At 46.7% G+C, this 209,587-nt stretch overlaps 10 protein-coding genes, 1 long non-coding RNA gene and 1 other non-coding gene across 42 annotated transcripts; 7 read left to right on the top strand and 5 right to left on the bottom strand.

The window, feature by feature from the left end:
- Window positions 1-5,248: 5,248 nt before the first annotated feature.
- Window positions 5,249-26,415, top strand: MTCH2 (mitochondrial carrier 2). Of its 2 annotated transcripts, XM_060105345.1 has the most exons (13): window positions 5,249-5,498; window positions 7,709-7,793; window positions 7,943-8,049; window positions 15,565-15,591; window positions 15,790-15,852; window positions 17,711-17,768; window positions 18,029-18,080; window positions 18,519-18,578; window positions 19,938-20,031; window positions 21,003-21,050; window positions 21,969-22,036; window positions 24,177-24,252; window positions 26,206-26,415. In XM_060105345.1, the coding sequence occupies exons 1-13, from the start codon at window positions 5,412-5,414 to the stop codon at window positions 26,290-26,292; spliced, it is 912 nt and encodes a 303-aa protein (XP_059961328.1). In that variant the 5' UTR covers window positions 5,249-5,411; the 3' UTR covers window positions 26,293-26,415. The 2 variants fall into 2 exon arrangements, with proteins under 2 accessions (XP_059961328.1, XP_059961329.1); XM_060105346.1 differs by lacking the exon at window positions 15,565-15,591.
- A 21,010-nt stretch (window positions 26,416-47,425) lies between these two features.
- C1QTNF4 (C1q and TNF related 4) lies at window positions 47,426-48,446 on the top strand. The gene has a single exon (XM_060105414.1). It carries the CDS (start codon window positions 47,426-47,428, stop codon window positions 48,404-48,406), a length of 981 nt encoding a protein of 326 aa, XP_059961397.1. The 3' UTR covers window positions 48,407-48,446.
- A 584-nt stretch (window positions 48,447-49,030) lies between these two features.
- Window positions 49,031-51,489, bottom strand: FAM180B (family with sequence similarity 180 member B). Of its 4 annotated transcripts, none has more exons than XM_060105418.1 (4): window positions 51,220-51,308; window positions 50,810-50,935; window positions 50,319-50,389; window positions 49,031-50,124 (listed from the first exon to the last, which is right to left on the bottom strand). In XM_060105418.1, exons 3-4 carry the CDS (start codon window positions 50,379-50,381, stop codon window positions 49,729-49,731), a joined length of 459 nt encoding a protein of 152 aa, XP_059961401.1. In that variant the 5' UTR covers window positions 50,382-50,389; window positions 50,810-50,935; window positions 51,220-51,308; the 3' UTR covers window positions 49,031-49,728. The 4 variants fall into 4 exon arrangements, with proteins under 4 accessions (XP_059961401.1, XP_059961402.1, XP_059961400.1 ...); XM_060105419.1 differs by having other exon boundaries at window positions 50,810-50,914; window positions 51,220-51,293; XM_060105417.1 differs by lacking the exon at window positions 50,810-50,935 and having other exon boundaries at window positions 51,220-51,489.
- LOC132494365 (uncharacterized) lies at window positions 50,711-55,378 on the top strand. The gene is made up of 3 exons (XR_009533047.1): window positions 50,711-50,830; window positions 53,696-53,806; window positions 54,473-55,378. It is a non-coding gene; the product is annotated as an uncharacterized LOC132494365 (long non-coding RNA).
- NDUFS3 (NADH:ubiquinone oxidoreductase core subunit S3) lies at window positions 53,116-58,135 on the bottom strand. The gene is made up of 7 exons (XM_060105416.1): window positions 58,021-58,135; window positions 57,847-57,912; window positions 56,606-56,703; window positions 55,893-56,042; window positions 54,870-54,995; window positions 54,618-54,737; window positions 53,116-53,362 (listed from the first exon to the last, which is right to left on the bottom strand). Exons 1-7 carry the CDS (start codon window positions 58,091-58,093, stop codon window positions 53,195-53,197), a joined length of 801 nt encoding a protein of 266 aa, XP_059961399.1. The 5' UTR covers window positions 58,094-58,135; the 3' UTR covers window positions 53,116-53,194.
- Window positions 58,136-58,212: 77 nt separating this feature from the next.
- Window positions 58,213-63,533, top strand: KBTBD4 (kelch repeat and BTB domain containing 4). Of its 3 annotated transcripts, none has more exons than XM_060105412.1 (4): window positions 58,213-58,273; window positions 59,193-59,813; window positions 61,382-61,488; window positions 61,936-63,533. In XM_060105412.1, the coding sequence occupies exons 1-4, from the start codon at window positions 58,255-58,257 to the stop codon at window positions 62,794-62,796; spliced, it is 1,608 nt and encodes a 535-aa protein (XP_059961395.1). In that variant the 5' UTR covers window positions 58,213-58,254; the 3' UTR covers window positions 62,797-63,533. The 3 variants fall into 3 exon arrangements, with proteins under 3 accessions (XP_059961395.1, XP_059961396.1, XP_059961394.1); XM_060105413.1 differs by having other exon boundaries at window positions 58,231-58,377; XM_060105411.1 differs by lacking the exon at window positions 58,213-58,273 and having other exon boundaries at window positions 58,402-59,813.
- A 420-nt stretch (window positions 63,534-63,953) lies between these two features.
- Window positions 63,954-68,264, bottom strand: PTPMT1 (protein tyrosine phosphatase mitochondrial 1). The gene is given in 5 exon segments (XM_060105415.1): window positions 63,954-64,239; window positions 65,538-65,729; window positions 67,676-67,756; window positions 67,845-68,071; window positions 68,074-68,264. Coding segments are annotated over 5 exon segments (825 nt in total). The 5' UTR covers window positions 68,240-68,264; the 3' UTR covers window positions 63,954-64,080.
- A 4,570-nt stretch (window positions 68,265-72,834) lies between these two features.
- On the top strand, window positions 72,835-145,197 carry CELF1 (CUGBP Elav-like family member 1). 21 transcript variants are annotated; one of them, XM_060104732.1, is made up of 17 exons: window positions 72,835-73,006; window positions 110,464-110,504; window positions 114,448-114,514; window positions 115,764-115,915; window positions 124,376-124,563; window positions 126,280-126,380; window positions 126,732-126,780; window positions 129,484-129,618; window positions 130,162-130,241; window positions 130,569-130,730; window positions 133,173-133,248; window positions 134,711-134,839; window positions 135,516-135,629; window positions 136,363-136,548; window positions 139,305-139,448; window positions 139,892-140,058; window positions 143,410-145,197. In XM_060104732.1, exons 4-16 carry the CDS (start codon window positions 115,845-115,847, stop codon window positions 140,017-140,019), a joined length of 1,563 nt encoding a protein of 520 aa, XP_059960715.1. In that variant the 5' UTR covers window positions 72,835-73,006; window positions 110,464-110,504; window positions 114,448-114,514; window positions 115,764-115,844; the 3' UTR covers window positions 140,020-140,058; window positions 143,410-145,197. The 21 variants fall into 21 exon arrangements, with proteins under 21 accessions (XP_059960715.1, XP_059960716.1, XP_059960718.1 ...); XM_060104733.1 differs by having other exon boundaries at window positions 126,280-126,362; window positions 129,487-129,618; window positions 135,519-135,629; XM_060104717.1 differs by lacking the exon at window positions 114,448-114,514 and having other exon boundaries at window positions 72,972-73,006; window positions 133,185-133,248.
- LOC132494554 (U6 spliceosomal RNA) lies at window positions 137,249-137,355 on the bottom strand. The gene has a single exon (XR_009533130.1). It is a non-coding gene; the product is annotated as a U6 spliceosomal RNA (small nuclear RNA).
- A 13,379-nt stretch (window positions 145,198-158,576) lies between the features above and the next one.
- Window positions 158,577-168,038, top strand: RAPSN (receptor associated protein of the synapse). 2 transcript variants are annotated; one of them, XM_060104876.1, is made up of 8 exons: window positions 158,577-158,768; window positions 159,345-159,683; window positions 164,731-164,889; window positions 165,443-165,541; window positions 165,618-165,740; window positions 166,237-166,290; window positions 167,319-167,518; window positions 167,966-168,038. In XM_060104876.1, the coding sequence occupies exons 1-8, from the start codon at window positions 158,577-158,579 to the stop codon at window positions 168,036-168,038; spliced, it is 1,239 nt and encodes a 412-aa protein (XP_059960859.1). The 2 variants fall into 2 exon arrangements, with proteins under 2 accessions (XP_059960859.1, XP_059960860.1); XM_060104877.1 differs by lacking the exons at window positions 165,618-165,740; window positions 166,237-166,290.
- A 5,198-nt stretch (window positions 168,039-173,236) lies between these two features.
- PSMC3 (proteasome 26S subunit, ATPase 3) lies at window positions 173,237-179,198 on the top strand. Its single transcript, XM_060104448.1, has 12 exons — window positions 173,237-173,502; window positions 173,764-173,847; window positions 174,476-174,601; window positions 175,043-175,147; window positions 175,256-175,318; window positions 175,586-175,723; window positions 176,165-176,308; window positions 176,419-176,567; window positions 177,447-177,543; window positions 177,767-177,912; window positions 178,782-178,863; window positions 179,010-179,198. Exons 1-12 carry the CDS (start codon window positions 173,476-173,478, stop codon window positions 179,118-179,120), a joined length of 1,272 nt encoding a protein of 423 aa, XP_059960431.1. The 5' UTR covers window positions 173,237-173,475; the 3' UTR covers window positions 179,121-179,198.
- A 2,176-nt stretch (window positions 179,199-181,374) lies between these two features.
- Window positions 181,375-189,239, bottom strand: SLC39A13 (solute carrier family 39 member 13). 4 transcript variants are annotated; one of them, XM_060105341.1, is made up of 10 exons: window positions 189,162-189,239; window positions 187,364-187,672; window positions 185,375-185,488; window positions 184,947-185,068; window positions 184,457-184,561; window positions 184,256-184,345; window positions 183,423-183,473; window positions 182,964-183,096; window positions 182,693-182,792; window positions 181,375-182,599 (listed from the first exon to the last, which is right to left on the bottom strand). In XM_060105341.1, the coding sequence occupies exons 2-10, from the start codon at window positions 187,662-187,664 to the stop codon at window positions 182,524-182,526; spliced, it is 1,092 nt and encodes a 363-aa protein (XP_059961324.1). In that variant the 5' UTR covers window positions 187,665-187,672; window positions 189,162-189,239; the 3' UTR covers window positions 181,375-182,523. The 4 variants fall into 4 exon arrangements, with proteins under 4 accessions (XP_059961324.1, XP_059961325.1, XP_059961326.1 ...); XM_060105344.1 differs by having other exon boundaries at window positions 182,511-182,599; window positions 182,968-183,096; XM_060105342.1 differs by lacking the exon at window positions 184,457-184,561.
- Window positions 189,240-209,587: the final 20,348 nt, after the last annotated feature.

A 209,587-nucleotide genomic window follows, 5' to 3' on the forward strand; every position in this document is an offset into this window, starting at 1 on the left:
AAAGCAGAAGAGGGAAGTAGAAGACTTCATCAGCGAGATGGGGTAGGAGAAGAGGCAGAAGAGATTAGTAGGCAGGAGATCAGAGAAACTTGAAGCATGAGAAGGAATGGACCCACCATTGCCGGCTTATGAAGATGAAGTCACGGAACTGTTAGCAGTCTCCAGAAGCTGAAAAAACTGGCCGACAGACAACAAGGAAATGTGAACCTCAGTCCTATGACTATGTGGAACTGAACTTGAATTCTGCCAACAACCTGAATGAGCCTGGAAGTAACTTCTCGCCCAAAGCTTCTAGATAAGAACCCAGTGGGCCAATGCCTTGATTGCAGCCTTGTGGGACCCAGAGCTGGATATCAGCCACTCCTACTGGACTTCTGACCTGCAGAACTGTCAGGTAATAAACTTCTATCTTTTTAAGCCGCTAAGTTTGTGGCAATTTGTTATGGCAGCAATAGAAAACGAACACAGCATCTAACTTAAGAAGTTAGAACATGAGTGAAGTAAGTCAGACAAAGACAAATATCATATGATATCGCTTATATGTGGAATCTAAAAAAATGGTACAAATGAACCTATTTACAAAACAGAAATAGAGTCACAGATGTAGAAAACAAACTTATGGTTACCAAGGGGGAAAGGCGAGGAAGGATAAACTGGGAGATTGGGATTGACATATACACACTACTATATATAAAATAGATAATAACCTAGGGAATTCCCTGGTGGCGCAGTGGTTAAGAATCCTCCTGCCAAAGCAGGGGACACGGGTTCAATCCCTGGTCCAGGAAGATCACACGTGCCACGGAGCAACTACACCCATGCGCCACAACTACTGAGCCTGCGCTCTACAGCCCAAGAGCCACGACTATTGAGCCCTCATGCCACAACTACTGAAGTCCGCGTGCCTAGAGCCCATGCTCCACAACAAGAGAAGCCACAACAATGAGAAGCACGCACACCGCCAACAAAGAGTAGCCCCCGCTCGCTGCAACTAGAGAAAGCCCACACGCAACAATGGAAACCCAACGCTGCCAAAAATAAATAAATAAAATAAATTTCAAATAGATAAGAACCTACTGTATAGCACAGGGAACTCTACTCAATACTCTGTAATGACCTATATGGGAATAGAATCTACAAAGAGTAGACATAGGTATATGTATAACTGATTCACTTTGCTGTACAGCAGAAACTAACAACATTGTAAATCAACTATACTCCAATAAAAATTAATTAAAAAAAAAGAAGTTAGAAAAACTAAAGTCTAGGAAAGCAGATGGAAGGAATTACCAGAGTTAGTAATAGAAATGATTAATTGGGGGACAAACGGAAAGCAGTCAATACATCTGAGAGCTAGTTGAACTGGAATGACTCCTACATAACCTGGCAGGGAGTCCAAAGGGTTTTCTCAATTTCATGAGCCTCTGTTGGGCCAGTGGCCAAGGATAGGCAAAGCAGTAAAGGACAAAATGCATATTCTTAAACAAAAGTTTTTTTAAAAACAGTCAGGCTTGGCTCTAAAACTAGACACCTTTGTAATCTTTAAAGTATAACAATTCCAACTAGTAGATGGGCTGCCAAAATAATTGTTTTCTCTTTGCTGTGAGAAAAGTTGTAAGTGCCACTCACTCTGCTACATGGTCTTCTGTCTTTCTGAGCATGAGTACGGGCTCTGATTCTATCAGGTCGATCTGCTTAACTCTCTTTCTAGTTTTTCTGTCTTCTGCATTAAAACGTTTGTTTTTATCTGCCAGCCTCAAGAGCTTTCATTTTCTCTCATTGAAATTGTCCAACAGTATATACTGATCATCTGGGGGGAAGAAAGCAATGGAAGAGTTAAAATGTTGGCGAACCTTATCAGGAAAGAAAAGGGAGAAGATACAAAGACACCAGATAACCAATGATTTTAATGGGAAATAACCACAGATTCAGCATATATTAAAAAGTAATCATAAACAAATGAACTGCTCTGCAAAATGGAAACAGACTCACAGACATAGAGAACAGACTTGTGGTTGCCAAGGCAGTTGGGCAGGGAAGGGTTGGAGTGGGAGTTTGGGACCGGCAGATGCAAACTATTATACACAGGATGGATAAACAATAAGATCCCATTGTATAGCACAGGGAACTATATTCAATATCCTGTAATAAACCATAATGGAAAAGTATATGAAAAAGAAAAAATATATAGGAGGCTTAAAAGAAAGGAATCATAAGAGGCTACGTTGCTTAGCTATATGTAACTGAATTTGAAAATTTGGATGAAATAATTTTCTAGACAATATAAATTATCAAAAGAGATGGAAAATTGAAACAAAGTGCCTTAAAAGAAATAAGGAATGTGTCAAAAAGCAATCCCCCCACAAAAGAGCACCAAGCCCAGATAGTTTCATGGGTTTATTCTACCACAACTTTAAGAAAAAGATAATTGCAACAATATTTAAATCTTCTAAAGGATTAAAAAAGAATAGAGTCTTTTTAAAAAAAAATCTATACTGTATTGTATAACATTGATACCAGAGACAGCACCAGCACACAAAAAGAAAATTACAGACCAACCTCACTTGTATCAATGTTAAAATCCCAGATAAAATGTTACAGAATCAAATCTAAGAGAATTTTAAAGAATAACATCCCTTAGACTAGGCCAGGATTTCTCAACAGCTGCACTACTGCTGCCTCCAGGTATTGCCAAATGTCTCCCAGGGGGCAAAATCACCCCCTGTTGAGAACCACTGGTCTGGGCCAACCATTGGGTCAGCGGGTGGCAGGTGACCCACTTTTGTCCAGTGATTCATGAGGAGAAGTCTACCAGGGGAGGAATCTGGGAAAAGTTTTCTTCCTCCAAAAAGAGAGCCATAGAAAAAGAACCCCCTCTTGTCCTTCTCTGACTGTGTTAGTATTGGAGAGAGAGCAAGATAAAAGTCTGGGGGAGGGCTTCCCTGGTGGTGCAGTGGTTGAGAGTCCGCCTGCCAATGCAGGGGACACGGGTTCGTGCCCCGGTCCGGGAAGATCCCACATGTCGCAGAGCAGCTGGGCCCGTGAGCCATGGCCGCTGAGCCTGCGCGTCCGGAGCCTGTGCTCCGCAACGGGAGAGGCCACAGCAGTGAGAGGCCTGCATACCGCAAAATAAATAAATAAATAAATAAATAAATAAGCTACAAGGATATATTGTACAACACAGGGAATATAGCCAATATTTTATAATAACTATAAATAGAGTATTACCTTTAAAAATTGTGAAGCACTATGTTGTACACTTGTAACATATAATATTGTACATCAACTACACTTCAAAAAAAAAAAATCAGGGACTTCCCTGGTGGCACAGTGGTTAAGAATCCGCCTGCCAAGGCAGGGTACACGGGTTTGATCCCTGGTCTGGGAAGATTCCACATGCCTCGGAGCAACTAAGCCTGTGTGCCACAACTACTGAGCCTGCGCTCTAGAGCCCACAAGCCACAACTACTGAAGCCTGCGCACCCTGGAGCCTGTGCTCCCCAACAAGGGAAGCCAACGCAATGAGAAGCATGTGCACCACAACAAAGAGTAGGTGCCACTCTCTGCAACTAGAGAAAGCCCATGCACAGCAATCAAGACCCAACGCAGGGCTTCCCTGGTGGTGCAGTGGTTGAGAATCTGCCTGCCAATGCAGGGGACACGGGTTCGAGCCCTGGTCTGGGAAGATCCCACGTGCCGAGGAGCAACTAGGCCCGTAAGCCACAACTACTGAGCCTGCGTGTCTGGAGCTTGTGCTCCGCAACAAGAGAGGCCGCGATAGTGAGAGGCCTGCGCACCACGATGAAGAGTGGTCCCCGCTTGCCACAACTAGGGGAAGCCCTCGCACAGAAACGAAGACCCAACACAGCAAAAATAAATAAATAAATATTTTTTAAAAGACCCAATGCAGCCAAAAATTAATTAATTTTTTAAAAATCAGAAAAAAATGTCCCCTTGCTAAATGATCTCTATGGTTAAATATCAAAATTTCTGGATTTAGTTAGAATCAACTTGTAAGTTTCTTTTAACTCTAAAAGCTACAATTTGGTATTATATTTCCATGTGCCAAGCTAGGTAGGCATATCATTTCATTCAATTTTCACAACAGTATGAAGTAGACATTACTATACTCATTTGTTTAAGGTTCAAAGAAGTCGTGTGACCTGCCAAAGGTCACACAGTTAATAATTGGTAGAGGTGAAATTTGGACCAGGTCAATTAGACTCCAAAGTCCAGGCTCCCTCCTGCTCTGTATACTGCCTCTCTAGCACCATGCTGAGTCCAGGACAATATTAATTAAAACTAACATTTGTATTTCAATAAACAGTTTTTAAAAATCTTATCCTATGCACAATTTCACTTAACTCTCATTAATAACCCTGAGAGGCAGGTAGTAGTGTAATCCTTAGATTTAGATACAAAAATTGAAAACTGAAGAAGATAAAACGACTTCTGAATCATTTTGATACAAAAGAGAGCCAAGATTGAACTGCAAGTCTCCACTCTCACTTTATTCTCTGCACCAGGCTCTGCCTAAGCATTGATATAGAACGTGTGAGCTGGGACTGAAGGGTTGAAGACAATGCCATTTTCTTTTTGCCTCTAATAACCTGTAGCCTGGTAATCACTGAAGTAATTGTTCAGTTATGCAATAAATATTTATTGAGCACTTAGTATGTGCCAGGAACTGAACATACAAGGAACAAAGGCTGTCCCGGCTCCTGGATTCACGGGGTTTTACATTCTGGTGGAGGAGACAAAAAGATAAATTTCAGACAATGATAAGTGCTGCAAGACTATGGAGTAGGAAATAAAGGGGTGGTAAGTTTAAATAGACGTCAGAGAAGGCGTTTCTGAGAAGTTAACATTAATTTAATGAATGAGTGCATGTATAGCAACCCCCTGATGGATTCATTTTTCAAACTTATCTAGTTTTGTTGGCCATTAGATTGTTTACGATTCTGATGCTGAATACTCTTTGGAGCTTATGTTGCTGATGCCAAAAGGGCAAGGGCAGAGGCGAAGAACATGGACGAATCCTTTCCAATTCATTTCACTCCTGTGACCTTGCCTTTGCCGTCAGGGTCACTCCCCACCGCCACGCCCATTCTTCTGCGCCCGGATGCTTCCAGCCTGCGCAAGCGCAGGAGAAACTGCTGGTCCTAGTGGAGAGCGCGGATTCCACCCCAAAACGCATGCGCCCCGGGCTCGCAAGCCCCGCCCCGACCTCTGCGCCCGCTCGCGAGCCTTTGCCAATTCTCGGGGCGGGGACTGCGTGGGGAGACGCGCGCCGGTGCGTGCGTGCTCCCGGGCCGCGGGCAGGCCAGTGAAGCCGGCGGCCCTGGCACGTGATCCAGGATCGGCCTGGTAGCTTGGTGGCTCCGTCTGTCTGTCCGCCCGCGGGTGCCATCATGGCGGACGCGGCCAGTCAGGTGCTCCTGGGCTCCGGTCTCACCATCCTGTCCCAGCCGCTCATGTACGTGAAGGTGCTCATCCAGGTATGAGTCGTCGCCTTTCCCTTCCTCGCCCGGCACCCTATTCGGTCGCCGCTGCCCAAGGCGCCTGAGAACCGGCTCCAACCTTCCGGGCCTTCAGTCTCCTGAGATGCTGCTCCTTCTTTGCTGCCCGCCCCTTCCTTTCCGGCAGGGACGACTTCCACCGCCCGCTGAGCTCCCACTGCCCGTGGGCCTTCCCGAGGTCTCGCCTCCCAGCCAAGCCGTGAGGCCCGCTCCTTTCCCGGTATCCGGCTGCCGCCCTGCCCTGCCTGATGGCTCCCCTGAACTTTGTTTTCTCTTCCCTGAGGTTGATCCTGGCTGGGCGCCGCCGAGGCTTTCCCAACCTTTCCTTCTCCGCTGCTCTGAAATGAGCATCCTTCTCTCCTCCCCGGCCCCAAACGCAAGACGTGAAATCTGTTGAAGACAAATTTGAAATTCGAGGGGAGCCAACATTTTATTAGCTTTTGTTTTCTCTTTTTTTGTTGCTGTTACTACTGCTCTTCTGTTCTGAGATTTAGCACCAGATACCCAGAGAAATACAAGGAGTTCATTCAGAAGTGATAATCAAGCGGTTGCTGAGTCAAATTTCGGAAGGATCCACTGAACCCTCTTCAACAGCAGCCCATGTGGCTCATGACAGTGAAAAAAATCACATGTCAGAGTGATGTGAAATCAGTTCAGCCGAAAGTTTTATCGAGTTTAAGTATATATGTTAGTTTCTCATATACTGTGAAATAATTCTTAAATGGTATTTTATATTCACAGGCAAGTTTGCCCGGTTTTAGCTGACGATAGACCATTAGGTAGTATTGTTGAGTTGCCTTTCTGAATTTCCCTGTGACGGGCAGGTTATTCATTTTTTAAACTTTTGTTGAGAGTTGACGTAATTACATCATGCATAGCACCAAGGATAGAACCCCTGTCCTCACCATCTGCCTTTCTGTCAAAAATATGGAAGACACTAGGGAAGGCCTCATTTCTTATTTTTGAGTTAAAGATACTAATCCATATTATGTGTTGCTGAGTTGACCCTTGTGGATTCAGAACCTATATGTAAAAAACTATTGTAAAATAAGTTGTTTAAATTAAGAACAAAGGGAATTCCCTGGAGGTTCAGTGGTTAGGTAGGACTCCACGCTTTCACTGCTGAAGGCCCAGGTTTAATCCCTCATCTGGGAACTAAGATCCCCGCAAGCCACTAGAGGCGGCCAAAAAATAAAAGAAAGAAAGAACAAAATCTTTGAAATGTATTGTGACATCTAAAACAGAATTGGCACATTTGTAGCTAGATAATATCTGAGGTAAAAGCATTTTGCAGTAAATCTGATATAAGCCCATTACTCAGTCCTTATCCAGGAGACAAGGTTTTCTAATGACTTTCAGAGCTCTTGCCACAAAAACTCCTTAATCCTGATTGTACAACATGCTTGTGTTGCCAAGTGTCTCAGGGATTTTTGTGAAATTCCCAAATACTCAGTTTTAAAAATAGTTGCACAGTACACTTTCAGGAGTTCTTTAATTGAACAGGTTGAGAATCACAGCAGGAGAGTCAAAACCATGTCCGACAATGTTCATTCTCTCAAGTATCCCTTTGGCACTAAAGAGTCTGAATATATTGTAGAAATAAAATGATGACATTAATTCTAAAATGACTCATTAGGTTGTTCATGACAGTCTGCTCCTTTAACATGGACTTAGCTTGTAATTATTTCCCAAATGAATTATCCCCAGCTGTATCTGCATTTGCCTTTTGAGTGGTTTGTTTTGCTAGCCAAATATGAAGTTGATGCTGGCTTAGTCTTCTCACTTTGTCCAGATATTAAAAATATGCTTGATTTTCTTTAGAAAATATTTTTGAGTGTCCTCAGTAAACTGTAGCTTTGTTAACACAAAAATTCCCTTAGTCTGTTTTCAGATTGATGTCAGTCTATCTCAGCTACATGGTTTACTTTGTAGAATTTGAACCAAAAGAAAACTTGGAGTTTATTGAAACCAGTCTTAAACAAGTGACAAAACTAAAAAAAAAAAAAAAAAAAAAAAAAAAACACCAGAACTGACTAGGATGATACTTCATCACTGTCTTGGAAAATATACACTGCATTTTAACTTGGGTTAAAAATTGTAACTCTAAATTTGTTCTTTATTCAAGACCTTGCAACCCAGGCATTCCTGGGAATGTTGCTTAGTATTGATTTAGTCTCTTGTTTTTAAAGGTGGGATATGAGCCTCTTCCTCCAACAATAGGACGAAATATTTTTGGGCGGCAAGTTTGTCAGCTTCCAGGTCTCTTTTGTTATGGTAAGTGTCTTTGATTTATTTGGAATTGGAGGACATTGAAGGGTGTGATAGGAGTTAACTGAAAAAATATATAGAAAGCATGTTTCCTTGAAATTTCTATGTAACCATTACTTTCAACTAGAATGTAAATCTCCGACTTGTGTTCTTAGCTCAGCACATTGCGAGCATCGATGGGAAGCGTGGGTTGTTCACAGGCTTAACTCCAAGACTGTGTTCAGGGGTCCTTGGAACTGTGGTCCATGGTAAAGTTTTACAGGTAAGAAGAAAATCAATCCATCTTCCCGTAGATTTAGATAACCTTTTTTTTTTTTAACATCTTTATTGGAGTATAATTGCTTTACAATGGTGTGTTAGTTTCTGCTTTATAACAAAGTGAATCAGCTATACATATACATATACATATGTTCCCATATCTCCTCCCTCTTGCGTCTCCCTTCTGTCCTCCCTGTCCCACCCCTCTACTCTAGGTGGTCGCAAAGCACGGAGCTAGATAACCTTTTTTTTTTTTTTTTTTAATTTATTTATTTTTGACTGCATTGGGTCTTAGTTGCTGTGCGTGGGCTTTTCTCTAGTTGCAGCAAGTGGGGACTACTCTTCATTGTGGTGCGCGGGCTTCTCATTGCCGTGGCTCCTCTTGTTGTGGAGCACAGGCTCTAGGTGCATGGGCTTCAGTAGTTGTGGCTTGCAGGCTCTAGAGTGCAGGCTCAGTAGTTGTGGCACATGAGCTTAGTTGCTCTACGGCATGTGGGACCTTCCCGGACCAGGGCTCGAACCCGTGTCCCCCGCGTTGGCAGGCGGATTCTCAACCACTGCGCCACCAGAGAAGCCCTAGATAAACTTTTACGTGCAGTTTGTTCTACTGATCAAGAGCAGTTTCAAAGATATACGTCTTTACATCCATGGCCTTTCTTCCTCTTGAAAAACATTTACTTGAAATACCCATTCTTAATTCTTTCCTGGGAAGCAAGGAGAATTTGTATAAAATGCAGTAATTGATTTTGATCTACGCAAGCTTCTTCCTCTGGACCAGTTGTTCTGAGCAGAAATTAAGTACACTCATTTGAGCTCCTATGTAGCTCATATTATTTCTTTGAAGGAGGAAGGAAGCTGGTTAAAACATACATTTCTTTCTCGTGTTATTTTCCTCTTATTTCTAGTGTTACTCCTAATAAATATTTTCTGTTACAAACTTATTTTTTTAAAAACTTAACAAGATAAACGTTAAAGTCAGGATAGTGTTTATTTGTGACTGTTTATTTCAATAGTACTCAGTACAGGGAATTCCCTGGTGGTGCAGTGGTTAGGATTCCACACTTCCACTGCAGAGGGCATGGGTTCAATCCCTGCTCAGGGTACTGAGATCCCACACTCTGCAAGGCTCTGCCAAAAAAAACCACTAACAATAGTAATTGGTACAATCCTCCATGTATTTTTTTAAGGCTTTAATGTTGCCCCAATTCTTACTTTTTTATCATTTGATGAGCAAATCGTGGTGGTGTTAATCAGTTTCATGATCTGATTGGCTTAGGTTTTAAATTCTCTTCAGACTTTGTTGAATTAAGTTGGAGAGGTTTTCCAGTTAGTTCCTCACATGGAAGCAGTTTTGTTATTCATTGTACTTACTCTTGTCGTCATGCCTGTGGACTGAATGTTAGAAGCAGCATTTTAGGTGGCCCATGGGTTAGAGTGATGGAGTTTTAATGGGCCGATGTTTTTGGTGGATTGATAACTACTGTCTTTTCCAGCCACACGGTACTTTGGCTCAGTGAAAGTGTTCCTGTTACCTAAATGAGGTTTAGATTTTCATGTGGGAAAGTAGTTGTCATCTAGTTCAAAGAGGTTTATGTATAGACCAAGAGTGAAATTACTGCTTGAGATCAAGTTCCTTTATGTAAAGGAAAAGTAAGACAAACTTGAGGTAACCAAGTACCTGGAATATGTGTTTCACATGTAGCCAGATGAAATAGAACAGGGTATTGGTACTATACTTAGTATCAAAAGCAACTAAGACAATCAAGAAGAAAGACCACGGCTTCCCTGGTGGCGCAGTGGTTGAGAGTCTGCCTGCCGATGCAGGGGATGCGGGTTCATGCCCCGGTCTGGGAAGATCCCACATGCCGCGGAGCGGCTGGGCCCGTGAGCCATGGCCGCTGAGCCTGCGCGTCCGGAGCCTGTGCTCCACAATGGGAGAGGCCACAACAGTGAGAGGCCCGTGTACCGCAAAAAAAAAAAAAAGAAGAAAGACCAATTCAGGTCTTTCTGAACAAGAAAGAATCTGTATATCTGAACAAGAATTAAACTGAAATCTGTTCAGAATAATGGTAGAAGAGACAGGTTGAAAATTTTATTAACGGAGTGAAAACCAAAATCTAGAAATGAGTGAGGATTTTAAAAAACTCCTGAAACTGTTAGAATTAATTCTGGCCAAAGACCTGGAATTTGACCAAAAACCATCATTTTGCTTAATCATGTTGTTTGTTCTCTTTCCTCTGATTTTATTTTAAAAATGTAATTCTTTTCATAAAAGACAGTGTTCTCTATTTTTTAAATCTGGTTATGACTAGGAGGTCAATTGTCTGGTTCTTGTATTTGACCTAGCCCATCTTCTGTTTCTGAAATATCCCACAAATAATATTTTCTCTTCCAGTGCAGTCTGAGCTCTGGCAGTCTCATGTTCTCTTCTCCAGAAGAAAAAAGCATCTTCTCTCTTGCTTGGTTTAGAAACAGTCAGATACAAAAGGAAAAGTGAGGTGGTTTCAGCTATTCAGACTTAGCACCAATTCTCTGTTCTTTGTACAGTGAAGAAAAGCATCTTGCCCTAATTTGGTATTAGACCTGCTTTTTCTGTGAAAAAGCCCTGAGGCTTTTTCCATAGCCTTAGTCCTAAGCTATATTTTGTGTTTTTTGGGTTTTTTAAACTTATTTATTTTATTTTTGTCTGCTTTGGGTATTTGTTGCTGCACACAGGTTTTCTCTAGTTGCGGCGAGCAGGGGCTACTCTTCGTTGCGGTGCGCAAGCTTCTCATCGTGGTGGCCTCTCTTGTTGCAGAGCACCGGCTCTAGGTGCGCAGGCTTCAGTAGTTGTGGTGCGCGGGCTTCAGTAGTTGTGGTACGCTGGCTCAGTAGTTGTGGTGCATGTGCTCAGTAGTTGTGGCTCTGGGGCTCTAAGCACGGGCTCAGTAGTTGTGGTGCATGGGCTTAGTTGCTCCGCAGCATGTGGAATCTTCCTGGACTGGGGCTTGAACCTGTGTCCCCTGCTTTGGCAGGCAGATTCTTAACCATTGCGCCGCCAGGGAAGCCCCTAAACTGTTTTTATCAATTTATTTTCTGGTATATGTGTGTGTTTAGTAAATAATGTTCTTGGATTTGGATCGTCGTGTTTGCATTGTCATTTGTCTATAGGTATTTTTTGATTTCCTCTTTGATTTCTTCAGTGATCTCTTGGTTATTTAGTAACAGATTGTTTAGCCTCCATGTGTTTGTGTTTTTTACTTTTTTTTCCCTGTAATTGATTTCTAGCCTCATAGCGTTGTGGTCTGAAACCATGCTTGATATGATTTCAATTTTCTTAAATTTACTGAGGCTTAATTTGTGACCCAAGATGTGATCTATCCTGGAGAATGTTCCACGTGCACTTGAGAAGAAAGTGTAATCTGCTGTATTTGGATGGAATGTCCTATAAATATCAATTAAATCTATCTGGTCTGTTGTGTCATTTATAGCTTCTGTTTCCTTATTAATTTTCTATTTGGATGATCTGTCCATTGGTGTAAGTGAGGTGTTGAAGTCCCCCACTATTGTTGTGTTAACTGTCGATTTCCTCTTCTATAGGTGTTAGCAGTTGCTTTATGTATTGAGTTGCTCCTGTGTTGGGTGCATATATATTTATAATTGTTATATCTTCTTCCTTACTTGTCTCTTGTAACATTCTTTATTTTAGAGTCTATTTTATCTGATATGGGTATTGCTACTCCAGCTTTCTTTTTCTTTTTTTTTTTTTTTTTTGTGGTACACGGGCCTCTCACTGTTATGGCCTCTCCCGTTGCGGAGCACAGGCTCCGGACGCGCAGGCTCAGCGGCCATGACTCATGGGCCAGCCGCTCTGCAGCATGTGGGATCTTCCCGGACCGGGGCATGAATCTGTGTCCCCTGCATCGGCAGGCAGACTCTCAACCACTGCGCCACCAGGGAAGCCCTCCAGCTTTCTTTTGATTTCCATTTGTATGTAATATCTTTCTCCATCCCCTCACTTTCAGTCTGTATGTGTCCCTAGGTCTGAAGTGGGTTTCTTGTAGACAGCATATATATACAGGTCTTGTTTTTGTATCCATTCAGCCAGTCTGTGTCTTTTGGTTGGAGCATTTAATCCATTTACATTTAAGGTAATTATCAATATGTATGTTCCTATTACCATTTTCTTAATTGTTTTGGGTTTGTTTTCGTAGGTCCTTTTCTTCTCTTGTGTTTCCCACTTGAGAAGTTCCTTTAGCGTTTGTTGTAGAGCTGGTTTGGTGGTGCTGAATCCTCTTAGCTTTTGCTTGTCTGTAAAGCTTTTGATTTCTCCATCGAATCTGAATGAGATCCTTGCCGGGTAGAGTAATCTTGGTTGTAGGTTCTTCCCTTTCATCACTTTAAATATGTCATTCCACTCCCTTCTGGCTTGTAGAGTTTCTGCTGAGAAATCAGCTGTTAACCTTATGGGAGTTCCTTTGTATGTTATTTGTCATTTTTCCTCATTCTATGAGGCCACCATCACCCTGATACCAAAACCAGACAAAGATACTACAAAAAGAGAAAATTACAGACCAATATCACTGATGAATACAGATGCAAAAATCCTCAACAAAATACTAGCAAACAGAATCCAACAACACATTAAAAGGATCATACACCATAATCAAGTGGGATTTATCCCAGGGATGCAAGGATTCTTCAATATATGCAAATCAATCAATGTGATACACCATATTAACAAATTGAAGAATAAAAACCATATGATCATCTCAATAGATGCAGAAAAAGCTTTTGACAAAATTCAACACCCATTTATGATAAAAACTCTCTAGAAAGTGGGCATAGAGGGAACCTACCTCAACATAATAAAGGCCATATACAACAAACCCGCAGCAAACATCATTCTCAGTGGTGAAAAACTGAAAGCATTTCCTCTAAGATCAGGAACAAGACAAGGATATCCACTCTCACCGCTACTGTTCAACATAGATTTGGAAGTCCTAGCCACAGAAATCAGAGAAGAAAAAGAAATAAAAGGAATACAAATTGGAGAAGAAGAAGTAAAACTGTAACTGTTTGCAGATGACATGATACTATACATAGAGAATCCTAAGGATGCCGCCAGAAAACTACTAGAGCTAATCAATGAATTTAGTAAAGTTGCAGGATACAAAATTAATGCACGGGGCTTCCCTGGTGGCACAGTGGTTGAGAGTCCGCCTGCCAATGCAGGGGACATGGGTTCGTGCCCCGGTCCGGGAAGATCCCACATGCCGAGGAGCGGCTGGGCCCGTGAGCCATGGCCGCTGAACTTGCACGTCCAGAGCCTGTGCTCTGCAACGGGACAGACCACAAAAGTGAGAGGCCCGCGTACCGCAAAAAAAAAAATTAATGCACAGAAATCTCTTGCATTCCTATACACTAATGATGAAAAATCTGAAAGAGAAATTAAGGAAACACTCCCATTTACCATTGCAGCAAAAAGAATAAAATACCCAGGAATAAACCTACCTAGGGCGACAAAAGTCCTATATGCAGAAAACTATAAGACACTGATGAAAGAAATTAAAGATGATGCAAACAGATGGAGAGATTTACCATGTTCTTGGATTGGAAGAATCAATATTGTGAAAATGACTGTTGCTACCCAAAGCAATCTACAGTTTCAGAGCAATCCCTATCAAATTACCAGTGGCATTTTTTTTTTACAGAACTAGAACAAAAAATCTTAAAATTTATATGGAGACACAAAAGACCCTGAATAGCCAAAGCAGTCTTGAGGGAAAAAAATGGAGCTGGAGGAATCAGACTCCCTGACTTCAGACTATGCTACAAAGCTACAGTAATCAAGACAATATGATATTGGCACAAAAACAGAAATAGATCAATGGAACAAGATAGAAAGCCCAGAGATAAACCCATGCGCTTATGGTCAACTAATCTCTGACAAAGGAGGCAAGGATATACAATGGAGAAAAGACCATCTCTTCAATAAGTGATGCTGGGAAAACTGGACAGCTACATGTAAAAGAATGAAATTAGAACACTTCCTAACACCATACACAAAAATAAACTCAAAATGGATTAGAGACCTAAATGTAAGACAGGACACTATAAAACTCTTAGAGGAAAACATAGGAAGAACACTCTTTGACATAAATCACAGCAAGATCTTTTTTGATCCACCTCCTGGAGTAATGGAAACAAAAACAGAAATAAACAAATGGGACCTAATGAAACTTAAAATCTTTTGCAAAGCAAAGGAAACTACAAATGACGAAAAGACAACCGTCAGAATGGGAGAAAATATTTGCAAACGAAGCAACGTACAAAGGATTAATCTCCAAAATATATAAACAGCTTGTGCAGCTCAATATTAAACAAACAACCCAATCCAAAAATGGCCAGAAGACCTAAATAGACATTTCTCCAAAGAAGACATACAGATGGCCAAGAAGCACAGGAACAACTGCTCAACATCACTAATTATTAGAGAAGTGCAAATCAAAACTAGAATGAGGTATCACCTCACACCAGTTAGAATGGGCATCATGAGAAAATCTACAAAGAACAAATGCTGGAGAGGGTGTGGAGAAAAGGGAACCCTGTTGCACTGTTGGTGGGAATGTAAAGTGATACAGCCACTAGGGAGAGGAGCATGGAGGTTCCTTAAAAAACTAAAAATAGAATTACCATATGATCCAGCAATCCCAGTACTGGGCGTGTACCCAGAGAAAACCATAATTCAAAAACAGATGCAACCTAATGTTCATTGCAGCACTATTTACAATAGCCAGGTCATAGAAGAAACCTAAATGCCCATCGATAGACGAATGGGTAAAGATGATGTGGTACATATATACAATGGAATATTACTCAGCCATAAAAAAGAATGAAATTGGGTCATTTTTAGAGACTGGACGAATCTAGAAACTGTCATATAGAGTGAAGTAAGTCAGAGGAGAACAAATGTTGTATATTAACGCATATATGTGGAACCTAGAAAAATGGTACAGATGAACTGGTTTGCAGGGCAGAATTTGAGACACAGATGTAGAGAACAGATGTATGGACACCAAGGAGGGAAAGAGGCAGGGCCGGGGGTGGTGGTGTAATGATTTGGGAGATTGGGATTGACATATATATATATATATATGTGTATATATATATATATATACTAGTATGTATAAAATGGATAACTAAAGAACCTGCTGTATAAAAATAAATAATGAAATTCTAAAATTCAAATAAATAAAAATAATGTTCTTGGATTTTTGCTTTGCTTTGTTTTCCTTTTTCTTTTAGATAAGCACTTTTATGAGCTGACCAGTCAGTATGTTAAACTTAGCAACAAGATCATCTTAGAGACACTTATTTCCAAGTGTTAATTAGAAGTAGAAATTAATTGGAGATTTACAGCCAAAAAAATCAACTATTTTAATTTCTGCCAATCAACAGAGTTTTCATTTTATGTTCCGTCTCAATAACACTATGATAGCCCTAATCATCCTTTCTTTTCTTTCCTCTTCCTTTGTAGCATTACCAGGAGTGTGACAAGGCTGAGGTATGTTGGAGCCGATTTCTATGCACGAGTCCATTTTCCCTGCAAGCTACTGTTGCTCTTTGGTCCTCTTTAGGAAAAGGGACAAGCAGTCAGCTTTCCTTTCATCATAGAGAGTGTTGGTGTACAGGGTGGCCACCAGTTTGAACAGTTCTATTTAGAACCATCAACATATCTATCTTCTTTCATTTTGATTTCCAGGAGTCAGGATCTGGAAATTTACAGAAAGAAGTGTCATCTTCCTTTGACCGAGTTATCAAGGAGGTAAGATGATTATGATTTCTCTAAATCAGAGCAAGCTGGCAGTTGTGGAATCAAGGTCATCAGACCTGTATGTTCAGTGTCTGTTCCAAACAAAATTAAACTTTCAATTTAGTATGGGCTTTACTGCATGTACAACATAAAGAGAGAAAAAAACATTGCTTGATGTTTGGAATTTCAAGGAAACATAATTTGCCCAGTCATCTTTAAAATTGAAGAGGTGCTGAAACCTCTTATAATAGAGTTGGAAATCTCTGGCCCAAAAGTATTAAAATAGTGGCCAGGGCCTTTGTGTGTTGGATATTATATATCCAGAAATGTTTTTACAACATTATTCTGACTTTGAGACGTCCTTATCGTCCATTTCCCACTCCTGTCTTCTACCATTGGAGTTTGTTGCATGCCTGACTCTTTTATTTCTAGTCTTTACATTGTCTAATTGTCTATAGAGACGTCACAATTTTTCATTGAGAGCTGCCTTCTAAAGTATATATCACTGAACAAACATCACTATAGGCCAAGATGTCAGACGAGTCAACTTTGTTTTTTGTAAATTTTCATGAAGTGATTTTATTTAAAAGTAGAGATGCATGTATTAATATGTGTTTTATATTTTCTTAACTTTATTTAGTTCATCGTAAGGCTCTTAGAACTACCATTAGAGTAGGGGTGAGAGATCTCTTAACTAAATGAAGATAATGTTTAAATGCAAAGACGAACGATGGACCTGCTATATTTACAGCCTACCTCCAAGTATTGTGATTGAATTTTTTACTAACCTCTTTACAGAGTCCTGGACAAGGAAGATAAGCTAGGGTAAATATAGAGCTCTAAGATACTGCACAATTACGGGGCTGTGGTCGAAAAACAGATGAATGTCGTGTTCTCCTTGAGACCTTGGTACAGATTAAATAGAGCCTGATATTTGGCTAGTGTAGATATCAGAGTATCATAGTCTCTGAAATCACTCACAATGAGAGAGCAACTTAATAGTCTAAATAGAGGCCTTATAGTTGTTTGTTTGTTTTAATTTATATTTTTATTTATTTATTTTTGGCTGCGTTGGGTCTTTGTTGCTGTGCGCGGGCTTTCTCTAGTTGCAGCAAGCGGGGGCTACTCTTCGTTGTGGTGCACAGGCTTCTTATTGCGGTGGCTTCTCTTGTTGTGGAGCATGGGCTCTAGGCGCTCAGGCTTCAGTAGTTGTGGCATGTGGGCTCTGCAGTTGTGGCTCGCAGGCTGTAGAGCGCAAGCTCAGTAGTTGTGGTGCACGGGTTTAGTTGCTCCACGGCTTGTGGGATCTTCCCAGACCAGGGCTCGAACCCGTGTCCCCTGCATTGGCAGGTGGATTCTTAACCACTGTGCCACCAGGGAAGCCCCAAGCCTCATAGTTTTATTCCAGCTAGGTTACTGTTTGCTGGTGACTTCCCTGTTTCTTTTTTTTTTTTTTTTTTTTGGCCGCACCATGCAGCATGTGGGATCTTAGTTCCCGACCAGGGATCGAACCTGCACCCCATGCACTGGCAGCGTGGAGTCTTAACCACTGGACCTCCAGGGAAGTCCTTTTCCCTGTTTCTTTGCTTTTGTTTTTCTCATCTGTAAATTTGAGAAGATAACAGAAACCTGCTTTGCAGAGAAATTTTGAGAAGTAACTATAACAGTATTGAAAACCCTGAGCGAAAGCTGTGCTAGAATGATCGTGTATTGTACTGCATCCCATTCAGGCTGCTGCTCCTGACTCCAGGAAGGGCAGGAGTGCTCTGTCCCTCACTCTCTTAGTCTGCAGTGTCCACCCACACGACTTCTCTCAGGAATTTGAGTGTCATTTATTTAGATTTCACAAGTGTGTGTTGATTGTTTCTAGACAACTCGAGAGATGATGGCTCGTTCTGCTGCTACTCTCATCACACATCCCTTCCATGGTATGTTTGCAGTTGATAACTGAAATCTGATTTTTTATCTTTCTTTTATATCACTGTCTCTCCTGACTACTTAGATAGGTTGACATGGGAGTTCACTAAAGTGCCTTGCCTGTGTGTTTTTTGTTTGCTTGTTTGGGCTTTTATCCAATTTATCCAGATAGCAAAGTTGTCTTTAGATGGGAAAACCTTTTTTTTTTTCCCCCAGGGCTATGAAAATTTATCTCGATGTAGCTTAAAAATCTTTTCTCTGTGTTCTGTAGTGATCACTCTGAGATCTATGGTACAATTCATTGGCAGAGAATCCAAGTACTGGTAAGTGTTTCTGTTTTCAAGTATTCAAGGAGATCTATTGAAGCCAAAGTATTATAATAATAATACTTTACATTTTTATGATGCCTTAGAACTTACAAAACAAATTCATATATCTTATGTCATTTGATCTACACACAAAAAAACAGTAAAATAGAAGAAAAAGGCCCAGACAGGTTTAGGAGCCTACCCAGGATCTCAGAGTAAGTTGCAGGACCACTGAAGCCAGAATTCACCCTGACTGCATGTGACTACACTCTTAGGTATTAATATCTTCACTTCTATCTCTAAATTCAACTGTCTTTGCAGAGTGAGGGTGGTAGAAAAGGGAGCAGGGGTGGAGGTATAAGTTTCACCTTGTCAAAAGTAGTAATTGAACATTTTTTTTAATAGCTCCAAAATAATCTTAATGTATTTTATGTTTCTTTCTTCTGAACCTAGTGGACTTTGTGACTCCATAGCAACTATCTATCGGGAAGAGGGCATCCTAGGATTTTTTGCGTGAGTAAATTACTGATTTGTGCTTGTTATTTTTGTGTGAGTAGAACGCTTTAATGAGAACGAGGACATGACTCCTTGTGTAAACCTCAGAGAAAATGTACTCTCTGGGTTTAATTCATGTTAAACTCCATTTAGGCCCATCTGACTTAAATTCTCTTGTAGAGATCCCAAACTTCTGCACATCTAAAATGCTTGAAATTAGGGTTTTTTTTTTTTAACAAATAAATTCATTGAAGTTTCTACCCTTACAGTGAGTTCTCAATTACTATATAGTTGATAAAATGAGGAAAGTTCGTTTTTGAAAAATGGAAAGTTATCTAACATGTATCTTCCTTATCCTGAGAGCATACGTTTCTGCACTGTATTCGTTCCCTTGAATTTACTTTGGAAGAACTTAGGCTACTACTCTTGTTCTTCTGCTAACAACAAAAACCGCATTATTAACTAAATGGTCCTTTTTAATTTTCAGTGTTTCCTCATAGTTGATTTTATGCTTGAGTATCATAAATACTCTGGGAAATAGGCAAGACAGCTATTATTATTCTCATTTTAGAGATTTTAAAAAAACTGATGCTCTGGGAAGTTCATTTGCTGCCCGTCACATAGCTGATAAGTGGTAGAAGTGGCATTTAAACGCTGGTCTTCAGTCTGTGAGGTAATGTTTGTCCCACTCTTCCACACTGCCTCACCTCGGTTAACTAGGCCCTGGAAGCATGTTTTTTTTTTGTTTGTTTGCGGTACGCGGGCCTCTCACTGTTGTGGCCTCTCCCGTTGCGGAGCACAGGCTCCAGACGCGCAGGCTCAGCGGCCATGGCTCACGGGCCCAGCCGCTCCGCGGCATGTGGGATCCTCCCAGACTGGGGCACGAACCCGTGTCCCCTGCATCGGCAGGCGGACTCTCAACCACTGCGCCACCAGGGAAGCCCTGGAAGCATGTTTTTTGATGCCTTTCACCTGTATCTGTGTTTGGGCCATTCATTTTGTAATTTTTCTCATCTTTTGCCCTGCCAAATTTGAATATCAAGTAGTTTAGCAATAATCATATTTAAGTCTCTTCTCCGAAATAGGCACATTTTTTGCCGCCCTGCTTATAGTTATTAATAGTAAGGTGAACCATTGGCCATATCTTAGAGGGGTACAGCCGACCTGCATTTTTTAAATGAGAATAAAAGTCCTTAGAGATTAGCCTCAAGAACAGTTATATTAACTAGAATGAATTGGTTAGGTTCTCGTATTCAGTGTCTTTTCAGTTCTCTAGAGTGTTTTGAAATTAATTCTTTGAGAAGTGTTTATATTGAGTGAATTATCTTTTTACTGATCACATTTCTTGGTGCTTATTTTCATTGTTTCTTCATGTAGCGGTCTTATTCCTCGCCTCCTGGGTGACATCATTTCTTTGTGGCTCTGTAACTCACTGGCCTACCTCGTCAATACTTATGCACTGGACAGTGGGGTAGGTTGTGCCCTTGATGAGATGTGCTGGTGCTGACTTCATTGTATCCACCTGGCAGCTAGGTTAGCTTTAAAGTAAGATGGCAGTTGGTTATGTGCCAGACTCATCATTATATAGCTATATATTAGTAGTCAAAATTTTAAAGGCTAATGGAATGACCTATAGCGTTTACTATAGAGAGATGCACCTAGAAAGTCCCTAGGGTATGGCAGAGTGAGCCTAAGAGTCTACCTTTCTCCATGCTGCAAGGAGATCACTTCTTTATTGATGCCTAATGTTAGGGGACACCATGAAGCAGGATAGTTTTATAGTGTATGCAGGTGTTTCATCTAATCTGAAGTGTTAAGGGGACTCCTGTATTGGGCTTTCTAGAAACGTTAGCCTGGGGGCGGGGTGGGGGGTGAGAATCAGCCTTCCCTAAAAGCAGTGTTTCTCCAGTCTCAGCAGTTGTATACCTCTTTGAACACAGTTAGCCCCAGAGCATGGTGGGAACTGGGACACACCCAGCCCAGGGGTAAGACTAAAAATCCACGTGCTTGGTTTCTTGAGTACTGAGACTGATCTTCCCCACAGCATCTGGTACACAGCTAGGTGTATATGGAGGGAGTGACTTGTCCCTTAGTAGACCAACCGTCAGTGTTGTTTCCAGGGATTGTATCAATATTTCTAGGACATCGGAAAAGGTTACCAATCTCATTTCTGTTGTTTTTGAAATCCTGAGGCTATTATATTTGTTCCTAAGCCATCCTAATCTAATATGAACTTGTCTGTTAATGTTGAATCAAGTTGATCATTTTGACCACTGCCTTTTTATGCTCATAATGTTTTATGTTTTCATCCTCTAAATTAATTTTCAAGTTGTCAAACTAATAATGCAGAGATAGAATATATTAATATGGTTGGGGACAATTAGCTGTTATATCAGCTTAATTTTCTTACTCGTTCTAATAGAGGTTTTCTTCCTGGTCTAGGTTTCCACCATGAATGAAATGAAGAGTTATTCCCAAGCTGTCACAGGAGTAAGTTTTTAAAAATCCTTTTAGCCTTTTAGGAGTGGGTTTGTTTGTTTAATATTTATTTATTTGGCTGTGCCGAGTCTTAGTTGTGGCACGTGGGATCTTCATTGCAGCATGCAGGATCTTTAGTTGCGGCATGTGGGATCTCATTTCCTAACCAGGGATCGAATCCAGGCCCCTTGTATTGGGAGCGTGGAGTCTTAGCCACTGGACCACCAGGGAAGTCCCTTTTTAGGAGTAGTTTTCTTTTCTTCTCTTCCCTTCTCTTTTCTTTTCAATTTCTTTGTCGTCACTGCTTTAAAGCAACCAGCTGTCTCACAGGAAAGTCTCTCAAATTAATTAATATTTTTCAGAGGTAAGAATAACCCAGAGTCCCTGCATCACAGTAACAGTAATAACAAGCCTACATAGTTTGGTGCTGTTGGGCTTTCAGAGGGGGTAAGTGGGCATTTCTCATCACAGATCTGCCCCTGCTTCTCACTGTATCATGCTGAACCTATATTGGAAACTTCACCCACTTGAATCATGTGGAGTCTTCCAGTAGTTGACTTTTGAAGTAGTTTCCATTGTCTTTGGAAGGATGTTCATGTTGTCTTGTTTTCTTCAGGGCTATTTTGAAATGCTTATTGTATTTAGTTGTATTTACTTTTAAATGATGAAGTTCAGTTTTATTTGAATGAGGGCTCAATCACAGAATAAGAGAAGCCTTCTGGTCTTTGGTTAAAAGGTTGCATGTAGTGGTATGGTAAGAGGAGGAAACATCTGCAGGCTCAAAAACGTGTAATTTAGTCTCTCCTGGGATACTGAGAAAGCAAAACCAGTGTTGGAGTATTTGACCACAGTGGCACTAAGACTAAGGGAGAAGAATAAAGGAGGCTAGGAAGGACTTAGTAACTTAGCTGTCTTTTTACTCTTTTACAGTTTTTTGCCAGTATGTTGACGTATCCCTTTGTGCTTGTCTCTAATCTTATGGCTGTCAACAACTGTGGGTAAGTGCCTTGCGTTTCTTATCTTAGTAGTTGGCTGCCTGTATGCCTGACAGGTAGGGCAGTCCTGGTAGAAATTTGGGGAGGATAGTACAGTTGATGCTGTTAATAGATTTCCTAACTTTTTTCTCTGTCTGCCCCATGTCCAGCAGTCCCAAATAATATAATAAGGGCACAAATAATATTTCTCAAGCATTTATAAATAACGTGTGCTTGCCAGTAGTCTAGGTTCTTTTCTGAAAAGGGTGGGAAAATTACCAAATTACTCTACTTTCCCTTTTTTTTTTAAAAAAAAAGAACTTTTTAATTTATTTTTAGCCACGAGGTGCGGCATGCAGGATCTTAGCTCCCTGACCAGGGATCGAACCCATGCCCCCTGCATTGGTAGCGCAGAGTCTTAACCACTGGACCGCCAGGGCAGTCCCTCCTTTATTTTAAGTCCTTATCCTCTCTTTCGAAAGTTACAAAAGGTATGTCAGGGATTGAATGACAATCTGTACCTGTTTTTCCTCAGGGCTTCATGGAGAAAGTGAGTTTTCAAGTAAGAAAAGTAGGAAATTTGGTTGAAAATGGAAAGTTTCTTGACCTTTCATGTACTGGCTGGGGAAGGGGTGGGTGTGGTGTTGGACACCACTGATTTCCAGCTTCTAGGCGCCATCTGACTCTACCAGGTGGGACAGAAGTTTTGCCTCTTTTTTTTTTTAATTAAAAAAAATTTTTTTTAGCCATGCTGCGCGGCTTGCAGGAACTCAATTCCCCAACCAGGGATCAAACCCGCAAGCCCTGAAGTGGAAGCGTGGATTCGTTTTTCTTTTTTTTTTAATGTTTATTTATTTTTTATTTATTTATTTTTTTCTTTTTTTTGCGGTATGCGGGCCTCTCACTGTCGTGGCCTCTCCCGTTGCGGAGCACAGGCTCCGGATGCGCAGGCCCAGCGGCCATGGCTCACGGGCCCAGCCGCTCCGCGGCATATGGGATCCTCCCAGATCGGGGCACGAACCCGTATCCCCTGCATCGGCAGGCGGACTCTCAACCACTGCGCCACCAGGGAGGCCCTTTAATGTTTATTGATTAACAAATATTTATTGAGTATATATGGTGTACTGCTATAAAGTGAATGGTGTTTTTTGTTGTTTTTTATTTATTTATTTTATTTTCGGCTGTGTTGGGTCTTTGTTGCTGTGTGCGGGCTTCTCATTGCGGTGGCTTCTCTTGTTGCAGAGCACGGGCTCTAGGCGCACGGGCTTCAGTAGTTGCAGCACGCGGGCTCAGTAGCTGTGGCTCACGGGCTCTAGAGCGCAGGCTCAGTAGTTGTGGTGCACGGGCTTAGTTGCTCAGCAGCATGTGGAATCTTCCTGTGCCAGGGCTCGAACCCGTGACCCCTGCATTGGCAGGTGGATTCTTAACCACTGTGCCACCGGGGAAGCCCAGAAGCACAGATTCTTAACCACTGGACTGCCAAGGGAAGTCCCAGAAGTTTTGCCTCTTGATTTATTTCAAAACTCTGTTCCTCTGGAATACGTGCCACAATATGCCATTATACATGTCATTGTTTTCAAACAAGATATCAAATTGATAGCTGTGTGGAGTTTGTTTTGTGATTTGTGGAGCAGCTGCCACATTTCAGCCCAGGGCAGGCTTGAAGGATTAGTTAAGTGTGTTGTTGTTGTCTTTGTTGTTGTTACTATTATTATTTGCAGTTTTTGAGAGAGGAAGTGATAAGGGGTTATACCTGAGTAAGAGCATGTAGTCACCACCATTTCACACCACTGTCCATTGTCATGTTTGGAGTCTTTTGAATACTACTTAGTTTTTAAATTCCCTTTCCCTGCTTTTTAATCATATAATTACTATGTTCTAGGGTTTCATTTGTCCACAAATTTAAACCTAGATGTTTTAGAAAGTACATAACTGGATGAAGTTTCTGTTTATGTTATGTTGATTCAAAACCTAAATGTAAGGGAGGGCGATCCGTTTTGGATGCTCGGTCTTTCCCCTGCTCCAATAGAATTTGTTTCTTCAGAACTAAAATTGCTTTTCAGGGAACTTTCCAGGAAGAATATTTTGACAAAGATTTACTGAGCTCTTGAGAGAATGTTTTATAAATGTTGACTTCAGTAGCTAACCTTGTATTCTATTTCAGGCTTGCTGGTGGATGCCCTCCCTACTCCCCAGTATATTCTTCTTGGATAGATTGCTGGTGCATGCTACAAAAAGAGGTACTTCTCTCTCATTCTCTCTCTCCCTCCCTCTTTCCCTCCCTCCCTCCCTCTCTCCTCCTCGTATTTTATTTTGTTTTGTTTTTGTTTGTTTTCTTAAATGTCTCTGGAATCCCAGGTTAATTCTTGTAGGTTATCCTTTAGTTATCAATTAATGTACCCTTTTCAGTGTTCCATATGTCACTCTGGCATAGTAATAAAATGTGCTGCTTGGAAATCAGGAGAGGTAGTGAAGAATTAAGAATTCCTAGATGTGATCTGGAAGCCATTTGAGTGATCACATTCAAATTACAAATAAGGTCTGGGTAGACAGTTATCCTGGTTGTTAAAATGATGCCCTTGATTTCAGATTATTTTTTCCAACCTCACCTTTTTGTAACTTTTCAGAATCTCCTAATATATTCACGTGTTTTCCTACAGTATTTAGAGAAGCTGAGAAATAAAAAGTTATTTATTTATGACATTATTTGTCACAATGTTGTTGAAAGGGCTGATCTCTTACTTCTAGAGTCATGTTAGTGGACGATTTTGTCCAGACTCCAATTGTGAGGTGTAGGTTATCTCCAACCAAAAATTCTTGATGAATCTAGGTAGAGCTTTATTAGGAACCAAAATGATAAATGGCTGTGAGCTAACTTTAACATGCAATCACTAAAATGGCCATCAGTTGAAAGCTGTTTTTGAATGGGAAGCACTTTTTAAAGGATTGTAGAAGAAATTGTATGAGGAAGCTCTTTGTTGCATTATATTATAGCACTGGTGACACATACGAGAAAGGCCTTTGTTCACAGGGCTCAGGCTTCCCAGCCTGAACTCTGAATGCAAAGGCCTAAGTGCTGCTGGGGGTGGGTGGCTTTTGCTCAGCATGCCCAGCAAGCCATTCTGTGAACCCGGGCCAGGACACTTGGATGGTTGCCAGACAGACCTAACATGAACATTCTGGGTTTCATTCTGAGTTTTACATTCTCGGTGTTACAGTCTCCTTTTATGGTCCCCATTTAAAAGGAAAGGTGGCCCTTCTTTCCCCACTTCCTAACCAGCCCCCTGCTATAGGAAGAAAGCAAATAGAAAATTATTATTAGGGTATCAGACACCTTACCTAGGGAATGGTTAGTCCTTTAAATGCTTAAGACAACAGCAAATCTTAACTGAGCACTTACTGTATATGAGGCATTATGCTAAGAGTTTTTCATGTATCAGCTCACGTAACCGTCAGAACAGCCGTGTGAGGATAGGTACCGTTCTTTATCATCCCACCTCACATATAAAGAAACGGGGACTTTGAATGGTTAAATAATGCCAATTACGTAACCCAAGGTCACACGGCCAGTGTTTGGGAGAGCAGGATCTACATGCAGGCTGTCTAACTTCAGAGTGTACTCATTTAAACTCACAACATTACTACTTTAATTATAAGATTTTATAAGTACTCCCTAGAGATCTACCATTCCATTCAAAACAAATAAAAGCTGGCACAGGGACTTCCCTGGCGGTCCAGTGGTTAAGACTCCACACTTCCACTGCAGGGGACGCAGGTTCAGTCCCTGGTCAGGGAACTAAGATCCCACGTGCCACGCAGTCAAAAAAACAAACAACCAAAAGCTGGCACTTAACTGTGTGATAGGACTGTTCCCAACACTTTATATGAATTGACTTGATAATCCAGCTAGCTAGCAAGTGGCAGAGCCAGAATCCAAACTGGGAATTCTGTCTAAATAGGTAAGAAATACTTGGCTTTATCGGTGTTTCAGAATTATAGTTGATTCCACAAAAGCTCAGCTTAAGTCAGAGAATACAAATTGCTACTCTGTAGTGATAGTCCCGGTTTTATCCTGGTCATTTTAGTCATGTTTCTCAGAAATATGTCCAGTTGTCTCTGCTAATTTGGACTGGCTGACCTCATTTTCACACTAGACTTTATTTGTTTTTTTGTTTTGTTTTGTTTTTTTCCAGGGAAATATGAGCCGAGGAAATAGCTTGTTTTTCCGGAAGGTCCCCTTTGGGAAGACTTATTGTTATGACCTGAGAATGTTAATTTGAAGATGTGGGGCAGGGACAGTGACATTTCTATAGTCCCAGATGCACAGAATTATGGGAGAGAATGTTGATTTCTAAGCAGTGTGGCACGCTTTTTTAATAATCATTTAATCTTGGGAAAATGGAGGTGTTTGGTGTCTGCCTTTTTTTGTTCTTTTTTCCAGCACAACATAATTTACCACTGATATTCCCCCTTTAATTATCCTGAAACATTTTTACTCCAGATTATTTTACTTAAAGAAAGAAGTTGCATTTACCTAAAGGTACAGGCAGGTTGTCATGCAATTTGGGTCTTAATTTAAGGCTTTGTAAAGTGAAGAGTACAGTCCTGTGAAGAAAGAGAAATAATTCTGTGAAACTTAAGAAAATTAATAAGGCAAACGATATGGGAGGTTAAAAGTTAACCTTTTTTTTAGTAGACCTTAAAAACTCAGCAGCATCCACCAGAATCTGTCTCCCAGTATATTCTTCTAAGCACATTTAATTAACCCTGTCTCTCATACTTCAAAGAAAGGACAATACACTGCTAATCTACCCTAGAAAATCTCTGCATGAGGCATCCATGCCTTCAGTCTATTATTGCAAAGCAATAAATTGTGTTGCCAACAACAACAAAAAAGGATAATTAGAATAAGCAAGATTTGAAAAGGAAGCATAATGGCTTTTTTTCCCCAAAAGAAATTCTTATTATCATATAAAATATGAAAAGCAAATACTGCGGCATTAGTTCCCTTCTCTAAGAGCTAAGTCTTTGCCCATCCCTAAATTACATCATTATACAGTTCTAATTGTATATAATCTTTTGTGCTTCTGTTTGTTATTTTGTTTGCTTTTTGTTATTGCAGAAGGTGAGTAGTTTGTTTTTCATTTCTAATGACACACTTGGAAGGTATACTTGTAACTTCACGTCTGGTAATGCAGACGTTAAGTCCACAAGATTCTTAGGATATTGACCACCTCGCATGTCATACCCTCAGTTAGGCATGGTAGCATTCATAGGAGGGGGAAAAAATCATTTTAGAAGGGCATAAATTTCCACTCAAACATAAAGATCTTATTTACTCAGGCCTTTTAAAAGCAGGTTAAAATGCTCTAAAATGAGAAAGCATTTGGTTTCACTTACTTAAATCCACTGGGTTGTTGCCAAATGAATAAGCACTAAATTTGCTCTTTCTCAGAAGAATTTGCTACTTCCGTATCAAAGCTGCAGCTCCCACAATATTAGAGTGGGCGTGCAGGGTCTCCTCCCTCCCCCGGGGTTTAGGAATGTAGCCTGAAGCTCCTGAGTAGCTTACCTTGAAATGTCTTTGATGTCTCTTTGTCTTAAAAAGGAATGTAAATTTTATATTCTATTCAATATTATCTGCATTTGTTTTAATATAAAAATGTTTTGCATTACCTACTTTTTTTCCCCAAAAAAATCTTCAAGTAAAGATGATCTAGGAAAATGTGCCATGTTTATAATCCTGTGGCTTCTGTTCTCATACACGCTACTACGCCTGCCTAGTTGAGAAGCTTGTCTGACTGTGAGAACCAGTCTACCACCAGCGGGCGCCAAGGCTTTGGTTTTGCCTATGAAAGTCGGGCTGTGGAAAAATTTCACCAAGGCCTGGCATTGATTCAGAGTACTGGCTGATCAATCTAACTGCATCCAAGCTATAAGTCCCATAAGAGTGCTATATCCGTGGTCCTCCAAAAAATTTTATAAGCCGTTAACATACTCATACCCTGAAATTTATTCAGGGGCTAGTAAATGCAGGTAGGTAGTAGGTACTCTTAAGATACACATGCAAGAAATACTGAACTGACTCATTATATATGTAAATCATGTAAACCTAGATAAGGATTATCTAGTAAGCTGCACTTGTGAAACTGGGCAAGTGGTTTGCTTTGGCAGTACTGAGCTAAGTTGCCAGGAAATATTCCCTCTGGGGACTCTGCTGGTCATTGAAGCTTGACTGAAGAAAAGAATGTGGGGTTTCCTGGAACTTTGGGGTGCTTGTAAAATTATCAGTGTATACAGGCAACCTTAGGATGAAAGAAACTTTAAACATAGTCCTATATCCCAGCTAAACATACCCTACCTTGGCTATGATTTCCTACTTGAGAAATGTCCTCCTTTCCCTCTCCCCATTGAAATTTTTCTTTTATGGTAAAATTCAGTTCTAGTGCCATCTCTTTGTGAAGTCTCTCTTAGTCCTCCCAACCAGATGAGACCTTTGCCTTCAAACTTCTCCCCTAAGTCTCGTAATTATACTGCAAACTAAACTGACAAACTACATCCAACACCAAGTTCAAGGCTTACACAGCAGTGGCATTACTTCTCTCTGATATGAAAATCTGTGAAAAAAATTATATTTGGCCCTTTAAAACAGGCCCACCAAAACAACCTCACTGGGCTTTATAGGAAAACTAGCCGGTAAAGTAGCAGTGCATGAAGTCAGGTCAGTTGAAGGCACTATGGCAGGTAAGGGGGAGCAAGAAGAGAGAACAGTAGGGAGGAATGACTGCCACGCCTGTTGTATAAGCTTTAGTTCTCGTAATCTTTGGTAGAGTAGGTATACCCACTTTAGAAATAAAGAAAATGAGACTCAGATTAGTAACTCATTCAAAATTATACAGCTAGTAGGTTTTAGAGGAGAGTTCAAACCTGAGTCTTTCAAATTCCAAGGCATGTTTACTGCTTCACAGAAGCAATGAAATGCTGAGAATAAAGTAGCCAGTGAACCAATGATAAGTGATCCGTCTGAGGACAAAGGCCCTGCATTTTAGTCAGATCAGTGAACCAAAGAACAAGCCTCCCACAGAATAAAGTAGAATGGTCTTCAGTCAGGAAAGATACACTTCACTTTTTGCTTCTGCAGAATGATAAGTAGGTGAAGAAACTGAAAATAGAGATGATCACCATTACTTCTCTATACTATTATGATTTATGCGGATGGAAAGCTAAGTTACTGTACGGGAAGGATTTTCTCCTAGGAGCACCATCAGTCCAATGTATTGGAACTCCTACTACATTTGAAGGTTAACATTTTTTGAAAGTGATTTACATGTCAGCTCCTCAATGGATTCTTTTTTTATGGCCCTGCCCTGCCACATGTGGGACCTTAGTTCCCCAACCAGGGATTGAACCTGAACTGTCAGCAATGAAAGCATAACCACTGGACCACCTGGAAATTCCCTCAATGGATTCTTCTAGAACATCCTTGCATATTGGATGGGTTCATTCAGGCTGCCGCCCTAAGTGCCATAGTAATTTGTATCTTTGGAGATTTTTTTGTTTTTGGGGTGGGGGGTGGTTTGGTTTTTTTGGCCATGCCATGTGGCTTGCAGGATCTTAGTTCTCTGACTAGGGATCAAACCCGTGCCCCGTGCAGTGGAAATGCGAAGTCCTAACCACTGGACTGCCAGGGAATTCCCATGGAGTTTTTTTTGTTTTTAAATACAGACAAAGTTGTGTGTTTTATCTCCCATGGAGAGATTTTTTCAGGCTTGTTTAAGGATGTCACATTTTATGTTTTCCACCTCCATTGATCCCTCGTCTTATCTCTTCAGACTTGAGAGAATCAGAATCTTGAACTCTGATTTTTGTCCTAGAGGGAAAGTTGCAAATGAAAGGTTCTTTTGCCACCAACCAAAAAAAAAAAAAACACACACACACAAAAACACAAAAACAACCTTTTTTTTTCAGGAGAATATCTTAGTAACAGCAATCAATTTTCTAAAGCAACTAAAAGTGTTTCCCATGGGCTTCCCTGGTGGTGCAGTGGTTGAGAGTCCGCCTGCTGATGCAGGAGACGTGGGTTCGTGCCCCGGTCCGGGAAGATCCCACATGCCACGGAGCTGCTGGGCCCGTGAGCCATGGCCACTGGGCCTGCGTGTCTGGAGCCTGTGCTCTGCAGGGGGAGAGGCCACAACAGTGAGAGGCCCGCGCACCGCAAAAAAAAAAAAAAAAAAAGTGTTTCCCCTCCAACCAGTTTTGTCCATATGAGTCAGCTTCCTCATCTGTTTGCTGCCTCCCCAGGCTGTCTTGGGAGGCAAGTCTTCCACACACACTGCCATAATTCCATGGCCGTGAGATGAAATGTTGAAAAGTCCATTTGCCTCGCTCTCGTAAGTGGATTCCTCTGCAGTCGGGGCCCCAAATCTGTCTGGGACCAATTAGCCAGATTTTGTATTAAAACCACAGTTGTTCCAGAACCGATTTACTGCCACCCTGAAAAAGAATGTTTTCAAATAGATTCAGATTAGTACCACTCCAAAATATGGCTGGAGAAGTGCTTTGGAGCGTGTCAAGGAAAAGGGGGAGAAACAAAAATGTGACCTGAAGGAACTCTTGAAGACTTGCCAACTTCCCAAGAGGGAGAGCAAATAATGATACAAACCATGCCCCCTCGCAAACCCATTGCTGAGAGAACCTTTTCTAGCACCAGTTTTTAACTCACTAAGGCAGCCAGAAGAATGGACTGTTCCCTGGTAATGCCACATTTCCATGGAAAAATCTATTAGGCTTTGCAGTTTATTTCCAAACTGAGGAGCCAAAGGTGAGATAAGGACAAGAAACAGAAGTGCGCCTAGTCGCTTTCTATCCTGTCTGCACCCCTGCCCTCCTGGCATCCCAGAGACTGGTGAGAGTGTCCTTTGGCTGGAAACAAAAAAGGAGGGTGAAAATGGAAACAACAGAGCCGTACCTCACTTCAGACTGCTCACCTCCTCCTGGAATTCAGCATTTCATGCCCTTCCTCCCCTGAGGGGCCCACATTTAGAGTTTATAAGTACAACCCTCAGTTACTGCGTGCAAAGCCCTGGGCTGTGGGCAGTGGAGGCTGCAATAAATCTCTGCGTCCTCCATGGCATTACTGGGAGCTGAGGAAGGGATGCAGTCTGGCGAGAACATAAAAACTAAGAATGTTGGGAGGATTAAATGGAACCATGTGTAAGAAAGCAAAGCCTGGTACACTGAAAGGGGTCTCACTGAGTCTCCCAGACACGTGCTGTGATGGGTGTTGGACAGGCAGGATGTGCCAGAAGTTAAAACCAAGCTCCCTGGGATCCACAAGAAGAAAAGCTGACATCCAGTTAGGGGAACTCAGGGAAGCCTTCATGAAGGAGTAGCACTTGAGCTGGTTTTCTAAGGACAGGGTACTGGGAGGCAGGATGCGGAATGGGAACAATTTCCAGCCCTGTCACTTAGCAGCCATGCGACCTTGGACTAGTTATTTGATCGTATTAAGCCTCAGGCTCCTCATCTCTAAAGTGAGGGTAATACTTCTCTTATTGGGCCACTAAATTGAGTGCAGGGTCACAGCAGATATTTGGAATGTGGTAGCCGTTATGGTTATTTAAGAATTAGAAGGTAAGGGGATACTTTATAAATATAGATAATATGGGCAAAGTCATGGAACTAGTAAAGGCCAAGAGTTGAGGGAAGTGGAATTGCATCTCTAATGACAGTCCTAACATTTCTTCAAAGCTGTATATCTGCCATATACTGAGCACCTGGAACAATACCTAACACATAGTTCTCAATAAATGTTTGTTCAGGATCCTCAAATTCAATTACATCGCAACCCTTCTCCCCAAGCCTGCAGTGGTGCTTGCATTCTCAAATTTTATTAAACACCTCATGATCACCCTGTTTCCCAAGCTAAAACCCTGGAGATGACTGAATCCTCTCTACCCTTCACTATTCTAAGAAGTCACTGCTAGATTCTTAGAAATGCCTCTTGAATTTGTCATCCTCCCTCCGTCCCCGATGCCTTGGTGCATCATCTCTGCTCAGCTGTTGCAGCAGGCTTCTATCTTGTCTTCCTGCCACCAGCGCAGGACAGTAGGCAGTAGATAAAGCTGGAGCTGTGTGGTATTATCTGGTTATGGAAGATGGCTACAACTTTTCTCTGCCTATACAAGCTTCCTACAGGGGATAAAATACTTTCTTCTTTTTTTTTTTTTTTTTTTTTTTTTTTTTGCGGTACACGGGCCTCTCACTGTTGGGCCTCTCCCGTTGGGGAGCACAGGCTCCGGACGCGCAGGCTCAGTGGCCATGGCTCACGGGCCCAGCCGCTCCGCAGCATGTGGGATCTTCCTGGACCAGGGCATGAACCCGTGTCCCCTGCATCAGCAGGGGGACTCAACCACTGCGCCACCAGGGAAGCCCGATAAAATACTTTCTGACCTAAGTTTCTTAACACTTCTTGCTCTGACATCCTTAAATCCACGCACCTTAAGTCATGCAGTCCCAGTTCTCCTCCTACAGCCTCCTCTGCTCTGCATATTTTACCTCATTAGCAGCTGCTCTTTGTTATCTTCTGCTGGAGCCTGTGCAGAAGGAGCCAAGCCGAGAGACAAGGATATTTATAAATAGAAAGTGGGTGTAAAGTTCTGCAGTTGCAAACGTTTTTTAAAAGGCTAATTCCATCTCTCCTCCATTTGAGCTTTGAAATTCCTGTCCACCTCCTCATCTTCCCTCTTTTCCCAAAAGTTCTTACCCTCTCCTTGGTCCCGGCCATGATAAACCTGGAAACGCTGGTGGTTAAGAGATGTCACCTGGGCTTCCCTGGTGGCGCGGTGGTTGAGAGTCCGCCTGCCGATTCAGGGGACACGGGTTCGTGCCCCGGTCCGGGAAGATCCCACATGCCGCGGAGCAGCTGGGCCCGTGAGCCATGGCCGCTGAGCCTGCGCACCGCAACGGGAGAGGCCACAACAGTGAGAGGCCCGCGTACCGCAAAAAAAAAAAAAAAAGAGAGATGTCACCTGGAAAGTAGTGCATCTATAGACAACTGTGCAGAGTGAAAGCTATTGAGATAACATAAATGTACTTACCACCTAATAATAGAATATTTATTGGTGGCCTCCTACAGGACCTGCCCATATATCCATTAGCTCCAACCCATAAAACGGCCATATAAACAAAATATAATCCCATTTTTTTTTATAGAAAAGTGAAGTTCAGAAGGGTTAACCGATTTGCCCAAGACTGATAAATGACGGAGCCAGGATTCAGAGCTGGGTGTGCAAGTCTGGGGAATTTCTAATATGTCATGCACACGTACTGAGTTCTGTTTTTCTACATAAAAATAGGGGAACAGATTTAAACAAGGAGGTAAAAATGCAACTTGGGGCTTCCCTGGTGTCGCGGTGGTTGAGAGTCCACCTGCCGATGCAGGGGACACGGGTTTGTGCCCTGGTCCGGGAAGATCCCACATGCCGCGGAGCGGCTGGGCCCATGAGCCATGGCCGCTGAGCCTGTGCATCTGGAGCCTGTGCTCCGCAATGGGAGAGGCCACAACAGTGAGAGACCCGCGTACCAAAAAAAGAAAAAAAAAAACAAACTGCAACTTGATGAAAGAGAATTTGATTTTATAACAATGAAAGGGTCAAGTTGTATATCATGGTTGCATACTCAGAAACCCAACAAACTGGCTTAATTAAGAAAAGGAATTTATTGGCTCAAGCAACAGAAATGGTCAGTTGTTAATCTGGTGGTTCAAACAAAGGCATCAGGACTCCCACTCACCCCATCCCTTGGGCCCACCTCTGCCTGGTTTCCCTCTCAGACAGGCTCACTCCACTTGGCAACAAGATGACAAATGGCATCTTCACTCAATGGCTTTTTAGACCTTGGAATTTCAGAGAATGAGTAAATGTCTCTTAGGGAAGTTCCAGCAAGAATCCCCTGGAGGACTCTGGCTTGAAACACATCCATCTGTAAACCATTCCATTTGGTGTGTCTGGGGGATGGAGTACTCTACTGGCCAGACCTGAGTCAGGTCCAGCCTGAAGGTGTCAGGATCCAGGGTCAGCTCCACTGGAACCATATACGGTTGGCCCTCCATATCTGCAGATTCAACCAAACAGATTCAAGGGTCTACTGTACTTGGGGCTGCAGGGGCATGGCTCATCAAAGGAAGGTTCACCAGGCATAGACATACACTGCAGCATGTCCAAAAGAAACAGCTAGACCAGAAAGGGAAAGAAAGCAGCACAGTCCACCAAGAACATAACCTGTGAAAACTGTGAACCTGAGGTGAGCACAGGGGTTGATGGGTACTGAAACCTATGCACAATCACCCCATCAACCACATAATATCCCCATTTTTCAAGTCGGGACGGCCCCAGGCTGGGTGACTGCCCCCACCCTGCCCTGGCAGCCACAGTCCCACACAGCTTCACATGCATCAGCGACCGGTTCCTCTTTCAGTGGACAGACATGACTGCCAGGGAGCAGTTCCCCCGACCTTAGCTCTGACCGTGGGGAAGAACTGCCTGGAGCTGTCAGTGGCACAGGAACCACAGGGCAAAGTCAAATCAAGAAGGAAGGGCATGTTGGCCATGGAATGAGTGGGTGAGCGAATAAATAGTCCTAGAAAAATAACTTGAAGAGATTAGAGTTACTATCGCACGTTTAGAGACTTAGATGGGAATGTGGAACATGAGACAGGAGGCTCTGAAATAGAAAATGAGGGTAGCCCATTTGCAGAAAATCCTTGGACAGGAAAAGGGGTAGAGCTGAAGAAACCAGCGTGGCTGTACGAAGAGCTCCCTGACAGGCTCACAAATGAAAAGGCAGGTATAAGAGAAGAAAGTTGAAGTCCTTGATAAAATGAGACTCGGAAAAAGTGCAGACAGTAAAAGACGTTGTTGGTTATGTTCAGAGCAAGAGGAATAAAGACAGGATAGGGTTCCACTTGGGGAAAAGGTGCCAGGTTAGCAGTTGTCGGAAAGCAGAATACTCAACCCCGCTTCTCCTCACTCTCCATCGAAGAAAAGCATTTCTAAACTGGAATGGGTCAAGCAAAACTTCAGATAGAGGAAATTGAAACTCCAAAGGGAGAGAAGAGAAGTAAACCTAAGCACCCAGCCATTTAAAATTAGTTGCAAATCCCAAGGTGTTAAACCTTTGCAGAGAAGATTCTGGAACCCTTGCCAATGTAGCTGATAAAGCTGTGGACAAAAGGAAAGGGGCCCCAATGCCCGATGGCTGCAAATGTCCCGGTGTTAGAAAAGAGGAAGAGGTAGATTCTGGAAACTCTAGGTGGGTATACTTCAGGTGAATTTCCAAATTTATTCTAGAATATCATATTAAACTGTGGGTTTGAGAACACCTAGAAAAAGAATTGGTACCTTCACTAAAAACAAGATAGAGTAAATAATAATGTCAACAATAATATAGTTTGTTATTATTTATTTGGAAGGCCACTAGGAAAATTTCCTTGGACATAGCATACCCCGTTTCCCCAACTGAGGAGACAGCCAGGAAAACAGTGACCTCCAAGATTGCCCAGTCGGGTGGATTTCTAGCCCATTTAACCACTGTGCCCCTCCCCCAAAGTTGGTTATTCAGTTGATGTAAATCTGGGGAGAAGTCTTAAATTTCATGCTTCTAGATTCTGCATTTGGTCAGCTCAGTAGTTGATCATGTCTGCCACGCTCACAGTGCAGATGGCACCACTATTGGATGGAAAAGCTAATATTTGGATGTCAGAATCAAGATTGTAAAATACCTTGAAACAGTGGTCTGAAACCCACAGGATGAATTTAAAAGAAGTGGAAAGACCTGCATTTATACGTATTTTAAAACATCAGCTGCACCAGCACAGGATGAAGGAAGTTTGGCTTGACGGTGCTTGTGAAAAAGGCTGAGGGCTTTCAGCCGACCTCAGGTTGAATAGAAGCCAGCAGGAACCAAGCAGCTGCTCAGAAAGATACTGGTTCTCCCTGCCTTTTTAAAAATAAATTTATTTATTTATTTATTTATTTTATTTTTGACTGTGTTGGGTCTTTGTTGCTGCATGTGGGCTTTCTCTAGTTGCGGCGAGCAGGCTTCTCATTGAGCTGGCTTCTCTTGTTGCGGAGCACAGGCTCTAGGGCACGCGGGCTTCCGTAGTTGTGGCTCATGGGCTCTAGAGCACAGGCTCAGTAGTTGTGGCACATGGGTGTAGTTGCTCCATGGCATGTGGGACCTTCCCGGACCAGGGCTTGAACCCGTGTCCCCTACATTGGCAGGCAGATTCTTAACCACTGCACCACTGGGGAAGTCCCTCCCTGCCTGTTTTAATTTTAGGTGCAAAAGGGTAAAACAGTGGAAAGTGTGTCTTTCTCCTATAACCATTGCTCTTCCCAGGAGGCAACTGTTGTTAATGGTTTCTAGAAGATTCTCTCAGAGGTATTCTATGCACATAAAAGCAAATGCATAATTTAAAAAAAATAGAAATAGTAGCATACTGTACACCTTGGGTTTTTTGTAATCAAATCTATTTATTTCATAATTCATGAACCTGTTTGATTCATTACTTAAATTTCAAAGATGTGGACCCAGTGCATACTCCGAAATGGTCGTAAGGACCTCTCTTGCCTAATAAAGTATTACTATTTACATTAGAATTACAAAAATAATTATTATACTAACTAACAGTATAGGTATAACTCTTACAGCATGGTGCCCTGAACTTAAAGCAATTCTCAAGTAAGTTTTGAGTATAAAATGTATAACATCTAACAGATTTTCCAATATGTTGTAATGGATTGGTCCTAAACTCCTCTTCTTGTTTAAGTGTAAACTCAAGGGAACTCTTTCAAGAAAGCATCAATGGAAAAATGGAACTCTGGATTAAAAAAATAAATTGTAGGGAATTTAAGAGTCAGAGGAGGGGGACTTCCCTGGTGGTCCAGTGGCTAAGAATCTGCCTTCCAATGCAGGGGATGGGAGTTCGATCCCTGGTCGGGAACTAAGATCCCATGTGCTGCGGGGCAACTAAACCCCCAGGCCGCAACTACTGAGCCTGTGCGCTCTGGAGCCTACGTGCCACAACTACAGAGAAGTCCGGGAAGATCCCACATGCCACGGAGTGGCTGGGCCCGTGAGCCATGGCCGCTGAGCCTGCGCATCCGGAGCCTGTGCTCCCCAACGGGAGAGGCCACAACAGTGAGAGGCCCGCGTACTGCAAAAAAAAAAAAAAAGAAGCTATGACTTTGAGGGCCAAGTACAGTTGGAGTGGACTTATGGAAAAAGAAGCCTGATGAGTAGTCTAGTCTGTATGGAAGTTTAGATCTTACACTATAGTGGCAAAATAAAATTTTCAAAGAATACATAGGAGGATTATAGAGCAGAAGACTTAACCAACATTCTTTCAACAAATATTTATGGAGGTCATATTCTAGAGTGGATAGCTAAAAAATATGTTAGAATGATAAATGCCATAATAAATAGAAAATGGCAAGTTTTTTGCTTTATTTTTTTTTAGGGGAGATGGGACTAGAACTGGGTCATAGCCAGTTGTTAGGAAATATCCTCTCATATGGTGATATTCAAGCTAACACATAAAGGCGGTAAAAGGCTCTCATGTAGAAAGCCAAGAGTAGAATAATAATGTATTAGGGGAGTGAATTGTGAGGTGGAATAGAAAAGGTACATTTAGAATGAACCTGCTATAATCAGTGATTTGAGGGGTGCATAAAAACATCTTTGAGAGGCTTCAGATGGCTACAGCTTGGCTGGGCTTTATTTCGGCTACATACCAATTCCCTCAAAACAAATGTACACCTTGGTTTTTTTTCACTTAACAGTAAATCTTAGAGATTATTTCATATCAGTATACAAAATGACTCCTCATTCTTCTGTAAAGGGTAGGTAGTATTCTATGTATCAGAATTTATTGGATGGGTCCTCTATTGCTATTACAAACAATGCTGCAATGAATAACATGTCATTTCAGACATGTGGGCATATATCTGAAGAACAGCTTTTCAGGAAGTGGAATCATGGAGTTGAAGGGCATGCACATTTTAAAACTTGGTAGATATTGTCCAATTGTCCAACGGTACCAGTTGACCCTCCCACTAACAGGGTATGAATGTTTCTCCACCTCCTCATCAATAGAGTGTGTTATAAATCTATAGATCTTTGATTACCTGAGAGGTAAAAAAAACATGATGGCATCTTACTGTAATTGTCTTATTCTAACAGTTATTTGTATTTTTTTATTAACTGTTTATATTCCTTACCCACTTTTCTACTCAGTTGTCTTTTTCTTAGAGCTCTTTGTGATGTGAATTACAAATATATTTTCCAGTTTGTAGTTTGTCTTTTGAGTTCGTTTCTGGCAGTTTTGCCCTGTTAATATGTTTTTCTTTTAAGCTGTAGTAAAAACTATCCACCAATTTTTTTGAATGAATTCTGGATTTTATGTCATACTTCAAACTTCTTTACTCTGAATTTTTTTTTAATATCACTTGATTTCTTTTAGTACTTTTTTGGTTTCATTCTTACATTTAAATATGTGATCCATTTGGAACTTGTTTTGGTATCAGGTATGATGTATGGATCCAACTTAAAGTTTTCTAGATGGCTACCTAGTTGTTGCCATACAGTTTATTAAATCGTATCTTTTCTCCTCTAATTTAAGCTCCCACTTTTATAATATTCTAATTCCAATATGTATTTAGATACATTTGAAAGAAATTAAAGTTTTTATTGATATTTCAGATTACTTTTCACATGAAAGGAATAAATATTCATTGTAGAAAGTTTGGGAAATAGAAAACATTTTACAGAGAAAATAAATATCATCCCTGAACCTACCATAAATAACAATATTTTGGTGTTTCTCCAGTCTTTTCCTGCATTTTGGTGTTTATCCAATCTTTTCCTGCATAATTATATTCTCTACCTAATTGATGACACTATGTAAGTCCCCCCACCCAGTTTTCCATCCCCCAAATCTAGTGTGATCTAAATGCCCAAAGTGGAACCAGTCATCATCTGACCCAGACTGAACATTCTTCCTTCCCCGTCCCCCCCCAGATCCCAGTGCAAGAGGTGGAGTAAACACCTTCTGACTCTTCCAGTTCCTTCACTCCCCCCTCTCATTCTAGTCACCAAGTCCTCTGTATTTTCCCTCCAGAGACTCACAGGCCCTAGATGATGAAGTCCTCTCAATATACATCCGAAGAAACCAAGACCCAGAGAGGGGAAATAACTTGTAAAAGTTGGAGTGCTTTTAACTGCAAGAAACAGAGGACTCAAAATGGCTCCACCATCTTCCATAGTGAGAGGTCCATAGGTAGGGTCTGGAGTTACCTGTTGCCTCCTCTGCCAACATGGGTCATGGAGGACCAGCAACAGTAGCTCAGGGAATGAGCCTGGATTGGGGGGGGAAACTCAGTAACTGTACTGCATCTTCAGTCCAATTTTGACACGTTCTGTTTCCCCCAGTATTCCAACTATCTATTGCTGCAGTCACCCAAAAGTTTCTGGTTTAAAACAATAACCATCAATTCTGTCCCTAGTGGGTCTGGACATACACTGGGTTCAGCCAGGTAGTTCTCGTTCAGAGTCCTTCGTACAGTTGCAGTCAGACAGTGACTGGGCCGAGTCATCTTGAAGGCTTCCTCACTCATACTGCAAACAGTGGATGCTGGAATCTCAGCTGCGGTCAGGGCCAGCTTCACAGGATGCAACTTGTACAGCTACACAAGGTCCCACACTTAGAAGGGCTCTATGCATGGTTTAATGATGTTGTGACCCTCTTAAATGCTTAATTTTTGAACAAGGGGCCCTACCTTTTCATTTTGCACTGGACCTTAAAAATTAGATAACTGGTCCTGACTGGGGCTGTTGGCCACAACATCTGCACATGGCCTTTCCATGTGGCCTGGGCTTTCTCACATCATGATGGCTGGATTCCAAGTGTGAGTTTCAAGAGAGAGCGCCAGGCAGAAGCAGCATCACCTTTCACGCCCAACCTAGGTCTTCCTCTTAGAGGGGAGTGGCATGGTGTAAGAAGAGCAGGGTGGGATGGGAGATGCTATCACGCTGTCTTTGGAAGATGCAATTTGCCACATCTGGTCAGGAGCAGGCCACCTCCGCATTTCCGGCCTCAACCTCCCCATCTGCACAAGGGACCTGGGGGTTCCCTTCTGGGAAAAGGGCCAACAGAGGGGAACTTGCTCCTCACAGCCACTCCCAACTGCCCCCATTCGGCGTTGTTTACCAGGTGCTCAGAGGGACTGGAACCAGGGACAGTGGGGCCAGCAGCCCAGCCCAGGAGCTCTCAATGTCTACTCCCCTGGAAAGCTGAAACCTTTAAGGAAGGCAGGGACTCAGCGCCCTGACATCTGCTTCTCCTGCCAGCATCTCTGCTTGGCTGACGATTCCTCCTCTTTCATTTCTCTCTGGGGCTTGTTGTTGTCCTTCTTATTAGCTTCCCTTCAACTCCGAGCAAGGTCCCTAGACTCTGAGCTCTGCTAATTCCCCTGTAAGCCCCTGGCAAGCCAGGAAGCTAATTAAATTGTGAGCTGGTGCGCGCGCACTCTCTCTGTCAGTCTCTGCAGCTCTTCTTAGTCTCTCTTCCATCTGTCTCTTCCCTTTCTCTTCCTTAGAGATCTCCCTGCCTCTCCTCCCCTCTTCCGTCCCACACTTAGAAGGGCTCTGTGCATGGTTTCATGCTGCCTTTCACTCTGTTGTAGGAGTAATCTTTTTTTTTTTTGCGGTACACGGGCCTCTCACTGTTGTGGCCTCTCCCGTTGCGGAGCACAGGCTCCGGACACGCAGGCTCAGCGGCCATGGCTCATGGGCCCAGCCGCTCCGCGGTATGTGGGATCTTCCAGGACCGGGACACGAACCCGTGTCCCCTGCATCGGCAGGCGGACTCAACCACTGCGCCACCAGGGAAGCCCAGGAGTAATCTTAAATACTGCTCTGAGCCCTAACCCCCTGCTGCAGGATAAACCAAGTTCCTTAGCTCAGCATTTAAGCCCTACAACACCTCACCTGCCAGGCCTCCTTCACAAACCCTTCCCTCTTCAACTGAGCCACATACAGGCTGATCTATGCTACCTCCACACCTTTGCTCACACTCTTACCTTAGACTGGATCCCATTCCCTTACTCCTCTATCAGCACTATGTAAAATCCTCACCATCATTTTTTTTTCTTTGGCCATGCTGAGCGGCATGTGGGATCTTAGCTCCCCAACCAGGGATCGAACCCGCACCCCCTGCATGGACGCGCAGAGTCTTAACCACTGGACCGCCAGGGAAGCCCCTCCTAATAACTTCTGCTTACATCTCACTGACCAGGCCCAGCTGCTGGAGACAATGGCTACATTGCCTCTCTTCAAGCTCAAGAGCCCATTCCTCATTTTACAGGTGAAAAATAAAGCCAGAGAGGATCAGAGAATTCGGGAGGCCGCAGAGCACGTGGTTAAGGACCGGGCTTTGGAGCCAGACAGACCTGGCTTTGAATCCTACCTCTGCATTAACCTCTCTATTCCTCATTTGTAAAATTGGGTTAGTGACATCTACTTCAGGGGATGTTAAGAAGTTAAATAAGGAGACTTCCCTGGCAGTCTAGTGGTTAAGACTCCATGCTTCCGTTGCAGGGGGACGGGTTCGATCCCTGGGAACTAAGATCCCGCATGCCTCACAGTGCGGCCAAAAATAAATTTTAAAATAAACAAATAAATAGAAATTAAATAAGATAATGGGCGAAATGAAAAGGCACTTAACACAGTTAGCGTTCATTGTCTCAGTTCGGGTTCCCCCCAAAAGGCGACCCTGAGACAGATTTGGATACAAGTAGTTTATTTAGGAGGTGACCCCAGAAGCAGGGTGAGAGGGTGGGGGAGTGAGACAAGCAAGAGAGGAAAGCAAGCAAAGCATACAGGGATAAGCAAGCTTTCCCCATGGACAACTTAGGTTCCATTCTGCTGGAGTCTTTCTGAGACTGGAACAGGCCTGGGAATTGGAAATTGTCCCACTTTCAGAGGGACTGAAAGCTAGAGCATTTATCCACTAACTCTGGGCCCTCCTTGGTGGAGGGTTACTCTGGGGGCGTTAACTCCCCACTTCCAGCCTGCCCCACACTCAACATCCAAAGCTGGGAATGCCACAGGAGAGACACAGGGAGCAAGTTCAGAAACTGTCTGCAGATGACCTCCGAGTAGGCCTGGGGGCTTGACTGGGGGCACTGGTAGCATCTGCTACACCCAGTGAAAGGAACTTGCTATGAAAATGATCACTGTGTTGTGGTAGGAGCAGACGGGAGCTACAGCCTAGCTCTAGGGCTCTTCTCTGAACCTTGCTGCCTCCTAACTTCATTCCGGTGCACCCCCAGCCTGCCCTAGATGCCCACCAGTACATGGCATCCTCCTGCTCTGTATGCCTTTGCCAGTGACCTCCACCTTGTCCCATCCCTTGAAGCAAAAACCCTGCTGTCATCTGCCTCAGCCACCTGTCTCCAGAGAAATGAAATGAACATTTCATTTCTCTGCTGAAATGCTTTTGTGGACCCAGGGAAAGCGTCAGATGGCTTTCAGCCTGAGACGGACCCCCACTGGCATTTAACTGTTCTGCCTTGAGAGTCCTGCCTTCTTCCCATTCCTCCCACTGTTGGAATCACACCTTCAAAATGCACCTTCAACATGGCAACCCCGATCTCCTTGTCCAGAAGAAGGCTTGTGGCTGCCGCGGATTGGCTTCCTGCCTTCCCCAGCCCTCCTAGGCCTCCCCCCACACCCCACCTAGGCCTTTACAGGCTGGTGAAGGAGGCAAAAGATGGTCCTGAAGGGCTAGACAGGTGCTTCACCCTCTGTCCCCAAATGCCCCCATGCCCAGGCTGAAACGCCTCCACCCATCCGTTTCTATTGAGGCACGTATCTATTCATTTTATCATTCCCTCAGCACCCTGGAGAACATTTAATGAGCTCATCATCACCGTCAACACCTTCAGGAGGACTAACCCATGTTAGATTAACTGGGGTCGTGTAAGTTTTGAGAGTTCCAGAAGGAGAGCTCCAGGGGACAGGGGATTTCACGGGGCACCAGGCTTCTCAGAAACCACACAGAGGGTCTGTGGCAGAGCCAGGACTAGAGCTCAGGCCCCCTGAGTCAATCGGGGGTGGGGGGGTAGGCAGAGGGGTCCTGCTCTGGCAGCTGAAGAGTGGGGCTCTTCAAAAGCCATCCATTTGGTCAGCATCTACTGAGTGCCAGGCAGGTCGTCCCCTGCACAGCTGTCAGGAGAGGACCGCAGCCTCCCTGATGGTGCCAGAGCCCAGAGTGGAAGCCATGGAAGGGCCTCGGTGAGTGCTGCGGTGGGAAGACAGCTGTTCCCAGCCCTGGTGTCCTGCTGGGTCCTGCCACCGCGGCCCAGCTAGGCAGGGTGTCAGTGTCCCTCTGCAAACAGGCCCTTGGAGCCCTCCCATTGCCCTTCTCAGCCCTCTCCCTCCTTGCGGACGCTGTGGAAGCAGCCTTTCTGCCAACACTCAATTCTGCCCCAAGGACTCCCCTCCTTCCTCACCCCCTCCCCGGGGGCACAGGCTGACCCTCTGATGTCTGGGGGTTTTGTCTTCCTCCTTCCTTCCTTATCAACCATAGGCATTTTCCGATTTGGAGGTGAGATGACGGTTAGGTCACTGTAAGCCCTTCCTTTACTGGCAGCATTGATCCATTTATCCTTCTCTTCCCTCAGACCCCCTCCCCCGGTGCCACTCAGCTTGGACATCTGTCCCAGCCAAACTCTCACCTTCCACTGTCCTTGCAGTCCAGAGGCTAGTCCAGTCTCTGCGCCCTGCTCCAGTCCCCTCTCCTCAAACCAGGGAGAAGGCTCGTCTGTAGAGTGCTCTGAGCCACCGCTAGTTTGGGCTCTGCCTCAGTTTCCCCATCTGCTAACTTGGATTAATGATGCCTGCTCTCCAGACCCAGAGGATGAAGCTTTAGGGAGGTCACGGAGGAGGAAGAGCCCGGTGCTCGCGCTGCCTGCGCGGGGGGCCTTCTTCGTGCGGTGCCCCTGGGCCCTGCCGCTCGGCTCCCCGGCCTCGGTGCGCCCCTCCCTCTCGCTTCCCCTCCCGCCTCTCCCCCTGCCCGCCCCTACCCTGCCTCGCCTCGCGCGGCCCCGGAGCCTCGCTCTTCAGCAGCCCTTTTTCCCTCGCTGCCCCGCCACCCCGAGCCCACCCCGGGGTCCCAGCGCCCCGCCCGCCGCCGCCGCCGCCGTCCCCGCCAGGCCCGGCCCCGCCGCAGCGCGGGCGGTCAGTGCGCAGCCCAGCGCCCGCCCGGAGCCCAGAGCCCGGAGCCCGGAGCCGGATCGCGGGCTCGGAGAGAAGCCGACCGACCGCCGCCCCCAGCCAGGTGAGAGCTGCTCTGGGGCGCAGGGAGCCAGGCTTTCTCCTTGACTGGAAGCGGGGGCCGGGGAATTGGGTCCTTTTTCCCTGAAAGGAGGACCTGGGAGCTTTTTTTCATGAAAGAGGCTCAAGGGCTTTTACTCCGAAGGGATGGATAAAGGAAGGTCTGGGGGAGAGAGGGTCTGGGGTACCGTTTTCCGAGGGTTTTGGTTTTTGGGTTTTGTTTTTTGTTTTTTGTTTTTTTTAATGAGAAAGGATTAATTGGCTTCGTCTGTGAAAGGGGGACTTATCTTCTTGGGAGCCTGAGGGGTTTTCAAGGTAGGTGGGGAGGGAGGTTTGGGCAGAGCTTGAGGGAGGGGGTGATTGGAATTGAGGTTTGGTAGGGAGGGGTCTCTAGAATCCCCTTAGCCTGACATGGCTGCACCTCCACCCTCGGTTCCAGGGTTCTGGGTCTGTCCAGCGCATGTGTCCTAGTTTTTTCTCTTTGAGGATGATTATTTTGAGCCTCACCTGGATGGAGCTAGGAACAGCCATTTCCTTCCCTGGAGCTGTGATGCCCACCTGACACCCGCTACCTCTGACCTGCTCCGGGAAGGGGGTTTAGGGAAGGATGGGGACCCACAGATCTGAGAAATGGGCAGTGGTGGGTGAAATGGAGGCTGGGTACTGGACACACAGGAGGACCCTCTGGCACTGGCAGGGTGCACCAGGCTTGGCAGGAAGATTACTGAGGGTCGAGTGGGCAGGTGCTCCTGGGGCAAGACCTGCTAGGAGAACAGCAGTGTCAGGAAGAGTTGAGATGTTCCCAGAAGACAAAAACATTAAGAATATTTTTTTGGTTGGTTTTGCTTTCTTTCCCCTTCACCCTAGACCTCAAGACTCATTCCACTTCTATTTTTGCGAAAAGTGAAACTGAGGCAGATGACAGGTTGGCTGGAAATAGCTGTGTTCAGAATGGAAAGGTGGTGGAGAGGAAAGCACACTGAATTTGGAGTCAAATAGACCTCAAGCCTTGCCTCAGTGCTCCATGAGTGGCCTTGGGCCAAAATGCTTCCCCTTTTTGGGCCTTGGATTTCTCCCCTATAAAACAGAAGAAGGCCTTCCTGTCTCGCAGGTTGGCTGTGACACCAGACGTGTCCACAGAGCTCTGTGAAAGGGATTGCACTGAATACCGTGACGTGTAATCTTCACTACTGCACATGCCCCCCCTCCCTGCCCCTGCCCTCACCAAGGGTACTGGCTAGCCCATGGGGCACCTTTGTAAGAATGAGAGAAGGTACTTCCTGTGTAAGGAGAGAATGTTCAGCTGGGCTAGGGACTTGGGGGTCTTACTATGAGAATTAGAAAAAGGCACACTTTCCCCCAGGGGCAGCAGTTCCACACAGTTGGGCAAGTAAAATGTGGGTTGGACTCCAGCACCCGCCTACCCTCAGGTGAACGTCCTTGTTGTGTGCAGCACATCACAGCTGCACCTGGCAACCCTTCTTGGCAGGTCCCTGGTGTCTCTAAGAGACACAAAGATACACACACTCCCCGGGCATTTCCCATAGAGGCCCACGGCCTAGGCTGTTACCAGCTCATTTTCTTTTCTGCTTTGCCTCCACTTCAGGCCCTCAGGGTATTCAATCCCCAAAGCCTATGCCCTACTAGGAAGCATTATGTAATCCTACCCTTGGAGAGTTAGTCCTCTGAGTTAAGTAGTGCCTTTACCAAGTTTCCAAGGGTAGGAATTACTGAACCCTAACCCCTTATGTCAAGAACTTGATCTTCAACTATACTCCAATATAAAATTAAAAATTTAATTAAAAAAAGAACTTGATCAGATTGATTTTCTCAAAATATTGATTGCACTGCCATCCAACGAAGGTGTTCACACCTGCCTTCTCAGAGCATCCTCACAGTAAGCTTGTGAGGCAGGTCTCCTCCCCAATTACACAGAGGGAGCCATGCCCAGAGAAATTAAGGAACTTGCCTAAGGTTTCACAGCGTGTGACGGGTAGAGCCAGGACCTGGGCCCAGGTTTAGCTGTCAGTCCTCTCCACTCCACCACTACTACTGAGGAACCAAGCTGCTGACCTCACAGACTTGCCAAAGCCGTGCTGGAATTGTTGCTCTCCCACCGTATCCCCAGCAGCCCCTGGCTCTCTCTTTCCCCTCAGTGACCAGCCCACAAGCCCAGAGGAAGGAGTCTCTTTCTCTTACACTGATTTTACAGGGGGAGGGAACTACCTCAAAGCCCATCTGTTCTGGCCTCTTTAGTGCAAGAAGGGCCCCTGGAGAGTCCAGAGGTCCAGTGTGGGAGCTGACCCTTGACTGGGTCAGAGGCCAGGAAATGGGTCAGGGAGCGGCTATTTCCTTTCCGGCCAAAATGGGGGCTTAACCAGCAGCCATCATGGAGGATATCAGTATAGAGAGCCAGTGCCTGAGAGAGGGGCAGGCTAAGTAAGGACTATAGAATAGACACAGGAAAATGCAGCAAATCGGAGGCTGAAGGAAACTCAGAGACCCCCTGACCACCTTCTGCATTTCCAGGGCCCCTGGGTGTCAAGGAGGAGGGGATGTGTAAGCCCAGCAGACAGGGCTATAGGACCCTCTGACCAGAGCATTTCTGCTTGCATCTATGGTATATGTCTGTGAGCTTTCACTTGAAAAAGGAGTTCGGTGGTTACAAAAAAAGAAGAGAGGAGAAAAAAAAAAAAACTGGCCTAATCTAATGGTCCCCAAAGTGGGTCCCTAGACTAGCAGCATCTCTGCATTACCTGGGAACTTGTTAGAAATGCAAATTCTCGGGCCTCATACTAGATGAGGTGGAGGTGGGAGCCAACAATGTGTGTTTTAACGGGGTCTCCAGGTGACACTGAGGCCCCATGAAGTTTTAAGAACCACTGACCTAGTCCAAGTGTGTAGGAAACTAGGAGTCCTAGTTGTGGGTCAAGGGCGGGTCTGTGAAGGGAACCCGTCTCCAGGCCGCCCCTGCCCAACCCTTGTCTCCTTCCCTTCGTGCCTCCCCTCCCAGGCGCCATGCTGCCTCTCCTGCTGGGCATGCTGGGCCCGGCTGCCTGCTGGGCCCTGGGCCCGGCTCCGGCTCCGGGCTCAACAGAGTTGCGCTCGGCCTTCTCGGCAGCACGCACCACCCCCCTGGAGGGCACGTCGGAGATGGCGGTGACCTTCGACAAGGTGTACGTGAACATCGGGGGCGACTTCGACGCGGCCACAGGTCAGTTCCGCTGCCGCGTGCCCGGCGCCTACTTCTTCTCCTTCACGGCTGGCAAGGCCCCGCACAAGAGCCTGTCGGTGATGCTGGTGCGCAACCGCGACGAGGTGCAGGCACTGGCCTTCGACGAGCAGCGGCGAACCGCCGCGCGGCACGCCGCCAGCCAGAGCGCCATGCTGCAGCTCGACTACGGCGACACGGTGTGGCTGCGGCTGCACGGCGCCCAGCAGTACGCGCTCGGGGCACCGGGCGCCACCTTCAGCGGCTACCTGGTGTACGCCGACGCCGACGCGCCTGCGCGTGGGCCGCCCGCGCCCCCGGAGCCGCGCTCGGCCTTCTCGGCGGCGCGCACGCGCAGCCTGGTGGGCTCGGACGCGGGCCCGGGGCCGCGGCACCGGCCCCTAGCCTTCGACACTGAGCTCGTCAACATCGGCGGCGACTTCGACGCGGCGGCTGGCGTGTTCCGCTGCCGCCTGCCCGGCGCCTACTTCTTCTCCTTCACGCTGGGCAAGCTGCCGCGCAAGACGCTGTCGGTGAAGCTGATGAAGAACCGCGACGAGGTGCAGGCCATGATTTACGACGACGGCGCGTCGCGGCGTCGCGAGATGCAGAGCCAGAGCGTGATGCTGGCGCTGCGGCGCGGCGACGCCGTCTGGCTGCTCAGCCACGACCACGACGGCTACGGCGCCTACAGCAACCACGGCAAGTACATCACCTTCTCCGGCTTCCTGGTGTACCCCGACCTTATCCCCGCCGGCCCGCCCGGCCTCCGGCCTCCGGAGCTCTGAGCCACGACCCGGAGAGGAGCCCCGGGCGGCCCGGGGCGTGCATGCCAAGCCGGGACTTCGGCCCGAATGTCCCGCCGGCGCGAGCATGACGGCCCGCCCAGCGTGGCTGGACTCTGCGAATAAAGTGGGCCTGCGCCGGCGCCTGTCTGCCAGGGTTCTGCACTTTGTCTTGACTGCGACGCTTTTGTCTCGGGTGGGGCGGGAGGGACTGACTACAGCTGGCCCCGGGTGGGGGTCGGAGGGCAGAGGGCAGCATTCAGTCAGGCCTTGGGAGGGCGAGGAGGTGGGAATTTGATTGAACCCGACTTGCCTAACCCCGTTGTGGGCCTCCCCTTCATGTCCCTTTCCAGTCAGTCCCTGTAATTCCTCCCCGTTGACCTACGACGTTACTTTTAGGGCCCATCTGGTCATTTTTTGTGACAAGGGACTTCACCCCGCTGCCTCACTGGGGCTACGGGATTCAAGGAAACGGTACATTCCTTTTCCCAGTAGGGCGTGCGCATGGGACGAGCAGTTGATATCTGGTTGCCCTGATTCCTGCCCTCCCGGGATGGGGAGGGTGGTTTGCCCAAGGCACGGGTTAAACAGCTTACTCTGACACACAAGGACACAGGGCTGCAGGAGGCTAGAACAGAACATTTTATGGGATGAGCTACACAGGATCAGGACTACACCAGCCAGCCTCAGTCCCCTTCCAGCCTTACTCCCTCCTCTGAGCCTTGTCGATATGGGCCAAAAAACACTTCTCACTTCCCTGCCCCGCAGAAGATAATGTTCCTCCACCGCTTCCCTCCATTCCTCCAACAGACTGACCTAAAAGTGTCCAGTCTATTCTCCTAGCCCACACGGGGTACTTGGAGGCTTAGGGACCCCCAGAGCCTTGGCTGGGTTTAAAAGAGGTATCTACATTAGGACTGGGCACTGAGCACTTAGGAGTTTCCTGTAGATTCTGCCTCTCATGGGACTGCCAGGGTAGGAGTTGGAGGGTCTGACCTGGCCTTACTTGGGAGCTTCCCATTCAGCATCTCTTAAATACACTTCTCAACCCTGACCCCTACACCCCCCAACCCCCGCCTCACACACACTGCCTGCAAGTCCTGCCCTTAGGTCTGTGCCTGCTGCCTGGGACCCAGAGCCTGGGCCCAGGGAAGAAGATGGGGGAGGGGTGAGCTGGGGTCCGGGGTACAAGCCGAGCCCAGAGGCCCGAACACAGTGGGAAGAACCAGGTGCCAGATGGAGGCCCCTGGCCCAAGATGGGTCTGGCTCAGGTAGGAGGCGGGGTAGAGGGGGCTGGGGTGGGAATGACAGGCAGAAGGGGAGGGTTAGGGGAAGGGGTCAAGGGTAGAGGCCAAGGGCCCCAGAGAAGGGGGCTGGCCCTGGGGGCAGAAGCCCTTGCACAGGTCCCAGAGTGTTTCCTGTGCCAGGAGGGTGAAGACCTGGGCCCAGCGACCTCTCTCCTCAGCCTCACTAGCCACAGGGAGCCGGTAGACACAGGACAGGCCTGTGAGGAGCAGATGTTGAAAGTCCCAAGGGCTAAGAGGGGGTCCCTTCCGCAGGTCCTGGAACTGCTGCAGCCGCTGCTCAGCACCCTCCAAGTCACTGGGCACATGGTGCTGCAGGAGGAGACTGAGCCGGCGGCCTGGACGCGTGGATGCCAGTTCCTCGTCCTGGATGTGCAGCTGCCCCATGATATCCAGCTCCAGCCCAGACCAGAGCAGCTGCAAGGGGAGCCATGTAAGGGGTGGGCTGGGGCCTAGGGAGCGGGGCCGGGGGGGCATAAGCAGGCAGTAGGACCCATGCTGGGTTGGCTCCCCTCCCCCAGCAGCCCCAGCTTGAGGCATCCCCCTTCCCAACCCTGAGCTTAGGGACATCTGGACACTCCCACCCCCATGTCCCAGGCTGGAGGAAAGACCTCAAACATCACTTCCGGGGCCTCTGGCTCCTGCAGGCCACCTCCCACGTTGGTGCTGTCCATGGGCTGCCCTGGGGCAGCAGAGAGGAGTCAGGGCCCTGCCAAGCTCCACCCTGAACACCCCAGCCTCCCAGGAGTCCCCTCAAGCTGCCTGGTAGGGGTGCCTAGAGGTTCTTCTATCTACAAAAGAACAGGAATGCCATCCCATGTCCACCTCCCCCTACACACATATGCACATTGACATTCACTCTCTCATTCACAAGGCATAGGCCGTGTGATCCCGAAAGCATCATCCCAAACCCAGATACTGTCTTGGCAAATGTCCGGGACTCCTCCTTGAACTTCTACAGTTCACTTGTCCAAGAGCTCCATGCCAACGGGTCACAAGACACTTCACTTCCCATTTCCCCTCCCTATAATCATCTAGGGAGTGTGACCTAAAACAGTGCCAGTGACCCTCCCCAAAGTTCGAGGACCCCGTTGAGAAGAACCTGTTTCTTTCCTGCTCCTCGGTAAGTGACGGTGTGCAAGGCAGGGAGGCCAGGCAAGGCAGGATGTCTGTTGCAGCTTCCTTCACCCCTCTTCTGGGGTGCAGCCTAACCCTTGGAATGATTGTCCTAAGCCCAGAGCAGGTTAAGAGGTCCTCCTTTGCACACCAGCCAGAATAAGCCCCAGGCCCATTGAGAGCACCTAGGGCTATCTCCCTTCACTTCACCCGGACCTTTCTGGTTCTGGGTGGGGCCCACACCTTTCCCTCCCCCACCCCACAGCACAGGTCAGCCTGCTACCCATCATGCTCTCAGTTCCTAAGCCCTGCTAGGCTCAGATAGGACCAAGTGTAACTGCTGTCAGCCAGCAGCCTTCCTTGGCTCCTGTCCACCCCACCCTAAGGCCCCGGTACCTGTACGGTGCTGGGTTGTAGTCACCCCAGGGAGGAAGCAAATGGCTACCATTAACCAAGCCAGGAACTGCATCGTCCCAGCCGTGGCCCACCACGTCCTCTGAGTCTTATTCTCCCCGGCTGCTCTCTGCACCTCTGTCCGCCTGCCACACACCAGGGCTCCAACTTTCCACTGCAGGCTCTAGCCGTTCCCTGCTTTGCGTGTCATTCTTCCGTGCTTAACGGAAGGGAGGGGCTGGCTCTGGCTTCCTAGGGGCCCTTTCCATCCCACAGAAATGTGGAATCTGTGGTTGCTGGCAGTAAGAGCCTGGCTCCTGGCTTGTCGGGCCCTTAGCCTATTCCTGCCCAGATGGGCGGGATGCTTAGTTAATAGGAAGAAAGTGTTTGGTAGCAAACAGCTGTGACTTAGCCCTCCCAAAAGGTAGGCGAGAGGGGGGCTTCCCTGGTGGCGCAGCGGTTAAGAATCCGCCTGCCAATGCAGGGGACACAGGTTTGGGCCCTGGTCTGGGAAGATCCCACATGCTGCGGAGCAACTAAGCCCGTGCACCACAACTACTGAGCCCACGTGCCACAACTACTGAAGCCCACACGCCTAGAGCCCGTGCTCCGCAACAAGAGAAGCCACTGCAATAAGCCCGCGCACTGCAACAAAGAGTAGCCCCCGCTCGCCGCAACTAGAGAAAGCCTGCACGTCGCAACTGGAGAAAGCCCACGCGCCGCAACTAGAGAAGGCCCGCGCGCAGCAACGAAAACCCAACACAGCCAAAAATAAATAAATTTTTTTTTAAATTAATTTAAAAAAAAAAAAGGTAGGCAAGAGCCCAGGCAGTTACACTACTATCTGTCGTCACCCCCAAAACATTCTGCAGCTGAGTCCAGCCCCTGACACCCAGTCCAGCCCAGCCCAGTCCGGCCCAGCCTCCTGGGAGCCCCTCAGTAGCCAAGAGCAACAGCTGCAAAGCCTGGTCTTCCAACTGCCTGGTGTGCTGGCTGAGCGGCCCACTGACAGGCAGAGAAACACTTCCACCTCAGGCATGCAGCCAGGGGCTGAACAGACTGCACGCTGGCCGGGTGTGGAGTGCTGCTTCCTGGCAGACAGATCTGCAGCTCCTGATTGTCTTTTGCCCCAGACTGGGACCCCCTTTGCTTGCTTACAGCATTCTCAGCTCAGGCCAGAGTACAGGAAGATTCCCTCAGCCCAAGCATGATGGGCTGTCAGCTTGCAGAGAGCAGGACACAGGGTTCAAAATGAGCTGAAGCTCTTCTTGGCTCTGACTGTTGGCCCATGGAACCCTGTGATTGTTAGCACAGGATGAGGATGAGGGTGGGTGGAGGTTGCCCTATTTCCACCCAGGCCCCTGGACCCATCAGCTGCCACCAGACAGTATGCTGTGACAAGGGGCTTTCTCCAGCAGTTAAGACCCCTCCAATTCTCAGGAGAGGCCCTGCCACACCCATCCTGAGCCCTGTGGATTGTGAGAACTTTCAATTTCAGCTCCAGAATCTCTCTCTCAGAAGTATATCCAGGCCTGCCGGTCACCGTGTCTGCAACTGCACTATTTAGTCCCATTAAAATAGACTCCCGGTTTGGAAGAGTCTCTCTAAGGGAGTTGGCAAAACCCCTGCCTGCACCTCCCCGCTCTCCTGAGTCAAAGCCTCACTTCTCATGAAAAGCACACAGGAAGGGCTTCCCTGGTGGCGCAGTGGTTGAGGGTCTGCCTGCCGATGCAGGGGACATGGGTTCGTGCCCCAGTCTGGGAAGATCCCACATGCTGCGGAGCGGCTGGGCCCGTGAGCCATGGCCGCTGAGCCTGAGCATCCAGAGCCTGTGCTCCGCAACGGGAGAGGCCACAACAGTGAGAGGCCCGCGTTTCGCAAAAAGCACACAGGAAGTGGTGAATCTAAGTAGGATTTTATTTACAGGGACACTCTGATAGATATGGCGCTTTCTAGGATACACATGCCTTCCCTGAAACTACTTGGTTTCGGGGTTCTTGTCTCCAGCTTCAAGCCTGAGACTCTCAGGGGGCTGGCGATAGGCAGGGAAAGTCTCCCAGGGGTTGTTCAGATCAAACTTGCGGAACTCTTGGGCCAACTCCACCGGCTCGGCCACCACCCGCTTCACCTCATCGTCATAGCGTAACTGCAGAAGAGAAAGGCAGGCTTGAGCACTGAAGAAGACCTTGTTACAGCCACTAGAGGCCCACTTTCCCAAAGCCTTCCTCAGCCCCTTTACTTCTCTGTCCTTGACTCCTGTCGCAGCCTCTGTAAGTCTCCATCCTCATCTGTGTTACCCATCAGATCACAACCCAAACAGTCTAAAATGGCCTCTATCTCATGCCCTGCCATCACCCAGGCAGGCCCCCCTGCCCACCATCCCCACATCATGAGCTCTGAGCTCCTTTTCCACCAGAACTGACTTTGCTCACCCATCCACACACTTTTTTTTTTTTTTTCTGCACTGTGTGGCTTGCAGGATCTTAGTTCCCCAACCAGGGAATGAACGTGGGCCTGTGGCAGTGAAAGCGTGGAGTCCTAACCACTGGACCGCCAGGGAATTCCCTCAACACACTCTTATAAATTGACGGTAAGCATTTGCCCATGATGAGGGAGCAAGTCAGTGGCTGGAAACAATAAACCAAAGCTGGCAAGCACTCAAGTTCAGGCCCTGTGGCCTTGGCATTATCACTGCCAAGATGCAAGGCAATAAATGTGGCATGGCTTTTCTTGTTATTGGACGATCAGTTGGATAAGGTAAAGACAACTGGATGCTGGGAATGGGACCATGCTAAACACTAAGAAAACAGGAGCATTTGGGTATGAAGTGATGGGCTGGATTGCCACTATCCCAACATTTCTAAAAAGTTACTTTGCTACAAAATCACGTGTGTGTGTATACAATAAACCATCTTCCTGCTAATAACCTGCAACATGTTGCAATGGTAAAGTAAAGCACTGAAATTCTTTATAAGGCTCTTACAGGCAATTGTTACTGGTCTTGCCTCTGGCCATTCTCAAGAGCTGAACATGTAGTGTCTTGCCTTCTCAGAGATCCAGGGCAGGGTGAAAAGATACTCCACTTTCAGATCTTGGTGACAAACTGTGTCCTCAAGTCTGCCTTGGTCATTAAAATGACCATTAAAATATGGCTAACATCAACTGAACATTTACAATACTCCCCTTTTAAACATACATCCATTCATTTTCTGCAAATCTACTATTGTTAAGTACTATTATTGTTCCTATTTTGCAGATGAGAAAACTGTGTCAGAGTGGAGCTAGGATGGAATCCAGTACTGATGCTCTTAAGCCACCACAATCCAATGGCCATAATTCCTGAGCAGGATCTCTACCAGGTCCTCCCTGCCCAGACTGCTGCCCAGTTCCAAGGCTCCTACCTCAACATAGCCAGACAGAGGGAAATCTTTCCGGAAAGGATGTCCCTCAAAACCATAGTCTGTTAGGATCCTTCTTAGGTCAGGGTGGTTAGCAAAGAAGACTCCAAACATGTCCCAAATCTAGAAAAAAGAGGCACTCAGGCAACCAGCCATCACAGCCAACACAGGGTGAGGGGCTGCACTGTATCCAGTAATTTCAATCAGTTCTGCAACTCCGGCCCAGAGGTGGGTCCACCACGTCCAGTAACTCACCTCCCTCTCATACCAGTTGGCTGCCTTGTACACAGACACAGAAGACTCAATGGGTGTCAGCTCATCTGTATAGGTCTTCACACGGATCCGGGAGTTGAAACGCAGAGAGAGCAAGTTGTAAACAATCTAGGGAGAATGGAGGGAGCTGGAGGACCAAGAGGACCACAGGCTGAGGGGTCTGGGACCGAAGTCCCCGAGTGGGAGCATAATAATGAGGATACAGGGTGGGTTAAAGTCCCACCCTGTGAACCTGGCTTCTGTCCCGAAGTTCAAAACCTCAAGATGCTCTTTAACTCGCAACGACTTCCAAAGGCCTAAGCCACACTATAGCTCAGCCTGTCAGGCTGCTTGTCTTTGCTCATGCGACTGGATGCCTGCCGACCTGCCCTCCCTCACTGGCCTAATTCCTGGTCTCCTAGTTATCCATTAAGATTCAGCACAAACTCTCTCTCTCCCTTCATAAAAGCCTTCTAGACAGGGCTAAGTGCCTCTCCTGTGTTCTTGTAACATCCCATGAATTATATTATTACAGTAAACTGTTTTATGTGTCCTTCTTCCTCATTAGAGTGTGGGGGACTCCTGGAGGGCAGATATTGGGTGTTATTTCTCTCTCAATCCCAGGATCTGGCAAAAAGTAGATGACCATACTAACAATAACAATAGCTATATGTACTGAGAACTTATTGTGTGCTACAGGCTACCCGTACTATCTCATTTAATCCTCACAACCACCCTATCAGCTAGGGTGGTTTTATGCTTTTTTTGTACTTACTTTGCACATAAGAAAACTAAAGCCAGAAAAATCAAACAAAATGTTTGAAGCCACACAGCCTACTAATGGCAAAGCTACAATTCAAACTCAAGGTCTGCCTGATTCCGAGGCCCTGGTTTAACTGCTGTGTTGTATTGTTTGACCTGAACAGAAACTAAGGAGGCTATGGTTCCCAAAGGTAGCTATCACCCTAAAACTGTTCTGTCCCCTTTCCCTCCTTTACTCTCCAAACCTCAAATCTCCTGACTGACCTCAAAACGGTTCTGCCGGGTGGGGATATCCACCGCTGTCAAGTCAGCCAAGGATTTGAACTGTGCATCGGTGTGATCCCTGAGGAAAGTCAGCACTGGGATGACTCCATCAGGATGGAGACAGATCTCTAACTCATTGAAGCAGGACACCTGCAGACACGGAACAGGAGAGGAGAAGGGACAAAGCTACAAAGGGAGCAGCTAACTTCAGCTGGAGTCTCCTGGTTTAAGGCAGAGAAAAAAGACCGAGTTGGGGGTTTCCCTGGTGGCGCAGTGGTTGAGAGTCCGCCTGCCGATGCAGGGGACACGGGTTCGTGCCCCGATCCCGGAAGATCCCACATGCCGCGGAGCGGCTGGGCCCGCGAGCCATGGCCGCGGAGCCTGTGTGTCCGGAGCCTGTGCTCCGCAACGGGAGAGGCCACAGCAGTGAGAGGCCCGCGTACAGCAAAAAAAAAAAAAAAAAAAAAAAGACCGAGTTGGGATGGAGGAGTCTGTGGTTTGATTCCAGGCTGCCCACTTCCACATGCCCTGAGAACACAGTTCTTTCTTTTACTGTTTTTTGTTTTTTTGTTTTTGGCCATGCCACGTGGCATGTGGGATCTTAGTTCCCCAACCAAGGATCGAAAGTGCGGAGTCCCAACCACTGGACCGACAAGGAAGTCTCAACATGGTTCTTTCTTGACCCAAACCCGAACAACAGTAGTGAATATTACCTGAACTTGTTGGACATACTTGGGCAGGATTTCAGCCACATACTCTCCAAAAGCTGAGAGCTGCTTGTGGGCCACACCATTCTGTGGTCTGACAGTGGCTGGAAAGAGAAGGCATATTTAAGAAAGGAAAGTAGAAAGCAGCAGCCAGCCCTGCATTCAGTCTCTTGAGCTTGTAAGCGGTGCTGTTTCCCAGTCAGGACTCCCTGCAGAACCTGGAGAAAGGTGAAGTGGAAGCTTCCTCTTCCATGGAACAGGAAGTGATGAAAACACAGGGAAAATGCCACCTACACAGTCCACAAAGACTCACCTTATTACTGCAGCTGGGGTGTTTGACTCTTCTCAAAACTACTCCACGGTTCTTCCTTCACAATGCCTGCATTTCTGCTAAAGCAGCATATGTCTCAGCTCTCTTACCACACTAAAAGCTCTTTAAGCATGAGAACCAGAACTTTTGCTTCTCTTAATCTCCTTAGCATCTGGCTCATAGCAGGTTCTCCAGCTAAGAACTTCAGGGCTGAAGAGCCATCACAGATTATGTAGTTGAAACCTTTTTTTTCTTTGGACATAGATGAGGAAACTGAGGCCCAGAAAGGGGGAAATGTCAGGTTTCTGACTCCCACTTGTATTATGTTGACTGTAACTTATCTCCGTACACTCATTCGTACAACACTAAATCACTGGGCAACCACACATCATAGGCTGCAGAGTAACCGTTAAGTTTTCTCTGCCTTTGGCAGCAGGCAGGCCTACTTTGTCACTTACTAGTGCTGTGATCCTGGGCAAGTTACTCCTCTGGACTATTTCCTGCTCTACAGTAGAAGAGCATAATACTGTCTACCTCATAAGATTGTTGTGAAAACTATAATCATTCATTAATCGCTTAGCAAGGTGCCTGGCACACAATAAGCATTCAAGTAACGTGGGCTACTATTATAACAAGACTCAGAGGCCCAAAGTTTATGTTTCCTGCTTTCAAAGAGCTGACAGTCTAATCAGAGAAAAAGGGAATCATGGAAATGGACAAGGGGCAACAGGACCACAACAGAGAGGCCTAAGGGCACAGGGAGGGCCCGATTCTGCCTGCAGAGTGAGGACCATTGGAGTCGGCTCTCTAAGGACAAACAGAGACTTGCCAGGAAACGCAGGGGAGGGCAGCCCAGGACAGGGGCAAACATCTGACAAAGGGAATGAACGGGGCCCCGCCTGTAGTCCCGAGAAGGGCCGGACCCGCACATACTCACGGCGCGTGTCTGCCGCAACGCTTTCCCTCCTCACCGGCAGCAACAGCACCAAGGGTCTCCAGGCCACTGCATGGGAAGATAGACACCGAAGCGCGGGGTGAGGTCTGAGGAACTCCCTGCGCTGGGAGTGTAGCCGTTCCTGCCCCGGGCCTCAGCCGGCTGTCCACTGCTCACCTCTGGCCAGCTTAGCGGACCCCACGAGCCCCAGCCAACACCCCCGAGCCGCTGCCACCGCCGCCGCCGCCATGTTCCCCGGATGCACTCCAGGTAGCCGAGGGCAGACCTATAGGACACGGAGCCCCAAGGGCACGGACCGGAAACGGAAGTGTGCAACAGATCTTCTTCCGGGCGGACGCGAGGTCGGAAGCAGAGGTTCCGGGTTCCGGATTCCGGGTTCCGGGCTTCGGGATGAAAGGAGGGAAGGCAGGTGAGAAAGCGAAGCCAGCAGGTGGGGAAACCGTGAGGTGAACGTGCCCTAGCTTGGTGTGACAGAGGCTGGAGAGAAGGCAAGGATCCTAAGGAACCAGACTGGTGAGAGAAGAAGGGGCGAGAGGTCTGGATTCCACATTCCACACCCCTCCCCCGCTCCCTGAGCTAAGCTTTTGATGAGGGCCGGCGGGCAAGGCTAGGGGGAGGGGGAGAGAAGAATGGTTTCCCTAGCGACCGTTTCCCAGGAGCCTCCAGGTGGAGCGGGAACACTGCACGTGGCGACGGGCTTCCTCGGGCCCCGTGCTAGGACGGCTGGGCTCCGTCTCGAGTTCTGGGAGGAAGCCTTGGGGAGTCATTAGGACGAGCAGGGAAGTGCCGGGGAGAGGCTCAGAAAAGAGCAAATGTGCATCTGAGAGATGTCCCAGGACAAACCTCAGATTGTACTGTCTGGATTCCCTGCGCGGGGAAAGAGGGGCCTGGCCACAAGGACATGGGGATCTTTTAGTCAGGTTCTGCTGCCCCGAGCCTCACAAGTTTTATGCTAATAGTTATTTGGTTAGTAAGGCTTTTTCCCAGGCTTTTAAAATCATAGGCTTTCTCCAATCCCTTGCTTTCATGTGTTGACCTAAATACCAGGCCTTTTGTTACATAAAGGAAAGGAGTATTCCGTGTTTTCTCAGGGAAACACCCAGAGTATGAAATTTTTATTTCATTAGGAATGTGATGTCACTGCAAGAGAGTGAGTCCAGCTTTGGTTGAAGGAGAACATAGAGATGTCATTAACAGGGCCAGGACTAAGGCTAATCTGGGCCGACTGTGTGCTCACTTTTCCCTTCTCCCTCCCTGCATTGGACAATTGGATTCATAGACTGTGGCTATGGATTACTTAAATTATTCAGGGTGGTGGTGTTTTGCAGACAGCTGGCAGAGAGAGAAGTTGGCTACTACCATGGAATCACCAGAGGAGCCTGGAGCATCCATGGATGAGAACTACTTTGTGAACTACACTTTCAAAGACAGGTCACACTCAGGCCGTGTGGCTCAAGGCATCATGAAACTGTGTTTGGAGGAAGAGCTCTTTGCTGATGTCACCATTTCAGTGGAAGGCCGGGAGTTTCAGCTGCACCGATTGGTCCTCTCAGCTCAGAGTTGCTTCTTCCGGTCCATGTTCACTTCCAACCTGAAGGAGGCCCACAACCGGGTAATTGTGCTGCAGGATGTCAGCGAGTCTGTTTTCCAGCTCCTGGTTGATTATATCTACCATGGGACTGTGAAACTTCGAGCTGAGGAGCTGCAGGAAATTTATGAGGTGTCAGACATGTATCAGCTGACATCTCTCTTTGAGGAGTGTTCTCGGTTTTTGGCCCGCACAGTGCAGGTGGGCAACTGTCTTCAGGTGATGTGGCTGGCAGATCGACACAGTGATCCTGAGCTCTACACTGCTGCCAAGCACTGTGCCAAGGCCCACCTGGCCCAGCTGCAGAGCACAGAGGAATTTCTCCACTTACCCCACCATCTACTCACTGATATCATCTCTGGTAAGTTGAGAGAGGGGGAACATCATACCCAGCTACACCGGTATGATGTTCAGTGAACGTTCTAGTTTAGGAGAAGGGTACCCTCAGGCTTCCTGGTGTTAGCTTACATTATTATTCTTGATAAGAATTTAGATACCTTCAGAGAGAGAGTGAGTTGAGATTTAGTAGCTGATATCAGAGACAGAGTCCCTTCCAGACAAAGAGGCTAGGAAAACAAAGCAACGTTTCACAGTATATACAAATATTGGATTGAAAAGAAAAAGAAAAAGCAGCACTTAGCCACAAAAGGTAGTGAGGAGCTATCTGCATTTATATTCTAATCTCTCTTGTGCATAAGTGGTCTCATCCATTCTGTACTTTGCATGTATTTGTGGGACTAGTTACGTAAGTAAATTGACAGTGAGTCAAGATACCTAAATAAGAAGCTTCTCGGGGCTTCCCTGGTGGCGCAGTGGTTGAGAATCTGCCTGCTAATGCAGGGGACACGGGTTCGAGCCCTGGTCTGGGAGGATCCCACATGCCGCGGAGCAACTAGGCCCGTGAGCCACGACTACTGAGCCTGCGCATCTGGAGCCTGTGCTCCGCAACAAGAGGCCGCGATAGTGAGAGGCCCACGCACCGCGATGAAGAGTGGCCCCTGCTTGCCACAACTAGAGAAAGCCCTCGCACAGAAACAAAGATGCAACACAGCAAAAATAAATAAATTAATTAATAAAAACTCCTACCCCCAACATCTTCTTTAAAAAAAAAAAAAAAGAAGCTTCTCAAGTGATTTGCCAACTTTTAGGTAACAGTCCTGAGTCCACAAGTGAGGTATAACCATACTTCAAGTTTGAGTTTTGTAGCCTAGTAGATTGCTTCCATGGCAAGTAGGAGAATATCAAATCATCCATTTTGATTAAAAGAAACAAGGCAGGGACTTCCCTGGTGGCGCAGTGGTTAAGAATCCGCCTGCCAATGCAGGGGAGACAGGTTCGAGCCCTGGTCCGGGAAGATCCTACATGCCGCGGAGCAACTAAGCCCGTGCGCCACAACTACTGAGCCTACGCTCTAGGGCCTACGAACCACAACTGCTGAGCCCGCGTGCAACTACTGAAGCCTGTGTGCCTAGAGCCTGTGCTCTGCAAAAGAGAAGCCACTGCAATGAGAAGCCTGCACACTGCAACAAAGAGTAGCCCCTGCTCACCGCAACTAGAGAAAGCCCACATGCAGCAACGAAGACCCAATGCAGCCAAAAATAAATAAATAAATAAATTTATTTTAAAAAAAGAAACAAGGCAATTTTGGGGAATTCCCTGGCAGTCCAGTGGTTAGTATTCCACGCTTCCACTGCAGGGGGCACGGGTTAGATCCCTGGTCGGGGAACTAGAATCCCGCATGCCACATGATGCTGCCCAAAAAAACAAACAAAAAAAGAAACAAGGCAATTTTATGTTAATTGCTCATACACATACATATACATACATGGTGGTAGTCTGACAAAGATGTTCACGTTTTTAAAGCCACTTGTTCTAAATTTCCCTTTTGGATTGTCAGATTGCCATTGACCATACCTCTGGTTTTTACAGATGGAGTTCCATGTTCCCAGAACCCAACAGAGGCAATAGAAGCCTGGATCAATTTTAATAAAGAAGAAAGAGAGGCTTTTTCAGAGTCACTCAGGACTAGCTTGAAGGTAAGGCAGATATCTTTAGGGTTGGGACACCATGATATCCATGCATTCCAGCCATTTATTGGCCTGGCCTCTTTGATGCTGGTAAATAAGTCTCTGGCTTGAAACTGATAAGAGCTGGGGAGGAGGATGTGTGTGAGAGACGAGAAGCCACCAGCCTCTGGGCTCCAAAGCTCCTTGAGAGAACTACTCTCATCATTACATTAATAATCCAAAGTACCAGCTCATGATAATTATAAAAAAGGCTGGAATGAGTGTAACAGGTTTTCTGTTCCAGCATAAGATGCCTGAAAGTGATTAGAGGAGAGTCAGGATGACACACAGTAAGTAGAGCATAGTAGGTTAGAGCAAGGTACAAGTGTGTGGCCTAGGACCTTAAGGATATGTGTCTCAAGTGAGCCTTAGCCTAGAACTGATAGATACGATTTATACCTTTAATTTCACCAACAGGAAATTGGGGAGAATGTACACATTTACCTGATCGGGAAAGAGTCATCTCGTACCCACTCGTTGGCTCTGTCCTTACATTGTGCAGAAGATGACTCCATCAGTGTAAGTGGCCAAAACAGCTTGTGCCACCAGATCACTGCAGCCTGCAAGCATGGCGGAGACTTGTACGTGGTGGGAGGGTCCATCCCACGGCGCATGTGGAAGTGCAACAATGCCACCGTGGACTGGGAATGGTGTGCGCCTTTGCCCCGTGACCGACTCCAGCACACCCTGGTGTCTGTGCCCGGGAAAGATGCCATATACTCACTGGGTGGCAAGACACTGCAGGATACCCTCTCCAATGCAGTTATCTATTATCGGGTAGGTGATAACGTCTGGACTGAGACAACCCAGTTAGAGGTGGCTGTGTCAGGGGCCGCTGGTGCCAACCTCAACGGGATCATCTACTTACTAGGGGGGGAGGAGAATGACCTGGACTTCTTTACCAAACCATCCCGACTCATCCAGTGCTTTGACACAGAGACAGACAAGTGTCACGTGAAACCCTATGTGCTGCCCTTCGCTGGCCGCATGCACGCAGCTGTGCATAAGGACCTGGTGTTCATCGTGGCTGAAGGGGACTCCCTGGTGTGCTACAATCCCCTGCTAGACAGCTTTACCCGGCTTTGCCTTCCTGAGGCCTGGAGCTCTGCCCCATCCCTCTGGAAGATCGCCAGCTGTAACGGGAGCATCTATGTTTTTCGGGAGCGATATAAAAAGGGGGATGCCAGCACCTACAAGCTTGATCCTGCCACTTCGACTATAACTGTCACTACAGGCGTTAAGGTGCTGCTTACCAATTTGCAGTTTGTGTTGGCCTAAAGCTGTGAGGGGAAGAGCAGCTGACTTTTGCCCTCCCTTTCTCCAGCACCTACCCATCCAAACTCAAAGTCCCAGAGGCCCCCATTCAGGTACTATGTTATTTTTTTGGCACATGTTAGAAAGGCAGCGCCTCAACCCTTGAACTCATAAGGGTGTTCCGTTTGGGGCTTTTTAGACTGCTGCTTCTCAGCTGGCTGCTTGAACTGAGAGTAGGCCAGCCTGTTCGCCATCCCCTTGTAATCCTGTGCCTCCCTGCAGAGCACGTAGAGCAAGCCTCTTCTCCGCCCTTAGGCACAGCCTCCCCTCTTCACCTGATCAGTGTTACATAGAAGCACCCCTGATCCCGGGATAGAAGGAAAGATGCCCAGTCTTCCTTTTTTTCCGTAGCCTGTTAAGTGGCTAATTGGTCGTTTTTCCACGAAGAATTAGGTGTTAGAGTTCTCCTTCAGGCTTTGGTTGGGAGAATGGACTAAGCTGAAGGTGTCCTTCACCAGCAAGAGTCTACCCTAGAATTCAGGACGTTCGTCTATTGTTTTTCATCTATCTGTCAAGAAATGTGTATTTTGGTTTTATTTTTGACTTATTCCAAGGAGTAAGCCAGAAAGAAGTAGAAAGGATTATTTCTGATTAATCGCAGAAACTTTTTTCAAACTCAAATATATGTCTCTACTCTTTTAAAAACTCTAAGCTAAGCCAAGAGCTAGGAACTTGCTTATTTCATACAAATAAAAGTTTTTGAAGGGATATGTGTGTCTGTTTTGAATTCTGAAGGGGTGACTTCCTAAGGGAAACTAATTACATACCTGCACATTTCTAAGTCAGTCACAATACTGATTGAATCCCATACTTCCTTGTCTGCATACAGGATGACTGCTCCAAGTGAGGAGAGCCCCATAGGGCCAGTGAATTAGGATTCTGACAGTGGCAAAGAGCCATAGCTGAGTATTTCTCTTCTCTTTTCCTAGGGTTAAATGTCTTTGAGTTGTGGGGTAAATATCATTAGGCACAACATCAGGTGCACGACAGATTTCTTTGACCTTTGGAAATAAACCCTTATCCCTGTCCCATATCCCCAGGCCCCATGAATAGAAGCCACACTAAATCTTCCTAGTCACACAACAGTGTTATTTCAAGAAAATGAAACAAGACACAGGGAGTGAAATTAACCATTACTTAGCACATTTCTATTATGTCAAGTTTGGGCTTAAGCCCCTTTGGTCCTGTTAAACATTTTCATTCTGTAGCAAGCCAGGGTTGTTCTGAGTTCTTTCTAATCCATGTACTTCACATCTGTGATGTGTGACAAGTCCCATTCTTTGCTGCTCCTGCAGTGATCACCTTGTGGAACTCTTTGAGAACTTCCAGCTGGCCAGGTCTGATGTAGATGTGTGACCGGATCTTGGTGATGGCTCTTACGGCCTCCTCTGGAGTCCAGCTGTACACCTGAAGTGCAGGGTTGGGAAATCAAAGAAAGGACCAGGTGTTAAGGTGTCCCTGACCCAATAATAAGTGCTAAAGGGCTCTCAGAATTTCATTTTTTCAAAAATTCCACTTTGCGGGGAGTTAAAAGCCATGCCCCACATATAATAAGTGGGAGAGCACTTTAACCCCTTCAATCAAAGTCCCACAATTCGATGCAATAGGCTGGGGGAGGTAAGGGGGGGACACAAATCAGTCTTTCTATCTAATTTTTATTCTGCCAAACCCTGGAAATAGAAGGTTGAACACATGAAGCTGAGATCCTAAATTCAAGCGGGCCTAGGCCTACTAGATATCCTCTCTGAGCTAGGCTGTTGGTTACAAGAGTTTCCTGGAAAGAGTACACAGTCGATGTTTTTATGCAACTTGTCACCATGTCTAGAAAAGAGTACTTTTAAAATTTAACTAGGAGGGCTGGCTATCTTTGTGTCCTCAGGATACTTACTGGTTTAGAACTCAATAGAACCAAGAAAGTATAGATTTTTAGCCTGCTGGTTCAGTTCTCACTGCCCAAAATATCTCCTGACACCCAGTTTCCAGCAAAACAGAGTCCTAATGACCAAAGCTTTAGTATTGTTAAATCATATATTCACCGGTCCACAGTAACACAAGGCCAGGCTGTTTATCTTTACCTTTCTTTTTTCCTTAAACTATCTATATTACTTAGTAAATGCTCTGCAGGGGCCTCACAGGTAACAAAAATGAGCCGGGGGTTTGTAAAAGGAAAGGATGGACTAGAGTACTGGCTTCTAAAAGTTTTTAAAAGCATCCCACCTGCCGATCATAACAAATTGATAGGCAAAATTCTGTTGGAGCCACTGTTTCTAGAAATTAATGTCCAGAACTTTACTCTGAAATACTTAAAGAAACGTGAGTCCTATAGAGCTGTAAGTGACCAGCACTATTATCTACAGAACTAGATTTCCTGACATGTTTATAACAAGTGTTTCTAGGCTTTTGCTGGTATTAGCATCCTTTGCAACTCCATTTTTTGAGTGCTTGTTCTCAGTGCTTGACATACTTTCTCATTCAAGCTTCACAACACATTTAGTTTGAGGAAATTGAGCAATAGAGAGGGGAAGCCACTTTTGCCTAAGGTCACACAGCTGGCCGGTGACAAAGCCAGAGGTCAGCCTGTCTGCAAAGTTCAGGTGCTTTCCACCTCCCAACAGCCTGAAATTGGGAACATGACTCCTAGCAAGGTCTGCCAGTAGACTGGAGATCTGCTGTAAAGGGGACCGGTCCAGAAAGACCTTTTCTACCTGAATCAGATATGCTGCCACCATAGTGGCACTTCTGGAACGCCCAGCCTTACAATGCACGTAGACAGACTGGCCTAGCGACTGGTACTTGAGAGCAAACTGGACTCCTTTCTGGAGGTTAGCCAAGGTTGGGACTCCAGTCATGTCTATCGTGCTGAGCCGCAGCTGCTCGACTCCTACATTCTTCCACTCCTGGAACGAGGTCCACCAGCATAGAAAAGAAAATGAAAAAAGCCTGATGTGAATGGTAGGAAGATGGGCTCCCAAGAGGCAGCAAAACAACAAGGAAGCTTCACGGTTTACAACAATGTGAATATACTGTTTACTGTTTGCCTAAAAAGAAACTTCTTTTCAGAAATGTCTTTAAAATGGCTGACCTACGTGGCTGGTCTTTCAGCACACAACAGCAATGCTACTGAGTTAGGATTATGTCCAAGATTTAAAGTGTTCTTAAAGTACCATTAGTAGCTTTAGTACCAAAGCTAAAGTATTTGAATCTTTAGCTACAAAATACGAGCTGTATAAAATTCATCTACAAAAGCTGTGTAACTATTTTTGCATGATCCAGCTGCAAGGCTGGACTACTACGTTTTGCAAGAACTTTCTGTTTGTCCATAAGCCTCCTCTTTTTTACCACTTTTTTTGAGAGGGTATGTGGTAGAAAATAGAGTTATTTTAAAATTAAAATAATGCACCTACTTTTGTTAGTGAAATATTATCACTTAGAAGGAAGAAAAGAATAAACAGGAGAAATAAGGCCTCGGGCAAACTGGGCAACTTTATTTTTTATTTTGCCTTAAGACTTCAGGTAGGCTGCAGCTACTCTTGATATTAATCACTTTAGCAAACCAGAAACGTATGACTCTGAACTAGGGTCAATATTTTATACAGCTCATGAAATTAACAAAAAACAGCAAAATCTGGCAGCATGGGGCTTATACATCAATTACATCAGAAACACCTAGGGAGCTTGCTAAATGTTCAGATTCCTGGGATCCCACCCTAAAGTTCCTGAGTCAGAATCTCTGGGGGTTGTACCTAGGAATCTGCTAGTTTAACAAGACTGCCAGGTAATTCTTAGGCATATTAAAATGTGAGAACCACTGCCTTGGAGATTTCTCTAGGCTAGTGGGATAAGATAGCTGCTCACAAATGTCAATTGCCTCACACCCAGAGACGAGCACTTTCTGTGACTTGCTCCACAGGACGGACCACGTTAAGGAACATTCACCATTTTGGCTAATAACTCCTGAGGTCTTGTGGCAAAATACTGTGGGAAATCCAAGGAACTGTTACCCATTCTTTAAAAATGTATACCATCACTGATCAATATATTTTAAATGTGAGTCACAATTTTTTCAAGATTTCAAAAAAATCTACAGTTGAAAAAACTGCATGTTCATTAGGCTCTATCAGTACAGTAAACAAGAAAGATAATTGTGCAGTGCTAATAGAAGTCAAACACTATAAAGATAGGGCAACATCTAATAACCATTATGAAGAGTTCCACAAATAAGCATTCACATCTAATGAAAATTATGTTTTAGGCCTGAACTTTATTTATGGCAGTGCTCTGGAGTTCCACTATCATCTCTAACATATATATAAAATTCCCTCAAATCAAAACCAAATGAACCCTATGCAGTTTTTGCAATGGGTTGTTTTATGATAAATTTACCGGGGATTGGCCGTAGCTTTTCTTTTTACAGTTTATAGGGCCTTCATCTTGAATATCTAACAGTGTCTGATCCATACTTCGTGCTGATTAAGTGTCAAATGAATGAAAGTAAGCCATAGAAAAGTTGCCTTTCAGTTCTGGTTACTGATTTGAGTTACCGAAATTAAGAATACATTTGTGCACAAAGGAATAATCAAAGTTTGTCAACTCTACTTTTAAATGCCTTTCACATCAGTTTTTATTTCACAATTAATTTCTACCCCCAGCCGCAGCCATTTAAGCTTAGAGGACCAGATCCTCCTCCTGAGGAGGCAAAAAAGCCTGGGACGCCTGTCTCTGCGGCAAGGTCACCTACAGCACACCCTCCCCCAACCTCCTCCGGCTCGCCAGGCCCTGGGTGGTGGGCGAGGCCGGCGGGGCGCCTCGGCCCCAGTTCTGCCCACTGGCCCCGGCGCCTCACCTTTGGGGAGTTGCACAGGAACCTCGTCTCATACTCCTCGTTCATGGTGATCAGCCCTCGCACGTTCTCGTCCTGTACCAGCTGCCGAGGCAAAGAGGGGGCTCAGAAAGGGCCGCCGAGGCCCGGGCGGCGCTCGCCTAGCTCCCAGCCCCGGCGCGGCCCGGCTCACCCGACGAGTCATGTTCCGCAGCGGCAGCGCGCCCAGCAGCACCGTGTTGTCGATACGGTTGTACCAGTCGCGGTGCGCCGGGCCCGGCATCTTCCCGCGGAACAGTGTGTACAGCAGCGTCGGGTAGAAGAGCACCCGGGCCAGGCCGGCTTCCAGCAACGTGCCGGCCGCCATCCTGCCCTACCCGGCCCGGCGCAGCGACGACCTGCCCACTCCCGGGCTCGCGGGGGCGGCCGCGAGGAGGGCCAGAAGAGCGACGAGGCCAAGGACTGCGAGTCTTCCGCGGCCTCCAGCGAAGGCGACACGGCCGGCGCGGGCCTCTTGAGCACCGAGACCTCGGGCCCGGCCCCCAGGGACACTTCGGGAGAGCCTGGGCCCCGTGGGACCGGCGCCATGTCTCGGGAGGAGGGGCCGCTGGCCTCGGGGGAGGGACCAGGGCTTCCCGGGCGGGAAACTGGGACCCCTGACGAGGGAGGGCGCGTCCTCGGTCCAAGGTTGTGAGTCTGCCGCCTGTGAAACTGTAACCGCTGCCCGTGCCATTGACCCCCCTCCCTCGGGAGGGGGCTGTGACTCCAGGTGAGGAGGTCTCTGACCCCTGCGTGTGAAACTGTGACCCCGATCGAGGGAGGCGGGGCCCTGGCCAATGGCCAGTGGGCCTGTGACACCTTCCCCAACTACCGGCCAGAGGGAGGGGACTGTTATCCCAGGTGAGGGTGTGACCCACCAAAGGGGAGACATGACAAGGAGACTCTCTGGTAGGGGGAGCCCTGAAGGGGAGAGTGGAAGGGACTTTGAGCTTTTAAGTAGAGAGGCTTGTTGGAGAGGCCCTGATCCTGGACAAACAGGGGACCTGGGTTCATCTGGCCCTTCCTTCCCAACCCATCCCCCATCTGCCTGAATTCATGGCTGCCTCCTCCTGCACAAACTGCAATCAGTATGTGTGTGTGTGTGTGTGTGTGTATAGTGAAATATATATATATATATAAATGTTATCTACACTATTTATGAAAATATATTGATATTAAACATATTATGATAAACTTAAATATAAAACCCATAACCTGCAAATAGGCGAGAGGAATACTTGTAATGCTGATTATTTATATTTAAATAGTACTCTGAAACGTGCATCTTGTGCTTTTTAAAAAGGTTTATCTCCTTATAAAGTAATACATATTCATAACAACTGGAAAATACAGGAAAGTAGCATAATCCTACCACCTCAAATACATTTGTTTTTTCTTCCAGTTTTCTTTTCCATGTGTACCATTAAAATTTTTTTATAACAGCTTTATTGAGATATAATTCACATACCATACAATTCACCCATTTATAGTGTACAGTTCAATGGTTTTTAGTATATTTGCAGAGTTGTGCAGCCATCATCACAATCCATTTTAGAATATTTTCATATCCTCCAAAGAAACCCCATACCAATTAGTAGTCACTCTCTATTTTCCCTCAACCCACCAGGCCTAGGTACCCATTAATTTACTTTCTGTTTCTATAGATTTGCCTGTTTTGGACATTTCAAATAAATGGAATCATATAATATGGAATCATATAATCATTCAAATAAATGGAATCATATAATATGTGTCCTTTGTGTCTGGCTTCTTTCACTTAGCATAATGTTTACAAGATTCACCCATGGTATAGCAATATCAGTACTGTATTTCTTTTTATTGCCAAGTAATACTTCTTTGTATGGATATACCACATTTTGTTTCTCCGTTTATCAGTTGATAGGCATTTGGGTTGTTTCCACTTTTTGGTTATCTTGAATAATGTCCCTGTGAACATTCATATACAAGTTTTTGTGTTCATTTATATTTTCATTTTTCTTGGATATCTATCTAAGACCACTGCGCCACCAGGGAAGTCTGGAAACAGAAATTTAAACCACAGTAAAGTATCACTCCACTTCTACCAGAATGACCGAGTGATGATGAGGATGCACTGTTAATATTTTAATAAATATTCTTTCTGGGTTTTGTCTCTTTCAACGAACACATTCTCTAACAAAAATGGGATCGTTCTGTACCTGTTAATTTGTTACCTGCTTTATTCACTAAGCATGTGTCATGAACATTTGCCCACAATTAAATATTTTTCTGTATCATTATTTGAAAATATATATAATATTCTAGGCTATGGCTATATCATATACTTTATCAAGTATACGATATATTTGATAAAGTATATCAAGTATATACTTTTGTATCAGATTTTATGCTATTCCAACAGTGTTATGATCCATAATACATCAGTACATCTCTGCTTTTTTTTTTTTTTTTTGCTGCATGGTGTGGTGTGTGGGATCTTATTTCCCCGATCAGGGTTGGAACCCATGCCCCTGCATTGGGAGCGTCCAAGTCTTAACCACTGGACCGCCAGGGAAGTACTAGTACACCTCTGCTCTTATCCTGATTATTTTTCTTAAGAAAAGCTCCTAGAAAGATATGTAAGCTTTCAAATTCCTCCAAACAGACTATCTGAATTTTACTCCCACCAGCACTTTTAAAAGGCTTGCTTCCCTGAACCCTTGTTAACATTTTTAAAAACAAATCTTAATCAATTTGGAAGGCAAAAAATGAAGCAGGAAGCTTTTCATACTCATTTATGTCTCACATCAGGCTTTTTTGTATTTGGACTGTTTCGTGTTTTGTCTATATTGGGAAGCCCTTTGAAGTTAGAAGAATCTGTGTTCTTCATGTAATTGTTCTTCCACCCGACTCTGGGGTAATGGACTCTGGCCTTCCTTTGTAACTAGATGCAAGAATGACACTAGCGCCCTGCAAGGAGTGGCCCTAAGTCAAGGGGCAGGTAAAATGGGGAAAGTTACTGGTCGCCCTTTGAGAAATATCTGTTGAGCTGGACACTGTGAAAAGCATTGGAGAGACAAGAGGATAACAAGACAGGTGTGGTCCCCGCTCTCATTTAGCTCATGGTAGGTTGCAGGAAGTTTCTGGATGCTAAACAATTCATTCTCTTTTTTCATACTCAGCACCAAGATATGTCTATTCATTAATTCAACAATATTTATTGATGAATTGGGGAGTTGGATGAAGGTAGTCAAAAGGTACAAACTTATTGTTATAAGATAAATAAGTACTAGGGATGTAATGTACGACATGATGACGATAGTTAACTTAGCTTTACAATATATTTGAAAGTTGTTAACAGAGTAGATCTTGAGATTCTCATCACAAGGAAAAAAAGTAGCTGTATGAGATAATGGATGTTAATTAAACTTATTGTGGTAATCATTTCACAATATATGGAAATCAAATTCAAAAAAACCCCAGTATTTATTGAGCACCTACATGGCATTATTTTAGGCCCGGAGGATATAAAACAGACAAGATCCCTATCCCCATAGAGTTTACCTTCTGGTGTGGGAAGACTACAAATAAAATATGTAAAATATGAAGTACAAAATATACTGTGTTAGATGGTGATAAGTGCTTTGGATAGAAACAAAGTGGCAAAGGGGGACTGGAAACACAGGTGTATGTGTGTGTAATTTTAAATAGGGTGGTCAGGGAAGGCCCAACTAAGAAGGTGACATTTAAGTCAAGACCTGAAGGAGGTGAGGAGGTGAACCACATGGATATCTGGATGATTCTATGGCACAAAAAGAACAGGACAGATTCTCTGCTTAAAAGGTTTTTACAGTCTACAGCAGCTGGGAGACAAATATAAAATTAATTGTGGTAATGTATGTGACAACATTCTATAAGCTATAATGGTCTATAAATGTAAGATGTTTTCAGTAAATTACACATAAAACTATTAACAAGAACAAGAGCATATATCAGTATTACAAATGTATATAAAATGATAAACTACACAGTACAACTAAGGAATATGATAGTGTACAATTTAGGGGCTAATTGTTCAGATTTATATGGTACCAGAAACACTGTGGTTAGTTTTTTTCCCGCCCGACAGGGGGAAGAGGTGCTTCCAACACGTGGGAAAGCCTTTGAGGCTTCTGCTTGGGAGTCCACTTATTTTTTTGTGGTAGGGTTGGGTATAATCAGTATTTGTGGGTAGAAGAATTATTTGCTCTGAGAAGCCAGAGGTTACAGAGAAATCATTTGCAAACCTATGAGTTATTTGCATGTTTGAGGCCAAAAGGTCCCTGAACTGTTTGCTTTCTCTATCTGCATTTTACTGTCCCACAAGGTGTAGAACTTGTGGAATAAATGACCTTTTAAACGAACGAACGAACGAATGAACTACTGTACTGTTTGCATTCCACCTAGATCCTGGGATTCCTGGGTCACTCTGAAGGAGGTCTTCAGGGACCTAACCTCGGTTATTGAATTTTTTTTTTTTTTAGTCGGGGGAGAAGCAGGTTAGGGCTGGAATATCAGTCTCTTAACAGAACCCTTATGAGCTTCCGGGCGCTGCAAGGATTTTTGCAAGGTTGTTAGTTCACACAGCTGATCATGCTGCTAGAAAGCATTCCCCTAACTCTGAAAGCTTGCAATACACTCGCATTCCACATCTCAGCAGAGAAGGAAGGCCTGGATACTGTTGCTTATCTGCTGGGGTAGAAAGGAGGGTGTGTCATGTGCCCAGCGCTGGCCAAGCACCATCCCATTCACTCATTCATTCATTCATCAAATATTTTATTATGCGCATATTCAGTGCCAAGTAGAGGTCCTTGCCCACTAGTTCATCCAGAGCTCCTGTGGAGAGCCGAGAACTTCAGGGTCTCAGGTCGGGGGTCTTCCTCCAGCAGAGCTCCGAGACAAAGAGATGTGCCCTTGCCGCTCCTTGAGCTGAGGTTTCCGCCCGAGGCCCCGGGGGCTCCTGCGGAGCTGCTTCTCCACTCCCCAGCCCGAGGGGGCGCTGCAGCGCCGGGCGCTCGACCCGCCCATGAGCATTGCTCCGCTCGGATCGGCGCTGCCGGCCGCACCACGGTGGTACGTTCCCTCAAGCCGCCCTCCCCCTCCTCGTCGGCCCTCCCCGCCTGTGGTAGGTGCCGGAAGTGCCGCCATTTTGGGGTGTTCTGCTCGGGCGGCAGCGGCAGCGGCGGCGGGACGCGGAGGCTCCCCCGGGACTCGGCCTCAGCAGTGAGGAGGCGGCGGCGGCGGCTGCGAAGGCGAAGGCAGCAGCTGAGGCAGCGGCGGGCTCAGGTGCAGCCGCTGGTGAGTGCGGCGGCCGCGGGATAACGGGCCGCGGGTGAGAGGGAGGGAGCGAGGGAGGGAAAGGGGCAGGAGGGAGGCGCCGCGGGGCGGGTCCGGTCCGGGCGGCCGTGGGTCACAGGGCCCTCTGGGCGCGCCCGTTCCTGGTTCCCCGCGCCTCGGAGGCAGGTCAGCGATCTCCTGCCTTGTGTCGGGGTCCTCAGCTACCCGCGTCCCGTCGCGTCGGCCTGGCGCGTGTCCCCGCGCCCAGGGAGACCCGCCCTCCTCGTGGCCTTGCTCCTCTCTCCGCGCCCTTTGCCTTCATTCTCCGGGCTCTGAGGGCTCCGTTCCCTGCCCAGGGATAGCTCCGTCCTCCTTTTTCCGGCCGCCGTGCCAGACACAGGCTGCCTGCCCCGGACACCCCTTCTGTGCTCCTGTCGCCCCACGTGTTCTTGGTGCTTACCCTTGGAGGGGGTCCCCAGGACCCCCGCCTCAGGAGGGCTGCGCTTCTCCTCAGGAGCTTCGAGAGCCCCCCTTTCCTCGTCCCACATCCGCTAGGGCCTTGGCTCGCCCCCCCCCCCCCACGTCAGGTGCTCACCCGTTATGGCCTAGTAGCGGGGCTGGATTCTCGCACCCGGGAGCGCGGAGAGCACGGTGAGGAGCTTTCTTCGCTAAGGACCTGGTTTTGGATTTAAAGCCGCTGGTGTCTTGGTTGTGGTCCTCGGAGCAGGATGTTGTTTTAATTCCCTCAGACGGTTGCACTGGCTCTGAGCAGCTTCTCCTTGGTTTAGGCTCATCCCCGTAGTTGAGGGGAAGATGGTGCGATTTTGGTCGGAACCTGCTTTAGCAAAATGGAATCTTTTTCTCGCCAGCGAAGTTAATGCTGTAGTTTTATTACCTTCGAGGCAGAAGGCTGTATAATAGTGTCCGATGGTGTGGAGTGCTTTATAACGTCTGCAGTGTAAGAGGTAACAGGTACCCGATGAATTGTTTACAGGAACTTCACCCTTAAGAAAGGTCTCTTCGCTTTCTTTGATAATCTGTAGATCGAAGAGGTTTTAATTTCATTCTTTCACCTTTTCCACAAGTGTTGGGTTGGCTCTTTTCCACAAGTGTGGCATCTCTCAGAGTGGTACGCAGTTTTCAGTTTCTCCTTAAATTCTTGCTGAGGAAGAGTCGTCTCTGAGAATCACCAAGGGTTTTTTCTGTTTTAACATTAATGAGTCCACTTGGAAAAGCATCCAGTTACCATAGCGTGCATAAACTATTGCTACAGATCCCTCCCCTCCCCCCGTGTCTTTATATTCTTCTAGCTTTACTTACAGTATGTGGTTTCTAATCATGAGTTAGCCAGGATTGAAGCATTGCTGTTAGGAAAGCGAAGCAGGAGCTTTCAGCTGTTGTTTTAACCTGGAAGTTTATGGTTTCCCCAGCGGTTCTTTCGTCTTGACTGTCCACCACCTGTTTCCATTAAGAATGGCCCTTGGCCCAGAGCATAGGCCTCAACTTCTCTCCAACCATTCATTTTTGCCCACGGGGTTATTTTCTCCTCAGATTGTATCTAGACTTAAAATCCATTAGCTGGTGAGGCTAGATTAGCTGGTGAGATAGAATATCTTTTCCAACCACTTCACTTTTCAGATGAGGAAACTGAGGCTCCCGAGGTCATTTGCCCAAGATTATGTAGCAGGTGCTCTTAAAACAGTTTCAACATAGGGTTTTGTTTGTTTGTTTGTTTTTAATACAATATCATGAACAATAATGCAAATTGCCCTTTAAGATGTGATGGAATGGAAAAGGCCCCAGGCTTGGAGTTGAAGGCCTGAATTGTAATCCTTGGTCTGTTACTAGCTATAAAACCTTGACCAAGTCACTGTTTTGAGCCTCAGCTCATTCTCATCTGCAAAATGGAGGAAATCGTGTCTGTTTCACATGGTGCCAATTCAGCTTCAGTGCAGTAATGTGTGAAAGTGTCTGTAGTATAAGAGGTAGTGAAATTTTGAGCCAGAATGATTTATTTTTCTGAAGATTTCCTGTTATTTTTGTTATTACAGAAGTTACAAATTCATTACTAAAAATGCAGATAAGCCAGAAGAAAGAGAGAAACTCACCTTTAGTCCCACCACTCAGAGGTGATTGTTAATATTTGTGGTCTTTATCTTATTATCCTTTTTATATGCTGTAGAAATGTTTATTATTTTAACAAAATATGCTTATCCTAGTTACAGTTTTATGATATGTTTTTAAGTTTAGTAGTAGGTGATAGGCATTGACAACCACATTTTAAATGATGCCCTGTGTTTAAGCTCCTAACATATGAGTTAGGCCAGTGGATATCCCAGCATGGGAGCAGAGAATTTGCTGTTTTAAACATGCTGGGCTTGAAGAAGAGGAGAGGAAGGGCAGAGACCTAACGTTTATTGTACGTCTACTGTGTGATTTTTTTAAAATTTATTTAATATTTGGGCTCTGCTGCTAAACGTGGAGTGTGAGTCGTGAATTCCATGCCCCCTCCTGTGACTGCCACTGCAGCTTCTTTAACTTAATTTTCCTGTGAGGCCAGATGTAATAAGGAACTGGGAAGTTACAAGGTGGTGGTGGTGTGCCTTGGAAAGGGAAAGAGAAGAGCTGTCACCTGGAGGCCAGGGTGAAGAAGTTGGAAGAAGTAAGAGCATTGGCTCCTCTGCTCAAGGCTTTGGGTACTTCCAACAAATTGCTCTGTTTTCTGTAAACCAGTGAGTGAAGCTCACTGGATTTGGTGAAACTCTGTGTCCTCTGCCTTTTTTTTTTTTTTTTTTTTCCTCCGGTATGCGGGCCTCTCACTGTTGTGACTTCTCCCGTTGCGGAGCACAGGCTCCAGACGCGCAGGCTCAGCGGCCATGGCTCACGGGCCCAGCCACTCCGCGGCATGTGGGATCTTCCCAGACCGGGGCACGAACCCGTGTCCCCTGCATCGGCAGGCGGACTCTCAACCACTGCGCCACCAGGGAAGCCCCTCTGCCTTTTTTTTTTAACAGCTTTATTGAGATATAATTCACATACCATGCACTTCAACAGTTTTTGGTATATTGCTTAATTAATTCTAAAAAATTGTGGTAAAATATATATAACAATTTTCCATTTTAACCATTTTTTAATATTTACATTTTTTAAATGTAAAAAACACATAACCTAAAATTTAGCATCTTAATTATTTTTGAGTGTACAGTTTTGTAGCATTAAGTGCATTCATATTAATGGGAAACAGATCTCCAGGACCTTTTCATCTTCTAAATCTGAAACTCTGTACCCATTAAACAACTCTCATTTTCTCCCTCCTCCCACCCCAGCCTCTTATAACTACCATTCTACTTACTGCTTCTATGAATTTGACTACTTTTAGGTATGAGTGTATTCACAACAGTATTTGGCTTTTTGTGACTGGCTCATTTCACTTACTGTATCTTTAAGGTTCGTCCATGTTGTAGCATGTGACAGGATTTCTTTCCTTTCAAAGGCTGAATAATATTCTATTGTATGTATATACCACATTTTGTTTATCCATTTATCTGTTGATGAACACAAGTTGTTTGTACCTTTTGGCCATTGTGACTAGTGCTGCTATGAATATGGGTGTGCAGATATCTCTTTGAGACCCTTCTTTCAATTCTTTTTTCTTTTTTTTTTTTTTAGTATTTATTTAATTAGGCTGCTCCAGGTCTTAGTTGCAGTGTGCGGATCTTTAATTGCGGCATGCATGTGAGATCTAGTTCCCTGACCAGGGATCAAACCCGGGCCCCTCTGCATTGGGAGTGTGGAGTCTTAACTGCTGGACCACCAAGGAAGTCCCCCTTCTTTCAGTTCTTTTGGATAATATTCAGAAGTGAATTGATGGATCATATGGTGGTTCTGTTTTTAATTTTTTGAGGAACCTCCTCCATACTGTTTTCCGTAATGATCCCACTATTTCACAATACCACCAGCAGTGCACAAGGATTCTAATATCTCTGCATCCTCACCAACATTCGTTTTGTTTCTTCTTTTTTTTTTTTTTTTGGCCGTGCCACGTGACATGCAGGATCTTTGTTCCCCAACCAGGGATCGAACCCATACCCCCTGCAGTGGAAGCTCAGAGTCGTAACCACTGGACCACCGTGGAATTCCCTTTTCTTCTTCTTTATTTTTTATTTTTATTTTTATTCTTCTTTAATAGTAACGGTCCTAATGGGTGTGAGGTGATCTCTCGTGGTTTTGATCTGCATTTCTCTGACTAACGATGTTGAACATTTTTTCATATGCTTGATGGCCATTTGTATGTCAACTTTGCAGAAATGCCTATAGAAGTCTTTTGCCCATTTTTAATTTTTTTTTCTTTTTTTTTGTGGGGCTGCATTGGGTCTTTGTTGCTGTGCGCGGGCTTTCTAGTTGCGGTGAGCAGGGGCTACTCTTCGTTGCAGTGCGCGGGGCTTCTCATTGCAGTGGCTTCTCTTGTTGCGGAGCATGGCTCTAGGCGTACGGGCTTCAGTAATTGTGGCACGTGGGCTCAGTAGTTGTGGCTTGCAGGCTCTAGAGCACAGGCTCAGTAGTTGTGGTGCACGAGCTTAGTTGCTCCGCAGCGTGTGGGATCTTCCTGGACCAGGGCTCGAACCCGTGACCCCTGCATTGGCAGGCAGATTCTTAGTGCCACCAGGGAAGACCCCTTTGCCCATTTTTAAAAATCAGATTTTTGTTGTTGTTGTTCTTGTTGAGTTGTAGTTCTTTATATATTCTGAATATTAACCCCTTAATAGATATATATGATTTACACATAGTTTCTCCCATGCCGTTTCACTCTGTTGTGTCCTTTGATGTACAGAATTTTAAGTTTGATGGAGTCTCATTTGTCTGTTTTTGCTTTTGGTGCCTTATCCAAGAAACCACTGCTTAGTCCAGTGCCCTGAAGCTTATACCCTGTTAAGCTTCTAGGAGTTTTATAGTTTTAGGTTAAGGTCATTTTAACCCCCCCACATTTTTTTTTTTTTTTTTTTTTTGGCCGTGCCATGCTGCTCGGCTTGCAGGATCTCAGTTCCCCCAACCAGGGATTGAACCCGGGCCACAACAGTGAAAGCCTGGAATCCTAACCATGAGGCCACCAGGGAACTCCCCCATTTTAACCGTTTTTAAGAGTACAATTCAGTGGCATTAAGTACATTCACAGTGTTGTGCAGTCATCACCATTCCTCTGTTTGGAAAATTGAAGTTTTCTTCACCCCAATCAGAAACTCTGAAACCATTAAGTAATAACCATCCATTGCTCCCTCCTCCTAGCCCCTGGTAACCTCTGGTCTGCTGTCTGTCCCTGTGAATTCTGGATATTTCATGTAATTGGAATCATAATATTTGTCCTTTTGTGTCTGGCATAGGTTTGTCCACGTGTAGCATGTATCAGGACTTCGTTCCTCTTTGTGGTTGAATTCCTCTCCTTATTGAGGTCAGGGATGACTCTTTCATCTTGGTATCTTGCCCTCTCTTGGTGCTCCATAAAGGCTTTTGAATTGGTTAGAATTCATGCCCTTCATGTGGATTGCCAATTACTGGGGGATGTCCACTGACATGCTCAAATCTCTGGAAAAATTCAAACGTATCAGTGTGCTTAAAAGTATGTAACAGTAACGCAGATCACGGTTAACAGCATCATTTCTAATTTCTAACCTAATGATAATTTCTAGTCATTTTCAAAATACAGATTATGTACAGAAGTGTCACATAAAGAGAAGGTATAGGCAAGTTTCTGCTTTTGCTGTATAATTAATATATGAGTATTATACAGCTTTTGCTGTATAATTAATATATTTTTTGTTAGAGGGGTGGAATGATATCCAGGTATTCCATATTGTATAAAGTTTATAAACCTGGCATTTAATGGCCTGCTTAGAATTAATAACGAATACTTTGAGGGTAAGAGCATTTTGAAGGTTATCATAAGCCTCCCAGTTTGTTTCAGTATATTCAGAGTATTCTCGTGCATGAAAGGCTTTCTTCTCTTTTTTTTTAATAAATTTATTTATTTTATTTATTTACTTTTGGCTGTGTTGGGTCTTTATTGCTGCACGTGGGCTTTCTCTAGTTGCGAAGAGCGGAGGCTACTCTTCGTTGTGTGTGGGCTTCTCTTGGGGAGCACAGGCTCTAGGCACGTGGGCTTCAGTAGTTGCGGCACATGGGCTCAGTAGTTGTGGCTCACAGGCTCTAGAGCACAGGTTCAGTAGTTGTAGCACATGGGCCTGGTTGCTTCGGGCGTGTGGGATCTTCCCGGACCAGGGATTGAACCCGTGTCCCCTGCATTGGCAGGCAGATTCTCAACCGCTGCACCACCAGGGAAGCGCCTCAAGGCTTTCTTCTTTTTTTTTTTTTTCCTTTTTGCGTTATGTGGGCCTCTCACTGTTGTGGCCTCTCCCGTTGCGGAGCACAGGCTCCGGATGCGCAGGCCCAGCGGCCATGGCTCACGGGCCCAGCCGCTCCGCGGCATATGGGATCCTCCCAGACCGGGGCACGAACCCGTAACCCCTGAATCGGCAGGCGGACTCTCAACCACTGCGCCACCAGGGAGGCCCAAGGCTTTCTTCTTAAGGTGAGCTTTTACTTAGTTTTTTGGAAGTTCATAACTGATTTTGAGCTGCTTGATTGTCTACTTTTCTTCTCTTTGCTTTTTGGACCTAGCCTCCAACTCCCATTTTCCTCCTCCCCAGTAAGTAATAAAGGGAGTTTAATATTAATCCTTGGGACATGGGATGAACTGAAAGTTTAATTTGGTTAACCCTTTTGTCCCAAAGAAGTAAGTAAATTCCCTACATACGAACGAGTTCCATTCTGAGAGCACATTCGTAAGTCCAGTTTGGTCGTAAGTCTAACAAAGTTAGCCTAGGTACCCAGCTAACACAATTGGCTATACAGTACTGTACTGTAATAGGTTTATAATACTTTTCACACAATGCATAAAAAACAAACACAAAAAACATTTTTAATCTTTCAGTACAACACCTTGAAGAGTACAGTGGTAGAGTACAACAGCTGGCATACAGGGGCACGTTCGCATCTTTGAAAGTTCGCAACTTGAAGGTTCGTACGTAGGGGATTTACTGTATTACAGGCCTCACGGTACTTAGCACATGGGATTTTATTTTAGTGTTAGGGAGGACTTATATACCTCTCTTTTTTTTTTTTCTTGTTTTGGCTACGTTGGGTCTTTGTTGCTGCATGCAGGCTTTCTCTAGTTGCAGCGAGTGGGAGCTACTCTTTGTTGCGGTTGCATGGGCTTCTCGTTGTGGTGAGGTAGCTTCTCTCGTTGTGGCATGCAGGCTTCAGTAGTTGTGGCTCACGGGCGTAGTTGCTCTGCGGCATGTGAGATCTTCCTGGATCAGGGATCGAACTCGTGTCCCCTGCATTGGCAGGCGGATTCTTAACCACTGCGCCACCAGGGAAGTCCCTGTATACCTCTTTTTCAAACAACGTGAACCATTCTTTTGTCCAGAATTATTCCTTGATTCTTGATTATTTTTGGTAATTAAAAGTAGAATGTATCATGAAAGTTCAAGTATTTCACTATACCTTTTTTTTCGTGTGTGTGTGGTACACGGGCCTCTCACTGTTGTGGCCTCTCCCGTTGCAGAGCACAGGCTCCAGACGCGCAGGCTCAGCGGCCGTGGCTCACGGGCCTAGCCGCTCCGCGGCATGTGGGATCTTCTTGGACCGGGACACGAACCCGTGTCCCCTGCATCGGCAGGCGGACTCTCAACCACTGCGCCACCAGGGACGCCCCTCACTATACGTTTGAAACAAGAATTAACTTTCTATGTACGCTTTGTGAGTGGAACTTATACAGATTCTGCTAGTTGGTTGCCATTAATATAATCCTGTATTTACCTGCACACTGTGCTATGGCATTTTGAAATGGTCAAAGAGCAAATAAAATAGAAACAAGAAAATATTTTATGCTAATTTCTTTATTGGGGTATAGTTGATTCACAAAATTATATGTTTCAGGTGTACAACATAGTGATGCACAATTTTTTAAAGGTTATACCCCATTTATAGTTATTATTAAATATTGGCTATATTCCAAAACAAGAAATTTTGAACAGAACCTACAGAATTAGTCTTCCCATAATTGAGAGTTGATTCTAGGATTTTCAAGTTCTTAAAATTGGTTTGAAACCTGTGGTTTGAAAGAATGATGTGACTTGACTGGGGTTTATAAGCATTGCTTGGGAGGGTAAGTTTGACAACTCCAACCTTTGGGCTTAAAAATTGGTAATATCACTGAGTGACCTTAACATTTCTGAGTCTTTTTTTCCATCTTTAAAATGGAGATAACCAACTTGGAATGTAATGTGAGAATTAATTGAGATAACTTAAGCTAGGCAGTGAATAGTGCCTGGTACAGTGTTGATAATGCTATTTCCTTTTTTCTTCTGTAAAAATGGGCCTGCTACTTATCTCATGGGTCAGTAATGCAGTTCAACCAAATAAGAGACACTGTTAAAATGAGTAGCAGTGCCATACATAGACAGTAGCTACTGTCAGTGTTCCTTTCCTTTCCCCTTTTAGGTGTATTTTGTTTTGCGTTTTCCTTTGTCCATTGTGGCTTAGGGATAAGATTGTTTCCTGAAGTCCAGTTCTTGCATCTGAATTGTTTTTGTTTTTGTTTTTGTTTTGCGCGGGCCTCTCAGTGTTGTAGCCTCTCCCGTTGCGGAGCACAGGCTCCTGACGCGCAGGCTCAGCGGCCATGGCTCACGGGCCCAGCCGCTCTGCGGCATGTGGGATCTTCCCGGACCGGGGCACGAACCCGTGTCCCCTCCATCGGCAGGCAGACTCGCAACCACTGCGCCACCAGGGAAGCCCCATCTGAATTGTTTTGCTATGAAGAGTGTCCTTTCCCATAGAACCTTTAAGCTCGTTGTTCCCTGTGGAATGCTCAGGTAATGTGGTTTCCTAGATTAATCTTCACTGTCTACACTTCACGTGGGAGTTTGTTGATAGGGAGTCTTCTATGTTCATAGGAAACTGAAAAATACAGATGAATATATTACTGGATTTGCTGTAGGGACACCTGGGTCTCTTCCTAGTTATAGGTAACTAGTTTTAGGCTTGGAGAGAGGGTGGGCTCTAATATTTAGAGTTGTAAAGTAGATGAAAGAGTTAATCAGTTTTAGCTATTTGCTTTGTAAACTATATTGTATCAAGAATCTTTATCTGAGCTTTGTAATTTGATAAAGACAGTTTTCTTGATGAGATCTTTGTAATTGTAACTTGTCCTTGTCATGAAATTGGCTTTAGAATCTCCTTGAAGTACTGGTTTCCTTACAGAATTAATCAGCATAGCTGTTCTGTAGGGTTCTTTTTGTTTTGTTTTGGTTTCTTTTGGCCGCACCACGAAGCTTGCGGGATTTTAACTCCCCAACCAGGGATCGAACCAGGGCCTGCTGCAGTGAAAGCGCCAAGTCCTAACCACTGGACCGCCAGGGAATTCCTGTGTTCTGTAGTTACTTTTTTTTTGCGGTACGCGGGCCTCTCACTGTTGTGGCCTCTCCCGTTGCGGAGCACAGGCTCCGGACGCGCAGGCTCAGCGGCCATGGCTCACGGGCCCAGCCGCTCCGCGGCATGTGGGATCTTCCTGGACCGGGGCACGAACCTGTGTCCCCTGAATCGGCAGGCGGACTCTCAACCACTGCGCCAACAGGGAAGCCCTGTAGTTACTTTTTTAACCTCTGCTATGCTATGGAAGCCACGAGCATAAATTTGTTTATTTTTAACTTCTTTGAGTTCCAGACCTGTAAAAAATTTCAAGAACGTTTTATATTCATCATAAACTGCACATTGACTTATTAACACATTCTTTCTGCTAAGGAAATCTTTAATTCTTCTAAAAACGTTATCTCACAGGCTAGAAGGATAAATACCAACATTTTCTCTGAGCCTTGGGACGGGAGCAACTTGTTTTTCTTCATACTTGCCATTGTTTTTAAATTTTTATACAGAGAACATGAAATTCATAAAAGTTACATTAAAATTAGACTTTGTGCTCAAGAGATAAGAAAGCCTAGTTAGGGGAGACTGTGATTATAAAATATCTTAATAAACGATTTAAAGCATTTTAACTCATAGAGCTTTGTGAAGTTCTGCTGTGACCCTCAGTCAGCCAACCTTTTCCCCGCTTTACAAGGAATGGACTCACTTTCAGAACAGCTTACGGATTGTAACGTTTTGATTTTTCTGTTCCTCCACTTAGAAAATTTGGCAGCAAATATGAAGAGGAATGGTGAGTTCTGGTTTAGAGGCTGCAGTGCGATCTCACTTAATTGATTTTAATATGCCACTTCTGGGATGTGTTCATAGGTTAGGAGTGTAGCTTTAGAAAGAACTCTTCACTAACTTTCTGACTTCCATAGCTATGTTCAGCTTTGACAAAATGGAGTTAAAATCGCTCCCGCCGCCCCCCCCATGTTGAAACTCCATTGAAATTATGTTCCCAAATTGGGAAATGTCTTTAGTTTGGGGATTATACAAAATGAAGATTTTTGGTTCTAAAGCCGTTTAATTTTATAGTGTTATACTTTTAATTTTGATAGGTCAGTAGTTTTCATTTACATAACATTGCTACTTTTCAGCAAAGGAATCACTAAATTAGAAACTGTCACCACTTTTCTCATTGTTCTTTTTACCTTTTTGTTTCCTGTGAGATTGAAGCAGGCTCTTGCAGAGACTGTGGGAATGTGTGATATTTTGGTGATAATGTGGGGTAACTAATTGTCTACTGTGAGTAGACTGTCTTTTTTAACCCAGTATTATTTGGACATCTGTTCAGTTTTTGCTAGTTTCTGTTTTGTACAGATAATTTACTGTAGGCTTTTCCCAGTTTTTTTGTGCTTGTAGCTTTTGTGTGTGGGAAACATTCTTTTCTGCTCCAGTCCCCCCACCCCACCCCCCCGCCCCACTACTATTACATAGCTTAGCTGGTGTTTCTCTCTTGCATGAGTTGTCTGCATGATGTTGCTAACTTAACCGTGCTAGGTTGGGTAGGATATTACCAGGGAGAAACACCTTTGCTATCCCGGCTGGCTGCCTGCCTGATTCTGAACGCCGCTGTCTGATCAAGAGTCTTAGGGGGTCCAGGGAGTGAAAGGAAGTCAGGGTGGTGGTGACAAGCACCTTGAAAATGTATGACTGACGTTCATCAGCGAGTTGGTTATTCCTGCACATTGAAACAGTACTGCTTTGTGGTTATATAGTCATTTTAAACCTTATAGCAGGCTTCCAACTAGGTATTTCACTGGAAGCTGTTTATGTGGTAAAAAGACTATGTATTCCTTAGGTCCATAATTCTTAGATTTATGGCCAAAGCAAGAGGAGCAGGCATTGCATTTTGTGTTCTTCAGCCCTTCCCTGCTCATGGTTCAATTTCTGTTTGTCATTTAGTGCCTAGCTAATCTTTGTCATGAAGCTTTTCATGTCCATTCATTCTAATACTGTATCATAGGATGTTATTTAGTATTAATGATTTTTTTTCATTTCAGTGAGATTTTAAGGTTTTTTTGAGGATGGAGATTGCCTTATTGCTTATTTAGTGTATTATGTATCTTTTAAGGAGTCAGGCATGCAGTCCCTACCCTAGTTATACTCTGTGATCTAGCCCTTCTTGTAACAGTTGGGTGGGCCATGGCCCAAGCTGGGCACATCAGTTTCTTCTAGGAATTTGAGATTAGAACTGAGAATCATGTCTTTAGGGAGCAAACAGATCACCTCTATTCTGAGAACTTGAAACATATAGACTCAGATGCTGGGGCACAGCCAAGTTCAGGCTTAATACATGCGGAAGCAGTGAAGGCCAGTCCGCAGGGAAGGAGAATTAAGTACATTTATCCAGAAAGAAACATTGATGAGAAATGTAGCTCTGGAGAGAGGCAGACTAGAAGCACATGCAGAATAGAAGCCTGGGTGCAGAAAGGCTTTGCAGGTGTGGCCCTGTTGTACTTTCTGCCTTTGGGTTCCATGAGATACTCCAGTATCTTTTCAATTAATGCCTTTTTTTTTTTTTTTTTTTTTTTTTGCTTAAGCTAGTTTGGAGGAAGTTCTCTTAATTACAACCAAAAGAGCTTTTAATAAAATGCTTAGTGCAGAACTCTGCCCAACGTTGCTTAAATTGATTTGAATTTTAGAATAGTCAAGCCTGGGATCATGGCTCTTTGGAAGATTGCCTTTTTCCCCCAGCAGCCTCCTCACCCTCAGGCTTAGGCTGCTTGGGGTTTTGGCTTCTCCATCTGTAGTGTAGACATTCATCTGTGTTCTCCCTTTTGGTGCACAGAGTGCTTCTCTCTGGTGCTTTGCCAGCTCAAGATTGAGGGTTGGCGTTTTTTTTAAACAAGTTTCTAATGATTATCTGTGTACAACTAGTTCTTTTTAGGCATGTAAGACTGATAATAAAGTAATAATACTATTTCAGGTAGGAAATTTAAAGCGAGCCATCATTTTTAAAGAATTTTGTGAGGCATGTGAATTAGGTCCTTTCTTTATTTCTAAAGTAGCACATTTGCTTGTTTCCTGATTGTTTCCTCTTTAAAAAAAGTTGATGGACTTGAGTGGAACACAGTAATGTGGGTTGAACGGCAGTTGAGACTTTAAACAAAGGGTAATGGTGAATGGCTGTGTGCCCAGTTGATGGAGTCTGTCTGGTCTCAGCTCAGTTAGTAACTTCATGAATGATCTGTAATAGGAGCATCACAGTGGTGTTTTTCTCTTTGAGAAATGTTAATGAGGGAGAGAGGGAAACTCTGAGAAGGACAGTTTAATGCTTCTAATTTGATTTTTTTTTCTTCCTGTGATCATTTGGTTTCTGTTAAGTTGAAAGACTTTATTCCAGAGAAATGTAAAATTTCTCTGGAATATTAAAACAGGAATTAAAAAGAAATGTGGATTTGTATACTACTAGGAAGGAATAGATTTGCAGGGTAGAAAAAGCTGGAAGTCGTTATTTTACATGGGAGGTCAAATTGTTGAGAAAATAAACCTAAACAGCGTTATGCCTTTGTACTGTACTGTAGTGTGTATATAGTATTGAACCAAGGGCTGTTCATGGAAGAAGTTATACGTTTTTACAGTCCATAGTGTTTACTGGTATGGGGCCCTTGCACAAAGTAAGTAATTGATAAATATTTCTTGAGTACTATATGTTGAATGGCACTTAATTTTATGTTTTGAGACAGTTCAGTACTAAGGACTAGGAATAGGAAGAAAACTTTTAAAATTGAAATTCTGTGAATCCATTTCTTCAAATCATTGTCTTTTGAAAATAATCAGTACTTTAAAGTTCCAAGGAGTTTTCTGGGGAATAAAATGTAAGCAGCTTTCCATTGAAAGACATTAAGTTGGCTAAGATTTGTACTGTAAAAGCCTTCATGTATCTTAAAACCTCATATTGTATATTGCCTGGACAAAATCAGAAGGCTCCTAGACAACCCTGATTCTGGCTCTGTTTTCTGTAGCTCCAGAAAATAAGAAAAGGAGAATCTGATACTACTGGCAGTCTATGCTCTCTTGCTTTTCTGGGCCAAGACATGCATTTAAAAATAAAATCAAGGAAATCGTAAACTAGTAGTAAAAACAAATAAAGCACCCAAGAGTTTGCCTCTTCTAATGTCCTGTGCCCTGAGTCTAAGTTAGACTGACTAATATTAAACTAAAGTGACAAAACTATGCTCTGGGCTTGTCCTCTGCACTTCCTATTTAAAGTTTATGGGAAATAATCATGAAAAGACACCATATTTATTAGATCATTATGATTTTTATCATATGCCGTTTTTGTTTAATAGCGTCTGCATACATTTACAAGTCCAATTTTTTTTTTTTTTTAAGCTTGCAAACTTCTTTACTGAACTAATTTGGGTTATAGATTGTGGTGATGGGATTGGGAAACTACTTAAAAATAACCCTTTGGGACCTGCTACAGGAAAGCTTAGGTGAGTAAATATATGAAAACCAGATACAATATTTCTATGGAATATCTTTTTTTTGATGTGGACTAATTTTAAAGTTTTTATTGAATTTGTTACAATATTGCTTCTCTTTTGGTTTTTTGGCCATGAGGCATGTGGGATCTTAGCTCCCCGACCAGAGTTAGGAATAGAACTCGCAGCCCCTGCATTGGAAGAAGTTTCTCTCTCTCTCTTTTTTTTAAAATCTTATCTGTCTATTTATCTGTCTGTTTGTTTATTTTTGGCTGTGTTGGGTCTTCGTTGCTTCACGTGGGCTTTCTCTAGTTGCCGTCAGGGCTTCTCATTGCAGTGGCTTCTCTTGTTGTGGAGCACAGGTTCTAGGTGCATGAGCTTCAGTAGTTGTGGCACATGGGTTTAGTTGCCCGGACCAGGGCTCGAACCTGTATCCCCTGCGTTGGCAGGCGGATTTTTAACCACTGTGCCACCAGGAAAGTCCCTTTGTGGAATATCTTGATGCCTGTTGTTTACCTTTAGCTGACAGTATATCTTGTCTCCTTAGGTCCTTTTTTTTTTTTCTTTTTAGACTTGTGAATTTGTGATTTGTCTTTTACTTTTATAGTATGGTTATGAATTCGGTTTCAACACGTTTTATCTTAGTGACATTTATATTTAGAGTTTTCAGTAATTATTAGTTTGAGATCAGGGAAAGATTTTTATGAGCACAGAGACACTTCTTGAGCTTTGTTCCAGCTGCTTTCTAGCTCTCAAGTTATTGTGGATCAGGCCTAGGAAAGCTGAAGTTTTAGATTATTACTATGAAATCAAGTTCTGTTTTTATTTATTAATGTTAATTTGTCTGGTGTAACTTTGCTCTGGGCTAAGTAAGACATAGAGGAATGTTTTCTTTTGAATTCTGACTGCTCCACTTCTCTGAACAAACCAGATCCACAGATTAGACTTGTAAATGATCTGTTTTCTTAAGGTATCTTCTAACAGAATGGGTCTCAGGGGAGCTGAGCGCCAGCACACATTTAGCTGGGAGTAACAGTTCATCTCCCTGAATTACATCCCCTTTGTCCATACACAGCAATTTTGGAGGCAAGACTTGCAATTTAAACTCTGTTCTGGTCTAATCAGTGTGATTTATAGTCAGTTTTATTTATTATAATTATTTTGTGTGATATGTTTCTGACATAATCATGTAGGGAAGCTGAAATTTCTTGAGTAGAAACTTGCTTTGGAGAACTTTGAAGTCTTGATAGGAAAATACTGAATATAATTTATGCTGTATCATGATCTGGAAAGATATGGAAGCATACATAGGTCACTGAAACTTTATTGAGCTGTATTTATTTAATTGTTTTTATGAATAGGGAGATTAAAACTTGAATATATTTAACTCTTGCAAGAGAGTCACTAAAACAGTTAATATTTCTTCAGAATTGTATACTATATGGGAAATAATCATGGAAAGACACCAGGTTTATTATATCATTATTGTTTTTATCATATGCCATTTTTGTTTAATAGCCTCCGGATGATGCATTTACAAGTCCTTTTTTTTTTTTTTTTTTTTTTAAGCTTGCAAACTACTGAACTAATGTGGGTTATAGATTGTGGTGCTGGGATTGGGAAACTACTTAAAAATAACCCTTTTGGACCTGCTATATTTCTTGAAGGCAGCTTGCTGAAGAAAAATTAGATCAGGCTTTCTGGATTGCTAGATCCAGACCATCAAAAAATGCTCTGACCAGGCTTCCCTCGTGGCGCAATGGTTAAGAATCCTTCTGCCAATGCAGGGGACACGGGTTCGAGCCCTGGTCTGCGAAGATCCCACATGCCGCGGAGCAACTAAACCCATGTGCCACAACTGCTGAGCCTGTGCCCTAGAACCACAACTCCTGAAGCCCAGGCGCCTAGAGCCCGTGCTCTGCAACAAGAGAAGCCACCGCAATGAGAAGCCCGTGCTCCACAACGAAGAGTAGCCCCCACTCGCCGCAACTAGAGAAAGCCCGCGCACAGCAACAAAGACCCAACGCAGCCAAAAATTTTAAAAATGCTCTGACCAAAAGAAAAAAAAGCCTGCTGGATCCACCCCCAGGAATCCTCGTGGGTCCCCATGGTAACAACCTCCTTGCTTACAACTTGTCACTGTGTAACTGTCACTGGGGTTCAAAGAAAAGCCAGTATATCAAGAACTGTGTGGCATTAACTACTCCTTGGTAAAATGCTGTTGCACATTTGCAACAAGCCAGAAATAGAAAGTTAAAGTTTCTGTGTTCCATTAATTAGATGCTTTAAAAAGCTGCCTAATTATGGTAAGGTGCAGTAGTGGGAAGGTGGTGGGTGGCCAAGGCAGGCATAGGAAGAAGCCATAGGCTCCGAATGTTAGGACCTTTATTTTCTTCTCTAAACCTTTCATTTTGCAAATGAGGGAAGTGAAATGTGTTACTTAAGTTTACATAGAAGCAGAAGCAGGATTCCATCTCAGATCTTCTCATTTTCCAGGACGGTTCTGCTGTCTCTGGACGGTTCTGCCCACACCACATTTGCCATGCCTCTACTTTTCAAAAACCAAGTATCAGTTTCTGAGGTTAGGAAAAGACCTTAGAGGTCATGCAGGGGAATTTTCTATCCAGTGGAGGAATCCCTTCTACAGCATCCTGGGCAGATGCTCTCTGCCTCTTCCCTCAGGTGGGGGTTACCTATCTAGTTAACAAAAACCCCATTGCCTGACTTCAAAGAGAAGGTAGTTTTACATTGCTTTCCCATTTAAAAGCTATAAGCTTTGTTTTTCTCCCCTTATAAATTAGCAATTGAAAATCAGACCGGAATGTTTTTCATTAGCCTGTTTATCTCCGTTTAAGTCATGCTTGTCAGTCATGACAAGGCAGATAATTCGTTAAAAGAATTATGTCATGCCTAAACTCTAGAACTTTGAAAAGATAATGCCATATTTGGAACAAGCTAGTCCTTTAACAGCTGGGAGGAAAGAGATGATAAATGCTATATTCAGCTTAAAGTATTTTATAGCGTGTTTAATAAGATGAGATGATGGTGAGCTAAAGAGTATCAAAAGAGGCCTCAAGGGGCTTCCCTGGTGGCACAGTGGTTGAGAATCTGCCTGCTAATGCAGGGGATACGGGTTTGAGCCCTGGTCTGGGAGGATCCCACATGCCGCGGAACAACTAGGCCCGTGAGCCACAGCTACTGAGCCTGCGCGTCTGGAGCTTGTGCTCCGGAGCAAGAGAGGCCGCGATAGTGAGAGGCCTGCGCACCGCGATGAAGAGTGGCCCCCGCTTGCCACAACTAGAGAAGGCCCTCGCACAGAAACGAAGACCCAACACAGCAAAAATAAATAAATTAATTAATAAACTCCTACCCCCAACATCTTCTTTAAAAAAAAAAAAAATGGCTTCCCTGGTGGCGCAGTGGTTGAGAGTCCGCCTGCCGATGCAGGGGACGCGGGTTCGTGCCCCGGTCCGGGAAGATCCCACATGCCGCGGAGCGGCTGGGCCCGTGAGCCATGGCCACTGAGCCTGCGTGTCCAGAGCCTGTGCTTCGCAGCAGGAGAGGCTGCGTACCGCAAAAAAAAGAAAGCCTCAAAAGCTCAGCGGCCATGGCTCACAGGCCCAGCCGCTCTGCGGCATGTGGGATCTTCCCGGACCGGGGCACGAACCCGCGTCCCCTGCATCGGCAGGCGGACTCTCAACCACTGCACCACCAGGGAAGCCCTCATGAGGTGTTTTTTTTAATACCTTTTAAGCAAAGCATAAATGCATATTTTCTAATAAGGTATACAGAAACGTTTTCAGTTTCTTATAACCACAGATACTTTTTCCTCGAAGAATTTACCATATTTAAAAATGGAGAATTTGGCTCCAATGTTAATTTTTCTTTCTGACTTACCGGAAAGTTAAAGTGAAAATGCTGTTGGCAGTCTTTTGCTGTCTTGACTTCAACACAGTAGAGAATGCTATAATGAAAATGTGGCTGAGTTTTTAATATTCTGTAATTTCATGACCACCAGCACTTCTTGTTGTGCAGCCAGGGTAATTAAGGTAATCAAATATTTTAGTCATTAGCGGGTGTGGCCTGGCTCTGAAAGAAATCTCTAATTGTAGCCTCAACCCAGTGCCCTTTTCCCTCATTTACTCCAAAACATATTTATTATTTTTGTCATTATTCTGGTTCTTAATTTGACCAGTGAATTTTTGCTTAAAAGTTCATCATACAGTTTTTCTTGATAAGAAAGTATGCTGAATTACAGTGTAATGACGGAAACTAGCTGTTAGACTTCACGTTTTGGGTGGGAGGTGTGGGGAGTGAGAGAGAGAAACGAAAAGGAGAGGAAGGGAGGGAATGAGAGAGAGGAAGAGAGAGATGGTTTCATCCGTACCATTTTGTAGACAAGGAAACTTGAGGTTAGGAACCTCAGGGAGGATAGTAACTTATTGGGGGCATCCAGCTATAAAGTGGTAGGTCAGGGCTGGGCTTTGAGTCCACACTCCAAATTCTGTGCTATTTTCCTTTCCTTTTCTTGCTTTTAGAGGCTAAGCCTCATAAAAATAATGAAATAATTGGGCTTCCCTGGTGGCGCAGTGGTTGAGAGTCCGCCTGCCAATGCAGGAGACTCGGGTTCAAGCCCTGGTCCAGGAAGATCCCCACATGCCGTGGAGCCACTAACCCCATGCACCACAGCTACTGAGCCTGTGCTCCAGAGCCCGCGAGCCACAACTGTTGAGCCCAGAGTGCTGCAACTACTGAAGCCTCGCACCTAGAGCCCGTGCTCCACAACAAGAGAAGCCACTGCAATGAGAAGCCTGAGCACCGCAATGAAGAGTAGCCCCCGCTCGCCGCAACTAGAGAAAGCCCGTGTGCAGCAACGAAGACCCAGCACAGCCAAAAATAAATAAGTAAATATTAAAAAAAAGAAATAATTTTTTTTTGTAACCACTCCTTTTCATGTGGTAGTATAATCTTTAACTGTTAATCAGTAATGTAAATTCATTGTCTCATTTTAGAAGTTCTTACCTTTGAGTTAGGAAAAAATGGGCATATCTTTTAACTGCCCTGGTAAGATACTGTTTGTGTACCTTACCTAAACTGTTTACCTGTTTTCTTGTTGAAAAGTAGGAGTGATTTAACCCTAACGAAAGTGGCATGGAAATGTGGTTTTTAAAGTATGTAGCATTCATAGCATCTTCGTGTCTTTAAAAAGAAATTCATGGGGCTTCCCTGGTGACGCAGTGGTTGAGAGTCCGCCTGCCGATGCAGGGGGCACGGGTTTGTGCCCCGGTCCGGGGGGATCCCACGTGCCGCAGAGCGGCTGGGCCCGTGAGCCATGGCCGCTGAGCCTGCGCGTCCGGAGCCTGTGCTCCGCAGCGGGAGAGGCCACGACAGTGAGAGGCCCGCGTACCGCAAAAAAAAGAAAAAAAAAAAAAAAAAGAAATGCATGGAGTTCCTATGGGCAGATAGGTGGGGGTATCCCTCCCACAGGTCATTTAGTAGGTGAGAAAACTGGGTGTTACATCTTTATTTGGTTCCTTAGTGAGAAATGATGTGACATGAAAGACTGCCATCTCCCTTTTTTCACTCTTCTTCTTAAAGTCTGGTCCCCATCTTCCAACCAACTCCCATGCCCCACAGCCATCCTTTTGGCTCTGACATTGCTTCTTAATTCCAAACAGCCATATTCCATGAGCTCCTAGAAAAGAGAGAGAAAGAAATCACCAATCTCTTTTGGCTGCCTTGCAGTCAGTGCCATTTTTACCAAATGGTCTGCTCTGTGACCATGTCCTCTTTTGACTGGGCCCACATTAAAGTGTGTCCCAAATGCTATCTTGATATATGTCCTCACTAGCAATCTTGTTTTTTAAGTCTCCATTTACAGGTTGATTCACAGTGGGAGGGAGAGCCATGTTCAGAAACTTTCTGATAGCCTGATTTTTCTTGTCTTTCATTTCTTTGCTTCTATTTATGTTCTTTGTACCTCTTCCTTGAGCTTGCACCTTCTGCATAGATGACTGTATTATATCATCTTTGAGGCTGCAAAATAAAAGTTGGAAGATTTTAAAGTTCCCAGAATAATGTTGTCGCCCACATTGCACATATGTCACATTTTGAGTTTACTAGTTAAGCCTCTAAATATGTACTTTATATACAGTATGTGCAGTGTGATGACTTAGGTTGCCATGAGAACCTAAAAATTTTAGGCTTAAATGGTTCAGTAACAGACACATTTTTTTTCCTTTATTGTCTTAGAGGAAGGCTAGGTTTTTGTTTTATCTAATACACTTTTTACAAATTGAGATATTAGGCAGTGGCTATTCTCAGATATCACGTCTTGCTGACAGGATGGGTAGCTTCTTTGTTTGCCTATTATCGGTCTTCTTTATTCCAATCTTCCATGCTCTAGTTTTTTCCCTCTCTACCTGTCTCCTATTACTTTCTGTGCTACAGGATAGAATTAGAAGTAGGAAACTGGAGGCCTTAGCTTCTTAAAAAAACAAGTACACCTGGTAAGAGAGGAAGTATCTAGTGGGATGTTCCTAAGCACATCTACAGAATTCCACTCTCCTGTAAACTTCCTGAGATGAGCTGTAGTAGTAAAATTTGCTTGGGAAAAAAAATTTTTTTTTAAATTGAGGTTATGGTTGATTTACAATAGCTTGAGAATTTTTTTTGAGAAATACTTATTTGTTTATTTAGGCTGCGCCGGGTCTTAGCTGTGGCACATGCGATCCTCATTGCCACGTGTGGCCTCTTTAGTTGCGGCACGGGAACTCTTAGTTGTGGCATGCATGTGGGATCTAGTTCCCTGACCAGGGATCAAACCCAGGGCCCCTGCATTGGGAGCTCGGAGTCTTACCCACTGGACCACCAGGGAAGTCTGAGAATTTTTTTAAAAAGGCATTATGTTAGTCTGCATCTAAAACAATTCAGGTTCTTTTGAATTGGGATATATTGTTTTGAATAATTTCTTGGCCAGGGTGACTTGTTTATTCTTGACTAGGTTTAGTCATGAAGATTCCCTTCTTATTGGACTAGGAAGTGCAAGAGGAGATGACAGAATGTTAGAGATGAAACAAACTATATATTGTTTAGTCTTTGGTTCTTAAACCTGTTTTGGATCATGAACCCCCTTTGAAAATCTGTTAAAAAGCTATGGACCCATTTCCCTATAAACATAAATTAAGTACATAAATATATTTTACATATATATAAAATTTTGCACATAATACAGTGGGGTTTATGGGATCCACGAAATATCCGTGAATTCTATAGGTCTGTGGACCCTAAATGTGGACTCCTGATCTGGTCCAATACCATTTTTCACTTGAGGAAGCAGGTAACAGGAAAGAAATGACTTGCCAATGGCCATGCTATAGGTGTGTATAGCCATTTTGATTTTGTGGTTATACTTTAACCACCCTTGGTGTATACAATTGTGGTGTTTTACGTTGTGTTGTTTATCTTTACGTAAGTAATCTTAATGGGTAATTAAAGCTGTGATCTCACCCCAAAAATAACATAGTAGTCCACAATAAAATACACTTTGGGAAATCAAAGTTGCTATAACAGGCCTGCTCAGAAAAATTAAATGTATTTTAAAAAAGGTATAAGACACTAACACAGTTAAGAGATTTTAAATAAAATGTTGAACACTTGCATGTCTGTGTTTTGTGGGACATGAAAATGCCTCTACTGCTGGAATTCTGCTGTGCTCTTTTCTCTCTCTCTTTTTTTTTTTTTTTTTTGCGGTATGCGAGCCTCTCACTGTTGCGGCCTCTCCCATTGCGGAGCACAGGCTCTGGACACGCAGGCTCAGCGGCCATGGCTCATGGGCCCAGCCGCTCCGCGGCATGTGGGATCTTCCCAGACCGGGGCACGAATCTGTGTCCGCTGCATCGGCAGGCGGACTCTCAACCACTGCGCCACCAGGGAAGCCCTCTTTTCTCTTTTTAAAAAAAAAAAAAAATTTAATTAATTTTTGGCTGCGTTGGGTCGCCGGTGCTGAGCACCGGCTTTCTCTAGTTGCGGTGAGCGGGGGCCACCCTCTTCATTGTGGTGCGTGGGCTTCTCATTTCAGTGGCTTCTCTTGTTGCGGAGCACAGGCTCTAGGCACGCGGGCTTCAGTAGGTGTGGCACTCGGGCCTGATCAGTAGTTCTGGCTCACGGGCTCTAGAGCGCAGGTTCAGTAGTTGTGGCTCATGGGCTTAGTTGCTCCGTGGCATGTGGGATCTTCCCGGACTAGGGCTCGAACCCCTGTCCCCTGCATTGGCAGGCAGATTCTTAACCACTGAGCCACAGGGGAAGTCCCTGTGCTCTTCTTTTTCAGCACGTCAAACAGAGTGTGGACAAGGCTCTGCCTTGCACCATGAGATCTAGGTGGTGGGATTGAGAGATCAGTTTTGCTATAATTTGGCATCCTTTGCTCATCATTACTACATTACCTACAAAAGGTAAAAAGAAAATTTCAAATGGTCAATTTGCCTATAAAATATACTAAAGTAAATAATTATGGTGAACCAATTAATTTTAAGAATTTGAAGAGTTTTCTTTTTTTTCAGTTTTAGAGAAAGCGTTTTGCTGGGGTGCAACCTAGTATGTTTATTTATGTCCCATAAGCTGGAGGATTGTGCACACACATACACCAGACATGTCAGTGATGGAAAGGAACTAGGCAGTGCTCTCCTCTCTGGAGCTCCCCTTCATGACTGGGTGACTTAGCAAGTATTTTGTAACCAAAGATCTCAAATGCACAGTAAGTATTGGTTGATTCATTGAGAACTAAAGTACAGAATCATTTGAGCCCATCAACCACGTATTCTCTTTCCTTTTTTGATTCCCTGCCTTTTTTTTTTTTTTTAAACCATGCATTTCTTATCTTTGGAGAGTTCACTCTGGCCAGAAATTAAGCTTTTCATATATTTCACATTGAGATGAATCTGAATGAATTGTTCCAAGCAAAGTAATTTTTAGAACATAAACATTTGACTTCTGATTATATAAGCCAGCATCCTGGGAAATATATTTTAAAAGTTGTATCAAATTTATTTTAACTTGTAAATCAGAAGAAAAGAAAAAGAGAGACCTAAAACTGTCTGAGAGTTGGAATGAGACCTTCATTCTGAAAGCAGCAAAGGGCCCGTGAAGTCTAGGACCCTTCACACACATGCGGAATAACCTTTTTTGCATGTTAAGTTCCAGGATTTAAATGATAAATTAAGCCTCATGGCTGCTGCTGGCCTGGTAAGAGTGCAGCCTGCTGAAGTTCTCACAGTGTCTTTCCTGTTTGCTGTGGCAGAGGGATTCTTGGTGTAAGTGACTGAAATTATCGGGAAGTTCCTTGGCCAAAATAGAATCTCAAACCTTTCTTCAAGTACCAGCCTGTGTGTTTCTGTTTTTTGTCTGGAGCATGTGAACACAGTGCATGTGTGTGAGATAATTGGGCTTTCACTAATGGCCCCCTTTCAGCAACCATGTATGGATAAAGCTGTTCAGGTCCCTGCTCCTCCCTCTCTGAGCAGGGAGGAGGACCTATTTTGCTGAAGCTGCTGTTCCACTTTTCAGCTTTCTATATTTGTACAGCAACAGCAGGAGCAGCCCACTAGCTCGGCCGCGTGGCTGCCCTGTGCGCCCATCCTGGCTCTGGCCTGCTCAGGCCTCAGCCAGGGCTTGCAATTTGTGTTCTTACGTGCGTCCATCTGTCTGTCTGTGTACATTGCTGTGGAGGACTGAGGTTTTCAAGTTGAAGAGGTGACCCGTTTGTCTTTTTTGTTTTGTTTTGTCAATTATAAATGGTAAAGAATGTTTCAGAATCTTGGGGATGGGGTGAGGAGACAAGGTTTGTATTATTTAACAAAATATATTTTAGGGAGAGGATGCCAAACTGGTAATCCAGTCAGAAATGGTCTCTGGGTTCTCTTAGAAACTTTTCTCATTGAAGTAGTAGTGTTTTTTCCCTTTTGTTTTTCACTTGTCACAAAGCCCAGTTCTTAGGGGTGGAAATGAATTCCTTTCCTGGCACACAAATTTCCTGATGTAAGATTTGAGTAGAAAAGGTTGAGACACGTTTACCCCCTTAAGAAATGACCTCATACACATCTTTTTGGAAGAGGGTACAGTAGGGGCTAAGCCTCTTCCCTTGGCCTTTTGCTGGGAAAGGAACTGTGGGAAATGCCCTGTTGCTTTGGGCTTTGCAGTGGCCTATGCTGTTTGCACAGATTCAGAGTGCTTTGTAAAGTTTGGCCTTACCAGAGGGCTTGTAATGTTTTTTGGTGTCATGTCTATTTAAGGAATAGTAGGGGACATGACATGCAGACAGATTTCAGTTTATTTCCAAAGAGTATTGGATTTGTTACATTTTTAAGGAGTACTCTCGGGCTTTGTTATGAGATATTCTGATTAGACAGAAATGAATTGCTCGATCTTGATCAACTTAAGTCTAAATTCAAGTTGGTTTCTTTGTTTTACCCTTTCCTTTTACTCCCCTCCCCCATCCCCCCCATGAGTCATAAGCATGCCGAGTTGGGAATAGAACTTGTCAGCTGAGTAGGGATGAGACAGTTCTCTGCACATATTTGTAACTGTGGCCCATGAGGAGAGTAAAGGACTTAAAATGCTGGAGAAATACATTCACTGAGACAGCTTCTTCTGTGGCTGTGTGGTATGGTTGCAGGGTTCCATGTGACCATTTACTGATGTATTCTCCCTTTGAATCACTTAGGAGTCTGTTGTTCTGTGACTTGTCCATTGTTGGCTTCAGGTGTATGTGTTTGTGTAGGGCCTAGGACCTGGTGCTGAGTCTCTCATGGGTCCTACATACTTGATGACTTTATAAAATACTGTTGAGTGTGGCATTAAGTGGGCTTCAGCTTCCCCTTGGCAACTCTTAGTGCCTGTCTCATTTTGCCATTCTACTAATGTTTTCTCATTTATACCATGAATCACTATACACCCTCTTTAGGGGCTATCATTGGAGATTAAAATCAGTGGCAGCTCTGATTTTACTGCTCAACCTCAATAAAGGACACTGTGGTTTAGCACATCTCTATTTCAGCTTTCCCTTTGTTCTTGATCTTTAAAAAAATTTATAATTTTCCTGGTCTCATTAGTTGTTATTTTTTTCATTGTGTGCTTTTTGAAAGCTTCCATAAATCCTTTTTTGATATGACGCAGGAGGGTAATAAATAAATGTTTATAAATAAATAAGTGCTCTTAGAACAAGTGGTTCAGTATTTCGTAATGAAGGTTACACTTACACTGGACGAGAACAGGCCCAGTTGAAGATTTATCAGCCAGTCATTGCCTTCTTATCTACACCCCTCCCTCTCCTTCTAATAGGAAATATTTCTGTATAATCTTAGGTACTCCATTTTGTTGGGATTGACATCTACACACTGCTGTATTTAAAGTAGATAACCAGCAAGGACCTACTGTATAGCACAGGAAACTCTGCTGAATATTCTGTAATAACCTTAATGGGAAAAGAATTTGAAGAAGAATAGAAAAAAATTAAATTAAAGTCTTAGGTACTCCTTTTTGAAGAGAAACAATCCTCTCCCACCATAGGCACCAACCTTAGTGCCTGGAATAATAATGACAGCAAAAGTTTATTGAGTGGTTTCTGTGTGCCAGGCACTGTTCTAAATGCTTTTACATACATGAGTTTTAAAATTCTAACAAACATCTTCTAAAGCAGATACAGTTACCATAACCATTTGGCAGATGAGAAAACAGGTATAAAGAAGTTAAACAATTTACCCAAAGCTAAACCTGGCTAGTAAGCTCAAAACTGGGATTCAAAAGCAGTGGTGTGGGAGCTTCCCTGGTGGCGCAGTGGTTAAGAATCCACCTGCCAATGTAGGGGTCAGGGGTTCGAATCCTGGTCCGGGAAGAGCCCACATGCCACGCAGCAACTAAGCCCATGTACCACAACTACTGAGCCTGCACTCTAGAGCCCACAAGCCACAACTACCGAGCCCGCGTGCTACAACTGCTGAAGCCCGCGTGCCTAGAACCCGTGCTCCGCAACAAGACAAGCCACCACAGTGAGAAGCCTGCGCACCGCAACAAAGAGTAACCCCCGCTCGCCACAACTAGAGAAAGCCTGTGTGCAACAACGAAGACCCAGTGCAGCCAAAAATAAAATAAATTAAAAAAAAAAAAAGTCGTGTGACTCCAGAATCTGAGTGTAGGGTGTATTATAGGCTTATAGTCAATATTTGACTATTAATTTTATTAATACATTCTGAATTTTATTTGGGGATTTTTGAATCATGAATCAGTTTAACCCAGTTTCATTTTAGAATTTCCTTCTGAAAATGACTACAGTATATGACTTTGGTTTTGCAGGTCTCTGTCAACTAATTCATTTTTTGATGATAAAAAGCTGGAAGGCAAACAGTCTGTGAAGCATTCCCAAAATTACTAATTTATCTCTGCTAGTGCCAGACTGTTTACTGAAGATATTGAAAGCAGAGTTAATTTTAGTTTCTTTAACTCTTGGTCCCTGTGCTACACATCTTCAGGAGAGGCCTTCATAGCGGAGCATGGGAAGGGAAGACTGGCAGAGTTTACCTAATCCACTAGCTGTAATCTGTGTGAGTATAACAGGATAATAGGGAGATGTGTTTAAAAGAAATGATGATGGGACAATTATTGGTAGGCTGAGTAATTTCAGTGGAGGGTAGCAAAAATGTTATTCCATCTTAGACAATGTGATTAAATAGCACAAAAGTTTGATTTAGACAGGGAAGAATCAGTTCTTCTAAGGTGTTTGTCTCTCTCAAATTGATGACAGATTTTCTCTAACCATAAGTGCTTTCCCTTGTGTATATGCTGTCCTATGTTTTTTGTTTGTGTAAATCTTGTCTTCTGAACAGGGATGGGAATTGGGCCTTTTTTGTACCCTCTGCTTCTAGGTATAGAGTTGGATGTTCTCTATGTGTGTTTTTTGATGGATAGATCTCCCATTTTACAGAGAGCTTGTTTTTGTAAAAATGAAATCAAAGCACTGACAAGTTTAATTTTGTGGAACAGTGGGATTTTTTTTAGGAGTGATTTGAAGGAGGTGACAGAGATCATATAAATGGGTATTTAAATGTGAGAAGCACTTTTAGAAGCACAATTTGAGAGTGATGAAAGCATGATAATTGAAGTCACTTTTTTTTAAAGTGACAATATTAAAGAGATATTTAGAATTTGCCCTAGGACTGCACATCCTTTGGGATGAATCAAGTCATGCTGAACATGCGCCCTGATTGGCTGAAGCAAAGGTGTAATTTTTGTATTTTCTGGCATAAAACCTAACTATCTCAGGAAGCGTCTCTACAGAAAGAAGTGGTTTCTGGTTTTGTAGAATTATGACCTTAAGAACAGAAAGAGATTGAGTAGAGTTTCCTGCTTTTCAACAGAATAGGACAAACCTCCTGAGACAAGACCATATGGAAGCATCCTGCTGAGTGCCCATGTGTTTAGGGTGAGGTTGGGGCAGATGGTACAGGCAGGGTTCCTGGCTGCTTGGTCAAAGATTTTGGAGATGATAGAAGTTAGATGTTAGGTACTGTGGAAGAACTGTTGTATGTTGTGTATATTGGGCATGTTAGCCTAAGAGTTGGAGTGAGCTCAGTGAGAGGATATTGATGTATTTGGTAGTGTTGGGGGTAAGATAAGGGAAGAGGTGGGGAGATGTTGACCTGGAATGATAACCTGCAATTCAATCTTAACCTCCTTCTGAGATTAAGGAGGGGGACACAAGATACGGTGTGAGAAACAAGATTCCAGATCCTTGGCCTCTTCTGTTCTCTAGAGCCTTCAAGTAAGATATGGCAGGACTGTAGGATTTTTCTATTTAAGCTTGAAGCTGTTTTGATTCCTTTTTGAGGTACTAGGCCAAAAGCTGTATTTATAGAACTTGTTTTGACACATTATCTCACCCTGTCCTTTGCCTTCCTTACTGGAATCCAGCTAATGTTGCACTCTGCCTGGCAGGAAAGGTTGATTGAAGAAATGTACACATAGATATACAGCTGAGTGATTGAAAATACCTCCAAACTGTGTAAATAGTCCAGCTGTAACATTTGCCGTCAGTTGAGTTGCTGGGATGATTTCAAATGGTATAATATATTTACTCAGCTCACATGTGGTAGGTATACTGCTGGTTAACCTGGACATTGCCTGTTTCCACACACAAGTTTCTGGCAAAGCAGGAAAAAAAATACAAAAATAACGTGCTTGTTTTGTAACAGAGCTTGAATTGGGATTTTTCTTTGTCCCTCATAATTTCAAGAGTTTTCTTTAAAAAAAAATTTCTGTAGAATAGTTAACATATCCATACGTAGACAATTCAGTCAGTATTCCACTTCTGCAACCTTGTTAGCAATTTTTTCTTTATCCTTCCAGAGATATTCTATTTGTGTACAAGCCATGTGTAAACCCTTTCTTTTTTTTTTGGCTGCGCCACGATGCTTGAGGGATCTTAGTTCCCTGACCAGGCATCAAACCCGGGCCCCGGCAGTGAAAGTGCTAAGTCTTAACCACTGGACCGCCAGGGAATTCCCAATCCTTTCTTATATAAATATATCCTCCTGATCAGTCCTTAGTGGTACATTGGAACTGCCTTTTTCTCTTTAATAGCTACAGAGTGTTCTATTATGTCTCTGTACTATAGTTTATTTAACCAGCACCCAACTGATATGCATATGTTTCCAGTTTTTGCTATTATAAACAATGTTCTTATGTATGCCCCTTTGTGTACATCAGGTGCAAACTTATTTGAAGGCTGTACTTCTAGAACTGGAGTTGCTGAATTGCTGGATTCAAAGGGCATGTGCAGGTTTCAATACTGATAAGATATTTAAGATCATTTTTTATATTTTGCAAGTGCTATTATCAATTGAAGACTAGAAAGATTTTTTTAATTTTATTAAAGTATAGTTGATTTACAACATTGTGTTAATTTCTGCTGTACAGCAAAGTGATTCATTTATACATATATAAATTCTTTTTCATCTTCTTTTCCATTATGGTTTATCACAGGATATTGATTATAGTTCCCTGTACTATACAGTAGTGCCTTGTTGTTTATCAGAATAGAAAGATCTTAATGCGTGGCAGTCAAACTACTACCCCAGGGCTTCCCTGGTGGCGCAGTGGTTGAGAGTCCACCTGCCGATGCAGGGGACACGGGTTCGTGCCCTGGTCCGGGAAGATCCCATATGCCGTGGAGTGGCTGGGCCCGTGAGTCATGGCCACTGAGCCTGCGCGTCCGGAGCCTGTGCTCCGCAATGGGAGAGGCCACAACAGTGAGAGGCCCGCGTACCGCAAAAAAACAAACAAACAAAAAAACTATTACCCCAAACAGTTACTGGAATGAATATATGACCTGAAAGGAAAGACCTACAGACACTGTCCTGAGATAAGTTGAACTATCAAAACCAGCAACCATTATTGCTGGAGAAGAGGCATGTTGCCTAGAGTAGGGAAGAGTAGCCCCTCCTTTTAAAAAATTTTTTAGGGGACGTGGTGATGGTAGCTGAATCTGCAAGCCAGATATATTTCTTTTACTCTCAAAATGTTAGTTCCACCCATTTATGATCTCTGCCTTAGAAAAACATTTGTGGTCCATGTCTCATTCAGTCCTTTGCCCTTAAAACTACTCAGATGGATATCATGAGACCAGTCATCAAAATCAGCCTATAAATTCCAAGTACTTGTTATGCCTAAAGTTTAATAATCACCTCAGAAAAATAAAAGCAGACTAATATTTTGAGTTCCCCTCCAAAAAAGCATATTACAGACTGGTTTATTTTACCAAATAGAGTGCTGTGACTCCAGAAAGTAAAAATCGTACTGGCTGCTTGTGGAACCTGGGTCACTTAGTCCGGTATCTTCACTTTAGTTCCCTCATCTGGAAAATGGGAATGAAAATGCTGAAGAATCTCCTTTGAGCACTCAGGAGAATAAAGTCATTTCCAGAAGGTTATGTATTATAGAAATGACTCTTCAGAGACATCAAGATTATAAGGTAATTTTAAAAGTAACTCTGACAGTGTTTTAGAAAAAAAAATTAGTCACATTCTGCCTACATGGTACTAACATATGGTGCAGCCCTGATGAGCTGCACAAGTGGGCTGAAATCAAAATGCATTTGGAGAGAGGAGCAGTAGTGACTCACTAGATGAGACAGATTTGGCCTTATGGCCGGGCAGTGAAACTAAGGCGGAACTGGTGGTCTTTGAACATGCCAAATTTTAGCAAATGATACATGAATATTATGGGAAATTGGAATGACTGAGCCCTTGGGTGTGGATTAGGTGCTTTGTCAGTGTCTCAATCCTTGTAGCCCTCTGTATCTTTAGAGCCCCCACTTCTGCCACACAGTGGGGAACCTTTGCTGCCTCTGACTTCTGTGCATGGTTCCCTGTGTCTTTGGGAGGTAGAAGCTGCTAGGCAAATATTTAACACTGATATGCCTGGAACATTGGGTTCAAACTAGAAAGATACATAGGACAGTTAGCAGTTCTTCCCAGAGAAAGCTGCACATTAGCTTAGCTACCATATGTAAATTGCTGCTGCTACATCCAGCAATTTTGTCACCCAGGGCTGACAGTGCTGCCAAGGAAACAGGAGGAGCTAAAGACAGAATGAGATTCCTACTCCCCTCCCCCCACAATAGAGAGCTGTATGGGGAGGAGAGAGGGAATACTTAATGGGGATTTGAGAATTACTTGGAGAGTATAGGCATTTTGGGAGGAAGTAGGAAAAGAGATTTTTTAAAATGTATTTTGCATTCCCTGTCTGCCTCACCTGAGCACCTCCAAAATGGAATGCCTCTTAGGTGAGATGAACTCTTGTTTAGCTGTGTACGTAGTCATATGGAAAGATCATATAACTAAACAGGAGATGGCAGATCAGGGAAAGGAAGAAGAACAAAGTCCAACTCACCACAATTCAACTTTGTGAACCACTTTTTGTAGCAGTTTCAGAGGATTTAATAATTATGTTGGGGCTTCCCTGGTGGTGCAGTGGTTAAGAATCCGCCTGCCAATGCAGGGGACACGGGTTAGATCCCTGGTCCGGGAAGATCCCACGTGCCACGGAGTAACTAAGCCTGTGCGCCACAAGTACTGAGCCTGCTCTCTAGAGCCCGCGAGCTGCAACTACTCAAGCCCGCGTGCCTAGAGCCCAGGCTCCACAACAAGAGAAGCCACCGCAATGAGAAGCCTGCACACTGCAATGAAGAGTAGCTCTCCACTCGCGGCAACTAGAGAAAGCCCACGCCCAGCAACGAAGACCCAACTCAGCCAAAAATTTAAAAAAAAAAAATTATGTTGGCTTTGTCAGATAGGTGTTATATGTATTGTTTGTGATATACAGATAAGGATGATATTGGTAAAGTCAGGCTTTATGCCAGTTCTGACTCTTGATTTTTTTTAATAGATTTATTTATTTAATTTATTTATTTTTGACTGCGTTGGGTCTTTGTTGCTGCACGCGGGCTTTCTCTAGTAGGCATGCGGGCTTCAGTAGTTGCGGCACGCGGGCTCAGTAGTTGTGGCTTGCACAACTAGCCACAACTGTGGCTCTGGAGCACATGGGCTTAGTTTTTCCATGGCGTGTGGGATCTTCCCAGACCAGGGCTCGAACCCCTGTCCCTTGCATTGGTAGGCGGCTTCTTAACCACTGCGCCACCAGGGAAGCCCCCTGACTCTTGATTCTTAAATATGGGCTGCTCACAAGAAAATGTTTATAATTGTCACATGAAGAAAGTGTTGTCATTTTGCATAACAGTGTTAACACTACTGAACTGTACACTCAAAAATGGTTAGATAGTAAACTTTTCTCTCTTTTTTTGGCTGCACTGTGTGCAGCTTGTGGGATCTTAGTTTCCTGATCAGGGATCGAACCCGTGCCCCCTACATTGGAAGTGTGGAGTCTTACCCACTGGGCCGCCAGGGAAGTTCCTGTGTATTTTTAACCACAATTTTTTTTTTTTTTTTTTAAAGCTGGGGAAAAATTGTTGCCTCTAAAGAGAGGATGAGCATACTGGCCAGTGGCGAAGGAGATGAGGTTGAGATCTGTTTATAATCTTCTCTCCTAGGGTCAGGGAGAGAACACACGTATATGACTCAGTCAGTAAAGAATCAGAAGCCCCAAACTTAAGAGTGAATCATGGAAATAGTAGCCACAGAGCAAGTGTCGGAAGATGGGGGGTGGGGAACGGTTTTTATATACCCCACAGAGGAAGTGTCACGTTTTATCCCTGCTGACCAAGACAAATCAGAGCTAAGCCTGATGTACAGGACTCAGGCTGTTTAACATGGAACAGTTTACTACTGTGGAAGGAGATGCTCTGGGAATGATAAGAATAGAAGAACGGCATTTACTGTGTGTTTCAGTGTATCTGTTTAATCCACCTAATCACCCCCATTTTACAGATGAGCAGGACAGTTAGTGGTTAGTGTTTCAGTCTTGAGTCCACCTATTTGTTGCTGAATACTTTTACACATTTTATTTCATTTGATGCTCTAGTCTTTGAGTAGATTCTACTCACTATTAGTTGTGGAATCTGGTGGCAGCTGCCATTCCCTGGCTGCAGATTCCTAGGGAAAACAGGTAGAGTGGCTAATCCAGACAAACTCAGCTGGATTTAGCACTAATCCCTGGTGGAGTTCTGCATCATGAAGAGCTTGGCTAGCTAGGATAGCTTCCAAAGTTGATCCTTTTATCTGGTTATTTGGCTTTCTAGGGTATGGGGGTGGGAGGACATGCAGTTTTCCAAAGCAGTAAGCCCAACCTTCTTATCGAGCCAGCCGTATAACAGGAGGAAAAAGAAAGAAGTGAGGGCGTTGCAAACAGTCTAAAAGGTAACAAACTTTTTTTTTTTTTTTGCGGTACGCGGGCCTCTCACTGCTGTGGCCTCCCCCACCTCGGAGCACAGGCTCCGGATGTGCAGGCCCAGCGGCCATGGCTCACGGGCCCAGCCGCTCCGGGGCACGTGGCATCCTCCCGAATCGGGGCACGAACCCGCGTCCCCTGCATCGGCAGGTGGACTCAACCACTGCGCCACCAGGGAAGCCCCAAACATTTTTGAAAAGCACGATTTTCCTAAGTCATTCCTATTATTTGTCTCTTCCAGTTAGAGATTTGTACAGTGGCTTGAGTGTATTCTGGGCATCCATTTGGTTCCTTTTGAGATAATGTGTATAGTTAAGTCCCCTTTTACAGGTGAGGAAATTGACACTTAAGAGATGTTAATGAACTTGATCAGAGTCACGCATCTACTGAGTAACAGCAGGAAGTTTTCACTACCTTTAATCAGATCTCTCTCAGGACAGTTGAGACTTTGGACATTTACCTGCTTACAAGATTTGCCTAAGAAAAAAGATCAGATTCAACTTTATGGCGCTTAGCATTTTAAACAGTCTTTTCTGTGGTTTGTGTGCATGATCTTCCTTATAGACAATTTTTAACCTGATGTTCTACAGGACCCAGACTGTTCATTGTAGAGCAACTTATTACAGTGTAAGGAGATGCTCTGGGAAAGATGTGGCTAGGAGAAGGGAGTTTACTGTGTGCTTCAGTGTATCTGTCAGGCTTTCAACCAAGGTTCCAACTGCCTGGCATTATATTCATTCCATCCAACTCGTTCATTGCCTGGATTTATGTGATCTTGAGAGTTACTTCATTGTGTCTTTTCTCATCTGTAAATGGAGATAAAATAGGTAGGAGCATTAAATATAAAGGACTGAAAACACCGCATGGCGTACAGTACTCAAAACATGTTAGCTTTTATAATTGTAGCCACTTGTAAATGACTGGACATTTCTCCCTACTTTCCGGTGATAAGGTGTGCAGATTTTAAATACCATATACCATCAATTTGAGGATGCACGCATTTACCATTGATGGCATCTTAAATTCCTTGATTTGTGATAACCTGTTAGATTCGAAGAGAAAAATCTGCAAAAAACTATTCATCTCAAAGCTGGATATAAAATCAGTGAATTATCTATTATTTTGAATTATCCAGGCCTGTTTTCAAATTTCCCAGGAGACCTATGGTTACCCTGAGGGCCAGGAGAGGCAAACAGGTAGGATCTGCCTTGCCCCCCTCTATCTTCAACCTGAACAGCTTCACCTTTGTGTTTATGGGAAAAACACTGCATTTAAAAACATTTCAAAAACCTCTCATCTGGATAGTTCAGTTCTTCTTTAGCTCCCTGCTTTATATCCAGGTATTATTGAGAGCACTTACCAACAATTGTTAGTAAGTTAGTGAGTCATGCTCATGAGGCTAGGGTCATGGGTTCAGGCCTTATGTAGGTCACTGAGAATTACTGTGCCTGTTACCAGCCTCTGTATCTGGAGTTTGGTTCAGTGCATACTATGTAAGAGCTGTTGATGGTGACTGAGTCAGTGACCATCTATCTTCCTGTAAAGGACTGTGTTTTGTTATTTACTCAAGATACAGGCCAGCAGAAAACTCTGAAAAATAAGAAAGATTCATTACTTTGCCTACACTAAGGGAGGTGTGTAGGAGATCTGAGACCTTTCCTATCAGCCCTGAGAGATGATACCGTTCATTCACTCTTACATCCTTGAAACATGTAAGTTCCAGGATATATTCCAAAACCAAATATAAATTAATTCCAGATTATTTATTGTGGCATAGGTACTTTGCCTTTCAGAGTCCCCTGTACCATTGACTTGCCAAGTACAATTTTAATACATCATGGCAGGTCATGTTTGGAACATCTAAACATATCAGGAGCAGACAGTCCTGCTCGTTTCCCTCCATCCTTGTCTGTTGCGTTGCTCCCCACCCCTCCTAACTTTTTGGTGCTCCTTTCCCCCCCAACTCTTTTCACCCCTCTTTGTAACCACCTTTATGCCTCCACACACAGTGATTAAGAACATGAAGATAAGATTAATAGGAATAGACTCTGTGGAGCTCCAGGGAAGTACAGGACAAAGGGAGTTCAGGCTTCCTCACAGATCTTAATGCATTTAGTTTGGTTCCCCACAGAAATGAAAGATGTAAAAAACTCAAACCTGAAGCTTCTAGTTTCCATTTAGCTTTCCTCTCTTCCCAAAGCATTTCTGTTTTCTTACAGACAAGGCAACAAAATTTAGGAAAATTAAAACTGGAATGACAAAACTTTTAAAGAAAATACCTTCTTGGGACTTCCCTGGTGGCCCAGTGGTTAAAAATCTGCCTTCCGGGGCTTCCCTGGTGGTGCAGTGGTTAAGAATCCGCCTGCCAATGCAGGGGACACGGGTTCGAGCCCTGGTCTGGGAAGATCCCACATGCCGTGGAGCAACTAAGCCTGTGCGCCAGAACTCCTGAGCCTGCGCTCTAGAGCCCGTGCTCTGCAACAAGAGAAGCCACTGCAATGAGAAGCCTGTGCACTGCAACGAAGAATAGCCCCTGCTCACCGCAACTAGAGAAAAGCCCATGCACAGCAAGAAAGACCCAGTGCAGCCAAAAATAAAATAAATAAATGCAAAAAACCCAAAACACCATTCACTTAAAACAAAGAAAAAGAATCCACCTTCCAATTCAGGGGACGCGAGTTCGATCTCTGGTTGAGGAACTAAGATCCCACATGCCGCAGGGCAACTACTACTGAGCCCGCGTGCCTCAATGAAAGATCCCACATGCCGCAACTAAGACCCGATGCAGCTAAAAAAAACTAAATTAAATTAAACTTTTGTAAAAAGAAAATACCTTCTGTGTTGTGTATTAGCCTTCCCATTGTCCTCTGCAAGTGACCTAGGGCCTGTGTGGAGGAAGACGGTGTGTCCTTTTTTTGTGTGCTTAAGTTTTCTTTAAAAAGTCATTGGGTGACTTAGTAGGGTGATTAATATCCTACTTATGTGTTTGTTTTTTAAATAAATGATTCACTTTCCTTTTTCTCTTGGCTATGCAACTAAGGTTGTTCCTTAGCCCCCTATATATAGGGCTGCTGTGTTCTCTGGGACTTCGATGTGTGTCCTTCATACTTAATATAATGGCCCTTCTTAACAACCCCAAGCCTCTCTTTTGCTCTTTGTGTCCTGGAGATTCCCCAGCTAGCATGCAGTATGAGTCTGGCTTCACAGGGTCACACACTAGCAGTGTTTCTCAACTGTTCCATGCAACATATTGGGAGACATGACTCCTTGTTCTTTTATTTACCCTTTATATCTTCCAGAATAAAACTAACAAGTAGACATTTAACTTGTTCTCTACCCTCCAAGGTAACAACTACTTCAGAGCCCTCTCAAGACACACTGTCTCAGTAAAAGTTTATACTGCCTAGATGGTCACATTTCTCAGGAGAGATAGACCATGGGCTCTGGAGTTAGAATCCCTCATGTAGATTATTTTAGCATCTAAATTCGTAGAGTAATCCCCACCTTAAATGGTTATAATGATACAGGATTGAATGAGGTGTTGTGAATTTAGAAAATGTAAGTTCCTTTCCACTTAATAACTTGATGATGTAGGCAGGTCCAAGAAAGTGCTTGTAGAAGTTTTTTTTGTTAGTGTAGACTTTGCATTAAAATGGTTGGGAGCGTCATTACTTCATTAGCAAAATTGAAGACCAATTAGGTCCATATGAAAAGTCAGATTAAGTACTCAAGCACCCATTTTATGTCAGTCAAGAAATGTCTTTGTGTTCACGGAGGGTAGGTAGAGTGCAGTGTCTCACAGTGAGTTCTGGTTCTAGCTTTGTCTTTGAGAATTCTTAAACTTTCCAGAGTAGACTTGGTGACTTTCAGCAGTTCTCTGTAGACAGGGCCAGGCAGAAAGTACAGTTGGCAGGAGTTGTAGATGGAAGTTTGTAGGAATTTGGGCAGCTTTTATAGAATCAATCTTGCAAGATTGTTCAATAATATTTAAAAATGAAACAGACTGGTTTTATGGTTCCTCTGTTTGCTTTTACCTTCAATTAACTTAGCCATCTTCCGATTTTTTGTTGGTTTCAGTGGTTCACCACCGTCCTGGGGCCACCAATATGCATTTACAAGGCAGGAACTTGGGGTTGGCTTTGAAGAGCTTTATGCCTGGCACCAGCCTTATTCAGGAAGGTTGGTTTGGGGAAATATCATGGCCTCTTCACATTAACAATATGATCGTTAATTGCTAAAAGGATTATACCTTTAGCTTTGTTGTAGTTTCCCACCCAAAAGCAGATGCTAAAAAATGATTGTTTTGGTGACCTAGCTGTGCTACAGTTCAACTTCATAAATCCTAGTCAATGTTTTGCTGTTTGTTGTGACATTTTGTGGTAAGCCTCTTCTTAAGCCTTTTAGTACTTTAGTTCTCCATTTTTAAGTTGATGGTGTTCTTAAATTAACTTTGAGATGTGAAATGTAATTTATCATTAAGGTATTGTATACTTTAAAAATGGGAGAGGGAGAGTTTGTTTTTTATCTTCAGTCTTGGTGACAAAGGGGCTTTTCCTTGGAAAGAAGCTACATATCTGGAATTATGAGAAGTATAGGCATGGGCCACTTATTTTTCTTTCCTTGGTTTTTTAGAGTGAAGACAATAGTCCAGAGAGGGAGGTGGAAAGCTACAGGTATGGGCTTAACTGCTGGATGGGTGTGCTCTGTGGTTTTCTTTTTAACCTTCTTGCATGAGGCCTGTTTTGCAGAAGTGAAAGAATTGCCTTCAGAAAGGTGATGGCTTTTTTCCTACATTATGGGATAAATTTCCTGTTCCTAGGAAGCTAGATTTTTTTTTTTTTTTTTTTTTCTCTTTTCCAACTCTTTCTCCTTAGCTGTTTCCCAAGGCAGGCTTATCTCCCACTTGAACTAGCTGCTGCCTAGTTCTAACAGCTGGGGCTGGACAGAGGGTGGAGAGGGAGAGGGGAGAGGGGAGGGGAGGGTATGTATGTGTATGTATGTACATCTACACACAGCAGCTGCCCAGCTAGCTTTCTTTCCCCTTTGCACTTCATAGCTGGAAGATCCCAAGTAAACAAGAACAAGGATGAGGACAGAACGTAGTGGATTTCACACAGATAATATTACCCTCCTGGAACCAGAAGTTGTTCAACATACTGATTTTTAAATCAGCACTGGAGCCTAAATAAAGCTTAAGCTTACAGTATATTGTTATCAACTAACAATTACACTTAAGTTCCAGAACTAGTTTGGGACCTGAAAATATGACCTGATTTGAATGGTGGTCACAATTTGACAGGACAGTTTATTTGGTCAGGGTTAGTTAGTCCCAGAAGCTCCAAGGAAGGCTCTGAGCTTAATTAACACTTTTGCTGAGAGCACTAAGCATGGAAGAATGTCTTTCTGCTAGTCCTTTGACACTGACTGGGGAGAAGATAGTAGTGATTAAGGATAGGGAGAGGAAATGGAAAACTTAGATTTCAAAAAAGGTAAATTTTCTTGCCTTCAACCTTGTTCTGTCTTCTCATATACCATATATGATAATTTTACAGTCAAACCAACTTGCACACGATTACTAAACTTAGTGCTTTTTGTCTTACAGTGGTTTTAGATTTGGAATGGAAGTTTTTTTGTTTTTTTTTTTAAACTGGAAACTTTATCCAGAGAAGATACGCTTTACAATTCTTGGAGGTATCTTAATAACCTAGAATGAAACTCCTGTCACAGAATTTGGATGCATTTGCTCACAATCTGGAAATAACATAAGCCCTAGGGAAGGAGGAAGGGGGCTTTCTGCCCACATCCTATCAGCAGGCCTTAATTACTAGAAGTGGTTGAGCCTAGCCAGCAGGGCACACAAGACCAAAAAGCAAAAAATGCAGGCGGGAGGCCCAGGAACAAAATCCAACTCGCAGAGATCCTTGGTGGGCACCAGTGTTTTTCAAAGTTTTTAATTTATTGCCAGGTTTTAAACATGGGGGGATTTCAAATAGAAATGGAACTTTTAAAAAATAATAATAATAATAATTCTATTCCTTCTTTTCTTTAAAACCCTCTCCCCGCTTTCAGGAATTTTTTCATTTTCATTGTCTAGATTCTCATGGAAACTCAACAAAGGTTTTTTGTTTTGTTTTAAATTATATTTAACTGTCACATTTTTGCAAAAAGTCTCCCACAAAGTGAGATGTCACAGAGATAATTAGCAATTTAGGTCAGTATATTTTTGCATATGCAAGGTACTAGCTTGGGAGTTTTAGGAGACCCACTAATTACATTAGAAGTACTAAATTTTGGAAATGAAATTCAAGTCCATAAAGGTTTTAGGCTAAATTTTAAGTTATTCTGGTTGGTTATTTTCAAGTGGTATCAATTGGTTGCTTCTTTTCTACATCCCTTATGTACCATTTAACTTCCAGAAGCTCGGGGCGGGGGTGGGGGGGGGTGGGGGAGGGAAGCCAGTCTACTTAACTGCCTTAGATAACCTTATGACTTTTCCCTAGGTTTTTGTACTTTTCCTTAAATAGACTAATGATGGGGATTTTTAATGACATAGGCTCTCTTTTCTAATTTAGTAGTAGGCTCTAATTTCCTTGATGCTCATATAACCAGACTTCAGATTTTTGCCCTTTAAAACACATTTAGATTATTGAGATGGAAGTATAAAATCCCTTCACCTGTCACTGAATTCCCTGGTTACATCAATCAAGATAGACAGCCTGTCGTTTGCACCTACCACCTGGGCTTTTTTGCTCACCTATGCTTTACTTTGCTCTTTCACTCTTTTAACAAAACAAACGCTGTGATTTCTAGCATTTCTCTCTTCTAATCCAGTTTTTAAACTGTTTATTCCCTTCTGATATTCTTTTTTTTTGGAATTTTTGAATTTTATTTTTATTTTTATTATTTTTTATTTTTTTGCGGTATGTGGGCCTCTCACTGTTGTGGCCTCTCCCATCGCGGAGCACAGGCTCCGGACGCACAGGCTCTCAGCGGCCATGGCTCACAGGCCCAGCCGCTCCGCGGCATGTGGGATCCTCCCGGACCGGGGCACGAACCCGTGTCCCCTGCATCAGCAGGCGGACTCTCAACCACTGCGCCACCAGGGAAGCCCCTTATTTATTTTTTATACAGCAGGTTCTTATTAGTTATCTATTTAATACATATTAGCGTATATATGTATACACTATGTATATGTATGTATATATGTATATGCAATCTCCCAATTCACCCCACCCCTTCTGATATTCTAAATGCAGGGTGTGCTATTCTTTTGAGGGTTTCCCTTATCCTCTGATCATTTTTAATGATTTGGGTTATTAATGTTGCAGCAGGCTGATTGCTCCTACCCTCATACAATTAGACTTTAAATTGTTTCCCTTAGAAAAAAGTAGAATATTCAAGGCAAAGAAAACTGAGACAGCCAACCAGGGACAGAAGAGAAAACCATGACTGTAAATTCACAGACATGTGGTAAAAAGAGACTGAGGAAAAGTTAAGGCCTTCTTTTGCAGTGGACCCTGGGTTATAAGCCTGGAATGTGTTTCTGAGCAAGAAATTTTAAAAAACAACTACTTATGGACAGTTTTCTGTGAATAACTTTTTAATTTCTGCCTAACAGCTGCATTTTTTGTATTTCCATAATTGTTTTTTTTATCATCACTTAACTTTGTAACCCTTTTCTAAATTGAGTGACTTGTGATTAATTTCTGTTCTTTCTTTTCACACAAGCATGTTGAATTTAATTATACTGAGATAATTCTTGTGACCTGCCTAAAGAGAATCACCCTCCCTCATGTAATAACATTTCCATCTTGTAGGTTTTAGAAACAGTGCAGCCATATAAATCGTAAAATGAATTTTAAAACATTACAACCTTTGGCTTGGTAAAGATTACTGTAAGGAGCGCACATCTTTCCTACACTGAGCAGTGCTCTTGTTATAGATGTGATTCTGATTACAATAGAGATGTAATTAGTAGTCATGTATTTTTAGTGAATAATAAAAGCATAACAACCAGTGGCCTTCCTGAAAACTGGATTCCTTTTTAAAGGAATCCTTGAACTAAAAAATCTAATTTGGTTGTTAACTGGCCTCACAAAGTTGCTCCTTAGTCTAGGTAGTTTTCTCTAGGAAGAGGCTTGTGATCGACTCCAGTGTACTTAGAAACAAGGACTAGCCTAACCAGTAACTCAGCCAGCCCCAGCTTGGGTTAACATCTTCTTTTTGTCTGGCAATCAGGGCTTGGTGAACTGTGTGTACTGTGTGCCAGTTGCACAGTCTCCTCTCACTTGCAGCCTGTTTTTGCTTCCTCTTTTAATAGGGTGGAAGAAAGCTCCTGTCACTTCTGTCTCTAAAATAGTAGATCACATGGGCAGGGTCTCTGAAAAAAACAGAAAAGCAGTTATCTGCTATTTTAGTTCTAAATTTTGCGTGGTTATGTCTGGATATTGGACAGAAGACACAGTTTCTACCTTCCTCAGTCAGATGCAGACAGGTGTCAGCCATCGTTACACAGACTAGAACATTTAGGCCTGTGCCATGACATTACTGCCTTTCATTATTTTTTGTTAAAGTCATTCTGTATGTTTAGGAGTTCATCTGTTTACCTCTTTACAGGCTGAACATAACTTCTTTTTTTCAAAGTTCCCTGTATTGTGAACTGAGCTTGAGTGAAGTCTTTGAGGTAAGGCAACCCTAATGATAAAAATGGAAAGAAGGCTTGTGAAATTTGGGAGCCTTCAGAGAGACAGTTTTAGAGTCACTGCCTAAATATTGAAATGCCACCATTTGTTGTTTGGAGGGATGTGGAGCTAAATTGAGAATGGCAGTACCACATCTGCCTTGACTGCTAAATATATCCATCTCTGCTGCTCACCCATAATAGAATTTTTATGTGCACATTCATTAATCTTGGTTTTAGGAACAGTTTAAAAGAGGGCAGCCACTGAAGAGACTAGTCTACATTCCTGTTTCCTTCCTTTAAGTGTTTGAGTATTTGTCCCTGGTAGGCCCCAGTTCTTTTTCATTATTATCACTGTGGTGGCTTTTGTTTAGTTTTCTTTTGTTTTTTGTTTCTGTAGAAAGGTCAAACTACTGAAAGAACAGTGTTCCTTAGTACTTTATCAAGAGGCAGAATATACTATTCCATTTTTTCACTTTTTAAATTTTCTGGCAAATTAAGATTCAGAATTAGTAAAGAAGTTTTGCCTTGTGCTACCTAAATGAATGTCAGTGAAACAGCAATTTTTAAAGTTTTCACTGTGGTGAGGAAGCATTAGGTAGCATACTTTGCTCTCAAGACCATCAAGAAAGCAAGGCTGGTCCAGTGCAGGTAGTAGTATAAGAGCAGTATGTTTCTGGTGGCCAGTTCTTCAGCCAGCTTGCCTCTGGCCTGCTTCTGATGGATGGTCTGAACCATTAAATGACTCTTCTGAGGTTAGTTTGGCACCCAAATAGTGCGTTCGTTGCTGTCTTTGGCACGTCGAAAATAAGCTCAAACTAAGGCTAACGACCCAGTTCTTTCTAAAAACATTTTCAGACCACATGAAGTGAACTTTTTTCCCCCCCTTTTCTTTTGCTTCAGGTAGTTTCAGGCTTTGGGGGTCCTCAAAAACTGATTCTCAGGGAGGAGTTTGGAAGATGTGAAACAAGCTTGTGTTTCTTCTGCTCTGTTAGCCACTGCTATCTTCATGGATCTGACACTATTTATCTGACAGTGCACTTAGTACTGCTTCGCCAGGGAAAATCACACAAAACAAGCCTGGCGCATCAGCACTTTCATTGTGTGCTGGGCTGAGCCTCCCTTCACATGGTCACATCCCCCTTTTAATCCAATACTCCCTTCCCCTTCCCCAGTCCTGCCTGTTTCTGTGGCACTTATTGCTGGTTTCCCTGAGCTCCTGTTTCCACTTTGTGTTTTTTGTGGGGCCCAGGAAGCTAAAGCTGTGTGTATTTGTGGATCAGACAAGTGCAGCAAGTTAATAACATTGGCTTCTGAAGGGGAGAGTGAGGTGATGGCTGCGTTTAAGTTGGATTTCCTTCCAGAAATGATGGTGGATCATTGCTCTTTGAATTCCAGTCCCGTGTAAGTATTTTTGTTGTCTCATTTTTATCATAAGTAGAGGAACTGGGCTGTTTTCTTTGTTATTTGATAAAACTGGTCCCTTTCCTTAAAAGAGGGAAGAAAAAATTGGGTGAGGAAGCCAAAGTCCACACTATTGTTATTTTCTGTTGTAGTCTGATTCTCTCTCATTACTGCTGATTTCCTCTAGCTATAAAAGTTTTGTACATAAGGATGCATTTGATATATGACCAGCAACATCAGCTCAAGTGTGCTGGCTCCAGTCCCTTTAAGCTGTAGTTTTCCCATCTGATACATTACAGGGTATTTTTTTAAACCATAGTTTTATTACTTTGGGTTGGGTATACAACTTCAGATAATCTTTTGGGAAGCTATTTATTTGTATGTTTGTTTATTTTTAATGATCAAATTCTTAGACTCCTATCACAGAGGACTGGTAGCTAGGGTGTATTTAGTAGTATATACAGAACGCTGTATTGACATGTAAACTAGTCCTGAACCTTGACTTCCACACCCCCCAGTCTAACTGAAAATGCAACACAATACATGATTCTGGGGACATCAGATGTGCCCCCCCAAAGGGGGGCAAACTGGATTAATCTTGATTGGGAATTTGCCTTAATAAATTTTGAATGTGGAAATGAGAAACCTAATCAGTTTGCAGTACTACTGTTCAAGAAGTGACACTGCCATTGTATGCAGCTAAAACGCCAACCTGGCTCTGAGTTATACCTATAGGGGGCCTGAATTTTGGGCTTTGTAGAAAAGAACATACTTCTAACTCTTGATTTCAGTTTCTTTAACCAGGCTTCATAGTACCTTGGAACCTAAGTAAAAGAGCCTTAGGTTATTCAAAGCCAAGAATATTAGATGGTAGACTACTCCCTAGATAACAGTAGTGCAAGTCTTTGAGATTAGGCCTCCATGTGCAAATCAGTCTGCCCTGGGATTAGGTGTAACAGGTGTTGTAATAGCAGATTCTCAACAGTTCTTTGTGGAATAGTTTGTGGGGCGGGGCTCAAGGTTAGGTGGCTTGCTGATTTGGTATGGATCCTATGCCTTCTCTATAGTCTCCAAAATAATGGTAATTTAGATGTGTCTTTTTATGAGAGTTCTCTTTATTGCTAAAGTAAAACTTTAGCAGTAGATTACAGGTGAAATCACAATGAATCCCATCATAAAGACTTAATACATAATAAAAGTATTCCCATGTACCAGATATATGGTCCCTAGAAATAGGACTTTGTGGCTCAAATTATCTTTCATTATAACACTGTCTTTCTATGCATTGCAACTGCCTAGTGTTCAGTCCTTAGATACAGCATTTTTCCTCAGCCTGTTTCTCATCTTTTACAAGATCGACCTAATTCAGTATCCCATGAAATCTGGATCATGGACCACTGTGTGAAAGTCACCTGGAGTATAAAAATGCAGGTTCTGGATCCATGCCCAGATATTTGCATGCTAGAATGGGCCCAAGAATCTATTTTAACAATGTGCCATGTGGTTTTTGTGTACACTTAAGTTAGAGAACTAATGGACTGAATATAATGCTCATTCTGAATACAAGTAATCAGGGAGTACACTGTTGTATTATTTTTTCCCAAGAGCTTTTGCATTTGTTTTAGTCATCCAGCTTCACAAAAGCTTTGTGAGGTTAATTGGGCATAAACTATTGCCCCTATTTTACAGATGAGAAACCCAGTTGAGAGAAGCTATACCTGACTTGACTGAGGACAGTTGGTATCAACCTTGGGCCTAAAATGCAAGTTTAATGATAGCCTCTTTATTTTTGCCCCCTAGACCTGGCTGCCTCAGGTGTCACTAAGCAGTTAACCATCAACACTTCTCATTATTGCAAGTCCTCTGGCCCACTCCTATGGGCACCACACACCCAAACCCCACAGAGTTGGGAAGAAGAAAGTTCTACAGAGTGCTGTGTGCTTGCCACCTCTTTCTTGGACTCTCAGCCCTTCTTTTCACTCATACTACTTTAGCAGTAAGCTTGATAATTATTAGTTTTCTCTCTGAAGTGATATTGCCTGGGAATATGATCTAGCAATGTTTCTATTCCAAAATTTCTTTACAACAGAGAAAAATTGCTGGAGGAGCTGTGGAAGGGCTATGGGGACCTGATCCCTAGTTCCCTTTCTTATTTATAATAATAGATATTACAGATACTTATTATTTGTAATAAATAATGCTCTTCAGCTTCCACTGGTTCCTTTTACTTTGCTTGCACACTAGGTCATAGGTGTTCTGTAGGGATTGTATCTCAGACCTTTTCCTCTTAGCTTTCCCATTGCTTAAGGGGGCACTGATGTGCTTCTCTGATTCTCAGATCTTTATCTATCCCCCAGATGTCCCTCAAGTTCTATGACTTTGTTCTAAATACTGCCCATTGGATACCTCCATCTGGAGGTCTCCCCATATAAAAACAATTCCCCACACTGTCTGTAGTAGAATCCAAGAGTGGTCAGTAATTTCTTTTCCTCGTCTCCTTTATCGATTATCTCCAAGTTGTAGTGAGTCCTGCCGCCCAAATTTCTCAACATTGCGGGAATGGTTCCTAATCTTAGGATCTGGTTTGTGCAAGAGCCTCCTGATCTGCATATTTCCCCACTTTATTCATCCTCTCGATTATTGCCAGATGTCTTTTAAAAGACAAATCTAATCACCCCTTGTTTAAAAATCTTGGAATAAAGTTCAGGCCTATCAGTATAACATGGAAAGCCATTTCCTGGGTCTCTCCAACCTCTTTATTCTCATCAATTTTCTCTAATTTTAAAAAAATGTTTTTATACTCCCCCCCCCCCCGCCAACTTTCTCAAGTCCTTTTCCTACCTTTCTAATGTTATCTCACTCTTCTCTCCCTTCTGAGTCCTTAGCATTTCCTCATCACCCCTTAGACTTTCATACCTCCATGCTACATAGCACTTTTTCCAGCTGCTTACTCCATTCAGCTTAAATCCCTTTGCACACACACACCGTGCCCCAAATAAATTAAACCATATTAGCCACTTTTTTCACAGAACTTTTATAAATCTGTTAAAGCATTTGTAGCATATTGTAGTTGTGTCCTTCCACTTGTTCAGTGCCATTGTCTACAGGGCCGGTATTGCTCAGTCCACTTTTATAGCCCCTAGAGTGTGTAGTATCTGATACACAGCAGGAGCTTAGGAAGTACAGTTGAATGAATGATAAACCCTATGAGGAGGTTTTCTTTCTTAATAATTAGAGATGATTACTGAGATATGGTCTTCAGACGTTCTCTCTCTTCCTCAGGGAAGAAGGCTGAAAACCTTCACAAGCAGATTGTTACTGTTCTGTTGTTGAATGGTGACTTAAAAATCTTTATTGATAGCTTTTTCTAGTACCTAACACCTCAACTAACAGGAAGATCTCCCTTTATTCAAATTAAAATTCCTTCCTTCCTTCTAGCATAGATGCATCTAGTCTTGTTCCCCTAGAGAACATCTGGTAAGTAACTTAGGCCAGTGTTTCTGGGTCCTTTTCATTCTGATGTTCTTCTGTGCCAGTTTTTCCACAGCACATTGTGAGCCAGAGGACCTGGTAGGGGTGGGTGGTGGCTGGAGATTGGGATGCAACAAGTATTTATGCCTGCTGGGGAGGTGGAGGGGTTGGTAAGTATTTGAAATTTTTCTGTTTGTATAATGAGCAAATGGAGGTCAACAAGTAATGAGAAGGGGAGAGTTGAAATGAAATGAAAAAACTGAGTTATTAAAGGTTTTGGAAATGATTTTTAACCAGATGTGAAGGTAGTATTTGCCAACCCGTCTGACTGCAAGGAACAGATACCACTCAAGCTAGCATATATGAAAGGGTTTTCTTGTAAGGACACAGGTGGACTGGACTATAATATAATCAGGAACTCTACAGCTGAAAGACCCGGAAACTCCATCTTTTTGACCCAGGGCACACGTTCTGCTCTGTCTGCATGTGCTGCTGCTTCTATTCTTCATCTACCAGATAATTTTGGTTGCAGCATGGCTTGGCTTTGCCATTGCCCTTCCAGGCTGTCTTGACACCCCCCCAGAGCGTTTTCATCCCACAAAAGAAACCCTGTACCCATGAGTAATCATTCCCTCCCTTTCTCCCTACCCCTAATCCCCATTCCTAGGCAACCACTAACCTACTTTCTGTGTCTATAGATTTGCCTATTCATTTCACATAAATAGAATCACACAATATGTAGCCTTTTGTGATTGGCTTCTTTCACTTAGCATAATGTTTTCAAGCTTCATCTATATTGTAGCATGACTCCTCTTATCTCTTGCCACTGCCCTTTCATCTTTGTCAGCTTAACTCGTGCTGTCCCGAGTTGCAGCTTTTCCTCTTCCAACTTCACCGCTGACTACCTGTTTCTGTTAACCCATTCTAGATTCTGTAGAGCAGTCCTGTGCAATAGAACTTTCTGTGATGTTAAAAATGTTCTTCTGGGAATTCCCTGCTGGTCCAGTGGTTAGGACTCTGGGCTTTCACTGCCGAGGTCCCGGGTTCAGTCCCTGGTCGGGAAACTAAGATCCCCACAAGCCATGCGGCTAGAAAAAAAAGAAAAAAAAAAACAACTTGTGTCTCTGCTGTCCTATGCAGTAGACACTGGTCATATGTGGCTAGTGCAATCGAGAAACTGGATTTTTTAAATTAAATTTGAATAGTCACCTGTGGCTAGTGGCTATTGTCTTGCTCACTGCAGCTATAGAGGATCTTGATTAGCCAGGCCTATCTTTCTGTTTTAAGCATAGGCCACAGTCTTAGGTTTCCAGCCAGCCAGTGAATCAGCTTATTGGGTTAAGATCCACCTCCTGGTCTAGTCATCTGGGGCCAAGGAATGGGAAAGAAGTGGGAAAGAACATTAACTCTGCCCTCTGAGCTGGGCCTGGTGCTGGGAAGTTTTGAAAGGAGAAAGAGAAGAGAGGGTTTAAGAGTTTTGAATGGAAGTGTGCTTTGAAAATAAAGCTTTGTTTTCTCTCCCCCGTCTCTTCCAAATTGGTTGTTTCATTTTCCTATGGCCTGTTCCATCGAGAATCAGGTAGACAAGGCAGCCTCTGGTCCTGATCCCTCATAGTTTCTAATTCTTAATGATTCGCCAGTTGCTGGGTCAGAAACATAAACAGAAGTGGGTTGGTGTCATGCCTCTCCCCTAAAATACTTGCTGCCTTCTCATCTCCCTTCTTCCCTCACTGCTGCAGGCCATGCTTTTCCTCTCTTCCATCCTACTCCCAGTTTAATACTTCACTGAAGTACTGGCAGTACTTCCACAGAAGATAAGAATTTCCACAGACTTGTCCCTTAGGAATGACAGGGACAGTATAGATACTTCTCCAGGGGCTGCTGAATTCATTGGTTCTTGAGTGAACATAATAAATGTATATAATTTATGATCACTGACTGAGGAGCTCTCCATCAATGGGGAGGTAAGGCACAAATTTGAGAATGTGTCCAGTGATACGTAGGCTGAATGCCATACCCGGATGTTGTGGGATCCTTGGCATATCACACTGGGAGTCTTGTCCCCAGGTGACTCTTTTATGCAGTGGTTACTTTTAAGGACAGCATGCATACTGGAAGTATGTGTGGAAGGTTCAGAATGGAAGAGCATTGTTGCTCATCTCTTCAGACACAATAACAGTTTATGAGAAAGTTTGTGACTGCTTATTACATATACATAGGTACACATGTGGTTGCTTTTCTCTTTTTTATCTCTAGCTGATATTGGCACTAACTGTGTCTTCATGTGCTCCAAAGAAATACCCCATGTTTTCCTTATTCACTGATATATACCACATCTAACACAGTGCTTGGCCTGTATAAATAAGAGCTCAGTATTAATTGGAGGAAGAAATAAGTCAGTGCATAACTCCAGTTGCATGATGTCCACTGCACCTTGAGCCTGGCCTGATCATTTGCTGTGCTGTAGAAGTGCTTCTTAAACTGGTGAAGGACCATGTCCTGTCCCTCCCGCCACCCAACTTGTTAAATACAATACGATAATTTCATAGAAAAAATAATGAGGTGTAAGCTTGCATTTTGCGTATCTTTTTAATATTCGATTGAACATACGTAAAATTATGCAGTGTGATTGCTGTAAAAGTTTCTAATGGTTAAGTTTGAAGATTGCCCCTGGTCCTTGGGGGATTCTTCTGGCTCTTGAATTGGTATACACGGCGGGAAAGGGTGATTCATGGAGTAGGTGGACGTGAAGAAATGGAGAGGGATTTGGAGAGTAAAGAGAGAAAGGAAAGGAAAGGCACTTGTCTGGAATGCTGAGTCTCCACTGAACTTTTGGGTAAATCACAATTCACATATATTGACTGTGTTTATGCTTTTGCACTAAACAGTGATATATTTAGTTTAGAACAGCACACAAATACAGAAGGGACAAATTGAGCACGGTTGCCTCCAATGTAATACAAACTAATAAACTCCTGCCTCTTTTCAGAAATAACTGTCTGTTTCCTTTATAGTCAAAACATTCTAAGCACCATTTATTTGGATTCTGTGTTAACCCTCCCTAGAATAGAAATGTGATTAAACTTAGCGACATATTAATAAAATATTAAAACTGGTAATTAAAGTTGTTGGGAATCGGTTGTAGGGAGTAACTCCCATTTTTTCACTAGTCATAGGACTTTTTAAAAAAAATTCATGGTAGAATGATTTCTGTTAGAATGTTGGGATTAAGCTTCTAGAAGCAGCTATATTGTATTTGTGCAACAACTTACCATACATGGTTTTAAATTAATAAAGGAAAACCAATAAAACAGTGTATTCCAAAATACTTAAAAAGGAAAAAAGAGTAGGTTCATCTTGTGACAGTCAAACAATCATAGGAGATGATATCTGCTCTTTAATTTGTGAGCCCTCTTTGTGCACCGCATTCATTTTTATCAAGGTTAGTTGCTTAAATGGGGGAATTGTTGAGAACAAGAAGTTCTTCCTACCCCACATCTGAGTAATTACTTTGAATCAGGCACCATACCAGGTGTGGCTATAAGAATGAATAGGAAATAAAACAGTTTCTGCCTTCAAGGAGCTCTTAGTCTTGTTGGGAGAGGTAGACAGAGCCAGATTATGCTAAAATGTGTTAAATACTATGGTGAAGTTGGAAATTTAGTACTATTTGAGTCCTGATGAAATTGACTAGTTAACCTGAAAGAGTATGAGGAACCTTCACAGACTTAGCAGCAAGGGTTGATCTGTATGACATTTGTCTTAAAGCTTTTGATGTTTAGTTAGTGCTAGATTCAGCACAGGTGACATGAGAATAGCCCTGTATTCAGTTACAAGAGATTTAGGAATTTAACAGAGGTTGAACTACTGGATTCAGCATTCTCAAGGATCTTCAAATACTATTCAAAGGATAGCAGTGGTGAAAAAACTATTGTTTTTCCTTTAAAGAAAAGTGGCATTTTATTTGGGATTGAATATTAGAACATGGCACATTGGAACATGATGATATGATGTCTGGATTTAGCAAACACTAACAAAAGTTAAACATGCTAACTATTTGGAATTTAAGTTGTTATTGGTTTGGATACATGCTAAGAATAAGATCCTGAAAGGTGGTAGGCGAAGGACTTTGCTTCATTCTGAGTGGAATCATTTACAGTGCAGGAGTTCCCCATGGTTCTTGGCAGTGGCAGGGGTAGGAATGAAGGTATTTAAGTAGGAGTGTTAACAGGTTTGATGTGATGGGATTGGAGGAATTTGTGGACATTATAATGGTTACAGTTGGTAAGGGAATTAACTGGTAAAATCTTGGAGAAATAGCAGTAAATTGGATAACTTAGACACAAAAAACCCTAGAATGATGACATCATTGTTTTTGTTTATATAACAGTCATTTGTGAAAGTTTAAGAGGCAAAGCTTTGTTTTGATTTGGGGGCTCACTCAAGAGCATCAGGATTATGCATGAGACAGCAACATCCAAAGGCTAACATTCTAGTCAGTTCTTAGCTTAGGCCTTGGAAATCATGTGCTTCTGCTCTAACATCTACTGAAAGAAAACTTTTCACCCATCATCGTGTAGATTGAGAATCCTGAATCTTATCCATAAGCAGTAGTTCTTTGTGATTTTATGGACATTTTAAAAAGTTTTATTAGCTATGCTTAAAAATGATGAAAATCTGCTTTAGGAACTTTACTTCTTAAGTTCTTCTGAGACTTCTCTAGCTAGACAAGGAATGACTGACACGCAGTTCCTTAGTTAAAGCCCAGGGTGTCCTAGTCAGAATGGTGACTTTAGTTTGGGAATCTAATGGAAGGGGTGGCGTAGTGAGGGAGGACCAGGGAACTCTGGTAAATTGAATGGAAGTAGTGAAAGGAAGTAGAATTTTTCCCCCTACTTTATCAGGAAGTAGTTGAGACCTTTAAGGAAAAGAAGATTCTCTAGGAAGCAACATGAATACATAATAGAAGTTTTATTTTATTTTACGCAGCTCAAAGAAAATGAACGGCACCCTGGACCACCCAGACCAACCGGATCTTGATGCTATCAAGATGTTTGTGGGCCAGGTTCCAAGGACCTGGTCAGAGAAGGACTTGAGGGAACTGTTTGAACAGTATGGTGCTGTCTATGAAATCAACGTCCTAAGGGATAGGAGCCAAAACCCTCCTCAGAGCAAAGGTAAAGGGCTTTGACTTTTATATGTATTTTCAATCATGTGCATGTTCTCTCTCATTGCCAGATACTCTTGTGGTCATATAGGGGGGGGAAAACCCTGTCATTTTGTTGTAGCTATATCTCCGAGTCCAAACACGTTTAATGGCTTAAAAGTAAAAAATTATGGTGACATCATGAGGATAATTTGTAAATTGGATCTTGGGCAGTCCTTTTTGAGATCTGTAAATTCAAGAGACAGACTCATGTGAGTCTCTCATTTGTTCTTGGGAGTGGAATGACAAAAATAAAGTTGAAGTAAACCGACCACATAGGTTTTCTTTAGTATTTTGGCTAGAGTAAGTGGAAAGAGAAAGACTGTCCAGGTACCCGTGGGTTTCTGTTAGTGTTACAGAGGCCTTCTGGGATGCCTTAGCAACTAGGAACAACTTGTTTGTAGGTGACCTGTTATAGCCTACAAAATGAACAGGAAGACTTCCCTGGTGGCACAGTGGTTGAGAGTCCGCCTGCCGATGCAGGGGACACGGGTTCGTGCCCCGATCCGGGAAGATCCCACATGCCGCGGAGCAGCTAGGCCCGTGAGCCATGGCCGCTGAGCCTGCGCGTCCGGAGCCTGTGCTCCGCAACGGGAGAGGCCACGACAGTGAGAGGCCTGCGTACCGCAAAAAAAAAAAAAAAATGAACAGGAGAAGAAAGGCAAGCTGCTTCCAGAAATACCCAGCAGAGTGGAAGTTTTATAGGCCTGATAGTAGATATGGTGTTAGCTTTGCCCCATACCACATAGACATACACTTGTTTTCCCAAATGACCCATTTCAGAGTAATTTTCTGTGAAAGCTGTTCTACAGTGCAGATGTTTGCAAGCATGATTTTATGTTTGAAACCAGCTTAATAGCAGAGGACCTAGAAGCTGAAGAATTATTTTCTCTTTGTGGCATTGTTAACCAAAAATATAAAGTATTATAGTCTCTGAAAATGACTGTCAGTATAATATGAAGTAATTTAAAATCTTAATTGCAGGGTGATTTTGAAAGAAATCTGTACCATATCTTATGGGACTATGGACTATGGACAAGACATACTTGCCCCTTCCGATCCCCAGTAAAGATACAGAGCACAGAATCTCCAGATCTCCTCAGTCAAGTGCCATGTGCTGTTAGACATGTGATTATATTTGATGAAAACCAGGAGTCCAACAAAAAGATATTGAGGTCCTTGCTCTTAAGTCATTTTATAATTTAATAAATGATAATTATATTTGAGGCATATGGTAGAAATTGGCTACAGTGTAAGGCTTGTTCTGAGAAAGAAAGATTTGTAGACTACAGGCTGCAAGAGTGCAAGACCTCTGTCTGTCTGGTTTGTAGCTCAGTCTTCTTGCCCAGCACACTACCTGGTGCTGCAGGTAGAGCAGGTTGAATGGCATGGTGCTGTGACCTTTGTAAGAAAAGTCATCTTTCCCAAAGAAGTTATAAGAGCAGTTAAAGAAGAATTTTAATAAAACCAGGAGACTATAGTAATGAAGAAAATGATAGAAAATCTTTCCGCCCCCCCCCCCACTGCTAGGTTTTCTCTATCTCCCTCCCTCCACCCCCACCCCCCAAATTTTAATAAACCCAGCCCTCTCTTTTAATTTTCAATATATACCTGGAGGAGGGAGTTCTCTAGGAATTATCTGCTTTCAAAGGACTGGTTTGATTTCCTGAAGTGTTGTTTATTGCAGGGTGCTGTTTTGTTACATTTTACACCCGAAAAGCTGCATTAGAAGCTCAGAATGCTCTTCACAACATGAAGGTCCTCCCAGGGGTAAGAAAGCTCCTACTAGTAAGTGGAACTGTGGTGGTTTTGACATATGGAACATACTTATACATTTCAGGCACACACTGAAAACCATTTGGGGAAAAGGGTGACTGCCACAGGAATTGATGTAAAGGAGGACATAAAGGGAATGTTTCAAAGAAGATAGGCTGAAAGTAATTCTCTTTCAACCAAGAGAATTTTGACTTGTTGACTCACATTCTATTTTGATATTTTGTGGAGGGGAGATAATGAGGCAGGCGAGAGTTCAGAGACAACTCTTAAGGTCAGTTTTGGTATTTCCTTTAGAGTCTTCATTTATGTTTCTGAATTCCTTTGGTGTGTTCAATAGTAATATTCATGTGTTTTCCTTTTTAGATGCATCATCCTATACAGATGAAGCCTGCCGACAGTGAGAAGAACAATGGTAAGCAAGTATATAAAGCCCTCCCCTTATAAGGTTTCTTCTTGTGTATTTGCTGTTCTCATGGCATTTGGATTTTATTGTGCTCTAATTAATCTTTTGAGATATAATTGACATGGTAGTTTCAGTTGTACAAAATAATGGTTCAATGTTTGTATATATTGCAAAGTGACACTATAGTAAGTCTAGTTAACATCTGTCACCATAAATAGTTACAAAAATTTTTTCTTGTGATGAGAACTTTTAAGATCTACTTTCTTAGCAACTTTTAAACATGCAGTACGGGGCTTCCCTGGTGGCACAGTGGTTAAGAATCCGCCTGCTAATGCAGGAGACACGGGTTCGAGCCCTGGTCTGGGAAGATCCCACATGACACAGGGCAGTTAAGCCCGTGTGCCACAACTACTGAGCCTGTGCTCTAGAGCCCTCGAGCCACAACTACTAAAGCCCACGCACCTGGAGCCTGTGCTCCTCAACAAGAGAAGCCACCGCAATGAGAAGCCCGCGCACCGCAATGAAGAGTAGCCCCCGTTCGCCGCAACTAGAGAAAACCCGCGTGCAGCAACGAAGGCCCAACACAGCCAAAGATAAATGAATAAATAAGTTTATTTTTTAAAAAAACAACATGCAATACTGTATTAACTGTAGTCACTATACTGTACCTTATGTCCCCATGACTTAACTTACTTTGAAACTGGAAGTTTGTGCCTTTTGACCCCCTTTACCCTTTTTGCCTACCTTCTTTCCCTTGCCTCTGACAAGCACCGGTCTTTTCTCTCTGTCTCGGAGTTCAGTTGTTTGTCTGTCTGTTTGTTTGTTTGTTTGTTTAAAAGAGTCCATATTTAAGTGAGAGCAATACAGTATTTATCTTTCTCTGTCTCTGACTTAATTCACTTAGCATAATGCCTTCAAGGTCCATCCATGTTGTCACATATGGCCAGATTTCATTCTTTTTTTATGGCTGAATAATATTCATGTGTGTGTAAAATACCATATTTTCTTTATCCATTCATCTGTTGATGGATACTTAGGTTGCTTCTGTATCTTTGCTGTTGTAAATAATGCTGCAGTAAACATGGGGGTGCATAGGTCTTTTCAAGTTAAGTGTTTTTGTGTTCATCAGATAAATATCCAGGAGTGGACTTGCTGGGTCATATGGTAGTAATTTTAATGTTTTGAAGAACTTCTATACTGTTTTGCACAGTGGCTGCACCATATAGTCCCACCAACAAGTGCCCAAGGCTTCCCTCTTCTCCACGTCCTCACCAACACTTGTTCTTTCTTGTCTTTTTGATAATAACCATCCTAACAGGTGAGATGATATCTCGTGGTTTTGATTTGCATTTCCCTACAATGCAAATGATTAGTACATTGATTAGTGATATTGAGCATCTTTTATGTCCCTGTTGGTCATCTGTATGTCTTCTTTGGAAAAATGTCTTTTTAGATCCACTGCGCATTTTTTAATCAAGTTGTTTTTCTTTCACTGTTGAGTTCTGCAAGTTCTTTATACATTTTAGATATTAACTCCTTATCAGACACATGATTTGCAAATACTTTCTCCTATTCAGTAGGTTGCCTTTTTTTTTGTTGACAATTTTTTGTTTGTTTTTTGCTGTGCAGAAGCTTTTTAGTTTGATATAGCCCCACTTGTTTATTTTTTGCTTTTGTTGCCTTTGCTTTTGGTGTCAAATCCAAAAAAATCATCGCCAAGACCCATGCAAAGGAGCTTACCAAGCCTTATGGTTTCAGGTCTTATATTCAGTTAATCCATTACTTACTCAGAATTAATGCATTTTGAGTTAATTTTTCTGTATGGTGCAAGGTAGTAAATCAGTGCTGTAAATAATCTGTCATCTAAATTGTCTGTCCTTTTCTTTAAAATAAGTATGGCAAATAAGTCAGATAGAGTTGACAGGGAAATAGTACAAGAACATTTTAGAGTGAACTGGAATGCCTTTGATCAACATAATTTCTTTTTTTTTCTTTTTGCGGTATGCGGGCCTCTCACTGCTGTGGCCTCTCCCGTTGCGGAGCACAGGCTCCGGACGCGCAGGCCCAGCGGCCATGGCTCACGGGCCCAGCCGCTCCGCGGCATATGGGATCCTCCCAGACCGGGGCACGAACCCGCATCCCCTGCACCGGCAGGCGGACTCTCAACCACTGCGCCACCAGGGAGGCCCCATAATTTCTTTTGAACTGGAGTGAAATGGGGAACTGAACAAATTAGGAAGAAAAACTTAGTCCTCAAGAGAATAACCAGAAAATGAAAGTGGACAGTTACATTCACTGAGATGTGTGTTCTGTTTCTCTTGTCATATCAATTAAGTATGAAACCTCGTCCTTTGGTACAATAGTATTGCTAATGAGAGCAAACTTTGCTAAGTGCTAGGCAAGATGCTGAGTACTTGGCATTTAATACCTACAGCTACCTTTGAGGTAAACTCAGTTATCTCTATTAATCACATGAGGAAACAGGTACAAAATGGTTAAGTAACTTTCACAAGATCATGAAGCTACTATATTTCATCTAAATGGTTCCAATTATAATTTTAAGATACCATTGATTGTAAGAGTAGGTGCTAAATTATGGGGAAAAAATGTGTATCTTAAAATCGGTGAAATCTGGTATAAAGGCACAGAGCTCTGTGCTGCACTACCTCTTGTAGTAGTAATGTTCAAGCCTTTTGTTTTTTACTGTCTTAGCAGTGGAAGACAGGAAGCTGTTTATTGGTATGATTTCCAAGAAGTGCACTGAAAATGACATCCGAGTCATGTTCTCTTCATTCGGACAGATTGAAGAATGCCGGATATTGAGGGGACCTGATGGCCTGAGCCGAGGTGGGTACATTTTTAGCCTTTAAAAGTACTCATCCTAAATTTGGAGTCTCTTTTTAATTGGATCAGTGGAAACCAGTGATCTCTAGCCAACATGGCACTGTCATGATGGAGAGGGTTGGATTTGGTGTTGTGTATTTAGGTCCTGTCACAACTCCTATCAGTTGATCCCAATTCCCTCAAGGAGTCTACATTCTGCACTTAAGTGTCATGTATTAAAAGTCTCTGCTCCAGTCCTTGGAGAGGTTCTCCATGCCAAAACGGAAACACTTCTTTCACAAGAGAAGCTAGAGAATATGATTCCTCCTTTATCCCTCAAGCACTTTTTCCCCTGTGTGCATCCCTGGTTTCTCATTAAAGCACTTATCACTCTGTCATAACATATCTGTATTCTCCACTGGATCATGAACCATGAAGGCAGGAACCATGTCTGTATTGCTAGCATGGTACTTGGGCACACAGTAGGTGCTCAGTAAGTGTCAGTCAGATAAATAAATAAATAAATAATTAAATGAATGGATGAGTTATTGATTCTTCTCTTACCAGGTTGTGCGTTTGTGACCTTCACAACAAGAGCCATGGCACAGACAGCTATCAAGGCAATGCACCAAGCACAGACCATGGAGGTAGGGGCAGATGAATGAAAGGGGGAAGGAAGTTCCTTGGACCGAGAGCGGTAGGACAGTTGACAGTCGAAGCCCAGTAGCATGTATAGCATTTGATTGCCCTAAAAGTTAAGAAGGCCAGACGTCTTTAATTTAAAAACTGGTGCTTTCTTTAAAATTAGCATATTGGAACTAAACTGAATTATATCTTGCCACTTGTGCCTATCACGAAGAGAATCATTTGACAGTGAATGGAATTAGAATGCAGCCGACGCGTCACTAGAAAGGAGGATTTTTCCCTTCACCCAGAATGAGGATTTTGACCCTTTGATTTTGGTGTTTTCATAGGGCTGCTCTTCCCCCATGGTGGTAAAATTTGCTGATACACAGAAGGACAAAGAGCAGAAGAGAATGGCCCAGCAGCTCCAGCAGCAGATGCAGCAGATCAGCGCAGCATCTGTGTGGGGAAACCTTGCTGGTCTAAATACTCTTGGACCCCAGTATTTAGCAGTGAGTCTTTGTGGTTTGCTTTCTGCAGGCTGTGCAAGCTCCCAGCTGTTTCTTCTTCTGCTGTTCCTAGCTAACATACATAATGGCAGTCACAACTTTCAGCATATCAGAATTTTACATAAAAATTCAGGCAATGAAATGTTCTTTTCACGTTAGTCTTGCGTGCACGCACACGCTCTCTCTCTCATTGCATATCTTTGGTTATATCTTGAGCTTCTGCTCAAATTACAGTGAAATCCTAATTTTCTAATAAAAAAATTTAGAAACGTCTCATATGTCCCTGCCCCCAAGAAAAAAAATTCCTGAGGAAATCTTAGCTACCAAATATTCTTTCTCTATATCTCTTTCTAGTAGATTGTAGAGGGCATCCTTAAAATCCTTATTGAGTCTTCCCTGTAGAATATGATAGTAAATGTTTCCGCTGACTGAGAGATCAAGAGATTAACGTGGACATTATTAAATGAGTATTACAGGTGTATATTTGAGTTCACTAAATAGTAAATAGATTTCCTTTGATTTCTCTCTTGTTGAGTTTGAGTCATGGAATCCAAAAGACGGGCAGACTCCAATTGGTTAGATTTATTAGATCTGCAATGTATATTATGGGGGATTATCACTGCTTTAACCCTTAAAAGAATTGCAGATAGCACAAGACACTTAAAACTGTCTCATCTTTGAATCAGAAAGAAAAAGTCATCTGTGAAGTTACCAAGGAAGGAAAATAAATGGTGAAACTACTAGATTAGTATGGATAGTTAGAAATATACACATAGAGGTAATTATAGCCATTCACTCCTCATCCTTTAAAATATTATTTTATATGGAAACAGAAGAAAGGCAATGTTTTCTATCCCCCAGTACTAGGTTTTGGCTAATTTGATGCCCTCTGGTTTCCATGTTTCTAAAATGTTAGAAGAAATCCCAGTTTACCCTCACTAGTAATTCTCTGAAGTCAAAAAGTATAGATGGTTGTTATATTCCTAAAAACTAAATTGTTTCTCGGTGCTAGAACATTGCTTGTAAGTTGAGAAAATTCAGAGAGATTTTAGGTCTTCTGCCAAAATGATAATGCCTTGAAAATTATCTCCATGATGCGCATTTGCTTTTGGAGAGTTTTGGAGCCTTCTTTTAGGGAAGACCCCCCATTTTGTTGTCATTGCCACATCTAGCAAGCACATGATGGTGTATGTTGAGAGCTGTGGTCTCTTCGTTTCAGTTAGACATGATCCCCTCCCTAAGAGCTCTTCTCAGTTAGGGAGGAAGTGAAGTGCCTAGTACAATATGCACAGTCCACCAGTTGGGACTGAACTCGTTGCCCAAGGTATTTAAGAAGACAGAAATGAAGACATGTGAGTGCTAATGGACTGTGAAAGTGATAGTATATCATCATTAATTATGAGGTACTGGAATATGTGGGCTTAGAACTAGAGCAATTAGTTCTTAATCTTTGAGGTAGCAGACCCCTTTCAGAAGCTGGTAAAAATTCTGTGTCTGGACATTTATTCATTCTGCCTCTGGAGGTCTGTGGACTTGCTGAAACACATTTGGAATAGAGAGATTCCTGATGACAGAGGAACCAGGTCAGATGTTTATGGGAATGAATAACAGATTGAATAAAGAATCCAGAAACGAGAATACCAGCTGTTCATAAGGAACAGTGATTGGGTTTGAATGGAACAAAAGGTTTCAGCAGGTTGGTTAGATGAGGGTTGCAGTTTGCTAAGGTACAGAGTAAGGTCATGGAGGTCATAAGCTCATGGACAGGTCCTCTTGTTTTATTTGTTATGGAACAACCATTGAAAGAGAATGTACGCTGAACGGATATGGACTGATCCAGCACTCACTTGGTCATCTGCAACAGTGAGATGAATGGGGCTAGATGAATGTGTAGCATTCTAGTTATGACAAGATTGATCTAGTCACAGGTTCATTGTGGCTGGTAAAGGATGACTCCAAGAAATACTCTGAAATGGTTAGGTTTGGTATTTTAAATAGTTGTGTGAAGCAGAAATGAGGTCTCCAGATGGGAACAAGTTACAAAATAGGATGTGTGGACCTAACAAAGGAGAATTTGGGAGAGGAGCTAGAAATGGCAGTCACTAATATGCAGACACTCCTCTAAGTGGACTACATGGCTGCTTGAGTTGAGTTGAGTTCTCTCCTCTACCTCTGTCCTCTGCTGTGCTGCATTCTGTTGCCAGGGACTCGAGCTTGGCTTTGTACTCAACAAACACAACTGTCTTCTGGGCCAGGGCTTTAGCTGTGTTGTGTTGTCCTGTGCTGTCATAAGCCTTATGTTTTTGTTGTGTTGGCTTGGGTTCTTGTCTTCAACTTTCTTCTCTGGGGGCCTCTGCACTCTCGCTTTGCTGTGCTGTAGAGTTACCCCAGATGCAGAACCAGCCCTCACTCTCACTCTTGTTCTGTTTTTGGTGTAATGTCTAGCTTTATTTGCAGCTCCTTCAGCAGACTGCCTCCTCTGGGAACCTCAACACCCTGAGCAGCCTCCACCCAATGGGAGGTAAGTGTTTCACTGCTGCGGAGGAGCAGCAGCAGCCAAGCCAACAGACCCGGCTGACAACAGTCTGAGGGTTTTCTACCGTTTGTGCAGAAAAAAAGTTTTTTTCCACTCATTACATAAACCCTGACATAAGATGAACATCCTAGGATTCAACTACCTTGTCTGTAGAAGGTGGCTCTTTTAGCTGTTGATGTCATATTGCTCTGCAGTTGTCTGCTGCTCCCTACCCCCTTAAGTCTCTGTTAAGGAGGAAGATGGAAAAGAGCTGTTAGCATCTTCAGACTATCTGCAACTACTTTGATAAGGAGAAAATTGCAGGAATTCTTTATTTCCACAATAAAGTAACTTTTTCAGTGACTCTCTGAGGAAAAGTCTAAGATGGCTTCTATGTGCATGGCTTTCCGGGAAGCTGCTAGAACCCAGGCAGTTAGTGTCTTACACATGTTATTTCTTAGGTGAATTACCTTTTTTGGTGTTAACATGCACAGATAACTTAATTGGCAAATACCTGAGTTTATAACAAAAGGAGGCTCCACAGACAAACCTGAGCCAGGGGCTGTCAGGAAAGTTAAGGAGGCAGGGAGGGGACCGTTCCAGAGCTGCCTGCCTCTGCCCTGCTGCAGCGAGATAGGGCTAGGCAGGTGCACCTGAGGAAGGGATGATCTTAGGAAAACTGCATTGTGCCATTGAGAAAAGTTTGACAGTGGTTCATTTTTGTCCCAGGGACTTAAAGTTTGCTGTGTTTTCAAAAAGTTGCTAGGTTGTAAATCTGTGTTGTAGCCTTTTTATTCTCATTAATTCTCCACCCTCACCCATCTGCCTTTCCATTATCTAGTAAAAAGCTTGCCACACATTGTCAGTGCAGTTCAGATTTCTTGCTCTCCTTCTACCTGTGTTGCCTAGGTTCTACTTGGAAGTCTTCTCCTCAGTGTTTTTTCTCTCTTCTTTTTCTGATAATTAATCGACTCTTCAGGTGGTGGTTTTTTCTTTGTTCTCTCTACTATTGCTGTTTTCACGTGTATCCCCCTGTCATCTCCTCCATTGCCTTCTGGATCTCTACTACCGTTTCTGTGTTTTCACCTCCATTGCAGAGAACAGATCCCCTGTAAAGTGTGAGCGAGGGGCTCAGATGCAGACTCGTTCTCTGCCACAGGGTTTGGCATTGCTCTCTTAGATACCGGGCTCCATGGTAGAACACAGAATCCACCCCTCTTTTCTGGTTTCCTAATTGCCCATCCATTTGGGCTGGCATGCTGTTGGATTAGACATCTGTTATCTGAGGAAATGTTCAGTTTCTGAATGAGTTGAGTTAGATCTGAATCTTTTTGGAGCTTTGTAGTATTGCCTGTATCTAGGACAGTTCCTCTTTGGGACCAGCCTTCTGCCAGTGTGCACGGTCATTGCTGGAGTGGATATGAGGCACCCTTATCTGCTGGCTGATCTCTTGCTTTGGATGTTGCAGGGTTAAATGCAATGCAGTTACAGAATTTGGCTGCACTAGCTGCTGCAGCTAGTGCAGCTCAGAACACACCAAGTGGTACCAATGCTCTCACTACATCCAGCAGTCCCCTCAGCGTACTCACCAGTTCAGGTAAGCATGTATAATAGGGGCCAGTGTGCCCTTGTGTGCCTTGGGCAGAATCCCAAGAGAGGAGTATGTCATTCTGGAGAGTAGTTAACACCCATTTCCAAAGGGGTCAGATCATGAACAGTAAATTTTCAAATGTCTTTTTTTTTTTTTAATTAATTAATTAATTTTTGGTCTTTGTTGCTGCACTCCAGCTTTCTCCAGTTGCGGTGAGCGGGGGCTACTCTTCATTGTGGTGCATAGGCCTCTCATTAAGGTGGCTTCTCTTGTTGTGGCACGCGGGCTCAGTAGTTGTGGCTCACGGGCTCTAGAGCACAGGCTCAGTAGTTGTGGCGCACGGGCTTAGTTGCTCCGTGGCATGTGGAATCTTCCCGGACCAGGGCTCAAACCCATGTCCCCTGAACTGGCAGGCGGATTCTTAACCACTGCGCCACTAGGGAAGCCCTCAAATGTCATCTTCTGACTTAAGAGAAATCTAGTAGTTTTTAGTTTGTTGTAATCATCACTTGCTTCTATGTCCTGCAGGGACAGTTATCAAAATCAGTAGCTGGGGGGAAATATCAGTAACTGAAAAACCTCTTTATAAAGAGAATACTTGAGTAACATAACTTGTGCTTTGATTCCTGTTGACCTGAGAAGGTAAGTGTTGGTCTGAGTTTAACTCGTGGATGTCTGACAGCAGGGTCCTCACCCAGCTCCAGCAGCAGCAGCTCTGTCAATCCCATCGCCTCCCTTGGAGCCCTGCAGACACTAGCTGGAGCAACAGCAGGCCTCAACGTCAGCTCCTTGGCAGGTGAGGGCCAGTCCCTGGATGTCATGGAGCCATTCTTTGTGCAGATAGCACATTTTAAACAACTCTGGTAGGGGTGCCGTTAGAATGAGTGATTGGGGTGGCCCAGTGAAGTTAGAAATGATCATGGGAGTTTGAGTCAGACCTGAGTTAAATCCCATCTCTGCCCCTTAACTACCTGTAACTTAAGACCACCTTTCTAAGGTCATTTTCTCATCTATGAAGTGGGAATAGAATACTTTGAGCGTTATTAAGTTAAATGAGAACATAGGTAAAGTGCTGAGCACATTACTTAGTACAGTGTCTGGCAACTAGTACATGCTTAATAAATGTTAGCAGCTATTTTGATGATAGGATTTGCCCACATCTTGTCATAGACTATATGTATCCCTTTTAGTCTCCAGTCCTGGGACTCTTATTTTACCACATTCCAGCTCTTTGTGAGAAAATGGCAGCAAAGCCAAAGAAAAAAATGGGGCAAGTTGTATAAGTGGTATCACTTCTCGCACAGGTTGGAAGAAGATATTGGGGAGAGCCGCACCTGGGTGTGGCATTTTTAAATGTCCCCATTAGCCACAAGGCCTGGTGAGTGTCCTAAAATCTGACCAGTCAGAGGAATATTCCTCCTCAGGGAGAAGCTAAGGAGATGAAAGGGTGTTCTTTGGCATTTGTCTTTGGCATCACTTGAGTCTTTCCAATCTGTTAATCCTGCTCTTCCCCCCACCCTCACCCCAAGGGATGGCTGCTTTAAATGGTGGGCTGGGCAGCAGTGGCCTTTCTAATGGCACTGGGAGCACCATGGAGGCCCTCACGCAGGCCTACTCGGGGATCCAGCAATATGCTGCGGCGGCGCTCCCCACTCTGTACAACCAGAACTTGTTGACACAGCAGAGTATTGGTGCTGCTGGAAGCCAGAAAGAAGGTGAGTGCCAAGGGAAACTGGAGTCAGGGACATGGGTGGGTGCTCCATCTGACCAGCTCTAAAAAGCAGGGCAAAGCCCCGGAGAGCCATGTAGGTGGTCAGGCCAACACTTCTCTCTTTTTTTTTAAACACTCCTCTTTGGCAGTATCAAGGGTAGAGTGAGAAACTGTGGTCTGCTTTCTGGATGCGGCTCAGGTCAGAACCTCTGTATTCTCTCCTGAGATGGGGCTGCAGTTCTTAGATGAAGAAACATACTGGCTTTATTGTGTCTGACACCATTTGGCAGTCTGCAGTCTATTTTTTTGTTTGTTTTTGTTTTTTACTGGGGTGTAGTTGCTTTACAATGTTGTGCTAGTTCCTGCTGCACAGCGAAGTGAACCAGCCATATGTAAACACATATCCCCTCCCTTGTGGATTTCCCTCCCATCCAGGTCACCACAGAGCACCAAGTAGAGTTCCCCGTGCTGTACAGCAGGTCCTCACTAGTTATCTGTTTCATACCAAGCGGCTGTACATATGTCAATCCAAATCTCCCATTTCATGCCACACCCCTGCCCCGCCCCCCCAACTGTGTCCTCACATTTGTTCTCTACATTTTGTCTCTATTTCTGCTTTGCAGATAGGTTCATCTGTACCATTTTTCTAGATTCCACATATATGTGTTGATATACGATATTTTTCTCTTTCCGGCTTACTTCACAAAAATGTGGAACACTTCACAAATTTGCGTGCCATCCTTGCCCAGGGGCCATGCTAATCTTGTCTGTATTATTCCAGTTTTAGTATACGTATTGCCAAAGCGAGCACTGGCAGTCTGTTTTTGTTAGGAAGTCTTCTCTGTGGATTATAAATCTGTCAGAGGATATCTTCTGTCTAGGTGTCCCTTTTAGCTCTGTCATTTGGCATTTTCCTCACTTTCTGATCTATGCTTTTCCTAATTGAGGACACACTGAAGGGTGATGAGACAGGAAGAGTTATGGCCCAGGGGTTGATGGAGTGGGAAGTGTGTGCTTTGACATAAATGGTATTAATTCAGGAGAGGCTTTTTAAGCAGAAAGAGGCCTGAAAGTGGTTTGTATGAATAGAAGGTGCTGCCAACATCTCTGTGCTCATATATGACTGGGTTTTCTTAACCAGGAGCTGGCAAGATTTAAGCACTAATGTAGGAAAAAGACAAGTATCCTCTCTTGCTTTAGCAGCAAGGAGCCTTGGTGCAGTGCATCCTTACCGGCTCTGAATTGGACATTTATGTGCCCTAGGATGTGGTAGTGGGGGAACTGATGGAACTCTGGAGATAGACAGTAAACAGAAGCATGAGGTGTTCCAAATGGTGCTCTGGAGAATGATGAGCAGGAAGGAGGAATAGAAAGTGCCAGAAAGATAGCATTTTATATAGAGAAGGAGGTCTCTCTAAGTTGACGTATAAGTAAAGACCTGAAGGAAGGAAGGAAGGAAGCAAGCCATGCATGTATCTAGAGGAAGAAGAGTAATGGGGCAGAGGAACAGCAAGTGCAGAGACCCTGAGGCAGCAGTGTTCTGTCTGTTTGACAACAGCAGGGAGGCCAGGGTGGCTGGAGACTGGCTGGACTGCGATTTTCTGAAGACGTGCTACATATATACAATGGGATATTACTCAGCCATAAAAAAAGAATGCAATAATGCCATTTGTAGCAACATGGATGGACCTAGAGATTACTATACTAAGTGAAGTAAGGGAGGCAGAGAAAGACAAGTATCATGTGATATCACTTATACGTGGAATCTAAAAAAATGGTACAAATGAACTTATTTACAAAACAGAAAGAGTCTTAGATGTAGAAAACAAACTTCATGGTTACCAGGGGGAAAGGGGGTGGGGAGGGATAATTTGGAAGATTGTGATTGACATATACATACTATATATAAAATTGATAACTAATAAGGACCTACTGTCTAGCACAGGGAACTCTACTCAGTACTCTGTCATGACCTATATGGGAAAAGAATCTAAAAGAGTGGATATATGTATATGTATAACTGATTCACTTTGCTGTACAGCGGAAACTAACACAACATTGTAAATCAACTATACTCCAATAAAAATTTTTTTTAAAAAGGCCTCTTCTTTGGTCAGGAAATCACTGAGTGTAAATGGTTGAAGAGGAAAGCATATTCTAGTTTTGAGCTTAGCTGTTTATCATAGGCACATTTAAAAAATATGTTTTTACTGAGGCACAGTGGTAAATGGTAAATGGTAAATGGTGGCACGTAACTGCCACCACAGATGTAGAACATTTCTATCACCCCTAGAAATTCCCTCATGTCTCTTTGTAATAGGTCCCTGCGCCACCTGCCTCTGGCAATTACCAATCTCTTTGCTGTCCCTATAGTTTCTAGGCACAATTTTGAAACCTGTTTTATTTATAATCTCTACCTCCTTTTCTGTTGTTCCTCTACAACCCTGTAGTCTCTGGTTTTATTGCACCACACGCAAATCTGCCTACTTACTGTCCCAGCACACCATCCTCCCACAAGGTCGAATTCTGACCTTTGTCAGTGAGACAGAGCGTGGGAATGGTGAACGGGAAAGAGGGCAGGAACCTGTTTCAGGGATCGCCCTTCAGCTCCCTGCTTTGTATTTAGAGAATCTGTTTAGTTCTCCAGGTGAATTTCTGTTTGTTGGGATGCTGAGAGTTTTAACATAGGTGGAAATGAGAGTCGGTGCAGGGGATGAGTGTGCTTGACACTGACCTGTTCAATCAATGGGGATTTTGAAGGTCCAGAAGGAGCCAATCTGTTCATCTACCACCTGCCCCAGGAGTTCGGAGACCAGGACCTGCTGCAGATGTTCATGCCCTTTGGGAATGTCGTGTCTGCCAAGGTTTTCATAGACAAGCAGACAAACCTGAGCAAGTGTTTTGGTATGTTGGTGTTTCTTCTGGTGTCGGGAGGGTTAAGTATTTTTACCAGCTAGAAAGAAAGAGAAGGGGCTGATAGCAGAAAGAGCTGAGTTTGAGTTTATAGTTTAACTTAGCCTTTGGCAGGTTACATTACCTCGTTTTGAGCCTCAGTTTTTTCATTTCTGTAGTGGGAATGATGATTTCTACCCACACTGTCACTCCAGAGGTAAAAATAATGTATGGAAAATGGCTTGGCCAAAAAAACTTTAAGGTACTGTGTAGATGTCAACTGCTACTGTTAGGAACCTGATTTATTTCATGTGATATAATTTCAAGAATTCTTGTCCCTGCTGAGAAAAATTGGGATTTGAGACTAAGCTCATAAGGTATCTCTTGCATAAGGAAGATTGAGAATCTTCCTGCCTCGTTATGCCCCTCACCTAGGCTTCTGCTTGGACACACAGGTTTTGTAAGTTACGACAATCCTGTTTCGGCTCAAGCTGCCATCCAGTCCATGAACGGCTTTCAGATTGGCATGAAGCGGCTTAAAGTGCAGCTCAAACGTTCGAAGAATGACAGCAAGCCCTACTGAGCGTGCTCCCCTCTGAGACTGGAGTGAGAGGGTCTTCTGGTAAGTGGGGGAGGAGCACCCTTAATGATTCGAAGCCCTAAGGCTGTGTGTTGACAGCCCTGGACCCTGATCCCTGCCACTCTCGCAGGCACAGCTTGCCCTGAAGACTCGGCTACTGCCTTCTGTGGGAATTTCGCTTCGTACAGAGGACAAGTTTGTGCTTTGGTTTCCAGTGTTTTACTTTGGAGTTTAGGTGCCATATCCTGAGTTTTTTTTCTTTATTTAAAAGTTTGCTGTGTTTGTAACCAGTGTGTTGAGAAGGACCAACATCAAACTGCCCTGGGGCGGGGGAGGGGGAGTGGAGAAACATTAAAGAAGAAGGTCGGAATTTGCCCCAAACTACCCAAAGAGAGAGGACTGAGCGAAACAAAAAATTGACCCCCAGAATCTTCCTGAGCACGAGAGTGGGTGAAATGAGAACTGACATCCAAGAGCTTTTGGGGGGTGGAGGAGGTAGGGTTGGCTTTGGAGAGTGACAGTGACTTGACACCCAGCAGCCCCGGGAGCTGGAGGCTAAAACTCCTCCATAGCTGCCTTCTGTGGAAATACTGAGTTCTTGCCACCTATTTTTTAGATTCTTGTCTGGGATTTCTGCCCCTCTTTCCTAAGAAGGGGCTAACAATTCTCTGGAAATAAAGCACCTGTTAAATTAGCCTGACATATGCAAAAAGCAGGGATATATCACCCATTATCAGCTTTCCCAGCCAGCCGTTGGTGTTGGATTGGCCCTGCCCTCCTGGCTGGTGGCTGTTAGGAAGCAGCAGCCGGTCAAAGAGGTCGTTTTTAGTTTATTTCAACACCAAACTATTAGACCGTGGCCCATTTCTACCAGGTCCCTTTAAAGAAGCCCTCTGGGGAAGACACTGTCTGGTCTCTTCTTTATAGTTGACCACAGCAAGGAATGTCTCTTCCATCCCCGGCCACAGGTTTCTCACGAGGGTAGATCCAAGAAGGGTTTACAGCATCTAGTTGAAGGGAGCACCTCTCCTGAGCAGAGTGATCAAAAGCCATCAAGCTGGGGGAGGAGGAGCCTGCTTCTTGGTGTACCTGAATCCTAAGGTCCCTTTAAGCCAGTGCTGCGTTTACCAGTGGCCAGCACTCAGTACTTAAAAGGATTAAGAAATCCATGTTTGCCTCCTTGGTTGAGATGTCCCAGATGTAGTGTCAAAACGGAGGCAGGCCCCTCTTCTGCCCGCTCCAGCCCCACCTTCTGCTCTTGTCGACAGAGGAGACAACAGGACGTTTACAACCTCCATATGGATTTAGTGTTCATTTACCTCAGCATCACCTTGTTCGTTTTTGTCCTTGTGCTTACAGTTAGCTCCCTGCTGCCTCCCACAGGTCTCACTGCAGCCCTTGCCTGTGACCCACACAGCCTCCGGGCTCTGCCTCTGCTCCCAGAAATGCTGTGGGGGTGGAGAGCCAGAAGGGACACGCTGTTGGGAATGTGTACCTGGGCAGAGGTGGCCCTGTTAATATACGATCTTAGCCAAGGCCAGGGGCCGGGTCCCTGGGATCTTAAACCTCACAGACATCAGTCCTGACCCCTAGCAGCAGAGGTGAGATTAAAGGGGTTGGTTTGCTATTAAGTCAGATGGGGGCTCTCTCCTTGTCATGCTGTCCATTTGGGCCACAGACAGGGATTGACTGTCTTGCTGTTGTGCAGGTAGTTGGTGGTATTGGATTATCCCATTGAAGCTGGGACAGCTGTTCCCTTCTCATAGTGATAACTTGGGTGTGTTGTCCTCTAAGAAACATGATGAAACATACTTCTTAAGCTGAACCACGTAAACTTGAATTCCACGCACTGGGAGAAATGTGTCCTGTGTTTCAAGGATAAAACTGTTCCAAAGGCTTCCAGGGTCATGATGGGATTTTTTAAATAAATGCAAAAAATAAAAATAAAAAAGAAAAAAGACAACAAAAAAAGAAAAAAATGCTAGGTTGGGGAGGCGCTGTTCTGAATCCCAACCAGCTGGAACCAAGAATGTCGTTTCTATTTTTATAGAAGTTTTATACAGCTCCGGGGTGGAGAATATTTATTACCTAAATTATATCTCTGGAAAAGGCCAGGATTTTGTAGAATCCAGAATGTGATTGTTGTACACACAGGGTGCTGTGTATGATTGAAACTACTGACTTTCTGTGGCCGTTTGCAGCCCAGCTAATCTGCCAGAGGGGGAAGGAGTTAATGCTGTGAATTGGCGGAGGAGAGAGCTGTGCTCCCCAGGGTGCTGCCGGTGCTGTGATCGCTGACCTGTTCTGTCTTCCTCCTTGGCCACTGTGGGGTTTTCCAAAGCCCAGAACTCCACTCTTCTTCCCACTTTCTTCCCTTTCTCTCCCCCCTCCCCCAGTTCACTATTATTTGTACACGGATTTGCCCTGGGCTCCGGGACCTTATGAAACCCCTTCCCTATTGACATGAAAGGTAAAGGTGTAATTAGCCCACTTTGATACCACACTTTGAGGTTTCATACCTGCTTGTGGGTTCTTGTTTCTAAAAGGAGCGTGCACCTCAGCAGGGCCCTGGGCTGCCACAGCGGCCAGCTGGTGAGCCCAGCCACTTCCCTCTGTTCTCTTGTCCCCCGCCCAGCGAATTCCCACAGCAGTGCTGCCCTTGAGCACAGTTCTCTCCCTAGGCCAAAGATGGTTTTGTGAAGAAGCTGCTTCCCTACAAGTTTCATGGTGTGAAAGCGTCAGCTCGGAGAGTGGAGACTCGCAGTCAAGTCTTAAGCAGCCCTTTTCTGTTGTGTGGGGGTCTCACGTGTATAAGTGTGTTTTCTGCTGTAGTTCTGTTTCTTACTTGGGTTTCATCATGAAAGTGATTTGCCTTGAATGCAGCCAGACACTGTCTCCTGGGTCCAACATGAGCAGCCAGGGCCTGCGTGGAAGCTAAGAGCTTGGATTTCTGGGAACAAAGGGCCATCCCCATAGGACTGAGGAGAAATCCTGGCCCTCTTCTCTGAAGAATTCTCCCCAGCCCAGCCTGCAACTTTGACTTTCTCCCTGAGTCTTGAGCAGGAGTTGAGGGAGAGGCTGAGGCTCTGCTCCACCAGAGAGACCTTTTCGGATGTGTTTGGGCGCTTCTGGGGAAATCCAAGCCTTAGGTTCCCTCTGTCTCTGGCAGTTGGATGTTTTCTTGGTGTCCTCCATGTCCTTTTTTGACTTTTCCCTGTGTCCATTGTTAGCATGTGCAAAAGTTCCCTGTCATTACCCAGCCCCTACCCCGCCCGCCTCCTCATTTCAGGGCTGTACAACAGTGAGTGTTCCTGTTCTCTCTCTCTTTGTTTGGATGTATTGCTCTGTGTAACTCAGTGGGTCTCCCTCTTTCTGGTTTGTTTTTTTTTCTAGATTCCTGCCGTTTGTTCATCGTTGTGCCTAAAGCATGTCGATGTGGCGTCAAGTACATCGTCCAAATCCCTGTCTCTTCAGCTTCTCTGATGCTTGAACTCTCACCTTTGACCTTGTGTTGACCTTTGATGCTGACGTGTATTTTTATTATGTTTGTTTCTTTCTTTGTTTTTTCTTTTTTCTTTCCTTTTTTTTTTCTTTTGTGCTGCCAAATTGGTTTTGCTAGAACGACTGCTGAAGGGGAAATATTTAAACTTGCATTTGAATATAAAAAAATCTATTTTTCTAGAACTTCATAAGATAACCACTTGATTTTGTGATTCCAATTCTTTGTAATTGTCTTCAGAGCAGCCCTACTAGCACATACCGCGTGGTGTTTGTATTTCTGTGAACACACAGCCAGTCTGTTTCTAGGCTTTGTTTCTCTGTGTGCTTAGTTTTAAAGACAACTTTGAAGTAAACAATGAAATAAAAGATGTCACTAAAACCTTTGAGGCTCCTGAGCACATTTTGCTGATATAGTTTGTGGGGCTTGAGGAGACCGCATGTGTTCCTATTTTTGTTTTTCTGAGTTCTCAACTGCAGAAAACACCTGAATCCTTTTTGACCACCGGCTGCAGTTTGGGCCCCAGCCAGCCCTTTTTCTTTTGTGGTTCTTCCCTGGAGCAACCCTGCCGGGAGTCTGCAGATCCCTTTGGCCCCTTCCCCTCAGCCCTGCTGTGCCCACCTCCATGCTTCTTCCTGCAGTCTCCACAGCAAAATGTGATGCTTTGATTTTTTTTGTTTTTGTATTGTTTTTGTGTTTTTGTTTTGAATTTTTTCTTTTCCTACTAAGATTATGCCCAGAAAAAACAAGTTTTGCATGTTTCCTGCTGTTTCTTCACACCTTCGTATATATCACCTTCACCTCTCTGTTTTCTATAGTTTGTGCAGAAACTGACCGATTTAAAAGGGTTTCAAAGAAGCTGTTTTAAATTGATGTGGGGTAATTTTTTTTTTCCAAGATTGTATTATTTTTATTTTGAAGTGGCAACTTTCTCCTCTATTGCCCTTAGAGCGTTTGCCTGTGCACTTAGACTGTCACCTCATACGGCCTCCGGGTCTCGGCAGGGCCTTCAGGAGGCCGGTTGCTCTGCTCAGAGGCGGGTGGGAAGGGGGTCCAGAGAGGCACAGGGGCAGAGGTAGAACTCAGAAGGCGGCTGTGGGTGGGCGAGAGGCTAGTGAGCACCCTCAGCGCCGAAGAAGGAGGGCGCTCTTAGCCACTCGCGGGAGGCCGTCTGCGCCCGAAGTGGCAGTACATCTGTAGCGCTTCTCCTAGGTGACAAGCACAATACTACAGTCTTCACACTGTTTACAGCCCTGGGCACCAGCCACCCCACACTGGCTCCTCACTGCAGCTCGGCTCTTGGCTCAGCTAGTGGGGTGGGGGTTAGGGCGGGTTTGGTTTTGTTTTTTTGTTTTTGTTTTGTTTTGTTTTTTAATTGGGTGAAGAGCCAAATAGCTACTGTCCCTGGGTGCCAGGCAAGCCAGTTCCTTGGTTCCCTGAGGGGAACTTGCCCTCCTCTCTTGTGGCACCATCCAGCCTCAGGGTCTTAGGGACTTGAGTAAGAATGTGAAGGGCAGAGGGAGAGGTCAGAGGAGATGAGAGGTCACACGATGGATCTGTGGAGGTAAGAGGTTGCAGAGGGAGGAGTTTGGGATAGATCCCACCCAGGCCTAAGCTGCTGGTGGGTGAGAGAGCTGCGAAGTAGGATTTCCAGGGAAGGATGGAGAGGGGTAGCCGAGGGACTGGGGGGAGGGGGGTGGGAAGGTAGAAGCACTGTTAGCATCATCCATGCTGGAGTTGATAAAGGAAGGGATCTCGGCAGAGTTTCTGCTCTGGGACCTGGCGGGTTGCCTAGTATTATGCTTGAAGCCACTCTTACTAGAAGGAAAGGGCGGCCAGGTGGAGACCCAGTGTATGGTAGGCTGCTTAATTTCTTCGAAGGGGTGATTGGATGGAAAGAGGCCAGGAACCCCAGCCTGAGCGAGACTGCCGTGCACCCCACAGTCTGACTGCACAGAGCTGCCTCTGTTGGCAGAAGGCGCTGAGGCTCCCCTTCCTGTGTATTCAGAACCCATGTTTGCCAATATATTTTGCTTTCAATTCCAAGAGGAGCTCTGGGAAAACCTGTGGATAAAACCAAATGCCAAACGTTGGACGTTGTTTCCTTTTCCTTTTCTCTCTCTGATTGTTTTAATTGTTCTGTGGTGGTTTTAATGGATTTGAGACCCTGGAGCGGCAGCTGCCTTTCTGATTTCCAGCTGCTTTTTGTGAATAATTTAAAAAGAAAAAAAAAAAGAAACTTTACATTTTGGAGACAAACCTGTGTGAGTTTTTTATTGGTACAAACGTTGTATTTAACACTAGGGGTTTTGTACAGTTTTTTGCCTTTTCTACTAGAAAACAATGTAAAGTGATTTCACAATGTGAAGAGAAAAAAATTGCCACTATGACCAAACGCACAGTCTGTTCTGCAGCAACAATGGGATTCAATCAACTCAAAGTCGTGATTCAGCCGTAGAAATGCTTTTTCTTTACCTTGTTTGAGCTTTTCCTTTCTTTCCTGTTTTGATTTGCAAAAGAAAATGTCTTTTTTGTGTGAACTTGTGTTGTACTATGTAGAAAATTATGAGTTTTACTTTAATGGTTTAAAAAAAAAAAAAAAATGGCAAGAAGAGCCCTTGTCGCTTTTCTGACCTGATCACAGAGTTTGTGTAGTGGATTAAAAGAGAAAAAAAAATTGTTACCAGTTTCGAGCAAGGGAGTATGTGTCTAAAAGGAATCTCCTTCCTTTTCTGTGTGTTTTTCCTTTTGTCCCAATGGGGAACCTAAATCTGTTTTAATTGCACAGACACACGGACAAAAAGTCATTTTGTATCTGCCAAGTGTGGTACCTTCCTTTGTTTATTTGCTATTAAACTGTTTGAGAAGAACTGACGTTGTCTTCAGAGTTACTGATTGTTGGGGTAGGTGGCAGCCCGGGGCTGGAGGGGTCGGCGGCACTCCTGAAGAAGGGGTGGGCGCCCCGGAATTACCCGTTAACATGCAGTGGGGCCACCCCAGGCTCCCGAAAGAGCAGAATTTCTTCTGCTGGCCCAGGGCTGTGAGTGCACGTCCCTTCCTGCTGTGGAGTTCCTGCACCTGGGGAGGCAGCCAGCCAGCACTGAGGCCCAGAGCGTGGGGCTCTTCCTCTCTAGGTCTTCAGCGCTCCAGACCAAAGTGCTGCAGCTCCTCTCCCCTCATTTGGACCTCAGAACAGGGTCACAGAAGGGCACTTCTAAGATTTCTTGGGTTTACAACTCAGTAATTCTAGGTCACTCTCATTGAGTGAGGCCCATACTTGGGCCTCCTCAAACCTCTCTGAACTGCAGATTCAGTCAGCCCCTGGGCCAGGAGTCCCGGGCCCTCTGGCTGAATTATAAGTTTGTCTGCTCCTTACCCGCCACTGCCATCCTCGTCCTCCGGGAGGCCAGTCTTTGTGAAGCTGGTGCCTGTCTAGGGGCATGCAACCAGCAATGGCCTGTGGGTGGGCCAGGCCTCAACCTTCTCATCAGAGTCGCTCTGTGTGGGGTGTGTCTGGGGTAGCGTTTCCCAGTGGGGGTTGTACTGGGTACTAGCCCATGAAATGTTCATGCAGTAATTGTCCTAGCTAATGTTCATTGACTGTTCACCACCATCCTAGTGCTGTGGGAAACACTCGATACACATTATATGCTCTAGTCTTTATAACGCCCCTGGGAGGGAGCTACGGTTTTCATCCCCATTTAGCAGATGAGCAAGCTGAGGTTAAAAGAAATTGGGTTGTGGAATCCCGTGGTGGTCCAGTGGTTAAGACTCCGTGCTTCCACTGCAGGGGGCACGGTTTGATCCCTCTGGTCGGGGAGCTGAGATAACCTGCATGCTGCATGGCATGGCCAAATAAATAAATAAAAATAATAAAAATACTTTATTTGAAAAAAAACGGGTTGTTTAAAAAACATTAATCCCAACCTCCCCCCCAAAAAATAGCCAAAGTTACTATTTTTTTATGCCGTAAGTTTATTTACAAACGTATCTGGTATATTGAGTTCAACAGTTTGATCCTTTTTTCAAAGAGAGTGCACCTCTTAAAATGCTCCTCTTCATATCTGTCTCATGGATTCCCCGCCCCCCATCCCCACCCCCCAACCCAAGGGCTTGTGGGATCTTAGCCCCTGGACCAGGGATTGAGCCCCAGGCCCTCGGCAGTGAAAGCGCGGAGTCCTAACCACTGGACCGCCAGGGAATTCCCTCATGGATTACTTTTTAAGCAGTTGGTGTCTTACTATAAGGGTGCAGGGCTCCCCTGGTGGCGCAGTGGTTGAGAGTCCACCTGCCGATGCAGGGGACACGGGTTCGTGCCCCGGCCCGGGAAGATCCCACATGCCGCAGGGCAGCTGGGCCCGTGAGCCATGGCCGCTGAGCCTGCGCGTCTGGAGCCTGTGCTCCTCAAAGGGAGAGGCCACAACAGTGAGAGGCCCGCGTACCGCAAAAAAAAAAAAAAAGAAAGGTGCAGTAAATCGAGATCCAAAGTGCAAAGTCATCATAGCCAGTAACCGCCACTTGTCTTCCACTGAAAATGGCAAATTCTTCCCTGGACTCTCCTCCTAGTGGCTCCTATGGACCACAGAGGTTGTGAACCTCCAGATGCTGTATCCCAGGCGCGGAGACTGAAGGCAGAAGAAATGGCGGCAGCACACCAAGACCTCCTTCCCTCACGACCTTGTTTCCATGTCCAAAGTTACTATTAGATTTCATTAAGTCTTTTTCCTACACACCTTTTAAAAATAAGACTGGGATCAAACTAAAAAGAAGAAATTGGGTTGCTCCTGGAAAGTGGTGTGCACTGAGAGTCAAAGCAGGTCTGCCTGACTTCCAAGCCCTTTCTCTTAACTACTTACTCCCAAGGAGAAGTAACTCTGTAAAAGCAACTCAGTGTGCTTTAGTTAACCTACACAGTCTCATCACACACGGTTTACGTGCTGTCCTCTAGGCTCTAGGGAAGGGACCTTTGAGGGAGCCTACAACTCTGTGGCTCCCTCGGTGGTGCATCGTTTCAGCTTTGCCCTCAGAGTGACTGTCTCAGTGCTAAAGGGGTAACTCAGTGCTCCCAGTTGTTGGTGTCATGGTGCTCCTGCAAGGTGCCACTTCCCGTGAGGACTGGAGTGCTTCTTAAACGTCACTTCTGCCACACAGTTCTTTCCTAGATCTGTTGCCACCGAAGCTGTTCTTTACCTCGTGTTTATTTTAATTTTTTTTTTTTTGCATTGTGGTAAAAATACATATAGCAATTTTCTATTTTAACCATTTTTAAGTAAACAGTTCAGTGACATTTAATACATGCAGTGTTGTACAACCATCACCACCTAATGTTTTAAATCAACTTGAAATCCACCTTTTTTAATTTCACCTCATTCTGACCATTAGTATTTGTGAAGTTACAAGTTTGGTGTCCTAATTGTAAAATACACATTATTTTAAAATACACATTGGGGCTTCCCTGGTGGCACAGTGGTTAAGAATCCGCCTGCCAATGCAGGGGTACACGGGTTCAAGCCCTGGTCTGGGAAGATCCCACATGCCGTGGAGCAACTGGGCCCGTGTGCCACAACTACTGAGCCCGCGTGCCACAACTAGTGAAGCCCACACGCCTAGAGCCCGTGCTCTGCAACAAGAGAAGCCACTGCAATGAGAAGCCCACGCACCACAACGAAGAGTAGACCCCGCTCACTGCATCTAGAGAAATCCTGTGCACAGCAACGAAGACCCAACGCAGCCAAAGATAAATAAATAAACATTTAAAAAATGTAAAATAAAATACACATTAAGGGACTTCCCTGATGGTCCAGTGGTTAAGACTCCACACTTCCACTGCAGGGGGCACGGGTTCGATCCCTGGTTGGGGAACTAAGATCCCGCACACTGAGTGGTGCAGCCAAAATAAAATAAAATACACATTAAGCTGCATAACCATCAGTATGTATAAAATTTCCATGGGGTGGCTTCTCAGATCTGTTTCACACTTTGGGGAATTGGGTCAGGGTGGAGAGTCAGGGGCTTCCCCATGGACTCCCTTCCTGTACCTGCTTCCTTTATGAGTAGAGGGTGGTTGAACCAGAGATTGTCTCCCACTTAGCACAGATGTTCTGTAACTCACGATTGAGGTGGTAGATCTTCGTCTTAGGACTCCTGTATTCCTGAGATAGAACTTGATATAAAAATAGAATGAGGACTTCCCTGGGGGTCCAGCGGTTAAGACTGTGCGCTTCCAGTGCCGGGGACACAGGCTCGATCCCTGGTCAGGGAGCTAAAATCCCACATGCTGTGTGGTGCGGCCAGAAAAAAAAAATGCTAAGTACAATTTGAATATCTTCCAGTTTAACATCATACTTAAAGGCCGTTGTTTCTCTTTAAAATTTACCAAAAAAAAAGGGACTATGCCAAAGGTACTATTTTTAACCTAAAAAAAAATTTAGACTTATGCATCTTTATAATCATATATCTGTGTCTTAATTAAACTATTTCTTCTAAAAACCCACATGCAGTCACCTTTTATTTTTGAATAGATTCCTTAGGCACCTAATTGCCGCACTCCTGGTTCCCGGCTTACTGGCTTTCTCAGTCAGTACACAGCCTCCCTAACTCTCCCAGTTACTTTACATGCTGTGCTCACCTGAGCATCTCAGTCCCTGATGAAGAAAAGCCATCAGGAAGGAAATGAAAGAGCAGGTTTGTTCCTTCACCTCTGGGAATGTCAAACTAATGTCTGATAACATTGTCCTTCCAGGAGGGATCATAGATGGCTTTTTTTTTTTTTTTTTTTGCAGTATGCGGGCCTCTTCACTGTTGTGGCCTCTCCCGTTGCGGAGCACAGGCTCCGGACGCGCAGGCTCAGCGGCCATGGCTCACGGGCCCAGCCGCTCTGCGGCATGTGGGATCTTCCCGGACCGGGGCACGAACCCGTGTCCCCTGCATCGGCAGGTGGACTCTCAACCACTGTGCCACCAGGGAAGCCCCATAGACGGCTTTTTCTTGCACCTTCTGCCTTTTTCAAGCTCTTTCCTTCTCTCTGGGGAGTCCTTTCCAACCCCCTCTGCCACCATCTGGTGTTTAATTTTTTTTTTTGCATACATTGGCTTTCTCTTTACTGGTAAAGGCTCCAGCTGTTGAGAGGACTGTTGTTCTTTTCAATCAAAGTCAGATCTTGGGATGGGGAAATGAACACATTTCAGCCGGGAACGGCTGTCCCAACACTCCTGCAGCCAAGTCTGTAGGACCTTGGCCCTGCTTCCCTCCCCACACCCCCATCCCCCCATGCAGGGTCCCAGTGACCTGAGGCCTCCTGAGGTTTGGGGTGTTCTTATACTGTCTGATTGAGGTATAATTCACACACTATACAATTTGCCTACTTAAAGCATCCAGGTCTGGTTTTGAGTGTTGTGCAACCATCACCACAACCTAATTTTAGATCATTTTTATCGTCCTAGAAAGAAACCCCATACTCATTAGCAGTCACTCCCCTTCCCCCCCTCATCCCCATTCCCAGCCCCTGGCAACTACTAATCCTTCTGCTCTGTAGCTTTGCCTGTTCTGGATTTGTCATATAAATGCAGTCATACAGTACATGCCTTTTGTGTTTGGCCTTCACTTAGCCTTACCTCCTGAGGCATTTTCTTCTTTCCTCCCCATGCTTGAAAACTGCTCACAGCAGTAGCCTCGGACCACCTGCTCCTGCCGTTTCTAGCCCTTTTGAGCTCGTCTCCTTGCAGACCAGCCGTGTTTCTGCAGCGCCCTGTCCCTTCTACTTCTCCCAGCCCCTCCTGTTACCTGCTGTGTCATCTGCCTCTCCCTGAGTCTGGCAGTCTTCTAGACCTACCTGCGTTGTTCAGTACGATTACCCATTAGCCACTGTAGCTACTAACTAAAATTAAAAACTTCATCTCAGTTTCACCATGAAGCCACATGTGACTAGTGGCTATCATGTTGGACTGCAGGACAAAGAACATTTCCATCATCACAGTCGGTTATGGTGGTTGGGACTGCTCTGGAGAGTTACTTTCCTTTTAAGAAAACAGAACAGCTACCATTTATGAGTTGTAGCCCCTGTACTAGTGCACCCAGCAACGGGCAGCATAGGGAGATGGAGACTGAGACAGAGACACTGCAGTTCTTCTCTGTCACAGCTATACCAGGAGAGTTGGCTTCTAACCCAGGTCACCCTGACTCCTGCAGAGCATATTCCTCTGGGAGTGAATGGTGGACCTTGGGGGCCCTGGTTTAAATTCCACCTTTAGAGTGGAGCTTCATGAAGGCGGGGACCGTGTACGTATTGTTCTTCACAGGAGCCTTAGGGGCTGGTAGATAATAAGCATCAAGGAGACGTTTAATGAGTGAGTAAATGAACAAATCTCAAAAGATGACAGTTGCTTTTGTCCAAGAGCTTCCGGACATGCTTTTTCCCCCAACTACATGACATTCGAGTTTTATTTAGAAATTTCCATCCACTCCAGAAAGAAAGGGAATAACTTATTTTCACGCCTGTTTATAGATTACTAGCTACCAGCCAGTACCCAAATTCTCTATAGGCCGTCAGTGGCTGTGAAACAAATGATGGCCAAGTCCGTTAGAGCCACTTTACAAGAATTCTGCTAATACAGCTTCCTGCCCCGTGAGGAAATTGGTGGAGGGGCACCTACGTGTGGTACTCCAGCCCTGAGAGTGCCACCAACCTGGTCATTCCTGAAGTGGATAGTGCCCAGAGCCTGGGGCTTACATGACACAATGACTTTTTTTTTTCAAGTTAAGGTTTGAGGGTTTTTTTTTTTCCCCAAAGCATAATGTTATAGACGAGGACTTAGTGTGTGGTGGGAAAAGCTTGTGTTTAGGAGTCTCTTAATCTGATTGTAATACCAGCTGTGTGACCTTGGGCAGGTGACCTGATTCAGCCTCAGATTCCTCACCTGCCAAATGGAAATGAAAACACCCACCCAGCAGGGCTGGGAAGATGAGAGAGTGTCTCCAGCGTTTAGCACACTGCCACCCTTGGCAGACATGCTCATTCAAGTCGCTAACGGCCCTAAGTACATCAGAGTTAGCAGTGAGCGTTTCCCCATCCCGTAGCCCGTTGATAACTGTCAAACAGGTGGGGGAGTACGCTTCCAGAATTTCTCTCTATATACAAAAATATGTACACATATAATGATGTTTGCTAATAAAAATGAGATCATGCCTTAATGTACAGAATGTTTGCATTTTTTTTTCAGTTACTTTGTCACAGGCACCCTTCCATCTGGACATGTACACTGGAATCTACCATTTTCACTTTTAGAGACTACATAGCATTTCATGGTTTCTCGACTGTCCTATTGGACACAGGTTATTTCTAGATTTTTCACTATTATAAACTGTAAGAGCCAATTCAAGGAAGGTTCGGGGACTTCCCTGGTAGCGCAGTGGTTGAGAGTCCGCCTGCCGATGCAGGGGACACAGGTTCGTGCCCCGGTCTGGGAAGATCCCGCATGCCGCGGAGGGGCTGGGCCCATGAGCCATGGCCGCTGGGCCTGCGCGTCCAGAGCCTGTGCTCCGCAACGGGAGAGGCCACAACAGTGAGAGGCCCGCGTACCGCAAAAAAAAAAAAAAAAAAAGAAGGTTCAGGAGTTCCATTAGAGGGGCATTAGTGCAACATCTTGTTTTCAAAGCAAGTTCTTATTTTATCGTCTCATTTGGTTTTCACAGAAACTGTCAGAAAGGTAAAGCTCCATTTACAACTAGGAAAACGAATTTGTCGAGAGGGACAGATGTCCCAAGGATCCCGCTAATCGTGGCAGAAGGGGCCTGGGACTGTCCCCTTCAGTTACATTTGTTGTGCAGGGGCTATAAATGCAGGGGCCTGCAGGGGCCAGGCAGGTGATGCAAGCCTGCAAAAGGAGACCAATCTAAGATGACAAGTGACAATTGGCTCAGTGTCAAGGCAAGAATAGCAAGAGGTGGGGAATGTGGACGAATGAGAGACATTCTTGGTCTCTTGAGGCCAGACACCAACCACTTGACTTTTTGACATGCAGACTCATGGGCCCAGGGATTGCTTGAGCTTCCAGTCTTCAACAGAAGCAGGAAATGCCGATTCTTATATGAAATCTCCCAGATAACAAGTGTAGCCAACCAACTTGGAAATCATCAGCCCTTGCACGCTAGATTGTGAGCCCTGCTTCAGGCCCAAACTTCATTTTCTACTTTCGATTTTAAAATGGGAATCTAAAGTGTACCAGGCCACATAGCTGGTACCTGACACAGCGGTCACTTGGAACAAGCCCCCACGCTCCTGCTGTCCCATTACCCTGTGAGGTTAAGTGGCCCAGAAGAGACTCATTTTGTGACTCGCCCTCCCGGTTCCGGGGGCCTTTTGTCAGCCTTCATTGCTGGGCTTTGGTGAGCAGGGCTTGATTTTGTTCACCTTTTCCTTAGCCTTCTTTGTATACATTTCTTCTGCTCACCCAGGCCAGAGCCTTGGACAGCATTCCCAGTGGGCTTGGGTGTGTCCGATGAAAATCACTGTGATTCCTGAAGACGGCTGTCCAGGTCCCCTTCACTTTTCTCCTTCTCCTCTTTTCCGGTACAGTGTCATGGTTAAGAGTAGGACCACTAGAGTCACACTGCTTGGGTTCAGTCTCTGCTCTGTCCCTAGGTCGCAGTGTGCTCTTGGGCAGGTCGCTTTACCTCTGCGTGCCTCCCAGTTATCTGTAAACTGAAAGAAATGCTCAGCTTAGGAAATGTTAGTTGTTACACTTCTGTTGGTCTCCTCTCACTTTGCCAGGGGCTGTGCAGGTGCTGGTGGTACAAAGACCACACCGTTGCCCTAAAGGAGCATGACCTTGACCTAACTGTGTGCAGTGGTCAGCAAATTGCTGACTCTGGGGCAGAGGAAACTGTCAAGTTTTTGAGTTCTGCAATCATTCGCGTTCCCAGGTACCCGTAAGGCTGTGGTTCCAGATTCCTTTGGGATGCTGAGGCAAACTGCCCACCTCCCTTCCCTCCTGTCAAAGACTCGACTCCAACTCGTGCTGGTCTACAAATGGGAGAGAATCTGCTGGCTCCTCAGCACTTGCCCTGTGTGCCCAGCTTCCTTCCCCTCTGGAGGTTAACTTCAACCCAGGACCCACCTTCCCAGCTGAGAGGAAGATCCCAGCCAACTCTCCCGTGCAGGCGGCTCCCTGACTCTCCCTCGCTTTCCCAGCTTCCTGTGGTTCCGGTTCAAGAACACTTCCCCTGGGGCGTCCCGGTATCCTTGTCCAGTCCCAAGGGCCCCTCCTCCATCCCCTCGACCTATGCTGAGCATGCACCCCCGCCCCACTCCCAGATTGCCCCACTCTGGACCCATTTTGCTCGCAGTAAACAGGAAGTCATCTCTGCCTCTACTCAGGACGAGGCGGACAGGGCAGATCGGCTGTAAGCCTGGAGCGGTTGCTTTAAATTTCAAAATTAAACTTTCACTTCTCCCCTTTTTTTCCCCCATTAATTTAACATATTTATTGAGTGGCCACTGTGTGCCAGGTCTTGCTCTGGAGACATAGTCAATGATGAATCAGATGAAGTCCCTGCCCACACATCTGAGTGGGGGAAACAGACACTAAGCCAATAACCTCATTAATGAATATGATAAATCTTGTATCAGAATGGAATGTAATTCTCTATGAGTGTAATAATAAGCTGATCCACCCCAACTAGGACTTAACTGGGCAGAATGTCAGGATAGGGACCACGAGGGGCAAAGGCCCTGGGACAAACAGGTTGGCAGTTCCTCACAAGTTGAACACAGAGTTACCTATGACCCAGCAATTCTACTCCTAGGTATATACCCAAGAGATATGAAAACATATGTCCACATGAAAACTTGTACATGAATGTTTATAGCATCCTTATTCATAATAACCAAAAAGGGAAACAAACCAAATGTCCATTGACTAATGAATGGATAAACAAAATGGTGTATTGAATACTATTCAATGAATAGTATTGAACCTTAAAAACATTATGCTGAGTGAAAGAAGCCAGTCACAAAAGGCCATATGTTGTATGATTCCATTTATATGAAATGTCCAGAATAGACAAGTCCATAGAAAGTAGATTGTGGTTGCAGGGTGTATTCGTTTGCTCAGGCTACCATAACACTGTGCAACGGACTGGAGGGCTTAAACAATAGAAATTTATTTTCTCACAGTTCTGGAGGCCAGAAGTCAGAGATCAAGGTGTTAAAAGGGTTGGTTTCATTCTGATGCCTCTCTCCTTGGCTTGTTGATGACCCTCTTTTTCCTCCTGTGTGTGTCTATGTCCTGATCTCTTCTTATGACACTAGTCATATTGGATCAGGGCCCCTTCTAATGACCTCATTTTACCTTTTTAAAGATGGTGTCTCCAGGGAATTCCCTGGCCGTCCAGTGGTTAGGACTCCGTGCTCTCACTGCAGAGGACCCGGGTTCGATCCCTGGTCAGGGAACTAAAATTCCACAAGCCAGGTGGCACAGCCAAAAAAAAAGATGGTGTCTCCAATAAGGCACATTCCGAGGTTGGGGGGTGCGGTCTACATATCAACACCAACCTATGAACGGGGGCACAATTCAGCACCCCATAACACGAAGGAATGGGGGGTGACTGCTAATGAGCACAGGACTTCTTTTCAGGGTGATGAAAATGTTCTGATATTAGAAATTTGTGCTGATCAATGCACAAATTTGTGAATACAGGCACACCTCGAAAATACTGCAGGTTTGGTCCCAGACCACCACAGTAAAGTGAACATCACAATAAAGCAAGTCACATGAATTTTTTGGTTTCCCAGTGCATATAAAAGTTACGTCTGTACGGGCTTCCCTGGTGGCGCAGTGGTTGAGGGTCTGCCTGCCGATGCAGGGGACGTGGGTTCGTGCCCCGGTCCGGGAGGATCCCACATGCCGCGGAGCGGCTGGGCCCGTGGGCCATGGCCGCTGAGCCTGCGCGTCCGGAGCCTGTGCTCCGCAACGGGAGAGGCCACAACAGTGAGAGGCCCACATACAGCAAAAAAAAAAAAAAAAAAGTTACGTCTGTGCTATATTGTAGTCTATTAAGTGTGCAATAGCATTTATGTCTAAAAACACAATGTTCAGACCTAAACTAAAAAATCTTTTATTGCTAAAGATACTAACCATCCTCTGAGCCTTCAGTGAATCATAGTAGTAACATCAAAGATCACTGATTACACCTCACCATAAGAAACATAATAATAATGAAAGAGCTTGACATATTATGAGAATTGCCAAAATGTGACACAGAGACAAGAAGTGAGCATACGTTGTTGGAAAAACGGTGCCGATAGACTTGCTCGATGCTGGTTTGCCACAAATCTTCAATTTGTAAAAAACAAAATATCTGCAAAGTGCAATAAAATGAGATGTGCTTGTATACTAAAAGCCAGTGTCCACTCTGAAAGGACAAATTTGCCCTGGGGCAAGAAGGAGTCTGGTTTGCAGAGAGGGAAGAGAAAGATGGGGTGAGTCAAGCTGGTGGGGATGGCAGGAGCCTCTCTCAACCCCATAAGCCCCAGTACTTCACTGGTCTGCTCCCTATATAAGACTTTGCCCTTCTCCAGTGTGTCTGGCATTAAAACTCATTGTAAAGCACTCTTTCAAACTGGGACTGGGATTGGAATTGGGTATGTTTTAAACCTTCAAAGACCAACTTCTGTTCCTCATGGGCAGTTTGCCATGGAGCATACGGACGCAGCTCTAGATAACCTCTTGCTTATTGTCACATAGTGTTTCCTGTATGTCAGGCAGGCACTGTTCTAAGTCCTTGTCACTTACTAAGTCATTTAGTTCCAGCAGTCCAGTAAAGGGACTTCCCTGCAGTCCAGTGGTTAAGACTTCGCCTTCCAATGCAGGGGGTATGGGTTCGATCCCTGGTCAGAGAGCTAAGGTCCCACATGGCTCGTGGGCAAAAAGCCAAAACATAGGGCTTCCCTGGTGGCGCAGTGGTTGAGAGTCCGCTTGCCGATGCAGGGGACACGGGTTCGTGCCCCGGTTCGGGAGGATCCCACGTGCTGTGGAGCGGCTGGGCCCGTGAGCCATGGCCGCTGAGCCTGCGCATGCGGAGCCTGTGCTCCGCAACGGGAGAGGCCACAGCAGTGAGAGGCCCGCGTACTGCAAAAAAAAAAAAAAAAAAAAAGCCAAAATATAAAACAGAAGCAATATTGTAACAAATTCAATAAAGACTTTAAAGAATGGTCCACATCAAAAAGAAAGAAATCTTAAAAAAAAAAAATCCAGTAAAGTAGGAACCATTATTCTCCTGCCCAAAGTCACACTCCCCATACAGATAATAAACGGCGGAGTCAGAATTCAAACCCTGGCAGCCTGGCTCCAGGGTCCACGCTGTTACCCACCACACTGTGGGGCTCATAGCAAGCCTGTGGGTTAGGGTTTATTAGCCTATTGCAGCCTCAATTTACAGATGAGAAAACTGAGGCCCAGAGAGGTGAATGACTTGTTGGCTGGGGTCGGACTGTGAGTTAGGACATGTTGGGATGGTGTGGGCATGTGCACGGGTAAGGGACCTCGGCGCCCAGTGACTCACAGGAACAGAGCCTGGGGTCGGTGGGTCTGGGGGGAAGGTTGGGATGGGGAGAGGCCCCAGCCTTCTGCTGCCTGTGTGCCCAGCCTCATCCCTGATTCTTCCAGCTCTCAGCCCACCCCTGGAGGCAGCTCCTTGGCAAGGCTACGGGGACGGCCTGCCTGGCCAGGAGGCTCAGGGCCAGTGTCAGAGGTGCTGAAGAGACGCCCAAGGGGATGCCTGGGGGGGGGCAGGCACCTTCCTCCCAGCTCGGGAGTGGGTGTGGCAGAGGCCCCGCGTGACCTTGTGGCTGACATTCCTTGGCGGCCACGTGGCCCCAACTGGCAGGGACAGCTGCGGACAGCGACGGACCAGCTTTGTTCGCAGGGTGGCGCCTGCTCTCCATCCAGGCCCTGCTCCTTCTCGGGGCTCGGTGGGCAGCTGGCGCCGTGGGTCCCCCGCCATGAGTGTCTAGAGGCACGGAGCCACCAGGGTCTCTCTGGAGGGGGCTCGGGGCGCTGGGAGGATGGGGCAGGACCAGACGAAGCAGCAGATCGCGAAGGGGCTCCAGCTGTACCAGTCTAACCAGACAGAGAAGGCGCTGCAGGTGTGGACGAAGGTGCTGGAGAAGAGCTCGGACCTCGTGGGGCGTTTCCGTGTGCTGGGCTGCCTGGTCACGGCCCACTCGGAGATGGGCCGCTATAAGGAGATGCTGAAGGTGGGAGCGCCGCGGCCGGGCTGGGAGGGCGGGGCCGGGGCGGGATTTCTCCCAGGCCTCCCAGCCCCCCTCCCGCCTCCTCAGGCTCCCCTGTATCCCACAGGCTAGTGGCTGGGGCCTGAGGCTCTGAATCCACTGGGTCTCGGCTTTGGATTTGGGCCTGTGGCCTTGAACTCTGGTGTCTGAAGCTCTGAGACTGAGGTTCTCAGCCTCAGGGTTTGGGGAGCTGAAGGCCAGGTCTCAGAGTCGAGGTTCCAGCCTTCCTATTCGGGGTTCTGAGTCTGAGTCTAGGGGGCGCTGGCTCCAGGTTTGAGGCTGTGGATGGGTGGGTGGTGGAGACTGCAGACCTAGGCTCAAGATGGAGAGGTGGAAGCTGTGGGTCTGGGTTTGGGAGGTGGAGGCTCCTGGGCTGCAGCTTCTGGGGCTTCTGGGACTGGGGAGCAGGGAGCGCATCTGAGGCCAGGGGTGGACGCTCTGGGCCTGAGGCTTTGGGTTGTGAGGCTTGGAGGGACGGAGGCTCGGGTCCCAGGCTCAGGGTCCAGGCTGACGCTCCCGGCCTGCCACCCTGGCGGGCAGTTTGCTGTGGTACAGATCGACACGGCTCGGGAGCTGGAGGATGCCGACTTCCTCCTGGAGAGCTACCTGAACCTGGCGCGCAGCAACGAGAAGCTGTGCGAGTTTCACAAGACCATCTCCTACTGCAAGACCTGCCTCGGCCTGCCCGGCACCCGGGCAGCCACCCAGCTCGGAGGCCAGGTCAGCCTGAGCATGGGCAACGCCTTCCTGGGCCTCAGCCTCTTCCAGAAGGCCCTGGAGAGCTTCGAGAAGGCCCTGCGCTATGCCCACAACAACGATGACACCATGCTCGAGTGCCGTGTCTGTTGCAGCCTGGGCAGCTTCTACGCCCAGGTCAAGGTGGGCCCGGCCCCCCAGGGAGGGCGGTAGAGTCTCGGGCTCCCTGAGAGTCTCCCGTGAGCCACGCTCCCTGTTGCATCACCTCGTTCAATCCTCCCATTTAGGTAGGGATGAGGCAGATGGAAGCCTGGGAGGGAAAAGACAGCCAGGAAGTAAAGACATGGCCAGGCAGGGCAGAGCCAGAATTCAAGCCTTGATCTGTCTGACTTCCTGGGGGAATGGGAAGCTCCTATGTGAGGACAGGCCGTGAACCTGTACTGCCACGTGTTTGTTGTGTGATCTTGGGCAAGTCACCTCTCCTCTCTGAACCTATGAAATGAAGGAGAATGGAACCCACTTTACAGCGTGGTTGTAAGGATTCATTCATCAAATATGTACTGAGCATCTATGATATCCCAGACACTGTTGGCCTAGGGTGCAACAGTGAAAACAACAGCCAAGTCCCTGGGTTCATGAACCTTGCATTCTAGCTGGGGGAGAAAGACAAATAAATGCAATCAGCAAATCAAGTATACAGCATGGTGGAAAGTGCCTAGGAAAGAGGCGAGCAGGGAAAGGGGGTTGGAAGTGCTGAGGATGAGGTGTTGCAATTTCAAACAGGGTGGTTGGAAGGCCTTGTAGAGGTGATGTCTGATGTCTTGGAGGAGGTGAGAGGGTGAACCATGCAGAAATCTGGCAAAAGAATGAAAAAGAGGGAACAGTTAAAGCACAGCTCTGCCCTTGGGGGACCTTACCCAGTATGTTCCAGGAAGGATGGAGGCCAGCATGGCTGCAGCAGCTGTGTGAGAAGAAGGTAGGTGGTGGTGGGGTCAGAGAGGTAAGGGGGAAGGGAAATGGCAGACTGAGAAGAAACTGATGGGGTCAATGACCTCAGGCTTTTGGTCCTGAGCATCTGCTCTCTTTCCCCCTAGGCATCTAGGCTGTGCTTGGCCCATGGGAGATGTTAGTGCCTGGCACATAGTAGATGCTTAAAAAATCCTGGAGAGTGTAAATGCTGATGGATCAGAGGTGGAAGTATGAGGAAGTGAGGGTCATCCACGACCACACTGAGGATTTTGTTTTCAGCAACTAGATGTATGGGGAAGCCATTCAGTGAGATGCAATAGGATTGGAGAGGGATAGGGGTGTTTTATAACCTTTTTTATTATGAAGAAAATTAACCATGCAGGAAAGCAGAAAAATATAATGAATCTCCATATACCCACTACTTAGATTTAACAATTATTAATATTTTGCCATATTTGACTTACATATTTTTCACTGAAGTGATGTGATGCAAAATTATAGACATCATGATATTTTACCCCAAAGTAATTCTGTATGCATTTCTGGAGAAAAAAAAAAAGAAAGAAAGACCATTTTCTGATATAAGGACACTTTCTTACATAATCACAATACTATTTATCACACACACCATATTGAACAATTATCTCTTAAATTTCTCTACTTATCCTGAAAATATGCCTTTATCCTCGGCTTGTTTGAATTGGAACACAAACAAGAACCACACATTGCAGTGGTTATTATGTCTCCCGAGTCTCTTTCTATAGACAATTCCTACCCTTCCCTTTATTTTCCATGGTTTATTGAGGAAGCTGGATGAATTGCCTTGTAGAATGTTCCATCTCATTGTCTCATTGCTTCCTCAAGGAGTCATGTAAGTTGTTTCTTTGTCTCCATTACTCTCTAAGAACTAGAACTTACATAATGACTTAGTAAGATTTAGGTCACGCATTTTTGGTGAGAATACTATACAAGCGAGGCCGCGTGCTTCATATTACATCAGATCGGTAGTTAAGGGAGTGACCACCTGATCCCACTGTTTTCAGCTTTGCTGTCTTCCTTTCACGACCGGTAGGTTAACTTGTGGGGTGACACTTTGACTGTGAATATTCAGTTCTGCAACAACATTTTCCGTAATGGTTTGAGCATCCATTGATGTTTGTTGCCTGAATCAATTCTCTCATTTCAACTCTCATGAAATGGTGATTTCCAAGTTCTATCATGACTTCTGCAATTATTAGCTGGGATTTTTCTATAAGAAAGAACTTTCCCTCTTTAACTGGAGCTAGTGGATTACTCTGAAATACAGTTCCTTAAGGAAAGGCAGAATAAATACTTTTTCCTTTTCCTTTAATTACCACTTTCCAGAATAATGAGTTGAAGTGATAGTTGCCTTCAATGATCACACTTACTTGTTTTGCTTCCTCTTTTTGTAGTATCGTTGTGAAATCATGGATTTAAAAAAATATTCAGTACTCGTCAGGCAGTTGCAATCATTGTTCCTTTTGATGCTCATATTATCTTAATTTTAGTCAGTGGAATTCTCTTCAATATGGCTACTGTGTCCTTTTGACGAGACTTCATTTAGTCTTTGAAAGAAAGCATTCTTGTTTTCTGGCACAATAGCCTGTCCCACACTTGTTTTGTATACTGTCGTCCCTCGGTATCTGCGGAGGATTGGTTCCAGGATCCCCCAGGACACCAAAATCTGGGAATGCTCAAGTCTCATATAAAATGGTGTAGTATTTGCATAACATCTACATACATTCCCTCCACCTCATACTTTTAAATCATCTCTAGATTACTTATAATACCTAATACAATGTAAATGCTATGTAAATATAAACTGGTGTGTGGCAAATTCAAGTTTTGCTTTTTCGGAACTTTCTGGATTTTTTCCCCCCAATATTTTCAGCCCTCTGTTGGTTGAATTCAAGGATGTGGAACCCTTGAATACAGAGGGCCCACTCTATTTCCTGCTCCAAACCTGGAGCCAGCCATTCCTCTGGGTCCTTTTTTAGTAGGAAATGGTATTTAAAGACCAAACATGGGCTCTCAGGATGCTCGTAGCTACTGGGTTGTTGTTGCTACTAAATCTCTTCCGTTGTGAGGACGACTGGACTTTATACTGATATTTCCAATTCAAATCCAATGTTTCAGGATTTTTCTTAATTTATTTCAAACTTGATTCTCTTTTCTCTTAGACTGAAAATCTTGGTTTCTAAATATTTACTTTATCCTACAAAGTACATAAAATAATTTCAAAAGACAATACCAACATTGTCTTACTCAAAAAAAAAAAATGATGAATGAGGTTTGAGTTCTTTGCCATTCTTTTGTCTTTATAATATATCCCACTATGGCTGAACTGTTCAAGTATATATTTTAAGGTCCTTTGAAATAATAACTTTTCTGTATGGCTATATTAATATATAACATATATAATATAATATATAATATATTAATATATATTATAAAAGAATCATAATATACTATGATAGAATATTATAATATACCTTGATTGTATTATAATATATACTTATGATTAGAATTGATTATAATATTAATATAATGATATACATTAAGGTCATTTGTTTCCATTTTCTATTTTTAGGGTTTTTAAAATTAAATTTAATATTTTAAAGTCTGTAAAACATTTACATGGCTTCAAGTTAAAAAGTACATAGTAGGGACTTCTCTGGTGGTCCAGGTGAGACTCTGTGCTCCCAATGCGGTGGCCCCCGGGTTCGAGCCCTGGTCAGGGAGCTAGATCCCGTATGCGTGCCGCAACCGAGAGCCCGCATGCCCCAATGAGGATCCCACAGCTAAGACCCGGTGCAGCCAAAAAGAAATAAATTAATAATAAATAAATTAATAAAAAGTACATAGTACAAATTAAGTATGTTAGGAACAGGTTTTTATTGGGGTTACTGAGAGTTCTCTTTTGGTCATATTAACTTGTTAAATATTAAATAAAAATTCAAATAGGTTTTCTACAAAGAAGAACAGAGAAGTGGGGCTGTAGCTAAATGGGACATGAGATCAAAGAAGGTTATTTGATTTTTATTTTTGTTTTTGTTTTTCAAATGAGATAAGAAATGCCAGGCTGTGATTTTACATTGATAGGAATGATTCAGTAGAAAGAGACTGGGGAGGGGGTTCCAGAGCCCACATGGAGGGGGTCGTATTTAATTTGTTAGGAGCAGGGAGTAGCAGGAAGGAGGCAGTGTGGGAACAGATCTGGTGGGTTTGACGGATAAGGTGGATAAGGGAGCTCCTCTCTGATTTTCTTCTCTTTTTTAAAAAATAATTAAGTTATTTATTTATTTATTTTTGGCTGCGTTGGGTCTTTGTTGCTTCACGCGGGCTTTCTCTAGTTGCAGTGAGCGGGGGCTACTCTTCGTTGCGGTGCACGGGCTTCTCATTGCGGTGGCTTCTCTTGTTGTGGAGCACGGGCTCTAGGTGCGCAGACTTCAGTAGTTGTGGTGCACAGGCTAAGTAGTTGTGGCACGCGGGCTCAGTAGTTGTGGCTCGCAGTCTCTGGAGCACAGGCTCAGTAGTTGTGGTGCATGGGCTTAGTTGCTCTGCGGCATGTGGGATCTTCCTGGACCAGGGCCCCTGCACTGACAGGAGGATTCTTAACCACTGCACCACCAGGGAAGTCCCTCTTCTGTTTTCTTAATGGTGCATAAGGTGAGCTCATGTGCTAATAATGGACAGGTTGAGAAGACATTTGGAAATTTGAGGAGAAAGAAAGGTGAGAGGATGATTTCTTTGCCTCAGTGAGTCTGTCCCAATGTTCTTTCAGCTGACTGTGCTGGCAGTCACCAAACATTCAGTGATGACTGGGTGCCAGGGGGCAAACTCCAATGGGGTTGGAGTGGGCTCTGATATCCCCACCACCACCCTTCTGTGTGTCTCTGAAGCCGAGGGGCCCGACTGGGACTGGGTGAGAGGAGGAGCCAACTGTATTTTCTTCCTTCTCATTCATCCGTTCATTCATTCATTCAATAAATACTTACTAAGTGCCAGGAACTGTGCTAGGCTCTTGCCATTCATCGGCAAACCAGATGGAAACCCCTGTGTTCATGGAGCCCACACCCGTGCACTGGCTGTTCCCTCTGTCTGGATCACTCTTTCCCTGGACACCAGAATGAATGAATGAATGAATGAATGAACATGCAGTGGAGCGTTCCACTTAGGGGCAGCCCCTGCCACTCTGTGTGCCCCCTCCCATCCCACCCCCTCCCTGTGTCCCCTGCAGGACTACGAGAAAGCCCTGTTCTTCCCCTGCAAGGCTGCAGAGCTCGTCAACGACTATGGCAAAGCCTGGAGCCTCAAGTACCGGGCCATGAGCCAGTACCACATGGCTGTGGCGTATCGTCTGCTGGGCCACCTGGGCAGTGCCATGGAGTGCTGTGAGGTGGGGCAGCAGGGAAGGGGGGCAGTTAGAGGGTGGTAGAGTAGGCGGGGTCTGGGCCCAGGGCCTCTTCCTGCCAACTCAGCCCACTGAGACCCCCAAGCCTTGCCCCTGGCCCCTCCTCTCTACAGCTGAGCCCCTGAAGGATGTGTTTGTTCCCCAGTCCCCCTGCCCCAAGCCTCATTCCCTTCTAGTCTGTTTTCAGGGGAGGGCACTTCCCTCTGCGCCCCCACCCCTGCCAAAAAAAGTGCCCTTATGGGGCACTTTAAGTAGGAAGAGAGCCAGTCTCTGGAGTTCCACTGATCTGGGTTCGAATCCCAACTTTGCCACTTAATAACCTGGTGACCTTGGTCAAGTCACTTCTGTTCTCAGAGCCTCAGTTTCCAGTGCTGTCAGACCTCAGTGGTTCAGTGCATGGGCCTCAGCACCATGAAAGGTGTATTGGGCTCTGAGGATGTTGGTGACCCTGGACTGCCCATCAGAGGGGCCCAATGGGTGAAGGCACCCCAGTGGTGGGGGCAGATGAGCAGGTCTGAGTGACCGGCCTCTGTCACAGGAGTCTATGAAGATTGCACTGCAGCATGGGGACCGGCCACTGCAGGCACTCTGCCTGCTCTGCTTTGCTGACATCCACCGGAGCCGAGGGGACCTGGAGGTGAGGTCACTGGGATGCAGGGGGAGGTGGTGCGAGCCTGGCCTGGCCTGACTCCACCCCTGACCTGGCTGTGCAGACAGCCTTCCCTAGGTACGACTCTGCCATGAGCATCATGACCGAGATTGGAAACCGCCTGGGGCAGGTACAGGTGCTGCTGGGTGTGGCCAAGTGCTGGGTGGCCAGGAAGGCGCTGGACAAGGTGAGGTGGACCCCTTTCCTGCAGCCCACAGCTCTCCCCAGTGCTCCCACTTGAGGCCAGTAGGTCAACCAACAATGTGTGGGTCTGGTTCTGGGCTGGACTCTTTCAGACACTGTCTAACATCAGCCTCACCCCAGTCCCATGAGGCCAGGGGATTCCAGATCATTTTCTGGGCTCAGAGAAGGTCCATGACTTGCCCAGTCAAACAGCTAGTAAAGGGCCAGGCCTGGGGTTTGCACTCAGGACACTTTAACTGCCTCCTATGATTTCACGACACCTCGTGAAATAGGAATGTTCTTCCCATTCTATATCTGAGTAAACTGAGGTAGCTCTGGTGACTGTACCCCAGCCTTTTCCTCTTACCTTCACACACAGGGCAGCTGCCCAGAGGTGCTGCCCTCCCCAGACCCACCCCTCCCTACCCCTTCCTTCCCTGTGAGCCAAGGCCTCTGTCAGACAGCTCTGCCTGCAGCCCTGGCCCGTGCTCACCTTCCAGGCTCTGGATGCCATCGAGAGAGCCCAAGACCTGGCCGAAGAGGTGGGGAACAAGGTCAGAACTGAGTCCGTCTGCTGGGTCTGGAGTCAAGAGCCCAAGGTGGGATCTTGGGAGCGTGGGGAGGCCCCCCTGAGCCTGCTCATGCCCTGAGCCTCCCCTGATCTCCAGGAGCTGCCCCCATCATCCCCAGACCCTGGCTGTTTCTCTTCCACCCAGAGAGCACTTCGGAGGACAGGGCAAGAATTCCATAGCTCAGGGGATATCAGAATTCCTCAGAGGTTTCTTGATGGTCATTAAAACTCCTAACAGTGGCCTCCACTCATACAGAGGTGGGCATCACAGGGCTCTTCTAGGTATCGGTTCCAGGCCTCACTGGCTCCCTGCAAGGTGGGTACAGCAAACCCCATTTTACAGATGAGGAAAGTGAGGCTCAGAGATGTGCTCAAGGTCCCACACCTGGTAACTGGTCTGTCTTAACTCCAAAGCCCGTGTTCCTTTCATAGTATATGTGGCCTCTCCAAATTTGATAATCCTATCCAAACCTTTAAATGTTGAAAATAACCTCAGTGTTTCTCAAAGTCTTCTAGAAGATGTGCATTTCTCAGGGATCAGGTGCACAGTCCAATTAACATGCCAAACATATGTGCCTTGGCTGGATGATACCTGCTCCGGTTTACTCAGATATCTCAGGCTCTTCAGAAGCGCTGATGAGCTGCTGTGTGTATTTAATTAACAAAAACAAGAAAGAAAATTCATTATTATGAAGTCAGTGCAGCCGGTTTGGTCAATAAAATCCTTCAAAAACATGGAGTCCCCAGCGGGTTCTAGGAGTAAGGATCACCCGTCTCACCCACCTCCTTTCTGCGTGAGGGGAAACCGAGGCCCAGAGAGGGCAGGACGTTTTTCCTAGGCCCACCAGCAAGGCAGGAGTGCAGCCAGGACGGGACCCCTGTGTACGGACCACCCGGTGGCCCCTTGGGGACAGCTTCTTGGGCTGGGCAAGGAGGGAAGCAAGGCGGCTGCTCACTAGCACCTACTTGTCTCATCCCCACGTCCCACTCTCCTGGCCGCACCGGCCCCAGCTGAGCCAGCTCAAGCTGCACTGCCTGAGCGAGAGCATCTACCGCAGCAGAGGTCTGCAGCGGGAGCTGCGCGCCCACGTCGTGCGCTTCCACGAGTGCGTGGAGGAGACGGAGCTCTACTGCGGGCTGTGCGGCGAGTCCATAGGCGAGAAGAACAGCCGGCTTCAGGCTCTGCCCTGCTCCCACATCTTCCACCTCAGGTGAGTGCCCCGCCGGTGGACACGAGGCACTCGGGGCCTCTCTGGGGCCTAGTCACAATAGTCATACGAACAGCAAAGACCTACACAGTGCTTTCGGCATCCCATGCCTGTTCTAAGCGTTTCCTATGAACTCATTGAATCCTCCCAGTAGCCCTATGAGGTGGATGCTCTAGTATTCTCCCCAAAGAGGGCCAGAGAGGATCTCAAAGGTCATGGGATTTAGATGCCCAGGGCCTGAGCTACCTCCATCACAACCTCCGGACTCCCAGCCCAGGCTCTGCCCTGGAGGCCTCCCCAGGCAGAGTGCGAGGGGCCAGCAGGGCTGCTGGCAGGAGCCTGGGGTCTGTGGATACCTCCTGCACCTGCAGAGGACGGGGGAGGAGAGAGGGCCAGGCCCAGGATGGGAGGACAGGCCCGCTGAGGGGACAGGGCCCTTTGCTTCCCAAGGTGCCTGCAGAACAACGGGACGCGGAGCTGCCCCAACTGCTACCGCTCATCCGTGAAGCCTGGCTTTGTGTGACCCCATCAGGTCGTGGGCTTCTGCCTCGCCTCCCCTGCTCCTTCTCTAGCCTCACGCTGGAGGCCGCCCTGACCGGCTGTGCCTCCAGCACCTGTTTACTCCTGGGGCAGCCTCCAGGGCCTCCTCTGGCCTCAGCCAGGGCCTGGGGCCTGCCCACTGCTGCTCCTCCAGGCCCAGCTGCCCTCCCCCACCTCTTTGTACTTTGCTCTTTACAGAAAAATAAACCGTTTGTACCTGGTCCCAGCAATTCTGATTTTCCCTGCCCGGGGTCTGACGGGTGGAGGAGAGTGGGAGTGAGGCTCCCCACGTGAGCTTCCTCAGACACACGTGTCTCTGTGCCTATATGTAGGAGTTCCTCCAGCTGCCCTTCCAGGTTTTGGGGCTGCCACTGTGAGCCAGAGGCAAGATCCTGCAGGTGAGGAACACCTTTAAATGCTGACATGCAGGGCTGGAGAGGAAGATGTGATGAACAGTAAACATAGTAAACCAGCAACGTAGAAAGCCTGTTAGAAAGATGTTATGGATGGAACTGTGTCCCCCAGATTCATATGTTGAAGCCCTAACCCCCAGCATGACTATATCAGGAGACAGGGCCTTTAAGGAGGTAATTAGGGTTAAATGAGGTCATGAGGATGAGGCCCTAATCCGTTAGGACTGGTGTCCTCATAAGAAGAGGGGGAAACACCAGAGAGCTTTCTCTCTCTCTGTGCTGCACAGAGAAAAGACTGTCTGAGGACACAGTCTTACTGCAAACATCTGCAAGCCAGGAAGAGAGGCCTCACCAGAAACCTGATTTCCTGGCACCTTGATGTTGGACCTCCCAGCCACCAGAACGGTGAGGAAATACATTTCTGTTGTTTAAGCCACCCAGTCTGTGGTATTTTGTTATGCTGAAACTAATGGCAGAAACTAGCAGACTAATACAAAAGTGATAAGTGCTTTGGAACAATAAAGAATAGAGCAGCATTCCTCTTCCTCATCTTCATTCCCTTCTCTTCTTGTCAGTCCTAAAACCATTAGGTGGGACAGAGCAAGACAGGCATCCATGTGGAGGGGTGGCCTGGTGTGGGATATCGGAGCCCAACTAGGTGAGGAGAGTGTCCACACAAGGGAAGCCCCAGTGTGGGGAGGTAGAGCCTGTGTGGAGAGAGAAGGGTCCCCACGCATATGGGTGCCTCATCCTGGAGTGTAAGATCCCAAGTAAGGGGAGAAAGGAGTTCACATGAGGACAAGGCTTGGTGCTGGGTATTGGGGCCAAGAAAGGTGAGGAAGACATCCATGCAGATGGGCAGTCTGGGAGCTGGAGCCTGGGCAAGGAGGGCAGCTATGCTCAGGGCAGCCTGGTGTGGTGTGTCAGAGTCAGAGCAGGGTGATGGGGATACCCTGGAGGAGAAAGGCCTAGCATAGGCGCCTGAGCAAAGTGAGGAGAGCATCCACATGGTGGTGGTGGGTGGAATATGGTCCAGTGCAGAGTGTCAGAGACCAAGTCAGGTAAGGAGGGCAGCTGGCATGGGCTGTTGGGGCCTAAGTGGGCTAAGGAGAAACCCACGTGGGAGAAGGTTGGGTGTGAGGTGTCAGAGCTTTCTTTCTTTCTTTTCTTTTTTTTTATTTAACTTTTTGGCCGAGCCACGTGGCTTGTGGGATCCTAGTTCCCTGACGAGGGAGCGGACCCGCACCCTCAGCAGTGAAAGTGCAGAGTCCTTACCACTGGACTACCAGGGAATTCCCTGTTAGAGCTTGAGTAGAGCAAATAGGGCATGCACATGGGGCATTTGAACAAAGACGGACTGAAGAAGGATCTGTGCCTGGAAGGGAGTGGCAATGAGAATTTGATTACATAGAAGGGTTGATCAAATAAGTAAACATATTAAAGGTAATGGGTGGCAGGTCACTATTGAAGAAGAGAGTTACAAATAAGGAAAGGGAGAAAACCAAAGGGACCCAGTCATATTGAATTGGAATTGTAGAGATTAGTGTGAACTATTGGATTTCTAAATATATAGCTTAATAGAGAAATAAAAATAGTTACAAATGTGTGTGTGTGTGTGTGTGTGTGTGTGTGTGTACGTGCAAACACTCGTGCCTGGGAGTGACATGCCAGTAGCAATGAGCACATCTAGCGCCCAGATATTGGCTTCTAAATACCATGTTCCACTAATAGAACCAAGACTCTTTGGAGAAATGGCTGATTCTAGGCCTGGACCAGGGAAAGTACAAGATGAACCTGGAATATCTTATGTCAGAAAGCAAAGAAAGCTGAAAGAATGATGAAGATAACCCAAAAGGACACAGGAGCAAGAATGAATGGGCTCCCACTGGCCCATTAATAATGACTGTCTTAATCAGCTCAGGCTGCCATAACACAATACCATACACTGGGTGGCTAAAACAATTGAAATTTATTTTCTCACAGTTTTGGAGAATGAAAGTACAAGATCAAGGTGCCAGCAGGGGTGGTTCCTGGTGAGGCCCTCTTCCTGGCTTGCAGACAGCCACTTTCTCACTGTGTCCTCACATGGCGTTTTCTCTGTGCTTATGTATAGAGAGGGAGAGAGCAAGATCTTCCTCTCGTCCTCTTCTTATAAGGTCACTAATCCCATCATGAGGTCCCCACCCTCATGACCTAATTGAACCCTAATTACCTCCCAAAGGTCCCATCTCCAAATACCTTACATTGAGGTTTAGACCTTCAGCATATGAATTTGGAGGTGGGGATACAAACATTCAGTCCATAGCAATGATTTATTGGATAAAACAAGAATCCATACTGATGTAAATAAATAAATGAATAAATTAAAAATTTGATGAATAAGAATGGGATATTTACATAGTTCCAAAGTACTTCCCCACAAAATACTTATTAATTTCAAGGGGAAAACAATTAACCTCACGGTGGAGAAGGTTTGCAGATACGAGATTAATCAAGTGAGAAAGGTTAACATCTCCAGTAATGGGACAAAATGAAATCAACTGCTACCTGAATGAATGGAGTGAGAAACTCAGTATCTCTTTTGTGATATTCCTGCAAAGATGAATCACCCGAATGTAAAATCATGAGGAAACACCAGATAAACACAAATTTAGAAATATTCTACAGAATAACTGTAATCTTCAAAAGTGTCAAGGTCATGAAGCCAAGGAAAGACTGAGAAACAACTCCAGATTGAAAGAAACGAAAGAGCTACAACTAAATACAATGCCTAATTCTGGTCTTGATTCTGGACTGGATCCAAGTCCGGAACCAGTATGTCCTTTAATGCTGTGAAGGACATTATTGGGACAATTGGTGGAATTTGAATTCAGTCTGAGGATTAAATGGTAGAAACAAATCAAGGTTAACTTCCTGATATTGAAGGTTGTATTGTGCTTAAGTATGAAAATGTCCTTGATTGTAGGAAATTCCCACCAAAGTATTTGAGGTGATGTGGTATCCCGTCAGCAATTTTCCCTCAAATGATGCAAGAAAAAAAATTATTTGCACTGTATTTGCAACTTTTCTTTAGGTTTGAGATTATTTTCAAACTAAAAATATATAATTAAAAAAAAAAAAGAGCAGCACAGGGTAAGGGGTTGAGGAGCGTGGGGACAGGAAGGACCCAGCAGGGCAGGCTGCACCATTAAAAGGCTGTGAGTGTGGGTCTGGACGAGAAGGACGTATTTGAGCAAAGACTTGAAGGAGCAAAGGTAAGGGAGTGAAGCAAGAAAATATCCTGGAAAGAACATTCCAGGAGAATGGAACAGAGTCCAAGATAGGAGCTGGCCTGGCCTGGTCACGGAGCAGCAAGGAGCCCTGAAACTGTGAGCAGGGAAGAAAGGAGTGGGAGTCGCGGTCCTGGAGAAAATCGTGGGAAAGCAAAAACCTGCAGGGCCCTGGGCCTTTGTAGGGACCTGGGGCCGTTGTAGGGACTTTGGCTTTTACTCTGAGTCTCGCAGCTGCTGCAGGGTTTTGAGCAGAGGAGTGACATGATCTGATGAGGCTTTAAAATAATTCCTTTGGTTGCTGTGTTGAGAACAGACTACACAAGACAACTGGCCTGGATGCTTCAAAAATGTTGATGTCATAAAAGACCAAAAAAGGTTGGGGGACTGTTCCGGACTAAAGGAGGCTAAAGAGACCTGACAACTGAATGCAGTGTATGATCCTTGACTTGATACAGGATTTTTTTTAAAGGCTGTAAGGGATGTTTTGGAGATGACTGGAGAAATTTTCATATGGATTATATATTAGATATTACTGCATCAATATTAAATTCTTTAGGTATGACAATATATTATGCTATAATGTGTTGTAGTTACATATTAGAAGGTCTTTACTCTTAGGAGCCACAAGCTGAAATATTAGAGGTGAAGTGTCATGATGTCTTCAACTTACTTTGAAATGGTCCAGAAAAACACACATACACAAACAGAGCAAAAGCAAATGCAAAATGTCATCAATTAGTGAATCTAGGTGAAAGATGTACAGGTACTCATTGTCTATTCTTTCAACTTTTTAATATATTTAACACTTTTCACAATAAAAGACTCTAAGAAGTATATTCATCAGGGTTCTCCGGAGGAACAGATCCAATAGGAGTCATATATAATATATATAAAGAGATTTATTATAAGGAATTGGCTCACACAATTATGGAGTTGGGACATCTCCATGGTCTGTAGGGTAAATTGGCAAACTGGAAACCCAGGAATGCTGATGGTTTAGTTCCAGTCTGAATCAGAAGGGCTGAGAGCCAGTAGAGCTGATGGTGTAAATTCTAGTCTGAAAGCTAGCAGACACAAGACCCTATAAGAGATGATATTTCAGTTCAAGTTCCAAGCCTGGAAAAGACCCATGTCCCAGCTCAAGGCCATCAGGCAGGAGGAGGTCCCTCTATCTAGGGGGATGGTCAGGTTTTTGTTCTATTCAGGCCTTCAACTGATTGGACGAGGCCCATCCACTTTAGGGAATCCCCTAATTCCTAACTGGGCCAGATTTTGAGGTTGAAAACCCCCTTCAAAAGAACCCTTTCAGTTACCCGCCAGATTAGGACTACATTTCCCAAGAGCCCTGCGGGGCGCTCTCGTCTTTTCTCCCTCCCCTTTCCATTTGTTATCCAGGCCCCGCCCCGCTGCTCGTGCCAGCCAATAGCGAATTCGCCTCTCGCGCCGGCATCAACAGGACGGGGGCGGGAACGTTTCAGGAGCCGTGGGGGCGGGTCCTGTGGCCTCGGCTTCATCTTTTAAGTCGGAGAAGCAGTTTCGCTGTGGCAACTGGCCCAAGCTAATTCCGTCAAGAGCCGGACTTGGAGAAGGAGTCTGGCACTAATCAAGAGCAGGCGTGAGGAGAGATAATATTAACCTTTCTCCCCGGCTACTGCCCAGTCTGATCTTCGGCCTTCTCCTGCAGGGGGTGAATCTGCTGCCGAAACTCGAGAGTCCAGTGACTCGGCAGGAGAAGATGGCGACCGTGTGGGATGAGGCTGAGGTGGGCGCCGGGAGAGCTGGGGGCCCTGGAGCCGGGGCCAGTGGAGAGACGCACGTGGCGGAAGCGGAGGCGGTGGCTGGGGGGGATTCAAGGTCTAGCCCGGTCCCGGGGTTGGGACCGCTTGGGATGTGGGCAGGCGTCCCGACTCCTCCATTCTGGTTTTATGGGCGGGGAGTGGGCTAACTGAGGCTGTGAGTGGGCTTACTCACAGTCCTGAGTTAACCAACCTGACTTTAAGAAAGAAAATTTTGTTTTTCACAGCAAGATGGAATCGGGGAGGAGGTACTCAAGATGTCCACAGAAGAGATCATCCAGCGCACACGGCTGCTGGACAGTGAAATTAAGGTGGGCGCACAGCCCCTATGTCAGGCAGTGAAGCCCTTACACAGCAGGCCCTGGTGATCCACCTGCCTCGCTCATGTCGTTCTCGGCCTCCCTAGGCGAGGCGTGGGGACCGCGGTTTCCTTCTCGGACCAGGAAAAAAGAAAACTAAGCTTTAAACGGGACCAGAAGAGGGACAGGGTGATGGGAAACCAGGCCTGAGAGAAGGAATCATCAGACTGCCTTTCCCATTAAGGTCTTTAAGTATTCCTCTCAAGAATCCTTTTAGGAAATCCCCATTTTACAGATGAGGAAACTGAGGCTCAGAGAGTTTTTGTTTGTTTGTTTTACTGTGGTGAAGTACGCAGCCTGTAACAAAAGGCAGAACCTAAAATCTGTGTTTACGTGACTCAAAGTCTTGCTCTTTTCCCTTTAGTACAACTAATACTTCACCAGGAGGTTTCCACACTGGCCTCCTGTTCTGACCTCTGCTGGTTGTGGACACAGGCGCTGAGCATTCAGAGAGCCTTAGAGCTGAGTGAAGGGGGGCAGGAGGGTCCCCCAGGCAGCCTGGATAAGGCTCACCAATTACAAGGCCCTAGGATAAGCTGAGCTATAGCTGAATATTTGCCTCCAATCACCCTCATCCCAGATCATGAAGAGCGAAGTGTTGCGAGTCACCCACGAACTCCAAGCCATGAAGGACAAAATCAAAGAGAACAGTGAGAAAATCAAAGTGAACAAGACTCTGCCGTACCTGGTCTCCAACGTCATCGAGGTGTGTGTGTATGTGGAGGGGAAGAGAGGGGTCAGTGGGGCTTGGGACAGCCTGCGATGGGCCCACTGGGGAAAGAGTGGGTGGGTGTTCTGAGGCCTAAATTGCATGTAAGAGCTAAACCTCCTAGGGTTTCCTCTCCAGTGTGTATTTCCAGGGAGATATATAGGGCCTGAAAAAGCCTTGGAAGGTTCGCATGTTTCCTTTTCTACTGGTTATTTTTTCCTGGGGGTAGATGAGCTCTGCAGAGAAGCAACACCTGAGCAGAGATCTTACTAATCTGGTTTATTAACCACACCTTTGCTGGGCTCAGGGCTAGTCTGAGGACTGAGGTAGGGATGGCCAGCCCTGCCAGTGTTGAGATTGTCTCAGCCTCAGAAGCACTGGGCTCTGGAGAGTTCAAGGAACTGAGCTGGGCTTGATCTGAGCTTTTTCCTTTCCCAGCTTCTAGATGTTGATCCCAACGATCAAGAGGAAGATGGTGCCAATATTGACCTGGATTCCCAGAGGAAGGGCAAGTGTGCAGTGATCAAAACCTCTACACGACAGGTGAGGCTGGCCCAGCCATAGGAGAACTGAGGAGGGTGAGGGGTGGATGTGGGACAGGGAGCCTTACTAAGGCAGTAATTGAGGCTGCACCTGGAATCTCTCCTACAGACGTACTTCCTGCCTGTGATTGGGTTGGTGGATGCTGAAAAGCTGAAGCCAGGAGACTTGGTGGTGAGTGGTGTCCCTGAGCCCAGGCTGGGCTTTTCCAGCAAGGTTTCTCCCACTGATTAGCTGAGCCCCTGCCCCAGGCCCAGGTCATTGTTGGTCCTGAATGTCTGCAGAGCAGCCTGCAGAGTCTGAGAGCTTGTCTGCCTGCTCTTTGACTCTTGTGTTGCCCACTCTCATATCTTTCCTTTCATTCTGTAGACACCTGTCACCCAGCCACTCAGGTAGGCCTTGAGCTGAGACAAATCTGAAGTCTTTGTGCTGTGTCCCCAGGGTGTGAACAAAGACTCCTATCTGATCCTGGAGACCCTGCCCACAGAGTACGACTCGCGGGTGAAGGCCATGGAGGTGGACGAGAGGCCCACAGAGCAATACAGTGACATCGGGGGCCTGGATAAGCAGATTCAGGAGGTGAAGGAGGCATGGCAGCCTGACCAGCCTTTTGTATTTCTCTACTTCAGTGACCAGAGCACTTTCCCCCAGTTTGCCTCTTACCCTCATAGCATCCTAGGGAGGCAAGGAGGAGACCATGTAACAGTTTAGGAGACTGAGATCTCCTCAACTGAATGACTTGCCCAGGATCACAGAAGGTTAGGGCCAGAGCCAGGACTGGAACTCAGGCTCCTTTTTCTTGGCCCCGTGTCTTTTCTGCCATATCCATCTATTCCTGGGGAGTCCATAGCCAGCCTTGGTGGGAGCGAGCATTCTGTGTCCTCTGGATGTGGGGGAAGGAGAGGGCAGTGTCTCTGTACTGGAGTAGGAGGGTTACAGATAGGGGTTGAAGCTATTCAGGGTTGGGCTGTAGGAGCCCACAGGGCTTCACTGTCCTCACCCCGGACTTCTTCCCGGCAGCTGGTGGAGGCCATCGTCCTGCCAATGAACCACAAGGAGAAGTTTGAGAACTTAGGGATCCAGCCTCCAAAGGGGGTGCTAATGTACGGGCCCCCAGGTACGGGGAAGACCCTGCTGGCCCGGGCCTGTGCTGCACAGACCAAGGTGAGTGCTTCGGGAGGGATGAGGAGGCTAAAGCTCTGCCAATGGGCTCAGGTCGAAGGGGCTTCTCATCGTGCCTTTGGCCTGATATGTCAACCCCACCCCCGCCCCAGGCCACCTTCCTGAAGCTGGCTGGCCCCCAGCTGGTGCAGATGTTCATTGGGGATGGTGCCAAGCTAGTCCGGGATGCCTTTGCTCTGGCCAAGGAGAAAGCTCCCTCCATCATCTTCATTGATGAGCTGGATGCCATCGGCACCAAGCGGTAAGGGGGTGCTGAGTGCCACCAAGGGGAGTGTTCTCAATTCCAGCTCTCCCACCCTGTTCCCTACTCCCCCTGGGATGGTGGAAGCTCTGTTCTTGTGGTTGTACTTCTTAAATTCTCTTCTAAGTAGTCTCCCTGCTTCGTTTCTTTTCCCCTGACCATCCTTTCTCCTCACAGCTGCCAGCATGTTCCTTTCAAAACTTCACTCAGCTGCACCCACAGTCCCTCACGCAAACAGATCCTGCTTCCCTTCCTGGGCCTCCCCATTGCTTCTTGGGATAAATGCTGGGCTTGCCATGGCCTGCAAGGCCGCTGTGTGGCTGCCCCTGCTCCCCTCCAGCTTCATCCTGTCCCTGCCTTCCCCTTCCCTCTGGACTCCCTCCACAGTGTCCCCTCAGTTTGCAGGCCCAGTCTGGTGGGAGAGATTTTGCATCTGCTGTTTCCTCTCTGGAATGTACTTTTCTTTTTCCCCTGTTCTCCATTGGCTGGTTGCCCAGCCGATGTGTTTTCAACCTTCAGATCTCAGCCTGAGGGGACACTTGCTCAGAGACGCTTGCCTGGGCTCCCTGTTATGTGCCAAGTCTGGGCCAGATCTCTGTATTTCTAAGTTTTAGCTCAGATATGATGACACATCCATCAGGGGCATAGGCCAGGCAGTGGGTTTTGCTCACTGTTTTATCTTAAACCCAGCACCTGATCCCAGGAGCTTCTCCAGTCCCTGACACCATTTCTGTGCTGGTCCCTGGGCTGGGGGCCCCAGGTTGAGTGCGACTTTTCCCTGCCCTGGATGGGTTGGGTTGGGCTTCTGGTGGTGGAGGAGAGGAGGGCTCTCCCTGAGCTGTGTCCTCACCCGTGTGTCGGGCCTCCTGTGTGCCCCAGCTTTGACAGTGAGAAGGCCGGGGACCGGGAGGTGCAGAGGACGATGCTGGAGCTTCTGAACCAGCTGGACGGGTTCCAGCCGAACACCCAAGTGAAGGTGAGTATTGTCACTTCACAGGTGAAGAACGTGGGGCTTAGAGTTCAGGGGATCTTCTCTGTCATCTAGCTGATGGAGCTAGAATTAGAATTGGGGTCGGTCTTGAATATTCCCTGCCGTTTCATGTGGACCCTGAGCTATCTCTTTGCCCGTCGTGGCTATGACTGTTGCCTGTCTGAACCCTTCCTTCTCAACTCAAGTTTCCGCTTCTCCTGTTGCTCAGGTAATTGCAGCCACTAACAGGGTGGACATCCTGGACCCTGCCCTGCTCCGCTCAGGCCGCCTGGACCGCAAGATCGAGTTCCCGATGCCCAACGAGGAGGCCCGGGCCAGAATCATGCAGATCCACTCCCGAAAGATGAATGTCAGGTGGGCAAAGACACAAGCAAGGCGCTGAGACCTAAAGGGGCAGCAGCAGAGCTGTCTCTGGCCTCTTTGTACTGACCTTCCCCAGGCCTAGGTTCTCCCCCTCTCCATGTCCCTTTCACACCGAGCGCTGTTCCACACGCTGGCCTCCATTTCTCCCCAGGTGCCCGACAGAGTCATGCTGGGGCCCAGGCCCCAGCTGAAGGTGCTGTGCTCCTTAGGGCCCACCTGCACACACACCCCCACAGCCCTCCCCTATGGTCAGAAGGTGTGCAGGCTGGAGGCCCTGTTTCCTGGCCACCCCTGCCCCAGCAGATGAATGCAGCCCAGCATGGCCCAGGGCAATCCTGCCAGGGGCCAGGTGGACCTGGGTTCAGATCTGTTTGACCATCAGCAGGTGGCGTGACCTCTCTAAGCCTCCGTTTTCTTATCTGGGACTTGGGGATAAGGGCTCCGACCTCACGGGGTTGCGGCAATGTCAAGTGCAGTACTTGGCGCGTGAGATGAGTAACTGGTAGCAGCAGTGCTGTGCTGATGCAGGGCCCGCGCTGCTTGGGAGGCAGAGGGATGGCTCTTTTGTCTCCACAACCTCCTGTTCCCCTGCCTCAGGCTGAATTCCCGAGTCTCAGGTGCAGACTTCTAGAACGCTAGCGCTCAAGAGACACTAGGAGTAACTTGGTCTAATCTGCTTTGACCTTCCTCCGTTCCTCTCCCCCTCGTGTGGAGGAGAGAACAAGGCACAGTGGGGAAGGGAGTTGCCCGTGATGGCGGCGAGTTGACCTCGCTGCTTGACGGAGGCACGTGGGAGGACGTGGGCTCCCCCGCCCACTCCCGTCAGTGGCTGAGCCCTGTGATACCTCCCCACCTCCCAGCCCTGACGTGAACTACGAGGAGCTGGCCCGCTGTACAGACGACTTCAACGGGGCCCAGTGCAAGGCCGTGTGTGTGGAGGCGGTGAGTAGTGGGCCGAGCGGCTGGGCGCTTCATGCCTCCTCCCCTGGACAGGCTGCTAAGGGGAAGAGGCTGAGAAGGTGGAGGCCTCTGGGAGCCGGGCTGGGGGTCTGGGGAGGCACCCTAGAGCCTGTCTGTCCTGGGTGCAGGGCATGATCGCGCTGCGCAGGGGCGCCACAGAGCTCACCCACGAGGACTACATGGAGGGCATCCTGGAGGTACAGGCCAAGAAGAAAGCCAACCTGCAGTACTACGCCTAAGGGGTCGCCTGCCACACCTGTTCTCTGGCCTCTTGCTGGTTAAAACTCGTAATAAAGGATGGTTTCAGGTTCCCGCCACCACCTGTCTGGCTCGCCTTCCCTGGGCTCTGGGTAGAGGAGTGGGGGCAGATGCAGGAGGCCCCTTCCCCAGGTGCTGCTACCCGAGACAGCCGAGGGCCTCAAACGCCTTGTCGGGGTGAGGCCCTCTTGGAGGGGTGGGCGTGTGCCACAGCTGTTCCCGGGGGTCTTCTGCCTCCCCCATCATGTCCCTGCAGACCTCTCTCTCCACACTCCCTGACCTGCCTCTCTGAGCTTTTGAGGCCCGTGGTGCTGCAGCTCTAGTATGAGGGGCCTGAAGGGAAGCCAAACTAGTTTTTCTCTTCTTTTTTGAATTTTGGTGTTCTGGCCCTAGGCCTCGCTTCCTTATAAAGCCCCGGCTCTGGGTCTTTGCTCCCTTGTTTCCTGGCCCCCAAGCCTCCTGTTTCTCTACACGTTCCTTTCAGCTGTTGGCCCGTTTCCTCTGGCTGAAAAATGAACGTTGAGCAAGATCTACTCTGAGAGCCCTTCTAGGCCTAAGCGTGGTCACGCTGTGTTCTCTCCCACCCCCCAGTTCTGCCGTCAGCCCCATATCCCGTCAGCTTCCTTTACCATCTTGCTGGTCCTCTTCTGTCTACCAGCCTTCCAGCTCCCCGACCTGGAACCTGACCTGGTGGTTCACTGTTCACTGAGCCCTCACCCTGAGCCGCGTGCTATGCAGGTCGTGTGCATGGTTTTATTGAGTTAATCGCAGTAACTACCAATAGGGTGGCCCCGCTTTATAGATGCATTTCGAGCAACTGGGCCAGGATTGCACAACTCTTAGACGGCGTAGCTAGGTTTCAAACCCAGGACTAAGAATAAAGCCCAGTTTATGTTGTGCTGTCTTAGCAGCTTTAACCACCCCCTGAATGGCCTTTCAAAGCAGCAGCCCTTTAGAACTCTCCATCAGCTCTCGCCCCCTGGCAGAAGCCCTTTACCCTCCTTTTCCCATCACCTCCCCTGAAGGGACATGCCCACAGTCAGAGAGCTACTGACTGCCGGCCTGTCTGGAGTTCCCCTCTCTCTAGTCCCACCGCCTCCAAGCCGCCATCCTGAGTGTCAGGGTGCACCCCCATGGCGCTCTCCTTGGTGATCCCACTGACTTCCCATCCCCCGGAGGAGCCCCAGCACAGCCTCGGAAGTGCTCTTGTTCTGGCCCTCTCCTGGGCTTAGCTGCCCCGGCTCCCGCATCTCTCACCCCGACCCCCCGCGCCCACCTGCGTAAAGCTGCAAGCACCAACCTCACCCCTGACCTTGGGGTCCTCATTTATACATGGGGCGCCACTGCCTCCTTCAGCGGGCTGAGTGCCATGACTGCACGTGCATCTGTCATCCAACACACGAGGAGCCCCAGGGCCTGCTCGGGAGGCGGGGACTGCCAGGACAGCCCTGGGTTCCTTCCTGGCTTCTGTCAGGCCTGGACCCACCAGGTCCTGGGCGTGTCACAATCAGCTGAAGCAGAGCCCTTTTTGCTGAAAATACTGAGTCAGGCACTCCCAGCTGAGGATACAGCCCATCTGGGCTTCACAGCCCCCGTATCAGCCTCCGTGACATGGCGCGGATGCGCTGTCCGCCAACAGCCTGCTGAAGGTAGGAGAGGAAGTGGGACTCCACTTCCCGCATCTGCTCTCCTAACAGCACTGGGGAAGCAGCTCCCCCCGTGCCTGAGGCTGTCTTCATTCTCAGCATATTCACTGGCGGTGAGGGTATGGTTTAGAAAAAAGATCTCATTTTTTCTTTTCTTTCTTTTTAATGAAAAATAACTATTTCATGGAGGCCAAACCTGGAGATGACTTTGTGGATGGAGCTCCCTTCCATGGTTAAAATTACTCGGGGCAGGCCAGGAAAAAGCCCTTGGTTCGTAGGTCTATGAGGACACCACCCTTGGGGGTGATGCGGGCTATAATGGCCTAGAGCCAGGCTTGTTTTATTGGCGTAAAAAGCTAACAACAAAATAAACCAGGGAAACATGAAATGTATACCCTGTTCTGAGAAGCACCCCAAAAGTAACAGCTCAGAGACGAAGCAGAAGGCCCAGAAGGCGGGGATGACAGTGGAGATCAGCTGGGCGGCCTGCAGGAGCTGGGGCCCGCAGAGCAGCCAACCTGGCTGGAGCACGGGGTGGCCGGAAAAGCCCTGCTTGACCATGGGCTCTGGTATGCAGAACAGAGGCAGCCAGTTTGTGTATATTTATTTGCATCTCATCTATAGAACAGGTATTTACAGATAAAAATGGAACCACAGCGGAACTGCCGTAAAACCATTCAGACCCTCTTGATGGCTACTTCTCAAGACGCCCACGGTCAAGCAGCAGGGCTGGAGCCTGGTTGTGGAGTGGGCCAGCTGAGTACCTGGGCGTCAGCCAAGGGAAATAGCTGGGGATTATGGCTTCAGCATCCCCAGAGCACATTCCTGAGTGCTGACAATGTGGAGCCCTCGCCACCCCCGCCTAGCCCCACCCACAGTGGGACAGGAAAAGGGGCCCGAGCCGGGGGCAGGGGGGTGGGGGGGCAGCCACTGCTCACCCTCTTCCTGCCCTCAGAGTGTCTGCCTGGACCCTGTGCTGGCACGAGCATCCCTGAGCCGACTGGGAAGCTTCTGGCCCGGGGCTGCTCGCTGCCCTGCTGGCTGCTGTTTGGCAGCTGGAGGTGGCAGAGCCGCGGGCGTTGCCAGGGAGCATTCCCTGGGGGAACAGGAGCTGGGCCAGGGCAAGCAGCCACGGGGAAAAGGTCTTAGAAAGCATCTCCCGGCTCCATGCTGGGAAGGGTAGGACTGTCAGTGCTGAGTGGTGCTGGGGGCTACACGAGCACCTGCCTCTCCTTTCTTTGGCCTTGGAGCTGGTGAAGGAAGGGCCAGGACACTGGACACAGCAGAGAGGAGGCGCCCCAGCCTCGGTTCCTGGCTGCCCAGGGCTGGGTGCATGTGCAGAGAGGCCCCAGCAGGAGACAGCTTTGGGGCTCCCTGCAGCCCTGGGCTCCTTGGGCTGCTCTCACTCCTCCTGGCATCCTGGTGGGCAGAGGCCTCTGCTTGGGACCAGTGTTCTGCTCCTCACTGCCGACTCCAGGAGGTGCAGGGTGACAGGGTGGCAAGGAGAGAAGACCACAGTGTGGCTGGAGGCAGGTGTGGGCATCGGGCCCTGGGCCCAGTACACGAGGGATCACAGTGTCGGTCCTGCACACGGTCACATGTGCACACCACACACACACTCCGTCCTCTTGTCAGGTCGGAGGACTCGCTCGCTCTCTGCCTCACACACACACACACACGGTCACAGAGTGGATCTGAGTCTCTTATTGCTGTGCAGGGGGTGGGGCGTCAGGGACAGTTACTCGACGAAGACCGAGAACAGCACCATCACCACAATGCCCGTGCAGAGCAGAAGCACTTGCTGCAGGGAGCGCCTGTGGGGAGAGGGGCAGGGGCTCAGGGGGCGGCGATGGCCGAGATGCGGGGGGCAGAGGCCCTGCGAATGGCAGTGCCAGTGGGTAGCTCACCATGGGTCATCTTCCTCCAAGAGGTCGGGCAGCACGTTCACCAGGGCGATGTAGAGAAAGCCGCCAGAGGTGAAGGGCAGGATCCAGGCCACAGTCTCCTCTGCAGCAGGAGAAGCCCTGACTGGCTGGGAGTCCAGGGGAGCCATGTGTACTACACTCCCTCCCGCAGGGTGGACCGGGGGCAGAACCTGGCCTGGACACCAGGGTCAGGGCAGCTGTGACCTTTGGCTGGGGCCCCTCTGCTGACCGCCACCACCCACCACGCCCGTACCTACTCCCTTGGGGGACTGCGTACAGATGGCGAAGCAGGCACCCAGCAGGCCCCCCAAGGCCGTTGAGAGCTGCAGCTTGGCTGCGCTCCATCGGTCAAAGCCGGCCCGGAGCAGGATGGCAAAGTCGCCCACCTGAGGGGAGGTCCAGACGATCACTCTGGGCCCCAGTGGGGCCAGATGCCCTGAGCATCGCAGGCATGGACACGCACACCAAGCCCCTTGCACCCGCCCCATAGCTGGGACCACCCCGTGCCCCAGCCCGCATCCCCTCGGCTGGGACCCCCGTCCCGAGGATGCTGGAGCACAGCTGAAACGGTGGCTGCAGCCTATAGGCTGAGCAGCTCCAGGCCTCTGTGGTCCAGCCGCCCAAGCCCACCATTGCTGGGTAGTCCCACCCCGAATCCCTGCCCCCAGCTCCACACCCACATGGCTGATCATGGGAACCCTCTGGCACTCACCTCATGGGGGATCTCATGCAGGAGGATGGCCATGGTGGTCAGGAGCCCGATCTGCAGGGAGGGGAGGGAGTCTGTGGGGTCTGTGCCGAGGGCTAGGGCACCCACTTGTCTGCTCATTCTACAAACATTTACTCTGCTCTGGGTGCCCTGGCTGGGTACCATCTGGCTGCTAGAAATATCGTAGCAAATAAAACAGACAAGGAACCTGCCCCCAAGAAGCTAACAGCCTGGAGTGGAGAGGCAAGGACTGAGTAAACAGACAAAGAACCACGTGATTCCACACCATGACAGGTGCTGTGGGGAAAGGATGGGCTGGGTGCTGTGGGACATGATGGGCCTGACTGAGATGAGGGGTCAGCAAAGGCCTCTTTGAGAAAGTGCACTTTAAGCTGAAGCCTGAAGGACGAGGAGCCAGCAGTTCCAAGAGTGGAAGAAAGAACATTCCAAGCAGAGGCAACAGTGAGCTGGAGGCTACCAGAGGGGAAGGAGGTTGGCCAGTTCAAGAGTAGGCAGACCCTGGGGCCAAAGCGCAGAGGGCAGAGGGAGGAGGTGGGGGGGAGAAGCATCTAGAAGCAGGCAGGGGCCAAGCACAGCAGCCTGGCAGAGGCCTGTGGTCCCAACAAGGAGTGTCCGCAGCAAGAACAGACCAGTCGGTGGTGGAGACAGGAGGCTGTGTCCAGGAGAGCAGCAGGGAGGCGTAGATGAGGGTGCTGTGATGGACGGGGCAAGGAGGAGACGCCTGGGACCTATTCTGGAGGCGGAGCCCACTGGTTAACGCAGGCACCACCCTTCCCACCGGACGGCCTGGGTCCCACTGCCCCAGCCCCACTCACCTTCTTGCTCACGAGGAAGCTGGCAGCCACAGCCAGCCCGTGGGTGAAGTTGTCTATGGTGTTGGCCAGCAGGTTGAGATAGCCACTGACCTGGGCGAAGGGAGAGAAAGCTGGGTTGAGCCGGGTGGGCAGGGCTGAGTTGGGCCGGCCACTCGGGGTGGGGCGGCTGCAGGAGGAGGGGGCCCTGGGCGGGCCACTCACTTTGATGTTCCGGACCACGGCGCTCAGGCCGGGCCCTGCAGCTGGCTGGGCCAGATGGTGGCCTCCACTGAGCGCGGCCGCAGCTGCAGGGTCTTTGCTGGGGGCCTAGGGCCAGGAGAAGGAGGGAGACGTGACATTAGACGCCCCCCACTCGGTCAGGGTGGACAGAAAGGGAGTGAAAGATGGAGAACAGATACAAAGGGAACACCACTTTATCTGGCTGGACTCTGCTGCTCAATCAGCCGGGTGCCCCCGGACCCAGCAGACCCTCTGCCTCCCGCGCTGCTCTCACTCTTAGTCCATGACAACAAGCCACGGCAGGGGCTGATGCCCAGATCCTTCCAAACAAGCTGGCCCAGCCTCCCAGAGCTCCCAGGAAAGGGCCAAGAGACACTCTTTTCAGGGCTTGACTCAGAACTTGGGCCTCCAGGCCCTGGCACCACCACAGAGCAGAGGCTGACCTGTGTAGGCTCTGGGGTTTGGGGCTCACCTGGCTAGTCTCCTCCTCCTTGCTGTCCAAGAACATCTTCTCCAGCGCCAGGAAGATCAGGAAGCCAGCAATGACCCACAGTCCCAGCTGCTGTTGCTGCTGCAGGCTCTGCCCCTCACCACCTGCAGGGGGCAGCACTGATACACCAGGCCAAGACAGGGCCACAGAAGGGGGGCTCCCTGGGGTGGGACCTAGTCCAGGGCAGTGACAGGGGCAGGGTGCCAGGACTGGCTGGTGGGGCAGTTGGGCCCCAGGAACTCCCACAGGGACCAGGGCACTGGGACCAGGACAAGTTCCCTGCCAGACGTCCAGAACCCCCTCACAGTCATTCTACAGAGCAGGCAGGGTCTAGGCCATCCCTGGGCATGGGCACCGGTCCCCACCTATCGCCTGTCACCCTCCTGCCCCCGGCCTGTGGTCTCACTCACCAGGGCTGGCACTGTACGTGTAGGCCCACGCCTCGGGCAGCAGGTGTAGAAACACATTGCCCAGGAGTCCCCCCAAGGCAAAGCTGAGCAGCTGCTTCAGGCGCCGGGCCCCAGCTACAAGGCAGAGATGTGAGACCTGGGAGCTGGGGCACCAGAGCCCCTGGCCTGACCTCTGCCTCACCCAGCTTACTGGGCTCCTAGTGTGGTCCCAACCAGACTGCAAGTCTCCGGAAGGCTGGACATGGGCTGCTGGCCTTCCTGGGTCCCCAACCCTTCGGTCCCAGCAAGGGCTGGTGCCCAGCAGGAATACACCACGACCTGCGGGCCGACCGTGGGGCCACTACTGCTTCAGGGTTAAGAGACTGGGCTTGGGAGGCTGACAGGTCCCAGCTCCCCAACCCACCAGCTGGTAACCTTGGGCAGATTACTCCTGGGACTCAACTTCATCATCTGTAAACTGGGGACAACTGTATCTATCTGACAGGGATCTTGTGTGAATTAAACCAGCGGTCCCCAACCTTTTTGGCAACAGGGACCGGTTTAGTGGAAAACGATTTTTCCACGGACGGGGGTGGTAACGCGCGTGACGGGGCGCGGCAGATGAAGCTTCGCTCGCTTGCCCACCGCTCACCTCCTGCTGTGCGGCCCGGGGGGTTGGGGACCCCTGAATTAAACAACAATACATATAGCAAGTGCTTATTAAGTGGGAATTTTTCTCTTCTCAGCCACTGTTACTCTCAGAAAAGTGGCAGAGATTTGAGGACTTGTGCAGACGTGCAATATCCAGAGTTAGAAGTGCCCTAAGGGGGCCATGTCGAAACCCTTGGTTTGATAGACAAACTGAGGCCCAGAAGGAAGAGGCAGCTTGGTGGTGGGGTGGGATCCCAGGGGGAAGCTGCTGCTTCCAGGCTGTGTGACCTTGGGCTCCTCCAAGAACTTCCCTGTGCCTGTGCTTCCCCATTTGTAAAACAGAGCTAATAATCCAAGTCCTCCCTAGGTTGACCTCTCAGGGATGCTATGAGAGGGGCTGAACTGATACACAGGCAAGACAGCAGAAGAGGGCCCTGTTCACAGCTGGGGCACCAGCCCTCAGCCCAGTGCCTGGCACAGTTGCGTTCATAACCATCTGTTGAATGAACAGTTCCTGGAGCCTGGCAGGCAGCACGAGCCCCTGGGGGACCCTCATTTCAAAGACTCCCGTGGCCTGGTCCAGACCTACTATGTCATACTCTTGGGTGGGGGTGACAGGCACCTGCGTTTTTAGCAGCTCCCCGTCTGATCTTCTTTATCTTTCATTATAGCATGTCACCTGTGGACACATGCACAGCCAAGGAAAAGCCTCTGCCAGGCCTGCACCCATCTCCCAGCCCCCCTCTCCAGAGGCAGGCCAGCTACCAGCCTCTCGTGTGTCCTTGGGTGAGGCCGCCCCAGGGGCTCTGGGTCTGAGCGCCCTCTTGCACTGTGAGCAGGGACTGAAGGGAGAGGCAGCGCGACGCCCAGCACTGGCTCGCGAACATGGAGCCCCGTCCCTGCACCGGGCCCGTCTCCTAAGTGCTTTGCCGACGTTAGTTCATTTAATCGTCACAATAACACCTGTGAGGTAGATACTATTATTATCCTCATGTTTCAGGTTGGGAGCTTAAGGCAGAGAGAAGTTTAGGAACTTGCCCAATACCACCCAACTGGTAAGTGGCAGAGCCAAGATTTGAACCCAGGCAGCCCGGCACCCTATTTCCAGCCTTGTTTCTTGCCTCACAGTGAATGTTTGCTGACTTTCATCTTTCAGAATAAGCAGATGCACAAACGAATGAACAATTGAGCACGGCGCACCCTGGCTCACTGGACCAAGGTGAGGAATTGTGCTGGGTCCCCACCCTCCACCACAGACACACTGCCACTTGGGATCAGAGACCCGGCTCTCCCAGGAAGAGCAGCAGCATGTTTCCCGCGCCATCGGCTGCCCCATGGTGCCAGAGGAGGGTCACCCACCTTCTGAGCGCAGCATGGTCCCCATCTCCAAGGGAATGATGAGCAATGGGAAGACCCCGCTGAGCCCCACCATGAGTGAGCCCAGGAGGGAGCAGATCCACGTGTCTAGCCTCTCTCCGCTCAGCAGGGCCCCCCAGGACTCGCTTTCCTTATTGTCCAGGCGACAGGCTGCTGCCACCCCCCGGCTCCGGAAGGCCTGCTGGGAACCCCCAGCCCCTCCCAGGAGCTCCAGGGCAAGAGCAGCAAGGAAGAGGAGCCTCTGTCCCGCCATGCCACAACCAGGGCAGGGACATCCAGGCATGCCACGTGCTGAAAAACAAAGTTCACTTACGTGAGCTGCCACCCTTGGCCGCACACCTGCTTAGGAAACGTGGCATCTTAACCCTCCCCCCACTCCCAGTGGCCATGGCACCCGCCCTCCTGCTTGCCTCCCCCAGGGCCTCTGAGGATCCCAGTGATGGGTGCACAGAGCAAAAGGGCCCTGGTCCGCCACATCCCACTCCCAAGGAGCACACATTTTTTCCTTGGGAGCCAGTTCCAGGCTGTGTGTCAGCCTGTCCGCCTGAGGCTAAACTTTTCTTAATGACAGGGTGAGGCGCTGGCTGGGTTCCCCTCAGGCACCGGTAGGCCTGGCCCAGCTGGGTGTCTGGCTGCCAGGAGAGGCTTGGCTGCCAGGATGCGCCCCAGTGAGGACACCCCCAGGGATGGCGGCCAGCACAGTCTAGCTTGATGGGGCAATGTTAGGAGGTGCAGGTGGGGAAACCAAGCAGCTGAGATAGGTCAAGACCATCAGGGCTTCTTCCTAGGAAATGAGTCCAATATCCCTGGGGCACGGAGACAGACAGGAGGTGGGAATAAGAGAGAGGATTCTTCAGTTAGGAGCTGCCTCACAGATGTGCAGAGCACGGGCTTTGAAGACCCGCCCTTGACTTTGTGCTCTGCATTTACAGCTGCTTGACTGCGGACAAGTCCCTAAAGCCCCTCTCTGAGCCTCAGTCTCCTCGTCTGTAGCAGGGAGGTAAGTATTGCCTCCCTCACACAGTGGTGAAAATGAGATGAGCTTGCTAATCAGGTGAGCGTGCCTGGCATGGAGGAGGCACAGAGAACCCTCCTTATGTTGCGGGAGCCCAGGAGCACCAGGCAGCAGGAGTGTACCCAGCAGACGGATCACAGGATCTGGATGTGAGTCAACCAAGACGGAAGTTCAACCTGGAAACTCAGGCATGAGGTTTAAATGTGGTCTGCCCTCCCTCATGCTGGCTGTGACCTTGAGCCAGTGATGTCCTTGCCTCAGTTTCCTCATCTGCTGATGGAGGTGGGAGGGAGGGAAAGCAGCTGGAAAAGATGCTCGGGTCTAGGACCTCCAGGCCTTAACGGGACCCTGATGAAACCCTCTGGGCTCCACTGGGGACCAAAGGCAGGACTGCGCCAGGCCGGACTTGGAGGCAGAGGCGGGTCAGGGGACAAGTTTGAGGACAGGAGAGGTGAGGGGACAAGTTTGGGACAGGAGAGGGGGTACCGAGAGAGTCGGAGAGCAGAGGGAAAGCAGAAAGCAAGAGCGGGAGAGCCAAGAGTGAGAGAGCCAGAGACGGATGCGGAGGCGGAGAGAGAGGGAGAGATAGGGAGAGATGGGGAGCGACGCGTGGGGAGACAGGGGAGAAGAGCCCGAGGAAGTTTAACTCCCGGGCTCTGGGCGAGAGGCCCAGGTCTGATCTGGACAAGCCGGGTCGGGGGCAAGGGGATCGGCAGAGTCCGTCTCGTCAGGGGCTCTGGCCCTGGGGGTGCGGCGGTCACTCACCGTGCGGCGGCGACGGCGGCGGAGGCGCTCCGGACGGCCCCGGCCATCCAGCTGCGGCACAGCGCCCCGCCCCGGCCCTGCCCCGCCCGGCCTGGCCGCCCGGCCCCCGGCCCGGAGCCGCCCCCTGCGTGCGGCCACGTCACACGGGACCTGTCCGGAACCCAACGCGCCGAGCGCCGCGGGGTCGTGGGGAGCGGCGGTGGGAGAGCGCTTCCGCCTCGAGGCCATGGGGGACCCGGGAGGCTGGCGCACTTCCGCTCGGGCGGGCCCGGGACGGAGGGGAGGGTCGGGCGGAAGTGGGGGCCCCGTGGGCACCCAGCACAGTCCGGCTGCGCAGGGCGGAGACGGCGGCCCCGCGGGGACCGCGAGCAGTTGGGTGGCTGCGCTTGCGGGTCTGCCCGCCGCTTCCTCTCTCGGGCGGCAGTCCCAGCCGCGGCCGCACGGGGGCGCGCTCTGCTGCCAGACTGCACCGTCCCGGGACGGGGTCGGGGTAGGAGGATGGCTGCGGCGCTCCTGCTCTGAGTCAGCCCGGCCTGGCTCCTCCATGAGCAAGGGAAAGGGGAAGTGCCTGCCGCAGGGAGGGGCCTAGCCCCGGGAACCTCAGAAGAGGGAATTTTATTCTTACTCATCGAATTATTTTTATGCTTTGGTTTTTCACTGGGAACCTCAGGCCTTTGTCTCCAGGCTTGTAACCCTTTGGAGTCCAATGCACGGTGGCCTGACACTGCTGCTGGTAACCCCAAACCTGGGGGAGCAAAGGCTCTGTGCTTCCCTCACCTCAGACTGGGGCAGCAAACAATAGCATTATTATAACTGCAGTTTACTGAACACCTACGAAGTGCCATTCACTCTGCGTGTATTGTCTCCCTGAATCCTCAGTCTATCCCATTGAGATGGATACTGTTAGCCCAGGGTCACACAATACCACAGATGGCAGAAGCACGATTCAAATCTGGGTGTCCTTGAACCCAGAGCATGTGATAGCACCTCTCACTTATAGGGTCATGGGAATCTGCCTTGGCATTTACACTTTGCATTCTTCTCATCCAAGACCATATAATACTCAACAAGGGGCACTTGGGTACTCACTGGGGCAGAGATTGTGATGGGGTGGGAGTCTCCCAGCCTCTGACCCTCATCTGCCTCATGCAGTAATTCCTTCATCTGTCCTGTGTCACTCTCCCTTACCAGGGGCTCTGAGGGCACAGGGCTCTCACAGGCTGCACCAGTTGCCCGATTCCACCTCACATTCCAACATCTGCCCTTCCTAGACCCCCAACTCCTACCAGGCGGGATCAGCTTTCCTCTGAAAGCCCCGTGTCTGCCTCACCCTCCAGGCCCATAGGTCTACAGGGACACCCTCCTGTTCTGCTCCCTGAGTTCTGAAGTGGAAGCCCTGAGCTGGTTACTTTGCAAAGGGAGGAAAACATTCAGGGATGCTGCTCAGGGATCTCTAAGATGCGCCCCCCCCCCATATATGCAAATCACTCCATCATATGCAAAGCAATTCACAATATACAAACGATTTCACAATAACACAGTCAGCATTCCTGCCTCTAGGAGCTGAGGGCTGCTGGCCACCAGCAAGCGGATGGGCAAGACCCAGCTAGAAACACCACTTGCTGCCTTCTCACTGCCCTTTCCTCTCACCTGGCCTGGAATTTCCACCATCAGGCTCCCTAATGTATTGGGGGGTGGGGATGGGACTCCAGAGGATGACCATGAGCCGGGAGGGCCAAGTAGAAAGACAATGGGTGGACTAGCGTGTGGCTGTTAAAAACAGCGAATTAGGGGCTTCCCTGGTGGTGCAGTGGTTAAGAATCCGCCTGCCAATGCAGGGAACACAGGTTCAAGCCCTGGTCTGGGAAGATCCCACATGCTGCGGAGCAACTTAAGCCCATGCACCACAACTACTGAGCCCGCGTGCCGCAACTACTGAAGCCTGCATGCTCTAGGGCCCTGCGTGCCGCAATTAGTGAGCCCATGCACCGCAACTACTGAAGCCTGCACACCTAGAGCCTGTGCTCTACAAGAGAAGCCACTGAAGTGAGAAGCCTGTGCACGGCAATGAAGAGTAGCCGCCGCTCACCACAACTACAGAAAGCCCGCGCACAGCAACGAAGACTCAACGCAGCCATAAATAAATAAATAGGTAAATAAACAAATAAATAAATAAAAAGAAGAGTTCTGGAGGAAAAAACAAACAAAGAAAACCAGTGAATTAGATCCGCCAGGGGCTTCCAAATATGGACGAGTGAGAAAAGAGAGATGCAGAAAATATTTTTACTATAATCCACTAGTTTAAAATAATGACAAAAAGGAAACTTGTATAGGTACACGTGATTATAGGTATTAGCATATATAAGTCCATTTATAATTGTGAGTAAATAAAAAATATAGAAGATCTCACGTCAGCATGGTAACATGGATTCCATGGTGGGGGGAGAAAAAAATATAAAAACATTACAGGAAAATTTGTGAAAACATGTTAAAACATGTATATGATCATAATTTATACAATTATGTAAAAAAAGATATGTAAAAGCTTTTATATATATCATATGTAAATTAAATATATGATATATATATTAATTGACTCCCTATGCCTCAGTTTCCTGTAAAATGGATTGCTATATCAAGTAGTTGTGCAAATTGAATGAACACAGAAAACACTTAGAACAATGCCTGGCACATGGGAAGTTCTACTTAAGGATTAGATGTTATTATTATTTACATGTGTGGACACATGTGTATAAAGAAAGTATTACAGTAATGAAAAGAACAGATAAAGACACAGGGTGGGGGCCACCCCTCTCCACTCCTTGCTGAGCACAGATGAATGTTTTCCAACACATTTATCAACTGGTTTGAAGGCCTCAGGGTCTTCCTGGGTCATGGCACTGGGCAGACAAACCACAGCAGGGCAGGGTGAGCCTGGACACTGCTTGGCTCTGCGTGGTTGGGAGGCATCTGGGATTGGAGGGGCTGCAGACCAATTTCTCTGATCTGGCCCTTCTCAGCGACCAGGTCTCAGACCCCTATTTCTAGAAGGTGGGACTGCTTCTGGGCCTACTGACCAGGCGACGGCTGTGAGACCAGCACAGCCTGGCGTTGGCATTGCCGATGCTCTGACAACCCTCCCCCTCCTCTGGCGGTCAAGGGCTAGAGGCTCTGGGATGGGCACATTACTTCTGCTTCCAGAGTATGGCCTTCTGTGAGAAAGCAGGCCTTCACCTTCTCAGGGCTTTCCGTGGGGGTCTGCAGGTAGGCAGCCATCTCCTGTAGAAGGGCACCTGAGGCTCAGGGTGACCAAGGTCGCCCTGAGGAGGTAAGGCAGAGCCGAGTGCTCACCCAGGGCCCTGCTGCTTTTACTGTGGCCTCCAGCTCTGCCTCTGCAAAGGGGACCTGCCCCTCTGGAACCCCTGACCCTAACCCTCTCTCAACTTGTTCTTCTCAGGGCAGCCTTAGCTCTCTCGTGAGTTCCTGGGGTGGTTTCTCCCTTGAATTTCCAGCCCTGGCCTGATGATGCCCCAGTGACTCCACAGCAGCCCCCTTCCCCCACGCTCAGCAACTCTTCCTTGGGCAGCCCAGGCTCACTACTTTTTGTCTGGCTTCTCTGCCTTTACAACCCCCTTTGTAACTCCCACCCCACCCCTGGCAGGCCTGGCCTGTGCTTCCCCTTCCACCGTCTCTGTGGATTGAAATCCTGCCCGTTTACAAGGCCGCTTCCTCTCTGAAGCCTTCTGGGTCTGTCCAGGCCCTCAGTGTTGTGTCTTTGGAGCCCTGAGCCCTGTACCCTGAACACAATGGGACTTCTTCACCCTCCCAACCCCCATTCCCGCTGTGGGCTTCTGGAAAGAAAGACAAGCTCTTGCCTATACCCTGAATAGAAGTCTGTCCAAATGAATTTAATGTCTCTCTTTCCTCTCTCCTGCCTCAGGAGCACAAAGTGGGGTGAAATTCCTGTGCACTATGCACAGTAATCTGTGCCTTCGCAGGGCTCTCTTTTATTTGATTTATGTGTATTCACAGATTTGCTTACTTGTTATCCCTTCCCCATCCCATCTCACTGCTTCCTTCTTGGGAGAATCAGAATGTTAACAGTCCTTTTTTTCCCCTAAAAAACAGACAATATTCTGTCCAGTTTGGCCTTTCTTTTTAAATAAGGAAAAAAGCTCTTTTAAGGTTTTCTTTTACATTATTCAGTGATGTTTACAATTGTTCTCATATAGGTCCTGCATAACTCTTTTTTTTTTTTTTTTTTTTTTTTGCGGTACGCAGGCTTCTCACTGTTGTGGCCTCTCCCGTTGCGGAGAACAGACTCCAGATGCGCAGGCCCAGCGGCCATGGCTCACGGCCAGCCGCTCCGCGGCATGTGGGATCCTCCCGGACCGGGGCACAAACCCGCGTCCCCTGCATCGGCAGGCGGACTCTCAACCACTGCGCCACCAGGGAAGCCCCCTGCATAACTCTTAATAAGTTTACTTTTAGGTATTTTACATTTTGTGGGTATTTAAAAGAACATATTTCCCATTACATTTTAAATGTAGTGCACAGGAAGGCAAATTATTTTCATGTATCCCTTTGATACCTGGTAAGCCAACTACATTTTCTTACTGGTTCTAATCATTTCTCAGTATTACTCTTGAGTCTTTTAGGTGGGTAATCATGTCAGTTCCTAATAACAAAAGTATGAAAAGGAAGGAACCAACATTGTTTTTTGTAGAGGTATGGTTTGGCTTGGTTTTGAACTTCATAGGAAGTATTTGTCTTCTGGGACTGGCTTTTTCACTCAAAGATACGGGTACTAAGATTCATTCATGATACGGGATGAAACTGGTTCATTTGCTTGCACTACTGAACGATGTGCCACTGTGTGAATGAATCCTCTGTAATTTAGTTACCCATTCTCTTGTCCATGGGCATTTGGGTTATTCTCTAGATTTTTGCTGTTCAGAGCAGTGCAGCTTTGAATGTTCTCGTTTCTGTCTCTTGGAGCACGTGCCCAAGTTTCTCGTGATTTTAAGCCTAGAGGGGGATCTGCTGGGCCTCGGCTTTATAAGGCCAGATTGTCTTCCCCAGAGGCTGTAGGGAGTTGCACTCTGACTAACAACGCACTGGAGATTCCGTGGCGCCACCTCTTCTCCAGCACTTGGTGCTGTCAGACTCGTTAATTTTTGCCCGTCAAACGGTATAAAATAGCATCTTATTGTGGTCTGCATTTGCATTTCCCTCATCACCAATGAGCTTGTGCATCCCTTACATGTTCATTGGACAAATGGGTTTTCTTCTTCTGTAAAAAGGCCTGTTCACGTCTTTCATCTGTTTTTCTGTTGGATTACTTGTTGTTTTTTTCCCATGGATTTCCAAGAGTCCTTTATGTGTTTTTGATGTTTATCCATTGCGGGTTGTACATGGCAGACGTCAGACGTCTCACATCTCCTCCAGTTTGTGGCTTGCATTTCACTTTCTCAAAGGTGTCTCCACTTCTCTCTTCCCTCCCACGCTTGGGCCTGGGACGCTAGTGCGCGTGTGTGTGGATGGGGTGGGGGGTCGTGCCCCTCAGAACGCCGTGCAGAGCAACCCCACCGCTCCTCCTGTTCCTTGGGGCTTTAAGGGACCCTCATCTCCCTCCCAGATTTGGCTGAGGCGGCCTGGATGGGGAGCCCCCGTCTGGTCTGCTTGGGGTGGGCACGCTGCGGCAGGGAGGGCCTCGCTGCGATGGTGCCCCCCCTCCCAGGAGTTATTTATCACTTCCGGCTCCTCACCTGGGGGCCGGGCGCCTCTCTGCTCGGCTGGGCAGCAGCCCGCGGCAGCTCGGGCGCTCCCTGGGGGCGGGCGGCCTCGGGGGAGGGGCGCTCCGGGCCGGCCCCTCCGGAGGCGGAGGCGGGGGCCAGGCCTGCGGCGGGGGCTGGGAGGGGGGGCGGAAGCTGCCCGAGCAGATAAGGGCCGAGGTCGGTCCTGCGGTGAGACTGTGCGGGACGCTACCTCCGCCGAGCCCGCCCCCGCACCCTCTGGTCCCAGCTCCCTGAGCCACGGTCGGCGCAGCGGCCCCCTCCCTGCAACCCGGGGCTCGGCATCCTGGGTGTTGATCCCAGAGAGCAGTGAGGGATGATGCTCGTTCCGTTCCCAACCTCCGTCATCACAGCTGGAACATGGGGGTAGGGTCTCCAGTTACGCCCCAGGGCCGTTAGGGATGGAACAGGTGCAGGCTGGTGAAATCCCTCTGTAGATCTGGGCCTTTTCTAAAGGATGGGTACCCTGAGTTCCTCGCATTGCCCCTGCTGTACCCGCTGACTCTCCAGGCTTCATCCCCGTTGTACAGATGGGAAATTGGGGGAGTCACAGAGCCAGCCAGCAGGAAGCAAGTGGGGAGAGGAATGGAACTCTACAATCTGGGGGCCCTCTTTAAGAAAAAGATTACAAAATCACAAATACAAATTTGCTGAGGCCTCTCCCAGGGCCTTGGAAGAGGCCCAAGTAAGTGAGAAGCGTAAGTCCAGCTTCTTGGTTTCCTGGCCTCACCCTGCAGGCCCCCTGGAAGGGCTTACAGCCCTCCTCCAGGAGAGGGTCAGACACCAACATAGTTGCAGGGTAGGCTCAAGGTAGTACAGCAGGGACCTGGAGGAGTCCCCACTGCAGCTGGGCCCAACCCCTTGCATATGCCTAGGCAGCCCTCCGCCAGCCCAACCCAAGAGCAAGAGCAGTCAGGCATCTGGGGACTGCACCACAGCTGGGCAGGGCCAAGCCCTTGAGGACCAGCCAGTCAAGGTTCACTTGCCACTCAGGGCCTCTGACCCTGTGGGCTGGCAGTGGTAGGGAAAATTCCTAGGAAAAAAGGAAGGGGGAGCCTGCCTGAGGCAGTGTAAGTGCATCTGACTTGGAGTCACACGGGACTGAGGTTTAAGCCACTGCAAGGCCATGTGACCTTGGGAAGACTCCTTCATTTTGGTTTCTTCATCTGTAAAATGGGAGTAATAATAGTACCTAGTTGTCAGAGCTGTAATGAGGCTTAAATGAGGCCATGCATGACGAAGCTTGGCTTTTAGAAGCAAATTTCCCTTCTGTGAAATCTCCAGGTCAGGAGAGGCATCTTTCTCTCCATATTAGGATTAAGTCACTTACCCAGGGGGTGATTGCAAAGTTGAGATTTAAACTCATGAATGTCTGGCAGCAATGCCCTGGTTCTAACCATCAGGAAACACTGCCCCCTTGGGCCTGTCTCCCCCGGGAGTTAAGTGCCACTGCTAGGTGTGCATGCCCAGGGCAGGGAGCCAAGGGGAGCATTTGATTCAGGAGGTTGCTCACCTTTCTGGATTTTATAATCTCTTTGCTCTCCTGGGCACCTGAGGCTGGAATTTTTCTAACTCTGGCATCCTACAACCTGGACCAGGAGAAGCAGGAGACTCTGGTGATGGAGACAGGGCAGGGGAGCTGGGAATAGGCCATGACCATGAGCCTGGGCATCCCAAAGGGCTCAAAGTCTTCTTCCAAACAAAGAGGTGCTGCTTTGCCTCATGGTTTGCATGGGATTTCTCCTGGGTTGGTGGACAAGAGAACTGAGTTCTCAGCTCAGAGATGCCCCTCTCTAGCCAGCTAACCCCACACCAGTCACTCCTCCCCTCTGAGCCTCAGTTTCCTCGTCTGTGAAATGGGGATAAGAATACCTGCAGCTGTGAGGATTACAATATGTTGTGTACGTAGAGTGCCTGGTAAATGTTGCTAGTTGTTAAAACAGGCGGTCTGAGGATGGAAGAGGGTGTCTTGGGAGGGCAGGAGGTATGCAAGCAGAAGTGGGGAGTCCTGCCAGGGCAGGAGTTTGGGCTTCTAAGGTCTCCGTCTCACAGATGGAGTGCCTTGGGGTAGGGCTGGGAACCCCAGCTCCGGTACTCTCCCAGATCAGGACAGGTCAGAGTGAGGTCAGGGGCCCTGGGGGTGCAGAGAAGAGCAGGGAGCAAAGGTTCTCAAGCAGGTGAAAGGGAAAGGAGGGAGGAAGTGGGGGCTTCTGGGAGGAGACGGGAGTGGTGGTCGCTGGGTGATGCCGGCCACACAATCACCCCGAGGCCCCATTCCATGACCTCCTTTGTCTCTCATTGCAGACTTTCAAGTTAGGCATTTCCCACATGGGGAAACCGAGGCTCAGAGAGGTGAGATCACTTGCCCAGGGTCACACACTGCAGGCTCCCCAATCTGTCTGGCTCTGCAGCCTGGACTCCAACAGTCACAGCCACTTTCTTATCTCATCTCCCTGACAAGGTTGTGAGTGAAGCAGCGTGATCTCAGAGGCTCAGAGGGATCCCAGACCCTGCCGCTGTCTCCCAGGAGCCCCAAGCTCTAGGCTGGCAGCTGTCCAGGAGACATCACCAGGAGACGCGGGACGGGGCCCAGGAGGATTTGCTCACGGTGAGAGCAGAGACCCCTGGAGTAAGGGAGCGAGCACGCCATCTCAGGAGGGTTCAAGTAGAGGCATCCTGTGTCTCCCCAGCAGCTGGGAATCTGGAGGCATGACTCATAATGGGGCCAAAGCTAGCCAAAATATTTCTGAAATTCCTTCTTTTTATCTTAAAAATTCATACAGATTTGTACCCTTTTAAATATGTGGGCTTCCCCCTCCCCTTTTTTAAAAATAAGTGTCCACTCTCGGTCTCTATCTGAATGGACACTCCAGGAAGACGTGGGGCCTCCACTGGCTGTGTGTATCTGGTGCCTGCACCGTGGACCCCATGCCCTGGGCCTCTGGTCTGGTTTGCGAAAGTTCAGGGACAGAGTTGCGGTCAAGGCCCTGCCTGTTTTCGGTCTAGGGCCCTCCCCACCCCTGCTCCACGCTCCTGCCTCTTGCTTTGGCTCTCCCATCTCCTCTCACAGAGGCTTGTCCATCCCAGTCCAACTCTCCCACTGGGAGTTCTCAGAATGTCCCACCCCCCTCTTCATGCCCTGAGGGTCCTGGTCCGGAGGGACACTACCCGTCTTCAGCCCTCTCTGCTGGCCAGTCTGACCCTTCACCTCCCCAGAGGAGCACTCGACTTGGGGAATTTCCATGCCCATTTGGAAGAAACGGAGGCGCAGAGCTGAGAGATGCTGGACCTCCAGGATGCACAATGAGAAGGGCTGTTGGATGCCCAGGGGGATCTCTGGGCAGGTGGGGTGCCTCAGCCTGGGGAGAGGGCACCAGATCTGGGCCCCAGCCAGGGATGCAGGAGGGAGGAGGGAAGGCCATGGGGTGCCGGGGGCTGCCGCCTGGCAGGTCCCTGTGCCCAGGGTAGGGAAGTTTCTTATTTCTCCTGCTCCGACTTCCCCCTTTGATTTATTATAGCCATGAAATGCTCTGCTCTCTTCTCGTTTCCTTGCTGTCCCCGGGGCTGGAGGAGCACAGGCCTCCCAGGCACGGGGCCTTGGCCTTGTTGGACTCCCGTCTCCTTCCAAAGGTTGAGCCTGGGGGGCCCAGAAGTGAGAGGTGAGTCAGGGCAGGCAGGGTGGGACGAGGAGGGGCCCCGACCCCCCAAAGGCTAGCCTGGGCAGGACCGCAGGGGCCGGCACAGTCTCGGTTGGGAAGGGCTGGGGCCGGGCAGAGGCTGTGGCGGGTGTGGACTTGACAGCAGACAGCTCCCTGGGGTTGTGGAGGTGGCAGGCTCTGGGCCAACGGCCTCTCAAGTCCTGGCAGGTCTCAGGGCTGCGTACAGAGTCCTCGAATGCTACCCACCCGGTCAGAGAAATGGCTTCTCTGCAACCCCTGATGCCATCTTCGGATTTAATGGTGGCCAGAGCAGGCCTGGCCCAGGTGCGTCTGCGGATGGGGCTGAGAACCCAGAGGAAGGCGTGAGGCCCCCGTGCCCAGACCTGGGGCTCCTCAAGGCCACCGCTGGACCTCACCTCGTGGCCTAGTCCAGGCAGGTGAGGGCTGGAGTCTGTCTGTCCGGCCCCTTGGCGGACCTGGTGGCCAGAGCGTTCCTGGCCGCTGCTGTGCAGCGCCTGTGGTAACGGGGCTGTTGGCGTTTTGCAATGGCCGGGGGTGGGGAGGCTGCACACACATGCTTCCTGTGGTGACTGGGCGCTTCCTGTTTTCTCAGGCGCCGGACTTGCTACTGCCGATGTGGAAACAGGGGCAGCTGCAGCCTGGGTGGCTCCAGGTCGGGCGCCTCGACCTTGCCCAGAGGGGCCTAAGTGGGCCCATCACCCCAGGCCCCGACCCAGGGCAGTGGATGGCCCGAGTTACCCCCCCACACAACTGCAGGCCCCCATCCTTCCTGTCCCCAACAGCTTCCGCCAAGAGGAAGGGGCCAGGCAGGGCTATCACTCAAGGCTGAGCAGGTGGTCCAGGAGGTCAGAGGTCCAAGGGTGGGAGCTCTGGTCTCAGCTCTGTCCTTTGCTCACGGAGTGCCTTTGGCCATCCCTGACGTGATCCAGGCCTTGATTTCCTCTTTTGTGTGGTGATCATGGCACCCATTATCTAAAATCCCTCACCCATTTCTGCCCCAGTTCTGACCTCCCTTGATTTTTCCATCCCAACACCCTCAGCTTTGGGGACAGGGTGAGCACTAAGGCTGGGACCCTCAGAGGGGGGCTTGGCATAGGTCTTGACAGAGACGGGCTTGGAGAGACTGGGGAGAGGGAAGGGCACGCCAGGTGGGGGAACCAGACTTAGAAGAAGGCATGGAGGTGGGAAGGCCGGGACCGGGTTTGGAGATAGGGTGTTGATGGGACAGACGGAGAGTGGTAGGCGACAAGGTTGATCCAGAAGGATTCAAAGCAGGAGGAGAATTTTAGGATCCTCTTTATTCCTGAAAACGTTAGGAAAGTGTCTGATACCCCCTCACATTCCTCCTCAGAAGAAAGGCAATGGGGGTGGGGGGCAGGGCCAGCCCTTCCCATCCATTCACCAAGGAGATGGGTGCCCATCTGTTGTGATGCCAGGGCCTCAGGAGGGATGCGAACCTTTCTCCAGGTGTCAGGTGCCTGGAATTCCACCATCAGGGCCAGGCCTTAGGATTTGGCACAGCCCTGTTCCCGAACAGGTTTTGTTTTGTTTTTAAGCTGCTATTGCAAGAAGGGGAGGGGAGATGACTTGGCTTCTTGTTGAGTATGTTGACAGCATCTGACCTCTGGAAGAAGAGTTTCTTTGCAGGAAGGCCAAGGCCTGAGCCCCCTGGGAACTGACCAGTCCACGGACTGAGTTCAGCCACACGCTTGGCCCAGGAGGTTCTGAGGTACCCACCTCACAAGTGGCTCCTCCTAAATCTCTAGGCCTGCCCATCATGGACAGCCGAGGACTGGTTCCAGCCAAAGAGGCCTTGAGGATCCCAAGACCCTGAGGCCCAGCCTGAGGGGCCATCAGGCCAGCCTGGCCCCCACCATCCTGTCCCCTGCCTTGGTGCCTTGGGTCAGTCTAAGTGCTGAGTTGGCGGCTCGGCAGCTGCTTCTGCCCACGGAGGCCCAGTTATAAATAAGCCCAGTGTGGCCAAGTCATCAAGTTCTGTCCCAGCTGCATTACCTCAGTGACCACAGGTTGGGGCTGCCCAGAACCAGGCCCACCAGAACCTGCATGCCCAGGCCAAAGGCTGGGCCAGCCTTGATGCCTGCAGGCGTTCTCAAATCCAGGGTTGGGGTGTCTGCAGCTACTCAGACCTGGACCGCCCTGGACACAGGCCACAGAAGGGGCAGGGCCCATCCCGCCTGCCTGGAGCCAGCCGCTATTTACAAACCGAAACCGGGAGAAGTGAAGCAGCTGTGGCCAAAGTGGCTCCAGGCCCCCAGCCCCCAGCCCCGCTCCATCCCCGGCAGGCCCATCCCCCCTCCTCCTGGCTTCCTCTTTCCTTTCCCACACAGCTCCCCAACCTCCCACTGCCCGGCCAGGTCTCTCTGGACAACCTGCCAGTACTTCATGGTGACCCCCGGCCCCATGGCCACTTGCCTGGGGAGGACCCCCTTCTACTACTCACCCCCAAGACCCCATCAGTCTGGGCTCCTTGGAGCAGCCTCCTCCCACCCGGGCCCAGCCCACCGTGGCCTCCCCAAAGCACATTCCCACAGTTCTCGGTTCCCCTTCATGGCTGGAAAAGCTCCAGCACCAATGGCCACCATGATGCTGCCCAGCCCTGCCTGAGGGCAGCTTCTCCAGGGGACCTTGACCTTCAAGGGGGGCGCCAAGTAATCTGGGGAGCTGTGGTGGAACTTGGGGGCACCTGGGGCCTTAAGGGGGCATGTTTCTGGGCAGGAGGCCCCAGCCATCACTCTCTTTGAGTTCGGTTTCGGCCCACTCATCCGGCTGGCATGGGTCTCAGGCCCTTGTGCAGGTCAGAATTGAGCTGAGACAGATGGACACTGGGCCCGAGACCACGGCACACGCTGCTTAGGAAGTGGCAGGCAGGATGGTGCCGGAGCAGGGACCTGTTCCAGGGAGAGACAACAGGCAACGTAAGTGATACTCACTTCTAATAATAGACGAGCCCCCTCGCGATGGTGCAGAGGAAGTCAGTTCTTTCTGTCCCCCGAACAGGCTTGTCCCATTACCTCCATCATAAATGGACATGGGCTCACAGGGGAAGTCATGTGTCCCAGGCTACACAGCTAGAAAGTGTCTGGACTGAGATTCAAGATTTCCTGACATCCAGCCCCCTTCTGTCTCCGTCTGACTGCCCCTCGCTCCATCTCGTCCCTCAGTCTCCTGCCCGGGAGGACAGGAGTTTCCCATGCTGTGACAAGGCAGGAGTGGGGCTGGCCCAAAGCTTGAGGGGGAAGCAGGCCTTGGACAGCAGAGTTACCAGATGGGGTTCGTCAGTGCCCAGTGCCGCCTTCCCTGCCCCATTCCTTGCCTCCCACTAAGTCCCAGCTGGGGCAGAGCCCTAGCCCCCCTCAGCCACAGTCAGCTGGCTGCCTTTCACCTAACTTCTCTGAGCCTCAGAATCCTCTTCTGTGAATGGTCATTCCACAAACACAGAGCACCGACTCGATGCCAGCCCTAGGCTGGGTGCAAGCAACCTCTAGAACTAGGGCACGGCCCCTGTCCACAGTCTTGTGGAGAAGGCAGATGAGTTATAAGATCCTGAGTACTCCGAGAGGGAAACTGCGGCTGTGAGACACCAAGAACAAGTGATGAGTGCTGCCCGGGGTGAGGAGGGGGCCACTGGGGTGGGATAGGAAAGAGTTCCCCAGCCAAAGCCGGGGGACCGGCTCTCCATGCTGAGTCACACCCCTGTGCCTTGGCTCTGGTCGTTGCCACGGTCCGAGTCAAGTGCCCTTCCTCCCTCTGGGCCCGGTAAACTCCTATCCATCTGTCAGGACCCATGGACACACCACAGCATGACCAGGCCTGGCCTGGCCTGATGGCTCCCCACCTCCCTCTTCCCACGCAGGACCTGAGCACACCCGGAGGTTAGGCCTCCTTGGTCACTATGCCCTCACCAACCCCACCCAGGCAGGCATCTGCTCCCGGGCTCAAGCCCCCACCGTCCTCTGCTCCGAAAAGCACCGTTTCCCTTTTCTGGGTGACCACACGCCATACACAGGGAATTTCCATCTCAGCCTGTGGAGCCTCTGATTCACTCAGGCTCCTTATGCATTTAACTCCTTCCGGGTCCGTGCCTCCTACTTCTGCACCCTGGGCTGCCCCTCAGACCCACCCGGGACCCCTAGGCAGCTTCAAACTAATCTTGGGCTCCACAACCTGGAAATCAAGCCAGCCCCTCACTCACTGGACCCCTCAGGGCCCTCCCACTCCCATCCTATGCACAGAGACCCCTGCTCCCGGCACACACGCTGGGGCAGCTTTGGGCTGAGAGCACAGGCTTTGGAGTAAGATAAGCCTGGTCCAACCCTGATTTTGGCCCTTTCTGCTTTGTGACCTGGAGCAGTTTAAGTATATGCTCTGAGCCCCATTTCTCATCTATAAAATTGTGGTGATTCCTGTCCCATAGCTTTGTTGTAAAGATCCAGTGTGCTGGGCCCATGATGGGAGCTCAATAATGATTACTTTTCCTTCTTTGCAAAGGCCCCCTCATCCTATCACAAGGTCCCTACTCCAGGCCTGGGCCCCCTTTCTCTGGCTGGCTTTCCCCTCCCAAGAGCTGGTTGCTCAGGCAGGGAGAAGGAGAGAAGTATGGGCAGAGCAAAGGAGGGCGAGATATTGCTGTCTCAAGGCTCTCCTCCGCCAGCTTCTCGACTCCTCACATTTCTCAGTTTTTCCAAGGAGGCTTTGGAGAGGCCAGGAGGCAGGAGCTCCAAGGAGCTGAGGGCTGCAGAGCTCCTGAGCTCTCGGGGACAGGGTCGAGCCTTCCTCCTCCTGGGGGATGCCGGGTGTGCACATCACACACGAACATCTCACATGCGGGCTCCTCTAATTCTCACGGCCCGGTGAGGTGCATCCTGTTATTGCTCCCATTTTACAGATGAGGACACCGAGGCTTTGAGAAGTGACTTGCCCTCAGCCACGCAGCAAACAAAGGGTAGGGGTAGGATCTGAATCAAGGTCTCTAGAGCCATACTCCTAAACTGCACAAGGCTCAGTAAGCATTTGTGGAGGCCAATGAGGGAAACGTGGACTAACTGAAACCCTACTGTATACAAAGGGAAGGCTCACACAGATTGTCTCTTTCTGCCCTCTGTACAATGCTGCGGGCTGGGTCTTGTTGGCCCCTCTACAGAATTGAGGCATGTGAGCTTCGGGGAGGGGAAGGAGCTTGCCCAGAGGCCACACAGCCAATCGTAAGGAAGGATCCAGGGGTACCTAGATAGAAGAGGACGGTGTAAGGGGCTTCACGGAAGAGGGGGCCTGGAGGGGGAAAGTGGCTCCTGTCCTCAGTGAGTGAGCCAGGAGTCGGGGGGTGATGCCCGTGGTGAGCAGGAGGAAGTCGCTGTGGGTGGCGGTGGGTTTGAGGTGCCGGAGGCTGAGTGATGTGGCCGGGAGGTGAGCTCCCTGTCTGCAGGTCTGGTCAGCAAGAGACAAGGGTCTGGGCGGGGCGGGTGGCGGCAATGGGATTCGGGGCACGCAGGAGGTCAGGCCGCTCTGGAAATCTGTGCCTACTGGCCACTGGGGCTGGAGAGCAGGGGGCAGGAGCTGGCGCAGGGTGCAAGGAGGGACTCAGCAAGGCTGGGGAGAGATGGAGGTGAACCGGGAAGGGAGAATCTGGGGGGACAGCCTGGAGGAGGCGAGCCCTCAAAAGATGAAGGGAGGTCTTAGGGTGTGGGAGGCGGTGGGACTGTGAGCAAAGGCCGTGGGAGATTGAGAAAGAGGTTCTGGGAATGTTGAGTAGTGTCTTCTGGCTGGAGGTGGGGGTGGGGCTGGTCCACTTGGGGTGGCGGAAGGTGGAAATACTGACCGGACTCCTGGGTGCTGGGGGCTCCAGCACAGGCCTCAGAGCTTTGGACTTCAGCCTGTGAACAAGCCAGAGCCAAGGACAATTTTTAGGTAGGGAAACACCCATGGGAGAAACTCGAGATAGAGGCAGCAGTGGAAGCCCATGTCCCAGGGCCACTCAGAGTGGCAGTTACCTCCCCCCCGCCCCCGGCCAGCTGTGTGTGTCCTTGGGCAGCCCCCTCACCAGCTGAGCCACGCAACCCTGGCCATTAAAATGGCACTGATCGTAAATTCACAGGGTCATGGGAGGTGGGGCGAGTTAATGCTGGTTGACTGCATCACCTCAGCCGATGCTGGGCCTTTTGCCTTGCCTTGTCCTGGCTCGCGGCACTGGGTGAGAGCCTGCGGTGGATACCACCCGGGGTCTCCAGCAAACCTGGTTTAAGCCTCACCTGTCCCTCGATTGGCTGAATCATGGGCCTCTTCTGATCCTCGGTTTCCTCAACTGTACCACATGGATGATATCGGCCCCAACTTCAGATCTGAATAAGAAAATGAACTTTGCAGTGGTGCTCCTGTTCTCCCGGAATCAAAACCAAATTCCACACAACACGCAACGTCCCCCAGCGCCCTACCGGACCAGACCCTCACCTCCCTCACCTCCTACCACTGGCTCTTTTCACACTGGCCCCTTGCTGGTCTCCCTGCCTGGAGCTCTTCTCCCAGGTGTCTGCTTGGCTGGCTCCTTCACTTGTTCCCAGGGTTTGTTCAGGTGTCCCCTCCCCCGTGAGGCCTGCCTTTCCTGCCCTCTTCACTCTGCACACGGCGCCCCCTTCCCCAGCTGGGTCATCCTCTTTCGTAGAGCGTTTGCTGCCTTCTCACCTTCTCTGCATATCCCCTGCCTTCCCTGCTCCAGAACAAGCCCCAGGAGGACAGGGATTTTTGCCTGTTTTGTCACCTGGCCTGTAGAGGCCCTGAGCAAATATTTGTTGGATGTCCTAATGCACTAAAGAGCCAGCCCAGCACTCTGACCAGAGCTCGAGGAGCTCAGAGAGGCCCAAGGAGCCTCTCCCAGTGTCTCAACTGTGAGAGGAAGTTGCAAGAAGGCCATTTCTGTACACGGGCTCAGCTCTTTTTGGTCAACTTGCCCAGATCACGCTCTGAGGCCTGAGTTTTCCCACACGCCCCATCAAGCCCCATGGGGACCGGTGGCTAGGAAGCGGGGGTGAGGGGAGTGCTGTCCCCTCCTTTTAGAGCTCTTTGGGCTGAGGTTGAGGGGTCTGTGTGATGAGGGGTCATGTCTCCCAGGTGGCCAAAGCTTCGAGGACACAGTGCCCATGTTTCCTGTTGCCCATCTACCCTGTGACTGAAATAGCACCCAGCCTACCCCATCAGCCACCCAGCCCAGCGGGGGCAAAGGACACCTGGTGCTCCACCACCCAGGCCTGCCTGACCTCCCTGTCACTCTGCAGGGCCAGCCCTACATGGTCACCCACTTGTCCAGTGGGGTGGGGAACAGCACTGTCATGTGCTGCTGGTAGGAGGGTAAGTTGGTACAACTTTTATCCAGGGCAACGTGACAGTATCTCTATATTTATCTATCTATCTACTTAAAAGTTTCAAATGCCGTACAGAACTTCCCTGGTGGCGCAGTGGTTAAGAATCCGCCTGTCAATGTGGGGGACACGGGTTCGAGCCCTGGTCCGGGAAGGTCCTTCATGCCGCGGAGCAACTAAGCCTGTGTGCCACAAGTACTGAGCCTGCGAGCCACAACTACTGAAGCCCGTGCGCCTAGGGCCCGTGCTCGGCAACAAGAGAAGCCACCGCAATGAGAAGCCCGTGCACCGGAACGAAAAGTAGTCCCTGCTCGCCGAAACTAGAGGAAGCCTGAGTGCAGCAATGAAGACCCAATGCAGCCAAAAATAAATAAATAAAAATTTAAAAACGCAGTACACAAAACTAATATAGTATTGTATGCCATTTATACCTCAATTTTTAAAAATATGTCTCCTTTGACATCAAAAGAGGTGAGTCAAAAATTTCTGTGACCCGGCTCAGCCAAATAAATAAATATTTTAAAAAATTCTGTGTATACTTCAATAAAAAAATAAAAATAAAAAATTTTAAATTAAAAAAGTTTCCTGCACCTACATTAGAGCACCTAAATAATTATCTGGTCTCTTTCCCAATGAGTTAAGACCGAAAGCTATGCCATTTTCTTTTCTTTTCTTCCTCTGTGTATTTGTTGTTGTTGTGCTTTTTTTGAATTTTATTTATTTATTTTTTATACAGCAGGTTCTTATTAGTTATCTATTTTATACATATTAGTGTATATATGTCAATCTCAATCTCCTAGTTCATCTGCCATTTTCCATATTACTTATAATTGAAGAACTTTTTATTTCTATTTTAGGTAACTTCTGATCCTATTTATTAGTGTCTACAGGGAGGTGCACAAGGGTTTTTGACTCAGCCTGCATTTGGTTGTGGTGATTTTCTTTTCACTATCACTCTCTTAATAGTCAAAATTAGACTTGGAAAATTAAATATAGAGAAAGAATTTATAGCATTTTACTTTCTTTCCCTTTGAACATTTACTTCTGCAGAAGTAGGACTTTCTCCTACATAGTTTTCATTTAAGGCGGAAAAATATATTTTGTTCTTTACTGTTAAAGGATGTTTTTTAGAAGCAAGCAAATGTGAAAGCATGAGAACCGCCACCTGGAGCCAGTACTACAGTCCATCCAGCCCAGCGAACGACCTTTAACTCAAATCTTCCCCCAACTATTCCAGTGGACACTCCCCTCTAGTGTCCCTGGGGAAAAAAAAAAAAACATAAAACCACTGCTCTTTGACCCAGTATTTCAACTTTGGGGAATTTATCCTAGACATACAATTGCATATGTGTAAGTTAACAAATTTTATCTATTGCAGTATTATTTGTAATAGCAAAAGACTGGAAACAACCTGAATGTCCATCAATAAGAGACTGGTTAAGTAACTTTTTAAACAATGGAATACTATACAGCAATGAAAACAGACTGCGGCTACATGCAACAACGTAGTGAGAAAGAAGAAGTGGGATACAAAAGAATATTTACACTATGATTCTCTTTGTATAAAGATTAAAATCTGTTAAGGTAAAAACTAAACTATATTGTTAGAGGTGTTTACATAAGTTAGAAAACTATAAAGAAAATGAGGACATAATTAATGAAAAAGTTAAGATAGTGTTACTTCTAGAGAGAGGGAAGGGATTTGGGGGATACTTCTGTAGTGCTGGCAACGTTTTATTTTTTGACCTGGTTGGTGGTTACATAAGTGTTCACTTTATAATAATAATAATAATAATAATAATAATAATTTTTTTTTTTTTGCGGTACGTGGGCCGGGCCTCTCACTGTCGTGGCCTCTCCCGCTGCGGAGCACAGGCTCCGGACACGCAGGCTCAGCGGCCATGGCTCACGGGCCCAGCTGCTCCGTGGCATGTGGGATCCTCCTGGACCGGGGCACGAACCCGTGTCCCCTGCATCGGCAGGCGGACTCTCAACCACTGTGCCACCAGGGAAGCCCTATAATTATTTTTTAAACTGTACATAAGTGATTCATGCAGTCTTTTGTATGAATGCGGTCTCTCATGATGTTAAACTATCACAGTCCATCCAAACAGTGGAATACTATATAGTCATTAAAAAGAACAAGACAGCTCTATATGCATGGACATGGGATGGATTTCGGGGGGGAAAACAACCAAAGTGAAGTGCAATGTGTTTAGTATGCTACTTTCTGGGTGAAATTTTAAAAAGACTATATCTGCCTCTATGCCTTTGTCTGCTTAGACTATCTCTAGAAAAATACCCAAGCATCAGGTAACAGGGAACTGGACAGTTGTTTCCCTTTTTGTACCTTTTGGATTTCATACCATGTGCATATATTACCTGTTCAAAAAATAAAAGTAATTTAAAAAACTGTTTCACTTCTCATTCCCTGGAGCACCTAAGATTTTTGGTCTGAAACCAATTTCTTGCCCACAAGAAATGTGAACCACAAGCCAACTTGATGCTCCTGGGGACCTCCAGCAAGTTGGGGACCCTCTCTGGTCCTGTTTCCTCTGCTGCAGAAGGAGGCCAGGCCTGTGTTCCCCTGAGGTCCTGTCGCTACCCAGTCCCTGCTGTCCTGTCTCCTCTCTCCCTCCCTTGTCCTCCCCTCCCACCACCCCCGCCCCGTTCTCTCTTTCATTGCCTCACTTCTCTCTACTCCTCTACTACTACTCTCTTTCTCCTTTTATTTTCCTTTCTCTTCCTCTCCAGTTCTGGCTGCCTTTCCCCTCTCTGCCCTTCCTTGCTCTCCCCATATTTGGCTTCTCTTCCTCTGCCTCTTTCCCCTGCCCTAGGATCCAGCCCTTCCTAGAGCTCCAGAAAGCAGGTTCATGCCCCAGCTCTCCACTCACAGGTTGTGTGACCCTGGGTGAGTCACTGAACTCTTGGGCCTCAGTGTAACAGATGGTTGTCCTGGTTACGTGAGATCACAAGGGTGGAAGCACTCAGCACAGTGCTGGGCACTCAGAAAATAATTTCCCCCCCTTATAAAAATTTTTTAAATTTTTAAAATGTTTTATTTTTGGCTGCGTTGGGTCTTCCTTGCTGCATGCGGGTTTTCTCTAGTTGTGGTGAGCAGGGGCTACTCTTCATTGTGTTGTGCAGACTTCTCAATGCAGTGCAGAGCATGGACTCTAGGCCCATGGGCTTCTGGAGTTGTGGCACGCAGGCTCAGTAGTTGTGGTGCACAGGCCTAGCTGATCTACGGCATGTGGGATCTTCCCGGACCAGGGCTCGAACCCGTGTCCCCTGCATTGGCAGGCAGATTCTTAACCACTGTGCCACCAGGGAAGTCCCTGTCCCCCCTTTTTAAGGAGCTGTTAGCCCTGGGGTTGTGGATTATTAGACCTTCTCTGCTCTGCTCAGAATTGCTTAGAATCTGGGTCCTACTATTCCAAAGGCTTAGGATAACATCAGGTCCCTAGGAATTCGAATCTTGGGAAGAGGGCTCTGGTGCACTTTGGGAGGAGGGGCAGCGGGAGGAAGGATGGGGAGGACTTGCTGTGTGAATAGACACAGGATGCTGGAGCTGCACGGAA

This window comes from Mesoplodon densirostris, chromosome 7 (genome assembly GCF_025265405.1).
Source record: "Mesoplodon densirostris isolate mMesDen1 chromosome 7, mMesDen1 primary haplotype, whole genome shotgun sequence".
Taxonomy (NCBI): Eukaryota; Metazoa; Chordata; class Mammalia; order Artiodactyla; family Ziphiidae; genus Mesoplodon; species Mesoplodon densirostris.

Bases quoted from the DNA above. Each gene is read 5' to 3' on its own strand.
- FAM180B (XM_060105417.1), bottom strand. From the start codon at position 51,292: ATGCAGTTCCTGGCTTGGTTAATGGTAGCCATTTGCTTCCTCCCTGGG. The intron at 50,390-51,219 runs GTACCGGGGCCT...CTGCTGCCCCAG, and splicing joins TACAACCCAGCACCGTACAG to GGCAGCCCATGGACAGCACC. The intron at 50,125-50,318 runs GTCTTTCCTCCA...CTCCCCTTGCAG, and splicing joins CCCCGGAAGTGATGTTTGAG to CTGCTCTGGTCTGGGCTGGA.
- RAPSN (XM_060104876.1), top strand. From the start codon at position 158,577: ATGGGGCAGGACCAGACGAAGCAGCAGATCGCGAAGGGGCTCCAGCTG. The intron at 165,741-166,236 runs GTGAGGTGGACC...CTCACCTTCCAG, and splicing joins CCAGGAAGGCGCTGGACAAG to GCTCTGGATGCCATCGAGAG. The intron at 167,519-167,965 runs GTGAGTGCCCCG...TTGCTTCCCAAG, and splicing joins TCCCACATCTTCCACCTCAG to GTGCCTGCAGAACAACGGGA.
- SLC39A13 (XM_060105341.1), bottom strand. From the start codon at position 187,664: ATGCCTGGATGTCCCTGCCCTGGTTGTGGCATGGCGGGACAGAGGCTC. The intron at 183,474-184,255 runs GTGAGTGGGGCT...CCCTCCCTGCAG, and splicing joins GCTTCCTCGTGAGCAAGAAG to ATCGGGCTCCTGACCACCAT. The intron at 183,097-183,422 runs GTGAGTGCCAGA...ACCTCCCCTCAG, and splicing joins TGCATGAGATCCCCCATGAG to GTGGGCGACTTTGCCATCCT.
- MTCH2 (XM_060105345.1), top strand. From the start codon at position 5,412: ATGGCGGACGCGGCCAGTCAGGTGCTCCTGGGCTCCGGTCTCACCATC. The intron at 7,794-7,942 runs GTAAGTGTCTTT...TTGTGTTCTTAG, and splicing joins TCCAGGTCTCTTTTGTTATG to CTCAGCACATTGCGAGCATC. The intron at 15,592-15,789 runs GTATGTTGGAGC...TTTGATTTCCAG, and splicing joins AGGAGTGTGACAAGGCTGAG to GAGTCAGGATCTGGAAATTT.
- NDUFS3 (XM_060105416.1), bottom strand. From the start codon at position 58,093: ATGGCGGCGGCGGCGGTGGCAGCGGCTCGGGGGTGTTGGCTGGGGCTC. The intron at 54,738-54,869 runs GTGAGTTACTGG...TCTTTTTTCTAG, and splicing joins CCAACTGGTATGAGAGGGAG to ATTTGGGACATGTTTGGAGT. The intron at 53,363-54,617 runs GTAGGAGCCTTG...TCTCTTCTGCAG, and splicing joins CTCTGTCTGGCTATGTTGAG to TTACGCTATGACGATGAGGT.
- C1QTNF4 (XM_060105414.1), top strand. From the start codon at position 47,426: ATGCTGCCTCTCCTGCTGGGCATGCTGGGCCCGGCTGCCTGCTGGGCC.
- PSMC3 (XM_060104448.1), top strand. From the start codon at position 173,476: ATGGCGACCGTGTGGGATGAGGCTGAG. The intron at 175,148-175,255 runs GTGAGGCTGGCC...TCTCTCCTACAG, and splicing joins TCAAAACCTCTACACGACAG to ACGTACTTCCTGCCTGTGAT. The intron at 175,319-175,585 runs GTGAGTGGTGTC...CTGTGTCCCCAG, and splicing joins TGAAGCCAGGAGACTTGGTG to GGTGTGAACAAAGACTCCTA.
- KBTBD4 (XM_060105411.1), top strand. From the start codon at position 59,153: ATGGATTACTTAAATTATTCAGGGTGGTGGTGTTTTGCAGACAGCTGG. The intron at 59,814-61,381 runs GTAAGTTGAGAG...TGGTTTTTACAG, and splicing joins ACTCACTGATATCATCTCTG to ATGGAGTTCCATGTTCCCAG. The intron at 61,489-61,935 runs GTAAGGCAGATA...TTTCACCAACAG, and splicing joins CACTCAGGACTAGCTTGAAG to GAAATTGGGGAGAATGTACA.
- CELF1 (XM_060104732.1), top strand. From the start codon at position 115,845: ATGGCTGCGTTTAAGTTGGATTTCCTTCCAGAAATGATGGTGGATCAT. The intron at 129,619-130,161 runs GTGGGTACATTT...TTCTCTTACCAG, and splicing joins ACCTGATGGCCTGAGCCGAG to GTTGTGCGTTTGTGACCTTC. The intron at 130,242-130,568 runs GTAGGGGCAGAT...GTGTTTTCATAG, and splicing joins ACCAAGCACAGACCATGGAG to GGCTGCTCTTCCCCCATGGT.